At 43.2% G+C, this 288,358-nt stretch overlaps 4 protein-coding genes and 1 long non-coding RNA gene across 7 annotated transcripts; all 5 read right to left on the bottom strand.

The window, feature by feature from the left end:
• Positions 1-17,411: 17,411 nt before the first annotated feature.
• cbln1 (cerebellin 1 precursor) lies at positions 17,412-30,196 on the bottom strand. Of its 2 annotated transcripts, XR_009130197.1 has the most exons (4): positions 29,431-30,196; positions 28,404-28,523; positions 18,832-19,451; positions 17,412-18,756 (listed from the first exon to the last, which is right to left on the bottom strand). XR_009130197.1 is itself a non-coding variant. In XM_058076249.1 (3 exons), the coding sequence occupies exons 1-3, from the start codon at positions 29,686-29,688 to the stop codon at positions 19,254-19,256; spliced, it is 576 nt and encodes a 191-aa protein (XP_057932232.1). In that variant the 5' UTR covers positions 29,689-30,196; the 3' UTR covers positions 17,412-19,253. The 2 variants fall into 2 exon arrangements, 1 of the variants encoding a protein (XP_057932232.1); XM_058076249.1 differs by having other exon boundaries at positions 17,412-19,451.
• A 9,633-nt stretch (positions 30,197-39,829) lies between these two features.
• Positions 39,830-47,545, bottom strand: LOC131131182 (uncharacterized). The gene is made up of 3 exons (XR_009130159.1): positions 47,348-47,545; positions 40,777-40,900; positions 39,830-40,632 (listed from the first exon to the last, which is right to left on the bottom strand). It is a non-coding gene; the product is annotated as an uncharacterized LOC131131182 (long non-coding RNA).
• A 5,943-nt stretch (positions 47,546-53,488) lies between these two features.
• On the bottom strand, positions 53,489-89,452 carry si:ch211-212o1.2 (uncharacterized protein LOC492735 homolog). The gene is made up of 7 exons (XM_058076287.1): positions 89,186-89,452; positions 88,845-89,059; positions 75,282-75,401; positions 75,020-75,111; positions 68,785-68,929; positions 67,002-67,214; positions 53,489-63,743 (listed from the first exon to the last, which is right to left on the bottom strand). Exons 2-7 carry the CDS (start codon positions 89,002-89,004, stop codon positions 63,622-63,624), a joined length of 852 nt encoding a protein of 283 aa, XP_057932270.1. The 5' UTR covers positions 89,005-89,059; positions 89,186-89,452; the 3' UTR covers positions 53,489-63,621.
• Positions 89,453-89,710: 258 nt separating this feature from the next.
• On the bottom strand, positions 89,711-264,712 carry znf423 (zinc finger protein 423). 2 transcript variants are annotated; one of them, XM_058076285.1, is made up of 22 exons: positions 263,978-264,712; positions 236,527-236,589; positions 218,503-218,700; positions 181,495-181,672; positions 180,121-180,245; positions 179,923-180,004; positions 179,747-179,822; positions 178,244-178,524; positions 177,881-178,164; positions 177,201-177,581; positions 175,667-175,848; positions 174,495-175,034; positions 174,267-174,417; positions 173,597-174,160; positions 173,321-173,505; positions 172,681-173,093; positions 172,246-172,456; positions 170,308-170,392; positions 165,774-165,794; positions 111,185-111,316; positions 110,302-110,417; positions 89,711-91,732 (listed from the first exon to the last, which is right to left on the bottom strand). In XM_058076285.1, exons 1-22 carry the CDS (start codon positions 264,015-264,017, stop codon positions 91,703-91,705), a joined length of 4,338 nt encoding a protein of 1,445 aa, XP_057932268.1. In that variant the 5' UTR covers positions 264,018-264,712; the 3' UTR covers positions 89,711-91,702. The 2 variants fall into 2 exon arrangements, with proteins under 2 accessions (XP_057932268.1, XP_057932269.1); XM_058076286.1 differs by lacking the exon at positions 165,774-165,794 and having other exon boundaries at positions 90,579-91,732.
• Positions 264,713-271,288: 6,576 nt separating this feature from the next.
• On the bottom strand, positions 271,289-278,742 carry si:ch211-216l23.2 (uncharacterized protein LOC565061 homolog). Its single transcript, XM_058076575.1, has 9 exons — positions 278,556-278,742; positions 277,801-277,887; positions 277,379-277,452; positions 276,165-276,294; positions 274,530-274,729; positions 273,453-273,731; positions 273,219-273,374; positions 272,920-273,120; positions 271,289-272,479 (listed from the first exon to the last, which is right to left on the bottom strand). Exons 1-9 carry the CDS (start codon positions 278,615-278,617, stop codon positions 272,448-272,450), a joined length of 1,221 nt encoding a protein of 406 aa, XP_057932558.1. The 5' UTR covers positions 278,618-278,742; the 3' UTR covers positions 271,289-272,447.
• Between the last annotated feature and the right edge of the window lie 9,616 nt (positions 278,743-288,358).

Raw genomic sequence — 288,358 nt, 5'->3', positions numbered from 1 at the left:
TCATTTTTCACTTTTTTACATCTTTGAAAAAGAAAATGACCCCGTACAACAATAGAAAATGGGAGGATCCATTGTGTGTTGCATAAAGGTAAGTTAAAAATATGAATGGCATGATATCAAAAATATGTTTTTTGAGGAATACCTGTAATATGTAATGATAACAATTTTTCATTACAAAAATATTTCAAGAAAACAACCTGACCGGGTCATTTTTGACCCACTTATGGAAGGTTGGGGTAGTAACACACAAAAAAAATGTCTTAAAATGTATAAAAGATAAGTTAAAAATGTGAATGGCATGATATCAAAAACATGTTTTTTGAGGAATACCAGGAATATGAAATGAAAAAAAAAATTAATTAAGAAGATATTTCAAGAAAACCACCTGACTGGGTCATTTTTGACCCACTTATGGAAGGTTGGGGTAGTAACACAAAAACAAAAATTTCATAAAATGTATAAAAGGTAAGTTAGAAATATGAATGGCATGATATCAAAAAATATGATTTTTGAGGAATACCTGTAATATGTAATGATAACAATTTTTCATTACAAAAATATTTCAAGAAAACAACCTGACCAGGTCATTTTTGACCCACTTATGGAAGGTTGGGGTAGTAACACAAAAACAAAAATTTCTTAAAATGTATAAAAGGTAAGTTAAAAATGTGAATGGCATGATATCAAAAACATGTTTTTTGAGGAACATCTGGAATATGAAATGATAACAATTTTTCATTACAAAGATATTTCAAGAAAACAACCTGACCGGGTCATTTTTGACCCACTTATGGAAGGTTGGGGTAGTAACACACAAAGAAATGTCTTAAAATGTATAAAAGATAAGTTAAAAATGTGAATGGCATGATATCAAAAACATGTTTTTTGAGGAATACCAGGAATATGAAATGATAAAATTTTGTCATTACGGAGCTATTTCAAGAAAACAACCTGACCGCGTCATTTTTGACCCACTTATGGAAGGTTGGGTAGCTATAATAGCGGCAGCAGAAAAAGGCAACTCAGGTAGCAGTAGGACAAACTAACAATGATCCAACAAAGGGAGAAGGGCACACCTGAACTAAATAGAGGACAAATTAGGGACAGGTGTGGGTGACCATGGCAACAAAGGCAGACGAGGCGAAAGAGGCAAAAGAGGAAGTCCAATACAAAATAAGAGTTCAAAACGGAAACCAAAGCCCAGACAGAGGACATAGACACACTGTCACGCAGGAACTCATGCAGGGCGTGACACTGTGTGCTATCCAGTAACACACACACACACATACACACACACACAGGTTTGCTGTGCTGTGTCTTCAATATATTTTATGACTAATAGAAGCAACAAGGCCTTGTGGATGTGACAAATCCCTACACGTGAGCCCTAAAGAGCCCCTTGACAAACGACCGGGCCGTTACCCTAATATTCCAAAGCGGTGCCTTAGTGTAATATAATAGCGCATGTGAAACCATCACCAAGGTAAAACTCGGTCTTGGCTGTGAGTGAGAGAGAGACGGAGGACAACGAAAACAAAAGGTAGAGAAAGAGTCGGAAAACACACTGGAATGTTAAACACATGAAAAACATGAAAATACAGACGAACCCTAAGATTGAGAGTGACTGGACCCTAAAGTCTTCCATAAGTGGGTCAAAAACCATCCATACTAGAATCAATTTTATGCCAATTTAGCCATTTTGGTTAGGAATAATCACTTGTATGATATTTAGTATTATATTTAGGACCACACAAGAATGATTTCATGTTAGAAACATCTTCATTTTTCACTTTTTTTACATCTTTGAAAAAGAAAATGACCCCGTACAACAATAGAAAATGGGAGGATCCATTGTGTGTTGCATAAAGGGAAGTTAAAAATGTGAATGGCATGATATCAAAAATATGTTTTTTGAGGAATACCTGTAATATGAAATGATAACAATTTTTCATTACAAAAATATTTCAAGAAAACAACCTGACCGGGTCATTTTTGACCCGCTTATGGAAGGTTGGGGTAGTAACACACAAAAAAAATGTCTTAAAATGTAAAAAAGATAAGTTAAAAATGTGAACGGCATGCTATCAAAAACATGTTTTTTGGGGAATACCAGGAATATGAAATGAAAAAAAAAATCCTTAAGAAGATATTTCAAGAAAACCACCTGACCAGGTCATTTTTGACCCACTTATGGAAGGTTGGGGTAGTAACACAAAAACTAAAATTTCTTAAAATGTATAAAAGGTAAGTTAAAAATGTGAACGGCATGATATCAAAAACATGTTTTTGAGGAACATCTGGAATATGAAATGATAACAATTTTTCATTACAAAGATATTTCAAGAAAACAACCTGACCGGGTCATTTTTGACCCACTTATGAAAGGTTGGGGTAGTAACGCACAAAAAAAACATTCTTAAAATTTATAAAAGACAAGTTAAAAATGTGAATGGTATGATATCAAAAACATGTTTTTTGAGGAATACCTGGAAAATGAAATTATTATTATATTTATTATTATAATTATTATTATTTTTATATTATTTTTATTATTATTATATCTTCATTATGAAGATATTTCAAGAAAACAACCTGACCGGGTCATTTTTGACCCACTTATGGAAGGTTGGGGTAGTATCCTTCATGACGGGCAACCATAAGAGCAGCCAAGATTGGTGGGTGTTTGTGATGGCTTTCCTTTTCCTTGGCCCACTACCACTTGGGAGACATAATAAAGTCCAAAAGTTTCACGAAGGCTACGTTCACACTGCAGGTCAAGTTCTAGTTCCATTTTTTTCATGTCAGTATCAAGAATATTCGTAGTTTTTTAATGAATGTGAGTGTGAATGGTTGTTTGTCTATATGTGCCCTGGGATTGGCTGGCCACCAGTCCAGGGTGGGCAGCTGGGATAGGCTCCAGCACCCCCCACGACCCTTGTGAGGAAAAGCAATAGAAAATGAATGAAAAAATGAATTAATAATAGTGAAGCCGCGAGGGACAATTGCATATAAAGCCGTGATATTTTAGTGCTTAAAGCGACACAAGAATATAATTCCTCACGTCGTCTTTATTCGCTGCTCTGATCGCAGGTTGGCCAGAAGTCGGCGAATGGAGATGTTTGCTTAAAGTTGAAACACGGACGGATCCCCATCACGCTTGGTCTCGACAAATCAGGGCTCCTCTGCTTTCATCAACATGGCCTCCGTGCTCCATCCTCATCTCATAAGTCTTAAAAGAGTCTATGTCTCCCACCTTTCCCTTGCTCTTCTCGTCCTATAATGCCCTAACGGCCACATGCTGTTATTTCCCCCGAGGGCCAGCAGGCCGAGCACTGTTGTGGGAATGCATTAAATTCAAGAGTTGTTGACGCACGCTTAACAGAAAGCAATAACCTGCGCAGGGTCATTTTTTCCCCTTTTCCTTTCATTTTCCGAGGGTGGAACAGAATTGCCTTTCAAAGCCCGTGTGATTATGTTGTGTTTAGCAAGGGAATTATGAGAATTATGCACATCTTGACAAGATTAAAACGAGTGGATGGAGAAAGAAAAAAAAAAGGCTCAAACGAGAAGAAGGATGATGACATGTAGCTTTACTGCTTTAATAACAACTTTGCCTTCAACCTGTGTCACCGTTGACTGATCGTTTCAGGTATCATTCCTGCAGCCAAAACGATGACCGCGAGCCATTTGAGAAAATAAGCGAAAGGCGGAGACACAAACATTTACTCCCATGATTCTCAAGTGGCTGTTTGAGGGCATATGTTTTATAATAACAAGTAAACGTCTTTCCCCTGCCGGCTGCGGAAGCCCTTTGTCACGTCAGAAACAAGCATTCAACTCGCAGCGCCTTACACTGAGCCATAACTTAATAGCCTAGAAATACACCACGTAGATTGACCCTTGGTTCTGTTGCTCTGGAATTGAACATTTCTGCCCCGATCCCGCTCACGGGACGCCCAAACTCAAGGAATACTGTACTTTTGGACGGAATTTTGTCCATCATAAACAGTCCGCAGCTAGCTAACAACGCCCATAATGGAACTACAACTACAAAGCCAACTAAAAAAAGCCTCCAAAATGGCATCAACCCTCCATTAGCATAACGTGAGCTGCTTATTAACCAAGCTACATCCACCCTTGTTATTGTAGCAGCTAAATGCTACCGTTTAAGCTAACAAGAAGAATACCATTCATTGTTTTACACTCTTAACTTAATTGATTGGGACCTATTATGCCCATTTTAACGACTCCTATAGAGCAGCTACAAACAATAACCCACACAGAAAACGTTTTAGATCCTCCAGAATCTGCACCTATTCCAGCTGAATTTCCTCGCTTCCCGCCAAAATGATCTGTTTTGATTTATTCCACTCGTGGCCCACCTCCGGACACGCCCACTCTGCTGTGATTAGTCACATGACCAAAGTGTTTCCTAACTATGAACGGACAACACTTTATAATAATACACTACACTTACACTATAATAATAATAATAATAATATAATAATAATAATAATAAGACCCCTAATTTACTGTGTATGTACTGTATATGAGTGCTAACGTAGCACCGCTAGTGCGATGGAGCTCAGGAAAAGCCAGACCTTGCCTGTCCAAAGAGCACTCATTGTCGGACACACTTTGTCAGCGGTGGTACAAGGTCAATTTTTGTGTAAATGATGACACGTTATGCTTAATGTGTGTGTAAGGTTTGTTATCGCTTCCTGTTATTCAGTATAGACATCTAAGGGATCTAAAAATAAAATCCGGACTATTGTACAATCCTTTGGTGATCGGAAACACGCTAATGATATCGGTGAGTTGCGCCGCAATCTGATTTGCCTTAATCCAAATCTGAAACAAAGCGTTTCCAGGCCGGCAGCCCAAGCGAGCTCATTAAGCAGGTACGGTCACTTTGTTCCCACGGTAACAGGCGGGGATCGATGTTTATTAGAAGGAGGAGAGAGAGGACACAGCTAATTGAGCGCTTCCAATTATCCTTGAGATGGACTCGTGCTCTGCTTGAAGACGAGCTAGCGTAGCAGAGATCACCTGAACGGGAGCAATTAGAGGGGCTTTTTTTCTTACCGAAAATATGGACGGGATGGCAGAAGCACCACAAATCAAATTGCGAGAGAAAGCAAAATTCACTATCTGATGAAGAGGAATCTCCAGACTGTAATGACGGGTCAAATTGAATCTCGCCATCGTCATTCTCGCTAATAACCGTGATAAGCATGTCTCCCACATAATAATAACGCTTGTATTTTAGCTTCCTCTTTTTTTTAATTGCCCCTTCCCTCCCATCAGCCCCCGTTTCCTCTTCCACTCCCCACCATTTGAGGAATTAGCTACGCTAACGTCAGCTCTAATTGGCTGTCACTGTGTGCTCAAAAATGTGAAGCCACTTCCCGGATATAATCATGTTTACACGCGAGCGCCGGGTGGCCGACTGCCTGGCCCGTCTCTATGCAGCTTGTGCTGGGACTCGTTTACTGTGAAATTGGCCGTGATGGTCCGTCAAGGAGGGCGAGAGGAAGGAACTGGCTCAGCGTAAAATAAATGTGTGTAATCGTTTGCCAGAGGGGTTACGTACATCGTACATATCATATCAACAGAAGCAAGCCTCATTATCAACATGTTGCTTAAGTACATGTTTTTTGCAACAACTACAAATCAGCTACAAGTTCTATTTCTGAATAAGACCAGAACCAAAACATGTGACGTTTTTACACCCCTGAAGCCGTGCAGAGCCACGGATGGCATCTGGGACTACTCTCATTAATCATGGTCATTTTATTGTATTTTAAGGGCACTGAATGGACAAGTTTATTATACTTTATTTTTAGCTACACTTTGAGTGTTAAGTTGCTGTGTGATGAATTGTTGAATGTAAGACCAGGATTGATTCCCGACTGCTGGTGAATTTGTTTTTACACCCCTGACGCCATGCAGAGCCACGAATGGCATCTGGGACTATTCTCATTAATCATGGTCATTTTATTGTATTTTATTGTATTTTATTGTATTTTTATTGTATTTTAAGGTCACAAGTTTATTATACTTTATTTTTAGCGACATTTTGAGTGTTAAGTCGCTGTGTGATGAATTTAGCCTTCTTTCGAAGGTGACACCATGAGTAATGACCTCCAGCAATTTCCGACAGTGGTCGACAAAGTTGTCATTGAGTTCTCTTGTAAGCGGTGATTGGCGCTTCCTCACTGAATCGTGAGCAGCACGGTATTTAACGGATTAGTAGTAGTTCTAAAGTAAAGGAGATGTCACAAGTTTAGGAAAAAGTAGCTGCCCATACACCGGAAATGACGGTACATGTAAGACCAGGATTGATTCCCGACTGCTGGTGAATTTGTTTTTACACCCCTGAAGCCGTGCAGACCCACGGATGGCATCTGGGACTATTCTCATTAATCATGGTCATTTTAAGTCGCTGTGTGATGAATTTATGCCTTCTTCCTCACTGAATCGTGAGCAGCACGGTATTTAAAGGATTAGTAGTAGTTCGAAAGGAAAGGAGATGTCACAGGATTAGAACATAGTCGTAGTCGCAAGGTTTGAAGTTTAAGAAAAAGGAGCCGCTCATACACCGGAAATGACGGTACATGTAAGACCAGGATTGATTCCCGACCTCATTAATCATGGTCATTTTGTTGTATTTTAAGGGCACTGAACGGACAAGTTTGTTATACTTTATTTTTAGCTACATTTTGAGTGTTAAGTCGCTGTGTGATGAGTTATGAATTTATTTTTGTGTAATGTATAGTCCATTACACAAAGTCCACGATACTTCAGCAAGGCTTTGTTAATCATTCAAATGTAGCTGATGCCAGAAGAGGAAGACGATTTCAACATATGATCACAGATCGTCATCCCCCCACTGCCTGAATCACTTACATCAACGTCTCACGTCAAGCATTCTAAATTTGTGCTTTGTGGGGGGGGGGGGGGGGGGGGGGGGGGGGGGGTTATGTGTGTGTGCGGGTGGGAGGGGGCACTTGGTATTTTGAAATTTCATCTCATAACTGCTGATCCATGAATAGCCCAGCTAGCTGCTTCACCACATGTCCTGTCACTGAGTGCCTAATTGGCAAAAAAACACAAACATGCACACAGAGAGATGAATGAGTGTGTCTGCATGCACACACACACAAGCAGCAACGGATAACCACACACACACACACACACACACACACATCCCAGTAAAAAGAGAAGAAAACACAATTAGAGTAAAAAAAAAAAAACACTACGAACACCTTTCAAGCCCCCCCCCCAGTCACACCCAACACTCCCCCCATCGCAACAGTCCTATCTGGCTGTGTTGGGAATAGGAATTACCAGGACTCATAAATAAGGGATGTTCTCTTGGGAGAGTTGGCCTTTGGTCAATGAAAACACTTTTAATCAGGCATATTCTTAACATTTAGGGAAAAGTCCCCACCTGCTGTGGCGTGAAAATCCCCAGGAAGTCATTCCCTGTGAACGTCAATCATGGATTACATGCTAAATGAAAGGGGAACTGCACTTTTCGGGAATTTTGCCCATCACTCACAATCCTGATGTGAGTGACACAAACGCGCCTCTGACAAAGTGTGTCCGACAATGAGTCCTCTTCCCTTGCCGCACAGTGGACGAGTGGTTGGCATGTTGGCCACACAGTAAGGAGATGGGGAAGTCCGTCCATCCATCATCTTTTTTCCACTTCCGATGTCTACGTCCCAGCTGGGAGTAGAAAATGTTTAGTGTCGCTTGTTCCAATGTTTTCCGCCGGATTCATGTGGATCGCCACCTCTTCCAAGAGTTAGGCTTCCTCTCCTGCAGAGAGACCATATGGGCCTCATCATCCTGTCCCTCATTTGCACCAGTCAAGGACGCCAGATAAAGGACACTGTTCAAGTTACAGACCTTTGGTAGGGGGGACGTCTTCGTTATTTCTTTGTTGTCTTTCCGCTTTTGGTTTGGCTTTGTTGTCATGCCAGATGATGTCTGGGGTTGGAACCGGCACGGGGCAGCGCCGATGGCCGGGAATCAAACCCACGGCATCTGCTTGAAAGGCACAGTGTGGTGCCATACCTCAAAAAAACCCAGTTCTTACAGACCCCATAGATGCCCCCACTCGCCAGTGTTTATATATATATATATATATATATATATTACATATATCTGTCTACACATAAACATAGCAAAAAATGATAGCATGCTAATGTTCACACGCTAACACCTGGCATAGTGCTAAGTCTTTATATAAGTGTCCACCCGTCCAAATGGCAAAAAATACTACTATAATAATAAGATAATGTTAGCAATGCTAACATTACATGTGTGTGTATATACAGTATATAAATATAGCAAATAATGCTAGTATGCTCATGTAAGCGTGCTAGCAATGTTAACATAATAACACATAGCATGATAGTGTTCACATGTTTACCAATTAGAACAGCTAAAAATACATGTGAACATTAGCATGCTAGAATATATTCATGTGTACATATGCCGGCATGCTAGAATTTTTTGCTTTATTCATGTGTACATATGCTAGCATGCTAACATTAGCATAGTGGTTTTATTTACTATATTGAAAAACATTACACCTAATATGTGGTTCTTGGCATTGTTTCCTGCTAATATTAGCAGTAGTATATTTAGACGTTTCATTGGTAGACATGTTAACATTAGCCTGTTAACAGTGTTAACAGGTTAACAGGCTAGCACAACAAAAAGGCACAAGGCAGCAAACAAGGAAAAACTAGGGAACTCAATTATTCACAGGAAAGAGTAGGTGGCCGAAAATAGCATGCTAGCATGCTAATATTAGCATAGTAGTTTTATTTACTATATATATATATTCTTATATATTAATATTGTTTACCTTTTTGTATGTGTAGACACTTATGTGAACACATTCAATACCATGCTAGGTGTTAGCATGCTAACATAAAGCATGTTAGCATTGCTACATGCTAACAAGCATAGTAGCATTTTTATCCTTTTCCAGTATAATGCTAGGTGCTAGCATTCTCGTGTTATCATGTTAGCTTTGATAGCATGATAACATGAGCATACTAGCCTTTTTCCCCAATGTTTTATTAAGCTGACTTTAAGCAGACACTTAATGCCATCATGCTGAGTATTGTCATGTTAGCATGCTAACTTATAGATACTAAGATTTTTAGCATACATTATACGTACTACAACTCAATGGACAAATATTCATATATACAGTGCATCCGGAAAGTATTCACAGCGCTTCACTTTTTCTACATTTTGTCATGTTACAGCCTCATTCCAAACTGTATTAAATTAATCTCTTACCTCAAAATTCTACACAAAATACTCCATTATGACAATGTGAAAAAAGGTTTTTTTTGACATGTTTTGAATTTATTAAAAATAGAAAACAAAAAAAATCACATTTACATAAGTATTCACAGCCTTTGCTTAATACTTTGTTGATCCACCTTTGGCAGCAATTACAGCCTCAAGTCTTTTTGAATATGATCCCACAAGTTTAGCACACCTATCTTTAGGCAGTTTTGCCCATTCTTCTTTGCAATAAGTCTCAAGCTCCATCAGGTTGGATGGGAGACGTCTGTGCACAGCCATGTTCAGATCTCTCCAGAGATGTTCCATCGGATTCAAGTCTGGACTCCAGGACATTCACGGAGTGGTTCTGAAGCCAATATTTTGAGATCTTGGCTGTGTGCTTCGGGTCGTTGTCCTACTGAAAAATGAACCTTCGCCCCAGCCTGAGGTCAAGAGCGCTCTGGAGCAGGTTTTCATCCAGGATATCTCTATATATTGCTGCATTCATTTTTCCTTCTATCCTGACTAGTCTGCCAGTTCCTGCTGCTGAAAAACATCCCCACAGCATGATGCTGCCACCACCATGCTTCACTGTAGGGATGGTATTGGCCTGGTGATGAGCAGTGCCTGGTTTCCTCCAAACATGGCGCCTGGCATTCACACCAAAGAGTTCAATCTTTGTCTCATCAGACCAGAGAATTTTGTTTCTCATGGTCTGAGAGTCATTCAGGTGCTTTTTGGCAAATTCCAGACGGGCTGCCATGTTCCTTTTACTAAGGAGTGGCTTTCGTCTGGCCACTCTACCATACAGGCCTGATTGGTGGATTGCTGCAGAGATGGTTGTCCTTCTGGAAGGCTCTCCCTCTCTCCACAGAGGAACGCTGGACCTCTGACAGAGTGACCATCGGGGCCTTGGTCACCTCCCTGACTAAGGCCCTTCTTCCCCGATCGCTCAGTTTAGAAGGCCGGCCAGCTCTAGGAAGAGTCCTGGTGGTTCCAAACGTCTTCCATTTACAAATAATGGAGGCCACTGTGCTCATTGGGACCTTCAAAGCAGCAGACATTTTTCTGTATCCTTCCCCAGATTTGTGCCTCAAGACAATCCTGTCTCGCAGGTCTACAGACAGTTCTTTAGACTTCATGCTTGGTGTTTGTGCTCTGACATGCACAGTCAACTGTGGGACCTTATATAGACAGGTGTGTGCCTTTCCAAATCATGTCCAATCAACTGGATTTACTGCAGGTGGACTCCAATTAAGCTGTAGAAAGATCTCAAGGATGATCAGTGGAAAAAAGATGCACCTGAGCTCAATTTTGAGCTTCATGGCAAAGGCTGTGAATACTTATGTAAATGTGATTTCTTAGTTTTCTATTTTTAATAAATTCAAAAAAAGTTAAAAAAAAAACTTTTTCACATTGTCATAATGGAGTATTTTGTGTAGAATTTTGAGGTAAGAGATTAAATTAATACAATTTGGAATGAGGCTGTAACATGACAAAATGTGGAAAAAGTGAAGCGCTGTGAATACTTTCCGGATGCACTGTACTTTATCATATACAATCTAATATTAAATATTATTGTTATTATTAAATATTCTGTTTCCTCAGTAGTGGCCCATGTAGTACAAAGAGCAATAACAATAACAATCATATATTTAGTCATGTTTGTAGTATAACAGCTAAACAGGCTCACGTTCCTAGACATACGTAAGTACATACATAAGTTGAAACATAGAGTTCATCAATGTAATCCCATGTTTTTCTAATGACTCTCATCAGTACATCCATACAATTGCAGTACTTCTCTCTGCCTTCGTCCGTCCGCCAAACAGGTTGAGCATCCATGCAAGAAGACACCTGCTGGATGCCGTCTTCCTCCTTCTCCTCCTTCTCCTCCTTCTCCTCCTCTCATCATGCGTCTCTCAGCTGGGTGTTTTTCCTCTCTTCATTTCCTCTGCCTTCCTCCACAGCTGTGAGATTGGGATTTTTCCACCTCTTTCTCTCATGTTTCCTCATTCTTTGGGTCCATTTCCACGAGTACACGAGGTCTACTACAAGCTGATCGTCGTGCACATCATTTGTGTCAAGACATAACGCAGCAAATACTAGGATCTATGTATGGACACCAAGTGTAGTATCTGCATCAGATTGGATGCAATTAATATTTTTTTTTACTAATATTTTTAGCCGTTTGCGTATAGACACTTCTATAAACATTTACCGCAATCATGGCAGGTTTTAGCATGTTAGCATTACTAACATGATCAGACTGGCATTTTTTTTTTTGCTATTTTCATGTGTAGACACACATAAACAACACTATCATGCTGGGTGTCAGCATGCTAACGTTATTTTCAAAGCCTTGGTAACATGCTTGTAGTATTAGTATTGTAGTATTTTTAGCTGTTTTTGTGGGTGGGGAGACACTAGTGCGAGGCACTATCACTCGCAATACTAACATTAGCATAGTAGCATTTTCTGTATGTATAAACACCACTGCCATGGTCGGTGTCGACATGCTAACATTAGCTTCTTAGAAATGTTTTCATGCTTATATTAGCATAGTAGTATTTTTTAGCCATTTTCACACTTATATAAACACTTTGCACTATCATGCTAGGTGTTAGCATGTTAATGTTAACATGTTAGCATTACTAACATGATCAGACTGGCATTTTTTTTTGCTATTTTCATAAACAACACTATCATGCTGGGTGTCAGCATGCTAATGTTATTTTCAAAGCCTTAGTAACATGCTTGTAGTATAGTATTGTAGTATTTTTAGCTGTTTTCGTGGGGAGACACTAGTGCGAGGCACTATCACTCGCAATACTAACATTAGCATAGTAGCATTTTCTGCTATTTTTTTATGTATAAACACTACTGCCATGGTTGGTGTCAACATGCTAACATTAGCTTCTTAGAAATGTTTTCATGCTAATATTAGCATAGTAGTATTTTTAGCCATTTTCACACTTATATAAACACTTACCATAATCATGGCAGGTTTTAGCATGTTAATGTTAACATGTTAGCATTACTAGCATGATCAGACTGGCATTTTTTTGCTATTTTCATAAACAACACTATCATGCTGGGTGTCAGCATGCTAATGTTATTTTCAAAGCCTTGGTAACATGCTTGTAGTATTAGTATTGTAGTATTTTTAGCTGTTTTTGTGGGTGGGGAGACACTAGTGCGAGGCACTATCACTCGGAATACTAACATTAGCATAGTAGCATTTTCTGCTATTTTTTTCATGTATAAACACCATTGCCATGGTCGGTGTCAACATGCTAACATGCATAGCAAGCTTCTTCGCAATGTTTTCATGCTAATATTAGCATAGTAGTATTTTTAGCCGTTTTCACACTTATATAAACACTTTGCACTATCATGCTAGATGTTAGCATGTTAATGTTAACATGTTAGCATTACTAACATCATCAGACTGACATTTTTTTTGCTATTTTCATAAACTACACTATCATGCTGGGTGTCAGCATGCTAACGTTATTTTCAAAGCCTTAGTAACATGCTTGTAGTATTAGTATTGTAGTATTTTTAGCTGTTTTCGTGGGGAGACACTAGTGCGAGGCACTATCACTTGCAATACTAACATTAGCATGGTAGCATTTTCTGCTATTTTTTATGTATAAACACCATTGCCATGGTTGGTGTCAACATGCTAACATTAACTTCTTCGCAATGTTTTCATGCTAATATTAGCATAGTAGTATTTTTAGCCGTTTTCACACTTATATAAACACTTTGCACTATGATGCTAGGTGTTAGCATGTTAATGTTAACATGTTAGCATTACTAACATGATCAGACTGGCATTTTTTTGCTATTTTCATAAACAACACTATCATGCTGGGTGTCAGCATGCTAACGTTATTTTCAAAGCCTTAGTAACATGCTTGTAGTATTAGTATTGTAGTATTTTTAGCAGTTTTCGTGAGAAGACACTAGTGCGAGGCACTATCACTCGCAATACTAACATTAGCATAGTAGCATTTTCTGTATGTATAAACACCACTGCCATGGTCGGTGTCGACATGATAACATTAGCTTCTTAGCAATGTTTTCATGCTTATATTAGCATAGTAGTATTTTTAGCCATTTTCACACTTATATAAACACTTACCACAATCATGGCAGGTTTTAGCATGTTAATGTTAACATGTTAGCATTACTAAGCTGATCAGACTGGCATTATTTTGCTATTTTCATAAACAACACTATCATGCTGGGTGTCAGCATGCTAACGTTATTTTCAAAGCCTTGGTAACATGCTTGTAGTATTAGTATTGTAGTATTTTTAGCTGTTTTCGTGGGGGGGACACTATGTAGTGCGAGGCACTATCACTCGCAATACTAACATTAGCATAGTAGCATTTTCTGTATGTATAAACACCACTGCCATGGCCGGTGTCGACATGCTAACATTAGCTTCTTAGCAATGTTTTCATGCTAATATTAGCATAGTAGTATTTTTTTAGCTGTTTTCACACTTATATAAACACTTACCACTATCATGCTAGGTGTTAGCATGTTAATGTTAGCATTTTTAGCAAAACTAACATCAGCATAGTAGAATTATTTTTATATTTTCAAGTGCAGACACACATGTAAACAAAATGTTCGGAGTGTAGAACTGTCTACGATGTCCCGGTGTCATTTTTCACGAGAGAATCGGGTAATTGATTCACTTGAGTGATTGACTCCAAAAAGATGGGAGTCTTGCATCATGTCTGTTTGCGGCCCTCTTGCTAAGCTAACGTTGAGGGAGAATCATCATTCAAGATGCATTAAAACCGTAACGCCAGACTTGCACTGCGCTGACTTGTGGTCTCGGTCTACGCCGACGCAGGAAGGGATGCGGTCCAAATCTGCCAGGAGAAGCTTTGTATTATTAAAATCAAACATGAAGCCCTTGGAGTTTTTCTTTTTGAAAGCCACAGTCAGCGTGCGCTCACTGCTGGAAATAAGCTGTCGGTGTTCATTATCTTCTTTTCTTTGCTCTGTGTTATGTCTTTCTAGAACTCTCTCATCTGCACTCCCTCGTCACCTCGGCTCATAAGACACAATCTACTGCTCACCGTCAGGTCAGCCTCCAAAACACACACGTCCTGCTTGACACTCGACATGCTACATTTCCACCAGGACGCTGGCGCTCCTCCTCCTTAAAGGGGAAGCGCACCTATCGTTCCCGATCCTTATTTGAAACATGAACACATATTTATAATTGTTAAAAGATTTCAAACATCTTCTCTCTGAAAAAACTAACTCCAGGCTCATACTGGTGGACGGTGGGTCCGTATTCAATTTGTGCTTTTATTTTAATGTTTTTACTGTCTTAGTTTTACACAACTAATTGGATTGGATCGCTGCAATGTTGGATGATGTTGTTTTGAGTCTACGGATCAACGGTGTATATTATATGAAATCATGGCTACATTGTATAATGAGGGCACAGCGGCAATGAAACAAAACCAACAAGTTCATTAGCAGCAACGCTGCAAGCTAACGTGGAAAAGATGCAGGCAAATTGTTTTCATATTTGCAGATATTTGCAGTTGTGATACTAAAAGAAGGGCCTGTTTCACTAAACGGAAACCACAACGAGCAACGGCTTGCACGTTAGCTTGTGACTTTCACCACAGACAGAAGCACAATGGCTGATTTTTAACCTGACAGTTTGTTGACCTCCATTTGTGCACAAAGTAATCCCTCGTTTGTTGTTCATTGGTTCCAGAGCCGCACGGTGACAAGTCAATGTCCGCAAAGTGGGGTGACTTATTTAGAAATGGAATATTTTCGGTTTACGGCCTTCGAAATATGTTTTTAACACCGTTAGAGCCCTCTAGAAATGAAATAACACCCCTATAGTCAGCTTCACCTTCATATTTCCCAATATATCCAGATGTAAACATGCTAGTTTCTTAGCTATAATGATGAAATCAGCCATTTGGCTTTCAAATAGTTTGCACACAAAAGCAGTTTATTAAGAATATGATGAACGTGGATTAGAAGGATTTAGAAGGGTTGTTGACGTAAGCGGGTTACACTGGATAAAATGAGGCTTCATTGACAACAGGATTTTCTGCTTTTAAATTTTTCATTCTTTACGTCAAATTATGCTGAAAATTTCACAATATTTTACAGAAATGCTGATTTTTAAATTGTAAAAAAAGAGAAATTTTCATAAGTAAAATGTATTTTACTATGAATTTTTACAATAAACTTGATACAAATTCAACGTAACTTTACACAAAACTACAGTAGTTCATGAAGAACAAACCTACCTAACCCTAACCACTACTCGTTAGTTCCTCAATAACTACTCTAAATGTATGTCATAGTCATTACAGCATCATTAGTTCTCAGTAACTACTCTACTCATTAGTAACTACTCTAAACCCATGCCTTAGTTCCTCAGTAACTACTCATTAGATCGTCAGTAACTACTCTAAACCGATGCCTTAGTTCCTCAGTAACTACCCTAATTGTGTGCCTATTCCCTCAGGAACTACTCATTAGTTCCTAAAGAACTACTTTAAATTGGTGCCTTAGTTCCTCAGTAACTACTCTAAATGTATGTGCTTTAGTTACTCAGTAACTACTCTAAGGTCAAGTGAGTTCAAGTTGAGTTCTGAAAAATTCATAGCATTCAGTGCACAACAATGTAGTTACAAAGTTTTTAAAATTCATTGATTAGTAAAAAAAATGCATATTTAAGCACATTTGGTGTATTTTTGCCTAAATGAATCATTCCCAAGCATAAAAATAGTGAAATGAACAAAACTGCAACTATATAAGGCATTCAGGAGTTGCATTCAAAGACACTGTGAATGATACGTAGTATTGTACACTGGTCGCTAGGTGTCAGTAATGCTACTGTGACGTTCGGTGAAACACACAAGCACCAGACTTGATCGCCACAACAACAAGCTTTTATTGCAGGTTTGAATCATCTCACAACAGGGACAATAACGCCCCTACTCTGCGCACTGACATCACTTCCTGTCCGCCCTCCACTTAGCTCCCCGCTGGGATGAATTTACAGAAACACACACAAGTATGACTCTTAATCTTAATCATCTTAAATGGCTTATTGTGGGCATTTTATCTACTATATTGGGTAATATGAGTGTAAACCTGACTGTAGGGGTGTTATGTCATGTCTATAGGGCTCTAATAATATTTAAACTGTATTTAGAAGGTTTTAAACCTAATGCTCTAACTACGAAAATGTGCAGAAATGTGCTTATCATAGTCCATAATTAACTGTGATTATTGTGGGTGAATTTCTTTGTAGTAAATTTTTTACTCAGCGAATTTTAAAACATCGCATTTTAAGAAATTGAACTTTTAAACCCTGTTTTTTTTAATAAACTGAATTTCAAAACACATGCTTTTGGCTTACAAATGTTTATTCAATTAAGTTTTTAGCATAAAAAGCGTAAAAGTAAAAATGTAGTTTCTTAAAAAAAGGAACTGAAACTTCATAGATCAGGTCACCACCTTCATACGCGTTTTAGTTCGCCTGGAAGGAAAAAAAGCTGGACAGGTGAAACCGAAAAGCAACTTAAATACAATGACGAGATTTTTGTTTACAGAGAAAAATTGGGGACAAGATGTTTAAAAAAAAGGGGTCTTGGGGAGGGACGAGTGGCGGGAAAGCAAGACATAAAGAGGAGATGAAATGAGAGGAAGACGGCTGAGAGAAAGGAGGAAGGAAATGATGTTTATGTTTGCTTTTTTTTATTCCAGCACAAATTTTCCCCCTGGAGCTCATTAGTCTGGAGAGAAACAAACCACAAAACCTTAAAAAACCAACAGAGTGGAGAGAGACAGTGCTGAGGCCAATATGGGGCGGGGTTGGGGGGAAAAGGGGGGGGGGGGGGGGTCGGCCTGAGGAAAAAAGCATGATAAAAAAGGAAAAGTGATTGAGAAAATAGGCGCAGAGGAAACAAGTACTGTACATGTCAAGAGACGAAAAAAAAAAACCAAAAACCAAACAGGCAACAAGTGTGCGTGAACGAAGCAAAACTACCACACCAGACTTCAAATAGGTTCAGGAAAAATAAAAGTACATTTAAATTTTATTGGAGCAAATAAAAACAGGAGATAAATCAATCTCATGAATAAATCAGATACATTTTTGATAGTCTAAATATTCACATATGATTTACAGGAAAGAAATGAATAATACTAATATGAATTGCTCTGTTTATATTCTAGATCGCGTACAGGTGGTCCTCGGGTTACCAAAGAGTTGAGTTCCCGGACTGTGGTGCAAGTCCCATGATATGAATTTATACCTCAATGAACTCAGACGTCATCGTCTGTACACAGAAGACATAAAGGACACATCAAATGAAGAAACTAATTAGCATAACAAAAACATCATAACGGCGAATAAAATGTGATAGTACAGGGATGTTGTAGCTTGCACCGTTCCTGACAGAGCTAATCTGTTTAGCATGTAGTAGATCAACAATACGATCTGCTCCAATGGCTGGACAGGACACAAAAAAACAAAAAAATGACCTTCAAAAAAATGATCTCCTTGTAACAGCGCACAGAATCCATGACCCCTACAGTTTGAAGCAAACGAGCAAAAGAGTGAGCGACATTGCTGGGCATGCCCTCCTCATTTCCACCTCCACGACGATGATGGCTCTCCTTTTCTTTGTCGCGCCGTCGCTCGGGAAATGTATCAAAGTTCAAAGGTTAACGATGCGCTTGGTTAGCACGGAACGTGGTAAACCGAGGACCACCTGGAGGTCTAGGCCTGAGCTCTTCAGCAACATCTTGGTTCCAACTCAACAAAAACACGAAGCGTCTTTTTATTTCTTTTTTGATCAGAGCAGAACGGCAGCCTAATTTTTCCACACAAAGTCACTAGAAGATTCCTTTAGGATATTTTTTTTCTTTCATATAACACTGAAATACAGAATATACAGACATTATAGTCATCAGCCAGATTGAGTTGAAAGTATTGGTATATTTAGCATCATCATCGTCATCATCGTCATATAGAGTAGAAACTGTGGCTTGGATCTTCTATATTAATATCATTTATGGAGTGTTCCAAAGTCCAGAGTCCAACACTGAAGTAAAGCAAGGACTAGTCCGTGCCGGGAGGCCAAGGAGTACAGCGGCAGGTACAGGTGGAAGGGTGAGATGAGATGGACCACTCATGGAGGAAAGATGGAGGACATGAACACGTCAGGTGAAGGTGAAGGCGTCCCAAAACATCTCAGAGGAAAAGGAAACTGACACTTTCTTCCATGATCTTTGCAATTTGGAAACTTGTCGTAGCGCCTTTCTGGTTATTTGCGTTGATGGACGGACATCTCCTGCTAAGCTTTGCATTTGGACCGGTTCTTACTGTTGGGTCAAACGCCACCATGCTGGTTTTGGAGCCTTTTGGGGAGCAAATTGTGGGAAATCAAGAGGAACAAAAGTGCAATGAGGAACAAAAGAAATGTGCGGCGTTACCCTTGTTCGGCTTTGGCTGATCCAAAATCTGGACTTCTTAACTTCTCCAGCAAAATGAGAAGTGTAACATTCCTCAAAGCTGTGAATGGAATGAAGCTGGGAGAGGGAAGGCGTTGCACCGACATGTTCCATGGATGTGATGGAGCAGAGAATAAAAAAGGTTTGGCCTGTCCGAAGCTGCATTGAGCCACAATGGATGGACTAGATGGATGGATGGATGCATGGATGGAAGAATGAAAGGAAGTGAAGAAGACGGCCACACTTTGAATGTAACATCTCCCACCTTCTCGACTCCACCTCCAGAAGCATCCTACACAGAAGTCCGTCGTCTGCGTTATTCTCCTTTTCCCTCCGTCGTTTCCTCTCATCATTGTACTTCCCACTGACAACCGTCTCCGTTTCCATCCCCCGCTCGTCTTCCTCTACATGGGGAACACCAGGAAGCCTGAGAAGGTGGAGTATTTCCATCCTCCCATCAAATTTCCTCTCTCCAGTTTGAGGTAGGCCCGGTCTCCTTTCTCCATTTGGATCAGAACCCCATTGCTGGCTGCCTCGCGGGTCACATCCTGGTCGCCGGCGAAGGCCGAAATCACCGGCCAGCCGTTGTGCATCAGGCTCACCTGGACATGGACGGCAGGAGAAGACGTTAGTCTCATAGGCACCATCTCCGCATGAAGAACCAAGTACCCTGCAAGTAGCCTACGAGCCCAGGTGCAAAGTTTCTGAATAGATGACATGCATACAAGGTACGCTGGAGTACTCCGTGGATTGTAGTACAACGGACAGTTCCACGTGTCTGAAAAAGGAGGAGGAAGAAAAAGCCTAAACGCCATAAACATTCCACCATTTTGGGTTCGACTCCACTGTCTGAACAATCCAATTTGGAAAGTTGAATCTTGTGGTGCAGTAAACCCTTGCCACGTCACGCTTTTTCAAAACTATATTAATTCATAAATCATCATTTTATGAGTAAAACATAGGCTGATTTTATCAAATTGTACTTTTTTTTTTGGCTAAATTTGGCATTTTCAAGAATAAAAATCCTGAAATGAAAGTGATTCAGAAGAAGAAGTTATATATAATATGTAGTATTCTACACTAGTCACTATGGGCTCTAATTTTGTAGACCATAATAATAGTAGTACAGTAAACCTCGGATATATCGGATTCAATTGTTCCCACTGGTTTTGGCCGATATAAGCGAAATCCGTTATATGCGTATACCGGAAAATGTCCGTTTTACGCATATATGGGATTTATATCCGGTATATGCGTAAATGGGATTTTATCCGTTATGAAAAGGCACTTCCTTGACTATGTTTCCAATGTACCTGGACGCGCAGGCAACGCTGCAAACGCTGCAAATGACGTCGTATAGATTCGGCGAATCGGAGCGCCACGATGCGGCCATCCGATATATGCCAGGGAAATTTCATGGAAATGCATTGGAACGGGACTGGAGATTTTGTCCGAAATAGGCGAAATCCGTTATAAAAAATCCGATATATGCAATGAATTTTTATTGGAAATGCATTACAGAAAAATCGGTTCTTTTTTATCTGTCCGTTGTGAGCGAATTTCCGATATATCCGAGTCCGATATATCCGAGGTTTACTGTAGTAATAGTAAAAGTAATAGTAATAATGATAATAATAATAATAATAATAGACCTGACTGCATGGAGACCCGAGTTCATGTTCATGAGAACATGCGTGGGTTTTCTCCGGGTACTCCGGTTTCCTCCCACATTCCAAAAACATGCTAGGTTAATTGTCCACTAGTGATATAGTAATATAATTATATATTATATAAATATTATTATACAATTATATAATATAATATTGTATTATTAAATAATTATGTAATATAGTATAGTATAATTATATAATAATGATATTATTATTATTCCTTCATTTTCCACCGCTTATCCTCACAAGGGTAATAATAATAATAATAATAATAATATAGAATTTTTATATTATAATAATATAAATTATATTACAATATAATATTATTATTATTATTAATAATAATATATAATTTTATATTATAATAATATATAATTATATTACTATATAATATTATTATTATTATTATTATTAACAACAATAATAATATATTTAATTTTTTTGTGCTTTTCAGAATACTCAAAGACGCTTCACAGTGAATAAAACTAGAGTTGAGTAAAAGAAGTATGTGTCAAGGTCACATTGAAATCCAACATCCATACATTCATTCAGAGCTAAAAACAAGGCTAAAAGCGGGGCGCAGCAGTCAGGTAGAAAAAGTTAGACATTGAAAAAGGATTTAAAGACGGTTTTTTTTGAAGGTGGGAAGGTCAGGGCAAGCACGGAGCGAATGTGGCAAAGAATTCCAGAGGGTGGGGGCAGCGATGGAGAAGGCAAGACAAGGCGCATCGCAGGGCAGGTGACTTCCTTTATTAGGACGCTTTTGCAGAGCTGCTGGAAACATGGAGATAAATACAGTATCTATTTATCTATCCGACTATCCATCCATCTAGTATCTATCTTTTGTGCAAACATATAATCGGTTCATCTTGGGGCCACGTAAAAGTCCTCCAGAAAGTAGTGAGGAAATTGGTTATTTATTCCCACATCCCAATCCAAACAGGACCTCTCACGCTGAGCTTTGCGCTTGCTAAAGAATTCCTAACTGAAATTGCTGCATCAAGCAAAGCAGCCGTGGCATAAACATCCCATAATTATACACTTTTACACTTGTAGTGTGTGTGGGGGAAGAGAGTGGAGAGCTCTTTAGGCCCTCCTCTTGGTTCCTCTTAATGGCCGCCAACCCGCCAATGGTGACTCACATGTGAGAACGTTAGTATGTTGCTTTGAATAATTACATGAAAACACTCAGACGGTACTTGACTACGTTTGAAATGATGACAATGGAAAACACGCGGTCGGTCACTAAACCCTGGAGCTCCACTTACAATTTGTACTCATGTGACGTTCTCCGTGTTCTCCGACATGATCTGTTAAAAATATGTACTGTAGCTACACCATGAACAAATCTTTTGTTCAGATGTTCAGATCTTCATTCCATCATATTCCATTATATTGTTTATTTTTCTATATTGTGTATTTTGTACTGCTTAACTGATTCTGTACTCTTGCTGCTGTGCAATACAAATTTCCCCACTGAGGGACGAATAAAGGCATATCTTAATCTTAATCAGCCTTACTCACAGTGCAACGACTAAGTTAACAACAGGTGCCCACAAGGCATGCTGGGTAGTCCAGCAGGAACTCTCCTATGTGGTAAGCATGTGAAAGTCCCGACTTGTTGGCTTCCTGGAAACGTCCTCAATAACAAAACAAAACAAAAATAATGATACGGAATGTTTACATGAGCTCAGCATCAACACCAAAAATATGACAAGATGAAATATGAAGGTGAAATAATAAATAATAATAATAATAATAATATTAAATAAATGATTCGATTTGAAGAAGTGCTTCCAAAGGCTTCAAATTAGCCTCATTATCGTCTGGACAAACCGATGCCATGTGCTGCTTGTGTATGACATTCATTCACCCAAGCACACACACACACACATATATACGTATATATACATATATATATATATATATATGTATATATATAAAAAGACTGCACTACACCTTCACAATTACCAGGCATAAAAATAAAATCTTGATAACAGGGCTGTAGATGTCGGTCAGGACTGAACTGACCCGCATTCATTATGCATGAGCATCAATTAAGTGCCTGATTATGGAGCAAGAGACCATAACACAGCAAAAGCAACAAGGGGGAAACAGGAAGTCGACGCATTAAAACCCCCGGTGGGAGCCAGGCCAGATACAAAAGGTGGAAGTGGATAGAGGAGTGTAACATAACATAGAGCTGTCAAATATAGAACGCATATACAGAGCATTAAAAAAAAAAACAACTTTGGATGTTTATGCTGTCATTTCCGTCCATCCAGGATCCATTCTGCTACCCTCACTTGGGTCCTACGCAGTCATACCTCAAAGTGCTATATCAAAAACAAGTCTGGACTTAAATACATAAAAATGCTAAAAGCATTAGCAGTAAGTTTTATGTTGATGCATTTATGGGTAAGCAGAAAGACTTTGTATCGGAGACAGAGACCAGTTCAGTGATTTCAGGGTGGTGTTGATGTGTCCATACAAGTTAGAAATATGACAGCTAGAGCAAAGACTCCAGGTAAACTCTTACTCCATAGAAAATCCAGTAAGCAAAAAAAAAAAAAGAGTAGTGTAGTATTCCTTGTTAGGTCTTCCGGGCACTACACAAGCGGAATAAGTAGAAAGTTGTACCTTGCCACTTTGCGGTTCTAACACCCCCCTCCCTGACTCAAATGCATTTTAAAAAAATGAATTGATTAATAAACAATCAGTTTTGTGGTTAAATATGGCCTACTATTAATAAAAAAAATATGCATATTTCAGCACATTTGACATATTACTACCCTTCTTTAAGTGTTTTATATTACATATAAATGTCTAAATGAACAAAAAAACAATTAGTGTCGTATTCCATACAGGTCGTTATGTTAGTAATCATCACCAAATTGCTTTTATTGCAGCTTTGTTCTCCATTGCCACAATAAAAGCCCACATCAAAATATCAAAACACGGACTATTGTTTTTTTGTTTTTTTTTACATTTTTAGCGAGAGGCTTGGTTGGATGAATTAGTCACAGATATAATATTTGTGTCAAAGTTATGCTTGAAATATATCTTTCACCAAAAGCTGATTTTCCTCTATTTTTTTTAGTTGGGAGCTGATATTTTCCCAAAAATTACCAATGTTTTACTGCTGATTATTAAAAAAAATGAAAGACAGGAGTATAGTTTCTCTTTTCGTAGATCAGTCCGGGAGTTGCCTTTGAAAAATGAATGAACTAATAATGGGCATATCAATTGCGTGATTGCTTCGGTTTTGAAGCAGTCAAAAACCTGAAGCATGGGTGTCCCAATCACTATTCATATTGGGTATCTGTCCCACATCAGAAAAAAGAAGATTATATTGGCCTGCATCTAAAATGGAGCCGAGTTAATCACAACAGTATGCGCTAACGTGCTAATAAATTTAGCAAAGAGCAGAAGCGACGTCAAAGTTCAGAAACAATATGGCAGCCGAGTGCTTAACCAGCCACGCACAAGCCCCCACTGCGGTGGCACAGAAGTGGGGAGGTTCAGCACCACCAACCCGGTCTTGCATCCGAAGCAGCACCCCAAAAAAAACAGCATGAGGAAAATTCTGGTCCCCCAAACAACCAATGCCGTCGGAGTACTGATTGTTGCTGACTATGGTTCCCTGTATTGTTCCCTAAAGTCACTTGATCAAGTCTTTTCCAACATCCCACACAACATAATCAGTAATAAATGTATGATAATTGATATCAGTATAAGCAGATACTCAATGCTGCGATATCGGTATTGTATTGGAAGTGAAAAAAAAACTAATTCCAAGCACAAGTGGGCGTGGCAAGAGGAATTATTTCAAATACCGTCACCATTTGGGAGAGCAGTCAGTTGAACCATCCAGTAAAATTATGGGCTCTAATTGGTCATTTTTGCTAATTTTGCAAGCAGCGCAATCTAGCGCAGCGCCACGCACCCACGCCTCCATCCCTCCCTTCCACCGACACAAGCGGCAAAGACGGAGGTGTGAGAGGGTCTAACAGAGCCGAGTGTGATCTTAACCAATCATATGAACGTCTCGCGTTGCCTTTAAATGCGGCGGACTGGACTGCGCATCTGAGGACACCATGAGCGTCATTTAGCACATGCGCCTCCTGGTGGACACGTCATCTGTTCCTGACAGTTACGTTAAACACGGCATCTTCCTTGTTTTACCGCCAGCATTCCTGCTCTAAGAGTTTTTTCACTATTTATTTCAGTTAAAATTCAAAATCTGGAAGTTCTGCTGTAGGGGTGTGTTCCGTTTCCTGGTTATAAAGTGGTTCCAGGAGACCCCAGATGGAGTTACAGCGTGGAAAGAATAGTGTGTGCTTTGCACGGGACACAAGAATACAGCGTGTGCCTGCAGCTGCACTGAGGAAGAATAACATTGATGATTATAGTTAACTTTTTACACGTCATTAATGTTGACATGTCATGGATTCCGTGACAAGATGATCCTTACACACTTGTGATAAAAGTGAGGATTTCATCTTTTTTCGGACTGTATTTGACATGTCCTCCATGTGTTCTGTGTACAGTGTGAGCGACTGAGGAGTTAATTTAGGTATAAGTCACGACTTACAATATAACCGGGCTTACATCACAGTCTCCAAGGGAATTCTTGGGTAAAACGAGGAGACAAAAAAAAGTATTAAGTTCACAAAATGGCACCTCAATGGAAGAAATTAACAAGTTACATAATACCACAGTTTGTGTGTTTCCTTCTGTGAGAGGTTCTTCTAAAAACAATGCAGCGCCTCTAAAACAGGATTGAGGAATCCTAACATTTGCAGATTTGTCAAAATGAGGGGGAGGATTCATTTCTGACAAATCCGCTTTCCAGGAAATGACGCATCAACTCCTGCTTTAAGCCAAAGCTAAAGTAAGCAACTCAGACTGTACAACCAGCACTGCTCCCAACCAGCACTACTTGACACCGCTGTGTAGTACTATGTAGTACATCTGTACAATACTTCTATATACGGTATATTTATTCCAGGCTCCATTCACTGTGCAATGTTTGATCAAGTTCTAAGTCCAATATTCTTAATGCTTCATATTTCATATTTAATTTACTAGCAAGATCCCATAGTGTATATACTGGTCATATATTTCATATTTTATTGTAAACTGTATTTGTATATAATCCTGGGTAAATTGGTTCATACTTTTTAGGTTGTTTATTTTGTGTATTTTTAGATGTTTTATTGTACTATTTAACTTTGCTGCTGTGCAATTTAAATTTCCCCACTGAGGGACAAAAAAAGGTATATCTAATCTAATCTAATCTAATCTAAGTATATAGTATTTTACACGTAACAGTCAATATTTACACCTATATTTTTACACATATTTTACATGTAAAAGTGTCATGCAATCTGCTATATGTGAACTTTGAAATCATTTATTTGATGTGAAGTGTATTAGAAATTAAATGTATTATCATTGTTATTATTATTATTTTTATTACAATTACTATTGTTATTATTATTAGTTATAGTAATGTTATTATCATTATATTATATAATATAATATATTATAATTATTATTTATATTATTATATAATATATTATTATATATTAATAATAATAATATTGTTAATTATTATTTTTAATAATAATAATATTACTATTATTATATTAATATTATTAACAACAATATTAATATAATAATAGTAATATTATTATTAACAACAACATTATTATTGTTATTATTATTATTATTTTTACTATTGTGCTTGTGTTCCTTTTTCCAGGAGTATTTTGTAAACAACAGACCACATCAAATAACGAAATTGATAAAGCAGCTACCTCAACCATCAAAAAGTTGGCCTAAGCCACAATGCCAGGTTGTATGTTGAGTTTAAATAAAATACTTTGGAAAGAACAGGCGGGCCATATTGAAACACTTGGCGGGACGGATGTGGCCCCCGGGCTGTAGTTTGCCCACCCCTGGACTAGAATATGTTGCCAAAAGGGGGAAAAAAAACAACAGATTGAACAAATCCATGTCTACATATGTCACAAGTCGTGGTTAAAGTTTGTAAAAATTGTCATTTTAGTTATTTACACCAAAAGCTGAATATGCTCACCACTAAATATTCATCTTGACCTATCAGTTCTTTAATGGCTCGGAGTGCTATTGCAAAGTACCACTTCCTGTCCTAATGTGCCCACAATAAGCACAATAAATAGGACTGTGGCCGCTTTTCATTGGGGCCACCAAACAGCACCAAGAAGCACGTCTTCATGTAGTACTTCCTCCGCTCAGAAGGGGGCAACAGTAAGACATGAGGTCAATGAAGCCGCGGGAGAAGAACACGGCTCACGTTTAAAGAAATTTAAGTTCTTCCATTAAAAATTGGACTGGATGCCGTTTTCCAAGGAATTGAATCTATAGACGCACTTCCAGACGTTACATCCATCTGCTCGTTTTGGATACACGCACACACGGAGATGATAGACCACCGCATGTAAAGCAGGTGGAATCACATGACCACATGAAAAACTTGAAATACTCTGAGTTTGGTGTTTGCGGAATGCAAAGCAATGCAAAAAAAATAATAATTCAAATGTCAAGTCGGCATAATTGGACAGCGCCATTTTCAAAGCGTGGCCCTCTTTATGATGTCATTGAGTAGCCTGGTTCTTTAGTTCCGTTTGCCAGTACTAGATACTGTTTCGTGTCGGACATTGCATCCATTTTGGAATGATCGTATTTAGCAGCCAGGACAAAAAAAAATACAAAAATTCAAGAAATCAGATTTCAGAAAAAAAGCATCTCCCAGCTAAACTCCTTTTCCCTCATCCTTAATGTCCATCATTGGCTGTTTTTTTTTTCCTCCATGCCCATTATTTCCTTTCCTCCTCTCTCTATGTGATTGTTTTTTCACCTTGCCTCGGCCCCCTTCTTTTTCATGTGCTGCGTCTCCCATCCCTTCATGCCTACCTACGTATGTTTTTCATCCCTTGTCTCTCATCTCCTGCGTGCACCACAGCAACTGACTCTCAGGCAATTAAACAGTGGGAGTTTTCAACACACCAGATGCCCTGGATGGATGGGAGCACGGATGGAGGAGGTTGAGCGCCACAGTCTTAATGTGTAAAAGGTGGGAGGAAACAACCAATCACGCCGGCCTTGCCTTTTTCAAGTTGGATAACAGGTTTATCATTCCATATTTTCTTTTTGAAAAATCCCAAAAGCGGCAGGATGTGTAACGTGACCTTGACTGTCGACAAGCCTTAATTGCTCCTCAGCAAGACGTCTATTTGTGTGCCGTCATACGAGTGGACTTGCACGCCCTGCTTGACTTTTGCCCGCCTTCCTTGTTGTTGTGGCTGATGTGCCGCCTTAATTAATTCAGGACTGCAATAATAAAGTCTAAGCAGCAACACATAATGGCAAAACTCCAGGGAGCCAACAGCATAATTACACAACAGTTTAATTTGCAAAAGACACATTGTGATTAACACTTTGTGGCGTGTAAAACACCTCATTATCCGCATGTTAAACACTGTAAATGGGCTTAGGACATCGCAAAGATTCCCTATCACTTAAACACGCGGTGAGAACGGGTTGTTAGTAGGACGGAAGAAGCGCTGACTGTTGAGATTGGTGCCATAAAACGCTAATAAAATACAAACCAACATGTTTGGAAGGAGGCGCACGCTTGCTAGAAAAGAAAGTAAAGGCAAAGGGTACTGTCCGTGGTGCTGAAGCTGCAGCAGCATCAATGTTCTGCCTTCCTTTTGCATTACAGTTGGCTCTGTGCATGTATAGATTTATTATGATTGTGTGTGTGTGTGGGGGGGGGGGGGGGGGGCAAATATCTAAAAAATGACAGCATGGCGACTGAAGGTGTAACGCACAAACCTGTATCGTTTGGCGGTTGTAGACTTTGACTACGTGGAAGTTAAAACTGTAAATCCCTTTTCGTGGGGCGATGAAGTTACTTCTCTCCTCGTCGAAATTCCTCCCAACATTCACAAGAACCTGGAAGAAAAAAAGAAAAGTCAGGCCGTCAACGGGATACTCCAGATGTTCCTCTTGCGGTCATACGTACGCGATGACAAGTTTTGATTTCGGTTTTCCGTGACACAAACACACACCAGATCATGTAACTCCTAATACATCCCATGTCGTCCCGGAATAAATGTAGACAAATCCCGGCTGCTTGTCCCTTTCCATAACTCCTTTACGGTAAAAAACTAAATCCATCTTTCAAATGAAATTTCAATGACGTATCTCTGCGGCTAAATGTCCGGATTTATGGATGGAAGCCGACCGTGGCGTGTAATTGAGCAGCACTTTGAGTGGAAATTAACCTTTTCCGGCGAGGCGGTATGGACCTGGCCCCCGTGACCCCCCCAGTTACTAAATTATTTGGCGACGTGTCAGGTCATATAACACACATTATCAGCTCGGAAAGTTGAATTCAAAGGTTTTTTTTTTTTTTTTTGTCCTACTGGGCAGCCCAGTCCAAGCCCCACTGTGGGTGGGCATTAGGTAGAAAAAGAACCGCAACAAGCATGCTGGACTTTTGGGGTCTGACCTGGATTTAAAAACACTTTCTAAGACAAGAACGGGTTTATAGCACATATTATAATGTTGATTATTGAAAAAAATCACTTATTGAATTAGTAACTGCTGTGGCGTGGAGAAGGGGTAGGATTTAATACGCTTTGCTTCTTCCTGCTCCTTTTCAGACATGTGTAGTAATGAGGTGTTGTGTGTTTATGTATGTATATGTATATATAAATAGATATTTTAAGTGTATATGTGAGAAACAATAATATAACATGTCTGACATGTTTAAAAAAATCAATAAATGAATATTGTCCCATTGGCGGACACGCGCATCACATGTCAACACGTATGTCGGGCCAGCACGTGCTCCTACCCGATCGAAGTAGATGACCATGGTCCGGTTGCTCATCTCGGACGGTTCGTGGTTGGTGTTCCGGACGGCCGAGAAAGCCACTTTGGCGCTCCCCGACCGCACCGAGATGCCCAGAGCCGTGCCGGTCGGGTCCGAGGTCGGGTTGGAGTCGCACACCACCAGGCACTTGCCCTCCAGGACGATGGGTTCCGTCTCGTTCTGAGCGCGGCCGGGGCTCGCCGCCAGCCACACGGCACTCAGCAGGCAAAGCGCCAACATACCGGACCGGAACCGAGGACTCGGGACTTGTACTCGACGCCTTCAGAGGTGGTTGTGCTCCACTTTGAGAAAGTAAGTGAGGAGAGTTGCGCTCACACTCCTGCTTTGATTTGAGCTTCCGCCTCGTCGTTTCCGTTTCCTTCCGAAGCAACTTTAACGGTCCGATTCACACTTTTAGCAGCTTTTCGGTGACTTGTTGGCACGGTCGACTAGACTGTGTTTCGGTGCTGTCGGGCCCTGTTGTGTACTCATAGCGCGCAGATTAGGGGGGGCTGCAGGTTGGGGGGGGGTGTCCGTGGTTCCGTCTGCTCGGCTTCTCGCCCCTCTCAATTATTGATACGTCACATGTGAGACTTTCACGCACAAAAGGCTCAAGAGGAAGAGACGCGCCGACGTAGCTCGAGACGCTCCCGCCTTGGTCTGACTTTCTTCCCCCCCCCCAACCAACCACAAAGTCGTCCCTCCCCTCCCGCCTGGAAAAAGGAAGCTTTCATCGGATTAGCGTCTGCTCCTTCTCCTTATTTTCCAATCACCGTGAACCCACCGCCTCCTGGTCCCCGCCCCTCCGTTTATCCGACACGCCTTCTTCCTCTCTCTCTCTCTCTCTCTCTCTCTCTCTCTTTATCCTGCCTTCCCACTCACCCACCCAAACACACCTTTGTGTCATTTCCGGTCACCACGAAAAGCAACCCTGTGAAACCATTCTGCTTCATAGATGTTATGATGTAATGACAAGAACTTACTGTTTTTGTCATGATTTGAACTGCACCATTATCCTACAATAAGAAGAAGATGGAGAGTCTTGAACCAGTCATGATGTGCTATATCAGAGGTAGGGAACCTATGGCTCGGGAGCCAGGTAGGGCTCTTTTGATGACTGTATCTGGCTCTCAAGCATTTACCCCAATAAAAATGTATGTTTGCTAACATTTTAAAGTAAACCATCACAGAAATCACTGTTAAAAATAATATTAAAAATCAAAACTTTCTTATGCAATTCGTCCATCTATTTTCTACTGCAATATGGCCGACCATATCCATCTTTCTTGATGATATTTTCCAGGTCAAACACCAAAACTCGATTATTACTGGGTAATGCGGTAGTCTACCTCGGTCATTGAGATGTCAACATGTAAATATAAACTTTACTCCTTTAGTCAAATAGTCACCTAGCTAAAGCTGCAGAACCAAGCCTTCTGGCAAAGATGGCCAAAAGAATGAAATACATGTACGGAGTATGGTGCAAAACCATGCAGCAGCAGAAGTTGTATTAATGGCAACAAGTATTAGATTTATTATTGGACACTGCGCTGCTCACGAAAGTGTGCTGGCCACACCCCCTTGGCGTGGGGTAGTGTGCCTGGTCTACGTAATTAGAGCCCATTATATCTAAAACTGTTGGTCTTACATAAAAATGCACACATTTTATTGCATTCAATGTTTAAAAAAATGTATATGGCTCTCACAGATACACATTTTAAAATATCTGGTCTTCATGGCTCTCTTAGCCAAAAAGGTTCCCGACCCCTGTGCTATATTATACAGCACATAGTGATAAATATAATATATATCACTATATTGACACTTACTATGGTACCCATTATGGCATTGGATGCTCATATCACCTTGTACTTTGGTACGTGACAAAAAATTTAAAAAAATCAAAATTAAAAAAAAAAACCTTAAACTGTATTATGGAAAGCAGGAAGTGAACAAATGTAAGAGTTAGTGATTGTAAAAGTACCAGATGGAGGGGTAGGATTTAATAAGCTTTGCTTCTTCCTACTCCTTTTGGACATGTGGAACTGGGAACTGATTATGGGATGCATTCAATTGGAATCTGATGCATGTTCAAATGAAATAAAACCATTACCATTAGCATTACCATTACCATTACCATTACCGTTACCGTTACCATTACCATTACCATTACCATTACCATTACCATAGCCGTCAAACACCAGTGTCAGTATCAACAGTGAAGCGGCGACTTCAGGACTTCAGACTTCATGGCCGGACTGCCAAGAAAAAGCCCTATTTTAGACAAGTCCAATAGCATCATATTCCCATAGCATCATATTCCCATAGCATCATATTCCCATAGCGACACATCCCTAGTTCCACTGTTAAGTTAGCGTCTATATTGACGGGAAAAGCATTGAAAGTCACAAGCAACAGTAGTATTTTATGTAACACATACAGTAGGCGAGGAATCAAAGACTCCTGGCAGATGTGAAAGACACGATGATGACTTTCTGCTCTGCTGCACCTAAATCAGTAAGTGTACCAAATGAGCACCCCGGGGAGGCCACCCAACGGGGATGCACATGCATGACATGAGCTATTTTAAACGTTATTAGTCAGGGTTTGACAACAGAGCAAGCAGTGAATCTGTTGACAATTAACACCTTTTGTAAGGTTTGGTAGCAATTGTCAGGTGTCAGACTTGCAGCCGTACGGTTTTTATCGTGTTGTTTTGATGAGCAGGAGGCCAAATGCTACGGTACTTGTTGCATTGGTCCAGCGCTAGCTATACGACGCTGAGTGGGAAACAACACAAGGCAGAAAACGCAACCAGAAAGACAAATACGAGTAAATGTTGTACGTGACACTCAACGGGTGGCCCACACAGATTTTGACGTACTTAATGTGAAACAAACTGACCCTGAATCTTCATACGCACACAAAGCGATTCCGCCGGGCTTTGTTAGTCAAGTTCTGGTTACCACGGCAACATGTCCCATTTTATTCATGTGTCTATGAATGGTATTCTCCACTCCCATTAGTAGTTGTTGAGTTGATCTTGGTACATGCCCACTTTGCATTATGATACTTATCTTAGTCATTTCTGCACTTTGTTGATATTCCATCATAATTACCAGTGGCCACATACCAGCTTGTGTGTGTGTGTGTGTGTGTGTGTGTGTGTGTGTGTGTGTGCTGGACACCGACACACCGGGGCAGGTGGGAGCATCTGTGCCCCAAACCTTTTCAGCAGGTCCTTCACATTGGCACTAGTTGGCCCTTGTCAGCAGCTTTTCCAGCTAATTGTGCGTGTGGAATCAGTGACAGAGAGACTCTGCCTGTTTACCTATAAATGTTGAATGTCATCAAATGGCATATTGTGGCGCTTACGAGTTCATGAGGATCAGGCGGCTCCTTATTTGACAGCTGTGTACTCACAACAAGCTCGCCAAAACATTGGAAACCACAGGAGATCATTCTATAACAACGTAACGGTGGCATCTTACCAAGACCACTTTACTAACAACACCGAATTCACCACACAGAAACCTAGCACTCCAAAGGTATAGCTCAGAAATATACAAACATGTACCAAAACAACATTTTAAAGTGTTCCAATAATGCATTTAGTTTCGGAAAATCATTTCATTGGAGGACAAGCGGTGTTGAAAATGTTGGATGGCACTGCAATGCTGCCACTGTCCACCGGAGGAACCGGAGCCCAGAGGGAGGCTGACGTTATTGCAGCACCCCAATGAAAACTTTTCATTCATTCATTCATTCATTTTCTACCGCTTTTTCCTCACGAGGGTCGCGGGGGGTGCTGGAGCCTATCCCAACTGTCTTTGGGCGAGAGGCGGGGTCCACCCTGGACTGGTGGCCAGCCAATCCCAGGGCACATATAGACAAACAACCATTCACACTCACATTCATACCTATGGACAATTTGGAGTGGCCAATTAACCTAGCATGTTTTTGGAATGTGGGAGGAAACCGGAGTACCCGGAGAAAACCCACGCATGCACGGGGAGAACATGCAAACTCCACACAGAGATGGCCGAGGGTGGAATTGAACCTAGCTGTGAGGTCTGCGTGCTAACCACTCGACCGCCGTGCCGCTGCTAAAACTTTTAAATATTGTTTTTATTTTAAACTCGAATTGGCACATGTATATTTCCGAGGTATACATTTGGAGTGTTGAGTTGCTGTGTGATGAATTTAGCGTGATGAATTTAGCTGTGTGAAGTATTCCAAGTACGATAACACCCTGAGTCCGACTATATTGTAATACTGTTATATATAACGACCTACTGCCATTTCCAAAGGGTTGGTATGATTTTCTCCTGTGATATTTATGTCAAAAAATTCTACTTGCTTCTTCACCTTCCATTCAGAAAGTGATACTGGACTTTATTCTCCTCACATATTCACAACTCCCTTCATCCATCCCTCTGTCCCTTGTTCATCTCCGCCTCCTTATTCACTCCCATCCCATCTCACTCATCTGTGTCTTTGTCTTTCCCTCCTACAGTACGTCTCCACAGTTTTCCTCCCCGTCGCCGTCTTTTGCTGCCTCAGTCTCTGGAGGCTTTCCTTCAAGCTTTAATACAAACTGACGGTGAAAGACGGGCCAAAAGGATTTCTTTCAGATACATGACACAGAGGACAAGACACAAAGACTCTCGCTGACTATTTGTCTGGCTTTTAAGTTTAGCTTTTGCATTTTCTACTGACAACAATAAACACCAACTCAAATATGTAGATATATAATATCTATATAATATATACATGCAGTTTTGGTTCCCCACCTTTACTGGAGCAACGTTTCCACCGCATTTAGAGATCACATAGAAATCAATGAGAACCATTGCACAAACACTGGTTGAAAAGAAGGTCCTGAAGAAGAAAGAAACCACTGGTCTACTAAGTACACATCTCGGGCTCTGGGGGCTCTGGGACTAAAGCTCTGATTCAGTTTCATGCTGCCAAGATCTGGAACAGTTTTCCAGAAGATGTGTGACAATCATCAACCATGGCAATGTTGAAGCACTATGAGTTGCCGTGTGTACGAATGGCGCTCTATAAATAAACGTGCCTTAGTAACAGACGCCAAACATGTAGACCAAGGAAAACTTCAACCAGTTTGTTCGGACGGGGCGGAAAGTCCACCCGAGTTCTTGTATTCTAACAGCTGTGAAGTGAGTCTAGGAGTCTTAAGGACAGTTTACAATTTGACACAAACAATTGCAATGCCAGCGCTGGAGAGAGCGATGAGTTTCCAACGAAGGTTTAGCGAAGCTAATGGATCTCGGAAGAGGAACTCTTTCTTTCATGGCTTCTGTCAGAGAGGTGGTGCAATGGCTGTAAACGTTCCTGTTTTAGGACAGACAGATAGGTTGACTGATTGACTGAAAACTAACATTGAGAAAGAAACACAGCTCCAAACATAGTAATTACCTAAATATTATCTTGGAACAACGCAACAGTTAGCTTAATGTGAGGGAAAATAATATGTCTGGACCCAGTCGGCATATTGCTGCTGCTTTAGTCACAGATCTAACGTGCTGCTTGGACACCAAGTAGGTGTGAAAGCTGAAAGGAACAATGATGGCTTTCATAGTCAAGGACATATTTTGGCGATACACTATTTGCTATCACGTTGCTTCTGTTGTGACAATTGCGAGTCAACTAGAATTTTGACTGAATGGTGTTAAATACGTGGCCACAGATGGATAATTATGGATAATTGTCTAATTCACACATGGAACATTCCTAACCATTTGCAACTCCAAGCCTTGAATTCACATGGGATTTATTTCTACGTTCAATCTATCCAGGAAGACACTGTAAAACAGCGGATGAAGCCAAAATATATTTAGTGTGGGCGGTGTTTGTGCCTTCAAATGCTCCCATCTTTGGGTGTCCTATAGTGTATTAAATATAACTTGAAATAAGTCAAGAAACAGTGTAGGTGGAGGGAAACTTTAAAGCTGCAAAATGCTGGAAGTTGAATTTCAGGCAGCAGCTTCATCGCCGCCATTGACCTGACACCTTTCAGACTTCAGTACATCGAAGAACGTACAAGACGTTTAAATATGTTGCTGGGATTGGGTATTATGAAAAAACAAAAGTACGTCTTTGGTATTGACCAATCATGAGCAACAACTTCCTGAGAACACATAGTAATTCCACCTTAGACGTTATTTCCGGTCGTAGACGGCAACACACCCGCCTTTGCTATTGTCTCTCTTCTGAAATCAATGTGTCGTGTCATTGTGATTTTCCATTCATTTATTGACAAATCAGCAACATGATATTCCGATAGCGGCGGTTATTTAATAAGCAGTTGTCCTGGCCTACGATTAATCAACATCCGCTCTGGCACATTTTTGAAGGGGAGCTGCCATTAACCGAGTTATCCTCTGTCACCACATCCAGCACTTGTGTTGAAATAATCAAATCAGATATGTAAAGCGAGGCCTCTAATCTGGTTTTGTAAAATCGATTATCTTTTATGTTTGCGGGGCACGGCAGCCTCATTCACTGCAAGGTTGTCATGTCCTATATAAAGTTGATATATGCGCCGACTGATTATTAATGGACCGTCAGATTGAGGTCACCAAGTAAGAAAATGACAAGGGAAATAATCCCTGACAAATATATATACTTGAAATCATATCGGCTGGCATTTCATGTGAAGATTGACAGATTTGATTTGCATCACAAACTGGAAGTGTGAGGTTTGCAAGATGTGCACATCGAGCAGCAAGTGTGTCGATGCTGACTGTTGACTTGCAGCATGATGTGGCGAGCAGGATGCGACGCCGCACACAGGGACGTCTGCAGGCTGCGCTAGCATAAGGTAAGCCACAGGTGAGCCTTTTTTTTCTGATTGCCATTGAAATGCGTCCATCGGCATATCCGACCGCACGCTTTTTTTTCCACGGATACCGACGGGTGACCCATCGATGGGAGCATCCCGCAACTATGGTGCGTTCACGGACCACCAAAGAAATTGTGACATTTCAACGCTTGACAAAAACACATGATCAGTCATGCATATAGTTCCAAACCAAAAGACGAATCAAACCCTTACCCCAAGAGCGTCAATCAATCCCACAGGGGGGCCAAACGGGACAGCTTTGTATCTTTAGGGTTAGGTGTTAGGTCAGGGTTAGGATTGGCGTGTAAACATTGCAATGCACCACTGCGGTTGCACCTGTGGAATTTCCCAGCATGCTTTGCTGACGTTAAAGTGATCACCTTTGAAGGTGTTAGTTTGTCCAGACTGAGATGCGAGATGCGAGCCTACTCAATGCCGTTTTCCAAATGGGGACCATGTGTGACTTAGCCTATCCAAAAACCTAACTTAAACCAAAACCAGAACCCTGCACCAATAAACACAGACTATAAAGAATGAGATTTAGCATTTAGCGTGGAATAATTTAGTAAAAGTCACTGCTATCCCCACTTACACTAAATAAGAGAACTAGGGTAGGCGAGACACGGGTCTGGAAGGGTGGTTGGATGTGGGCTTTTCATTCTGGTAGACAAGGAATACTATATGTTTTGTTGGGATGAGGTTGGAATCTGGGTGGTTAGGGGGGCGGGACTAGATAAGTCTTGACTTCTTCCCATTCCCTTTCCAACATGTGTATGTTTATACAGTAAAACTCGGATATATCGGACTCGGATATATCGGAAATTCGCTCACAACGGACAGATAAAAAAAGAATCGATTTTTCTGTAATGCATTTCCAATAAAAATTCATTGCATATATCGGATTTTTTATAACGGATTTCGCCTATTTCGGACAAAATCTCCAGTCCCGTTCCAATGCATTTCCATGAAATTTCCCTGGCATATATCGGATGGCCGCATCGTTATGCTAATCTTGTTGATGTCACTGGCTATTGTCTTTCTCCTGGCTCCAGATTTAGGACAAATATAAAAGTGAGTGACGTCAATAATACTAGCACAGCAGTGAATGAGATCTTAACCTCACTATTGGAAATAACGTAGGCCTGACGGGCGTAACAGGGCCTAGCTTAATTAACAATTTGTTATGCTCAGAGTCCAATAAAGTTCAATTCTCATGACCTTACGTCTCTTTTCATTGCCCAGTCCAGGTACATTGGAAACATAGTCAAGGAAGTGCCTTTTTATAACGGATAAAATCCCATTTACGCATATACCGGATATAAATCCCATATATGCGTAAAACGGACATTTTCCGGTATACGCATATAACGGATTTCACTGATATCGGACAAAACCAGTGGGAACAATTGAATCCGATATTTTTAGTTTACTGTATATACATAGGTATTTTTATTTGTGTCGATTTATGTTTGGTTTGTTGTGCTTTGGATGATGTTTGAAATAAAGAAGAAAAAAAAAGACAAAGGTTTTCCAACCTTTATTTAGTTTGGTGGAATTTTGAGGTTCCTCTATATTTTTTTTATCCTTCTCGTGTGTGTGTTTGATTCCTATTAGAAAAGACTATCTAACCCTTAAGGCTTCCTCCATGTTTCATGAAACATTTAAATCTCCTCCCTTTAAGGGTCCTCCACTTGGAACCGGCCGACACATTACGCTCCTGAAGGAAATGACAGATATGTCATACTGGCAAAGTAAAGCCTGGCAAAAAGATCCTTCACCGGAGGCCTGCTGTGCCGGATCCCAGCGTTCCACCAATGGTTTTACCCACAGATGACCAATCTTTTCCCTAAATTTCCCTCCCCCCACAAAGAAAATCTTGTGCAGTCTTGCTGTATTGCAGTAAAAGCCTCTGCAGTGACAAACTCTCTGGGAATTTGCCATCAATATTACATGATAGCCTTCTACTATTAAGTAAATGCACTCAGCGGTGCAGCAAATGGGGAAAAAGTATATCGACTGTCTATGATCGCCGTCTATGTTTAGACCAGGGGCGGCAAACTGCGGCCCGCGGGCCACACCGGACCACACCGGGTCTTCAGGGAAGTAACGTACGTTAACGTACTCTTGGTATTTTATCGTTCATAGCTCGTATTGTTGTTGCCGCTGGACTACCCAGCATGCCTAGCGGCACTCATAAATAACAGTTTAAGTGTTATTTAATGTTTACCACTTAGCTGTTGTTCATCGCCGGCATAGTCATAGCATTTTGACTTCTGTGATGTGTTAACTTGCTGTGGATGTCGTTTTGTTGCACCGTGAGATTTTTTTCTTTTTAACCCGATGTGGTTTTAACCCCTGGTTCAGACAGACAGTGATCAAATCCAGTCAATCAATCAACCCCCCCGAATATCATCGCATCATTCTGATTTAATAGAAATATACATTATCTCGCATTAGCGTCTTGTTGATTTCATTTGTTGATATCATTTGTCAGAAAAAAAAACAATAGCATGTTTAATCATCCAGTAATGTAATCCTGTCCCCTGCTGAATACTTGGTATTACCCAACCCGCTTTCTCGCCCTAATCGAATGGAGACAGCAAAACCGCAGAAAGGCAAACAAACACTATAGTTAATAAAAAAAAGACACAAAAAGAGATAAATATGAAATATTAAATACATTGTTGTTTGGATTTGTGAGTGGAGTTGGCAAGCTAGTTGTTGGATTGATTGTCCCGGGAGGTGAAGCCAGAGTGTCACGGTCCGGCTTGTGAGTTGTAAAGTTGGACCCCAGGATGCAGAGATTAGGACCCAAATGCAGGTCAAATGTATTCATTATATTTTCGCTATGCAGCAGGATGGCGCACTAGCATGGCAAAACATCAAGACATCAAAACATCAACAAGACAATGAACCGACGACGAAGGGAGCGTGCACCTGAACTAAATAGCAATCACCGATTGAAAACAGGTGCGGGAGAAAATGGAAAGGAACGGAAAACAGAACAGAGAGACAGAGGAAGTGAATACAAAATAAGAGCACGAACGAGGAACAGAGAGGAAAGACGAAAACTAAGAAAGCTGTCACGACGGGGTGAAGCCCGATCGTGACACAAAGGATGTCAAGGTCAACCAATGTTAGCGTTGGCTAGCCCCTTACTAGTTCAACTACATTTCTGGCTTGAGTGACGTCAAATATCTTGTCAGTAGTGAAGGTATTTTACTGAGCACCATGTCTACATTTTATATGCAGTGCAGTGACAACGATAGCTTTTTCCCATGCAGCTCATCTAAAAGCAAAAAAAAAAGTTAGACAAGCCTAATTATTTTGTTGAAAAACCAACCAAAAATCAATCGGAATCTGGTTTTTTCATATTGAAAATATTTCGGATGAATACATTCAGATGATGGATGGAGAAAGAAGAAGTCTTATACTGACCTTGCGTTTTACCCCCCCCCCCCCCCCTCTCCCGCCCCCTTCTTGTTCACGCTCATGTCCCCGGTGTGTGCAACAATTCAATTTGCCACAGTTCTCTCTGTGTCACATGACTATAAAAAAGTGAAATAACCTTATAGTGAAAGTGGAGAATTAGTGGAGGAACATTCACCTTGACTCCGTCTTTCACGCCTATCTGATTAGCTGTCATCACCCATCTCTCAATGTCTTTATCCCCTTCTCACTTTCCCTCGCTTTGAGTCTCTCAGGGTATCCGCTTCATCTTTTCATAGATCCCGAAATATGCAAAGACCTCTCCAACACACTCCTACACCGCTCAAAATGTCCGTACGACTCCTCCGAGCTCCCGCTCTCCTAACTCCCATCCGCTGTCAATGAACGAGACCCGTGTGCGTGTTTTATGCATGTCAACTCTGTCCAATGTTCATACTCGGAAACGTACACGGAAACAATATTAAGACTCGAGAAAGTCACCGCGGCAAAAATGAACCTGACGCAGTCACCCACGTACACGCAGCAAGAGACGCACTCACACGTAAACCTGTGAACATGCACACGTTTGCACGTTCTACGTGTGAAATGTGCATGATATTAACTTCTGAAGCAGCTCATATACTTTCATATTGTGCAAATGGAAAACTCATATTAGTCAATAAGTTGCAGGATGAGATATTATGGATTTGTTGCATAAGTGGCATGTCATCTGGAAAGCATCGCTTTATTGTGTGTGTGTGTGTGTGTGTGTGTGTAGGTGTGTGTGTGTGTGTGTGTGTGTGCGGAGTGTGTGGACGTTCCAACGGTTTTCATGTGGTTATGCAGTTTCAGAGTGTCCGTGAACAGAGAGATTGGATCCACCGCGTCTGAGGAGAATAGGAAATAACATCAGGCGTCAGGAGCAGAAAGGTGAAAAATAACCTGTCATCACTTTTTACTTCTTCCCTCCTTCTCTCCCTCCTTCTCTCTCTCTCTCTCAATGTCTCCTTGGTGGTTGTCCTCCTTCTCACCTTCAGCACATCTTCCCTCCCGTGGTCTTCAACACACATCTGACTGGCTCCTAGCTTGTCAGTTTTACCCCCCTCGGCTGGCTGGCCAATGACGGGCCTCCCACCGGCTCTGGATCTCACACAACTATTGAGGAAGCACAAATCCACCCGGAACACTTTAACAGAACACCGTAAGGTACACAAAACCACAGTGGTTCACCAGGAATGGACCTACCTAACCACTACTCATTAGTTCCTCAATAACTACTCTAAATGTGTGTCATTGGTTCCCCAGTAACTACTCTAAATGTATGTGCATTGGTTCCCCAGTAACTACTCTAAATGTATGTGCATTGGTTCCCCAGTAACTACTCTAAATGTATGTGCATTGGTTCCCCAGTAACTACTCTAAATGTGTGTGTATTAGTTCCCCAGTAACTACTCTAAATGTATGTGCATTAGTTCCCCAGTAACTACTCTAAATGTGTGTGCATTAGTTCCCCAGTAACTACTCTAAATGTATGTGCATTAGTTCCCCAGTAACTACTCTAAATATATGTGCATTAGTTCCCCAGTAACTACTCTAAATGTGTGTGCATCGGTTCCCCAGTAACTACTCTAAATGTGTGTGCATTAGTTCCCCAGTAACTACTCTAAATGTATGTGCATTGGTTCCCCAGTAACTACTCTAAATGTATGTGCATTGGTTCCCCAGTAACTACTCTAAATGTATGTGCATTGGTTCCCCAGTAACTACTCTAAATGTATGTGCATTGGTTCCCCAGTAACTACTCTAAATGTATGTGCATTGGTTCCCCAGTAACTACTCTAAATGTATGTGCATTGGTTCCCCAGTAACTACTCTAAATGTATGTGCATTAGTTCCCCAGTAACTACTCTAAATGCATATGCATTAGTTCCCCAGTAACTACTCTAAATGCATATGCATTAGTTCCCCAGTAACTACTCTAAATGTATATGCATTAGTTCCCCAGTAACTACTCTAAATGTATATGCATTAGTTCCCCAGTAACTACTCTAAATGCGTGTGCATTAGTTCCCCAGTAACTACTCTAAATGCGTGTGCATTAGTTCCCCAGTAACTACTCTAAATGCGTGTGCATTAGTTCCCCAGTAACTACTCTAAATGTATGTGCATTAGTTCCCCAGTAACTACTCTAAATGTATGTGCATTAGTTCCCCAGTAACTACTCTAAATGTATGTGCATTAGTTCCCCAGTAACTACTCTAAATGTATGTGCATTGGTTCCCCAGTAACTACTCTAAATGTGTGTGCATTGGTTCCCCAGTAACTACTCTAAATGTGTGTGCATTAGTTCCCCAGTAACTACTCTAAATGTATGTGCATTGGTTCCCCAGTAACTACTCTAAATGTATGTGCATTAGTTCCCCAGTAACTACTCTAAATGTATGTGCATTGGTTCCCCAGTAACTACTCTAAATGTATGTGCATTGGTTCCCCAGTAACTACTCTAAGTGTATGTGCATTAGTTCCCCAGTAACTACTCTAAATGTGTGTGCATTAGTTCCCCAGTAACTACTCTAAATGTATGTGCATTGGTTCCCCAGTAACTACTCTAAATGTATGTGCATTAGTTCCCCAGTAACTACTCTAAATGTATGTGCATTGGTTCCCCAGTAACTACTCTAAATGCGTGTGCATTAGTTCCCCAGTAACTACTCTAAATGTATGTGTATTAGTTCCCCAGTAACTACTCTAAATGTGTGTGCATTAGTTCCCCAGTAACTACTCTAAATGTGTGTGCATTAGTTCCCCAGTAACTACTCTAAATGTATGTGCATTGGTTCCCCAGTAACTACTCTAAATGTATGTGCATTAGTTCCCCAGTAACTACTCTAAATGTATGTGCATTGGTTCCCCAGTAACTACTCTAAATGTGTGTGCATTAGTTCCCCAGTAACTACTCTAAATGTATGTGCATTAGTTCCCCAGTAACTACTCTAAATGTGTGTGCATTGGTTCCCCGGTAACTACTCTAAATGTGTGTGCATTAGTTCCCGAGTAACTACTCTAAATGTGTGTGCATTAGTTCCCCGGTAACTACTCTAAATGTATGTGCATTGGTTCCCCGGTAACTACTCTAAATGTATGTGCATTGGTTCCCCGGTAACTACTCTAAATGTATGTGCATTGGTTCCCCGGTAACTACTCTAAATGTGTGTGCATTAGTTCCCCAGTAACTACTCTAAATGTATGTGCATTAGTTCCCCAGTAACTACTCTAAATGTGTGTGCATTAGTTCCCCAGTAACTACTCTAAATGTATGTGCATTAGTTCCCCAGTAACTACTCTAAATGTATGTGCATTAGTTCCCCAGTAACTACTCTAAATGTATGTGTATTAGTTCTCCAGTAACTACTCTAAATATATGTGCATTAGTTCCCCAGTAACTACTCTAAATGTGTGTGCATTAGTTCCCCAGTAACTACTCTAAATGTATGTGCATTGGTTCCCCAGTAACTACTCTAAATGTATGTGCATTGGTTCCCCAGTAACTACTCTAAATGTGTGTGCATTGGTTCCCCAGTAACTACTCTAAATGTGTGTGCATTGGTTCCCCAGTAACTACTCTAAATGTGTGTGCATTAGTTCCCCAGTAACTACTCTAAATGTGTGTGTATTAGTTCCCCAGTAACTACTCTGAATGTATGTGCATTAGTTCCCCAGTAACTACTCTAAATATATGTGCATTAGTTCCCCAGTAACTACTCTAAATGCGTGTGCATTAGTTCCCCAGTAACTACTCTAAATGTGTGTGCATTAGTTCCCCAGTAACTACTCTAAATGCGTGTGCATTAGTTCCCCAGTAACTACTCTAAATGTGTGTGCATTGGTTCCCCAGTAACTACTCTAAATGTGTGTGCATTGGTTCCCCAGTAACTACTCTAAATGTGGGTGCATTGGTTCCCCAGTAACTACTCTAAATGTGTGTGCATTAGTTCCCCAGTAACTACTCTAAATGTGTGTGCATTAGTTCCCCAGTAACTACTCTAAATGTGTGTGCATTAGTTCCCCAGTAACTACTCTAAATGTGTGTGCATTAGTTCCCCAGTAACTACTCTAAATGTGTGTGTATTAGTTCCCCAGTAACTACTCTAAATGTGTGTGCATTAGTTCCCCAGTAACTACTCTAAATGTGTGTGTATTAGTTCCCCAGTAACTACTCTAAATGTGTGTGCATTAGTTCCCCAGTAACTACTCTAAATGTGTGTGCATTAGTTCCCCAGTAACTACTCTAAATGTGTGTGCATTAGTTCCCCAGTAACTACTCTAAATGTGTGTGTATTAGTTCCCCAGTAACTACTCTAAATGTATGTGCATTAGTTCCCCAGTAACTACTCTAAATGTGTGTGCATTAGTTCCCCAGTAACTACTCTAAATGTATGTGCATTAGTTCCCCAGTAACTACTCTAAATGTGTGTGCATTAGTTCCCCAGTAACTACTCTAAATGTATGTGCATTAGTTCCCCAGTAACTACTCTAAATATATGTGCATTAGTTCCCCAGTAACTACTCTAAATGTGTGTGCATTGGTTCCCCAGTAACTACTCTAAATGTATGTGCATTGGTTCCCCAGTAACTACTCTAAATATATGTGCATTGGTTCCCCAGTAACTACTCTAAATGTGTGTGTGCATTAGTTCCCCAGTAACTACTCTAAATGTATGTGCATTAGTTCCCCAGTAACTACTCTAGATGTGTGTGCATTAGTTCCCCAGTAACTACTCTAAATGTGTGTGCATTGGTTCCCCAGTAACTACTCTAAATGTATGTGCATTAGTTCCCCAGTAACTACTCTAAATGTATGTGCATTAGTTCCCCAGTAACTACTCTAAATGTATGTGCATTAGTTCCCCAGTAACTACTCTAAATGTGTGTGTATTAGTTCCCCAGTAACTACTCTAAATGTATGTGCATTAGTTCCCCAGTAACTACTCTAAATGTGTGTGCATTAGTTCCCCAGTAACTACTCTAAATGTATGTGCATTAGTTCCCCAGTAACTACTCTAAATGTGTGTGCATTAGTTCCCCAGTAACTACTCTAAATGTGTGTGCATTAGTTCCCCAGTAACTACTCTAAATGTGTGTGCATTAGTTCCCCAGTAACTACTCTAAATGTATGTGCATTAGTTCCCCAGTAACTACTCTAAATATATGTGCATTAGTTCCCCAGTAACTACTCTAAATGTGTGTGCATTGGTTCCCCAGTAACTACTCTAAATGTGTGTGCATTAGTTCCCCAGTAACTACTCTAAATGTATGTGCATTGGTTCCCCAGTAACTACTCTAAATATATGTGCATTGGTTCCCCAGTAACTACTCTAAATGTGTGTGTGCATTAGTTCCCCAGTAACTACTCTAAATGTATGTGCATTAGTTCCCCAGTAACTACTCTAGATGTGTGTGCATTAGTTCCCCAGTAACTACTCTAAATGTGTGTGCATTGGTTCCCCAGTAACTACTCTAAATGTATGTGCATTAGTTCCCCAGTAACTACTCTAAATGTATGTGCATTAGTTCCCCAGTAACTACTCTAAATGTGTGTGTGCATTAGTTCCCCAGTAACTACTCTAAATGTATGTGCATTAGTTCCCCAGTAACTACTCTAGATGTGTGTGCATTAGTTCCCCAGTAACTACTCTAAATGTGTGTGCATTGGTTCCCCAGTAACTACTCTAAATGTATGTGCATTAGTTCCCCAGTAACTACTCTAAATGTATGTGCATTAGTTCCCCAGTAACTACTCTAAATGTATGTGCATTAGTTCCCCAGTAACTACTCTAAATGTATGTGCATTAGTTCCCCAGTAACTACTCTAAATGTATGTGCATTAGTTCCCCAGTAACTACTCTAAATGTATGTGCATTAGTTCCCCAGTAACTACTCTAAATGTATGTGCATTAGTTCCCCAGTAACTACTCTAAATGTATGTGCATTAGTTCCCCAGTAACTACTCTAAATGTATGTGCATTAGTTCCCCAGTAACTACTGTGCTCATCAGTTCAAAACCAAATAACAATCAATCATAAGAAAATAACCATCCAGAAAAAAGACAGCTTGAGTCATCATCCCGACTGCCAACGTTTGGTCGGCAAAGTAAATAGAAACAAAATGGTGCACGCTCACAGACGGTGTCGTTGGCTATATGTTAAGCCTTCCTGTTCAGGAATAATGTTCACTATTTCTATTCTATTCTATCTATTAAGACTTGATACTCCATTTTACTTACTGCTTTAATTGTTGTGTGTGCTTTTTATTGGATCTAATTTTTCTATTGTTATGATTGGGATTTTTATTGAAGTCAATTTTATTTTCATTGTGTTTTGTTTTTTTGTTTTAAAGTGTTTAAAAGCTCCTGACCTACCAATAATATAGTTCATGGGTAATAACTTGTAAACTAATAAAAAAAACTTTTTTAATGCACAAGATTAGACACATGCAATCCAGAAAATGATATGTAAATGTTACAATTGGGGGGGGAAAGTGGGCTAATAAATTGACAATAAAAGCACAAATACTGCAGATTTCAGAAAATAACAGATGGAATGATACAGCACTCTACAAGAAGCAATGAAGTCTGTACAAAAATAAAAATAAAAAATAAAAATAAATAAAAAAACTATAATGATGAAAATGGTAATAATGATGATTATAATAATGGTGATAATAACAATAATAATGGTAATAATGATAAAGATTATAACAATAATGATAATAATGATAATAACAATAATAATATTAAAATAATAATAATAAGAGGGGAAAACAAGACAGTGGCATGAACATGATTATATCTTGCGAAAAGGGGTAGGCATTTAGAAACTTTTGCTTCAGCCTCCTCCTTTTGGACTTGTGATCAGATAGTTAAATACGAATGTAAATAATGGAAAGTTATATTTTCATTGATGTAAGAAATGCACTGTAATGTTTCATATATTTGCCCAAATAAAATAAAAATAAAAAATAACTTGTAGGGCGGAAAACGCCTGGCAAAATTTGTTGGGCCTATGAACAATCCATCCTTTATTGTGCAAACTTTTTTATTTTTATTAATACATTTTTTTTTTCATTTATTTATTTTTTTTATTTTATTTATATTTCATTTGTATCAGTCACTATAGCTTTATCACGTGATTTAGTGAGAGAATGGGTTCTCCATTCCTGGCGTGTCTCTGCAGACTATGAAGCATAAGAGCAGACATATGCTACACGGAGCCCTTTGAACCACCAGGTTAGTCACCGAGAAGCCACATCTCAGCCTGGCCGTGAGAGCTTTTTGTTTTCCCTCCTGTGCCTCTTCTAGTAAGTTCTAGATGTGTGAAACGTCCCTGCATGGAGAACACAAAAATAGAGAAAGACTGCTTTGCCCTAAGCTGCCGAGAAGAGCTATTTTAATGCCTTTGAATGGGAGGTGTGATGGGGGCAGTCAGTGAAATCATTGTTGTGTTCACAGGAGGAAGCCAGACATGTTGGAGAACATTTGGCGTGCAGGACACCCTGGAGAAAAAAAAAAAAAAAAAAAAACATGTCGCCGTGGCGAATACTCACTCATGGATGCTCTTCTTCTTTCTCTTCACATGCCCCGGTGATACCATGTGTTGTGTTCACTTGCAGGAAGGTGAGTGGGACTTCAGATACTTTATATGTCTGTAAAAATGTGAATGAACGTTTGGTTTGAGGATTGGAGTATTCACAGGATGTCTTCATCCTTGCAGGAATGTGGTGAGGTGATCTAACGTGTGCGTTCGTTTTAATGTCCCCCCCCCCCCCCCCCCCCACCCCGTGTGTAAATATCAGGAAAGTGTGAGGTGTTGTGTTGACTCAGAGGATCGATGGTTGACCTCTGAGGAAAAGGGAAAGGCCAATGCCATACTGTAAAAACAAAGGCACGCTATACCTTCATATGAGGGGCTGTGCTGATATAACATATGCTTTAAAATTGTTCAACAGTATCAACAATAAAACGGCACATTTTGGAGTGGCCAGTTTAAGGCTCATCCTGTGCAATAATATCATATTGCAACACGCCTATGGCGCATGAATGTCTCACTAGCACAGATTTATGCACAATATTTGAAAGATATACGTAGGCCTGTTCCCCAAACAGGACTAAAAGTACTGTAACGCTGGTTATAGGCTAACTTTGTCAAGTGCGGTTCTCAGCTTTGTTCTCATCATAGTCATGATTCATGACAATATTCATCATATTGTTCCAGTATTATTATTCTACTTCCATTGACACATGGAGTTCCCAAAAGATGAGCACTGTTGACGCCAACACGCTGAGCTTAACACTGATTTCGATATCAACCATGTAGTCTTTTCATTTATCAGATCCCAACTGATCCAGTTTTTGGTAATGGTAATGGTATTGGTATTGGTATTGGTAATGGTAATGGTATTGGTAATGGTATTGGTAATGGTAATGGTAATGGTTGTTGTATCTTGTGACCACTAGATGGCAGTATTGACGTGAGTACTCACACAAGGACTACTGTGACATTATGACAGTATCTATCTGCTAAAATTGTCATGAGCATACATACTGTCTCCCCTCGGTTGAAAATCTATCTGGCTTATAGATGGATGATATCACCCAAGGAATTACTTTTTTTTTTCCATTTTTGTTTCTTTACATTCCCTCGGGAGTCGTGGTTTCTAAATAAATAGTGACACAGAATTAGCTAAAGAGTGAACCAGTGGCCGATTTTAGCCTGCACACAACCTGGTAAAGATTAGCTGGTATCGGAAGTATTGATATTTCTAGGGGTGCACCAATACGTGTACCTGTATCGAGCCGTTCAATAAACATGCACATTGAACCGTGACCCCTGGATCAAACAATATGCACTTTCATATTTACATTTCAGTATCGATCCGCTGCAATATTGGCCACACTGGGAGACCTGAGTTCGATTCCACCCTCGGCCATCTCTGTGTGGAGTTTGCATGCTATTCTCACTTTTTTTTTTAGTGTGGAACTAATATTTCCCTGAAACTTAACTATGTTCTACTGCTGATTAGTAAAGAACAAAAGAAGGTAGAACAAACTTTTTTTTTTTACTGATGAAAAATAGGGGGGGGTTCTGCATAGTGATCGAGTGGTTAGCGTACAGGTCTCACAGCTAGGAGACCTGAGTTCAATTCCAGTGTGTGGGTTTTCTCCGGGTACTCCGGTTTCCTCCCACATTCCAAAAACATGCTAGGTTAATTAGCCACTCCAAATTGTCCATAGGTATGAATGTGAGTGTGAATGGTTGTTTGTCTATATGTGCCCTGTGATTGGCTGACGAGTCTAGGGTGAATCTACTTTATTGGAAAGGGTTCTTCCAGCACCTCTGATTTTGGGGATGCTGCAGAATGGGCGTTTAAAGCTGCGGTGATGAAAGAAGACGAAGGGAAAGATGAGGCAAAGGGATGCATGGAGGAGCTAAGAGCTAAGAAGACATGAGATCTATTTAAAACACGGCCAAGAGAGACAGACAGCGAAAGAGAGAGAGAGAGAAAGAGAGGACACATTCAACCAGCACTTACCTACGGGTCACACACCGTTAATGTAAAAGATGGAGTGATGGATGGATGGAAAGGAAACAGCATGGGTGAAAGAGGCAATGGGTCACGGGTTGAACAGATTGAAAGATGTCTGCCAAAACTCGGTGCTGGGGAAGAAACGCAGGGCAAAGAGGTTAAGAGGAAAAAGGTATGTTTGCCTATTCTTGCTGTCCTCGCTGGATGGAATCAATGATTCAAATACGGCACATGCATGTTTAGAGGCGACTCACCTGTCTTGGCTTCTTTTTACACCGCCGATGAGGTGCAAGTATTATTGCTGTTAATAGGTACCACTCACACGGGAGGATTAAATATGACACGAACTCAAAGTCGTCCTTTACATTTTTTTTTAGTAAGAGCCATAAAAAGGGCCACAAGGTGGCAGAAGTGCATTAGCTAAGCGCTCGGCATAGCATGTACCGTATTAATAACGGTGATTATAAGTCGCACTTTTTTTCATAGGTTGGCTGTTCCTGGGACTTATACTCCAGAGCGAATGAAAAAAGTGTTTATGTTCCATTACCACTGGACACCTTTTCTGGTGCGCCGCCACACACATCTCGGTGCAGCCCAGTCTACCTAATTACCAAATTAACTGGCAACAGTGGTGCGCTGCATAGGGTGCGCCATACTCCGCTACCCTGCAATGCACCACAAAATTAAGAGCCCAAATTGTTATTCATTCATTCATTTTCTGTCGCTTATCCTCACAAGGGTTACAGGGGGTGCTGGAGCCTATCCCAGCTGTCTTGGGCTGAGAGGCGGGGTACACCCTGGACTGGTGGCCAGCCAATCACAGGGCACATATAGACAAACAACCATTCACACTCACATTCATACCTATGGACAATTTGGAGTGGCCAATTAACCTAGCATGTTTTTGGAATGTGGGAGGAAACCGGAGTACCCGGAGAAAACCCACGCATGCACGGGGAGAACATGCAAACTGGAATCAAACTCGGGTCTCCAAGCTGTGAGGCCTGCGCGCTAATCACTCAATCTCCGTGCAGAACCTCCCAATCTTTCATCAGTAAAAAAGTTTGTTCCTACCTTCTTTTGTTCTTTACTAATCAGCAGTAGAACATAGTTAAGTTTCAGGGAAATATCAGTTCCCCACAAAAAAAGTGAAAAGATCATTCATTCATTAATTTTCCACCGCTTATCCTCACGAGGGTCGCGGGGGTGCTGGAGCCTATCCCAGCTGTCTTCAGGCAAGAGGCGGGGTACACCCTGGACTGGTGGCCAGCCAATCCCAGGGCACATATAGACAAACAACCATTCACACTCACATTCATACCTATGGACAATTTGGAGTGGCCAATTAACCTAGCATGTTTTTGGAATGTCAGAATACTCGGAGAGAACCCACGGGAAGAACATGCAGACTCCACACAGGGATAGCCGAGGGTGGAATTGAACTCGGGTCTGCGCACTAACCACTCGTCCACTGTGCAGCCTGCCCAAATTGTTATTTTGATGTAAAAGAACCCATTTGTGTTTTTTATGTTGTGTAAAAGGATTTTCCACATGAAAAAATGCCAACCTGCTGTACATTGTTGTCGTCGCTTTCTTCCAACGTAAGATGCAGGAACTTTAATATGCAGAAGGTCCAAAAAGAGAAACCGTCAGAGAAACGCAGCCCAGTGGTTTCCTTAAATGACAGTACGACTAGCAATGACCTCCTTAAAAAATCCGTTTTAAGAAGGATTATATCAAATGATAAGGCGGCGTCGGTAGCGACACACGGGAAGCTCGCTGGGTACGGATTGAAAGTCGCGATGATAGTCATTGTTTCCCAAATGGTCTTCCTCTAGATCTGCTCCGGAGTTCTGCACAAAAGTCTTGGCGGAAAAGTAAAGACACAGATTTGTCCTTGGTTTGGGGGGGCCTACCAGCAATCGGTATAACATCGCCCAAAATATGTCAAAGTACACAAACAATAAATGTGAGAATTATTTTGTTTTTTGCTAACTAGCTAACTCCAGCTAACTATTTTCCTTTGTACGAAAAAGGCTTTGGTTCTGAAATATTGTTGGTGAGCACTTCCATGGCGACATCAGCAATCCGCCTCGCAGGTGTGGAAGCTGGAGATGCTGATTAGACAGCATGATTACCGAACGGATGAGCCTTAGGCTGGCCACAGTAAAAGGCCACTCCTAACTGTGCAGTTTTATTCATTCATTCATTCATTTTCTACCGCTTTTCCTCACGAGGGTCGCGGGGGTGCTGGAGCCTATCCCAGCTGTCTTCGGGCGTAAGGCGGGGTACACCCTGGACTGGTGGCCAGCCAATCACAGGGCACATATAGACAAACAACCATTCACACTCACATTCATATTTATGGACAATTTAGAGTGGCTAATTAACCTAGCATGTTTTTGGAATGTGGGAGGAAACCGGAGTACCCGGAGAAAACCCACGCATGCACGGGGAGAACATGCAAACTCCACACAGAGATGGCCGAGGGTGGGATTGAACCCTGGTCTCCTAGCTGTGAGGTCTGCGCGCTAACCCCTAGACCACCGTGCCGCCTGTGCAGTTTTACTGTTTGGAAAAAAAAAAAAATCCAGATGTCTGATATTTTTCCATTTCCTCGCCTGCTTTGTGGGACTTCGGCTCTTCCACGGACAAACAAAGGCGACAAAGTCTCACATGAGTTATTGTTATTTCCTGACGGTAACGATTTCCTGATGCTGCACGTCTAAGCTGCACTCAATCACCGTTTACGTTTTGTGTAGTTGTTTTCGTTCTAAACAAAAAGAGCATGCGCTCCCTAGTGCCCCCCCCCCTGCCCCCTCACCCTCCTCCTCCCTCATGAAAGAACACAGATGCGACACAGCGGACGTCTGACAGCTGCGTACGTCCCCGCACTCTTACACCTGTCCACTCGCATTACAAGGCCGATTATTCGCGGCGGAGGGTCTTGTGTCGTTCAGCCTTCCTGCATTTGTAATACATTTAGAGTCCGTCCACTCTCTGGTCACACTGATCTATTTTTAACTGCGCAGGAGTGGGGAGTGGGGACCACCAGCGTGCAATATTCAACAGATGTGGACCACCGGTGTGCAACATGCAACAGATGTAACGCCGTGGAAACGACGCTAACGCCTCATCGGCGGTGCCGATTGCTGCTGCAGCCACTTTGATTGACTCGTCATCGGGTAATATCGCCAAAGGTCATTCTCTTGGTGTTTTTGGTTTTCTGCAGACTAAAATCAATATCTGTTGTCTGGATGGTTCTGATGCGCTACCTTTACTGACTTTTTCCATTTCGTCATCCTTCTTCCCTCCTCTTCTCCTGTTTCCTTCAGCCTTTCATCCGTACTTCTTCTTTGTGCTCTTGTCTGCCGGACGCAGATGTTACATATTTCAGCTGTCACTGAAGCAAAAAAGATTTTTTGTCAAAGTGAAAGTGATGTTGGAAATGTATCTTTTCGCAAAAACATGGTTTTTGCACTTTTTTTAGTGGGGAACTGATATTTCCCTGAAACTTAACTATGTTCTACTGCTGATTACTAAAGAACAAAAGAAGGTAGGAACAAACTTTTTTTTAACTGATGAAAGATTGGGAGGGTTCTGCATTGCGACCGAGTGATTAGCGTGCAGTCCTCACAGCTAGGAGACCCGAGTTCGATTCCAGTTTGCATGTTCTCCCCGTGCATGCGTGGGTTTTCTCCTCCGGTTACTCTGGTTTCCTCCCACATTCCAAAAACATGCTAGGTTAATTAGCCACTCCAAATTGTCCATAGGTATGAATGTGAGTGTGAATGGTTGTTTGTCTATATGTGCCCTGTGATTGGCTGGCCACCAGTCCAGGGTGTACCCCGCCTCTCGCCCGAAGACGGCTGGGATAGGCTCCAGCACCCTCCGAGACCTTTGTGATGATAAGCAGTAGAAAATGAATGAATGAATGGTTTTTGCACTATTTTAGTGGGGGACTGATATTTCCCTGAAACTTAACTATGTTCTACTGCTGATTACTAAAGAACAAAAGAAGGTAGGAACAAACTTTTTTTTACTGATGAAAGATGGCGGGGGGGGGGGTTCTGTATTGCGACCGAGTGGTTAGCGTGCAGGCCTCACAGCTAGGAGACCCGAGTTCGATTCCAGTACTCTGGGTACTCCGGTTTTCTCCCACATTCTAAAAACATGCTAGGTTAATTGGCCACTCCAAATTGTGAGTGTGAATGGTTGTTTGTCTATATGTCTGGGATTGGCGACCCTGGTGAGGATAAGCGGTAGAAAATGAATGAATGAAAGAATGAAAGATGGGGGGGTTAATATTTCTTTTGGTATCTTCCACGTTTACATATCCAGAGAATCAAAATCCTCTAAAATGGGGGTTGTCTTTTCAACAGTGACTGGGATTGTTTTTCTCCCCCCCCTCCCCTCGCAGCACACCCCAGACAATGGGGAATTGCCCGTGTGTCCCATGTGGGCCATTACTGGAACCGCCGATGGTTCAAGGACCACAAAAGAAAGTGAGAACCTGAACGCTTGACAACAAAACATCATCAGTGCAGCATCAGGACTTAAACATGTGGGCTTTCCAACAGTGGCCATGGATACTGTACCTTCCCCGGGTATCATCACATATTCTCATATGATTATGTAAATGTGCTTTGCCTCACTACGTGAATGTATACATTGCAACATATGGGACGGTGAAGGGTTTTGGTGGGGTAGGGAAGGGGCACCAAAAGGCGGTGGGAATATACGGTGTAGGGTCAAGTAAAACTGAACACCAAAGTCCATGTTCCTCACAGACAGCCTCCCCTCAGAGAACAGGACACAGCTGGGGGGGCCTCCGAGACCTCCCGAAAAACTCATTCTCTGGAGCATGGTCTGCGTCCTGCTCACCCCAGACTCTGTTGACTCTTTTAAAAAGTAAACAAAAAAGCTTTTCTTCATTTTTTTCATTGACATCAAAGTCCAAGTCCTTGAGTCTGTGCTGGATCATTTTCATCCTTGGAGACCCCTCCCACCTGTCATGCAACAGTTTTATCAATCACATGCTTGGTGACAGTTGCCTTGACAACCAGTCATGTGAGCCCTACAGGTGTGTGTGTGTGTGTGTGTGTGTGTGTGTGTGTGTGTGTGTGTGTGTGTGTGTCGGCACAAAAACCGCTAGGCGCAGGTTAACACACACACACCATATAGCAGACAGTGTTCATATCAGCAAGGGGTTGTGGAGAAATCACTGCTTGGTACCTACAATCACGCCTGCCCGCCCCGTCCGTCCACACACACACACACACAAACACACACACACACACACACACACACACACACAACCCAACATGAACCTGCAGAGGAGTAAAAAGATCCATACTAATCTTATTTGTAACGACGTGTGTGTGTACTGCAATGAAGTGTCTGGTGGACGTACGGGACTGTTCTCCTCAATCACACACTTTAAAAACATTAAAAATGCGACTTTTTGTTTGTGGGTTTGATGTGTAGTTTAGTGTGTGTTTTGAATGAAATACATAGGCCATCCTAATGGTACACATTGCTGTACAGTCACGCTCCATAGTCACGCCCTTTTCACACAAACCACCAAACTCCAGGGATTTTAAGGAGTTCTCCATGCGGGGAGACGTGTGTGACATCAACGGTTCTTGCAACGAGGCGTGACATGGAAACGTAAAACACACAAACTACACATCAAACCACGTGGTCATAAAAAACAACCACAACAAAAAATTCTGTTTACATTTAACATGGTGTGCTGTCTCATTTTGTTGTTTTACAATTCTATTTTTATTAATTCTTTACTAAAAAAAAAAAAACAATTGTAAATTCATATAAATCGATGAATGAGCAAATGAACATTTAATGTGATTGACAAAGATGCAATGTGGCAGCGAGATCAACTCCGCCAGCACCTTCGTGTTTGGCTAGGAGTTCATTCTTGAATTCAGCCGTGTTTCTCACCTTCTTTATCAAAGATAAGATCAAGATAATTATTTTTTTTTAGTTGGGAACTGCTATTTTCTTGAAACTTACCCATGTTCTACTGGTGATAAAAGAACTGAAAAAGGTAGAAACATCTAGAGTCATTTACTTCATTCAAAAATAGGTTTCCTTTTTTTTTAGTTGGGAACGGCTATTTTCTTGAAACTTACCTATGTTCTATTGGTGATTAAAGAACTGAAAAAGGTAGAAACATCTAGAGTCATTCATTTCATTCAAAAATAGGTTTCCTTTTTTTTTTAGTTGGGAACGGCTATTTTCTTGAAACTTACCTATGTTCTACTGGTGATTAAAGAACTGAAAAAGGTAGAAACATCTAGAGTCATTTACTTCATTCAAAAATAGGTTTCCTTTTTTTTTAGTTGGGAACTGCTATTTTCTTGAAACTTATCTATGTTCTCCTGGTGGTTAAAGAACTGAAAAAGGTAGAAACATCTAGAGTCATTCATTTCATTCAAAAATAGGTTTCCTTTTTTTAGTTGGGAACTGCTATTTTCTTGAAACTTACCCATGTTCTACTGGTGATTACAGAACTGAAAAAGGTAGAAACATCTAGAGTCATTCATTTCATTCAAAAATAGGTTTCCTTTTTTTAGTTGGGAACTGCTATTTTCTTGAAACTTACCTATGTTTTACTGGTGATTAAAGAACTGAAAAAGGTAGAAACATCTAGAGTCATTCATTTTATTCAAAAATAGGTTTCTGTTTTTTTTAGTTGGGAACTGCTATTTTCTTGAAACTTACCCACGTTCTGCTGGTGATTAAAGAACTGGAAAAGGTAGAGACATCTAGAGTCATTCATTTCATTCAAAAATAGATTTCCTTTTTTTTTTAGTTGGGAACCGCTATTTTCTTGAAACTTACCAACGTTCTACTGGTGATTAAAGAACTGAAAAAGGTAGAAACATCTAGAATCATTCATTTCATTCAAAAATAGGTTTCCTTTTTTTAGTTGGGAACTGCTATTTTCTTGAAACTTACCTATGTTCTATTGGTGATTAAAGAACTGAAAAAGGTAGAAACATCTAGAGTCATTTACTTCATTCAAAAATAGGTTTCCTTTTTTTTAGTTGGGAACGGCTATTTTCTTGAAACTTACCTATGTTCTACTGGTGATTAAAGAACTGAAAAAGGTAGAAACATCTAGAGTCATTAATTTCATTCAAAAATAGGTTTCCTTTTTTTAGTTGGGAACTGCTATTTTCTTGAAACTTACCTATGTTTTACTGCTGATTAAAGAACTGAAAAAGGTAGAAACATCTAGAGTCATTAATTTCATTCAAAAGTAGGTTTCCTTTTTTTAGTTGGGAGCTGCTATTTACTTGAAACATACCCATGTCTTACTGGTGATTTAAATAACTGAAAAAAGTAGAAACATCTAGAGTCTTTACATGAACATTGTTTTTTTTTCCTACATGAAACGCTGTGTGTGTGTGTGCGTGAAAGTGTGTGTGTGTGCGTAAAACCAAGATGGGTGGCTGTTGTTCAATTAGTCAGTCAGTATGCGGCCAGGACTCAACTGGGGTTATTAGCTGGCGATCAATCCACCATTTCCCTCAATTGATCCTCTCGCTACACACACTCACCCACTCTCTCTCTCTCACACACACACACACACTTCCACGGAGGCCGGGGATATTTTGACCGAAGGACCAAAGAAAAGGAAGCAACAGAGGGATCAGGGAAGGTGGATAGGAGATAGAGAAGTCGAGAGGACACTGAGTTTTGCCCCAACCTTTGTGTTTGCCTTTGCATTGATCTCTGTCTCACCTCAACACTAAGCTCGACCTACACACACACACACACACACACACACACACATATATATTTGCTGAGGCCCTGGCTTTGACCGGCTGACTGGTCAAATTAAACCTGCAAGGCTCCAGGGACACACACACACACACACACACACACAGGTATGAGTGAACCACCACAGGAGAAGATTCTATGGAGATCCACCAAGACTTCCAAGCTTCACACGGCCCACCGAGACAGAACATGACGACGTGACAGTCAAACTGCATCACCGTGTTGGATTTTCTTTCATACAAAACACAAGAGTGGATGCAACCGAGCGTGTTTGTGCGTGTTTTTGTGTGTTTGTGTGTGTGTGTCGTTGAAGTTCTGCTGTGTAAGCACCTCAGACAGACAGCGCTGTTGTTGTGTATTCACAGAGGAAATAAAATAAGCGCCCACGTCTTTTCAACCCACTGACAACTTCTCTCTCTCTTTCTCCATCTCCCTCCTTCTCCTTCACCTTCTTCCTTTTGTTCCTGCACTTATTAGGCCCAAATTCACACCTTCTGCATGAGTATGTTCGAGTGCCTCATGTTTGAGCTCCTATGCAACCGGGGCTGCTTGATGGGGAGGAGATACATCAAGAAGTTCGGTACACTTAGAACTGATACATGATGGATGGCACCGGAACACTAGAACTATCAACACTATTTGATGTCCTTTGTTTATTCTCAAGTGGCACACTGTCCTCCTCCTCCCGTGATTCTCCGCTGCAGTTGAAGATACAATGCTGCCATCTAGCGGCCATTTCGTGTCACTGCTGGCGGGGAAATAAACGAAGCTATCATCTCATTGGGCTTCGTTTTTAGATCACATTCCGAAGAAACTCTGTTTCTCGTCAAGAGGTACAGCATATTTTGACATATTAAGAGTCACCATGTTGACGTTGGCAGACGACTCTTTACAATAAGGTAAGCGAAATTACAGCAGTTAATGAGGAACGAAGCTACAACCGATACAAGCTCCCAGGGCATCCATCCATGTTAGTGGTGTGTCGGTCATGAACGAACGGGTCAAAAGAACTAGTTCTTTTTTGTGAACGGAATGAACGAGGCCACCGCTTCTAAAATACCCGTTTAGTCCGTTCAGTTGCAAATGTTTTTTTTTTTTTTTGATTGGCTGAAGAGGGCGGGACTATCTTCTTGCTTGCCTGTCTTATCCTATCGTCGCGCCACGTTCTGTGGGTGGGCGGGGTTAGCTGACTGAAAGACAGAGACCGAGACTCATGACCGAGAGTTGAGTCGGAACGAACGTGAAGATGAGTGAAGGGACTGACTCGACACGGCTGACCGGGTCTACGGAGGGGGAAATCACAGTCGAAACACCAATTGAAACGAAATGAACGGATCTTTTTCTGAATGAAGCGGAATGATCCGGTTCACTGAAATGAACTGTTTTGCCCACCACTAATCCATGTTGTTTCTGATGTAAACACAGGTCACGTGTGTGATATCACAGCGTACTTTGTCACAGTGACGTTTGGAAACGTAGAATTCCGGTTATTTATGTACATACCCAAACATGGAACAGTATTTTTCTCCAAATCCACACTTTGGTCACAGGTTTGGAAAACCTTTGTTCTTAGTGCCAGATTGCTGCAGGCTCCTTATGATGGGCCACAACGCTTTATGAGATACCTGCCTACATCATACTTTATAACAACACACACACACACACACACGTTTTAAAACTTCTTGAATGCCTTTTGAAGTATTTTCAGGGCGTGACCCAACACACGTGTATAACGCTATACACTGGAACGCTTTACATACATTTTCATCAGGAGTATAACGACCTACATTGGTTTTAGCATCTTTACTAAATGTATCAGAGTATTTTAAAAAAAAGTACAAATCCATTCAAAATACCTTGAATAGGTCTTCCTACAAAAGTTCCCCTCATTTAGACTGGTGCAGAGTTTAGATCTATATTGCCTCACGTAGTTTCCCTGTAAGGTCTCATAATTGGATTTCTCACCAACAGAAGCACCTCTAGATGTGTCACACACACACACACACACACACACCTCAATTATGCAAGCTTTAAACCACAAATCTTCAAAAAAAAATTGCAACAGACACTGAAGGTGAGAACACACCTGAACGTTAACGAGCTTCACGGTAGGATTCTCCAGCACAGAGAAACAACGCATTAACAAGGTGACAAGTTCATTGTTAAAGCCGCCATTCCATGTGAGTTGTGTGTACACATGGAGTTCTTCCATTCCGACATCCTGTTCCAGACAGCTATGGGCTGCGGAACGTCATTTGTAATAATGAGCAGCGTTAGATAGCAACAGGTGGATGGACATCACCAGGAATTGATTCATTACGTGATTGTTGATTAATCACATGGAGAGCACCACTTCTACTTAAAGGTGCCACCAAGATGGAGGTGGGGTTCCGGTATGGGCTGGAATTATTAAAGATTAGCTTGTTGGGCTATTTTCGGGTTGGAGATGGACTCAATCCCAAACACTACTGCCGGTTTCTAGGGACGCTTTCTTCACACAGTGGTACAAGAAAAAGTTGACATCTTACAAGAAGGCGATGCTTTTTATGCAGGACAATGCTAAAGGACGCAACAACATGGATAGCTAGCAAAGGCTAGCTAGGCTTTTTATAAAATAAGCCCCCTCGTAACGTGTGATACTGGTCTAAACTGGTTCAATGATTTGGACGACAGGTAATACTTTGAATTGGTGCGTTTCAGACCAAATGGGGTTCCCCAGGGGTCAAGCCCGGGACTCCTATAGTTCAATTATACAACTGCAAGGTGGCCTACCACAACCATGCAGGCAACACTCATCGCTTGATGTCTAAGTTTGTCTCTCAGAAGATGATCATTGGAGCATGTCGGGCATCTACTGAGATCCAACATGTCGGCAAAGCGTGAGTGTGTGTCTTGTTCACGCTATGCGACAGTGAAAAAACACTTGTGGTAATGTGGGAATGACAAAGGAGCTCTCACTGTGAGCTATATGAAGATGTGAGATCAGTCGGCGTGCACAGGATCACACTCAGGTGTGACGGACACTGTCGCCATGCTAGTGACGAAGCCGACTCCAGCTTCTTTAGAAGTAGATCAATTAACAGTCGTGAAAACTGTCAGATCTGCTGTGAAACCCCATGCGGGGTCACGTGCAGTGACAGAGCCCACTGTGAGTTTTCATTTTTCTCGATGTAATGTCAACGCAAGGTACCGGTATACCTTATACCTCAACAATAGCTAATATAGCTAATTAACAGTGCTGCAAAACCCTGGTCAAAGTGGGTTGGGTTGATTAGATGTTGGGGATGGTTACGGTTATGGTGGACTAAGGGTTACAGGTAGGATAGACTAGGGCTAGTAGTGCGGGTTGGGTTCTAATTTGATTTAGGGTACCAGTTTGGGTTAGGGAGGATTAGGAGTTTGGCATTAGGGAGGGTTCGGATCATGGTTGCCTTTAGGACGGGTTAGAGTTGGGGTAAAATGGATTTGGTCTTGGTTGGGGGAGATTAGGTTGGAGGGTTGGTTTAGTTTAAAGGTTTGGATCCTTTCAGTTTTCAGTTTATGGCCCTCGCTGGACGACCAGTCCAGGGTGTACCCTGCCTGGGATAGGCTCCAGCATACCTGTGACCCTAGTGAGTATAAGAAAACGGATGGATGGATGGCTGAAAGTTCCTCTGTAGACAGCACCTCCTGGCCTAGTAACATCAACTTGACACTAGAGGGCGTAAGAGCCTTACTGTATAACTGCAGCTCAGCTCGGATCTGAACCACAGACTTAGTTAGAACAATGGCAAGCTTCACATCTTCACATCTACTGTCAAAGAGCACGCAGTACACTTGACATCAAGCTGGAATTGTTTTCTATTTATTCAAATTAAATAGCAGATAAAAACATTAAGGCAGACAAGCAGCGCTCATTTTGCTGCAAAATGGAAAGTCAGAATTCAACAGGACGAGGCTGGAGTCATTAATAAGAAAATAGAACATTAAAGCCCGAGAAAACAGCCAAACAATACCTGCACGTATGTTTCCTCTCAGTCGTTAGTGTGTCATGTATATCGGGAGTGAAAACTGTGTGCGTTTACAGAGCGTTGTTATGGTTGATGAAAGGATTCCATCATGTAGAGCTAAGCATGGCGACTCTCCAGTAGCGTAACAGCCAATGAGATGTACTGTCATCCCAAATCCATTTACAATTGTTGTGTATTTACACGCCATGGGAACGAGAGTGTGATTACAAAAGTAGTATATACAGTATTGCGTGATCAGGAATAAAATACTACAAATACATGACGTACATGTACTTTATGGCTGGGGAATGGGTGGTATGTGGTATGTAATACGGCGTGGTGGAAGCAAGTGGAGCCTTGATAAGCGTCATTAGTCCATTCCACAAGGTCCGACTTTACCCTCATGTTAGTTTTACATGCAGAAAACTGCTTCTAAATGCGTACAAATACATAAAAATGATGCATGTAAAGGGATAAGTAGCGTTTCGCACCTCAAGATCAGGGCTGAGATGGAGCCAAAGCAAGTTGCAAGTGTCGGCCATTTGATAAAGAAGGTGAGAAGCATTGGTCAATTCACTTCCAAGGTGTTGATCTCGCTGCAACATGGTGTCTTTGTCAACAATCACATCTTCAAAAGAGGGTAATAGTAACCTTAAATGTCCATTTATCCCTTTAAATTCATCATTTCTATACATTTATAATTGTTTTATGCATGTAAAAATTAGAACGTAAGACAATAAAAATGTGTTTTGTGGTTTTGAGACTATTTTAGTGTTTAATTGAAGCAAAAATCGTCTGTTTCATGTGCCGTTTATCCTTATTTTGAATGTTCTCCACGTGTAAACCTCTAAGCCAGAAGTAGGGAACCTATGGCTCGGGAGCCAGGTAGGGCTCTTTTGATGACTGTATCTGGCTCTCAAGCGTTTCTTACCACAATAAAAATGTATTTTTGCTAACATTTTAAAGTAAACATCACAGAAATGACTGTTAAAAATAATCAACAATTTTCTTATGCATTTTAATCCGTCCATCTATTTTCTACTGCAATACGGCCAACCATATCCATCTTTCTTGATGATATTTTCCAGGTCAAACACCAAAACTCGATTATTACTGGGTAATGCGGTAGTCTACCTCGGTCATTGAGATGTCAACATGTAAATATAAACTTTCCTCCTTTAGTCAAATAGTCACCTAGCTAAAGCTGCAGAACCAAGCCTTCTGACGAAGATGGCCAAAAGAATGAAATACATGTACGGAGTATGGTGCAAAACCATGCAGCAGCAGAAGTTGTATTAATGGCAACAAGTATTAGATTTATTATTGGACACTGCGCTGCTCACGAAAGTGTGCTGGCCACACCCCCTTGGCGTGGGGTAGTGTGCCTGGTCTACGTAATTAGAGCCCATTATATCTAAAACTGTTGGTCTTACATAAAAATGCACACATTTTATTGCATTCAATGTTTAAAAAAATGTATATGGCTCTCACAGATACACATTTTAAAATATCTGGCCTTCATGGCTCTCGTAGCCAAAAAGGTTCCCGACCCCTGCTCTAAGCCGTGTTTATAAAACATATTTCTTGGTGTCAGTTGCATATGCATGACTTTCTATGGAGAAAAAGCATCGGGTTTATGTCGGACCTTGGAATTCATTAACGAAAGAAAAGCAGACGCACCCCCGTACCCCCTGATGCTCCAACACCGGCCCTGCAGTCGAGTTAATCGCACGGAGCGTTGTCGTCATGTCACTTTTAAACACACAAGCACATCCATCAGGATGTTAAAGAGTTAACTGCCGAGCCCACTGCTAACCAAAACAGCAGCATCCACTTAGACGAAGTGTGGACTCTTACTAGCTGCGACTCGGATGTTATGTGGTTCCAGCAGCCTTCTAGACGTGGAAACGACGCCTGTTCCTCAACCGCGAGTTATACTATTTACACGAGTACAAAAACGTGTTTGTCTAAATAAAGGCCTCATACTACAGTAATATTGCCGTGCCCCTAATAGATGCTTGGACCTTTCTGCAGTTGAGTAAATTAACCCCCCCTGGCCACTATATGAGGAAGCAGCTAAAGTACAAAGCAGGGGACCTTCACATGAACAATATGATCGTGTGTGTGTGTGTGTGTGTGTGTGTGTGTGTGTGTGTGAGGCAGCATGGTATCACTCCTGGAGAGCCCAACCTCCAGAAGCCGCCTAAACCAAGACGTGATGGCAATACCACACCTGATTGGTTAAACCGAGCGTCCAATACGCATGCTGACTGACTGCTACCAGTGGAAGCTATGTTGGTGTTTACATCACTTTTTTTTGTGGTTTTTTTTTTGCACAAATCTTTGTCAGACAGACGTCTGCACACATAGAAACAGCAAATGAAAGAAGCACTGAAACGTGTAGAATGTACAGTGTGTGTGTTTGTGCTTTCCTCCCATACGTCATCTCCATGTCTGCTATGTTTACATCTGCAAGCCCGTCTGTCCGTCCGTCGCTCAGTCGGTCTTCTTGGCCCAGGCCATGTCATCGGAGCGAGGCTTTTGACCCGTCAGTCTCTCAATCAGACGCTCGGTGTGTCGCCAAAAGCCCAGCTGGTCCAGTGGATAGTTGCACCAGCCTGGGGTGGATGGGACATGACGCCACAGAAGGAATAGATTAAGGATGAAATGGCATGACAAGGACAGAGGAGTCAATTCGGTGACCAAAGCAGGATTTACTCGCAAACGTTCTTCCTCTCCTCTCGTCTCCAGACCGGCTAACACTACCTGTGCCTGACGCTAATTAGCGCTATTAGCGTCCTCCATCGCGTACACCCCCACTATTCGCCAGGGGTTCTGTCTCAGAGATGTTGCACGTCTAGCTAGGTGTGGTCCGTTTATGGTACACAACAGTTTCCTGCAGGAAGTGGTGCTATTTGCAATAAGCATGACATTTATACTAGGGATGTCCGATATTCAGGCTGCACGGTGGACGAGTGGTTAGCACGCAGGCCTCACAGCTAGGAGACCCAAGTCCAATTCCACCCTCGGCCATCTCCATGTGTGGAGTTGGCTGGCCACCAGTCCTCTCGCCCGAAGACTACTGGGATAGGCTTCAGCACCCCCGTGACCCTCATGAGGATAAGTGGTAGAAAATGAATGAATGAATGTCCGATAATTATCTGACATATCTGACATCATCATAAACATTCATTCATTCATTCATTTTCTACCGCTTTTTCCTCACGAGGGTCGCGGGGGTGCTGGAGCCTATCCCAGTTGTCTTGGGGCGAGAGGCGGGGTACACCCTAGACTGGTGGCCAGCCAATCCCAGGGCACATATAGACAAACAACCATTCACACTCACATTCATACCTATGGACAATTTGGAGTGGCTAATTAACCTAGCATGTTTTTGGAATGTGGGAGGAAACCGGAGTACCCGGAGAAAACCCACGCATGCACGGGGAGAACATGCAAACTCCACACAGAGATGCCCGAGGGTGGAATTGAACTCGGGTCTCCTCGCTGTGAGGTCTGCGCGCTAACCACTCGGTCGCCGTGCAGCGATATTTTGGCTAAATATACTAAATTTGTGTCAAAGTGAAAGCATGCATCTTTTCCCAAAAACCTCTTTTTCTCCCTTTTAGTTGGGAACTGAAACCTCCCTATAGTATCTTCTACTGCCACATTCTGCAATGTGGTGCAATCACCGAGGCAAACTGTAGGAGTAAATGTTCCATTTTCTCTAATTTTTGCGCTAACCCCTAGACCACCGTGCCGCCCCATCATAAACATATCGGTTAATAATGAAAAAAAATACAGTATACAACACATTCACTCCACCACAGGAAATATGTTATGTTTTTTTTTGTTTGTTAGTTTTTTGTCCGTCCAGCCATTGGGGCAGATGGTATTGTTGATCTAAATGCCCTTACATGCTAAACAAATTTACTCTGTGTCAGGAAAGGTGGAAGCTACAACTTCCCTGTACCATGAAATTTTATTTGCCGATATTTGATGTTTTTGTTATGCGCATTTGGAGCGACCGGACCGGAGCAAGAAGAAACACAGGAAATATGTCATCTTAATCATATCGATATCAGAAATTGGGAGTTGGACAATATCGGCATATCGGTTTACAGCAAAAAAGCTAATATCAGACATCCCTAATTTAAAACGTATGCGGGTTATTATTATAAAAATAGTATTTTTTGCATGTACCATCAATTCGGGATTCATAAGACGAAGTGGTGTGTGTGCGTATACGATGGATGGATGGATACCTGAACAGTCTGTGTGGTACAATTACACAAACATTGCGTGTTCCAGACATGTGGTGGTGTTTTTGGTAGACTGAGGTCAGCATTTGGTTTGACGAGCAAAAGATGCAGAAGATGCAAATATGAAAGTCGACGTTTGGCTCAGACAACTCGGGCTCTGTCGGTGTAGAATAAGAATGTCGAAATCAAAGCTCCTTCTTGTATCTGCTTCCAAGATTACAACCTGTCAGCTGTGGAAATCCACGTACGTATTACACACACACACACACACACACACACACACACACACACTTGGAGCAGCCAGAAGCAAACAGAGACATCCACAAGGGCTGTGTGTACTCTAGCTACCCTCGCCCGATGCCTGCATACCACCACCACCTCCCGATGTGTTTGCATAGGGTGCATGCTATGGCTGCGGGGATGTGTGCATACATACGGCGTGCGAGTGTGTGCACGTGGCGCATGTGTGCGTCGCGTCCCTTCGATGACCCACGCTGCTGGAAGACAGTAAAGCAGCCAGGAGTTGTTTGATATCGCTCTCCGTCCCTCCATCTTTCCTTTTCGCTTGTCTCCGCCCCTCCCTCCCTCCAAATCCCCGTTTCCTATCCTTTCCTCGTTCTCCGCTCTTCCTCCTTCCTCGCACCCCTGTCCTCCACCCCCTCCCTCTGCCTGTGAAGTCCTATTTGTTAGAACAGACAGCAGGTTAGCATTAAATATACATGGGGATTGTCAGCCGGTGGCAAACACAAAGGCAGCTAGGCGCAGCCCCAGTGGAATCCGAGCCTGGTCCGGGCAGCTTAGCTAGGGGAGGCGGGGGTGGGGGGGTGCTGTCACAGTCCCCTGTGGGTCCTGGACCGCCACCAAGCCACCCACACACACACACGTACACACAGGTTGGAAACCATGAAGAGGTCAAAAAGACTAGCTTTGCACACAGATGCTCGAGTATGCAGATGCAGACGAGGATGTGCTTCTCCCCTGAACACCCCCCCCCACCACCACCACCACGCCACAGCTCGCTCACGCACATCTGGCGTCCACTGGGGCACCAGGGTGACGTACGAGATCGACCCCCCTTGTGTATGCTCCCTCGCTCACCCACGTGCGTGGAGGGGAGCGACTCCATTACAGGCCTGGCGTCTCCGAGGACGCGCACGCAAACATCTCCTTGCGGTTATTCAGCAGAGAACTGCCATTTTGTCAGACTTTTAACGTGTAATCATTCTGCCATCATGGCTTTCAATTAAGGCGCTGTAAAATGGCCGCTCAACATCTGCACACATCTGTCTCCTCTGATGCTTTTGACCTTCAATGACTTTTCTAATTGTATGATACTGAAATAAATATAGAGATTCCATTATTGATTTATTAATTCACACATATGCACCTGTAGTGTACATTGCGATGGCGGGACTACACATTGAAGTATTACACAACATCGCAACTGGTGCTGATGCAAATCCAACGATGGGCTGCATTAGAAATCCTGCATTTAAAAACCACTCAATACACACAATACTTCACCTCACACCGCTTGAAAATCAATATCAATATGCCGCCATTGGTGTCCTAGTGGTGCCTGTACATAATCATAGTCTTTGAAAACAGTCTTACCTGTCGTGATACAGTAGTACGTCTCGTGCGGTGAGACATGGTGGATGCGGTGGTGTTTCCGCGGCAACACCACATGCCAGTCCTGCAGCAGCATGACCCAGCGCGGGAGCCCGAAGTAGGAGTGGCTCCACTTGTGAATCTGGTTGGTCAGCATGACAAAAACCGCCAGGGCGAGGACGTAGCAGTCCCAAGGATAAGACGCCGCCAAGGCCTCTGAAAGACGTGACGTGAGAGCGACTCAGGCAAGACGAGCGTTGATAAGACAACGTTATTAAGTGTAACGGCGAGGGCCCACACGACGGCTTCGCACTCCCGTGGTGGGGGTGCTGGCGGGGGCCTCTGCGAGATGAAGGGACGCAAAAAAAGACGGGATGACAGAGTGGCAGCGGGGGAGAGATGAGCAGAGGACATGTCGGGTACCACGTGACATCGCTCAGTACGTATTCCTTGGGAAACGGCATTCCATCAAAATGTGTCCTCTCAATTCATGTGGAAGTGGTACGTTTTTGGCTTCTTACTTGTCCACCCCCTCCCAATTCATACCCCTTTCTAGTATATTTAGAAGGTCACAAATAGGTTTCTATGTTCTCACAACAAATTAAAAAAAAAAAAAAATAGAATCCTACTTTGCAGAAATTCACTTATTACGGTCAGATATGGAACCAATTAACCACGATAACCGAACAACTGTATACAGTGTACTACATACATTCTCACAAGTAGGAGCAAACTTTGTCTGTACGGGGACAAGGCTCTCGTGTCCTCTACTTCCCACTTCCACCAATAATGCCTCACTTGTCCGTCTGGACTTGTCGGCCCCTCTGTGCCCACCTTCCACTTCCCACTTGAGCACGGAGTCAAGGGGTCACTGTTTCAGCTAAAGTGCAGGCGCGACAGCCGGGGGGTGTCACCTCGCGACTTTCACCTTGGTCATCGTCTTTGCCCGGTGACCGCTTGTCACCGCGAGGAGCTTGACATGACACGATCAGGTGTCACCTCGCCGCCGCCACGCCTTCCTTCTCCTGTATGTCACCCTTAACAGCGACCCCTTCAGGTGCAGACATGACAGGCGGAGATGTCACGTGTGTCTCGTGACCCATTGAACCACTGTGGCGCACGTCACATGACCGGTATGGATGGAAGTCATTTTTCAAAATTCTCCTAACCCTCCTTGTTTGCTACCCAACCCCAAAGGAACAAAAAGTAGACCTCTAACTTTTGTTCTACATAGTACAAGACCGACATTGATCAGTCAACAAAAATACATACACTGTTAGCCGGAATCAAACAAAAAAAAAAAAAACAAAGAAATGCAAGTACAGATCTATCAACCTCTCTCGCAGCCCATTTTAGCCCAACATGACGGCTGGAGGATCACCTGCTCGGTAAAAGGTTACACTCCTTTCATGGGTTATCTTCTTCCTCCTGCCCTTGCAGCCCCGCGCGCTCATGAGGTCGGTGCACATGATTACCGGTGCAACTCCCACATGCCTCCCCGACTTCAGCGCCCAGCAACATGCTCAAAGTCACTGCCGGTGACCCCTTCCCAAAGTTGTTCAACTGAGTCAGATGTTCCACTCGGTTGCCGCAATAGTTACTTCTCTCGACGGAATAGAGACGTATATTTACTTTTTGTGATGCATTCAAAACAAGTGGACATTTTATTCAATTGAGTGGTCCCTTGACAGTCAATTATTCATTATTACTCCATCTAATTTTTACATTTGTAAATATTACACGCTGTATCTCTATGTGTGTGTGTGTGTGTGTGCATGCGGCTCACCTGGTGTGTAAGTGAGGAACTTGTAGGCCATGTGTGCCAGCGGTAAGATGGGGATCATACAGTTGTCTCCATTGGTTTCAATGAAGTCGTGGCGGGTGATGGCAGTTGGGTCAATGTGGTGCTCCCTGAATGGACGGATAAACGCCTGCGTAGACAGAAAACAACTTTACAGTTCACAAAATAATTTCATACCTTGGCATTTTCATAACCACCTTCACCACCAAAAGATACTTTTTTTTCCTCAACATTTCTAGGCAGGTCCAAGGCAATAGAGAACTTGGACATTAAAAATACACAGTCGGCATATCTAATGCCAGTAATTTGAACCTAAACAAAAAGTCAGTAACCGCACTAACAACCTAAGTATCGGTGCCTGATTGCAGTGCTAAATGAATGCCGACTCAGAGACCTGCAACAAGTGCAAGCGGGTGGTACTGCGTAAGTACCGTCTTCCAAGTCTTGCTTGACAAAGGAACACCACGTCAATGGCAACCTTAACACGCCAACATTATCCACCAATCGCAGTCACTCATTCACGAGTTGTTTGGAAAATGTATTTCTTAGCTATCATTTTATAATGTTTAGTAAGTATTTCGATTGTTGAACTAAATCTGTTCAACTTGCAAATCGTAAAATGATGTCATTGTCTTCATTTATTTAGTTATATTCTCCTTGGCTCCTTCCACAGCCTACACAGCAGCACCGTTTCCAAAGTACGGATTTGGATTTGGCACCGGTATCGGACAAAACGGAAGCGATAGCCATCCCGATCTGCATGCAACAAGCTCTTGAAGGTGAGATTGTACCAGTGACGTCTTGGAAGTCATGCAACCTCCGAGTCCGATGCTCTTTTTAATTGCCGACCTTAACACGCCAACGGCAGCGCTCGGTTCCAACATGGTAAACTCACGCACATTTCTCAGTCAGTGAAAATATGAAGGCATTGTTTTGGGGACATAAATAATTTTTTAAGTAGCGGTTCCGGCACCATTGAAGCCAAAAGTGCCAATTTGGCTCCAACATCAGGTAATATGTAAATAAAGGAACTGGTTCAACTTTTCTTTCCTCAAAATCAAAAGACAAATGGAGGAAAAAAACATGTAATATTTCAACTATTACACACATACACACAAATGCACAGTCACACAACAGCACAGTGGTGCTCAGCAGCCGGTGCAACCCCTGAGCTCACATCCAGCATCTTAATAAACCACAGAACAGCAGTCAACTTGCACAAATGCACTCATACACATAAATGACCCTTGGACAAAAGTGTGTGCTTCCCAACACAAACACACACAAACACACAAACGTCTCTGCATAGAATCTGCATGTCATATGCACTGAGGGGACAAAAAAAGCAGCTCAAGCCCTCCCACAAAGCATAAAGGTAATTTATTTCCAGGTGTGAGAAAAGGCCGAAAGGAAGGTTTGCATCTTTATGCTACACGTGGCCACTGAGCCGTCAGCGGGACAACTCATTATTGTCACACGCTCACACAATGGCGCTCGCCTATTTGCCAACTTTGTTGCAAGTCACCACTGGTATCTTCACAATTAGGAGCTCTCTCCTCTCGCCGCCTAGTTCCCCTTCCATCCCCTCTCCCGCAGCCCCCTCCTCTCCTCCCGCCGCAGCCCTCAGCCACATGAAAGGCCGGCTAAGCTTCGGAGGTCGTGCCGAGAGGGGCGGCGTCCTCGCTCCCAGTTAACGGCGGGCCACCGGTCACTGTGTGTCCTCTAATCCCACACCGTTTAAAGGCCCGCCTCGCACGACATCCGCTAATCACCAGCTCACATTGCCCATCGCCCCGGCAACCAGCACTGTCCCACTGGTTGCAGCGACACGCCCTGCCGCCCCCTTACACCTCCCCCTCTCTCTTTTTTTTGTCCTTCCGACCTTCCTGCGATAGTTTCATCTCACTTTCTGTTCTTTTGACTTTCTTTGTCCAAATGATTCCGATTCTGCTGTCGTGCTGCTGTCATTCTTTTTCCGACTGTATTCCTGAAGTCCGAACTGACTTATTTGACTCAACCGCAACCTCGCTACGATGGTCCAATCAGAATCTTTACACACTAAGGACATCCATTCATTCATTCATTCATTCATTTCCTACCGCATATATTCGCCAGGGTGCTGGAGCCTATCCCAGCTGTCTTCAGGCAAAAGGCGGGGTACACCCCGGACTGGTGGCCAGCCAATCCCAGGGCACATATAGACAAACAACCATTCACACTCACATTCATACCTATGGACAATTTGGAGTGGCTAATTAACCTAGCATGTTTTTGGAATGTGGGAGGAAACCGGAGTACCCGGAGAAAACCCACGCATGCACGAGGGTCGAATTGACCTCGGGTCTCCCAGCCGTGTGGCCTGCGTCCGAAGCACTCGTCCACCGTGCAGCCCCTGACTAAGGACATGAGATTAAATGGGATTTTGTCAATATCGGATCAAGTTAGACAAACAAGACAATTACTATCCTGCAACATTGCAACAACACAAGACTTGCTTTAACTGTACAACCAATCAAATGTGTCCTTGCATCGCCTCAAATAACGCTTCATTTTTTTTAGATTTGTTGGAATCTGGTGCTTTTGGTGTTACAGTTACAAAGAACACTAAGGAAATTAATAAGTTTCCTAAAATCAAGAAAACAAAACAAGCAAAACCTGCACTGATATTAGAACATATCGTTAATGCAAAATAAATGTCAAGTTCTAATAGAAATACTACTTGTGCTCACCATCACGTTATTGATGACGTAGAACCACGCCCGATAAGCAGCAGCCATTTTGTTACGACAACGTGGGTATTACTAACGAGGTTCATGAAGATCTTCATTCATCTAATTAGACACACCTGCGTTCTCTTAGCAATACCCAAATGGCTGCTGGCAACGCCCAGCCAATCAGAGATGGGTTGTTGCCTAAGCCACGCCCGCCCAGCACAGCATCACTCCAGGAAGTACCTTATAAGGTAGGAATACATGCATATGCAGAACCACATGGAGAAGCACGAGTGTTTGAATGTTTTGACAGCTACTGCTATTAGCCTCAGGTGTTCTCCAGCCCCGCTTGGCTTTCATATTCAAATCAACTTTAAATGGGAGGACAGGACGTCTTTATCCACACTCGGCACACTGTTTTCCATACAGGTCCATTTGGTCCTGTGGTACAGTCCAAGTCTCCTACAGATGAAAAAAACATGCAAATGTGGGCCTGCTGCTGGGTCTTTGGACCCAGGGCCCCCCCTCTGAAGCCCACAAGAGGTTTCAAATGCCTTGCAAAATAAACGTTTGGAATCAACTAATGGGCTGACGATCCTCTTAAAATGTGTAGCGGCAAAAATGCGCTCATTGTAAAATAGTGCCAATTCAGAATTCAGAGAGTACGTTGGTGGAGCCCTAGCAGGACTTCCAGGTAGCACTTAGGTGGGTCTTTCGGTGCTGAGAAAGGCCAGGCGTCTCATCCGATGTATTCAACTATTTTTCGGGTTACTTGCTTCCGCGTCTGACCGTAATCACGCACACACGGGCTGGTGCTGTCCAGCGTTTTGGTAATGGTAATGGTTTTATTTCATTTGAACATGCATCAGATTCCAATTGAGTGCATCCCATAATCAGTTCCCAGTTCCACATGTCCAAAAGGAGTAGGAAGAAGCAAAGCTTATTAAATCCTACCCCTCCATCTGGTACTTTTACAATCAGTAACTGTTACATTTGTTCACTTCCTGCTTTCCTAATATATTTTTTTTATTTTATTTTATTTTATTAGTATTTTTTTTTTCAAAATTTTCAAAAATTTTTAAATTTTCAAAATTTTCAAATTTTTTTTAAATTTTCAAAATTTTTTAAATTTTATATTTTTGTCACTTACCGAAGTACTCGGTGATATGAGCATCCAATGCCATAATGTGTACCATAGTGCGTGTCAATATAGTGATATATATAGCACATCATGACTGGTTCAAGACTCTTCATCCTTGGATTTAGCAAACATCAACTGCTTGTATTGTTTCTTCAATTGGCTCATCGTTGTGCATTGTTTGATTTCCTTACTCAATCCATTCCATAGTTTGATTCCACATACTGAAATGCTATGGCTAGCATAACGTAGTCCTAGCATAGAAGTGTTTCAAATGTACTTCTTCCCTGAGATCATATTTCTCCTCTCTTGTAGAGAAGTATTGGATGACATTTTTAGCTCATTGCTTATTTTTAGCCTTATGCATTATTTTAGCTGTTTGAAGATGAACTATATCAGCAAGTTGTTTGAATGCATTTTTTGAATACTTGTATTTTTTCCCCCATTTTTTTTAGACTGTATTGCTGAATATGCAGTAACTACTTTTCTATAAAGTCCATACTTATATAAAAGTCATTTTGCACCATCCACCAAACAAAACCACAAACCTAAGTTGTTTTCAAGCCGCACCCAGCAGTGATGTAAACACTAATACCCCCGTCAAAGCAAGTACTGTAACGCCTCAACGCCTGCACTAACATTTGTTTTCATTTACTCCTCAAATATAGACATAGTACTACATGAATCGTGCACTCATTAATTACAGCTTTGACAGAAATCATAGGTACTTGCATAATTAGGATGCTTCAGGTCTCCAAACACACACTCGACAAGCTCTTAATTGTTGATGAATATTTCATAAAGAGAAGCCCAACCAACACGTGCACCAACAAATCTGCATGCTGCACCTGATCGCTCCTTTTAATTGGCTGGAAGGGCGAGTAACCTTTACGCCAATTGGCTGTGGGGATGTGACTATGTGCCCAATGTCCAGGGGTGTGTGTGTGTGTGTGTAGTGGAAGTGTGTGTGGATTTCCGAGCGTGGCGAGGAGAGTCCACAGTCCACTCTTTATGTTTGGCCAATCAGCTGATGAACAGCCTATTTCACTTTAATGCTGGTTTGCAATAAACAGCTTACTCAAAAAACTCCTGTCTCTAATGGTCTGGAACAGGGGTGGGCAAACTACGGCCCGGGGGCCACATGTGGCCCACCAAGCGTTTGAACCCGGCCCGCCAGTTGCTTTCTAAGTATTTCAACTTTTAACATACAAACTGGCAACATGACTTGCAAGTCGGATGTCTTATTTAGTAAAAAAAATAATAATACAAAACTGTTAAATTACATAGTTTGATGTGGTCTGGGCTGCACGGTGGTTAGCGCGCAGACCTCACAGCTAGGAGACCCGAATTCAATTCCACCCCCTGCCATCTCTGTGTGGAGTTTGCATGTTCTCCCCGTGCATGCGTGGGTTTTCTCCGGGTACTCCGGTTTCCTCCCACATTCCAAAAACATGCTAGGTTAATTAGCCACTCCAAATTGTCCATAGGTATGAATGTGAGTGTGAATGGTTGTTTGTCTATATGTGCCCTGTGATTGGCTGGCCACCAGTCCAGGGTGTACCCCGCCTTACGCCCGAAGACAGCTGGGATAGGCTCCAGCACCCCCGCGACCCTCGTGAGGAAAAGCGGTAGAAAATTAATGAATGAATGAATGAGTTTGATGTGGTCTGGGCTGCACGGTGTACAAATGGTTAGCGCGCAGACCTCACAGCCAAGAGACCCGAATTCAATTCCACCCCCTGCCATCTCTGTGTGGAGTTTGCATGTTCTCCCCGTGCATGCGTGGGGTTTCTCCGGGTACTCCGGTTTCCTCCCACATTCCAAAAACATGCTAGGTTAATTAGCCACTCCAAATTGTCCATAGGTATGAATGTGAGTGTGAATGGTTGTTTGTCTATATGTGCCCTGTGATTGGCTGGCCACCAGTCCAGGGTGTACCCGGCCTCTCGCCCGAAGACAGCTGGGATAGGCTCCAGCACCCCCGCGTCCCTTGTGAGGATAAGCGGTAGAAAATGAATGAATGAGTTTGATGTGGTCTGATGTTTAAAGTGCTTCTGAAAAAAAGGACATGAGAACATACAGCTGATAGTATAACACGTTCACAGATAAAATTAGACAAATATTTCAAGGAAAATTATGAGCATAAAATAGCGTGTATGTGTGTTAAATATATGTTCTGGCCCCCCATACAATTTGGTTAATTCAATGCCGCAAATGAGTCAAAATATTTGCCCAGCCCTGGTCTAGAATGACCAATATCGCCCTTGTGATGTTTTGGAGGGACAAAACATTTTGGCCAACAATCAAACGAGATAGTTTTGATAGTTGATTAAGGCATTACAGAGTGTTGTCTGTGTGTGTGTGTGCTCACCTTGCCAATAACAGGGATGTCTACAGATCCCCAGGTATCCGCCCCCCAGTGTACCATCCCTGATGCAAAGTCTGCCGTCAAGATTCCCAGCACTGGAACACAAACAGATAAATAGGATAGCATCCACGTATAAGTGAGGGGTAACTTTTCGCAGAACGAGTCATAATGAAGGATTTTTTTAACCTAAGACAGTTTATTGACATTAGTACTACCCCCCTTCGTGGGACGAGCGCTTGAGGGTTCAGTGTGCAAAGCGACTCACCGATGCCGAGGACGATCTTGTAGACGTGCACGGTGGAGAAGTGCAGGAGCAGCAAGGTGAAGTCGACCAGGACGAGGAAGAGGCACAGAATCACACACACCCACTCCTGGAGACGCTTACCTGGGGGGGGGTAGAAAAACAACACGGAGACGTTACAATGTTGAGGTTTCGATAACGTGCACCAAAAAACTAGCCAGAGTCATAAAAGTCACAATGTGTGTGTGAGAGTTCAAGCTCTTGGAGATGTACTCGCTTAGACCAAGACAAGGGTACTCTGGGCTGGGGGGTCACGACCTCTCATATGTGAAACACCAATGCTGACGCAGCGCTGAGCCCGCCCGCGCACGAACATGAACTCACACACACACACACACATTCCGGTGGGATGGCGGCCTCATCAGAGAGCAGCCCGCACACAGAGGTCAGCGGGTATTCATTTCACGACAGGATGAACCAACTTATATTAAATATATTTTTATTTTAAACTTGCTAATCAGCAGTTTTATGAGCGAGGTGGACACATTTAGCAATGGTAAATTATTGAATACATGCCGCACACACACACACACACACACACGGCGGATCTATAGCTCATTAAGTTCTTTTCTCAGACTTTCCGCATGAACCTCACTGAAGCCGTCAGGTCATGTGACACACCTCGATCATCTTTCCCCAAATAAACAGTAAATCTATTTTAAAAGTTTCTCTTTTACGTCCCCGTCTTCTTCTTGCCCCTTGCTAATTTGTAAAAGTTTAATGTGTCCAGATCCCCCTTTAAGACAGCATTAGCAGCCTATGAGATATTAATGGCACCTTTTGAATAAAGCGCTGAGTGGGCCCGCCTATAGACCCGTGTGCCTATTAATATGCTCTCATAAAGGATGGAGCCAAGTGGTCGCCGGTGATTTATGGATATTTCATGAATTGTCAAACTTGACCCATGACCTTCTAGAAATAGACACTATCAAAGTTTGAGAGGGTTGAGCTCTGTTCGTTGAAGATTTGTCACGAAACACTTGGATGGCAAATTTGAACCTCACGCAAAACAAGCCAGATGACAGGGCTTTGTATTGTTCGGCCTTGGCGGACGTCTGCGCTCATAGGGTTGTTATTTTGTGTCTACCGGGCTCTAATCATGTTTAAACCTGCATGTACAAAGTCATAAATAGTTTTTCTATGATCCAACTATAAAAGTCCATCCATTCTTCTTCTATTCCTTAATTAGGAAAATATTCAGTTTATAAATATTGAATCCCACTTTGCAAAAATTAATTTATCATGGTCGGGAACCAATTAACTGTGATAAACAAGGGATTACTGCATTTTATTTAAAAAATGACAGTTTTATAGTGGTGTCTTGAGACACCCAACTGGGACGGTTCACAAGATTGGGTCAGTGAGATGAGATTTTAACATTCATTTAAAAAGAACTATATCAGACAAAATAACACTGGACAAACTCACTCCGGTGCCTTTTCAAATATTATTGTTCCACAAATTGACACCAAAAAAATATTTTTGTCAACGTATTTTGAGACTAAATATGGCACTAAAAACTCCAATATTTACTGCAAAATTGCAGCAATCAATCAGCAATCGGTCTTTTAAACAACACACATGCTCCATAGTAGCTTGCCATGGCTGAAGACGAGAATGGATGTCAATTTTAGCAGCTAGTCATCGCAAAACACACCAGAAGGAAAAAAAACAATAACAACAACTAAACTTGAATTTAAGAGAGGCGATTATGGAATTTTTTTGGGTTGAAATGTTCCACCTTCTGGAACACCAGTCTGAAAGTCTGCACGCTTACCTTTATCACATTTCCAGTATGGGATTGTCTACTTTTCTGAGGTAAAACAGTATTTTCTTTTCACCCATTTGACAAATACATGTATTTACTTACCTGTGCTTGGAAGAAATGCTAAGACTTCAGGTTAAGGCTTAAGGTTTTTGTTATATTTTATATAGCTAGATAGATGGATCCATGTTTATTGTCATTGACACAGTATACACAGACACTTCTCCAACATTAATACATGTTGGAAGTTAAATGTTACAAAATTAACAGGTATAAACATATAGATATACAATATACAAGGTCAAATATTGAATCTATATAATATTGAAATATGATATTGATATTGACATGTCACATGTTTCACAGCACCCTTTATGATATGCTCTTTTACACATCTAAAAATGTCTTATTGCAGAAGATTAATGTCTACTTCAACAAATAACTGTCAAGTTCATCATTTTGTATCATTTTTTAAACTGTTTCGTTTTTTAATCGTATATCGTAATCATTGTATATAGACTCAAATTGAATTGTCTATCACCAAGAGATTTACATCCCTCATGACAACTATAGAATATATTCTTCCAATAATGAAATAATATTAAAATGTGAGGCGTTATTGCTGAATGCTGAATTGTGAATATGTGCTGATGCACTGTACTGCATACCTGAGATGGTCAAACACACACACAACCTCAATCCACCTATACTGAGCAGAACAGTTAGCACGGTTAGCCTCATCCGGGATACATGGTGACACACACAGACAGCAATGGATCAGGACAACCAAATTCATGCTGTATAAATATGCACACACACACACACACACACACACACGCACAATGACACTCCGACAGACAGATTTCCTAACTCGCTCGCACATCACTTTAGCACACTCATGTCTTCTGACACAAAAACACATTCAAACACTCACACAGACACACACAGACACACACAGACACACACATACAGCGCAGGGTCGTGGAGCAGAGGGGCGGCTGTCAGGTGATGTGCGTCAGTCCTTGGATCCTCTGGCTCCCTGGTGAGGGGAAAGAAACTAGGACAGGCCTCCGCTGAGCGCGTGTGCACACGCGCGCACACACACACACACACACACACACACACACACACACACACACAAGCCCCTGTCCCTCAGGCCGTGGCATTGCTGGATATGCTCACAGCTACGGACAGTAAGCACATATGTAAAAAAAAAAAAAAATGTAATTCACAAACATTCTCATAGAAACGTTCAATGCCAACTACAGATGTCACGTAAACGCCAAAATGATGAGTTGCAAACACAACCTCACCTAAACTTGACACAAAAACATTTACCGTCTGCCTCCACACACACACACACACACACACACACACACGTAAGACCTCATTAATATTATTCTGACAACAACACTCCCTGGTAGCCCTCTCTGCCATCGCTCACCCTGCAGCACCCCCTGCCTGAGAGTGTGCACGTGAGCGTGCGTTGCAATTTAACCTGGGCGGGGCCAGGGGAGGGGAATGAGGGGCACTAATTGGCCGAAATTAATCAACGCAGCCGATTTGCTGGCTGGGGAACGAGGGGTGGCCAGCAGGCGGCCAACGCACGCAAAATACTAATGGACGGACACACTCGCCATGCATCCTTACACAGCGAACGGTTACAAGCTACTCCGATGGAATGGATCAGAAAGTCACGGTCAAAAACGGTCGCTGTGCTTCTGTAAGAAAACGCCCAGACAATTGTAGCAATTACAAATGCTTCGGTATTCGCGTTTCTTTTTGGCTGTGTTCGAAACCGCATACTTACCTACTATGTACTCTTTGAGTATGCAGTGTGTATACACTGGCGGTATGCCATTTTTGAGTATGCGAGAAGTTCCCGGATTCATACTGCATTCGCCAGAAATGTTGAGTATGTATCATCAGCTTACTACTCACACTCAAATTACCCAGGATGCAACAGGACGTGACGTCACCTCCAAAAATAAAAAATAAAAAACGTTGACCGAACACTGAGCAGCAGGATGGACCAAACGGCGGTGTCAAGCAGGATATATCACGATTTGGTTCGCTTCTTGCTTTCAAAGTAAAAGCAGTGATTTATCACTATGGTTTTCAGTATGAGAAAAGTAAGGGGGTGTTTTATTTTGTGAAAATAACATGAAGTGCGTTGCTCACTTCGGCTAGCTTAAATTTTGCCGAATTCGTCCGAATTCTATTCAGCACGCAGAACCCATGTGATCACAACTTGCGTTTGCAAGCGCGTATAGCAAAGAGTCGGAGTGATGTCAGCCATGCGGCTGTGGTTTCATCAAAGTCCAAAAAGGACGCTGCAGTTTCCCGTGGTGGCACAGAACCGGGGAAGTTTAATACCGCGCATTTGAAGAACGATTTTCGCAACACCACGATATTCTTATATAAAGATATTGGCTTCTCCAGGAAACTCCAGCCTGGCTTTTTTATGTGTCCATGTCAGCTGTGGGGTCTTCCTCCTACGATAGCGGCCATTCTTTGCTCTTCTTTCTTGTGTGCCCAGTGTACCCAGTGTGGCGCACACAGACACACAACGCCAAGTTGAATCTTTTCCTCGTTTGAACTAGCTGATGACCAATCCAGGCTGTACCCTACCTCGCACCCAAAGACAGCTGGGATAGGCTCCCTAGTGGGGATACGCGTCATAGAAATGGAAGCATTGGGTGAACTAGCTGAAGTTGGGAGTTGATTTCTACACTAATCTCTGCTTTTTTTTGTGTTGACAAACAAAATAAACACCAAAGCATTTAAAATCCATACAATTTTTTGGGCGAAGTGATACTGGTCATGATTTGATATTTTGTGCTATGTTTATTTCTGAAGAAGAGGTCAAATAAAGACTCATTAAACATCACTTTCTGTGCTCCAAAGGTCCCTTAAGTAGCACACCGTGTGTTCTTTAGTCTTGTTGTACCCACAATCCATAAAGTCTGTTGTGTAGAAACAGCTTTATTGGCTTTAATGTGATTTATTCCATGCTTTAGTGTAATAATGGCCAAGAGGAACAGGACAATTACATTTCCCAATCACAATAGGTCATGCTGAATAATGAATGCAGCACAGACGTCTTCATTGTGCTCCTTATTGGCATGGATCCATCACTGTGCTGCTCATGTTCACCGTCAGGACACAACATTAGGTATAGCAGTTTGAATGCAAGCCAGAGCTTTTACCGAAATTGCTAAATTAACGCCTGCGCTGGGTCACACACTGTATACATACTATGTGAAGGTCATATGAAATATCCATCCAGCAGATCCTTTCACATCTTCAAGGATATGACCTTTATCCTTTATGAGCATTTTCTGCACCCTATTATATAATCTTCCGTCTTGCGTGCATAGCCAGTTCAAAGGTTGTTTTTGTGCAGTTTTCATCATTCATGGGACTGCTTCGTCACCACGAATCGTCTGAACGCGAGGACCACCTGCATGTGCTGAATTCTAATGATCTACTTGTTAGCTAGCTGAGCTGTCATTTCAGTTGTTCCAAACATAAGCATGCTAAATTGTCCATAGGAATGCATGTGAGTGGCTGTTGTGCCCTGCCATTGTCCGGCCACCAGTCCAGGGTGCACCGGGGCTCTCGCCTGAAGTCAGCTGGGGTAGGCTCCAGCATACCTCCGCTCTTTAAGATAGCATGTGTGTTTTGTTCATGGCTCCTCAGTTGCTACAATGGCAAATAGTACCTCATAGTACCTGCTTTTGCCAATGGAAAAGTGTCACTAGGTACTCCCCCCCCCCGTAACCAAAAAGAAAAAAAAAAAAACACAAATTCATAGAGATGTACAAAGTGAGGACAATAGAATACAACACAGACAACCGTGCAACTGTTTTTTCCTCAGTCTCTCTTTGTGTGTCCCTAGTTTGTTCTCAGTAGACCATCTTCAGATGGGACGTGGAGCGAGCGAGGGGGGGTGTTGTGGGTGGTAAAAGTGGGTCACATGCTTGGAGAGAATGAAAGAGGCATAGGGAGATGGGGGAGAGAGACAGTAGCAGGGTGAGAGGGGCGCAGAGGATGAGTGGGGTGGGGGGGGTGTCGGGGTGGTAAATTCCCTTGTTCAGTACGAGTGGATCAGTCACAGGCCTCGTTCCTTTCATGTGATCTCCACGGACCGCAGAACTTGGGACACACATGCACGCACACACTGGCTGGCGTGAACACAAAACCAACATGAATACAAAAGTACACATACAAGAGAAGACGAAACAATACACACACACACACACACACTCGTGCCAGACAAACTTAATACATCTATTACCCTGTAGATTCAACAGCAACAAAGAGAGGAATGTGGCAAATGAGATTCACTAACAACACACACACCACATGAGAGTCAGTATAAGTAGGCCCTGCCCCAGCCTCTCGCCCCTGTGGAGACACAAAAAAGGATGGACAGATCCCATCGTGTGCGTGTGTGCCTGTGTTGGATGCCATCCTGTCATCTCCTGGGCTTTCGGCTTCCACCATATTCATCTGTGGCCCTCATCATAATGATTGCACACACACACACACACATACATGGTCAAGGTCAATAGTAGAATCCTGCCTAGAAGGATCCCCTAAAGCCATCGCAGCTTATTTAGTCTGTGGAAATCTCACACTTGTGTGTGTGTTCACCGGAGCAGACTGACTCCCAAAATACAAACATTATGTCGTTCCTCCCTCCCGCACGTGTAAAGCGTCGGTGATGCTCGTCATGCAGGACGCTCATGTTTTCAAATAATGCTGAAAGTTGATTCTGCGGTTTTAGATGGCCTGGGATGTAATTAGCAATAATGTGGTGAAATCATTCAAAACTGCCGTTAAATGCCTGTTGTTCCGGCGATCGGGTCAGGTGCTTGTGTGTCTCAGCGAACACGACAGTAAAAGGTGTTCATTTAGCCCTTTTTATTTTGAAAAACTAAAAAGTGAAAAACTGCAAAATTTGAAGCGAGTGGTTGAGGGCCAAGGCCGACCGATATAGATTTTAAAAAAAGCCAAAATAAATAAAAAGCTACGTTTCTCAATGTTAACCATTCTCACGTGTTTTGGTTCTGCCCAAATATCACCAATTTTTGGAAGAGGGCATGTAAAACCATGGAGAGGATTTTGGGTTACAGTGAGACTGCCGTAAAAGCCTGTTGTTCCGGCGATCGGGTCAGGTGCTTGTGTGTCTCAGCGAACACGACAGAAAAAGGTGTTCATTTAGTCCTTTTTATTTTGGAAAAACAGAGTGAAACTGCGAAATTTGAAGCGCAAAGTGTTTGAGGGACGAGGCCAACCGATATAGATTTTTAAAAAAGCCAAAATAAATAAAAAGCTACGTTTCTCAATGTTAACCATTCTCATGTGTTTTGGTTCTGCCCAAATATCACCAATTTTTGGAAGACGGCATGTAAAACCATGGAAAGGATTTTGGGTTACAGTGTGACTGCCGTTAAAAGCCTGTTGTTCCGGCGATCGGGTCAGGTGCTTGTGTGTCTCAGCGAACATGACAGTAAAAGGTGTTCATTTAGCTTTTTTATTTTTGAAAAACAGAGTGAAAGTGCGAAATTCAAAGCGCAAAGTGGTTGAGGGACGAGGCCGACCGATATAGAGATTTTTAAAAAGCCAAAATAAATAAAAAGCTACGTTTCTCAATGTTAACCATTCTCATGTGTTTTGGTTCTGCCCAAATATCACCAATTTTTGGAAGAGGGCATGTAAAACCATAAAGAGGATTTTGGGTTACAGTGTGACTTTTTCATGTGAGACATTGTATCTGGGCCACCAGATACATATGTTTGGGAGACTACGTAAAAAAGCCATTACCAAAAAAATGGCTTAATCCAAGACCCCCGGTACTGGAAGACTGGCTTTGTGTGATGAACACAATACATGACATGGAACTATTGACACATAGATTGAGGACTGAAGAAGACACGTGTGGAGAAAAATGGGTGAAATGGACATTGTTCAAGGACAAAAATCAAGGAAATGACTCGAATTGCACCATGACAGAATGTGGGATAGCCAAATTGTGTGCTTTGTGTGTCCAGTGCCCCCTTTTTGTTTTGAGTGTGTTTGTATTGCTGTTGATGTTTTGTTTAAAAAAAAAAATGAAAAAAACTTGAAAAAAAGCTAAGTTTTATTGAGGTCCGACTATGCAAAGTTGCAGTGGATGGACGTAACGGGGTAACAGCAAGCCATTCCGACAACCCATCTGTGCTAATCTAAATAAATGACCGTATGGGAAACCCTGGGGTACCTCATATTCTGATCTACTGTATTCGCGCTTCTGGCTGTACCCAAGTCTTATTTTTTTATATTTTCACTCGGCTTTTGAATGTTGCTACGCCGGATTCCACTCGCTACTGGGGCTTGCCCAAGACCAGAGTCCACCGGTGGACGGACAGAGTCGCTCAGGTAGATCTTTACGTTACATTCCTGCAAGATGTGAGACAATGCCACGTTTATTTGACCAAACATACTTTGGTTATTATCAATATGTTGGTAGCATTTGAGTGACATGGCGGCCGCGGGCGCGCGTAAGAGGAGGTGGGCCCATCACATCTATTCAGACCCTTGGGAGGACGGAGAAGGGACTAAGGGGAGGGAGTAGACGCAAAGCAACAGAGACGGACAGAGGCGTCTCCAGCTGTTCGTCCATCCAGGCTGTGCCGTAATGAGCCCATGTTTGGCTCGATGGAGCATCTCCGCCGCCTCATCTAACTTGTCCAAAGTCTAACAAGCCAAACTGCTATTTAGATTTACCTCCCACCAGCGCCGAGACGGATCCAAACATCTGAGCACATAACAGTGTGGTGCTCCCTTAAATGGACTCTTTGGCATTTGGAATTTGGGCTGTTTAGCCGTCTTTAACAGACACTTGTCAGCATGAGGCAAGCATTTTTACTTTTAACTTTGCCTTAAAATGTCCTGGTGGCATTGTTAGCGTGGCTGAGCGCGTCCTCTGCTCAAGGCCTGCTGGGTCCTTTGGCTGCAAGGACCAAAACAAGTAAGTCATTTTGACTCTACCTGCTCCAAACATGAACATTTACACACATCCATGCAAAAAAGCAACATCATCAAAGGTTGTTTTTTTTTTGTTTTTTTTTGTCTTTGAATGTTCCGAGAGCAACATGGTTACCTAACTATATTAGTATGATATGAATAGATCTCAGAAATCCCCGGAGAAAAACCCACGCATGTACGGGGAGACCATGCAAACGCCACACAGAGACGGCCGAGTGTGGAATTGAACTCGGGTCTCCTAGCTGTGAGGCCTGCGTGCTAACCGCTCATTCGCCATGCCGCCGGTCTTGTACTAATTGAATACAAATGAACGAGGGACGCATTTTATATGTGGAATTATAATACAGGGATATTTTTGGCCAAGGTTATCATAATGTCAGAATGTCAGACTGGCCAATGTCTACTCACAATTAAAAATACAAGCTACTGCTGCTGCAGCAACCTTCGTCAAGTAGAAATTCAACTCTGAATACTACCTACTACCTAATACCACGTTGTATGCTTTAGCCCAGGGGTGGGCAAACTACGGCCCGGGGGCCACATGCGGCCCACTAAGAGTTTGAATCCGGCCCGCCAGTTGCTTTCTATGGTAATGGTAATGGTGAATGAGAGAAAGTGCGGTTTTAAGTGTGACAAAAATATCAATATACCTAACTAGAAGTGGAACCTCGGTTAGCATGTTTTTGGGTTAACATTGAAAATGTACATCAACATTTTGCACGTGTTTGTACATTTTCAGGTTAGCCTGCAATATGGTAATGGTAATGGTTTAATTTCATTTGAACATGCATCAGATTACAATTGAACGCATCCCATAATCAGTTCACAGTTCCACATGTCCAAAAGGAGTAGGAAGAAGCAAAGCTTATTAAATCCTACCCCTCCATCTGGTACTTTTACAATCACTAACTTTTACATTTGTTCACTTCCTGCTTTCCTAATATGGTTTAAGGTTTTTTTTTTTTTGGGGGGGGGTTGTCACGTACGATAAGTTGATAAGAATCAAAGGTTCTTATTGGATTCCATAGAAAATGCATACGGGTCATTTTTGACCCACTTATGGAAGGTTGGGGTAGTAACACAAAAACTAAAATTTCTTAAAATGTATAAAAGGTAAGTTCAAAATGTGAATGGCATGATATCAAAAACATGTTTTTTGAGGAATACCTGGAATATGAAATGAAAAAAAATTCTAAGGGTTAAATATATATTCTGGCCCCCCCGGGCAATTTTGTTAACTCAAAGCGGCCCGCGAGTCAAAATGTTTGCCCACCCCTGCTTTAGCCCATCACTACCTGCTGTATTAGTATTCTGTTGTAAGACCAGACTGTAGCTTCACTTCTGCATCATATGACAACCACGGTGCGTTCAATGACTGATGAACAAAGTGCCAAACCACATTAGCGAAGCGTAGAATTTTGGTCTTTTTTTTTTTTGTACAATGATGCTGTGCATATGCATTATATACGTGTTTACATTTTCTCAGCACCTCTTGCAGCCTCCCAAATGACCAACAACTTATTTATCAATAATGAAGTCAGACTGAATGACACAACTTTGTTCCAAAAGCGATCAGGATGTTATATTTTACTTGAATATGTTCCCAAAGGACACGCTTTAATAGCGAGTGTACGTTGTATGAGGAAGTGAGCCACCCGGCCGCCTCGTTTTTGGACTATTTTTAGTGTTTGGGGTCAGTGTGCTAACTAAGCGGCCACTAAGTGGGAGGGGATAAAATATCGGGACCCCAAATGCATGTGTGATCCTCTTAAGCAACGGCACACTGTTTTTTTAGGACACTGACGTGCATGTTAGCGCTGCGGCACTTTAAGCCATTCAAATGAAGGTGCAGGAGTAATTTTAAGGTCAGACGACGACATGATGCTGCGTTTATCTGCATGAATGCGTGATTTCCAGGCCAGAGATCCAATTCTCTTAATAGGAAAGGTGAGTCGTCTCAGCAGCTTAGTTTGTTTTTGTCAGGGACAGATGTTCAATGACATCAAGTTTTAAAAGGTCACGAGTCAGCCGTCACGTCAATCATTGGAGGATCATTTGTAGTTCAGTGAGCCCAACCAGTTGTCAGCCAAGTGCTGAGGGCGGGGGTTGGGGAGGGGGTGCCCTCGCATGACCTTAACATGACGTGGCGAAGCTTCGTGCCCTTTTCTTTCATATTCAGTCGCTCACACTATTTGAACCGCCACATACGAGGGTGGGTGCTTCAAATGTGTAGTGTACGGTGGCGGTGCAGATGTCCGATATTGGCTTCTTTGATGAAAACTGATATTGCCCAACTCTCAATTTGTGATACCGATATACATAACATGACATTGTATGCAGCATTTTTGTGTTTTTATGTATTTTATATATCGGTTTTCATTCATTCATTTTCTACCGCCTATCCTCATCAAGCCTATCCCAGCTCCCTATCCCGGGCGAGAGGCGGGGTACAATCACAGAACACATATAGACAAACAACCATTCACACTCACATTCATACCTATGGACAATTTGGAGTCACCAATTAACCTAGCATGTTTTAGAATGTGGATGCCGGAGTACCCGGATAAAACCCACCCGAGTATGGAATTGAACTCAGGTCTCCTAGCTGTGAGGTCTGCGTGCTAACCACTTGACCACCGTGCAGCCTGCTTCTGATTCTGTTTTCAAAACATCCCCTCCAGTAGCGGCCATTTTAGAGGATTTTGACTGATCTTTCAAGGCACGTGGAATATTGTCTTGTATGGCTAGCTAAAAATGGAACATACCAAAACAAAGATGGGACTCTCAGCTTTCATCAGAAAGCTTGTTGTTTCTACTGTTTTCCGTGTTTTAGCAGCAGTAGAACATAGGTAAGTTTATAGAAAAAAAAAGGTAATTTGCATAGCGGGACTAACCAATCAGATCAGATAATGGAAATCCTAGTCAAAACAGTCCGGAATATGCAAACTCCACACAGAGATGGCCGAGGGTGGGATTGAACCCGGGTCTTCTAGCTGTGAGGTCTGTGCTCTAACCACTTAATCGGTTTTCACGATCGGGAAAAAAAATCTGATACCGATGTCAACCGATACTGCACGATACCGGGACATCCCTAGCAGAAACGCATCAATATTGGTTGATTTCTGGACAGAGTATTATGGGATAGATGGGCGCCGACTGAACCGCCAAAGAATCCACCCAGTTTATAAGAAAGCACAATTCCAGGGATATAGTTTCAAGCTGCATTTTGAGCAGACTATATTCACAAAAAAAACTTTAAAACTAACCAATTCTGGCTGGCAACATTCAGGACTTTTAAGGACTTTGTGTAAAGTCATGCACTTGGTCAAGTGTGGGCGGCCGATATCACTTGTTAGCGCCGATATTTCACCTGCAGTGTCATGGCCACCGGTCTGAATGGTCCCACAATAGATGTCCCACAGTGGAGTATTTGCTGGAATTTGTAGTAATTGTGTTTGTCCAGCGTGTCTCTCACAGAATGTGTGGCTCCACGAAGCACTATTGTGCACCGAGTCCACTCTTTACATATACACTGTACCTCTCCACTTGTCCACCGTGGTACACATGCAACAACGTAACATTGGGGGGTGAGGGACAAGAGGACACGACACTAGCGTAGCGACGTGAGCTACAGTGTAACATTACTCTCACATTGGCCTTCTCACTGAAGAAAAGTAAAAATAATCAAACTGGGGCGACCGTGGCTCTGGAGGTCATCCAGAAAGCGGAAGTTTGGAGGCTCAGTCCTCGCTCCCTTCACCCACTTTGCCTCCGGGGCTGCCCACACTGATGTATGAATGCGAATGAATGTTTAGTGGTGGTCGGAGAGCCTGTGGGCGCAAATTGGCAGCCATGTTTCCATCAGACTACACAAGGGCAGCTGTGTCTACGGGTGTAGAATACCACCACCAATGTGTGAATGAAGTTCATTTCATTGTGAAGCGCTTCAGGTGCCTAATCCATTATTATTCAACTCCGACTCCATCTCCATTGAGCGGTGGTCCACCGGGTGGACCATCATCTCGCTAGAGGCGGGTCAAAGGGAGTCCAACTCCTCAACGAAGGAGGCTATTCCATTCTAGACGTCATAAAAACACTGCCATTGAACACTGACCGTTAGAGGGTCCTCACACCTTCGCAATTCACCATTAATAGCCTCACAGATTTGCTGATTTATTCTCATAGTCACTACTAATTAATGCTTGCATGTTTATGCTTTATTGGATATTGTTATTTTTTGTCAAGATGAGAGATTTGGCATTGTTGGCCTTTTGCTAAAAATCTTTTCTCCACAGAAAAGTCTTCTCATTCACATTAAATACACGGACATTGAGATAAAATGTGTAGCATATATTTAGCATCATTAAAGCAGACACATTTGACATGTTTATCTTAATGCATGACTGATAACGGTTTTCATACATTGTGAGGTGGTCCTTGAACGCACCACAGTGGGATGGAAAGGTGAAACTTGTGTCCAACTTCTACACCGTGAGTCCGATTCCATTTGTTCGTCGATCATCTTAAATGTGAAACTACGATGACCCATAAAGACACAGAACTGTAAAGCCATCTCGGCACCAAGAAGGTGCACCTGCTCCTCGGACCATTTGTCGTCATCATGATGCCGAGCGCTAGTGCCGCGGTACGCCGAGGTACGCCGAGGCCTATATATTCACACAATCAGTGATGACACCTCACAAAGACAACACAATGTTGCTCACCGGGAGAGTAGAGCCGAGCCAGCTGCCGGGCTCCGGCATGCTGCGGTCCCCAGCGGGGTGCCGCGCTTCGTGCAGCCGCCCCGTGCTCATTTCCGTTCGGATCCTCCTCCGCCATGGACCGGTGCCTGATGTCGGTCTCGGAGAGCAGCGACGCCGCCATGGTAGCAACAGACGTGGCCGTCCTCTTTGCCTGTTGGCCCGGTGTCGTCTTTCAGCTAGCACACGCCATCGTGTGTGGGTCAATATGTGTTTTGTTGGGGGGGTTGGCCTCTGCTGGATGAGCGTGTGGCGGCGGCGGCGGCCGGCGGCCGGCGGCGGTGAGCGCCCGGAAATAGACTCACCGAGCTGCGGTGTGCACCTCTGTCACGCCTGGCGGTCACTCGCAATTGTGTGCCCGAAAGCTGTTTGTCGCCACTCATCAAATGTTAGCTTTAAGTTCAGCCATTTAACTCCAAAGCCGTGTTTCTACTTCCTGTTCAACTGTCACGATATTAGGGACCGTCTGCATTTTGCTTTCTTGCTGAAACGCGTACAACGTCAACGACCCCCCTTTTAATCGACACTAATCGACGTGGGTCTGCTTGGCTTTCATCCACGGAGATCAGGGCTGTAACGGTGCTAACAATTAGCACACTTCCGTACTTACCGTTTTGCACTAAGTGAATTTTATTGATATATATTTAGCATTTTTTTATTGAACACAAATAGAATAAGGCACAACTACTTAAAAAACACTATGAAACAATTGTGTACAAAAAACAAATACAATATAAGAAAAAAAATAGGTATGGCATATAAATCATAAATAATGTGTTTTTGTTCCAAGCGGTATTAATAGCTTTTTAGTGTCCATATTGTTGGGCAGATTGAAGTTTGTGTCAATTTCAATAGTGAATTCTTGCATTTGAGTAATAATTAGCATGGGTAATAATAAATAGGGGCTTTCACTCACACATGAGACCTACGGTAGCGCTCATCTTCTCTTCTCTGGACTTTTTTCCGGACGCCACAAGCAATCAGAGAATATGGTTTTACCCCAGTCTTCAGGAGTCCAATACCTGTATCTTATGCAGAATACCAAAACAATACAATGGATGCTTGAGGTGGAATCGTCCTTGCCTGTGAACATCTTTTCCTGTTTCCTTGTAGGTAGCCATGGTTAACAGAGGAAAAACAAAGATTTCACCAGCACCCTTGTGTGTTCAATCCCGATGACAGAATCATCTCCTGTTTTTCAATTTGTCAACACTGTCACCAGAGAATCAGTTACATAATGTCTGCTGTTGCTTTTGTGGCGGGGCTGAAATGCAGTGGAAATGATTTTCCGGGATGAAGAGAGAGTAGACTTTGTGAAAATGAATATTTGTATCTTGAAAGGAGATGTATTTTATTTAGCGAACCCCACAAAAAGTGGTTGAGTCGCCACTGAAGGCCCAGGATGGTTTGATGGAAAATGATACGAAAATCATAAACATTGTAAGTCATCTCGATGGTGGGAAAATAAATGTACATTTATGAATGGCGACCAAGTTCTATCTTGGTAGCTTCTCTGTGTACGCTCCAGCAATGGTACCTCTCTGTTATGATGACACATTAACTATGTACACTGTATGCAGTGTAGTATTTTTTTGTACAAGGAAAATGCATTACTACACCGAGGAAGCAGTAAAGCTTGCATAGTGACTCCCAAATGGCTACACCGTGCATGACATGTTGCATAAATGCATTCATACAAAGACTTGTAATGTATTTTGTTTGTAATGTTTAACAAATATTATCGGTTCGCACCAGGGCCTGCAAAGCCTTCTCTGCTGGCGTAGACAGTATCATAATTTACTGACCAATATTTCCAACATAATTTCTTCACAATATAGTGTTATCCTTATTTTGTAGCAAAGTGCCACCAGTAGTCATTCGCCCCAATGGCCTTCAGAATCAAGAGTGCAGGCCCATGTCATTTGTTATTTCCATAAACAATAAAAGAACTCACAGCACACAGAAGCATCTTCATTTGTCATGTATTTTATTTCTTTTTATCTGTTTTTGTCTGTACTATATTAATGCAATCTGGTTAATTCACATTTAAAAATCAGTCATTGACCAGACGCACTGAAATTGCTGATATTCTTTTTTTTTTTTTTTTTTTTTTTTTTTTTACAATAATCACAGAGACTGAAAAACCCAGTCCTGGGGGGTTAGGGTGGGGGGAGGAGAAAAAAAAAAAAAAAAGAAACGTCTGCATGATTTTCCGCTTTTTAATTTGTTCCTTTGTCCTTCTTTCGTAGTAATTACAAAAAAGCAAAGAAAAAAATAACAATAATGATAGAAAGGAGATTTGGGAACGGACTTACTTAAGAAACTTACGACTGGCAAACGATCACAACACAGCACAAGTACCTACCGACGCGGGAACTCAAAGGCAGAAAAATGAAAGAAGAAAATCATACGGCAGAAAACAAACGGAGGGGAAGAGAAAATGACCATTTTCTAGAAACTATTGAACATAGTCCCAAACAAAAGGTGGTTTTCTGCTTTTTTTCTTTTCTCTGTTAAAAAAATAACAATCCACACGACCATGGTAACAGAATTTGGCAGGGACGATTAAAAATACTGCACATACAATACCTTGTTTCCTTCCTCTCTTTCCTTCCCTTCGTCTCCTTTATTTAATAGCATTTGCCATTAATATTCCTTCCCCCCGCTGCTGCTAATAGCCACACCCAGTGGTGCGATCGTTACACTTTTACATGTGAGTGGCAAATGACACTTTGATTGGCTGTGATGTGGAGATGTAGCTCCCCCGCCGGCTCCGGGTCGGGGGCCCCGACTGAGCCCAGAGTTCCTGCCGGGCCTCGGTCTCACTGCGCGTGCTGACTCAGTGTGTGGTTCTGGAGGGGACGGGGGCAGAGAGGGGAGAAGTGAGAACACATGATGGGAGAAATAATGGGCTACGTGAGCACTGCGCTGCCCCCCCCCCCCCCCCCACCCACCACCCCCCCTCCTGCACAATAATGTCTGAGACAGACAGCGACGACTCCTCATTTCATCACATGTGACATCAAATGACAGGCAAGAAACAAAGGAAGTGGAGAAAATGGAACATTTACTCCTACAGTTTGCCTCGGTGATTGCACCACATTGCAGAATGTGGCAGTAGAAGACACTATAGGGAGGTTTCAGTTCCCAACTAAAAGGCAGAAAAAGAGGTTTTTGGAAAAGATGCATGCTTTCACTTTGACACAAATTTAGTATATTTAGCCAAAATATCGCTGCACGGCGACCGAGTGGTTAGCGCACAGACCTCACAGCTAGGAGACCCGAGTTCAATTCCACGATCGGCCATCTCTGAGTGGAATTTGTGCATGTGTGGGTTTTCTCCGGGTACTCCGGTTCGGTTTCCTCCCACATTCCAAAAACATGCTAGGTTAATTAGCCACTCCAAATTGTCCATAGGTATGATGTGAGTGTGAATGGTTGTTTGTCTATATGTGCCCTGTGATTGGCTGGCCACCAGTCCAGGGTGTACCCTCTTGCCCGAAAACAGCTGGGATAGGCTCCAGCACCCTCTGCGACCCTCGTGAGGATAAGCGGTAGAAAATGAATGAATAGCCAAAATATTAAATGATAAAGAACACAAATTATTTATTTACAAATGAAATATTTACAATTTTCAATTTGGAATTGAACCGTGTGGGTGTCCACACATAAGCTTCCCTTTGTGACCTTCTTCACGCTACACTCCTCCATCCTTTTTTAGTGGGAAAGATGCATGCCAAGCTCTTATCAAACGCACTTCCGCCAACTTGTGGCCGTTTTCACGGCTTAAAAACGCACCAAACATGATCTCCTCTATTGTGCACTTGCATCATCACCCTTCTTTTTTTGCCTCTCGTGCAGAAAAACGTAAACGATGCTTAATAGAAGGCAAAGCAGTAAAGTGGAACATGTTGACAACGACCTAGCTTACGTCAACATACATTTGTTGACATAAAATCCGAGACCCAAAGTGTGCTGTATTTCAGAATGTCTTCAACTAAGATTTCCATTATGTGATCTGATTGGTTAGTCCCGCTATGCAAATGACCCATTTTTTGCTATAAACTTACCTATGTTCTACTGCTGATTACTAAAGAATGGAAAACGGTAGAATCAAACATTTTTTTTCCAATGAAAGCTGAGAGTCCCATCTTTGTTTTGGTATGTTCCATTTTTAGCTAGCCATACAAGACAATATTCCATGTGTCTTGAAAGATCAGTCAAAATCCTCTAAAATGGCCGCTACTGGAGGGGATGTTTTGAAAAAAGAATCAGAAGCAGGCTGCACGGCGGGCGAGTGGTTAGCTAGGAGACCTGAGTTCAATTCCAGGGTGGGTTTTCTCCGGGTACTCCGGTTTCCTCCCACATTCCAAAAACATGCTAGGTTAATTAGCCACTCCAAATTGTCCATAGGTATGAATGTGAGTGTGAATGGTTGTTTGTCTATATGTGCCCTGTGATTGGCTGGCCACCAGTCTAGGGTGTACCCCGCCTCTCGCCTGAAGACAGCTGGGATAGGCTCCAGCACCCTCTGCGACCCTCGTGAGGCTAAGCGGTAGAAAATGAATGAATAGCCAAAATATCAAATAATAAAGAACACAAATTATTTATATACAAATGAAATATTTACAATTTTCAATTTGGAATTGAACCGTGTGGGTGTCCACACATAAGCTTCCCTTTGTGACCTTCTTCACGCTACACTCCTCCATCCTTTTTTAGTGGGAAAGATGCATGCCAAGCTCTTATCAAACGCACTTCCGCCAACTTGTGGCCGTTTTCACGGCTTAAAAACGCACCAAACATGATCTCCTCTATTGTGCACTTGCATCATCACCCTTCTTTTTTTGCCTCTCGTGGAGAAAAACGTAAAAGACGCTTAATAGAAGGCAAAGCAGTAAAGTGGAACATGTTGACAACGACCTAGCTTACGTCGACATACATTTGTTGACATAAAATCCGAGACCCAAAGTGTGCTGTATTTCAGAATCTGATTGGTTAGTCCCGCTATGCAAATGACCCATATATGTTCTACTGCTGATTACTAAAGAACGGAAAACGGTAGAAACAAACATTTTTTTTCCAATGAAAGCTGAGAGTCCCATCTTTGTTTTGGTATGTTCCATTTTTAGCTAGCCATACAAGACAATATTCCATGTGTCTTGAAAGATCAGTCAAAATCCTCTAAAATGGCCGCTATTGGAGGGGATGTTTTGAAAAAAGAATCAGAAGCAGGCTGCACGGCGGGCGAGTGGTTAGCTAGGAGACCTGAGTTCAATTCCAGGGTGGGTTTTCTCCGGGTACTCCGGTTTCCTCCCACATTCCAAAAACATGCTAGGTTAATTAGCCACTCCAAATTGTCCATAGGTATGAATGTGAGTGTGAATGGTTGTTTGTCTATATGTGCCCTGTGATTGGCTGGCCACCAGTCTAGGGTGTACCCCGCCTCTCGCCTGAAGACAGCTGGGATAGGCTCCAGCACCCTCTGCGACCCTCGTGAGGATAAGCGGTAGAAAATGAATGAATAGCCAAAATATTAAATGATAAAGAACACAAATTATTTATATACAAATGAAATATTTACAATTTTCAATTTGGAATTGAACCGTGTGGGTGTCCACACATAAGCTTCCCTTTGTGACCTTCTTCACGCTACACTCCTCCATCCTTTTTTAGTGGGAAAGATGCATGCCAAGCTCTTATCAAACGCACTTCCGCCAACTTGTGGCCGTTTTCACGGCTTAAAAACGCACCAAACATGATCTCCTCTATTGTGCACTTGCATCATCACCCTTCTTTTTTTGCCTCTCGTGGAGAAAAACGTAAAAGACGCTTAATAGAAGGCAAAGCAGTAAAGTGGAACATGTTGACAACGACCTAGCTTACGTCGACATACATTTGTTGACATAAAATCCGAGACCCAAAGTGTGCTGTATTTCAGAATCTGATTGGTTAGTCCCGCTATGCAAATGACCCATTTATGTTCTACTGCTGATTACTAAAGAACGGAAAACGGTAGAAACAAACATTTTTTTTCCAATGAAAGCTGAGAGTCCCATCTTTGTTTTGGTATGTTCCATTTTTAGCTAGCCATACAAGACAATATTCCATGTGTCTTGAAAGATCAGTCAAAATCCTCTAAAATGGCCGCTATTGGAGGGGATGTTTTGAAAAAAGAATCAGAAGCAGGCTGCACGGCGGGCGAGTGGTTAGCTAGGAGACCTGAGTTCAATTCCAGGGTGGGTTTTCTCCGGGTACTCCGGTTTCCTCCCACATTCCAAAAACATGCTAGGTTAATTAGCCACTCCAAATTGTCCATAGGTATGAATGTGAGTGTGAATGGTTGTTTGTCTATATGTGCCCTGGGATTGGCTGGCCACCAGTCCAGGGTGTACCCCGCCTCTCGCTTGAAGACAGCTGGGATAGGCTCCAGCACCCCTTGAATGAATGAGAAAGAATGTGTCGGCATCGTTGCGAGTATTAAGAAAACGAATACCTTGAAAGTCTTTAATTTATTTTAAAAAAAAGGGTGGCTAGTCATCCCATGTTATACACAGGAAGTAAGGAAAACATCACGCATGATCTCCCTCACATGCACACACGCCTCCACAGCCAGTCCTCGGTGGCTCCTGCATATCAGCTGCAACAGGAGCTGAACTGATAATCTGGATTTGTTGGTTTGGAACGTAAAGCCATCACATCTAAAGCAGGGGAAATACTGTGTGTGTGTTTGTGTGTGTGTGTGTGTGTGTGTGTGTGTGTGTGTTTGTGTGTGTGTGTGATGGCGAGATGATTGCAAAGATTTCTGTGGGAATTCATGTGTGTGTATCATAGAGAAATTTCCTCCACTCATTTTCCCCGGGTTGTACAGTTTATCCCAGCGAAACCTTCCTTATTTCTCGGTACTCCCACGGAACTCCCACAGAGATGTTCCCCAATCGACGCCCACCCTGCACCCCGGGGCTCCCATCAGCACCCCTAAAAAGCAGCTTTCTGCGATGAATCACCCCGGCTCACAGACCGATGGGCCCCACTACAGACGGGATGTTATGAAGATGAGAAGAAGGGATGGTAGAAAGAAAGAAAAGAAAGGGGGCGGACACAGCACAGAGGCGAGGCGGGGGGGGGGGGGGGGGGGGGGCTGCTCGGGGACCCAAATATGAAGGATTTTATGGTGGTTTTGGCTTGATAATACTTATTTGTCATTCCACGCTCCTTATCTTGCTGAGCATGTCTCCTTGTGTTTGTGTTGAGAGTCTAGTGAAGTTCTAGCACGTCCAGGCGAGCGTAAATTTCGTATTCGTGCAGCGACGTCAACCTAACACGATGCCTGACTGTGTTGCCGTGCACACGTGCACGTGTCCAGTCAGGTCACAGATGCTGGGAAACTACCCACCCACCACAATGGGGACACTTCCTCTCCCAACCAGTAGAGGTCAGGCTCATTCCTCTTTAGGAGGCGAGAGGAGCGTCCCACCAAGACGACATCACTGCTTGGTTCTTGTGCATCATTTCCACCTCCGAGACCACAGAGGGAATTCAAATAAAGAAGAAGTCAAATTACAAGAAGGTAAGTGAAGGTAAGAAAGAGAGGGGGCGTGTATTGATTCGGAGACGGAACATAAGGGCGGCGGAGGAGGGCGAGATGGAGGGATGCTCCCCGGAGGCAGAGCAGCTGAGGCCAGCGGGGGGGGGGGGGGGGGGGATGACCAAACAGGATGAGAATGTAACAACACATGGATGACATCCACATGCCATTTACAGTACATCTCATATCCTGCGTACACTGCTTTAAAACACCTTTAAATATGAATGGGGGGTGTAGCGCCCCCCTCTACACACACACATAATCTCAGCATGTCGACATTCAAACTGTGGCCCCGGGGCCATTTTTTATTGGCCCTCGGCACATTCATAAAATACTATTCAACAAGAAACATACAAAAATAATTAGTATAATAATAATAATAATAATAATAATTTAAAAAAATGTTAATAAAATAATAATTTAGTAAAATAAAGACAATATTAGGGAAATACATACAAAATATTTAAATACATATTGTTGATGGCATTATAATATTACAAGAACAAATATAACACACACATATATATGTATGTAACTAGTTACTTTTGTAGTGGAGTAACTCGGTTACTTTTTTGTAACTAGCAACTAGTTACTTTGGTAGTGGAGTAACTCGGTTACTTTTTTGTAACTAGCAACTAGTTACTTTGGTAGTGGAGTAACTCGGTTACTTTTTTGTAACTAGCAACTAGTTACTTTGGTAGTGGAGTAACTCGGTTACTTTTTTGTAACTAGCAACTAGTTACTTTGGTAGTGGAGTAACTCGGTTACTTTTTTGTAACTAGCAACTAGTTACTTTGGTAGTGGAGTAACTCGGTTACTTTTTTGTAACTAGCAACTAGTTACTTTGGTAGTGGAGTAACTCGGTTACTTTTTTGTAACTAGCAACTAGTTACTTTGGTAGTGGAGTAACTCGGTTACTTTTTTGTAACTAGCAACTAGTTACTTTGGTAGTGGAGTAACTCGGTTACTTTTTTGTAACTAGCAACTAGTTACTTTGGTAGTGGAGTAACTCGGTTACTTTTTTGTAACTAGCAACTAGTTACTTTGGTAGTGGAGTAACTCGGTTACTTTTTTGTAACTAGCAACTAGTTACTTTGGTAGTGGAGTAACTCGGTTACTTTTTTGTAACTAGCAACTAGTTACTTTGGTAGTGGAGTAACTCGGTTACTTTTTTGTAACTAGCAACTAGTTACTTTGGTAGTGGAGTAACTCGGTTACTTTTTTGTAACTAGCAACTAGTTACTTTGGTAGTGGAGTAACTCGGTTACTTTTTTGTAACTAGCAACTAGTTACTTTGGTAGTGGAGTAACTCGGTTACTTTTTTGTAACTAGCAACTAGTTACTTTGGTAGTGGAGTAACTCGGTTACTTTTTTGTAACTAGTAACTAGTTACTTTGGTAGTGGAGAAACTCAGTTACTTTTTTTGGAACTAGTTACTTTTGTGGTGGAGTGACTCAGTTACTTTTTGTAACTAGCAACTAGTTACTTTGGTAGTGGAGTAACTCGGTTACTTTTTTGTAACTAGCAACTAGTTACTTTGGTAGTGGAGTAACTCGGTTACTTTTTTGTAACTAGCAACTAGTTACTTTTGTAGTGGAGTAACTTGGTTACTTTTTTGTAACTAGTTACTTTTGTCGTGGAGCAACTCGGTTACTTTTTTGTAACTAGTAACTATAACTAATTCTTTCATTCATTCATTTTCTACCGCTTATCCTCACCAGGGGTGCTGGAGCCTATCCCAGCTGTCTTCGGGCGAGAGGCGGGGTACACCCTGGACTGGTGGCCAGCCAATCCCAGGGCACATATAGACAAACAACCATTCACACTCACATTCATACCTATGGACAATTTGGAGTCGCTAATTAACCTAGCATGTTTTTGGAATGTGGGAGGAAACCGGAGTACCCGGAGAAAACCCACACATGCACAAATTCCACTCAGAGATGGCCGAGGTTGGAATCGAACTCGGGTCTCCTAGCAGTGAGGCCTGCGCGCTAACCACTCGTCCACCGTGCAGCCGTAACCATTATTTCGTCATTATTTTGCAGATGTTTGGCTGTACATGTCCAATTCCTTATATGTGGTGTGTATCTCCACAGTGCAGCTGCAATGACAATAAATGTCAGAAGCAATTGATTGCGTCTCTTCCTCAGAAGAAGCGTTTCCCGGGCCAGACTAGACCAGTCCACATCCAGGCCTGTCATTGTTTTTCCTAAACTGCTTAGAGAGAGCGAGTGGAAAAACCAGCAGAGCCCAGGCCCCGTGGGAAATATGGCCCTGTCACATTACCTACACACACACACACACACACACACACACACACACACACACACACATTGCATTTCTAGCTAAGAGCACATACATGCATAGGCAAACAAAAAAGTGCAATTCCCAATAATGTATGCAGACTGAATATGTGCACACACACACGGTCTCATGTGGAAAGGTAGAAGGGGAAAACGGGGGAGAGAAGAGGGGGAGATAAAGAGAAAATGTAATCTGCTTTGTCGAGCTCGCTCTTCGCCGTTATCTTAGCGCCGCACGCTAAACGCGTACACGGGCGTTTGTGTTGATGTCGACGCTGCCGATGCTCGGGGCTTCTTGTCTCTTCTACTGGCGCCGTGCGTGTTGGTGGACTGATCATGTCCACGGTTAGGATAGCCTTTGTAACATCACTGTCCTCCCTTGAGCGTGTGGAAGTGGTACTTTTTTTTTTTGTCCTTCATCCCCACTCTATTTGAAACAATCTCTTACGTTAGAATGGGTACATTGGAGAGGCTAACTACTGGCTAACTAGTTAGCTTGCTAGCTCCTCCAGTTCCGTTCCCACAGTGAATGCTAGATGACTTCATTCATTCCACACAACATCCAGCTCTACAATACTACAATACCTCACAGGATTTCCATGCTTTAACTATGAAAATAGTCGGCACGGCGGACGAGTGGTTAGCGCACAGACCTCACAGCTAGGAGACCAAGGTTCGATTCCACCCTCGACCATCTCTGTGTGGAGTTTGCATGTTCTCCCCGTGCATGCGTGGGTTTTCTCCGGGTACTCCGGTTTCCTCCCACATTCCAAAAACATGCTAGGTTAATTAGCCACTCCAAATTGTCCATAGGTATGAATGTGAGTGTGAATGGTTGTTTGTCTATATGTGCCCTGGGATTGGCGGCTGGCCACCAGTCCAGGGTGTACCCCGCCTCTCGCCCGAAGACAGCTGGGATAGGCTCCAGCAAATGAATGAAGTATGAAAATATACATGGTTTAAATGTTCATATTTACTAATATCACAGTTGGGTGTGGGACTATTTAAGATAATAGTGATATCATGAACGAGTCATGATAAATGACTGTCATGGCGCAGAATAAGACATTGGAATAATGTACACTTCAGGTGAAGACGTGTGTGAACGCAACTCTGGCGTATCAAAGTGTAACAACAGACATGTAACTTTACAGTGTGCCCACAAGGCATGCTTGGTAGTGGTACCTCCCCTCAACTCTACAGTATAATGGTACAATTGATGTACTACAGCGTGAGTCTAAAATCAGCGTGTCATTAGGCACAAACGCATGGCGGCCACAGATAGATTACAGTCCTGTGGGGAAGCACCAAGTGTCAAACGTGTGTATACCGTATGTGGGGGTAATTGGAGCAAGCCCAAATCTTGTGTGTGTGGGTCCCATCCCGGCTGCCATTTTGAACAGCAAATGAAAAATCACCTTAGTGGCCTTGCGGTCTTCTTTGAGTTCAACGTATTTTTAGCCCAGTTTGACATTCCTCCAACAACGCGTGCGTGAGTGTATGTGTCTGAGACCAGCAGATGGGCAAGCCCTCTTCCTGTCCTCCCTGGCTTGTCTTTAGCCCCACCCGCCCAGGACAGGATGCTGCCTCGGGAGCAGCTTGAAAATAAACGCACCCTGTGCCCCGAACATCCGACCTGCACGCATTCCCTGATCCGCGCACGCTTCCTTCTTTCCCCACGAGCTTTGACCATGCCTCCATCTCGGCAGTCGAGCAGGAAATGACACCCCTTTCACAGTAAAGCATCCTTCGCAGATCCATCAAAAACATCCACAAGCTGTCGAGCGAGTCACAATCCTGATTTGCTGTGTTTTCTTCCCTCGGGGACTTCGCCTCTCCTGGCCCGAGACAGAAATGTTTGAGGCGGTAAAAACACCCAAAATACACTCACAGCACGAAGGGCACGCACCCAAAACCACAACACGGGATGCCATCGCACACACCGCTTCGCAGCAAAGGTGCGAGTTCCCTGCTGGAGGCTGTTACACAAAGGAGGAAGTGACCTCACTTCCAGCACACACAGCTAATCACCCCGCGGCACCGCGTGACACGCTTGAGTCACAGCGCTCACGCTGAGAACCGCACGCATACGCACAACACGGGATGATCTTTCCCAGGCGCACACGGGGACAAATGTACTCAGAGGAATGTGGTCCGCGTAGACTGTGGTGAGGCTCCGTGCCAGATGAGGACTGGGGCCTGCAGACTTGGCTGACAAGGCGAAATAGCAGCCAAAACACAACCAAATACGCCAGGCCTGACATGGAATACTGACATGGAATACTGACATGGAATACTGTCATGGAATACTGACATGGAATACTGTCATGGAATACTGACATGGAATACTGTCATGGAATACTGACATGGAATACTGACATGGAATACTGACATGGAATACTGTCATGGAATACTGACATGGAATACTGACATGGAATACTGTCATGGAATACTGACATGGAATACTGTCATGGAATACTGACATGGAATACTGTCATGGAATACTGACATGGAATACTGACATGGAATACTGTCATGGAATACTGACATGGAATACTGTCATGGAATACTGACATGGAATACTGACATGGAATACTGTCATGTCACGGCACCCCGCAAATCGGAACATTTGTGGTCCAAATCGTTGCTTTATAACAAAAACAATTCAAACAGAGATGGTAGTCATAAGGCTGCACGGTGGTAGAGTGGTTAGCGCGCAGACCTCACAGCTAGGAGACCCGAGTTCAATCCCCCGTTTCTGTGTGGAGTTTGCATGTTCTCCCCGTGCATGCTAGGTTAATTAGCCACTCCAAATTGTCCATTGGTATGAATGTGAGTGTGAATGGTTGTTTGTCTATATGTGCCCTGGGATTGGCTGGCCACCGCCTATCAGCCGAAGACAGCTGGGATAGGCTCCAGCACCCCCGCAGCAAACAAGCGGTAGAAAATGAATGAATGAAAAATAGACATTTCAATTAGTGTATCAATTACTCAAGGCTGCACGGCGACCGAGTGGTTAACACACAGGCCTCACAGCTAGGAGATCCGAGTTCAACTCCAACCTCGACCATTCCAACCTCCGTTACTCCGGTTTCCTCCCACATTCCAAAAACATGCTAGGTTAATTAGCGACTCCAAATTGTCCATAGGTATGAATGTGAGTGTGAATGGTTGTTTGTCTATATGTGCCCTGTGATTGGCTGGCCATCAGTCCAGGGTGTACCCCGCCTCTTGACTGAAGACAGCTGGGATAGGCTCCAGCAACCCCAGCGAACCTCGTAAGGATAAACGGTAGAAAACGAACAAATGAATGGTAGTCATTAATACGTACATAAGGGCTAATGTCAGACTTTCCTCGAACGCACCATAGTTACGTGAGGATAAGCGAAAGTGCACCTTATGCAGTGAAACCTCGGTTAGCGTCATTAATCCGTTCCAGAAGGTCAGACTCTAACCAAAACGTACTCTATCCGAATCAACTTTCCCCCAAAGAAATAATGTAAATCCAGAAGTCCAAAAATGTTAACAAGTTTTTCAGTTTGTTGACAAACACATGATGTCACATGACAGCGATATGGCTGTCATGTGACATCACCATCACCACTTTAGTGTTTTTTAAAATAACGGTATATTCTTTGTGGGTTAGTTTTCAGCCGTGACGGAAAGAAATCAGACGCTTGCGGTGCACGGTAACTGTGCTAGTTAGCAAAGAACTACCAAGTCGACTGCTGGTGACATCATAGCTGGACGACAGAGCTGACTTCTGGTTCGGGTTTCGTTGCTTCCATACCAAAACTTTAATACTGAATCGTGAACGGATTCATTGTCCTAGAGTCCAAACTGAAAGACATAGTCTTGGATCACATGAGGTATCTTTAATTACGTGGCATCGTTAACTCACTCTGTCTTGCCAGGCACGGCTTCGGTTTGCATGAACGGTTTTACGTTCTCGATGTGACCGCGTATGCACACGGCGCCGCCATAACAAAGTCTTAGTGATCAGGTGAGGCTGGTTCTCTTTTGTTTTCTCTCTCGCTTCCCAGTCGCAAACACCCTCAAGTCTACGGATTGAAGAAGGAAACCGTGTGTGTGTGTTTGGTCCCCGTTCTAATACCCCAGTCTCCCAGAGAGCACTGGGGCAACCGAGTACTCTACCTTGGAACGCCAAAGGATCTTCACATCAAATTGTCCCTCTTGTGCGGGCACACACACACACACATGGAGGATCAGAGAGTATGCACTGTGACTTCACATACCATTCACAGCCAAAAGCAACACCCAAAAACCGCCCCCCCCCCAAAGATAGAACCCTATTGTCAGTTCAGCCACATACACACTTCTACATTATTCAGTCTGAGGGAGACGGTGAGGCTCTTTGATTCAGACGAGACAACAACAACATTATTCGCAGATACTAACACCGCCACACCTCACCGTGGATCACATGGAAGCCGTTAGCCACATTGACCTACAGAGGACCCGCAGGGAAGCAGGAGTACAGTACACCCATAGTGTGGTAGCGAGGGACTGGACGTACAACTGTTCTATCACAGAATTAGTCCATAAGCAAATACATAATGCATATTTTGGCTAGCAAAATGATTGGTAGCCAGAGAGAAGCCAGGGAGTTAAACAGTTAAAGAGTGCGTATAATACTACTAAACTAAATACTACTAAACTACAAAACAGCAGTATAATCAAGTAGAAAAGTAAATCATCTCCGTCTTCATCTTCCACCTGGAAACTAAAACCAATAAAGTCGTTTTCTTCAGTGTCAGAACTGAACAGCCAAATAATTCCTATGTCACACACTTTGTCAGCCCCTCTCTCTTTTTCGGTGTCTTTCTTTTTCTTCTCAGAACTCAGAAGATATGAATGTGAGTGTGAATGGTTGTTTGTCTATATGTGCCCTGGGATTGGCTGGCCACCAGTCCAGGGTGTACCCTGTCTGGGATAGGCTCCAGCACCACCCATGTGGGAAAATTATGTAAATTTTTAACATTTTTCAACTGGAGAGTTGAAGTTTCTTTTTTTACTTAAAATACAGGAAACAATCCAAACAGGGGTATTTATGTAGTATTATATTGTTATTTTACTACTATATTGGGTAATAGGAGTGTAAAAGTGACTATAGGGGTGTTATTTTATATATATGGGCTCTAATATGTTAAAAAAAAGCCTATTTAGTAAGTATGTGCCTCTGTATCGCTGTGTATACCTTTTTTTAATTAAAAATTAATAATGATTGGTCGAGTGGTTAGCGTGCAGACCTCACAGCGAGGAGACCCGAGTTCGATTCCACCCTCGGCCATCTCTATATGAAGTTTGCATGTTCTCCCCGTGCATGCGTGGGTTTTTCTCCGGGTACTCTGGTTTCCTCCCACATTCCAAAAACATGCTAGGTTAGCATTAGCGACTCCAAATTGTCCATAGGTATGAATGTGAGTGTGAATGGTTGTTTGTCTATATGTGCCCTGGGATTGGCTGGTGTACCCAGGGTGTACCGCGCCTCTCGCCCGAAGACAGCTGGGATAGGCTCCAGCACCCCTGCGACCCTCGTGAGGAAAAGCGGTAGAAAATGAATGAATGAATAAAGTAGTGAGTTTTAATTACAATTAATTTAATTACAATTAAAACACCACTACAATTGAAGCTGTGGTTGGTTATAACATGTCACTGTGATAAATAAATAATCCTAAATAAATGAGTGCCAGAGGCCAACTCTGTTGGGTACAATCTTATACTGGCTCCTGTACTTCCAGTATATAGTACAGGCGCTCTCGGTACTCTATACGCTACATGTTGTTTAATTGCATCTAAAAGCATTGCATTGCTGTCAGCATGCCAAACTATAATATTCAACACTGCCGGGACGCAGAACAGGTGGAGGGAAACAACAACACACACATCCAAAACAAAACACCCCCCCGTCCATTCACTTATTCATCTGACCAGCAATCCACCCTCGGAGCGCTGATGCAATATTAACTCGCGCTAAAGGAGAAGAGCCCATCCAGAGAAACGAAATGAGGGACGGCTGGGGAGGGACTAGCGACGGAGGGGTCGAAGGCAAACTTCCAGGGTAGACGCTGTACAACAGCACCCCCCGGAGGCTAAAAATAGAATGTGATCAAGAAGTAGGGGGGGTCGGACACTGAAGACGGGGGGAGAGAGCGAGAGCCTGAAAGACAGAAGTCTGGGACTAAATGAGATCTGGAAGGACCTCGCTGATGAGGGCCACAGCATTTCTTATTTACACCCCCCCCCCCCGCCCCCCCTCGGTCCCACATACACAAGCACAAAGACACACAGCAAAACATGTCTTATTTACCAGCTTACGTCTGCACTATTTATGTGGCACCAGGGAGGGGCTCAGAGGAGAGGAAGAGAGGAGCGGGGCTAAAATATGCATAGGGGCTGGTTCTTCTGGGACGGATGGGGGGGTAGCAGGAAGAAAGGAGGCGGGAGAAAGGACCGGAAGAGTAAAAACAGGAAGGTAAAAAAAATATATAGCCAGCCGCTCACAATATGGCGGCGGCGAGCGGAGAACTTAATAGGGAGAGATGAAACGAAGGAGTGAAGAAGGAACGGGTCTGCAGGGAGGGCGGATGATGCAGCGACGTGTCCGTGCTGCACTCACCCCTGGGTGGGTGTGTGTGAGGGAGATAGAGGGAGATGGAGGGAGAGAGCGTGAGCAGGACATCACATGAAGCCTCAGGGGGATCGAAAGGGGCCAAAGTGTTTTCCTGCGAGCCAAACCGCCGTCTTCATCCATCCGCACCTCATTAAAACACACACACCGTAAATGCTAGCGGTGGCATTAACCTCCGTGGTCGTTGCTCTCCATCTCCCCCTGACTGCCTTTCTGTCCAGCCCACTTAGGGATGCTTCCCGTGGGACATTGGAGTAGAGTGGCAGGGCTGGGGAACCGTAGAGTTGGAAGGGAAAATACACTCCTTAGGATGACTTGGGTGGAAATTTAACACGACCTTACTTTACACTTTAACGCATCATTACAGTGGGCGTTCACACTTGGAGTCTGGTACGGTAGATCCTCGCTTTCCACTGGGATTACATTCGGGACAACTAAGGAATGGCAAATGTTCCAAAGTAATTTAGTCGCCACAGCTTGAGGACCCGTCCCTATACTCTCTTAAATATGCCTCACACGCTTAAGAAACACATTTTAAAGCATAAACCACTAATGAACGGTAATGGAAAGCAGTCTAGATCTTCCAGGATCTGCACCTATTCCAACCTATTCCAACCACTTCCAAATACAGAAACCTCTTTATCTGAAACTTTGGAGTTTCTCATCTGAGGATTTTGCCCAAATGACCCAACCTTTGGAAGAAGGTGAATGGATAAATGGACAGTAAAAATTATGGTGTGTTCAAGGACATTTAAGGAAAATATAATATTCATTCATTCATTCATTTTCTACCGCTTTTTCCTCACGAGATAAAGCAAAAAGGCACGGCGGTCGAGTGGTTAGCGTGCAGACCTCACAGCTAGGAGACCCGAGTTCAATTCCACCCATCTCTGTGTGGAGTTTGCATGTTCTCCCCGTGCATGCGTGGGTTTTCTCCGGGTACTCCGGTTTCCTCCCACATTCCAAAAACATGCTAGGTTAATTAGCCACTCCAAATTGTCCATAGGTATGAATGTGAGTGTGAATGGTTGTTTGTCTATATGTGCCCTGGGATTGGCTGGCCACCAGTCCAGGGTGGACCCCGCCTCTCGCCCCAAAAGACAGCTGGGATAGGCTCCAGCACCCCCACGACAAAGAAGCGGTAGAAAATGAATGAATGAAAAATAGACATTTCAATGAGTGTATCAATTACTCAAGGCTGCACGGCGACCGAGTGGTTAACACGCAGGCCTCATAGCTAGGAGATCCGAGTTCGATTCCAACCTCGGTTACTCCGGTTTCCTCCCACATTCCAAAAACATGCTAGGTTAATTAGCCACTCCAAATTGTCCCTAGGTATGAATGTGAGTGTGAATGGTTGTTTGTCTATATGTGCCCTGGGATTGGCTGGCCACCAGTCCAGGGTCCAGGGCATGTTCTCCCCGTGCATGCGTGGGTTTTCTCCGGGTACTCCGGTTTCCTCCCACATTCCAAAAACATGCTAGGTTAATTAGCGACGTCAAATTGTCCATAGGTATGAATGTGAGTGTGAATGGTTGTTTGTCTATATGTGCCCTAGGATTGGGTGGTGTCCCCAGGGTGTACCCCGCCTCTTGTCTGAAGACAGCTGGGATAGGCTCCAGCACCCCCGCGACCCTTGTGAGGATAAGCGGTAGAAAATGAATGAATAAAGCAAAAAGACATAAACATGAACAAAAATGAAATATATCTAGCAGCTGTTTTAAAATTATTACAAATATCTATTATGAAAGATGTAGTATATCCAAAATGATGTACTGTGTCAATCAAAACGTAGCATTAGCGTGTCCACCAAAAGCAAATCTCTGATGGAGATACTTAAAGGATCCGTGATGAGATCATTTCAAGGTTCATCCTTCACGAAGACGTTCCCAGGTGAAGTCCCCGGGGATGCTGGATGAAGACGAGGGATGAAGATGAGGGATGAAGATGAGTTATGGAGGCGCGCGAGGTGTGAGTTGTGTCTGTGCGGACATTAACCGACAGGGTCCAACAGTTAGCCTGCTGCTAAATGGACCGGCCGGCCATATGCCCGCAACCTCCAGTCCTACATCACAGTCACCGTGTGTGTCTGTTGCCCGTAGGTTTGTCTTCTTATTAAGAAATCGGGTAAATGTTGTTCTCAATGTCGATATCTGATTGGCTCAACGATGTCTTAGACTAGTAATGCGACTTGTTAATTCTCCCGTGGTAGAATTAAATTAACTAAAACTATTGTTCTAAGCGGTTCTGTAAAAAGGAACCTTTAAAGAAAGAGCATGAAGTCATGTGATCTCACTCAAATGCTAATGAGCGCTTCAAAGCAAAGGTTCAAGATGAATTACTTAGCAGAATGAGCTTTGTTATTCTTATAAAATGACAGCCACGGCTCTGTTGCGGACTTAATCACAATAATGTGCAGTGTTTTGTTTATTCTGCATCAATTATTAACACTTTCATCTGCGCGGTGTCACCGTGCTCACTGCTTGTATTTATCATAGTTTGCAAATAAAACATCAGCAACCTTGCTGGATCATCTCTCTGCTCTTTTATTGGACTTCTCAAATAAATAGCAACGAGTCCCTCAAATGACCCCGGGGTCACCGCAGGGGCGGCAGCTAAAAGTTTGACTGACTGGTGTTTGGCCAGCAGATTTAGCAGGTCACTGGTCTGCTGCGAGATGGCTCGTGGAGATAATGACATGGAGGAATGAAAGAGCAACCATTAACCTCGTCACAGACCAGGCCGCAGCTGGCCCAGGACCGCATGCGCCCTCTTCGTATGCTGGCACGCACACACACACACGTACGCACGCACACACACACACGCACACACACACACACACAAACACACACACACACACATCTACATGACATCACACTTGCCAGGATCTTGATCAGACTACCGCAAGAAAACCTGCAAAGAGTAAGAAATAAGATGCCATCGAACTGTCTGTGTAACTAGTAACTAGTAACTAGTTACTTTTGTAGTGGAGTAACTCGGTTACTTTTTTGTAACTAGTAACTAGTTACTTTTGTAGTGGAGTAACTCGGTTCCTTTTTTTGTAACTAGTAACTAGTTACTTTTGTAGTGGAGTAACTGGGTTACTTTTTTGTAACTAGTAACTAGTTACTTTTGTAGTGGAGTAACTCGGTTCCTATTTTGTAACTAGTAACTAGTTACTTTTGTAGTGGAGTAACTGGGTTACTTTTTTGTAACTAGTAACTAGTTACTTTTGTAGTGGGGTAACTCGGTTCCTATTTTGTAACTAGTAACTAGTTACTTTTGTAGTGGAGTAGTTACTTTGACTTTTACTAAATGTGTATATAGAGTTACTTTTTTGTAACCAGTAACTAGTTTGTAACCAGTAACTAGTAACTAGTAACATGTTAGTGGAGTAACTCAGTTACTTTTTTGTAACTAGCAACTAGTTAATTTTGTAGTGGAGTAACTCAGTTACTTTTTTTGGAACTAGTTACTTTTGTGGTGGAGTGACTCAGTTACTTTTTGTAACTAGTAACTAGTTACTTTTGTAGTGGAGTAGTTACTTTTACTTTTACTAAGTGTTTATGTAGTTACTTTTTTGTAACCAGTACCTAGTTACTTTTTTGTAACTAGCAACTAGTTACTTATGTAGTGGAGGAACTTGGTTACTTTTTTTGGAACTAGTTACTTTTGTAGTGGAGTAACTAGTAACTAGTTACTTTTGTAGTGGAGTAGTTACTTTTACTTTTATGTGTTTATGTAGTTACTTTTTTGTAACCAGTAACTAGTTACTTCTGTAGTGGAGTAACCCAGTTACTTTTTTGTAACTAGTAACTAGTCACTTTTGTAGTGGAGTAACTCGGTTACTTTTTTTTTGGAACTAGTTACTTTTGTAGTGGAGTAACTCAGTTACTTTTTTGTAACTAGCAACTAGTTACTTTTGTAGTGGAGTAACTCGGTTACTTTTTTGGAACTAGTTACTTTTGTAGTGGAGTAACTCAGTTACTTTTTTGTAACTAGTAACTAGTTACTTTTGTAGTGGAGTAGTTACTTTTACTTTTACAAAGTGTTTATGTAGTTACTTTTTTGTAACTAGCAACTAGTTACTTATGTAGTGGAGTAACTCGGTTACTTTTTTGTAACTAGTAACTAGTTACTTTTGTAGTGGAGTAGTTACTTTTACTTTTACAAAGTGTTTATGTAGTTACTTTTTTGTAACTAGCAACTAGTTACTTATGTAGTGGAGTAACTCGGTTACTTTTTTGGAACTAGTTACTTTTGTAGTGGAGTAACTCAGTTACTTTTTTGTAACTAGTAACTAGTTACTTTTGTAGTGGAGTAGTTACTTTTACTTTTACAAAGTGTTTATGTAGTTAATTTTTTGTAACTAGCAACTAGTTACTTATGTAGTGGAGTAACTCGGTTACTTTTTTGGAACTAGTTACTTTTTTGTAACTAGCAACTAGTTACTTTTGTAGTGGAGTAACTCAGTTGCTTTTTTGTAACTAGTAACTACTTCTTTCATTCATTCATTCATTTTCTACCGCCAGCCAATCCCAGGGCACATATAGACAAACAACCATTCACACTCACATTCATACCTATGGACAATTTGGAGTGGCTAATTAACCTAGCATGTTTTTGGAATGTGGGAGGAAACCGGAGTACCCGGAGAAAACCCACGCATGCACGGGGAGAACATGCAAACTCCACACAGAGATGGCCGAGGGTGGACTTGAACCTGCGTCACCACACGCCCGCTGTGCAGCTAAGTAAAATACCCAACACCGATGCCACCATACAGTAAACGGCTTCTAGCGTATTCCAAAAATGCTCCAGACCACCTGAACAGATGAAGAACACAGGATGAAGGTGAGCACCACACCAACCTACCTGCAGTTCAGTCTGAAAGAAGAACTTCTGCGGGCACTGTGAACAGTCGTAGATCTTGTCCTCCTGACCGTGGACGGCAAAGATGTGCTGCTGCAGCTTGTTGGCCTGTACAAACACTGAGGGGGGGGGGGGGGGGCAGATGTCAGACATGCGTCCAGTACATTTGGGCTACAAAAACACAACAGATGCCGCCAGAGAAAGAGGAGCAAACGAGGGAACTAAGCAGCAAAAACAAGAGTAGCTATCCTCAGCAGACCTTGTGATATTTATCAATAAATTATCGCTTCTTTTTTAACTTCTGCTCCAGTGTTGTTTCATAGTTAAAAAAAAAAAAAATCCTTTCTTTCTTTTGCTCCCCTTTTGTTTCAGCAAACTTGTGGTTTTCACCGAGTGTGTTGAATTATTAAGCCCCCCCCCCACAGGAGCGGTGCCCATCTTACTAATTCATAAGCCACTAAGGAATAGAGTTAAAGTTTAAAGCATTGCTGTGTACCTGGGGGTGGGCACACAACACAAGACTGAACTCAACAACCGAGGAGGGGGGGGGGGGGGGGTCATGATAGTGCTGGAGTGACACGGGGAACAAGCGTGTGTCTGAGGGTGGGAGGGCAGATGGGGATAGAGGAGGGGTGGACACACTTTTTGATGTTCGGGCAAAAAAAAAAAAAAAAAAGTAAAAATATATACATTTATATATGCACCGTATTTTAACAATTTATATTTTGCACTGTTGGATCTAAATGGCAGTAATCAATTTATTCCTATATGCTGCCCCCCCGACCCCCGAGTTATGGCGCTATCATACCAGGTACTGACTCGTGTTAAGACACACCGCTGCAAAAGTCCCCTTTCCTACCGTCCTTGAAGGTGTTTTTCCTCTCACCTGTGAAGCAGACGGGACACTTGAAGGTACCTCCCATGCCTTCGAAGCTGTGTTCTATCAGGTGGCAGAGCAGCTTGGCGGGTGAATCAAACATCTGGTTACACAGCTTGCACTCATGATTGATGCCCTCCTCTGCAAATAGGACACAGATATACGTACATATGCGCGTGAAGGTTGGATGGCGATATGAAAGCAGAACATATTTACACACTTAATAATACAACATTCACAACAGATGTTTTGTGGCGGCACGAACCGACAGCGCCAGGTAGCGACAGAATATACCAGATCGTGGTACACACACTCGGTACGGGAGTATTTTGGATAGAAGTGAGAAATGTCCGAAACGTTCCCTCTCTGGTTGCTCCACCATTCCTCTTAGCCCTCAACAGTTTACCCCTAAACTGGTAATTGCCCCAGCTCCCTGCTGGGACTTTACTGTGGCCACCCTTCCCTCTCCCTGTCCTTGTTATCCTGCCCCCAATGTCCACCGTGCCCCCTCCATGTTTTGCCCATTGCACACTCCCTTTATCCTCATCTTGGTCCTTCAAATGCACATTCATTTTTGATGAGCTTCAGTTGAACCCTCATTCGGCACACCTGATTTTAGGCGAGGGTACATGTTAGCAACAAACCATTCACACTCATTCCAAATTTGGATTCGACAATTAACCTAGCATGTTTTTGGAATGTGGAGTACCCCGGAGAAAACCAACAAATGCACGGGGAGGACATGCAAACTCCACACAGAGATCGCCGAGGCTGGAATCGAACTCGGGTCTCTTAGCTGTGAGGCCTGCACGCTAACCACTCCTCCACCGCGCATAAAACCGTGGTATAAAACTGAACTATAATGCTATAAAACAAAAGTTTGGTCCATAAACGAGATCACTTTTTGCACTACTTTATGTCTACTAAGTACCAGTGCGCCAAGGAAAAGGAAACACCTTGGAAGCTGGCTCATAGAAACACTCACTGCTCTTTTGGATGCTTGACGATCCCGACCGGGATAAATAATAATGCATTCTAGAGGGGTCTCTTAGCTGTGAGGCCTGCATGCTAACCACTAATCCACCGTGCATACATGATGCCCATACACGTTGGTATAAAACTGAACTATAATGCTATAAAACTAAAGTTTGGTCCATAAACGAGATCACTTTTTGCACTACTTTATGTCTACTAAGTACCAGTGCGCCAAGGAAAAGGAAACACTACTCTTTTGGATGCTTGACGATCCCAACCGGGATAAATAATAATGAATTCTAGAGGGGTCTCTTAGCTGTGAGGCCTGCATGCTAACCACTCGACCACCGTGCATACATGATGCCCATACACGTTGGTATAAAACTGAACTATAATGCTATAAAACTAAAGTTTGGTCCATAAACGAGAGAACGTTTTGCACTACTTTATGTCTACTAAGTACCAGTGCGCCAAGGAAAAGGAAACACTACTCTTTTGGATGGTTGACGATCCCAACCGGGATAAATAATAATGAATACTGGAGGGGTCATGGATTCGGTGAACTGTGTAAAAGAAGATCTAGAAGGAAAAATGGAGCTTATCCTACCAAACTAGCCTGAGGTAATATTTTAAGAAGGTAGAACGTCCTGAAAGACAACCACATGAGTAAAAGTAAGGAGTCGTGTCCTTCATGTTCATGTTCATGTACAACGTGAGCGACGCGGGAGTTCATTTCGGTATCATTTCAGGAACGTCACCACGCACGTTGGTGTTAGATTTACTTCCATCATCTTGTCCAATCTTTGTTTTTCCTGCAGGACAGTGAACTTATCCCGACCAACGGATGGTGGATGGTGATGGTTTGGTCCCTCAAGTCTCGGACCCAACATCCCACGCATCGAGCTGCTGGGGATTATGAGGTTAATAACGTCTTCAGTCAGACATCCATGACAGCCATACTGACAAGTACAACACACCAACATTCCCATCTCTCCTCTTGCCTCAAAGGCCGACAAAAGGGCGCCCTAATCCTGTCTCAATGGCTGCGGGGAGGTGTGTGTGTGGTGTGTGTGTGTGTGTATAAATTGTGGAACGGCAACATCCCTTCGTTCGCTTACACACACACACACACAAACCTCAAAGGCTGCCGGTTGTGTGGGGCGCCAGAGCGTCCGAGGCACAGCGAGGCCGATAGAAGTTCATTATCATCGACTAGGAGATTGAAGCAGCAGGGGAGGGGGAGGGTGGGGGTGGTGGTGGTGGGGGGGGGGTGACATGGTGGGCGGCACACATCGAGCGAGGGGTGGGAGGCGTCCACAGCGCTGCATTTAAAACAATTGTCATCTTTCATGGAGATTTATTTTGCCTTTCCTGAAAGAGAGCCTTGCTTTTTTTTTTTTTGTTGTGTTGTCTTTCCACCCACGGTTCGAGCCCACTGATGATCAGTCCGAGTTCCACGGCGACTCCACTAAGTGGTTATCTTTTCAGGGACAGAACGCTGATTACCATGCGGCGTGGCGGACACGGCCTCCAAAGACTGCGTGGTCGTGTGTCATGAAAGAGTTGTACATTGTTTTGATCGGTGTGGTGGTGGGGGGGGCGGCGTACTCGGCGTGCCGCTCCCCTCCGAGGCCGAGTCGTGTGTGAGCGTTTGTGTATGTGACCCATCGTGAGATGACAAAGTCGTGGAGCATCCTGCCGTTACACTTTGTCTCACAGCGTGCGTTGTGTACGCGCACACCGGCACCGGAGAGCACGAAGGGGGGGGGGGGGGGGGGGGGGGGGGGTTGGGGGGGGGCGGGGGGGATGAGAGGGAAACAAAAAGAGACAGGCGGGGTGAAGGTTAATACTCGGGAACTTGGAACACAACAGTGGACAAGGATTTTAGGGGTTCTTGGTTTCTCCACCTTTCCATCATACGCTTGGAGACTCCAAGATGATTCCGAGTGGACGCTATTGTATCCAAGTCTAGAGGCTGGACTTGGATGGTCTAACTTGGTGGTTCTTCACCTTTTCTGAGTTTCAAGACTCCTATGGAAGCTATGGACTTCCTTCTGTAGAAACATTCCCATGGACTTAGAACGACGTATTATGCGGTATTCCACTGACCGGCGAGGTGGCATCACACAGAACGACATGCACAAAACACAAAACGCAAACACAACACGTCCACAGCAAGTGAACGCATCACATCAATCACCAAAGCAGCGAAACACAAAACTTAAAACTCTTATTTCCAAATGCCCGCAAGGCATGCTGGGTAGTAATAAAACATTGGATACCGTTTACTTCTCTAATGATCTTATGAACATATTTTCAATCTTTCAAAAATGCCCCAAACACGGCAAAACATGTTGGGAGAGTACCACAAGCTACCCAGCATGCCTTGCGGCAGGAATATAGGGGTGCTTTTTTGGCTTTTGCATTTAGTTACTTGTCTGTATGCACACTCATATGATGAAAAAAATGTAAAAAAAAAAAAAGTGAAGCATGGACATTTTACTTGTATTCATACATATGTATGATTGTACATTGTATTCATATTTTGTAATAACTTTTTACAATGTACAACAAGTTGAGGTGAAAATGTATGACATGATTACATGTTGCATGATTATTACATAATGTGATGTGTTTATCATGACCGTACATGGCGTACCATTATCCATGATGTATTAAAACATATCTAGTACATCTACGCTGCTATTTCAAACTGACTGTTTTCCATAAATATTTGATCAGGTGACACACATGTCATCTTTGACATGAAGTATAATGACATTTTTCATTTAAACACAATCAAGGTGAGTGACCGGATGCACTCTGGACGCCGTGAAGCCTCTGCAGAGTCCATTGACCCCTATGACCTCTATGACCCTGAACATGACATGCAGGTCAAGTCACAAACATGCGGTGTGCGTCCGCCCAAATGCCCAAACACTGGAAACACTGGAAGCTCATGGTCAGCCTGAGCTCCATTCTCTCCCGTTACCATCCATCCTTACCATCCTTACCATCCTTACCATCCTCACCATCCTCACCATCCTCACCATCCTCACCATCCTCACCATCCTCACCATCCTCACCATCCTTACCATCCTCACCATCCTCACCATCCTCACCATCCTCACCATCCTTTTACCATCCTCACCATCCTCACCATCCTCACCATCCTCACCATCCTCACCATCCTTACCATCCTCACCATCCTCACCATCCTCACCATCCTCACCATCCTCACCATCCTCACCATCCTCACCATCCTCACCATCCTCACCATCCTCACCATCCTCACCATCCTCACCATCCTCACCATCCTCACCATCCTTACCATCCTTTTACCATCCTCACCATCCTCACCATCCTCACCATCCTCACCATCCTCACCATCCTCACCATCCTTACCATCCTCACCATCCTCACCATCCTCACCATCCTCACCATCCTCACCATCCTTACCATCCTCACCATCCTTACCATCCTTACCATCCTCACCATCCTTACCATCCTTTTACCATCCTTACCATCCTCACCATCCTTACCATCCTTACCATCCTTACCATCCTCACCATCCTCACCATCCTCACCATCCTCACCATCCTTTTACCATCCTCACCATCCTCACCATCCTCACCATCCTTACCATCCTTACCATCCTCACCATCCTCACCATCCTTTTACCATCCTCACCATCCTCACCATCCTCACCATCCTCACCATCCTCACCATCCTTACCATCCTTTTACCATCCTCACCATCCTCACCATCCTCACCATCCTCACCATCCTCACCATCCTTACCATCCTTTTACCATCCTCACCATCCTCACCATCCTCACCATCCTCACCATCCTCACCATCCTCACCATCCTTACCATCCTCACCATCCTCACCATCCTCACCATCCTCACCATCCTCACCATCCTTACCATCCTCACCATCCTTACCATCCTTACCATCCTCACCATCCTTACCATCCTTTTACCATCCTTACCATCCTCACCATCCTTACCATCCTTACCATCCTTACCATCCTCACCATCCTCACCATCCTCACCATCCTCACCATCCTTTTACCATCCTCACCATCCTCACCATCCTCACCATCCTTACCATCCTTACCATCCTCACCATCCTCACCATCCTTTTACCATCCTCACCATCCTCACCATCCTCACCATCCTCACCATCCTCACCATCCTTACCATCCTTTTACCATCCTCACCATCCTCACCATCCTCACCATCCTCACCATCCTCACCATCCTTACCATCCTTTTACCATCCTCACCATCCTCACCATCCTCACCATCCTCACCATCCTCACCATCCTCACCATCCTTACCATCCTCACCATCCTCACCATCCTTACCATCCTTACCATCCTCACCATCCTTACCATCCTTACCATCCTTACCATCCTTACCATCCTCACCATCCTCACCATCCTTACCATCCTTACCATCCTTACCATCCTTACCATCCTCACCATCCTTACCATCCTTACCATCCTCACCATCCTCACCATCCTTACCATCCTTACCATCCTTACCATCCTCACCATCCTTACCATCCTTACCATCCTTACCATCCTTACCATCCTTACCATCCTCACCATCCTCACCATCCTCACCATCCTTACCATCCTTACCATCCTCACCATCCTTACCATCCTTACCATCCACTCTCGACGCTAATTGACCAGAGGAGAGGGACCAGGTGGCATCGCACAAACACACACACGGCTCATCACGGTGAAACATGCAGCAGAGCATAAATGAGCTACTTGGTCCCTAAGGTGCTGCCTTCCACTATAACATACCCCCCCCCCCCCCCCCCCCCACCACCCACTCTTACCATAGGCTGTCAAACTCCTCAGGGTATTCTGGCACCCACTAACCCTAAAAACCCCGCCCCCTTTTTTTCCCTCCATTGCTATCTCCACACTGGCTGCTGGGCGTCCCCGGGGTGCCAACCCTCCATTACTGCCCCTCCTTGCTCTTGTCATCCCCCCCCCCCCTTTCCCAAAACTATGTGATGCTGTGTGTGTGGGGGGTGTGCGCGCATGCGTGTGTTTTTTGTCTCTTGTGGCGCAGAGGCCGTAAAGGATGCCAGGCAGGAGATGGCGAGGAAAGCGGGGTGTTTGTGTGTGTGTGGGGGGGGGGGGGGGGCGGTAAAGACAAGCATGGAGGCAAAGGGAGTCGTGTCGGAGTGAGAGAGACGGAATGACGGTGGGATGGAAGACGAGATGGGCAGAGGATGGGAGGGGAGGGGAGGGGGGGGGGGCATAAAGTGCAGCCAGGAGGAGAGCAGCGGACGGTAGGCGGAGGAATATGGACCTCTCTCGGGGGTTCGCTCAAGGTGTGTTTCCATAGCAACCAAGTGGAGGGGGGGGGGGTGCAGGGGGTTAGACTGACCCATTGGTAGTGTGGGGGCTGGACAATGCACATACGGAACCTACTGCAGTGCTGGAGGGGTCCCAGGAGTACCCCCACCTTACTCGACCTCTCTCTCCGCCACACACACACACACACACACACACACACACACACACACACACACACACACACGTGTGTGCAGACAAAGAATGCTGCAGTGTGGAGTTCCCCGGGGTACCCTACACCCACACACTCTCGCTTTCTTATTTTCCATCCCACCTCTAATTCTATCAGTCTCTAAATGTCAATATTTTCATCATCTGAATACTCCTTATCTCTTTGTGGGTTTTCCTATTTTATACTGAACAACGCCAATGAGAGAGCATCCTAGCTTTGATAGCGCACCCAGGTTCGTTTGGAGTCGTCACCCATTAAAAAGCTTTCAAACTGCAACTGGAGTTCCAACCCGGAGAGTCGGACCAGCCATCCCGCTTCACACGTCAGAGTCGACATTCACGCCGAGCTCGGCCAATTTGTGGACTTTTGATTGGGAAAAAAAAAAAAAAAACGTTTTGAATTTTATTTCTCCAAAAAGAGGCTGTTTTTTTTCCCACAGAAAGCCTGACGTCATTATTATAAAATACATGATCATACAGGTGGGCTGCACGGTGATCGAGTGGTTAGCGCGCAGACCTCACAGCTAGGAGATCCGAGTTCAATTTTGGAGCTGAATCTAATCAAATAATCAACCAGTCACATTTTTATTGCAAATGTTGAACCACAATCAGTATACTTAAATAACAAAATTTGACATTTTAATGAATGTATCAATTACTCAAGGCTGCACGGCGACCGAGTGGTTAACACGGAGGCCCCACAGGTAGGAGATCCGAGTTCAATTCCACCCTGGGACATCTCTGTGTGGAGTTTTCATGTTCTCCCCGTGCATGCGTGGGTTTTCTCCGGGTACTCCGGTTTCCTCCCACATTCCAAAAACATGCTAGGTTAATTAGCCACTCCAAATTGTCCATAGGTATGAATGTGAGTGTGAATGGTTGTTTGTCTATATGTGCCCTGGGATTGGCTGGCCACCAGTCCAGGGTGTACCCCGCTTTAAATGGCGTTAGACTCTCGTATTAGCCAGTATAGCAAATAATAACTCGGGCAGTGTCACAGTAAATGTGTTCCCCAGGGAACATGAGTGCCTATCTCACTGAACATAAAATTGCCTTTTAGATCAATTGGTCAGATCATTTAGCCATTTTTATGCTTGAAAATGCTTAATTTAGGCCAAGAGTACGTACAATTTGCTTAGATATGCAAGGAAGCGATAATCGAGTAGCGCTACTGTGAGGGATTACTGCATGCCAGGGGTCGGGAACCTTTTTGGCTAAGAGAGCCATGAAGACCAGATATTTGAAAATGTGTATCTGTGAGAGCCATATACATTTTTTTAAACATTGAATGCAATAAAATGTGTGCATTTTTATGTAAGACCAACAGTTTTAGATATAATGGGCTCTAATTACGTAGACCAGGCACACTACCCCACGCCAAGGGGGTGTGGCCAGCACACTTTCGTGAGCAGCGCAGTGTCCAATAATAAATCAAATACTTGTTGCCATTAATGCAACTTCTGCTGCTGCATGGTTTTGCACCATACTCCGTACATGTATTTCATTCTTTTGGCCATCTTTGCCAGAAGGCTTGGTTCTGCAGCTTTAGCTAGGTGACTATTTGACTAAAGGAGGAAAGTTTATATTTACATGTTGACATCTCAATGACCGAGGTAGACTACCGCATTACCCAGTAATAATCCAGTTTTGGTGTTTGACCTGGAAAATATCATCAAGAAAGATGGATATGGTCGGCCGTATTGCAGTAGAAAATAGATGGATGGATTAATATGCATAAGAAAGTTGTTGATTTTTAATATTTTTAACAGTGATTTCTGTGATGTTTACTTTAAAATGTTAGCAAACATACATTTTTATTGTGGTAAGAAATACTTGAGAGCCAGATACAGTCATCAAAAGAGCCCTACCTGGCTCCCGAGCCATAGGTTCCCTACCTCTGCTGTATACAGTATAAAAATGTGTAATATTCAGCAACTAATACACTTTAATTATGGCTAATAATAGCATTAAAAACAGTCTGGTACACACGGCAACACAAACACAGTCTATTGGCAGGCGAGGCGGGCACGGCGACTACCAGTGAGTGTTTGTGTGTAATGAAAGCGAGCACAAATTGAGCATATCGGTGCAGTGCACAAGTGCATATGTCTTGGAAGACGATTGGGTTGTGTGTATGTGTATGTGCGTGTGTGTGTATGTGTGTGTGTGTGTGCGTGTTTAGCAGCTTGGGTTCCCACTCTCAGATTACATAACAGCGGAATCATTCTGTTCTATGAAAGCCAACAACGCCAGTGACTAAAAATGACAAACTACGACTACGATGACACACATTTTTTTAGACTGGAGGTGTGATCCAGACGTAGACGCCATCAGACATGAGGTGGATATCGGTGTTTCCCATACATTTGTTTATTTGTGCTGCTCTGTGCTGATTTCCAAATATATAATAATATGACGGTCTAGTTCCATTCCTGTGCAGTAGATGGCATCGTAAGTCTGCAATAACAGACAACGACCTTGACAACACTGTTCAAGCAGACAAAAGGACAAAAGGTCTTACCAAAAAATTAATACACAACACTAATAAACAAACTAATTCCATGTGGCAACGAATAGGCATTGACAACAAACATGCAACTTTAACAAAGTGCCCACAAGGCATGCTGGGTACTCCAGTAAACTACAACATTGCAGTGGATCTCAATTATTGATCTCATTTTTAAGTTTGAAATACTAGAAAAAGTGATAATATCACTAATATTATTTATGGGTTGTGTACAAACTAAACTGGAAAATGAAACCAAGGAAATAAAAAAAAATGGAGAGCACATGAGCGTATTCAAGAGTCTACTATAAATTTGTACATGTTGGCAACATGTCTGCCATCATTGAAAGTACTCCCTGCCTCCCACCCATCGAGGGCCAATCCCTTGTTTATCGGAAAGTAGGATTCCTTGTCCATAAATCAAATATTTTCCTAGTTAGAGCAAAGGAAAGCTGTTTACAACCTTCCAAGAACAGCTTTTTAACATTATTAGAGCCCTCTACACATGAAATAACACCCCTATAGGAACATTACTGACACCTAGTAACCGGTGTAGAAGATGAGCATAGCATCATATTTTTGAATGAGTTTTCTGAAGGGTTTTTTTTTTTGTATTTTGGTTCATTTTTATGCTTAAAATGCAAGGGACGACTGTACATGTCATAATATTTAACACGGTCTGCAAACGTTGACTAATCTAAGAGTTGTACTTTCCATATCGTACGCACTATTGCTAATCAGGAAGACAGATTGTTGTTAAAAGGGCCTACTGTATGATATCACGTGGTTTAACGTACCTGACCACAACAACACACAGCGACTATGCACATGCTACATAATGAGACTTCAATTAGCATTCGCACAGGCCAGCTGTACACATTATTGCTCTCGCCTTGGAATCATCGCTCAGGATTTTCACAGGAAAAGAGGGAATTGCACCCCCCCCCCCACTAAACACATAGAAAGCCAAACGCACAAACGCGTGCACACACCTCTTTTTAGCTTGTTAGGAGCGATGAGGGGAATGAATGCAGAGTATATTTCTGTTTAGAATCTTAATTGAAAGCTTGGAAGTAGCCTGGAGGGAATAAGCTTAATTAGTGTGAATAAACCGTAAACACACACACACACACACACACACAACACACAAACGAGAGAAGCTTGCCACTTCCGATGATAGCATGATAGCATTGAGAGCTCAACGACGTTTCTTTCTTGCTTCGCCTCTTTTTCTTTAATGAATTGATTACCCATCTGCTTATTTATACACAACACAACGACAACACCCCCCCCCCCATTCGCAGACACCCCTCACTGAGATAATTGTGTATTGCCGATGGCGTTGGTATGCGCGTGACGGTCTGGGGCTACATGAGTGCTGCCGACGCCGGGGAGCTGCGGTTCATTGAGTGTAAACGTGAATTCCGGCATGCGCTTTTCCGACAAAGCAAGTCCAAAACACACTTCCGACATGACAAGTGGAAGCTGAAGGTGAAGCCGAGTAATTCCATGTCCAAGAGGATTAAAGCAACGTTAGATACCTCGGTGTTCGTACGCCCGACTGTCAGTTTGGTTCATTTCTCCAAGACATTTTTGACCAAGATTTGTCCCCATGGTAACAAACTCATTTTCCTGAGTATCATTCTAACAAAGCTTCTAACAAAGTGTTGGAGGTTGTCCATCTCTGTTTTTTTTAATCATGATTTTTCCATCTTAAGAACATAGCCCGACTCCGTCCATCACTTCCATTCTCTGCCGCTGAATCCCTGATCCATGCATTCATCCCAACCAGGATGGACTACTGGAACAGTATTCCCTACGGTACACCTTCCAAAACCCTCAACAAACTACAATATATTCACAACCTCACCTCCACCCGCTCCCGTCAACACATTACCCCCGTCCTCCAAAACCTCCACTGGCTTCCCGTCCCCCAACGCATTCACTTCAAAGTCCTTCTCATCACCTACAAAGCCCTCCACGATCTGACCCCCCCCCATATCTCCCAGACCTGCTCCATCCACACAATCCCTCCTCAGACTCCAACCTCCTGGCACTCCCCTGTAAGACCAAGTTCCCAACCTGGGGGGAACAGAGCCTTCTCCATGGCTGCCCCCCACCCTCTGGAACTCTTTGCCCCATTCACTCCGTGCTTGCCCTGACCTTCCCGGTTTCAAAAAACAACTCAAAACCCACCTCTTTAAATCTGGTTTTAATGTCTAACTTTTTATATCTGACTGCTGTGCCCCGCCTCTCCCCGCTTTTACTCATGTTTTAACTGTGTATTAACCAATCAATGTTGGATTTTAATGTATCTTTTACTCTGTTTACTTGTTTTTATTCAACTCCATTTTTCTGTAAAGTGTCTTTGAGTATTTTGAAAAGCGCTATTTAAATAAAATGTATTATTATTATTATCAAGTATGACTTCAAAATAGTCCACCATGGGGTCAAGGAAAGTTAGGAGTACCAGCACTTTGATAAAAAACAACGTGAAAAATGTTCTTCTTACAAACGTTGTTATGTCCTTTAGTCACCCATGGCTGATTGGACAATCTTTTATATATTTTTTATAATGATAACTTCTAATGCTAACTGCCATAGCAACTGTAATCAAGGCTATCACCTAAGCCAGGGGTGCTCATTAAGTCGATCGCGATCTACCGGTCGATCGCGGAGGTGGTACTGGTCGATCGCTGGTCGATCGCGGCGTGACATTACAAAAATATCATCCCAGCATCAATGCCGTCACTTGATTGACATACAGGGCAGCCATTCAGATGACAACTGAATGTTGCCCTTCGGGCGACCAATCAAATCAAACAACGTCTCTAAGTGCAGCAGAACTTACGATGTCAGCCTATCATCCATCCCCGTTACTTGATTGACATACAGGACAACCAGTCAGATGACAACTGAATTTTGACCTTTAGGTCACCGCTCATGCGTAAACAACGATGCAAAGTGCTAAGCTAGTCGGCGAATTGCGTCAGATTTTAAAGCCCTCGCTAAAGTTTATGGTCACTAAAATGAGTGAAGGAGCTGGACCAAGTAAAAAGGCAAAAACTGGACCAAGTAAAAAGGCAAAAAACATATCACTTCCATACGGAATGGGAGGTGGACTTTTTTTTCACAATGTCTTTTTCGAAGTGCGTTTGCCTCATATGCCATTCTACCATCGCAGTACCAAAGAAGGGAAATGTGGAGTAATGTGGAGGTAATTACAAAAAATGTTCATAGTTAATTATGTGTGTTTTGCAATATTGGCTCATTTGGTTATGTAAGGTACATCAACATACATTGTACGTACAAATAATCCTCAATACATTTGAAAATAAATAGATGTTTTGCATTTTTGTAGTGGGTAGATCATTTTGACTCGGTCATTTTAAAAGTAGCTCGCATGCTGAAAAAGTGTGAGCACCCCTGAGTTAAGCGATACAGAAAAGGTCATTCATGACCGTCTCGCATGTTTTCAGTCAATTTGCTATCCTCTTTCTTGTACGTTATCATATAAAATGACTACAATGCGTGAAACAGGAAGCAAGTGATTGATAGGAAATGATCTCAGGAGATGCGATGCGGTCATTTGCGATTCAAAGCCCATCCCGTCTGGATGTATACGAGCGATGCCAGTGAAGATGTTTACCTACATTTATATAATCCTATCCTGCAGCTAGTGTGTGTATCGTACTGTATATTTATTTTGTGTGTGTGTGTGTGTGTGTGTGATTCTTTAATCTGTGCGCTCAGAGGGAGTTAGCTGGCTTATCCGAGGCACATCTTTGAAATGCCATCCCACAACAACATAGATAACTAACAACTAAAAAAATAAATTCATTTCCTCTGAATGTCAATCAAAAAAAAAAAAAAGTAGCACATACACACTCGCCTTATATGACACTCGGCCATACATATTCGCCATACACGACGACTTCCCTGACCCTTTATACATCAGCATGATCTCAAAGCCCGAGTCCTCAAAGTGATAGACGAGGGAGGGAGGAGCCGGGAGAAGGAAGGAGGAGAGGAGCGGGGGCCAATAAGAGCTCACAGCGGGAAGCTAATAATGCATTTCCAGCTGTTCCGGTTAACCTGCAAGCTGCCCATCTGGACCAAGAGAGAGCCAAAGGTGTTGTGTCCGAGATAACGGATAAGCCCAGAGTGTTTTTGCTCTAATTTGACAGCTAATTGAGTCGAAATGAAGTCAAAAAGCTGAAAATAATCACACATTAAAAATACAAAAAAACTGATCGGAGGGAGGCCACGCCCTCCGCGTCACATGTGAGACATGAAAACAAGCCACGCCAGGAGTGACCTTGCTTCAGCCTGTCCGTCCTGTCCTGTCCTCGCCCTACGCACCCCCCCCGCCAAGCCGTGCTGCCTGTGTCCGTGACCCCCCGCCACCCTAGCAATGCCAGGCCATGCCAAGATGCACCTCGCTGCGGTGGTACAAACAAAACACAAAAATGCCATTTTTTTTTCCCCCCACTTCCTGCCATTATTCATGACGAGGGATGCTGACATCACATATTTTACATCGTCAGAAAAAAACAACACAAAAAATAGACGGCAAGCCAACTCTGACCCCCCCCCCCCCACCACCACCACCACACACAGTAATAACATGCTAATGAAGACAGTAAATCATGAGTAGGTCATGTGTGGAAAAGCCTGCCAAGATACCTGCAACCGTGGCTGGAGACCTCCCGCGGTGCATGCGGTGCCATGTGTGATGCCGGCTGCCAGGAAGCGGGCCTCCTGACTGCCAGTCCATAAACAATGGAAGTAACAACACAATAACCATCGGCTGGAGCCATCAAGCGCAGCGACGGCCTTGAGTGAAGTACCGTGAACAAACGACGGAGCGCTAACAACAAACCGGTAACTTTACCCACAAGGCATGCTGGGTCGGTGCTCAAGAGGCAACTCTACCTGACGCTAAAACATAGCGAGATATTGAATATGTGTTGTGTTTAAAGTTAGTGCACGCTGACACGGAACACATTTAATTGCGCACACACCCGCGTCCAACGGAGCTAATCACCTTCTTTTGTGGATTACGGAATAACGTGAAAGGTTCAAATGAAGTGTTCAGACACAGCGGGCCCAAATCAACATTTTAGCGCCGTTCACCCACGGCCACGAAGACTGCGCCATTACCGGCAGGGTCTTTGTGTCTGGAAGTGCGAGCGTTACTCTAATCAAGGCACCACTCTAGTGGAAAAAGGCCAAACATGGCCGACCACACTTAGAGCACAATAACCTCCAAATGGCCACCAGTCATCAGTGGCCAATCACAAAAAAACAACCCTGCAGTTTTACATCGACGTGACTTGGCCACATGGTACGATATGATTGCTGACATTTAACTGGAAAGGTTTTCCACCAAATGGTTGTGTTCCTTTACTTAGGATGCCAAACAATATGTTATTGTTTTCCATATTATCAATATTTTATCAATATTAGAATTTACAGAAATAATACATAAATAGCTTAGCACAGGGTAATGAGTAACTGATTGATTCAGTCATTCATTTTCTACGGCTTATTCTCAAAAGGGTCGCAGGGGTGCTGGAGCCTATCCCAGCTGTCTTCGGGCGAGAGGCGGGGAAAAAAACTTTGTCCACGTCTTGTGTGAGCAACTCAAACCCACAGAAACACCTGGCAACTGTTTACTGGTAACTAGTTACTTTTGTAGTGGAGTAACTGAGTTGCTTTTTTGTAACTAGTAACTAGTTACTTTTGTAGTGGAGTAACTCAGTTGCTTTTTTGTAACTAGTAACTAGTTACTTTTGTAGTGGAGCAACTCAGTAACTTTTTAGTTACTAGTAACTAGTTACTTTTATAGTGGAGTAACTCAGTTACTTTTTTGTCACTAGTAACTAGTTACTTTTGTAGTGGAGTAACTCAGTTACTTTTTTGTAAGTAGTAAGTTTTGTAGTGGAGTAACTCAGTTGCTTTTGTGTAACTAGTAACTAGTTACTTTTGTAGTGGAGCAACTCAGTTACTTTTTTGGAACTAGAAACTAGTTACTTTTATAGTGGAGTAACTCAGTTACTTTTTTGTAACTAGTAACTAGTTACTTTTGTAGTGGAGTAACTCAGTTACTTTTTGTAACTAGTAACTAGTTACTTTTGTAGTGGAGCAACTCAGTTACTTTTTTGGAACTAGAAACTAGTTACTTTTATAGTGGAGTAACTCAGTTACTTTTTTGTAACTAGTAACTAGTTCCTTTTGTAGTGGAGTAACTCTGTTACTTTTTTGTAACTAGTAACTATAACTAATTCATTCATTCATTCATTCATTTTCTACCGCTTATCCTCAAAAAGGTCGTGGGGGTGAGCCTATCCCAGCTGTCTTTGGGCGAGTGGTGGGGTACACCCTGGACTGGTGGCCAGCCAATCACAGAGCACATATAGACAAACAACCATTCACACTCACATTCATACCTATGGACAATTTGGAGTGGCTAATTAACCTAGCATGTTTTTGGAATGTGGGAGGAAACCGGAGTACCCGGAGAAAACCCACGCATGCACGGGGAGAACATGCAAACTCCACACAGAGATGGCCGAGGGTGGAATTGAACTGCGTGTTAACCACTCGGTCGCCGTGCAGTCTTGAGTAATTGATACAATCATTAAAATGTCTAATTTTGTTATTTAAATATACCAATTTTGGTTCAACATTTGCAATAAAAATGTGACTGGTTGATTATTAGATTCGATTCAGCTCCAAAATCTTGTTTTGAGACCAAATTGAGCATTGATGCTAGCATGTCCGTAGCCAAACAAAGCAGCCCACTACAACTAAGAGGCGTTCACGGACCCCCACACAAAGTAACGAATCTCAATGGTTGGTGAAAAGCCAATAATCATAAGCATAAATACATACGCAAGTTGGAGCCGCTGGGCCTCAAGACCTCCCTGTGCAACTGGCTGCTTGACTTCCTCACAGATAGAACCCAGTATGTCAGAGTGGGCGACAACACATCCAGTGTCATCTCCCTGAACACCGGCTCACCCCAGGGATGTGTTCTGAGCCCCCTGTTGTTTACCCTAATGACCCATGACTGTCGCCCCAAGTACAGCAGCAACCACATCCTGAAGTACGCGGACGACACAACAGTTGTGGGCCTCATTCAGGACAACAACGAATTGGCTTACAGGGAGGAAGTGCGACACCTTGTGGATTGGTGCAAGGCGACCAACCTGATCCTGAATGTTGACAAAACAAAGGAGATCATCGTCGACTTCAGGAGATCCAGACCCAGCCACACTCCACTCAGCATCAACGACACAGCCGTAGAAGTTGTGAACACAACCAAGTACTTGGGGGTGCATATCACGGACAACCTCGGCTGGTCACTCCACACCTCCGCTCTGGCGAAGAAGGCACAGCAGCGACTGCACTTCCTGCGGCGGATGAGAAGAGCCTCCCTCTCCCCTCCTATCCTTACCACCTTCTACAGAGGGACCATCGAGAGCCTGCTGACCAACTGCATCTCCGTCTGGTCTGGGAGCTGCAAGGCCTCGGACTGGACGTTACTGCAGAGAGTGGTGAGGACAGCGGAGAAGATCATCGGGACCCAGCTCCCCCCCATTAGGGAAATAGCAAACAGCCGGTGTGTATCTAGAGCCCATCGGATCTGCTCTGACCCCACACACCCCCAGCATGGACTGTTCTCTCGCCTGGCATCGGGGAGAAGGCTCTGCAGCATCCGCTGTAGGACGACCAGGTTCAGAGACAGCTACTTCCCCCTGGCCATCAGACTGCTCAATGCCAAATAAGCCCCTCTACCTTACTACATCATTATTATTTATTTTAATGATTTAAATTATTTGGGCAATTTACTGTTCACGCTGCAATTTACATTATGTTGTTCATATTTGGTGTCTATTTATTCTCCACATTATTATTATTGTTATTATTTATTATTACTTATCTTCTTTTGTGTCTGTTATTATATGGGAGCCAGGCAACGACATTTCGTTGGCAATTTCACTACTGTGTTTTTGTGCAATGACAATAAAGGAAGTCTATCTATGTCTATCTATCTATAAACATGGTGGTATATATGCTTTATGCTGTACAGTTGTCCTGTAATATTCACTGTGGTTAACGTAAAATAAAAAACAGAATTTTCTGCTCCACTTTAGCTCAAGACAACATTTCACATGATTGTAGAATATTTGGTGAAGTATCTTTGCATGCAAGTCCCTGGCAGTACAGACGGAATAAAAAGTAATAGCGTGTCATCAAACGAAAAGTCATGTGTGTACCATCAGATTGGTCCAAGTCCAAATGTGTCCACGCACATTAGCAAACCCGATCAAGCTGAGTTCTTTTCCAAACACAAAGGAATCGTTTTGCTGCCGTTTCCAAGAGAGGAACGCCAGCCAAACAAATTTACATTGCCAATGCACTCCATTGAAATAATAAACAGTTTGCTTTTCTTGCTTTCACGCAGCAGCACACCCAATCGCACGCTTTCCTTTTGTCTGCTTCAAATACAAACAAATAAATAAATCAACACATAGTTATTAATTATTCTGAGGCAGGAATCAAATATACATGTGCCGGGAGATTTATGTGTGTGTGTGTGTGTGTGCGAGTGCAACTTGGAAAGAGGGTCCCCAAAGATAGATGGAAATGCGGCCCCGCAGAGCTTCTGACACATAAGAGCAGAGCAATGAAGAACAGTCAGGTAAACAGTCGCATTGGAGAAGAGAAAAAGCCCAAATTGTGTTGCGTTTGGGTCTGTTAGCGCATAAAGACGTGATTTGGTCGTTAAACGGGAACGCACGTATGTATGCAATGGATGTCTACAGCAGTGATCCCCAAAGTGTGGGCCGTGGGGGTACTGCAGGTGGGCCATGAGAGGTCGTTAAAAATAGGATTCATTTTTGCAAATATTCTTCTTTTAAATGATTTTTATTGTAAAATATTAATATTATTATTGTTTAAAAAATATTCATAGGCCTAAGTCATAACCTTTTGAGTGTTATTGACCTGTCACAATATTTTAGGAACCTTATATCATATCATATCATATCATTTCATATCATATATATAGCAAGCATTATATCATATAGTTTATGATTGGAACGTAGCTCTCTGGTCATCATGCCAATCTTGAATGCAGTTATATGAAATTATGAGAATTAAATGAGAATTAATTAGATTAAAAGTTTGGGCTTTCTTTATCTCGATGCTTTCATTTCAATTCTGAATCTTTATAATAATAATAATAATAATAATAATAATAATAATAATAATAATAATAATAATAATAATAATAATAATAATAATAATAATAATAATAATAATAATAATAATAATAATAATAATAATAATAATAATAATAATAATAAGCGGAAGGGCGGCACGGTGGTCTAGGGGTTAGCGCACAGACCTCACAGCTAGGAGACCAGGGTTCAATTCCACCCTCGGCCATCTCTGTGTGGAGTTTGCATGTTCTCCCCGTGCATGCGTGGGTTTTCTCCGGGTACTCCGGTTTCCTCCCACATTCCAAAAACATGCTAGGTTAATTAGCCACTCCAAATTGTCCATAGGTATGAATGTGAGTGTGAATGGTTGTTTGTCTATATGTGCCCTGGGATTGGCTGGCGACCAGTCTAGGGTGTAACCCGCCTCTTGCCCAAAGACAGCTGGGATAGGCTCCAGCACCCCCGCGACCCTCGTGAGGAAAAGCGGTAGAAAATGAATGAATGAATGAATGAATGATAGGCGGCACGGCGGTCGAGTGGTTAGCGCGCACACCTCACAGCTAGGTTTTTGATTGGCTGGCCACCAGTCCAGGGTGGACCCCGCCTCTCACCCCAAGACAGCTGGGATAGGCTCCAGCACTCCTGCGACCCTTGTGAGGAAAAAGCGGTAGAAAATGAATGAATAATAATAATAATAATAATAATAATAATAATAATAATAAAGTTGATTTGATTTGATGACATCAGGAAAGAGATAGGGTGAGGAGCTCAGTCATCCGGCCGGGAGGGGCTCAGAGTAGAGCCGCTTCTCCTTCACATGGAGAGGAGTCATTTGAGGTGGCTCGGGCATCTAGTCCGGATGCCTCCTGCACGCCTCTCTGGTGAGGTTTTCTGGGCATGCCCAGCCGGGAAAAGGCCCCTGTCTCACAGCTGGCCTGGGAACGCCTTGGTGTAAGGGGACCGGGAAGTCTGGGCTTCCCTACTAAGCCCAATTCCTACTACTACTAAGTCCTACTAAGTCCCTACTAACTTCCCTGCTAATTTCCCCAATGATGGACGAATAAGGCATATCTTATCTTAAGACTGTTGCCCCTGCGACCCGGATCCGGACCCGGATAAGCGGAGGAAAATGGATGGATGGATATCAGGAAAGTGGAATCCATCGACGCTTCCTGGTGGGATGTGCTCCACGAAGAGACAAGCCCAAGAGCCTCGCTCAGATGCTGAATAAAGGGAACTCAGCGGTTTTCGGCTACGTTCTCGTCACTTGAGTTCAAGTGAACCGAATTGAACAAATTGAGGCGAGGAAGGTGTTAAAAAAAACAAGAATGACACCCAACGCAGTGACACATACTCTTTGGGCTTCAAACAGCAACGGATATATCTTGTGCTAAAAACGCATCAAGTAGCTGATAAAGGATTAAACATTCAGCTTGACACGCACACACACACACACACACACACACACACACACACACACACACACACACACACACACACATAAATAGGAGCGCTCAGTCAAACAGTTCTCCAGCCTACTTAAGAGAGTTCACATGTAGAGCAACGCCACTACTGGGAATGGCAGTTTAGCCCTTTTCTCTCTCATCGCCTGGGTCCCCGTGACTCACAAACACCCAGAGATGCAAGAACACACAACCGTGTTTATATTCACAAAGCCTCCTACAGCCTCGCACGTTTCAGCTACGACGTCTCTTTGTCAAGGCTTCGGGTTTTTTTTATCATTAATTACGTTTGACGCCGCTCGCTGCGTGTATGCGTCTGCGTGTCTACAACATGTCCCCAGGGGCCGAGTAGGGAAAGTGAGGTTCAAAGACCCCCTGACAGAATGCTAAATCAATATTAATACACGCTCACACACCAGCACGGCGAAGCGTACACACACCTCCGACAAAGAGACGTCAGCGTGGTGGTTAGAGGGCATCGTTGCATTGTCTCTTCTTCCTCTTCATCGGCCTCCGCCGGTGTTCCTCCATCGCCTCTCTTTGTCTCCTTCTCATCGGCACTTGCCAGTGGATATACACTACATTGGTATTGCCTAACACTAGTGATCCCGGTGTCACGGGTTCCCACACAGATAGACTAACCCGGCATTGCCACTGTGGGATCCAGCATGCCTTGCGGGCACTTCGAAAAAGGTAGCGTCGAATCAATCAGCGGCAGTACAAATGCATTTGTGGCGGGCCGCCACAAATAAACGAGTGTACGGGAAACAGAAAAACCCAGCATTGCCACTGTGGGATCCAGCATGCCTTGCGGGCACTTTGAAAAAAGGTAGTGTCGAATCAATCAGCGGCAGTACAAATGCATTTGTGGCGGGCCGCCACAAATAAACCAGTGTACGGGAAACAGACAAACCCAGCATTGCCACTGTGGGATCCAGCATCCAGCATGCCTTGTGGGCACTTTGAAAAAAGGTAGCGTCAAATCAATCAGCGGCAATACAAATGCATTTGTGGCGGGCCGCGAAAAATAAACGAGTGTACAGGAAACAGACAAACCCAGCATTGCCACTGTGGGATCCAGCATCCAGCATGCCTTGTGGGTACTTTGAAAAAAGGTAGCGTCGAATCAATCAGCGGCAGTACAAATGCATTTGTGGCGGGCCGCCACAAATAAACCGGTGTACGGGAAACAGACAAACCCAGCATTGCCACTGTGGGATCCAGCATGCCTTGCGGGCACTTTGTAAAAAAGGTAGCGTCGAATCAATCAGCGGCAGTACAAATGCATTTGTGGCGGGCCGCCACAAATAAACGAATGTACGGGAAACAGACAAACCCAGCATTGCCACTGTGGGATCCAGCATGCCTTGTGGGCACTTTGAAAAAAGGTAGCGTCGAATCAATCAGCGGCAGTACAAATGCATTTGTGGCGGGCCGCCACAAATAAGCGAGTGTACGGGAAACAGACAAACCCAGCATTGCCACTGTGGGATCCAGCATGCCTTGCGGGCACTTTGAAAAAAAGGTAGCGTCGAATCAATCAGCGGCAGTACAAATGCATTTGTGGCGGGCCGCCACAAATAAACGAGTGTACGGGAAACATACAAACCCAGCATTGCCACTGTGGGATCCAGCATGCCTTGCGGGCACTTTGAAAAAAAGGTAGCGTCGAAACAATCAGCGGCAGTACAAATGCATTTGTGGCGGGCCGCCACAAATAAACGAGTGTACGGGAAACAGACAAACCTAGCATTGCCATTGTGGGATCCAGCATCCAGCATGCCTTGTGGTCACTTTGAAAAAAAGTAGCGTTGAATCAATCAGCGGCAGTACAAATGTATTTGTGGCGGGCCGCCACAAATAAACAAGTGTACGGGAAACATACAAACCCAGCATTGCCACTGTGAGATCCAGCATGCCTTGCGGGCACTTTGAAAAAAGGTAGCGTCGAATCAATCAGCGGCAGTACAAATGTATTTGTGGCGGGCCGCCACAAATAAACAAGTGTACGGGAAACAGACAAACCCAGCATTGCCACTGTGGGATCCAGCATGCCTTGCGGGCACTTTGTAAAAAGGTAGCGTTGAATCAATCAGCGGCAGTACAAATGTATTTGTGGCGGGCCGCCACAAATAAACGAGTGTACGGGAAACACAAACATGACAGAATGTGCAACCAGGTCATTTGGTTATTGAAAAGCGCAACATCTGTGCGCCTGATGCAGACAATAAAAGCACGTTGGACGGAACAGCCTCATGCCAAGCCCGTAGCAACACTTGTTTGCATTAACTGGAGCGCAAGCATACAAGCACCTGAAAATAATGGGCTCATTTGTAGGAACGCAACAGCTGGAGAAACACTGTCTAGCCACCCAGACGCATGTAGCTTTTGCTAATTGCTTCTCCAGCCAACCATGCTTGACCAAACATTTTCTCATGGCTGACTTCATAGCGGCGATACGGCACGTGCGTCTGGGCGTGCATGTGTGTCATTATTTGATTCTTGTACTCCCTTTGTCCTTCATCAGGGTCCACCTTCATCCGCATCCAAAATAACATCTGTCGACTTTTATCCAAACAAACCTGACGGACGCATCTGTGGTCTGGACACACGGAACGGATACACACACCTCTTAAAGCCAAAGTATGTTTTTAATGTGTGCTTTGCATCACGCTCCATCACATCTGGATGCAAAGACACGTGCCTGTTCCAGATGTGTGTTTTCAACCACAACAGACTCCGTCACACCTGGATACCCCGTCTACGCCCGCCACAAAAACCCAAAAAACGATTATAATATTATATACCATTATAATAGGACTGTCTGAATGGCTTGTCGTTATGACGACAAGTGAAGTAGACGGTGCTAACAGACAAACGGTATGAACCAAAAAAACAAACAACACTTAGCAGATAAGTTAACTCACAACACAACAGCAACAAACTAACTCGTTACAAATGGACCGCAAGGCATGCTGGGTAGTCGAGTAGCAGCAAGTCCCTACAAGACACTACAGTACAGTGAGATATGAAATGTGCATATCTGCAATATCTATGGGCTTCATGCTTGGAATGAAGCAGGAATAAATAGCATTTGTCTATCATTATGATGATGACAAGGCACCCTAATTGTTTCCTGTACGCCCCCCCCACACACACATCTATGTCTACCGTACCGTCACAAAGAGCGCACACGCAGACGACCCGAAGCCCCAGGAAAGGAAGGCGGCGCACCCTTCCAACGACTTAATTGAGCTCATTTACGCTCATAAGATATCCAATCAGTGCGCTGCCTTCCTGTAGCCTCTTGTTTGAGCTAATTAAAGAACCAATCACAGCAGGCGGGGGGGGGATGGCGCTGCGTCACCTCAGATAATGGCTTAGTGACGCAGCTCTGTTCGATACCATGGAGCTTTTTTGGGGGGGGGGACGACATGCACGTCGTGTGTGAAATGTCATGTTACAGTATTTGAAAATAGTGAAATAATTCCAAATTATTCCATTATAGTTACCGGGTGTTTCTAGCGGCCCGGAAATAGTGCGTAATAAAACATGGTTGAAAAATTTCCACTTTTTCAACCCGATTTCCATTTGTTCACTTCCTGCTTTCCCAATATAATTTAAGTATTTTTTTTTAATAAAACAAAAGTAATTCTTATTTTAAAAAAGGGGGTTAAAAAATAGGAAGAAGCAAAGCTTATTAAATCCTACCCCTCCATCTGGTACTTTTACAACCGGTAACTGTTATATTTGTTCACTTCCTGCTTTCCTAATATAATTTAAGTATTTTTTTTAAATAAAAAAAAGTAATTTTTATTTTAAAAAAGGGGGTTAAAAATACTTAAATTATAATTTAAGTATTTTTTATAAAAAAAAGTAATTTTTATTTTAAAAAAGGGGGTTAAAAAATACTTAAATTATTATTTAAGTATTTTTTAACCCCCTTTTTTAAAATAAAAATTACTTTTTTTTATTTAAAAAATACTTAAATTATATTAGGAAAGCAGGAAGTGAACAAATATAACAGTTACCGGTTGTAAAAGTTTTTTAACCCCCTTTTTTAAAATAAAAATTACTTTTTTTTTATTTAAAAAAATACTTAAATTATATTAGGAAAGCAGGAAGTGAACAAATATAACAGTTACCGGTTGTAAAAGTACCAGATGGAGGGGTAGGATTTAATAAGCCTTGCTTCTTCCTACTCCTTTTGGACATGTGGAACTGGGAACTGATTATGGGATGCACTCAATTGGAATCTGATGCATGTCCAAATGAAATAAAACCATTACCATTAGCATTAGCATTCTATTCTATTCCCGCCTCCTCCGTTCCAGGGGTAGTGTTCATGCAGCATGGCGTCCATGCTCCCTCCCCTCCCGTTCCCCCCTTCAATCCGGGTTCCACGCTGTGCCGGTTTAATTGCAACAGCACCCTCGTGTGCTAGCTGGGGCATTGTGTGTGTGTGTGATGGCGACATGGTGGGAGATGGAAGGAGAGACCTCCTAAGAGTGTTCAAGGATAAGCAGCAGGATGCATGCCCACCTTTCTATCGCTCTTCCTCTCCTTCTCCCGGCCTCATCACAAGCGGTCATTTTTCCAAACTGAGCCGCTTGTTTTTACGAAGCCTTCTTTCTCAACCGCTAATCAGAGGAAATATTCCTCTGAACATGTCAATTTCCTCACTCCTCATCTCAATCTCCCTCCCACCAATACCACTGCTGCGTCCGACTCCCTCTTCCCTCACCCCCGCCTCACCATCCCCCGCAAACCCCCAGCCCTCTCCTGTTCTCACCTCCCATGCTGCCCATGGAGACATCCTGTCAGAGCTCCCTACTCCTCACGCCTCTCCTTAATCAGCTGTCAAAAATGAAATTCTCATTGAGCTCCTCTTACCCTCTGTATTCCCCCACACGGGCCCACGTTCCTCCTGCGCACGAGCGTGCACGTGCACGCACAGCAGTGTGCACGCAGCTTTGTCCTCACGGCTGACGGACGTCGGCTCTTCGTGTTGGCCATTGAAGACCTCAGCATGTTTCTTACACAAATGATGCAGGTGGAGTAAATATGAACCTAAGGTGGTGGTAAACTACATCCGTAGCCACAGTAGCCTGACGGAAATGTGGCATTCATTCACATCCAGCACAGGTGCCTTGCTCAGGGACACAACGGCAGTGCCGAGTATCAAACCACCAACCCTCTGATTGTTCTTCTACGTCTGGAGCCACCTATGAATCAGGTTCCAAAGATAGAAGAGAAATATTTGTAGCGTTCACGGACATGAAGACGCCAGCCACCATCATCGACTATGAGTGACGTCCATAACTCACACAGCTAATGATGGAGGGCTGGTGTTCTCCGCTTAATGACAGCAAACGACCAGGCCAATCTGTCAGCACTGGTGTGTGCTAGTGTCAGTGTGTGGGCTTTATTAATGCATTCATCTCCTAATGTTGTGCAGCTGAGGGAGGGAGCCATAGAATGATGATTAGCGAGGTAAAAGGAGGGGAGGAAGCAGGGAAAAAAAAACAAAAGAGGGTCGATCGAGAGAGAGAGAGAGAGAGTGAGCGAGAGATAAATGGGTGGTCCAAAGATGATGAAGGGTTGAGGGAACGTTGTTTAATCACCCCAGGAAACATCAGCTGTTTCCAGACATGCACCAATCATATTGTCCAAATGATTAGTTATTATCTTGTGATCTGTGGCACGCGGATCAGACGACAGGCGATAATATATCTGACAAAACACTTTGGGTTCAAATTTCACAGCTACGCTCTCACGCTTCTTCAAAAATATATTCAAAAGCGTTTCAAGGTTGAATACGGCTTAATATTTGTCCAAAAATATGCAAACTGAAGCAAATTTTACCCAATCTTTTTGCCAAAATGACATATTTTCAAGCATAAAAACGCCTTAATGAACTGAAAAATAAGACGCATTCAAAGACGCTAATAACCCTAAAAATATGGGCTGTCGTGGCCCTCATCTACAACGCAAAGCCGAACCTCCGACCTCACTTCCTGTATGCACTCAGCTCCCCGAGGGCAGGTTAACGGTCTAAGAAACTTTAAAAAATGTTAATATCGACATAACATTTTATGTCCATGCATACCCATTTGGAAAATATTATTGAATGTTATTCATTCATTCATTTTCTACCACTTATCCTCACCAGGGTCGCGGGGGTGCTGGAGCCTATCCCAGCTGTCTTCAGACTGGTGGCCAGCCAATCACAGGGCACATATAGACAAACAACCATTCACACTCACATTCATACCTATGGACAATTTGGAGTGGCTAATTAACCTAGCATGTTTTTGGAATGTGGGAGGAAACCGGAGTACCCGGAGAAAACCCACGCATGCACGGGGAGAACATGCAAACTCCACACAGAGATGGCCCAGGGTGGAATTGAACCCTGGTCTCATAGCTGTGAGGTCTGCGCGCTAACCACTCCACCATAACAGCAATTATCATTCATTCATTCATTCATTCATTTTCTACCGCTTTTTCCTCACGAGGATCACGGGGGGTGCTGGAGCCTATCCCAGCTGTCTTAGGGCGAGAGGCGGGGTCCACCCTGGACTGGTGGCCAGCCAATCCCAGGGCACATAAAGACAAACAACCATTCACACTCACATTCATACCTAACCACCCGACCGTAAGGGCTATTATTTTATTCCAAAATAGAAAACAGAGTAAGCTAATTTTCATTGTTTTTCGGAGAGCGGCGACCCTTCTCACTTTGTTCAACGGTTCTTGAACACACCACAGTCGCATTCTTACACGATGCTGTATTTTTCCCGTTCGTCTTTCACCTCATATTTGTTCTTGAATGTTGACGCTGTGTGGGAAATGTGCGGGAAATCTGTAAAAACAGTAAAATAAACTCCAAGCTGGTCCTGATGTTGAACGGTTCGTATTGATCTCGTGCTTATAAGTCGACGCTGTGCACGTCTTCGTTTTATACGCGATACATAACAGCATTAGATCGCTATCGCTATTAGATCACTGCTCTCTCTTTCAGCCGTGTCTCCTTCGTATTCCCTTTCATTTGAACAGCCCTCCCCAAGACTGAGACTGTCATCTGGTATGCGGCGTCCCTTTAACAGAGGATGGTAACGGGGCCACAGAGACAGAGAACGGCAAAAAAAAAAAAAAGAATGTAAAGACGGAGCAAAAGAACAGAGAAAATGCATCCTAATGACTGGTCCAACGCTTGGCTCACTTAAAACAAAAAAGGGATTAACTGGAATGATGTAGGCAGTGGAGATAAAGCACTGCTGGGGGGGGGGGGGGGGGGGCATAACAAGTGAGGAGGTGGAGGAATAGACATGACGGTTGATCTGTGTTTTGTAGAAGAAGAATGGAAATGACACAGGAAGGGGGCTGGAGGAAGGGAAAACAACTTTACTTTGTCAGCAAAAAAGGGGTAGTTATGATAAGAGTCCACTGGGCCGGCGCCAGTTGGTGCCAGTTGGCGCCAATGCAATTTGCTGTGGCGCCTAGTGTCGCCAATAAGGTGCCTAGTGGCGTGCAGTGGCTCAAACTGCCTCCAACGGCAAAAATTGAGTTTGGCGGCATGAAAATTTCTAAATGTTTAAAATCTTCGTCACGCCACTTGCATCAAGCAATCGGCGCAAAGTGTCCACCAAGTGGAACCAAATGTCACAAACTATCGCCTATTGGAATCCACTGGAATGTAACGGCTCGAGCCAAGTTGCACCAATGATGCTATGAGTCCACTGGGCTGGCGCCAGTTGGTGCCAGTTCACGCCAAAGCAATTTGCTGTGGCGCCCAGTGTCACCAATAAAGTGCCTAGTGGCGTGCAGTGGCACAAACTGCCTCCCAACTTGCTCGTGGTGGCCTGCAACAACGGCAAAAATTAAGTTTGGCGGCAAGAAAATGTCTAAATGTTTAATATCTTCGTCACACCACTTGCATCAAGCAATCGGCGCAAAGTGTCCACCAAGTGGAACCAAATGTCACAAACTATCCGCCTATTGGAATCCACTGGAATGTAACGGCGCGAGCCAAATTGCGTCAATGACGCTACGAGTTTACTGGGCCAGCGCCAGTTGGTGCCAGTTGGCGCCAATGAAATTTGCTGTGGCGCCTAGTGTCACCAATAAGGTGCCTAGTGGCGTGCAGTGGCTCAAACTGCCTCCCAACTGGCTCGTGGTGGCCACCAATTGAGCTTGGCGGCAAGAAAATCGAAAAATGTTTCAAATCTTTGTCGCATCGATTGCTTGATGCAAGTGGTGCGCAGTGTCCACCAAGTGGAACCAAATGTAACGGCTGGAATGTAATGGCTCGAGCCAAGTGGCGCCAATGATGCTAGGAGTCCACTGGGCTGGCACCAGTTGGTGCCAGTTCACGCCAAAGCAATTTGCTGTGGCGCCTAGTGTCACCAATAAAGTGCCTAGTGGCGTGCAGTGACACAAACTGCCTCCCAACTGGATCGTGGGGGCCCGTAACGATGGAAAAAATTGAGTTTGGCGGCAAAAAAATGTGTAAATGTCTTCGTCACACCACTTGCATCAAGCAATCGGTGCAAAGTGTCCACCAAGTGGAACCAAATGTCACAAACTATCGCCTATTGGAATCCACTGGAATGTAACGGCTCGAGCCAAGTTGCACCAATGATGCTATGAGTCTCTGTCTCTCAAATAGCCCGGGGGTCTGTCAGGAGGAACTGGGTGATGTGGCCGGAGGGGGGGTGGATCTGGGCTTCCCTGCTTTGCCGCTGCCCCCGCCCCCTGACCTCAGGTAAGCGTTAGAATGGATGGATGGATTTTAGGGTGATTTTAGGCACAATGTCAGATAATATGTCAGACCAACACTTTTTAATGGTGGAGTAGGAGTAGGAGAGGTAAACATAAAAGTCCATAAAAACGCTACAAGCTAGTCCGTACCGCAAAGGGTTGAGGTCAGGAGGGGGTTTTATGGGGTGTCCAACAAAACAGAGACACCAGCTAACATCAAGCGTTATGATCAGGCGTGATTTATGGATTTGTTCCAAATGGATCTCATTAGACGGTACAAGAGCACCCGGTTGATCCGTGCAAGAATTTGATGTCATCGTGGTGCCGAAGTCAAGAGGAAGCCGTGTAAAAAGGGAAAGGGGTGGGAAAGAGCCAGGTCTAAAAACATAATTTAACATGAGAATACATGGAGGAAAACGATGGGTGTGGGGGGGGGGGCCTGATGAAGGGATGATGCGGGGGGGCTGAGATCTAAGCCACACCACTCCTACCTAGGAAAAGAGGGATTTGCTCTCCCTCGGTGGGATGGAGGGATGGAGGGAGGAGAGACGAGCAGAGCAGAAGGACCGCTGAGAGGGGGCGCGGGGGTGGGGGTGGGAGGGGCTGCTGTGGGGGCGTCTGTGGTGCGCTATGCAGGGGGGGGGGGGAGATGAGAGAAAATGTAATGAAAATCATTGTGTCACCCAGGAGACGTTGAATGTGGCGTTCCAATGGCGGCTAATTCGGGATACATTTCTTACAATAACCGCGGATACACTTGACGATGTTTATGGCAGCCATACTATGGAAAATCATTCCGGCATCTGGAAAAAGCGCATTCAAGCTTGCCAGAGCTCACCCCAGAGCTAAATCCATCTGTGATTCCATAAACGACGGAGCCATTTCGTATTGTTGAATGTAGTACCAGTTTTTGGGGGCTAGTACCTTTAAGGTACCCACGGCGCTTTGACGCTGTTAGCGCATTTACCTACCGATGACGTAGCATCAGGAGGAATTGGCGGGGTATTTCGACATGATCATGGGGTTGGGAGATGACCCCCCATACCCCCCCACGTTAGGTCCAGGTTAGGTTCGTCAAACCCAACATTGTTTGGGTTGTTCTTAGATCCAGATGGGCACAAACTCATTCTTATTCTCACAAGGGTGGCGGGGGGTGCTGGAGCCTATCCCAGCTGTCTTCAGGCGAGAGGCGGGGTACACCCTGGACTGGTGGCCAGCCAATCCCAGGGCACATATAGACAAACAACCATTCACACTCACATTCATACCTATGGACAATTTGGAGTGGCTAATTAACCTAGCATGTTTTTGGAATGTGGGAGGAAACCGGAGTACCCGGAGAAAACCCGGGGAGAACATGCAAACTCCACACAGAAATGGCCGAGGGTGGAATCAAACTCAGGTCTCGTGCTAACCACTCGACCGACAAAGTAAAATAGAAAAGTTACTGGTGTTGGTTTGAATGAAAATTCCGATAAAAATGGAGTTAATTTGAGTTAAAAACCGGAGAAAACCCACAGAGATTCCCAAGCGGAGATTCCGACCCAGTGTGGCCAACATGCTAACCGTTTGGCCACCAATATCGGTCGCTCAAAGACTCGACTGTGGCTGATTGAAAAGCTAATACATTATTCCAGAGGGGTCATGGATTCCATGCGCTGTTACGAGCGTACCTGGGAGGAGAAGAAGCGGTTTGTCGTATTTTAGGAAGGTGAAAACATAGAAAGTACAGTATGAATGACTTAGGAGTTAATTTAGGTTCCCAATGACCCTAAAACCCGACTTACATCGACTTATCGCCAAGCGTATTTCATACTGAAAAGAATCGGAATCTAGAAGTTGGACATTGTGTTCGACCATGAAGGTTCCACTGTTGTGTTGATGACCCAGATGCCAACCATGTTGGCCGTTAGAAGTACATACTGCGTACACGCGATACTGCATGTTTGAAAAGGTAAGTACCATTCTGTGGGAACATCCCATGCCTCTCTCTGCTCCGCCACGTTTAAAGTCAACTTTGTTGGAAATCTCTGGGTCAACGGCCCTCAGGGATGCTGGGAAATATGGAGAGAGAAGCAGCTGGTACTGACATGACTCTCTTTACAACTCCAGCCAAGACCCCCGCCCCACCACCTCCCTCGACAGCCCCGCCCCTCGCTCACCTCCTCTAACTCAACTCCCACAGTGTCTCCTTCTTCCCTGCAACCTCCACTTTTATTCCACCTTCCTTCCTATCATCTCGTTTGCTCTTCTGCTCAGGATTCAACGACTTTGTGGTATCAGCCTTTTTTTTATCCTGTTTGACTTTCATCACACAAGTTACAAGAGTTAAGTATTCCAAATGAGTTGGGAGCTCATCATTGACTACATGGGAAAAATTTGGTATAAAATGTTGAAAATCATAACCTGGCATTGAACACCATAGGACTCCACTTCCCATCTTGCTGGAATGACTTCTGTCGTATGACAGCCGTCTTTCTAATACGGCAGCAGGCGTCAGAACCGCCTGTTAGCCACACAACAGACTCCGGAGGATGCCAAGTCGTGCCACGACACGCAACAACCGCGTGCGAATGCCCGCCATCTTTTTCTTTCTTTTATTTTAAGGAATCAACCAAGACTGGTGCTGAATTCTTTTGTTTTTTTTTTTCCCCTCCCGTCACTCCATTCCATCACAAAACTCAATTAGTAAATTAGTTCCAGCTCGCTAAGCGATAAACAGCAGCCTGGGAGCACATAAACGCACACGGCGTACCCCATTAGGGCTTCACAAAACCTTGGTTACACAGGTACACACACACACACACACACACACACACACACACACACACACACACCCCAGAGTAATTAATGACCTACTCACAGCAGAGTTTACACTCATACTGCACACATACTGTAAGCCATGACCAGCTATCATGGTCAGCTATCTGGGGTATGCTGGAGCCTATCCCAGCTGTGTTTGGGCAAGATTGTGACAAAGTCAAGTGCACAGTATGAACCTATGGATTAATACAACCAGCAAAATTACACCCCCCCCCCCCCACCTCCCCCAAACATCAATGTCGGAATATAAACCGATACTGATATGATCTGCTATGTCATTCTCATTTTTATGCTAATATCGGTCGCTAATGTCCTCAATATAAACACGCATATGCATGTTCTACACTCTAACAACACCAAAGACGTATTTAGGACTTCTTATAACGTATTTATACATTTTTCGTTTTATTTTTTATTTTTTGCACGAGGTGATGATGCAACTCTCCACTAATGCATTTCATTCAGAGCACTTTAAATCCTAAAAACAACCATGGGGGTGAGGAGTGGGGTGGGGGGTAGGGGGGCAGAGGTGCATTTAGGGGACATTTTAACACAAACACGCACAAGTAGTTCAGTTCAGAATGTGCAATTTATAAATAATTGCTGGTGTTATATTTGTAAATAAATAATAATTTTTACATTGTTTACATTATGTGTTATTTGTGGTTTAGATATTTGAACTGTATTTGAACCTTGTGCGTATTTATAATATTTATGTCAAAGTCAAAGATATGCTGGTTTTCTCCCTTTTTTTAGTTGGGAGCTGATATTTTCCTGAAACTTACCTATGTTCTACTGCTGACGACAAAAGAACGGAAAAACCGCGGATACACTTGACAGTGTTTATAGCAGCCATACTAAGGCAAATCATTCCGGCATCTGGAAAAAGCACATCTAAGCTTGCCAGAGCTCACCCCAGAGCTAAATCCATCTGTGATTCCATAAACGATGGAGCCATTTCGTATTGTTGAATGTAGTACCAGCTTTTGGGGGCTTGTAAAACCCCTTGGAGCTACGGTCTGCACTTCCTGGACTTTTCTACCTTTTTTAGTTGGGAGCTGATATTTTCCTGAAACTTACCTATGTTCTACTGCTGATGACTAAAGAATGGAAAAACCGCGGATACACTTGACAGTGTTTATAGCAGCCATACTAAGGCAAATCATTCCGGCATCTGGAAAAAGCACATTTAAGCTTGCCAGAGCTCACCCCAGAGCTAAATCCATCTGTGATTCCATAAACGATGGAGCCATTTCATATTGTTGAATGTAGTACCAGCTTTTGGGGGCTTGTAAAACCCCTTGGAGCTACGGTCTGCACTTCCTGGACTTTTCTACCTTTTTTAGTTGGGAGCTGATATTTTCCTGAAACTTACCTATGTTCTACTGCTGATGACTAAAGAATGGAAAAACCGCGGATACACTTGACAGTGTTTATAGCAGCCATACTAAGGCAAATCATTCCGGCATCTGGAAAAAGCACATTTAAGCTTGCCAGAGCTCACCCCAGAGCTAAATCCATCTGTGATTCCATAAACGATGGAGCCATTTCATATTGTTGAATGTAGTACCAGCTTTTGGGGGCTTGTAAAACCCCTTGGAGCTACGGTCTGCACTTCCTGGACTTTTCTACCTTTTTTAGTTGGGAGCTGATATTTTCCTGAAACTTACCTATGTTCTACTGCTGATGACTAAAGAATGGAAAAACCGCGGATACACTTGACAGTGTTTATAGCAGCCATACTAAGGCAAATCATTCCGGCATCTGGAAAAAGCACATCTAAGCTTGCCAGAGCTCACCCCAGAGCTAAATCCATCTGTGATTCCATAAACGATGGAGCCATTTCGTATTGTTGAATGCATTACCAGCTTTTGGGGGCTTGTAAAACCCCTTGGAGCTACGGACTTTTCTACCTTTTTTAGTTGGGAGCTGATATTTTCCTGAAACTTACCTATGTTCTACTGCTGACGACTAAAGAACGGAAAAACCGCGGATACACTTGACAGTGTTTATAGCAGCCATACTATGGCAAATCATTCCGGCATCTGGAAAAAGCACATTTAAGCTTGCCAGAGCTCACCCCAGAGCTAAATCCATCTGTGATTCCATAAACAATGGAGCCATTTCGTATTGTTGAATGCAGTACCAGCTTTTGGGGGCTTGTAAAACCCCTTGGAGCTACGGTCTGCACTTCCTGGACTTTTCTACCTTTTTTAGTTGGGAGCTGATATTTTCCTGAAACTTACCTATGTTCTATTGCTGACGACTAAAGAACGGAAAAAGGTAGAAACAAACAATTTTTTCCTGATGAAGGACAGGAGTCTAATCTGTCTTTTGTTAGGTTCCATGTTTACACGGCCGGTATAAACTCCGAGCCTTGAAAGATCAATAAAATAGTCTACATGGAGGGATTATCTGTTAAAAAATGTCTGTGATTGAAGGAGTTAAATAAAGGTTTATTTAGAAACCCTGACAGAATATCGACAGGACCCTAAATAAGGTGAATGAAAGCAATACAATCGCCGGTTTGAGTAAGTGACATGCTTGCCCAGTTAGGAAAATATACGGTGATGAAGCAGAAGGCCCCCACTACAAGACCAACCTTACTCCGTTCCTGTTTTAACACGCCTAATTAAAAACAAGTGGCAAAGCAGCACATATTGTCACAGCATTGTGCACAATATCACGCATGACAATAAGGAAAGACGGCAGATTACAATCTAATTATCCACAAATGTGCCTGCGCGTTACAGTCGAGTAGCACCGCGCTACAGCTGAGCGGCTTAAAAGCAAGCTTTCATGCGCTTTAAAAGTGAACACACACAAGCTCAAGTGCTCAGCGGAGTATTGTGACAGTGTGTGATAACCATGGGCGAAGCACTTAAGCTGCTGTAATTAGCCTGATCACTGTGGCGACCAAAGATCCTTCCTTTCATCCCCTTACTTCACAAACTGGCATGACGCACTCGCACGCTCTGACACAACACAAATACCCGTGCAGCACCGATATGTGACTTAACCCGGGAAGGGAAGGGAGCCCGAGGGGTGGAAGCGTTACACGCTAACGTGGCTGCACGCGGTAGACGGCCAAGCTGGAAGATAGAAGAGTGACAAACAGACAAAAGAGTACTGTCTCGTGCTGTAGTTAATACTGTTTAGCACTTCGGAAGCTACTCAATTTAATAACCTGCACAACCTGTGTTTTATGCATGTCAGATTATATGGAAATGGAGCCTGGTTGGTGCTTTTTGGTGACTTTTTCAGGTGACTTTAATGATAATGGTAATGGTAATGGTACACATGCAATGGTAATGGTTACAATCACTAACTGTTACATTTGTTCACTTCCTGCTTTCCTAATATAGTTAAATTTTTTTTTGTTTTAATTTTGATTTTTACTTAAAAAAAATTTTTTTTTTCAATTTAATTTAATTTAAGGGAGGCACGGTGGTCGAGTGGTTAGCGCGCAGACCTCACAGCTAGGAGACCAGGGTTCAATTCCACACTCGGCCATCTCTCTGTGTGGAGTTTGCATGTTCTCCCCGTGCATGCGTGGGTTTTCTCCGGGTACTCCGGTTTCCTCCCACATTCCAAAAACATGCTAGGTTAATTAGCCACTCCAAATTGTCCATAGGTATGAATGTGAGTGTGAATGGTTGTTTGTCTATATGTGCCCTGGGATTGGCTGGCGACCAGTCCAGGGTGGACCCCGCCTCTCGCCCGAAGACAGTTGGGATAGGCTCCAGCACCCCCGCGACCCTCGTGAGGAAAAGCGGTAGAAAATGAATGAATGAATGAATTTAATTTAATTTTTTGTTTTGGACCTTTGAACCCAGCCTCCTCAAGCAAGCGACCCAATCAGGCAGCCACCAAACCAAAACCCCCCAACGCCTTGGCTGCATTCTGTCCATAAAAGTAATGGTAATGGTAATGGTAATGGTAATGGTAATGGTTTAATTTCATTTGAACATGCATCAGATTCCAATTGAGTGCATCCCATAATCAGTTCCCAGTTCCACATGTCCAAAAGGAGTAGGAAGAAGCAAAGCTTATTAAATCCTACCCCTCCATCTGGTACTTTTACAATCAGTAACTGTTACATTTGTTTACTTCCTGCTTTCCTAATACAGTTTATTTATTTTTTTTGCTTTAATTTTGACTTTAAAAAAAAAAAATAATAATTTTATTTTTTTGTTTTGGACCTTTGAACACAGCTGCCTCAAGCAAGAGACCCAATCTGGCAGCCACCAAACCAAAACCCCCCAACGCCTTGGCTGCATTCTGTCCATAAAAGTAATGGTAATGGTAATGGTAATGGTTTTATTACATTTGAACATGCATCAGATTCCAATTGAGTGCATCCCATAATCAGTTCCCAGTTCCACATGTCCAAAAGGAGTAGGAAGAAGCAAAGCTTATTAAATCCTACCCCTCCATCTGGTTTCTTGAATTGGCTCATCGTTCAAGAAACAGGAAGTATTTTACAGGAAGAATAAGTCTTTCCCATACGTGCAGTAAAAAAGTGCAGTCTTCTTATCGAATGCTAGAAAGGGGGTCGTGGATTCTGTGCGCTGTTACCAGCAGATCTGGTTCAACCTTCCAGAGTAGCTTGAGAAAATATTTCAAGAGGGTAGAATGGCCTGCAAAGACAACCGCAGGGGTCAAATTACTCATATATGCCCATTAGACAAAACTCAGTGGAATTTCACCTGATATAAAATATCCTTAACAATCAATTAATGGCTGATTAATGCCTTTTGATGGTGTGCTAGTTAACTAACCTTTACTAATTGACTACATGCTGTATATCAGGGAACGCCGTCCAGTGAGAAGAATACGACATGACCGTGTGTGCAGGGAACATGTTCACTATTACTTCTCTTCAATCAGAAAAAAAAAACGGTAAGCGTGAGTCAACCACAGCAGCGAAGGAGAGCGAGCGAAGGAAGAAGAAACAAAGAGAGCAGGAGAGGAGCAGTGGAGCAGTGGAGCAGAGCCAGAGCCGAACAAAGAAGTACAGTAAGAGTCCGCTGGCCTTACAGCTGCTCTCCGCACACTCGGTCCCTCCGCTCTGGCTCCAGGGACCGCCATGTGTGTACTACGTTACGGTCTACATGGGTGTGTGTGTGCGTGCATGCGTCCCTGTTGGTGTCCATGGTTTCAGTGGTTAGACAATTCCTGCCGATTCCTAACCCCACCCCATTTCTAGATTCTCCTGCAGACGGAAAAGGAGGGGAGAGGGAGGAATGGGAGGAGATGGAGCCTTTAACTCAGGGGTGCTCACACTTTTTCAGCATGCGAGCTACTTTTAAAATGACCGAGTCAAAATGATCTACCCACTACAAAAATGCAAAACATCTATTTATTTTCAAATGTATTGAGGATTATTTGTACGTACAATGTATGTTGATGTACCTTACATAACCAAATGAGCCAATATTGCAAAACACACATAATTAACTATGAACATTTTTTGTAATTACCTGAGTTTACTTTGATGACTTGCACTGAATTGAACCAGCCAGGGATGCATAGTCCGGACAGTAGCTGCTGATAGCCAGCCTCAAGCACACTTCCAAATGTTTATCAGTCATGGATAATATCCGTATCATAATATCCGTATAATATTCCATATCCGTATGGAAGTGATATGTTTTTTGCCTTTTTACTTGGTCCAGTTTTTGCCTTTTTACTTGGTCCAGCTCCTTCACTCATTTTAGTGACCATGAACTTTAGCGAGGGCTTTAAAATCTGACGCAATTCGCCGACTAGCTTAGCACTTTGCATCGTTGTTTACGCATGAGCGGTGACCTAAAGGTCAAAATTCAGTTGTCATCTGACTGGTTGTCCTGTATGTCAATCAAGTAACGGGGATGGATGATAGGCTGACATCGTAAGTTCTGCTGCACTTAGAGACGTCGTTTGATTTGATTGGTCGCCCGAAGGGCAACATTCAGTTGTCATCTGAATGGCTGCCCTGTATATCAATCAAGTGACGGCATTGATGCGAGGATGATATTTTTTTTATGTCACGCCGCGATCGACCAGCGATCGACCAGCGATCGACCAGTACCACCTCCGCGATCGACCGGTAGATCGCGATCGACTTAATGAGCACCCCTGCTTTAACTGATGGATGGAAAAGGCTTGGAAATGCTTCAAAACACGTGTGAGATCAATTTGTTCAGAACTTATAGTACCTATGCACATTGTACACTATTGTACGCAGGATTTGTTATTGTTATTGTTATATAACCAGGCTTTTTATATTGTTTACATTGTTTATGTGTTATTTGTTTGAACTGTATTTGAACCTTGTGCCTATTTCTAATATGTATGTCAAAGTGAAAGATATGCTGGTTTTCTCCCTTTTCTAGTTGGGAGCTGATATTTTCCTGAAACTTACCCATGTTCTACTGCTGACGACTAAAGAACGGAAAAAGGTAGAAATGACGATTTTTTTTCCTGATGAAGGACAGGAGCCTAATCTTTCTTTTGTTTACACGGCCGGTATAAACTCACAGTATTCTGCGAGCCTTGAAAGATCAATAAAATAGTCGACATGGCCGCTACTGGAGGCATTATCTGTTAAAAAATGGCTGTGATTGAAGGAGTTAAATAAAGGTTTATTTAGAAACCTTGACAGAATATTGACAGGACTCTAAATAAGGTGAATGAAACACGTGTGAGATCAATTTGTTCGGTTCTTGTATTTGTTCTTACAGTACCTATGCATATTGTACACTATTGTACGCGGTACTTGTTATTGTTATATAACCAGGCTTTACCAAGCACACAACCCTCCACTAAGTCATATTACACTATCCCCTGATTTCAGGTCTACAGGTAATGGATCAATGAACAGTTATTGTTTTATTATTGTACTAGTAGTAGTACTATTGTACTATTACACTATTAACGCTTATCCTAACAAGAGTCGCGGAGGATGCTGGAACCTATCCCAGCTGTCTTCAGGCAAGAGAACTGACGGCCAGCCAATCACAGGGCACATATAGGCAAACAACCATTCACACTCACATTCATACCTATGGACAATTTGGAGTGGCTAATTAACCTAGCATGTTTTTGGAATGTGGGAGGAAACCGGAGTACCCGGAGTAAAGCCACGGGAGAACATGCAAACTCCACACAGATATAGCCGAAGGTGGAATTGAACTCGGGTTTCCTAGCTGTGTGGCCTGCGTGCTAACCACTTGACCACCGTGCAACAAATACATATACAAATCATTACATAGCAAATCTGCAGAGGCTGTGACGCTGAATCTCGAATGTACGGGGATCCGCTGTATTCAGCAACACACACACACATCGTTTAGAATCTCACACACACACACACACACACACACACACACACACACACACACACACACACCACCTGCTGTTGTAATTAAATGTGTCCTTGGTAATGAGACAGGCCACTTTCACACTCTTGCACCTTTGAATGATGTCTGATTTAAACACACATGTAAGCGCAAACACACACACACACACACACACACACACACAGATTCTTACACCCAGTATACTGTTACAGTAAACCTCGGATATATCGGACTCGGATATATCGGAAATTCGCTCACAACGGACAGATAAAAAAGAACCGATTTTTCTGTAATGCATTTCCAATAAAAATTCATTGCATATATCGAATTTTTCATAACGGATTTCGCCTATTTCGCACAAAATCTCCAGTCCCGTTCCAATGCATTTCCATTAAATTTCCCTGGCATATATCGGATGGCCGCATCGTGGCGCTCCGATTCGCCGAATGGTGACAGGCCGCTATACGACGTCATTTGCAGCGTTTGCAGCGTTGCCTGCGCGTCCAGGTACATTGGAAACATAGTCAAGGAAGTGCCTTTTTATAACGGATAAAATCCCATTTACGCATATACCGGATATAAATCCCATATATGCGTAAAACGGACATTTTCCGGTATACGCATATAACGGATTTCGCTTATATCGGACAAAACCAGTGGGAACAATTGAATCCGATATATCCGAGGTTTACTGTATTATACTGGTATACTGGTATTACATTAATATCTGGATGGTCCAAACAACATGTCACCATCTACAAACAGCAACAATACTTTTTCATCTCCCATAATTTTGGATGTGATTTAAACGTTTTCTTACAAAGTAAAACCAAAACGGAAGCCCTGCAGTCGTCAATAAGTACTTCCTGGCCTGTACTTGAAGTTCAGTTTTACTGCAGCACACTGGGACTGCTGTGGAATCTGTATGCATGGTGTGTGTGTGAAATGACGAGAGAAAGGGCCAGTGTGCGCATATGTGTGTTAATATGTACGCATGTGATTGGTCCAGGTGCCGGGACCCAAGCGTATCCCTTGGCAAGGAAAGCATGGGTCCCTGGACTCTCTCCGGCTTGGTGCTAACGAGATACATGCACATCTCCGCACACCCACGCACCGCATTGATCAGGGCGAGGATGAGGGTCGCTCTGCACCCCCTTAGCCAAACACTAAGGACCAAGCACCTCGGGGCACGCTGCCCCGCCTACAAACACACACAAACACACGGCCATCTCATCTGGATTCAGCTGCAGCGTCAGGCTCTAACGCTGGGTCACATACTAAACAGGCACTTGCTCGTCATTACTTGACCAGCAACTGCAGATGAATTATTGTAGCATGGCTACGCTAAGAGTAATGATAGCAACACCTGCGGCAGCATGGAGTTGATATAGTACAGGTAGTACTTTGGGCCGCAGCAAAAATACGCAGCGGGAGCAGCGCTTGATCAAGTGTACAATATTAACACGTCTGATTAGAAGTACAAGTTGTTCAAATAAATGATGGTAATGGTAATGGTAATGGTAATGGTAATGGTTTTATTTCATTTGAACATGCATCAGATTCCAATTGAGTGCATCCCATAATCAGTTCCCAGTTCCACATGTCCAAAAGGAGTAGGAAGAAGCAAAGCTTATTAAATCCTACCCCTCCATCTGGTACTTTTACAATCAGTAACTGTTACATTTGTTCACTTCCTGCTTTCCTAATATAATTTAAGTATTTTTAAATTAAATTAAATTAAATTAAATTAAATTAAATTAAATTAAATTAAATTAAATTAAATTAAATTAAATTAAATTAAATTAAATTAAATTAAATTAAATTAAATTAAATTAAATTAAATTAAATTAAATTAAATTAAATTAAATTAAATTAAATTAAATCTGTGTAGGCGGCATTATGAATTATCCTTACTGGCCTTTTTTGCAGTACATTTAGCCAGTGAAGATTGCTTTTATAGTTATTAGCCCATATTTCCACACAATAAGTAAGATATGATAGAACCAGAGAGCAATAAAGAGTGTGATGGATGGAAAAAAAACTGCAGCAGGAATAAATATACTTCTCAATATGCATATACGTAGCATGACACAATAAAGTTTGTACAATTATTGCAATTCAACAGGCATATTTTTGCAAAAATACCATCATAAATACATATGGGCAATATAACATGTACACCAGATGCCCGTATACTCGTGATTCTTTAAAAGTGGAATATTCAAATACAGTTTTTAATATTATTAGAGCCCTGTAGACAGGACCTAACACCCCTATAGTCACCTTTACACTCCTATTAACCAATATGGTATACAAAATACAAGTGAATAAGCCATTTAAGACATAAACAAGACTGATGCTTGCTTGTGTTATGATAAATTGTTCCCAGAGAGTGATGTTACATGCTTTGCCGCCCAAGTAGCCTCTCTTTTTATTAGGGATTAGATTAACTCATTCGCTATACCAGAGACCTATTTTACGTTTTTTTTTTTTTTGCATGATGGGCAAAAAGGGGAAATCATGTTGAGCTCAGCTTCACGCTGTAAAAACGTCTACAGGGTAGCAGAAGTGGACGTTTAATTCCTCGAATTAAAGCCTCCATAGCAGGGAGGAAGTGAAAAAGCATGGAGGAGTGTACCGTGCAAAAGGTTGCACATTGAAGAAAAATTTGAAAGCATGTGTCACTGGGGGTGCTGGAGCTTATCCCAGCTGTCTTCTACACCCTGGATTGGTGGCCAGCCAATCACAGGGCACATATAGACAAACAACCATTCACACTCACATTCATACCTATGGACAATTTGAAGTGGCTAATTAACCTAGCATGTTTTTGGAATGTGGGAACCGGAATCCGGAGAAAACCCACGCATGCACGGGGAGAACATAGTTGTTGAGATATTTTGGATGCATTTCTGTCGGGTAGAAACCATGTGATGAAAGCCGGGAGTCTAATCTTTGTTTATACAGAACACAATATTCGATGTGCCTTGAAAGATCAATGGAAATCCCCTAAAAAAGGCCGCCACCCGAGGGATGTCTTTTCCATAAAGTGTGGTGGTGAGTAAAGGATTATTGTGCCTGTTGTGAGGTCATTCCTGGCAATCAAGTTTGATCCTTCAGCATTACATTAACGGTATTGACACCTCGTGAGCGGCATACTAAAGTTTTGAGAATGACACAAGTATTTGCTGCTTCAGTGTTATAATTATTATATAATTACACTTATTGGGCGACAAGGTCTCCAACAATATTGTATCGTTGATTTATCGCGTCAGCTTGAGAGGGCAATGACTAGGAGTTTGACTGTAAAAACAACATGGGGTGTTTCTACTCGGATTGTGTACGTGTGTATTTGCGTGTAGCTGTGTGTACATATTTGTGATGGTTTGGTGTTATGAATAATTCAGGTCCATGGAGACGGCAGCCTGCCGCGGTAATGAGGAGGACATGCAATGATACCAAATATCGCTGGTGGGAAGCTATTGATCCAACAGCCATTTGTTCAAACTTTAGTCAGGAAATCAGAGCTCAAACACTCTTTACGCAGACACGCTGATGGATAAACAGCATAGACGAGCATAGACAGCATAGACCAGCATAGACAAGCATAGACGAGCATAAACGAGCACGCCAGCACACGATGAACAATGATGAGGAACCGTTTAGATATGTTTGTTTTTGTGTACATATCATCAGGTTTTATTCAATCTTCCAATGGAGACAAACACCAATCATGAAAGCTACCATTTGTGTTCATTATATCCTTTGTATATTATTTCCTTTAATAAATTATTATTATTATTATTATTATTATTATTATTATTATTATTATTATTATTATTATTATTATTATTATTATTATTATTATTATAAATGTGTATTATTTACTTCCTTTATGAAATTATTATCATTATTATTATTATTATTATTATTATTATTATTATTATTATTATTATTATTATTATTATTATTATTATTATAAATTTGTATTATAAATTAAAAAATATTATTATTATTATATTATACATTATTATTATTATTATTGTTGTTGTTGTTTACTTCATTTATTAAATTATTATTATTATTATATTATAAATTAGTATTTATTATACATTATACTATATATATATATATATATATATATATATATATATATATATATATATATATATATATATATATATATATATATATATATATATATATATATATATATATATATATATATATACATTATAATATACAATATAATAATACAATATTATTATTATTATTATAAATTTTTATTATTATTATTATTATTATTATTATTATTATTATTATTATTATTATTATTATTATTGACTTCCTTTATTAAATTAGTATTATTGTTATATTATAAATTAGTATTCATTATAAATTATTATAAATTATTATTATTATTATTCATTATAAATTATTATAAATTATTATTATTATTATTATTATTATTATTATTATTATTATTATTATTATTATTATTATTATTATTATTATTATTATTATTATTATTATTATTATTATTATTATTATTATTATTATTATTATTATTATTGTTTACTTACACAGTAAGGCAAGTTTATATCGATACTGCTCCCCAACATGGACAACCCCACCAATATTTTTTGGAACCGATTCATATTTACTTAAAAAAATTGCTTTGGTTTTTGGACATTTCAATTTTCACGAACAAATCAAGACCAGGCTGCACAGTGGACGGGTGGTTAGCACGCAGGCCTCACAGCTAGGATACCCGAGTTTAATTCCACGCCCGAACGTCTCTGCATGCGTGGGTTTTTCTCCGGGTACTCCGGTTTCCTCCCACATTCCAAAAACATGCTAGGTTAATTAGCCACTCCAAATTGTCCATAGGTATGAATGTGAGTGTGAATGGTTGTTTGTCTATATGTGCCCTGTGATTGGCTGGCCACCAGTCCAGGGTGTACCCCGCCTCTCGCCCTAAGACAGCTGGGATAGGCTCCAGCACCCCTACGACCCTGGTGAGGATAAGCGGTAGAAAATGAATGAATGAATCCATTCCAACGGTACGACTGTATAATAGACTGTATAAAAGACAAACTATTCAACTATTCCAATTGCAGTAAAAATGCATACAGCAGGTCTTAAAGGTCTCAGTTGCTTCAATGATCAGGCACCCACTCATGTGACTGCTGCTTTGTGTTTGCTTCCCGCGGTACTAAAAGCATGAACAAGCGTTTGGAAAAATGGTAGGTGTTCCCAGTCACCTTTCACAAAGCCCAGTTGAATTTGGCACCGCGGTAAGTCTGACACATAATGGCTTTGGGAGTCAAACATGCGACAGTATAGTGAGCCACGGCAGCAGGGTGGATGAGAGCCTGACAGAGCCTCACACCCCCACACGGACCTGAAAACCAATCATACTATGAAGGCGCGGTACACGGCTAGCTATAATTAGGGAAACGCTGCCGCTTGCTTTCAACATGGTGGCAGTGAGGGGGTATCAATTAAGCACTCCCATCTATGATGGGACGCGTTTGGGCGGCTGAGTGGCAAATCTCCAATCTGAAGAGAAATATTTAAGACTTCTGAAAAAATGAAAACCACTGCTGGTGTATGTACAGTATGCGGTGTGTAGTACATGTTGCTGTATTCCATGCAGCCAAATATATGAGAAATTCTCTGCGGCAAAGAAGCTAAAAGGAATCTTATCTTGCTAAATTTTCCTGTCAAAAGCTGAACTTTTGGAAAAGACAAAAAAGACCCCCGTTTAAGTCGACCCTCGTCTAAGTGGATCGTAAGTTCTTTCATGCACATCCAATGCACTAACCCATTTATTATTATCACATATAATGTCGAGCTAAGGTTATTTTGGTATGCGCTAAGTCAACGTGAGTCAGCCAACCCTTGGAAGTCGACTTCTACTCGATTTCCAATCATTGTTATGGCAAAAATACATTTTAAATCTAATTAAATTAAATTTCTAGTGTAAGACACATCAGACAAAAAAAAAAATGTTAAAAAAATGTTAGACAAGAAAGCATAAAGAACATACCTGGGAGGCTGAATAGGCTAAATTAAATGAACATAACAAGACAGTGAGTCCAACAAGCAAGTTAGCGGTCAACAAGTTCACCGAGCTCCCGATCTCTGGAGTAGAGAAGCAGCATGCAGTTGCCATGAGCCTAGAGCGCCCTGTCGGAGGTAACGTTCACTTCTTTGTTCGTGTCAGTGAGTATGATTTTATAATTAAAATAATGTTAATTCATGGAAGGTTTTTGGAAATGAATGATTTCATAAATGATGGCCATTTCGTGGTTGATAGCGGCCTATTATTAGTCCAAAAACAAGTCATATGGAGTATTTCGGTGTCGGTGATGTTCCATTGTCTTACATTCCATGACCTTTACTTCCACAGGAAGTCAGCCATGGATGCGGAGTCCAACATAACGTTGCTAACATAATGTTTCAAATACATTGTGAAGTTCAGGATGAACGCAAACTAGTTAGCTCTGTAGCTTGCTACGCTAAAAGCGGCGTCCGTGTCTCGTGTCCTTGCTGTGATCCCGCCTAATGAAGATCAGATTTTGAGATTCGTTGAGGTTTTTGACCCAAACCCCGCCCGCCAGTGACAACACACACACAACCAAAAAGGAATTATACCCAGGACCAGCACGCTTCCTAAAAGTGTGCGGGCAGTCGCATCTAGGACACTCCTCAACTATAAAGAAAAACATCTGGATGGCATCCAAAAGCACCATGCATCAACACACACTCACACGCACTCTAATGAAGCCCCGGTAGTGACGAGGAGCAGCAGGGAGCAGCGCGGATCGCCGAAGACAAGTGTGCATGAGCTTTCGTCACAATGTGTGTGTACGTTTCGCGCGAGCGTGCGTCTCCGGCGGGATAATTATGGCGCTCCTCGGCAGCTGAGCGTGCCAGATGTACTGGGAGACGGAGGAGGTGGGGGAGGAGGGCGAATGAGAAGGAGGAGGAGGAGGAGGAGAGGGAACCAGCACCAGGGGCGATGCAGCGGGGAGCGTACAGAGTGTTACGTGAATACATGTGTACACACGTTGTGTTGCAATGCACTGACGTGCGTCCGTGTGTGTCTAGCTGGGAAAGACTCGCAGCGTTGTGTGTTGTGTGTGTTCGCATAGGAGAGCATCTCAGCGTGTGTATTTCCAGATGGATGTCCATGTTTGTACACACTGGCGTGTGTGCATGTGTGTTGGCATGGACGCTTTTGTTTCCTGCCATCTACCATTAGCATGCTGGATCTGTCACAAATGACGATTTCCCATCCAGGACAAATGAAACGGATGAAAGGGGATAGACAACATGAGACGGGAAATCTGGACTTAAGTCTCGGGGCGAAAATTAAGTCATCAATCCCGGGATGGACTAGACCCCGTAGTCACCGTCTGACTCTTAATTCTTCAACATGCCGAGCATAAAAATGGTTAAATTGAGTAAAGACCTCAAACAATGCACAACGATGAGCCAATTCAAGAAACAATACAAGCAGTTGATGTTTGCTAAATCCAAGGATGAAGAGTCTTGAACCAGTCATGATGTGCTATATATATCACTATATTGACACGCACTATGGTACACATTATGGCATTGGATGCTCATATCACCTCCTACGAGGTACGTGACAAAAAAAAATAAAAATAAAAATATCTTAAATTATATTAGGAAAGCAGGAAGTGAACAAATGTAACAGTTAGTGATTGTAAAAGTACCAGATGGAGGGGTAGGATTTAATAAGCTTTGCTTCTTCCTACTCCTTTTGGACATGTGGAACTGGGAACTGATTATGGGATGCACTCAATTGGAATCTGATGCATGTTCAAATGAAATAAAACCATTACCATTACCATTACCATTACCATTACTTTTATGGACAGAATGCAGCCAAGGCGTTGGGGGGGTTTGGTTTGGTGGCTGCCTGATTGGGTCGCTTGCTTGAGGAGGCTGGGTGCAAAGGTCCAAAACAAAAAAATAAATTAAATTAAATAAAAAAATAAATAAATAAATAAAAAATTAAAAAAATCAAAATTAAAAAAAAATAAACTATATTAGGAAAGCAGGAAGTGAACAAATGTAACAGTTAGTGATTGTAAAAGTATGATTATGATTATGGGATGCACTCAATTGGAATCTGATGCATGTTCAAATGAAATAAAACCATTACCATTACCATTACCATTACCATTACCATTACCATTACCGTTACCATAAATGAAATAAAATACATATACAAGGCGGTAAGAAGACGCATTCAAAGACGTTGAAATGATCTGTAGTATCCTGTATTGGACACCGGGTGTCAGTAATGCCATGTAATGCTCGGTGAGACACACAAGCACCAGACTTGATCGCCGGAAAAACATTTTTTTTTTTTATTGCAGGTTGGAATTATCTCACAACGGGCACATGATAATAATCATAACGCATCTATGTTAGATGCGTTATGATTGCGTTACTTTTCACTCCGCATGGAGACCGGCAGAACTGAGCCGACATGCCATGGCTGAGATCGAGTAAAAAATAAAGTTTATCATCTCATTCTGTGTGGAAGTGGTATGTTTTGGTTTCTTTGTCCTTGTGAACACCTTCCACCATTGCTTGTCAGTTAAACATAAAACCTTTTTTTAAATCGCCTACGCACACAAAAACAGAAATCAACACCCATAGGTAATAATGTCGCTGGTCTGTTTTACCAGTCCGCACACGCACACAAATTATGCAAATTAGCCGATTATGTCAGCTAGATCCGCCCCTCCCTGAGGGAGATGCAGTCTAATATAAGAAGCCAGCAGCTAATAGCCATAAGAACACAAAGACTCCAAATGTCAAATGTCCTAAAAAGGCGTTGGTATCCGTGTGTGTACTTCATCAAGTAACGTCACCTGCATAAAAGCAACGGAAACACAACGGAAGTAAAAAAAGAAAGAAAGAAAAGAGAAACAGCAAATAGCAACTTGGAAGAGCAGAAGAGAAAGTAAGAGATTTTGTTCTTTGGTTGGCTTTGTCACCTCGCTCACCCCAGGGCCCAAGAGCAAAGCACCTTGGGAAATTACTGAAACCAGAATGCATTGATTTATCCTGGATGATGTGTGATGGTGTGTGTGTGTTGCACAAAACCTGAACGGCAATAAAAGGAACAGCCTGGCCGACATCTGCTTCCAGACAACAGATAAGAGCATCAATGTATACCGTGTTTTGTTTTTTTTTCCTTTTTTCCATCGGCTCCATCCTGCAATCTCCTGCATGCTGCTGTGTAATTAAGAACCAAAGAAGACCCCCTTCAACTGCTCCCAGCATGGCGTTGCATTCCACTTCCTGCTGTGCCGGTGCCGCTCTTTTCTTCTTCCTCTCTTTACAAGAACTACAGTATTTTATGTAGCTTGCCTTGAGCCTCATTCCGAATGGGACCGTTCCGGATCAACAGTTTGTTTGCATCTAATGCTTCCCTTGCACTGATGCTAGATCCGTATCTTTTAACGTTGCTCTGTGATTGGCTGCCGTCAGTCCAGGGTGTCCCTCGCCTCTCGCCCCAAAGTCAGCTGGGGTAGGCTCAAGCGGGGTTTGCTCCATTTCTGTCAGTCTAGCACCATCCAGCCATCACTCTGACGCTTCAACCACGGCGAGCTAGCAAGGTGACCCCGGCCGGCGTCGGCGTGAGTGTGAGTGTGCATGTCTCGTTGTGGGTCTGCAGTTATTGCATGTGTGTGTGTGTGTGTGTACGTGCGCACAGTCCCTGTAATTAACACCAGCCATTTAATGAAGTCCAGCTGCTCAGCAAGAGGACGGAGTGCCAGCCAAAATCTGCCACAAATCACTCTCCTCCTACGTCTGCGCCATCCATCAAGCCCCTCCTCCTTCCTGCATGGAGATGCCGCTCTTCTTTCATTGGCTTATTTATGTGTTATTTATTATTTTATTATTATTTTGAATCATTGTTTCTTGGCTTGGTCGTTTCTAAGTTACGGAACAAGTACAAAACTTTACGGGAAGGTGGCACATACAATATTATTGTCATACTTGGAGCACAGAAAGCATTTTTGAATGCTATTAGAGCACTGTAGACATGAAATAACACCCCTATAGTCTTTATAGTGTTATCTAATAAAGTAGACATGATACGCAATGATAAGACATAAGTTCATTGTGTGGAAATATGGGCTAATAACTATAAAAACAATCTTCACTGGCTAAATGTACTGCAAAAAAGGCCAGTAAGGATAATTCATAATGCCGCCTACAGAGAACATACTAACTCCTTATTTCTAAAATCACAAATACTTCAACTTGCTGATATAGTTCATCTTCAAACAGCTAAAATAATGCTAAAGGCTAAAAATAATCAATTAGCTAAAAATGTCATCCAATACTTCTCTACAAGAGAGGAGAAATATGATCTCAGGGAAGAAGTACATTTGAAACACTTCTATGCTAGGACTACGTTATGCTAGCCATAGCATTTCAGTATGTGGAATCAAACTATGGAATGGATTGAGTAAGGAAATCAAACAATGCACAACGATGAGCCAATTCAAGAAACAATACAAGCAGTTGATGTTTGCTAAATACAAGGATGAAGAGTCTTGAACCAGAGACAAACACTCGGACTTTGTTTACCACATTGCGCACCGCTTACGGGCAAGGCCAGGGGATCTCTGAGGTGACCCAATGCTTTAACAATACTGTATCTACTGTAGCTATGGACCGAGTTGATGTTTCTATTAGGACATTAGGAATAGGTTTGAAACTGATTGGGGAAGAAGGACAAAATAAGAAACCAAAAACCTACCACTTCCACACAGAAAGGGAGGGTAACTTTTTTTTCCCACTATTCCATGTCCAATTGCAAGGATGAATGGCTGCAAGTTAAGGTAATAGGGCGGCACGGCGGTCTTGTGGTTAGTGCGCAGACCTCACAGCTAGGAGACCAGGGTTTGGTCCCCGCCCTCGGCCATCTCTGTGTGGAGTTTGCATGTTCTCCCCGTGCATGCGTGGGTTTTCTCCGGGTACTCCGGTTTCCTCCCACATTCCAAAAACATGTTAGGTTAATTGGCCACTCCAAATTGTCCAAAGGTATGAATGCGAGTGTGAATGGTTGTTTGTCTATATGTGCCCTGTGATTGGCTGGCCACCAGTCCAGGGTGTACCCCGCCTCTCGCCCGAAGACAGCTGGGATAGGCTCCAGCACCCCTCGTGAGGAAAAAGCGGTAGAAAGTGAATGAATGAATGAAGTTAAGGTAATATAATGTAAGGAAATGACAACAGTGTAACATTACTGCCACCTAGTGACTGGATTACTATTTTATTTCAATATTTTTTACTAATAATAGGCATGGTCAATGACATCATCATGATCATATTCATTGATTTTTTTTTTTTAAAAGCCAGGATTGATGGAGGGAGCGATGTTCCAACCACGATGTTGTGAGAGAAGAGGTGTTTCCTACCATAGGAAGCACGTCTGAGGGTTTCCCTATGCAATAGTATGGAGGTAGATCCTCTAACACACACACACACACACACACACACTTGCTCGCCACCAACTGTGACAGATGCGCCTGTCACATGAGAAAATGAATTCAAAATAGTTAGCGAATTAAGCAGCGAGCTAATTGTCGCTTGGCCTCTGTTTATGAAGCGCAGAAAGGCAAAACGCCGTGTTTGTCATGTGACAATTAGCAAGCTGAGGAGGCGAACGCCGTCTGTGTGTGTGTGTGTGTGTGTGTGTGTGTGTGTGTGTGTGTGTGTTTGTGTGTGTGTGCACTTGTTGTTCGCAGCTGGTGCAGCCACACCTGGGCAGGTTGAGTAAACAGCAAGGATGCACGGGAGCAAGGCAGGTACAGTAGGCTACACAGGAAGTACAGTAAAGATATCACTCACGCCAGGAACAATGCTTCGACACGCAAGGAAAACGATGCTATTTGTGCAAATATCCTCTCAGGTGGAACACGCCCCCCCCCCCCCCCCCCCTAGCCCCCACCCCCCCTCGCCAATCCTTCACACATGACACACGGCTGTGCATTCGGTTGACTGTAGCGCTTGTGTCTCCTGTCTCTTTGTCGGTGTGTCCTATTAGGTTTCCAAACAGCTTGTAATGACTGGTAATAAACAGAAGAAGGAAGAAGTAAATCAAGCGAGAAGATGACAAAATGAGCTCTCGGGGGGGCAAGGGGGGGGTGGGCTCCGTGGTCCCACTATTGAAAAACACAATAGCGCACACAGAACAAGTGCAAGATTATAATTCAGCATCGCTGTTAATACATTTACATTAGAAAATGTACTCAATAATTAACACAGCGATACACATTCCATCATCCCATTCCATCCCAATGAGGCCCATCTCCTTTTCCAGGCTTCCCAGTGTCCCAGTCTCCTTCACGGAGCCCTCTGTGATCCTTTCCTTGCAGTCCCTCGCCCCTTCATCACCGCTCCCTCCCTCCCTTTGGTGTCACGGCTCGGTGGCTCCAGGTGGCGAGGGAAGAAGGGAAGAAGGGAGGAAGGGACGTTGGGAAGGAAGGATGGATGATGGAGGGAGGGATGAAAGACACGATGGGGGGGGGGGGGGTCTCATCTGTTCCTGAGTTCATACCATCACAGTGCAGACCAGCACACAACATCCCTGAGAAAAAAAAAAAAAAAAAAAAAAAGCCTTGGCCTTTTCCATCCCCACTTGCCTGATCTATGACCTGGCTGTACGTGGCATCGAACCAGCAACCACTTCAGCATTCAAATCAGCGTTTCCGTATTTAAACATGAAATATCCTCTGATTTCAGCCTCTTAAATGGGATTATTTTTTATGATATGTTGCGGACCAAACTGCTAACTGTTTGGTTGGTATTGGTATTGGCATGGATGTCTAAGACTAAGACTAAGACTAAGACTAAGACTAAGACTGGGTTAGGGTTATTAGGGTTAGGTTATTGATGGATGCATGCATGGATTTATGATATAGGCTGGAAAAAAAAGATCTTGGCCTCTTCTTGAATGGTGGTCCAAGACTAAGACTAAGACTAAGACAAAGACTGGGTTAGGGTTAGGGTTATTAGGGTTAGGTCATTGATGGATGTATGCATGGATTTATGATATAGGCTGGAAAAAAAAGATCTTGGCCTCTTCTTGAATGGTGGTCTAAGACTAAGACTAAGACTGGGTTAGGGTTATTAGGGTTAGGTTATTCATGGATGCATGCATGGATTTATGATATAGGCTGGAAAAAGAAGATCTTGGCCTCTTCTTGAATGGCGGTCTAAGACTAAGACTAAGACTAAGACTAAGACTAAGACTAAGACTAAGACTAAGACTAAGACTGGGTTAGGGTTATTAGGGTTAGGTTATTGATGGATGCATGCATGGATTTATGATATAGGCTGGAAAAAGAAGAGCTTGGCCTCTTCTTGAATGGCGGTCTAAGACTAAGACTAAGACTGGGGTGTATTTTTTGGCACCAAAAAAAAAAAAAACCCACCAACACACTTAGCGAGTTAATTCTGCGTGTTTCCGGTTGGGCCCATCATGTACAAACCTCATGTAAACATGAACTCCCATGCCTTCCTCTTTTGCGTGCGTTCTAAAGGTATAAAACCAGAGATTGAGAGCGAGGGCAATTGGGGGTCAGCGTGTGTTAAAAAAGCTTTTAAAGCCCATCTTTACAGAAACAACAACTGATTTAAACGGACCCCACAGAGACGACAAGTCATTTCCTGTGGAGCCCCAAACTCCCTCGGACTGGACGCTTATGCCTATGATGGGATTATTCATGTTCCTTAAGTACCTTTTTCCCCCTCCCAGCTTCATAAGACTTTGGTAAGCTTTGACACGCTGGCTGGCGAGGGCAACATCGGAAATCTCCCCCATGCTTGTTGTGATATCACTTTCTACTAAGACGGGTGAGCCAAAGTGTTTTCTTAAGTACTGAGCATTAGTGAAGTCACACACCAAGAGGAAAAAAAAAAGGCCAGATTAGTCTGGGGCTTATTAGTTCAGGTGCAGCAGGGCAGAAGAAAACAGCGTTGTTGCTATCCAGTGGCAAAGACACACACACACACACACCACATTAGCCACCTCCTTTCACTCTAAAAGCTTCTTATTCGCCTCATTAAGTCTTCAGCGACACAAAGTAAGCAGGCCAGACGTTGCCTATCAGGACACGGAAGAATACGGTGTGGCGTGTGTTCATGCACGGATGTAAAAGGAAGAAGGAAGGTGATGTACTGGGACCAACAAGTACCAGTCTCAGTCTTAGAGACGCCCTAAAATAGACAGCCGACGAGTGCAGAGAATAACCGGCGTCCTCAAAACAAGATGAGGGTGCTGTGGGTGGGGGGTCAAAGGTGGCATCCCGTTGAAAGTAGTCACCTTGAGTTTTCCAACATTCCGTTTTGTTTGTTTTTTTGTCCACAATCTCGGGTTAATATTGCATGTAATGATCGAGTCTGTGGCTGTACGGTGGTCGAGTGGTTAACACTGTTGTATGTGGAGCATTTAAGTTATAATTATGCTTGGGCATCGAGCATCGATGGGAACCCGGACTAACATTTCCCAGATTTTGATGCAGAGTTTCACTGATCGGAGTGGTTAGTGCGCAGGTCCACAGCTAGGAGACCAGGGTTCAATTCCACCCTCGGCCATCTCTGTGTGGAGTTTGCATGTTCTCCCTGTGCATGCGTGGGTTTTCTCCGGGTACTCCGGTTTCCTCCCACATTCCAAAAACATGCTAGGTTAATTAGCCACTCCAAATTGTCCATAGTTATGAATGTGAGTGTGAATGGTTGTTTGCCTATATGTGCCCTGTGATTGGCTGGCCACCTCGCCCCTCGTTCGAAGACAGCTGGGATAGACTCCAGCACCCCCCGCCACCCTAGAATGAATCTAGTCTGTTTGCTCTACTGGATCATTCCGTGGAAGTATGCTACGTGTTGGTGACTCGCTTGCGAGTACCAGCAATAGGATGAAGACGTTATATTCCTCATAAAAAAAAATATGAAGATGGCGTCTGGAAAAAAAATGGAATTTTTTTTCTTAAATAGAATTTTTTTTTTATAAAAATAAAAAAGATGGCGTCTGCCTGCCAGAAGTTGTTTCTTCACCAAGACACTTCAATAAATGCAAACATGATTATTATCATAATTACTATTTTGCATTGTTTAGTGATAATTAAGTGATAATTATTCTTGATATAACATATGTTTTGTTTGTCTCGAAGGGCTTTACTTGATTTCTTGTGAATAAAAATTGCTTTCCTTGTAGTCGGACTTAATAAAAATAGAAAACCGCCTGCTTGTTTGAATTGAGGGCTTACCCAAACCAAGGTCGTGTGTTTTCAGGTTAAGGTCAAAGGTGTCATCTCGCTAAAAGCATCAGTTCATTAAAGCACACGAGCAGGCCGTGGTTCGAGAACGCCGGCGGGCTATGCGAATGAAAACAGGCAGGTAACGCAGATCGGGAAGACGCATGGTTAGCCGTGTCTCTTCACTGGCTTGGATCCAGGTGAGTGGACACGCCGTACTTGTGTGTCTGTGCCAGGGTGCGGGTGGGTGGGCGTATGGAGTGGGAGGGACAATGAAGCATGCAGCTGGGATCGGGGGAGTGAACGGTGGAGGATTCGTTGTGCCAAAATGTGGCCATAAGGCGTCTGTGCAGCATCGCCCGTCCGTCCGTCTCCACGTGTCGATGCTTTAAATGACACGTTGTCTCTCGTGGAGGACGTACGCTCTCCCTGCAACGCCTGGCGTTCAAGCTCCGTCCCACATCATGCGGTGTGGTTGGTGCACCATTCTATAATCTGTGCATAACAAGTCACCAAATATGGGGGGTTCAATGTCTGTTAATGGGATGCGGATGGGCGGGCAGTGAGACAGCGGAATGCTTGCTGCCTTGCTCAGAGGGTGAGACAGAAAGGGGACAAACCTTGCCGACAGGTGGGCTCTTCTACAGGCCGTCCCGGTGGCAGGTGGGGTTGGGGAGAGCGGAGGAGAGAATGGGCACGGTTAGTCATACGCATTGGGAGTGTTCTGTGCGTCGGGGGGGAAAGGGAGGGGGGGGGGGGGTTAGTTGGAAGGCCCGGTCATCCACCTACATGACGGGAACATGTACACACAAATAACAACAACCTAAACCGTATGACAACTCCATGTCGACATTTGGGAAGCTCCCTCCCGGGTTCCCTGATTGGTGCCAGCAGAGGGGTGGCAAGGCATGTTGCTAATGCTAATGGTTTGATTTCATTTGAACATGCATCAGATTCCAATTGAGTGCATCCCATAATCAGTTCCCAGTTCCACATGTCCAAAAGGAGTAGGAAGAAGCAAAGCTTATTAAATCCTACCCCTCCATCTGGTACTTTTACAATCACTAACTGTTACATTTGTTCACTTCCTGCTTTCCTAATATAGTTTACGTTTTTTGTTTTTGTTTTTTTTTTGATGAAATATATCAGCAAGTTGAAGTATTTGTGATTTTAGAAATAAGGAGTTAGTATGTTCTCTGTAAATTAAATTAAATTAAATTAAATTAAATTAAATTAAATTAAATTAAATTAAATTAAATTAAATTAAATTAAATTAAATTAAATTAAATTAAATTAAATTAAATTAAATTAAATTAAATTAAATTAAATTAAATTAAATTAAATTAAATTAAATTAAATTAAATTAAATCTCTGTAGGCGGCATTATGAATTATCCTTACTGGCCTTTTTTGCAGTACATTTAGCGAGTGAAGATTGCTTTTATAGTTATTAGCCCATATTTCCACACAATAAGTAAGATATGGTAGAACCAGAGAGCAATAAAGAGTGTGGAGTGATTTCTGATTGAGAACAAATTTTGCTTTTATTCAATATTGAAATATTTCTGGCCACCTTATGTTGTATATTTGTAATATGAGGTTTCATATGAGCTCATATTTTCATCTATTTTGATCCCCAGAAATGTATTTCCCTTTCAATGTCTACACCGTCTATTTGTATTTGCTGGTGTCCTTTCTGCTGTTAGCAAACAGCATGATTTTAGTTTTATTTAAGTTCAAGGACAATCTGTGTGGTCACAGAGTGCGCGTTTGGAGGCGATACGATTACATGTTCAAGTTGTTTCTCAGAGAGAAAGCGAGAGAGGAGGAGCCCATATTAAGTCTTCCCGTGTTTGAGAGGTCAGGCCTCCTGCTGTGAAATTTAGACCGAGGTGATTAGTGAGACATTAATGACTGGATACGGTGTGTGTGTGTGTGTGTGTGTGTGTGTGTGTGTGTGTGTGTGTGTGTGTGTGTGTGTGTCGACAGAAAACAAGCACTACAGAACCTATGTACTGTATGTACTGTATCTCCAACTCCCAAACACGTCTCTAGTCCTCCTCGGAACGACACTTCCTCATTGTCATTAGACGTGGTCTAATGACAATGAGATGCGAGATGCATTCAGGGACGCTCCAAAAACACAGCAAGGCATTTATTATGGGTGTATTTGTGCTCTAAATAAAGAGAAAAACAGAATAAAACAACTATTATCTCATCTCTTACTGGGGAAGTATAATTTGCTGCGTTTAAGTACGCTCGGAAATCCCAGATATTATGTCTACACTGAAAAATGTGGATTTAACTGAAATTCCTATTTGGTTAAAAAGGTGATTTAAATGTTCTGCTACTATTGAAGAGACGAGTGTTTTGGCTTGATTTAATTTGGAGTTATAATAGTAATGAGTAATACATAGAAATACATCTAATTGTGTCCTGTCAATCATTTATGTTCATAAAATACAAATGCTGAAATTGGCGATTAACCATGATAAATGAATTCATCAGAAAACACTGTGATTAATTGGATTTGAAACAATTAACATTTGACACTACATTGTGTCTCCAAGCTGGAGTGCACCAAGGAAAAGGAAAGCAGTCTTCATGGAAATGGAAATAGACATCTTATGATCTCGAACACGTGACTGTTGAGGATAAAGATGATTCCATCGTTATGAATACTAGAAGGGGTCATGGATTCGGTGTGCTGTTGCAAGACTAGCCTAGGATGAAGGCAACATGGCCGACGATTTCTTCTTATTTTATTACAATTTCATTTGATTCTTGTACTGGACTGATTTTTTTATTTCCTTCCTGTGTCCTTCGTGCAGTGTGAGCGACGTAGGAGGTTTAAGTTCTCGGAAGGCAACTGTCCTAACCTTGATGTTGCTGACAGGTGGACATGCAGTTATCCTAACAAAATAAAAGCCTCATTGGGGACCAGGACCAAGCAACACTTTCAATTAGAAAGAAAAAAAAAAACTTTGAAATCACCTTGAGAAAATACGTTCTATTCACGCCCACTTATTTGCCAGCCCCCCAGACCCCCCCTCCCTCCAAGAGCTGCCATACAAGTCACACTTGTTGCTGTAAACATTCCCCTCAAGACAAGGCAGGCTGGCCCTTTCTTCCTCGATTGGCCCAAACGCCGTCTCTCGTTCCGGTTATCTGACAGCGTAATTAACAAGGCCGTGGGGGGCATCGTGTATTACCCACCGTGCAATGTGACAGTCGCACTTACAGGACTCGATCGTCTCTCCACGAGCAAGTCAGAACTCTGCTGCACGGTGGCCAAGTGGTTTCGAATGTGGAGCATTTAAGTTGTAATTACGGTTGGGCATCGAGCATCGATGGGAACCCGGACTAACATTTCACAAATTTTGATTTTTGAGTTTTGCTGATCGGGCTGCACGGCGGACGAGTGGTTAACGGGCAGGCCGCACAGCTAGGAGACCCGAGTTCAATCCCACCCTTGGCCGTCTCTGTTCTCCCCGTGCATGCGTGGGTTTTCTGCGGGTATTCCGGTTTCCTCCCACATTCCAATAACATGCTAGGTTAAACTCCAAATTGTCCTTAGGTATGAATGTGAGTGTGAATGGTTGTTTGAATGAATGAATCTAGTCCGTTTGCTCTACTGGATCATTCCGTGGAAGTACGCTACGTGTTGGTGACTCGCTTGAGAGTACCATCAATGGGATGAAGACGTTATATTCCTGGTAAAAAAAAAAAAAAAAAAGTATGAAGATGGCATCTGAAAAAAAATAAATAAATAAATAAATAAATTGAAAAAAAATTAAAAATAAAATAAAAAATAAATTAAAAAAATTAAAAAAGAAAATGGTGTCTGCCTGTCGGAAGTTGTTTCTTCACCAAGACTCTTCAATAAATGTAAACATGATTATTATCATGATTACTATTTTGCATTGTTTCTCCATTTAAAGTGATAATTATTCCCGATACAACATACGTTTTGTTCGTCTAGAAGGGCTTTACTTGATTTCTTGTGTGAAAAAATTGCTTTGCTTGTGGTCGGACCTACTTTTACTTTTAAAATAGACGGTTCTTCTTAATTGTACGGTTCTTTGAATTACATGCACTGCACTTATATAAATGTCAGTGACAGCGAGAAAGGAGAAGGGAACCAAAAAGAAAAGCGTCAGCGAGGAAAAAGTCAAAGATGGAAAATAATATCAACATCTTTTGATCTTCTGTGGAATGTAATAATAGGAAGTGGGCACGCTTTCAAAAATAATCTGCCTCAATTTCATAATTACTCTGTGCAAGGCTTTCACACAATTAGCATGTTAATTAACCCAAAACTACAACGCCTGTGTGTGTGTGTGTGTGTGTGTAGGGATGGGATTTTACTGAAAGTGGATCAAATACAAAGGAAGTAGCAGGAAAGTTCATGATGGCTGCCCTGAATGGGAAGATGCCGTAAAAATGGGGAAACTTTGCTCACAAAATAACAAGACATTTGATATCCAATGTTCCCTCGTGCCGTCACGCTTCGCTTTTTGTGGATTTTTAAAATAATGCTGTGACAAGTCAAGCCGTTAGAGTTTTAGTCTTCTGCGTCCCGATTGGCTGTAGCCCATCTTCCTGTTGTGGTCCTGCTAGCTACTAGCTACTGTTACGGTGGACAACTTGCGCAACAGTAGCCGACTGTGCGACTACGAGTGCCGCATGGACACAACCCCTCTCGCCGCCAAAACCCGCAACGCCGACGAAATTCTCCCAAATGGCAAAAGAAGCCAGACGGACCCCCGGACCGAAGGAAGGCAGAAGCGATGCGACGCAGGGAGAATTATTACACGACGACACATGCAACACACTTCAACAAGGACACAAAAACACCACAGCCGAATAGCGAGTCCATGTATACGTGGCTAGCGTGCATGAAGCATCAGGGTTCCCTTACCACAGCAGATGTTTTTAATGTAAAAGATATCCGTCTTTAATACACGGACGGCTTTCAGTAACGCACTCTAAAACGACACTAAATGCTGCTGAATGAGTGGGACGTTGCAAAGTGCCAATCATTGATGAGAAAACCAGGAAGGTAGGTATTCATTTCATGGTCATTAGAAGGGACCGATTACACACACACCGGATATAACCTTGGCAGAGAGAGAAGTAGCTGTGGCTCACTCACCGATCATGTGATTCGCAACATGAATCTGGATCTCCCGCTCAGTCTCAAAGGTCATTTGGCACTTAATACACTGGTAGGTCTTTTTCTGTGACAGACGGAAACAAAGTTGGCAGGTGAATTTGAGTAAATATTTCAAAATACAAAAAGGTCTAGTTTGCAAACAAAATTAAATAGAATCATCCTTGGAGAGAAATAAAGTCACTCAGCTGCCCGTAAAAACGTCTAACAGAAACCAACAGAAGGTGATCAAATCGAACGCCTCCCTCCCTCACTCACGGTGCAACCAAAACGTAACATGTGGATTACATGACTCACACACTCGTATACGTCTCAACTGGACTGTTCAGGTTGTCAAAGAAGACGTTTTAGTGGGACACACACCAGCCAGACTAGATAGGACAGCTCCCACTCACACTCAAAGATCCCGCTCGTTACATCTGAACGGGATGCTAACGAAGGTGATATCACCCAAAGCGAGGTGCGTCTCCACTGTATCCAAACGGTGAACCATTAAAGGGCCAAACCATTCCAGCCCTTTCGAGCAGGGGTGGGCTAATATTTTGACTCGTGGGCCGCATTGAGTTAATAAAATTGTCCGGGGGGGCAGAAAATATATTTAACACACACACTATTTTAACTATTTTATGTTTAGAATTTTCCTTGAAGGGCTGCACGGTGGGAGAGTGGTTAGGGCGCAGAGCTCACAGCTAGGAGACCAGGGTTCAATTCCACCCTCGGCCATCTCTGTGTGGAGTTTGCATGTTCTCCCCGTGCATGCGTGGGTTTTCTCCGGGTACTCCGGTTTCCTCCCACATTCCAAAAACATGCTAGGTTAATTAGCCACTCCAAATTGTCCATAGGTATGAATGTGAGTGTGAATGGTTGTTTGTCTATATGTGCCCTGGGATTGGGATTGGGAATTTTCTTTGAATTATTTGCGTAGTTTTATCTATAGTGTTATACTATCAGCTTTATGTGTTTTTCAGGAGCAGTTTAAACATCAGACCACATCAAACTATGTCATTTAATTTTACAGTTTTCTTGATTTTTTCTACTAAATAAGACGTCCGACTTTCAAGTCATGTTGCCAGTTTGTATATTAAAAGTTGAAATACTTAGAAGGCAACTGGAGGGCCGGATTCGAATGCCTGGTGGGCCGCATGTGGCCCCCGGGCCACAGTTTGCCCACCCCTGTCCTATCTAGTCTGAATGGTGTGTGTCCCGCCCGGTCATTGACACATGAACCGAGGTGAAACGTCTTGTGAGACAACCTGAATATTCCACTTGGTTGCGGGCAAATCAAAACCCCGAGAATGAAAATTCTGATAAGACGCCCAGGCAGAAAACTCCCCAGTATGCCTTGCGGGTGTCAATGAACATAAAATAGTCCTGTTTTGCGTGTACATTTGTGTGTTATTTCTTTCTTAACAGTCTGAAGTGAATGTCTTTCATTTGCCAGAACAATTCACACATAATAAAATATTAACGGTTAAAGCAACAAATATGAGACATGCAGTCATCTAAAAGAGTCAAACAAAGACAGAAAGAGCGACGGCCATGTTTATTCATTCATTGCACACAGTGATCACTCAAGCAAAAAGACAGAAATACACAAAGGCTCTTTGCTTTTGCACACACACACACACACACACACACACACACACACACACACTAATCCTAGATGGTCGTCTCTGTGCTGTCAGACGATGTAGAAAGAAAAGGTAGCAAGACAGAGGGTCCCTGAAAACTGCTTCCAACACACACAATGGAGTACACACGCCGCAGGTCCCGGGGAGCCCGACTGTCAATATCAAGTAGCGCAGTCCCATCGACCCCCCCCCCCCCCCCCCAACCCCTATCACACACATACGTAATATGCAGCAGGAAACACATCAACAGATGTAAACGTTTAGCCGACTTAAGTCATTTTTAACTCACCTTGGGAGCAGGCGAAGCCTCCGCCTTCTTCCCAGCGGAGCTTTCTGGGCTGACCTCGGGGTGATCCGTCTGGACGTGACTCTCCAAGTCCTCCAGGCTTTCGAACTTCACTCCACACTCGGGACACCTGAGCCCGGACACGGGTTTTTCCCCCTGCGTGTCCCCTGGTGTGAGAGCTCCTCCTTGGTTGGGGCTCTGGCCATTAGTGCCCCTGAGAGTATGGGATATGATGTTTGAAATCATACACTCAGCTAAAATATGTAAGATTAGACATGGTATGTGGCCGCTTGGGACGTACTGGATACGACTTATGGTAGAAAACAGTTTTGAACAGTTTTGGTCCCAGTATTGACCCCTGGGGAACTCCGCACGTAATATATGAACTATTCTTGTTGAGTGTAGCTATATGAAGCATGATATTGTTGGGTTTCTTACCTGCTCATGCAGCTGGCACAGAGGCCGTAAGGCAAGCCGTTGACGTCCAGCTTGACCAGCTCGCCTTTGTTCTTGAAGTCTTTGAGACAAAAAGCGCACTTATACAGCTTGTGCTGCTGCAGCTGCCCGTTGGGGGAGGACGACGCAGAGCCGTTTCCCGCTCCGTTCCCAGATCCCACTCCGGCTCCTCCAAGAGCGGAACCGGTGGAGAGTTTCTGCATGTGGAAAGTGCCGTGGATCTTCAGCTCCAGGGTCGAAGTGACGGTTTGCATGCAGACGACACAGCGGAAGCCCGTCAGGGAGTTTCGGAGGTCGGGGTGCATCTGGCAGTGCTCTATAAACTCCTCCTCGCTGTGCAGGGGCATCTTACAGATTCGACACGTTCCTGTGTCCAGGCTCTTACTGTGGGTCACCTGGGAAACAGGAAATGATTATTATTATTATATTATAGTGCATGACTATGTCGTATCCTCATGTTAAACGATGCCAAAGCGTCAGATAACGAGGAGGGAGGGGGGTCCTGGAAGACAACCCAACCCCCGTGAATAGCGCGGATGATACCGTATCGTCAGAGCACAAAGTAACGATGCTGAGACGCGGTCACATCATGGCACGGATGATGCAACCATCATTACCGCACCTTGTGTTCTGTGAGGGTTAACAACGAGGGGAACCGTTCGCCACATATCGGACACATGTAGTGCTTGGCGGGGCCGCGGTGCGTCTGGGCGTGCTCACGAAGCCCGGTCTCAGAAAAGAACGTTCTGGAACAGATGTTGCACTTGTGGTTCCCTTTGATGAAGTCCGCTTTCTTTTTTCGAGAACCTGGTAAAGACATTACACAACGGGTCATTAGTAATATATATTCATAAGTAATATAAAAAGTACTCAGCGGGTAAACGACAGAAAAAGTCACCGGCATCGTCATCTCCTGGCCGGATGTTATGGTCACGCAGGCGGTGGTTCTGAAGAAGGGACTCCATGGTGTAGGCGGCTCCGCAGATGTCACAGGCGTACATGGGCTCGGAATTGTCCAGCTCCTCCTCGCCGCCGCTGGCTTCGTGGCTGTTGGCGGTATCGCCGCCCTGCCCGCCTGCCGCCGCGGCGACGCTGTTCTTCAGCAGCATGTTCTGCAGGTCGGCCTGCTCCGCCGCCGCCACCGTTGTTCTTTCCGTGGCGCTCGCACCTCCGCCGCCGCCACCGCCGCCGTTCCCTCCTCTCTTGGACGACTGAGTCAGGCCATTCGGTGTCCCGTTCTGGCTGCTGCTGCTCCCGGTGCCGCCGCCATTGCCGGTGACGTTGCCCCCGTCGAAGATGCAGTGCTTCTCCCTGAGGTGTCTCTCCAACAGCGAGATTGCATGGAAAGTCTTGCCACAGAAACGACACGTGAACTTCTTGCTGTGAGTGGTGATGTGACATTGGAGCTCCACTTCCGTTCCAAACGTCTCTCCGCAGAAGATGCACTTCCTGGGCTTGGGACCTAGGAGACAAAAAAAACGGGTTGAGTCAATGCAACCTTTTGATGCCTTCAAGGCTGCAGTCGTCATCCTTGTGCGATGAGGGTAGGTTCTCCCCGCCATGCCTACCTGCTCCAAGCCCTCCAGGGAGGCCCGACCTCTGGCCCAGGTGATTATGCTTAACGTGGAGCTGAAGTTCTGTCTCCTTCCTGAAGTCCCAGGCGCAGGCTGTGCAGCGAAACAGCTTCTTCTCATTGCTGTGTTTCACTGCTAAATGAACCTGAATGACAAACGGAAAAAGTGTTTCATTTCCAAACGTTCCACAAGCAACGAGTCAAACGACAACAAAATATTGACCTGAATGGAGACCTTGGAGTCAAAGACCTCTTGGCAAAGTGTGCAATGGTACAGAACAAAGGTGTGCATGTCCAGCAGGTGTTTCTGCAGGTCATCCACCGAGGAGAACTGCTTGTCGCAGCTCTCGCACACGTACTGAGTGGACGTGGTTGTGTAGTGCACAGTCAGGTGTTGCAGCAAAGCCTCCTGGGATTCAAAGTCCTCCTTGTTGCACTGTGGGCAGGACTGGCGCCTCAGCAGCATCTCCAGGTGCGACTTCAGGTGCGCCTGGAAACCCTCGAAGCTGGAGAATCGCAGATCGCACTGGTTGCAGGGGTAGTCCCCGTTGCTCCCTATGGACGGGGTGGAGTCCCCTCCCAGTCTGTGGCGCTTCGGGGAGGAGATCTCCACGTCAGAAGAGGCGGGGCTGAGGTCGGCCACCTTCGCTTGTCTCTTGTTGTTGGCCAACGGGATGTTCTTGTGGTTCTCCTTGATGTGTTTGGTGAGCTTGAGGAGCGAGCCGAAGATGGGAGAGTTGGTGCAGTACGGACAGGAGTACACCTGAACATGGAACAGAATTTGTACCAGGTCTTCAGAGAGCACAAGGGTCATCATCAGAGAACGTAGTTCCCTGGGATTTTTTTTTCATTTTGTATTAATCCTAAGAAGGAAGTTATTGTTGAAGAAATATTGGTGTGTTTGTCCCCTTACTGGTTTCTCATTCAAGAAGTCACAAAAGACCCCACAACAACATCCAAAGAACTGCAGACCTGTTCAAAGGCGTTCAAACATTAAGACTCATCTCAATTTTGCCAGAAAATATCCCGATGATCCCAAAGACCTTCGGAAAAACACCATAGGAAGAGTAAAATATGGTGGTGGTAGTATGACGGTCTGAGGCTGTTTTGCTTGCTTCACCAGCAAGTCCAGCAAGAAAAAACAAATGCAGACTTTGGAGTGGCCTAGTCCAAGTCCTGAGCTGAATCCTAATGAGATGCTGGGGACGTTTTTTTCTTTTAATAATAAATGTTTCATTTAAAAACTGCATTTTTCCTTCACTTTTGTTGTCATAAACTAATATTAACAAATGATATTATATATTAACTAATATTTCAATTTGTTTAAACATTCAAGTGTGACAAATCAGGAAGGGGTCAAACACCTTTTCAGACCAAACCGTCCTCCCTGCTTACCTCCATGAAGGATTGGGATGCGGACTGCAGCACCGGAGACTCCAGTTTGGCCACACCTCCACCAGACGCAGCCCCGCCCACCACGGCTGACGTGCAGTGCGTCTGTTGAATATGTTCCGTCAACGAAGACTCGGTGAGGAATCCCATCGAGCACTGGTTGCAGAAGAAGGCATGGTTCCCTTCTGTGGTGGAGTACCGTAATGTTACTAACAGATACCGTAAACAGAGTAAGCAGCTTGACACTGGACCGGCATTCATCCCATTACATGACCTACTTTGAATAATGAGGGGAAAAATTAAGGGGGGGAAATTGCGAAAAAAAAATAGTGAAATGGCCGTATTAATTGCAATTTTTTTTCTTTATTATTATTTTTTTATTTATTTATTTTTTTAACACACGGTTCACTGCCCTCCCCACCCAAATTGTGAATGCACTGGGTTCCATCCATCCATCCAATGTACATATTATGTGTACTATTATGTGTGTTGCATCTTTTTGTGTTCAAAATAACTTGAAAAGTGCCAAATGGATTTGGATGACATTTTCAGGAATTGTCGGGAATGTGATACGGAAGAGCAGGTCATCCGGATCACCGTCGGGATCCCGGATTCTTTAACATCTCCAATTGTGGATACTTTGTAAGGATACTGTACCAAAAGATCCACAAAATGTAGGATTATTATTTTGGTGTGGATAACAATATGGGGGGACCCTCACGAGGGTCGCGGGGGTGCTGGAGCCTATCCCAGCTGTCTTGGGGTGAGAGGCGGGGTACACCCTGGACTGGTGGCCAGCCAATCACAGGGCACATATAGACAAACAACCATTCACACTCACATTCATACCTATGGACAATTTGGAGTGGCTAATTAACCTAGCATGTTTTTGGAATGTGGGAGGAAACCGGAGTACCCGGAGAAAACCCACGCATGCACGGGGAGAACATGCAAACTGGAATCGAACTCGGGTCCTCTAGCTGTGAGGCCTGCACGCTAACCACTCGACAACGTGCAGAAACCCCCCCCATCTTTCATCAGCAGTAAAAAAAAGTGTGTTTGTTCCTACCTTCTTTTGTTCTTTAGTAATCAGCAGTAGAACATAGTTAAGTTTCAGGGAAATATCAGTTCCCCACAAAAAGAGTGCAAAAACCATTCATTCATTTTCTACTGCTTACCCTCACAAGGGTCGCGGGGGTGCTGGAGCCTATCCCAGCTGAGGCGGGGTACACCCTGGACTGGTGGCCAGCCAATCACAGGGCACATATAGACAAACAACCATTCACACTCACATTCATACCTATGGACAATTTGGAGTGGCTAATTAACCTAGCATGTTTTTGGAATGTGGGAGGAAACCGGAGTACCCGGAGAAAACCCACGCATGCACGGGGGGAACATGCAAACTCCACACAGAGATGCCTGAGGGTGGAATTGAACCCTGGTCAACCACGACCGCTGTGCCGCCTGGAGGGAGACTATGAGTACTTTTGTTTTTGTTGTCCATTCCATATGTTCACGAGAGCATTGTCCTCACCTAACGTGGTGGAGCCGGCCATGATCCCACCAGGTAGACAGTGAGAAACTCTGATATGTTCCTGCAGTGAGTTGATGTCTCCAAACATGTCCGGACAGTAGTTGCAATGGAACGCTGTGACGTTGGTGAACTGCAGCAGAGGAAAAGCCGCGGCGGCCGGGCTCGTGGCTCCTCCGCTGGCACGGTGGGCTTTGCGCACATGTTCGTTGAGATTGTAGAGCGTGGGCAAGGTGTCCAGGCAGAGCTGACACGTATGGCTCTGCTGTGGCTTGTCGGCGTGGATGGTCTTTAGATGGATCTCCAACACAGCCAGGCTATTGAAGTCTCTCTTTGAGCAGTAAGGGCAAGAGTATGTCACTTTACCCCAGCTTCCTCTTCCACCTGTGGAGGTGGACGCATCCTGGGTCAGTTAAATAAATCAACAGCATCTCACATACGTCTTCTCAAGGGACTGCACTACCACCGCCGTGCTTGACGCCGGGCGAGACACAATTATGTCGGTACTTGCTTAGTAGGAGTATTTGGACAATACCGGCAGGGCTGAGTCGATATCAGGCGAGGATAAATCTATACTGCTATACAAGCCGTACACGGACGGGTCCACAGTGTTGTCCCGTGAGAAGAATAAACACGGCTGCTGGAATATGAGGAGTGTAAATCAACGGCGGGTCAAAGCACACCTCCACCTGGATGCCCCAAGCTTATCGCCATCTCCTCCCCGCTGTCGTTGCCTCTCCGGCGGCCTCGTTCGCTGCCCTGGCTGGGCTTCAGGGTGGAGTCAGGTGTGGATCCTCTCTCCAGGCTGGCGCTGGAGTCTGGAGTAGCCGAACTCATGGAAGCGACGCTCCCCAGCGCCGGGTCGGGACTGGCCGCACTGTGATTGGACGAGTCGGGTTGGCGGTGGCTGTCGAGGTGGCAGTAGACGTCCTCCACAGACGGGAATTGTTCCGAACAAACGGGGCATCTGGAGATCACAAAAAATCTAAATGTCCAAGTCTTGTATTGCTTTTTGAGTGGAGTTCATAAAAAAGATGGCGCTTTACTTGTGCTTGCGGTTGGCATGCTGCGTTTCAATGTGGGTGATGAGTGAGGCCTCGTCCAGAAAGATCTCGGGACAGTGGATGCACTGCAAGTCGGCGCGGTCGGACAGTTGAGGGTGCCGGGTGAGGACGTGTTTCTCCAGCTCGTCCGTTTGGCTGAAGGTCTCCTCACAGTAATCACACATGTACAGGTCCTGTTCCGGGTCCACGTCTCCACCAGCGCCCTTCTTCCCTCCGTTCTTCTCGCTTCTCAGCGCAAGGTGCTCTCTGTTCTTTCGGTGAGCCTGCCGCACAGAGAAAGGAGTTAGGTCAGGGGTGGGCAAACTTTTTGACTCGCGGGCCGGGGGGGGGGGCAGACTATATATTTTACATGTAACAGTCCACCTGGTATTATTGTATCTGTAAAATTGTCATGCAATCTGCTATTATTATTTATTATTTTATATTTATATTTAAATATTTAAAAAATAATAAAATATTATAATAATTAAAATAAAATTAAAATAATAATTATTATATTATTATTATGTAAAATATGCAAATATGACAATATTATTATATATAATTAATATAATAATTAGCATTAATATAATAAATATAATAATCATAATATTTATAATAATAATATAATAATTATTATTTTAATTTTTATTATTATTATGTGCTTGTGTCTCTTTTTTCAGGAGCACTTTGTAAACAACAGACCATGTCAAACAACGAAATTGATACAACCATCAAAAGGTTGGCTCAGGCCATGATGCCAGGTTGTATTCATTCATTCATTCATTTTCTACCGCTTTTTCCTCACGAGGGTCACGGGGGTGCTGGAGCCTATCCCAGCTGTCTTCGGGCGAGAGGCGGGGTACACCCTGGACTGGTGGCCAGCCAATCACAGGGCACATATAGACAAACAACCATTCACACTCACATTCATACCTATGGACAATTTGGAGTGGCTAATTAACCTAGCATGTTTTTGGAATGTGGGAGGAAACCGGAGTACCCGGAGAAAACCCACGCATGCACGGGAAGAACATGCAAACTCCACACAGAGATGGCCGAAGGTGGAATTGAACCCTGGTCTCCTAGCTGTGAGGTCTGCGCGCTAACCACTAGACCGCCGTGCCACCGCCAGGTTGTATGTTCAGTTTAAATGAAATACTTTTGAAAGATTGGGCGGGCCGTATTCAAACACTTGGCGGGCCGGATGTGGCCCCCGGGCCGTAGTTTGCCCACCCCTGAGTTAGGTTGTGGTGATACGCCAAGAAAAAGTCCGTTTTTGACACCAAAATAAAAATATAAATGATACTAATTGTACATTATACCAATTGGAGGCGGTTTAATAGCATGCAGAATATGTGCGTCCCGTTAAGTGCATTGATGATCTACCTCCTTTTATCCGTTTGTACGTCTTTAGAACCCACAGCAAAGAGAAAGACGTCTGTGCCTCACATAAGGAGCGTGTATGACGGGTAAAATGTAAAATAAAGGCGGCAGTAAGCATACCTGCATGTGGCTCTGCAGGGACGAAGTGGAGGAGAAGCCTCGTTTGCACACGCTGCACTTAAACGGTTTGCTGGAACTGAACGCGTGAATTGGAAAAATCACAGCCAAGATCAATGACAATCAAAGACATTTGAAATCAGACATCCAGCGAGCGTGACATCTGAGGGAGGCTTTACCTGTGTGTCTTCAGATGGATCTTCAGATGATCAGAGCGAGAAAATGCAGCTTCGCACTCCTGACAGCTGTACTTCTTATCCCCTGGATTGGTTGACAGACGAGGAAGAGAACATGGTTTTTGTGTGGAAGCGCTTGTCTCGCTACCGACCTTTTTCCACTTCCGAGCAGAAAGAATAGAAAAGGATTTGGGAGCTGACCCGTGTGGAGTTTGACATGGCGGTCTCTGCTCCTCTTGTGCTTAAAGAGACGACTGCAGAAGGTGCACTTGAAAGGCAGCTTGTCACTGTGGATCTGCTCGTGGCGCTTCAGGTAGCTCAGCCGGCTGGAATTAGACGTGGAACGTGAAAGTGAAACACAAGTGGCGTGGCTTATGATGCGAGTGGTTCCATTACCGCTGAAAGAGGTGCTGCCTTGCTCATTTCAGGGGGCTTCCAAAATGAAATTTTATTTTACTTTATTTTGCTTTATTTTAATGAAGTACATGCTCGGATTCGGCAGGCTCATCCCCGACCACGCCTACTTTGTTGGTCAGGGTGGCACACAATATTTTTTCGGTGCCTCCCTTTTGGAGATGAAATTATATTCATTCATTTTCTTCCACTTATCCTCACCAGGGTGTCGAGGGTGCTGGAGCCTATCCCAGCTGTCTTTGGGGGTGCTGGAGCCTATCCCAGCAGTCTTGGGGCGAAAGGCGGGGTACACCCTGGACTGGTGGCCAGCCAATCCCAGGGCACATATACTAGACAAACAACCATTCACACTCACATTCATACCTATGGACAATTTGGAGTGGCTAATTAACCTAGCATGTTTTTGGAATGTGGGAGGAAACCGGAGTACCCGGAGAAAACCCACGCATGCACGGGGAGAACATGCAAACTCCACACAGAGATGGCCGAGGGTGGAATCGAACTCGGGTCTACGAACTGTGAGGCCTGCGTGCTAACCACTCGTCCACCGTTCTGCATCCTCCAATATTATGATACAATATCCCACTGTGAATGATGATGATGTGTGAATAGTTTATATCAAAACTAAAGACCATCTTGAAAATGCGCCCCCCAGTTTGAAAACCGCTGTGTGGAGCATTTATAATAATAATTATTATTATTAAGTTATAATTAGGGTTGGACATCAAGCATCGATGGGAACCCGGACTAACATTTCCCAGATTTTGATGCAGAGTTTTGCTGATCAGGTTGCACGGTGAACGAGTGGTTAGCATGCAGGCCTCACAGCTAGGAGACCCGAGTTCAATTCCACCCTCTGCCATCTCTATGTGGAGTTCTCCCCGTGCATGCGTGGGTTTTCTCCGGGTACTCCGGTTTCCTCCCACATTCCAAAAACATGCTAGGTTAATTAGCCACTCCAAATTGTCCATAGGTATGAATGTGAGTGTGAATGGTTGTTTGTCTATATGTGCCCTGGGATTGGCTGGCCACCAGACCTCTCGCCCTAAGACAGCTGGGATAGGCTCCTTTCACTGATCGACCAACCAGCTGACTGGCAAAAAGGGTGTTTTTCTAAAACCTTTAAAAATAACGCTAAACGTCTAGACTCGGGAGTCACACCTGAAGGACTTATCGCAGAACTGACACGGGTACGGCAGACCCGCGCCTCCTTCCTCCTCGCCGCCCGTGGCCGTGCCCAGATCGCAGCATCCGTCGGGCATCTGAGAAGGCGACGCCACGTCCTTACTGGAGGGTGAGGACGGCACCCAGGACAGCCCGGCTGGATCGTCATCACCGTCTGGCAAATAAAATAAAAAAGGGGAGGGGCAGACGTGGATGTTGTTTTAAAGTACTTCAGATGTACTGCTTGCCGAAGAGAAAAAGTACATAGCCACAGGATTGCAATTAGAACACAGACAGAGAAGGGGTAAAACAGGGAGCATTAGAATGATTAATACCAAGTTACATCTTTCTTGGAAGGAGAGAGACAGCCTGTGGGAGTTCTCAAATGAGAAAGAGAGTGTATAAACAAAAAAATAAACACATTTATCCTGGTTACACACACACACACACACACATGCAAGCAAACACAGAAGGCAAATGAGGGTGGCAGAGATAAAGAGAACGAAACAGAAGAAAGAGACATACTCCAGCAGCAGCAGCAACATCTAAATAGAAGGCTCCAAGAACTATGTATCCCCTACAGGGCCCAGAAATAAGGACAGAGTGTATTTTCTCTCCCTTTATCCTCCCTCTGCAGCCATCCCTCATTCCATCCCTCCCTCCCATCCCATCCCTCCTCTCATCCCTGAGGACCAGAGATCCGCCTCATCATATTTTCATTAGGGCCTTGGCAGATTGAAACGTCTGAATAGCGATTAGGAGATATGCGGGGCCGTGCAAGACTGCTGTGCTCGCTCCCTACGTGCCTTTCACGTGCTCAACCGACACTTTCTTCTTTCCTCCGCGGACTACGCCAGAGGTCCAATCCTGTGTAGTCTGACACGGGGGTAAAAGGAAGGCCGCCGCTGCTTAGGAAGACACTTAAGGAAAGGTTGCAAAAGGACAAAGGAAGGCCTGACATTGTTCTGGTCGCTGCGGTGTGCCGTGGAACAACGCTGCCGTTTGCCAAATGGGGCAAACGGAGGTCGTTCGCTTTGTTTTCATCCGACGGCTATCGCGATGAACCGGAAACCAAGCAAAGAGACGCCATTTTGGACATGAGGGTGACAAGAAAGGCTCCGATATTACAGCGACTCAAACACTGGGGCCCCCCCCCACGTCCCAAACCGGGAAGCTTCTCCTAATTTGTGATAGTAGAGTGACGAGCAAATACGACTCAGCAGGGGGTCTTGGTTAAAAAAACAACAACAATGAAAGCATTCACTCGAACTCTCAATCAAATACAAAAGAGGTTGTATAGATCAGGTGGCAGGTGTCCTGCATGCTTATTGCACGGTTTATTGCACAGTTTATTGCACGGTTATCACATAGTTTATTGCACGATTTATGCACAGTTATTGCACGTTTTTGAACGGTTTATTGCACAGTTATTGCATAGTTCATTACACGGTTTATTGCACAGTTTATTGCACGGTTATCACATAGTTTATTGCACGATTTATGCACAGTTATTGCACGTTTTTGAACGGTTTGTTGCACAGTTATTGCATAGTTCATTGCACTGTTTATTGCACAGTTTATTGCGCGGTTATCACATAGTTTATTGCACGATTTATTGCACAGTTATTGCATAGTTTATTGCACGGTTTATTGCACAGTTTATTGCACAGTTTATTGCACATTTATTGCATAGTTTATTGCACGATTTCTTGCACAGTTATTGCACGGTTATCACATAGTTTATTGCACGATTTATTGCACAGTTATTGCACGTTTTTGAACGGTTTATTGCACAGTTATTGCATAGTTTATTGCACGGTTTATTGCACAGTTTATTGCACAATTTCTTGCACAGTTATTGCACGGTTTATTGCGCAGTTTATTGCACATTTATTGCATAGTTTATTGCACGATTTCTTGCACAGTTATTGCACGGTTTATTGCACAGCTGTTGCATAGTTTATTGCACAGTTTATTGTAAAGTTACTGCACAGTTTATTGCACGGTTATTGCACAGAATTTTTGAAGCATTTTTTTTTCCTAGAAGTTGGTCGTGAATGTTGTGAATAAAACACCACAAAAAGGGTTGTTTTACATCAAAATAACTATTTATTTGATTTTTTAAAAAATGCTAAAAATGTGCTTTGTCACATGGTAAACAAAGTCGACAATCAGGTAGCAGGTAGAATTATATGTAGTCTTTAATAAATAATAATATGTATAAATATAATACAATGTATATAATAATAATAATAATAATAATGGAAGTCCACGATATTTAAGTGGAAGGATGAAATATCTGAAGTCAACCTCAAATCGCCCATTTTTGACACACACTAAAAACTATCGTTATTAGACAGTTTCTATGTTCAAACAAGTGGCTTGATGTAAGTAATGTTTATACTGGCATCTGACTATTGGTAAAAATAAGCAAATTAATCATCTTTTTAGTCAAACAATAAACCCGTTTGACCTTGAGTTGACATATTTCATCAATACCGGTCAAACCCGCCGTGATGCTAATGTTGTCAGTTGTGTTTTAATTTGTCTCAGTATTTTTGCTGTTGATGTTTGCTTATTACGGCCAAAGAAAACGAATGAATAAAGACGACATTTGCCACAAAAGAGATCTGCCACAAAAGCGAATCAGACGGAGTAAACGACTCCTTTGAAGACGCTGCGACTGGGTGAGAATTCCGTGTTTGCGAGCTGGGAAAGTCAGAGGAAGTAAGATGTAAAGAACGAAAGGGACTGAACTCTCGGGGAGATTGGGTCGGAGCAGGAGGGAGACATGACTTTTTGGAGGGTGGGGCGGCGGGGGCGGGGGCGGGGGCGGGGGGATGTAGAGAGAGAATGGGAGGGGAGATTAGCGTCATTAAAGAGCCCTAATCCTCTGACTAGCGTGGCTGGCGCTAAAATGGAGGATCACACGGCTTTTTAACGGCGCCTTTGTCAGTCGGCCACGAGGGGACCTGGCAAGACAAGGCCGAGTGGCAAACTGGGAGAAGAAGTTGGGAGATGGGGAGGGAAGGAGGAGAGGGGGGCGGGAGAGGAGGAAATTTCGGGGAAAAGTTAAATTCTAGAAGAAACCTCGAGAGGAGGGACATTAAGGTTGGATGTTGGATCTTTTTTGCAGGGATGCAAAAAGGTGGAGATGGGAAGGTTGGGGGTTCAAGGGTTGGTTGATGTATGCCGTTCACCCCCCCCCCCCCCCTTTTTTCGTCTTCTTATTTTGCTAACGAAACCAACTAGAGAAGCAAAGTGGAGGCCGGCGGGGCCCCAAGTGTTCTGTCCCCGCTTTATCTCTCGCTCTGCAGTCTCCTTGCACGTCATCCCTCCCTCTGTACTCGGCAGTCCCTCTCCTCTTCTGTCTTCATCCGTCTCCTGCTACCTCCCTGCCCCCCTCCCTCTGTCAGCTTTCATGTTGTGACTCATTACAGCACTCCATCCGCCCCTCCAACGGTCTCCCCGACTGGTGCTGGCCTTCACCCCGGTGTCTCAGCCTGGACGGCAAGGGGGTGGTTGGTGGGGCTGGGGGGGGGAGGGGGCGACATATTGCATGCGAAAAGACAGTAACTCCACAGTAGGGAGACAATGAAGTCATTGCAGTTAATCGATTCCAGACCCGAAAGGGATTAGAGAATTTCCACAAAATAGGATTCCTTATTTATAAACAAAATACTTTCATCTCCGACATGGAATCATGTTTAAAACCTTCTAAATAAAGTTTTCAACGTTAATAGAGTCCTCCAGATTAGGTTAAAGAAATTGGTGGCGGGGCCATCAAACAGAACGACATACTTGCTCACGGTGCAACAAAAGGAAAAAATCCACACATCACATAAAACACCTACTACGACTAAGTGGGTGATAAACAACAACCGAGCGCCAAACATAAATTAAAACGGTTCTTTCCAAATGCCCGCAAGGCATGCTGGGTAGTCCAGCTGCAATAATGACAATAACGAACAAGAAAACATCGGATATCAAGAATAGATTAACTACTTCTTTACTTCTCTGATGACCTCAGCATATTTTGCAATCAAGGAAAAACGCGGCAAAAGGCTCCCAAGCATGCCTTGCGGCAGGGCTATCTGAGTGGCTTTTTTGACATGGGGATTGTAGAATGCCCAGTGGGCCAGATTAGGGTGCTTGGCAGGCCTGATATGGCTCACGGGCCGCAGTGTGCCAACCCCTGCTCTAGACATAAACAACACTAGTAACTTTTACACTGGTGTTAGCCAGTAGATATAGTATAGTATAGTATATAGTTGCTATAGTAGATATATATATATATATATATATATATGTATAGTATAGTAGATATAGTATATATGTATAGTATAGTAGATATAATAAGAGAAAACACACACACCTGAGCCTACAGTTCCATATGATACGCTTACTACATACTTATATAGTCACATTATTCACATACTTGTTATTATTATTATACATACACACACGGTTACACGGCCTGCGTACCCAGATCTGAGTATTTCAACGTGTGAGTACAGTATTTCTTCTGAATGCCTCATATTTTGCTTCCTTGATCCTTTTTTATGCTGGAAAATGCTTACTTTAGTCCAAATAAAGACGTGTACAATTGGTTTAAAAATGCATATTTGGACAAATATTAGTCTGTAAACAAACAATCACTTTTTTAATCAATTACTCGTGATGATGCGCTACAGAAAATAATTTATCGTTACTTGGTTTGGCCAATTTGACCCTAACTGTTCCCGCTCCCGAGTGGCTCCATGTTGTCGCCAGGCCGCTAACCAGAACGCCGCCTTCATCCACAAGTCTTCTGCCGACCTCCCATCCCTGCATCCTTCACCCTCGACCTTCCGGGACTGGTGTGATTGCCCCAGGCTCCTCACGGCGAGCGCGGCCAACGACTGGTCGGCCCTGAACACGCTCATCATTGTTACTTTGCTTCATCTGCGCTGTGAATGTGTTAAAAAAATCATTGTAGCGAGGCTGACGGGGGTTCAAAAGAGTTGACGTGACTAAAATAATGGAAGAAAAGAAGAAAAAAAAAAAAAAAAAAAACGAGCCCTACCTGCATTGCTCTGTGGTTATGGTGTGAGTTGGCATGGCAACTGATAAGTCAAGCACAGCTTATTGGTTGCTATGCATCGTGAGAATTGCACAGCGGGAAGGTTTATTTGACCAGTCAGATTGTTTGCTTGAAACGACCTGTTGCGGAAAGTGGGATGGAATTGTAAAAAAAGGTTTTCTATTCCGGAAAAAAGAATAGGGGGTCACTGATACAGGAGGGAGATCCGGGTTCCGATGTCCGTCGGGAAATCTGTGGGTGGAGTTTGCATGTTCTCGCCTTTTCTCCGAGTGCTCAGCTTTCCATTGTCCATAGGTATGAATATATGGGAATATATGGGAATATGTGTCCTGCCAATGGCGGGCCACCAGTCCTGGTCCCTGCCCTGCCTCTCGCCCAGTCAGCTGGGATAGGCTCCAGCATACCAGCGCTATCCTTTTGACAAGCCAAGTGCAAAAACATGACGAGATGTTCATTCCAGCGTTCCGTAGACCTACATGCCGTATGTGAATTAGTGCCATCCTTGTAGGTCACATGGGGTGCAGTCACTTGGGACGGACGCATACATATGCGTGGCGAAAGAAATGGTAACGCGGTCTGTCCGGGGTTTGAACCCTTGAGGATACCATGGATGGACAAACAAACACACTATGCAGGCAGTGGGGACCCTCACCTTCTGCCCTGGGAAAGGGTCCGGCTGCTTTGGATGCTGTTGGGTGCCAACTGCTCCATATGGGTAGTGTGTGTTTGTGGGGGGGTAGTTTGAGGGCAGAAGGTTAGGGGGCAGGGGGCTAAGGATGGGGGTCTTGTCTATATCCTACTGCAAAATGTTCGATGGGTCCCGCAAATTTTCAGCATTCACAGCCCTGTAAACTTATAAAATAAAATAAAACTAAAATAAAATAAAACTAAAATAAAATAAAACTAAATAAAATAAAAATTAAAAAAACACATCCTTTTCATCTTTTTTGTCAAGTATTGTTTGGCAATCATTGAATGCACCATATGCTGTGAGAAGGAAAAGTATGTTTGGCTACGTTAGCGCTAGCTAACCTCCGGACTTGCAGTGACGTGAACGCAAATTAATAAATGTATTATCTATGATAAGTCGGAACTGGAATTACAACGTGATGTACTGTAGATATGACTCGGAAAAACACCTTCTTTCATTTGCTAACCGCTAGCATGACAACCAGGCTAAAGGTGGCCAGAGAAGGTGACGTTGTTATTTCTACTTTTATTATTTTCTATGACGTCGTTATTTGTACAGTAAACCTCGGATATATCGGACTCGGATATATCGGAAATTCGCTCACAACGGACAGATAAAAAAGAACCGATTTTTCTGTAATGCATTTCCAATAAAAATTCATTGCATGTATCGGATTTTTTATAACGGATTTCGCCTATTTCGGACAAAATCTCCAGTCCCGTTCCAATGCATTTCCATGAAATTTCCCTGGCATATATCGGATGGCCGCATCGTGGCGCTCCGATTCGCCGAATCGTGACAGGCCGCTATACGACGTCATTTGCAGTGTTTGCAGCGTTGCCTGCGCGTCCAGGTACATTGGAAACATAGTCAAGGAAGTGCCTTTTTATAACGGATAAAATCCCATTTACGCATATACCGGATATAAATCCCATATATGCGTAAAACGGACATTTTCCGGTATACGCATATAACGGATTTCGCTTATATCGGACAAAACCAGTGGGAACAATTGAATCCGATATATCCGAGGTTTACTGTACTTCGATTATTTTCTATGACGTCGTTATTTGTACTTCTATTATTTTCCATGACGTCGTTATTTGTACTTCTATTATTTTCTATGACGTCCTTATTTGTACTTCTATTATTTTCTATGACATCGTTATTTGTACTTCTATTATTTTCTATGACGTCGTTATTTGTACTTCTATTATTTTCTATGACATCGTTATTTGTACTTCTATTATTTTCTATGACGTCGTTATTTGTACTTCTGTTATTTTCTACGGCCAAAATAGTTTTTAAACAACCAAAAAGTTGCAGTTCCGTACTCTCCGTCGGCGCAATTTCCCCGTCTTACTCATCGACCCTTTAACGTGACGTGTGACTTATTTCCCGCCATCGCCAGCGGTCGGGGCAGCAATCGCAAAGCACCTAAAAAAAAGGGTCAGTGGTTCTATTCCCCTGATGACAAATTCCTCATCACTCGCTGTCCCACTTTCCGTCCATCTTGTCTGCTGTTTGTTCGCTCATAAATGAGAACCAGCTGTCAGGCAGAGTGTTAGATAAACAACAACACCATGCCAACGCACACATAAACACCGCATATGGACACAGGCTTGCATGAAGGTAAACACACACACACACGCACACATGCACACACAATGATGTGGTCACACCGTGCGCTACGACTGCTGTCGGCGATATCATCTATTTATAAGAATGAGGTTTGGTGGAATGACAGAGCGCTCGCTAGCCTAGAAACACGTTCACCTGAGCGGCACGTGCACATAAAACGCGGCGTGGCACACAAAGAGGCCCTCGGATGTTTACACAAGTAGTCACAGATGGTTACGCTCGGCTGTAATAACGCGCAGGTTGATGAATAATACCAGCTGTGTTACATTTGAAGCCCTGTGAATGGCAGTACATCGTTAGCATTGTGGAAGATCATGCGACTAATCCATTTGCGTATTGGTCTACAGCAGGGGCGGGCAAACTTTTTGACTGGCGGGCCGCATTGATTTAACAAAATTGACGGGGGGGGGGGGGGGGGCAGACTCGATATTTTACATGTAACAGTCCACCTGGAATTATTGTATCTGTAAAAGTCTTATGCAATCTGCTTTATGGGCACTTTAAGATCATTTATTTGATGTAAAGTGCGTTATAAATGTATCATAATAAATGTATTATTATTTATATTATTATTATTTATTATTATTAATTGTATTATTATTATTATTATTATTATTATTATTATTATATGCTTGTGTCCCTTTTTTCAGGAGCACTTTGTAAATAACAGACCACATCAAATAACAAAATTATTGTATCTGTAAAAGTGTTATGCAATCTGCTTTATGGGCACTTTGAGATCATTTATTTGATGTAAAGTGCGTTATAAATGTATCATAATAAATGTATTATTATTTATATTATTATTTATTATTATTAATTGTATTATTATTATTATTATTATTATTATATGCTTGTGTCCCTTTTTTCAGGAGCACTTTGTAAATAACAGACCACATCAAATAACGAAATTATTGTATCTGTAAAAGTGTTATGCAATCTGCTATATGTGCACTTTGAGATCATTTATTTGATGTAAAGTGCATTATAAATTTATAATAATAAGAATAAATGTATTATTTAATATTATTATTATTATTATTATTATTATTATTATTATTATTATTATTATTATTATTATTATTATTATTATTATTATTATTATTATTATTATTATTATTATTATTATTGCCATGATGCCAGCTTGTATGTTGACTTTAAATGAAATACTTTGAAAAGAACGGGTGGGCCGTATTCAAACACTTGGCGGGCCGGATGCGGCCCCCGGGCCGTAGTTTGCCCACCCCTGGTCTACAGGAAGTGGACCTTGTGGTTTGAATGGACGACTCCGACACCGACAGCAGCCCTTCCTCATTAAGCTACGTGTAAACGGGGGCTATAAATAAATGATGCGGGCAGCTGGAGCTCGCGTTTCAAAACATAAACACGCAGTTCCACGCATATGCGCGCAGGTAAATAAACAAACCCATTTTTGCCTGAATAAATACGACCAACATGCAAAGGAACATTTCCCGAGCTTTTCTCCTCCTCTGGCCACCAAAGCCTGATGCAATGCGGGAACATAAACCCCCATGATGAGGCTGCTGAGAGTGATGAGAATAAAAAATGAGCGGGGATGAGAGACAGGCGGTAAGGCAATGAGGCTCAGAAGACCCGGGGGGAGCATCGTAGAGGGGGGTCTTGTGCTCAGGGGAACCCAGAAAGCAAGCTGCGAGAGGCGGGTACCTCCAGCCTGCCATTCCTCTCCCCTCCCTTCCCTTCTGGAGGGTAGGAGCCTGGACAGCCCCCTAGTCACAACTCGTAAACCCCCCGTGAGTGGAATTCATGCACACACACACACACACACACACACACACACTAAAGAGTGGGTCCCGGGGGAAAGGGGAAGCAGAGCAGAACACCTGGACCTGCCATTAGTGGCACATTCAGGGATTAGGGGCACAGACGGCAAGAGAGAATGCACACTGGGATTGGCGCTCATAGGCTATATGCTGAAAGTAATAAATAATAAACATCACAAGCACATAGTACAGCGCATAACGCACATGATACACATCCAACATCAACGGTAGAATAAGAGCATTTGAAAATGATACATGGAAAAATAATCTAAGCAAAATATTCGAAAAACGTACTCCAGTCCCGGTCCCGGTCCAAAACTACAACCACATGTAAAACATTCTGTGATGCGGTCTCACGATCACACCCACAATTCCACTAAGGAGTCTCGATTGTGTTGCTTTTTTTGCCACCTGGACCGCGTGTTGCGTGGAATAATTACTCATGCAATAAAGCTTTTACTCCCGGGAGACATCTGATATTACCAGCTGAGGGTCAAGGACGGCCAGAGATTAAAAGGAAGAGAGATGAAGGCGGACTAATGACAACCAGAAAGGCATGAAGGGTAAAACTGAAAGGATAAAAAAACAAAGGCAAGTTATCTGAAAGAATCTACCAATAAAGTCGTTAGTATGACTAAATATTATTAAAAGTAGCACAAATTCATTCATTCATTTTCTACCGCTTATCCTCACGAGGGTCGAGAGGGTGCTGGAGCCTATCCCAGCTGTCTTGGGGCGAGAGGCGGGGTACACCCTGGACTGGTGGCCAGCCAATCACAGGGCACATATAGACAAACAACCATTCACACTCATAATTTAGAGTGGCCAATTAACCTAGCATGTTTTTGGAATGTGGGAGGAAATAACCGAGGTTGGAATGGCCGAGGTTGGAATTGAACTCGGATCTCCTAGCTGTGAGGCCTGTGTGTTAACCACTTGGTCACCGTGCAGCCTTGAGTAATTGATACACTCATTGAAATGTCTATTTTTCATTCATTCATTTTCTACCGTTTTTTTGTCGCAAGGGTGCTGGAGCCTATCCCAGATGTCTTGGGGCGAGAGGCGGGGTACACCCTGGACTGGTGGCCAGCCAATCCCAGGGCACATATAGACAAACAACCATTCACACTCACATTCATACCTATGGACAATTTGGAGTGGCTAATTAACCTAGCATGTTTTTGGAATGTGGGAGGAAACCGGAGTACCCGGAGAAAACCCACGCATGCACGGGGAGAACATGCAAACTCCACACAGAGATGGCCGAGGGTGGAATTGAACTCGACTGCGCGCTAACCGCTCGGACACTGTAGCACAAATTCTTGATTTGTAATATATGTCAATATCTTAATGCCAGATGCACCGGATCTTCTACGTGTGCAGTAACTTGCAAATGGAGTTTAGCAGCCGAGTTGTAGAAGTGAAACTCGAGTCTTCATCGAGTCTGTAAAGCCAAGTCTTGGTCCTGCACCGAATGGTGCTAATGGCGCTCGAGTCTTTGTCCGTGAACTTAGTCAGTGAACTCGAGTCTTCATTGAAAACACGTAAGTCAGTAAAACTGGAGTTCTCTTAGGGCGTCCATGATCAGTGAACTCGAGTCTTCACTGAGAACTCATGAGTCAGTCAACTTGAGTCTCAACTTGAAACTCAAGTTGCTTTACCCGGGGGGGGGGGGAATCCATTTATCTACACGCAGTTACAGTAACGGTCGCACGGTTATTGACATGTTGCCTGGTTTCCTTTTTGAATTTAGCTAGCACAAGTTGGTGTGAGACAAGCGCCTGTGAGACCCGATTCAGGGGAAAAAAAAATCCAGAGTTTTGACTGGGAAATGTCTATGAGATACACTTAATGTTTTTATTGAGCACTGCATCGATATTCGCATGGACAACAAAAAGAGCGGCGTAGTGATATGACTTATGTAGAAATCTGTTAACCGTTCATGTATGTTACTTTCACACGCTCCACATGTTAACTCCGTGTAAAGCAGTTGACATCATGGACCGTTTTGCCGACGAGGAGGCCCAACATATGCCACCAAGGCGGCTCGGGAAGGGAATAATCCCTGAGTATCAAGTCCAATGTGACGTTGGCGACGGAGACGTTTAAAAACAACTGTCTGGAAAAAAAGGCTCCCGGGTGAATGAAAGACCCCACACTGGCCGCAACAAAGACCAGTGCTCAGACACACACAGGGAGGGATGTATGGACAGAAACAAAGATGGGTTTAGGACTTAAGTGTTGTGTGGAAGTGGGTGTGTGTGTGCGCGGCGGTGACATGAATCAGATCAAAGTGTGGAAAGGTCAGCAGGGCAGGGAAGGAGAGGGAGGACAGGGGGTCCCATAATTGCGAGCTACATCTGCCAAGTTGAAGTGCATGTGTGGCGCGGTTAGATGCGCCACGCACGCCGATGGAGGATTTGACTGAAACATGGCCATGTTGAAAATATAACAAATTCAAATCATTCCAAGCGAAATATAAAAAAGACGGATGGGTGGATGTGCTCCAGTCCCGTGTGCGTGGGGCTATGAAGCAGACACAATGGAGCGAACACATCAAGACGCAAACACAGTGGGGTGGGGGGGGGGTCGATGGCCGAGGGGTGCACATCAATGGAGACCACTGACTGGTCGGTCGCCTCAGCAGAAAAGCTGATTGTGGTGGGACCCCAACTCTGAACACTGGCTTCAAACACAAACTAAAGAGTGGGTAAATTCTTAAGCATGTCCACAAATTAACACAATTTGCCTTAACGGCCTCTGCAAATTGACGCAACAAAGACAGGACTCCATCTTTGTTATATCGAGTCATCGTAAACGAGGGATTGGGTACAGTAGCCAAATACAGAAAAGCACACAAACGACATAAATGACACACAACGCTGCAAATTAAAGTTTGCACATTTGCCCTTGTCAGCCACCGTAGTGGTCAGCCACAGTGGGTGGACACACACTTTTAAAAGACCAACAACTTCCCCCCAACACAAAAGGCCCCACAACTTCCTTGCTAGGAAATCTGACAGGAGCATCGCTGCCACCTGGTGCTGCGGCACGGAACCTACAGTAGGAGTCAAACATCAAATTACACCAAAAAAACATGAATATCTTGATTGACATGTGCATGTTAGCATAGTTCATCTTTAGTTAGCATGTGTTTAAAATATACATATGATTATATTATTATTCATTCATTCATTCATTCATTTTCTACTGCTTTTCCTCACGAGGGTCGCGGGGGTGCTGGAGCCTATCCCAGCTGTCTTCAGGCGTGAGGCGGGGTACACCTTGGACTGGTGGCCAGCCAATCCCAGGGCACATATAGACAAACAACCATTCACACTCACATTCATACCTATGGACAATTTGGAGTGGCTAATTAACCTAGCATGTTTTTGGAATGTGGGAGGAAACCGGAGTACCCGGAGAAAACCCACGCATGCACGGGGAGGACATGCAAACTCCACACAGAGATGGCCGAGGGTGGGATTGAACCCTGGTCTCCTAGCTGTGAGGTCTGCGCGCTAACCCCTAGACCACCGTGCCGCCCTATTATTATTATTATTATTATTAGTATTATTATTAGTATTATTACGACCAGTCCAGGGTGTACCCCACCTCTCGCCCCAAGACAACTGGGATAGGCTCCAGCACCCCCGCGACCCTCGTGAGGATAAGCGGTAGAAAATGAATGTATTATTATTATTATTTTAATTATTATTATTATGTGCTTGTGTCCCTTTTTTTAGGAGCATTTTGTAAACAACAGACCACATCAAATAACAAAATTGATAAAACAGCTACTTCGACCATCAAAAGGTTGGCTCAAGCCATGATGCCAGGTTGTACGTTGAGTTTCAATGAAATATTTTGGAAAGAACAGGCGGGCCATATTCAAACACTTGGCGGGCCGGATGTGGCCCCCGGGCCGTAGTTTGCCCACCCCTGAATTAGACCATGTTGGCAGGGACGCCATGATGGATGTTTTCCTAGTCAAACCATCGCTGATTGGTTGATCGCCAACAAGAACGGGTGTGGGTAAAACGCGGCCCGCGGTCTAAATAAAGGATTCTGATTGGTCCATTTCAAGATTTGCAAGGATTGGTTTGCAAATTACCACCGGAATTCCGTGTTTTACCAACACCCAACAGGAACCGCTTTTAAAAAAACTCTTGGCAGTACGGCATGCTAAAGTACACTTGCCCGACGGGAATATCACTGATTGGATTTATTTGCCCCAATTTTGTTTTAACTTGCCCCGGGCCATCGGTACATCGTTATTGTCGAGCCCTATATATGATATATATATGATATATCCGGGCCAGTGGACTCGCTGATGTTATTTCACATGGAAAATAGCATTGAACTTTTCCTATTAATTCCGATCCGTGGCTCTATCATTCCCTTCCTCCATCCACCACCATCGCTCTCTCTCTCCCGCGGTTGCCCCCCCCTCTCTGCGGAGGAGCAAGCGAAAAGCACAAGCATGCCCCAAAATTAATTTAAACGGTGGAATTAAATTAAAAGCATAGCCTCTGGAGTTTTATTATGTACTAATGTTTGAACCGTTAACTTGGATTGTATGACTAAAACATGAATAATTAACGACTAATGGGGGCTATTATTATATCAGGAAAGACAATCACATTATGCCACTTGAACGGACGTATTAGGCAGCGAATGCGTGGGTCGGGGAGGCGGGAAGCGAGCAGGAGGGACATTAGCAAAACATTGTGCAAAACACGGCGACTGTGTGGGTGGATTTAAACGCTGAACGGGTTTACAAGGTTGCGTCATTAAGGAGGCCGTGTTTGCTAAGGTATAGTCACGTGCTAGTCGCTAGTTCCAAGGCTGATGGGTATTGAACAGTAAACGTAGCTGGCATGGACAGGCCGTTATGGGGATGGTATGGTATGGTATGTCACAAGCGCACAATACATACATATATATATATATATACACTTGAAAGAACACGGCACTGGGAGTTGGTTCCTTGTCTGCAGATATAGTCCACAGTCCGTGAAGACACACTACAAGATTTTGGAGTGTCTGTGGGAATTTTTGATTTGTGAGGTCAGAGGTCGCTGACGTTGGAACCTGAGCGAGGTCCTGGTGGACAATGTCTGTTCTGGTTCATACAAAACTGTTTGAAGGATTGAGTTCTTTGCCACTTTGAACATGCCCACACGGACAGGAGGGGGCCTTCCACAAAGTTTGGGGTATGGAATGAAGACGGTACATTGTGTACTTGATTGTGTATTTGTCAGTGGATGGTATTGCGCTTGTTTTTTTACCCCTGAAGAGATGCATTCTTCTCAATTTGGCTTTCATGTATTTGAATTCTAAAGCACCGAATCACAACAAAAATTCGATATTAGACTTTGAACTCTTGTTGGCTTCTCACTTCCAGGCCAGTGTCCCCGACTACGGAAGCCTGTTGGTCGCTCCATTCACCGTTAGGGGTGTGGATTGGCAAGAATCTGGCGATACGTTACGTATCACGATACGATACGATACATCATGATACGATACATCACGATACTGTTAGCAAGTCGATATTTTTTTTGTTTTTCTTGTAGTTAAAGATTATTTCCTGGAAAAACTGAATTACACGGGCAATATGCACTTACTAAACACATTTTTATTCCATTAGAAGTGTAGCATTTGGATAAATAAAGCTTTAACATCCAGTTTTAAATTTACAAAAAAAATAAAAATAAAAAATGCAGAGTATACAGTCCCTGACTTATCCACCATCAGAAGAGTATTTTTGTGGAAGAAAGGAACTAACATCAGTAAAAAGTCGTTTTAGGATGCTTAACATCCATTTTTTAACAAAATTTTTTGTTTGAAAAACAAAATACTTGCAATATCACAGTACTACTTTTGTAGTATACAAAAGGACCTTGGCATCGCTTGTTAGCGGCAGGTCCTCAATGGTGTCTCGCTAAGTGGACTCACAGATTTTTCCCGTGTTTCCTGAATAAAGTATTCGGGAAACACGACACATTTTCCAAACGGCATTGGTTTTGTCCATTTCTGCACTTTGTGTAGTGCTACTTTGTGTAGAAATCCAAAATGTGTCCACACTTCTGCCTTGTACGCCGCAGGGGCCGCTGTTATGTGCTGGCTAAAAATATGGATATCATACTTTTTAATATCGATACAGTATCGTGGAACGAAGTATCGCGATATATCGCCGAAACGATATTTTCTTCCACCTTATTCACCGTATATCATACTGTACATTTACCACTGATAGTGGATAGCATGTTTGCGTCTAGAAACTTCAGTGCTAATGTCTTACATTTTCCGAACTCTGTTTGGCGTCCTTGACTGCACTATAGTTGTGTGCTAGGAGATGCTAAAGTATGTTTGGCTACGAAAGGACTAGCGTCCTTGACAGAACTTGCCTCAGTCAACACAAGCGAATATATTCTTGGAAGTGGTTACAGGCAAGCGGTTCTTCTCGACGACCAGGCTAAAGGTTACACTGCGGATGTGATCGAGCGTCTTACATTCGTGGTGAGCACCTACACACGATATGCTTTAAATGTGTTTATTAAGGGCGAGGAAGTTGGAGCGATGCACGTGTCAACAATACATATACATTTGTACGGGTGTCTCAATCGCTCGCTGGTGATCTTGGAGGGTAACCCCCGCAAATAGCCGGGGATCTACTGTATTTGTTCATGCATGTGAATCTCCTAACGGACTCTGAAAACAGCCTCGTCAAGGTTTCCCCAACTTGCGGTCAACCTGGCTAAGAGAGAGAGCGGGGCCAGCGTTTGTGCTATGCACGGCTAAACTATCCACCGTCGCTTCACGGCGCTAATATGAAACCCCCACCCTTATCAGTCGGCGAGCAGTCAGCCCCCCGCATCCCTTCTTGCAGCTGTCAGCGCAGCATTCACCACAAACCGTACTCTCAGAGGACAAACTCCCCAACAGAGGACAAATACCCACATCTACTCAAAATGTATAACAAACACAGACGCGTATCTGCGGACCCAAGACTGAAGAGTTCTTTACTCGTATCCGCACACACAATTTTATCTGCTTATTCGCAGACCGCATGTTTTGGCAGCTGACAAGGGAGAGCGGGGGGCGAGTCGGGGGGGGTGGGATGCCCACTTAGCCTCCCACCCAAAACCCCTAAAGTCCGCCATCATGCACACCCCCACAACAATGAGCACTGGCCTCAAATCCACCTAAAGAAAGAAGCCAGCAGATGAAGTTGGAGCGTCCATGCGGCCACTCGGAGCACCGCGGAGGTAAAGAAGGCTCAGACGGCCGCAACGGTCCCTCAACGCACACGGGCCCTTGCCCCCAGAACACAAAGCGCAGTGTTGGGCCATTCTCCGGTTCAACTGCTCTCATCGGAGCTGGCAAGAAAGCAAAAACTCAAGTAAAAGCCCAAGGATGAGAAATGTGAAAACCCCGTTTTGGGCGGACGGGAGTTCCGTCTCATGCCTACCTGCCGTAGTAATTGGTACGCCCATAAAAATGTACATTCGTAACACATTCGTAACACAGAGCTCAAGCCCCCGCCCCCTAGCCTGCCTGCTTGCTTGATGTTGACGTTCACTTCTGATTTTGGATCACCATTTGCCAAATATGCCTGAAATACTTATTCATTCATTTTCTACCGCTTTTTCCTCACCAGGGTCGCGGAGGAGGGGGCTGGAGCCTATCCCAGCTGTCTTCTACACCCCGGACTGGTGGCCAGCCAATCACAGGACACATATAGACAAACAACCATTCACACTCACATTCATACCTATGGACAATTTGGAGTGGCTAATTAACCTAGCATGTTTTTGGAATGTGGGAGGAAACCGGAGTACCCGGAGAAAAAAAAACCTGGTCTCAGGGTCTCTGAACCCTGGTCTCCTAGCTATGAGGTCTGCGTGCTAACCACTCGACCGCCGTGCCGCCCTCATTTTAAGTATAAAAATGTATAAGTATTCAATGCTAATGAATGAAGAACAGATGTAGCCAGTGACAGCACACATGATGTGTTCAAGGACCGGCCAGGAAGTGAAAAATCTCAACACTCAACAAAAAAAGTCATTATTAATAAAATATAAAATCTAAGACTCGGGTTAATCACTGTTCTAAATGAATTAATCATGATTAATCACTAATTGTTTGCTGATAATTTGTCAGAAATGTGCCTATTTTACTTTAGTCTCTTAAATAGTAGCAGAATATTTGACACACTTTAAACCGTGTTCTTATTAGCAATGAGGAGTTCAAAGACATTGGAGACATGGAATCGTACTACTGTCCATGTGTTCGGGTCAGAATGAAGTTATAATAGCAGAGTTATTATGTTATCATAAGTTATCATAGCAGAGACGAGAGAGTCGCGCTAGCTAAATGAGTTACTGCCGTTAACGTGTTGTCTCCGACAACCCTAAGAAAAACATGAACATGTAAAAATGGCGGAGTTCAGTACTTAGTACTTTTATGTACTAAGTACTGAACTATTATCACTATTATCATGTACAGTAAACCTCGGATATATCGGACTCGGATATATCGGAAATTCGGTCACAACGGACAGATAAAAAAGAACCGATTTTTCTGTAATGCATTTCCAATAAAAATTCATTGCATATATCGGATTTTTTTATAACGGATTTCGCTACGTTAGCGCTAGCTAACCTCCGGACTTGCAGTGACGCGAACGCAAATTAATAAATGTATTATCTATGATAAGTCGGAACTGGAATTACAACGTGATGTACCGTAGATATGACTCGGAAAAACACCTTCTTTCATTTGCTAACCGCTAGCATGACAACCAGGCTAAAGGTGGCCAGAGAAGGTGACGTTGTTATTTCTACTTTTATTATTTTCTATGACGTCGTTATTTGTACAGTAAACCTCGGATATATCGGACTCGGATATATCGGAAATTCACTCACAACGGACAGATAAAAAAGAACCAATTTTTCTGTAATGCATTTCCAATAAAAATTCATTGCATATATCGGATTTTTTATAACGGATTTCGCCTATTTCGGACAAAATCTCCAGTCCCGTTCCAATGCATTTCCATGAAATTTCCCTGGCATATATCGGATGGCCGCATCGTGGCGCTCCGATTCGCCGAATGGTGACAGGCCGCTATACGACGTCATTTGCAGCGTTTGCAGCGTTGCCTGCGCGTCCAGGTACATTGGAAACATAGTCAAGGAAGTGCCTTTTTATAACGGATAAAATCCCATTCACGCATATACCGGATATAAATCCCATATATGCGTAAAACGGACATTTTCCGGTATACGTATATAACGGATTTCGCTTATATCGGACAAAACCAGTGGGAACAATTGAATCCGATATATCCGAGGTTTACTGTATTTAGAAATGATAGCGACTTAGAAAACTATTTGTTTTTGTCTATTTGTGATTTTGTGAAAAACGTGTTAAGGAATGCTGAATCCGGGGATCTGATATACGTAAGCATACTTAGATCGATAGACACGGTGCTTCTGGATGGATGTATTGATTGGATTGCAGTCATTCCCCGGATTGATCCGTCATCATCATTCCATGCTTCCATTCCGACATTGTTGTTGTTTGTGTTGTTTTGTTGTTTATTTGAAAGCCCCATCTTCCTGCACTCCCCAGCAGAGCCCACTCCTGACTTATTTAACAGTGTGTTTTCGATCATATTTGAAAAATGAAGAGCAGTTTGGTTAATATTTCAAGACATCCCGCTTGCACTGGAGAAAGAGAGACAAAGAGAGAGAGGGGGAGTTAAAGACATGAGGGGAAAGGGAAGGAGGGAAGACGAGGGAGGAATTCTCTTGTTTGTTAACCCCAATTCCAGAAGACGGGAACAGAAACGCACATAACCACACACATGCGACGCAGCACAACACAACCACAATAACCCCGAAAACACATACGCTACATTCCATACGGCCACATTAACCAAAGTACGTCTTTCTGTGATGCCGACTGCCTCAGCGATTATCTGGTGACAAACAAACATGGAGAACTCTCGGGTTTTCTACAACCATTGCGTGACTAGGCTGCAACCAACCGTTATTCTCCTAGTCAATGAATGTGTGATGAACAACATGAACTATGAAGGATGAAACATCGACTTAAACCAGGGGTGGGCAAACTACGGCCCGGGGGCCACATCCGGCCCGCCAAGTGTTTGAATACGGCCCGCCCAATCTTTCCAAAGTATTTAATTTAAAGTCAACATACAACCTGGCATCATGGCCTGAGCCAACCTTTTGATGGTTGTATCAATTCCGTTGTTTGACATGGTCTGTTGTTTACAAAGTGCTCCTGAAAAGAGACACAAGCACATAATAATAATAATAATTAAAATTATAATTATTATATTATTAGTATAACTATTATGATTATTATATTTATTATATGAATGTTAATTATTATATTATTATATAGAATAATATTGTTATATTTGCATATTTTACATAATAATAATATAATAATTATTATTTTAATTTTATTTTAATTATCATAATATTTTCTTATTTTTAAAATATTTAAATATAAATATAAAATAATAAATAATAATAGCAGATTGCATGACAATTTTACAGATACAATAATACCAGGTGGACTGTTACGTGTAAAATATATAGTCTCCCCCCACCCCCCGGAAATTTTGTAAAAAAATAAATAATTATTATATTCTTAGTATAACTATTATGATTATTATATTTATTATATTAATGCTAATTATTATATTAATTATATATAATAATATTGTTATATTTGCATATTTTACATAAAAATAATATAATAATTATTATTTTAATTTTATTTTAATGATTATAATATTTTATTATTTTTAAAATATTTAAATATAAATATAAAATAATAAATAATAATAGCAGATTGCATGACAATTTTACAGATACAATAATACCAGGTGGAGTGTTACGTGTAAAATATATAGTCCCCCCCCTCTGAAATTTTGTTATATCAATGCGGCCCGCGAGTCAAAAAGTTTGCCCACCCCTGACTTAAACCATCAAAAGCTTTGCTAGCATTGCCTCTCACTGCTTGCAAGTCATGTACGTTAGCTAGTACGTTAACCTTCCGTGAAAAAATTTGGAGAAAACTTGCAAGCTCAAATCCTCGTTTTTCCAGCCCTGCTTCAAGACGGATCAAACCAAGATGAACCAAACACAAACAGTGGCGTGGTTTGGTCCGCAGCATATCACGTCATATCGAACACGCGGATCATAGATCTGCTTTCATGGTTGGCTAAGGAAATTACACAAGAAGCCCAAATGAGAGGATGTTAACATGTTTTTAATTAAAATAATCATTAATCAAAGACCAAAATAGTTGTTGATTGATTGGATGATCGATTAATTAACAGTGCTACAAGAATGTCATTTTTTTTAAAATTACATATTTATCATATTTTCCGGATTGTAAGTCACACTTTTTTTCATAGGTTGGCTGTTCCTGCGACTTATACTCCAGAGCGACTTGTAGTACAGAAAATATGGTATATACTGTATTTTCCGGATGAAAAGTCGTACTTTTTTTCATAGGTTGGCTGTTCCTGCGACTTATAAACTCCAGAGCGACTTATAAATGAAAAAAAGTGTTTATGTTCCATAAACACTGGACACCTTTTCTGTTCATGTTTATTTTTTGTGTATCTGAATAAGCATTGTGTTAGCATATCTTACACCTATTCAGCCTGTTCTTGCCTTCCAAGAGGACCTAATGTCTGTTTTGGTCAAATAGTTTGGAAAGTAAATTACCCTAAAAAAAAATGTAACTTATATATATTTTTTCTACCTAATTATGCATTTTTGGCCTTGTGCGTCTTATACTCTGGAGCGACTTATAGTCCAGAAAATACGATTAGTTAGATTACCCGTTACTGAAAAACGCTGTTATTCCCATCACTGGTTGGCATTGGTTTCAGCACTTACATGCTTTATAGGACAACGGCAGAAAGAGTGAGACCTCATGTCAGTCATAAGTTTAGGTTTGTTTCTGTGGTGGGGGGGGGGGTGCTAGCGTACACACAGTGAACAGGTGAAGGCCTCATCAGGAGCAATGTAAGGTAACTTGGTAGAAATTAGGAGAGGGAAAAATGTCACCCGCTAAATTCAGGTGGCTAAATTCGAGGTTTGTTGCCTTTTATTTTGCCAAAACCGGCTAACAGTTTTCCTTTTAGATTGCACGCTTTATGTTGAAGCATATACATTGCTAAATGAAGTAAAAACATACATAAGAAATTGTTGTGCAAATGCATTTGTTGGGCGATGGTATTGCAGTATTCCTTACTAGTGTAGTAATTTTATGTTACAATGAAGGGACAAGAGCCACCACAGGAAGTACTCATGTCCAGAACAACAATAAGGAACTACATGTGAGTGTACTATGTTGGGTAATACAAGTGTAAGGTGACTATTGGGTGTATTTCATGTCTCCAGGATTCACACTTGGTGGAAATGGACTTATTACTACGGTAATTAAGGGCGATAAACGAGGTTATTAACTTTTTCTCCAGTCTTTTGTAACCAACTGCTTTGGCCACAGGTCTCTTGCACTTTTGCAACGTCCTACGTCCTGATGACATCCTACTGTGCAGTGAATTCCAATCAGGCAATAAGCAGGACAGCTATTTCAAGGGACAAAGGACAGGGAGGAAAAGTGAGGAGGGGTGGAAGGAGAGGCAGGGAGTGAACGGAGGGGATGGAAACAAAAGGTTCCCGGTGGCACCCAGGGGAGAAGGCCCGGAGCAGCTGACGTCAGTGTGTGTGAATGTGTGTTTGGCATCGGAGCGGAGGGGGGGGGAACGGGAGTGGGAGGGCTGGCAGAGTCGGCCCGCCACCCCCCGGGGAGCTCTTGAGGCAGGAAGAGAACAGTGCCGAGCGGGACTCCCAGCCCCCACTTTGCCAGGTGCCCAGACAAACAGCCTGGCAGACACAGCTCCAGCTCTAGACTTGATGGTCCACAAAGACGTTGATTATTTAGGACGTCATGTTTCCATTGAGAGGCTGATCAGCTACGCTGGGTGCTGTTGTTTTGGTTTTGCAGAAGGTCAATCCGTCCCCGACAACAACACATCACGTTGCGGTTTCCTTTCCACTTTGTCCATTTTTTTCTCCATTCCGGTTTCCTCTCCCTCTCCCCAGAGTTGTGCTTTTCACTGACATTTGGCCGGACAAAGGCGAGTCACACCTGAGCGCTGGGTTAAAACTATTATAGGCCCTTTCCCTGCGGTACGCTGGCCTTTGCCACAACTGTCTATGACTGAAACCGTGCATGTGCATGACTGCGTGTTCACCTGGGGGGGAAGAAACTTAGCATACATTGACTTTTATGTTAAATTCTGGCTTTGTGTCACTCTAGGCGTGTGGACAGATGCCCCATTTTAGACAACTGGAAACTGATGTAAGACCATGTCAGGAAAATACTTGTGCATTCATAATGCCCCTTGCAGAGAACATACTAACTCCTTATTTCTAAAATCACAAATACTTCAACTTACAAAAAATAATACATAAGACTAAAAATAAGCAATGAGCTAAAAATGTCATCCAATACTTCTCTACAAGAGAGGAGAAATATGATCTCAGGGAAGAAGTACATTTGAAACACTTCTATGCTAGGACTACGTTATGCTAGCCATAGCATTTCAGTATGTGGAATCAAACTATGGAATGGATTGAGTAAGGAAATCAAACAATGCACAACGATGAGCCAATTCAAGAAACAATACAAGCAGTTGATGTTTGCTAAATCCAAGGATGAAGAGTCTTGAACCAGTCATGATGTGCTATATATATCACTATATTGACACGCACTATGGTATCCATTATGGCATTGTATGGTCATTAAAAAAATAAAAAAATAATAATTCAAAATAAATAATAATTCAAAAAATAGAAATTAATTTTTTTTTAAATTTTTTAATTAAAAAAATTAAAATAAAATAAAAAACAAAAATTTAAATTAAACTAAAATTAACTAAAATTAAAATTAATTAAAATTAAATTTACTTAAAAACTTAAATTATATTTGGAAAGCAGGAAGTGAACAAATATAACAGTTACTGATTGTAAAAGTACCAGATGGAGGGGTAGGATTTAATAAGCTTTGCTTCTTCCTACTCCTTTTGGACATGTGGAACTGGGAACTGATTATGGGATGCACTCAATTGGAATCTGATGCATGTTCAAATGAAATAAAACCATTACCATTACCATTACCAAAATGTCTTGATTTTCCTAATATTGGTTGTAATTATGCGCATGTACATTTCTGTTATGATAGCAGAAAATGTTCCCATGGCGGTCTATTTTCAGAGAAAAAAAAATTCTTTAAATTTGTAGGACCAAGAATGCTGATTTGTGAGGAATTGGATAAAAACAAACTTTAGTCCGTAAAAGACCGAGAGCCAGAGTATCCAGATTGGAAAAATATCCCGACGTGTAAAAACCGGTCAGCCCGTCCAAAGGAAACCGGGTCTAACGAGACTAAAAACACCATCAATGTTTTTGTACGGCCTGGAAGAACCCAAGTTCCCAATTCGGGCTTACCTCTTCCTCTGTCTGCACCGCCATTAAAGCATGTAGAGAGAGAGGGAGGGAGGGAGGGGGGCGGGGGGTTGGCTGCACCTCATTTCTTGGAACGCAGACATTTCAATGTCCCATTTCAGAGTTCATGTTGGTGTTTTATGTAGGCTGAAAGAATGATATGATTATATGAGTTTTAATAGAAGAGAAATCAAGGACATAATAAATAGAAATGCCTGAAACTGGGGATGGGAGACAGAGGTGAAGAGAAAAAACAGAGGGGGGGCGGGGGGGACACAAACAGGGGCTGCTTTGGGGCCAGTCGCCACGGGGTGCGGGTGTGTATGTGTGTGTATGTGTGTGTGTGTGGGGGGGTGGGGGGGTGGGGGGGGTTTGGGGGCATGGAGGAAAGGATCAGAGCTTTGGGGCCAGCTCAGTGGGGAGCAGAGGCGATTGGGAGAGAACGGAGGGAGGGGGGGTGGGAGTCAAGGGGTGAGCGGAGGGGATGTGGTCAGTTTTGGGTTTTAGAACCCAGCAGGGAGTTCCAGGCGGGGAGGAAAGGATGCAGACGCATGGGGCCGGAGAGGAGAATGACATGTGACTCGTGAGCCAAAGATGAGTATGAAGGATGAAGGACGTGAACAAAGAACGGGGAGGAAGGTATAAAGAAAGAATGTATAATATGGGGGGGGGGGACATGTGTTCCACTTGAGAGGGAGAGGAAAAAAAGAAGCTGGGAGGGAGAAGAAAAAGGGAGGAAAAAAAGTCCCAGGTGTCAGCAAGAGGGGGGGGGAGAAAAAAGAAAAGAAGGGGGTTTGAGGTTCTGGGGGTCTTGGTTGTTGGCAGGGGTGCAGGAATCCAAGGGAATGGCCTGTTCCTCATTATCCAGACACCCCCTGCACACACACACACACACACACACGGGCCCCTCATGGCCCCATGACAACTTCATCCCGGCCCCTCAGACCCACTAACGGAGACATAAAACACGTATAGATATGAATCCAGACATACGCTATCATGTATAGTATGCTCCCAAAATAATATTAAAGACTAGACTACATGAAACGAATATTGATACTAGCGTGTCCTGTATTATCAGAAAAGTGGAATATGTCCCCAAGATGAGATTTTGGTAGATTTGGTGACACCTGCTGCTACGGGTGCTAACAACACGTGTGGTCCTGTTTGAAGCGGCGCGCGGCGTGAAGCTAAAAAGTGGAGCACATTGAAAAAGGGTGAAAAATCACAAAGAAATCATCTGGCGGCTTCTTCGTAGAAAGCCCAAAACTATATTGGTTATTAATAACCAATATATGAATTCACGCTGGAGATTTAAGAAAGGCGTTTGAGCTGTTTTCTCTCAAATAACAAGGTCTCCTTTGCCGAGAATGTCGCAGGTGTGCCATATCCAGATGCTGATTAGACAGCATGGTTGTTCCCACAGGCTGGCTACAATAAAAGGCTGCGTCATACAAGTGATGAATGACACAGATTTGTGAACATTTGTTCATTTTCTACCGCTTATCCTCACGAGTATCGTGGGTGGTGCTGGAGCCTATCCCAGCTGTCTTCGGGCCAAAAGGCAGGGGTACACCCTGGACTGGTGGCCAGCCAATCACAGGGCACATATAGACAAACGACCATTCACACTCGCATTCATAGTCGCCAATTAACCTAGCATGTTTTTGGCTGTGTTCGAAACCGCATACTTACCTACTACTCTTTGAGTACTAACTCTTTGAGTATGCAGTGGCAGTATGCCATTTTTGAGTATGCGAAAAGTTCCCGGATTCATACTGCATTCACCAGAAATGTTGAGTATGTATCATCAGCTTGCTACTCACACTCAAATTACCCAGGATGCAACATGACGTGACGTCACTTCGAAAAAAAGAAAAAAAAACGTTGTCCGAACACTGAACAGCAGAATTGGTTCGCTTCTTGTTTTCAAAGTAAAAGCAGTGATTTATCACTATGGTTTTTTGATTGACAAAAGTAAGGGGGTGTTTTATTTTGTGAAAATAACATGAAGTGCGTTGCTCACTTCGGCTAGCTTAAATTTTGCCAAATTCGTCCAAACGAAATTGTAAACGGTTTGTTATTTGGACAAATAATTGGATATTTGGATCTAAACAGCCAATTTCTCGCCTGATTAAAAAAAAAACAAAATCTCAATAAAGTTATGTATTTAAAGAGTTTAGCGCTAAAGTGAAATCAGCTTCAGTCCGTCGATTTCGGCTCAAGTAGGAGCGCAATGCATCGTGGGTTATCATGTAGTACGCTGTAGCGTAAACGCTTTGCATACTGTCTGATGGATTGATGGATGGAGTATGCAGTACGGAGTGTGGATAGTATGGGCATGGAAGTATTGAGTAGTTAGTATGCAGTACGGAGTGTGGATAGTATTGGGCATGGAAGTATTGAGTAGTTAGTATGCGGTACGGAGTGTGGATAGTATTGGGCATGGAAGTATTGAGTAGTTAGTATGCGGTACGGAGTGTGGATAGTATTGGGCATGGAAGTATGGAGTAGTTAGTATGCAGTACGGCGTGTGGATAGTATGGGCATGGAAGTATGGAGTAGTTAGTATGCGGTACCGAGTGTGGATAGTATGGGCATGGAAGTATGGAGTAGTTAGTATGCGGTACCGAGTGTGGATAGTATGGGCATGGAAGTATGGAGTAGTTAGTATGCGGTACCGAGTGTGGATAGTATGGGCATGGAAGTATGGAGTAGTTAGTATGCAGTACGGCGTGTGGATAGTATAGGCATGGAAGTATGGAGTAGTTAGTATGCAGTACGAAGTGTGGATAGTATTGGCATGGAAGTATGGAGTAGTTAGTATGCAGTACGAAGTGTGGATAGTATGGGCATGGAAGTATGGAGTAGTTAGTATGCAGTACGAAGTGTGGATAGTATGGGCATGGAAGTATGGAGTAGTTAGTATGCAGTACGGCGTGTGGATAGTATGGGCATGGAAGTATGGAGTAGTTAGTATGCGGTTTCGAACACAATCTTAGAGTGGAGACGTATGTACTTCAACATGGCTGACATGGTTTGTTTACATTCCGGCCATATACAAAAACAAATCATGTTATGGAAGCTGCTGTAAAAATCGCATCCTCCGAACGCCGATCAATAAAAAAAATGCAAAAACTGATCCGGATGTCTGTAATTCTAACAAGAACATAAAAACCACACCAGACCGAAAGTGATGTATTCGGCGAAGTGTTCCATCACGACTGGAACAGTGGAGAGCAAAACACACAAATCTGAAAACTAAACAGAAAAATGTGGCTGCAGAGACGAGGCAATTTATTTATTCAAAGATATGTAAATGTATATCTCCTAATCTGACTGTGTAAATATTTGATCAATAAACACAAACCCGGAGACGGAAAAACATAGACAAGCTGCAAAACCCTTTGGCTGAAAAAATTCTAATGAATGTTTGGAAAACAGAAGCTGACGCGTCGTCGTTCTTACACACACACACACACACGCAGTCATGGACGACTGACATAAGCGAATATCCGTCCACATCCGCATGCAGCCACAAATATTTACCCCGGGCGAGATCTACACACAAGGTGCGTAAGGACACCGAGCAAGAAAGGCAAGATGAGAAGGAAACAAGAAAGGAAGTTACATTTTTAATTGAGTGCTTCTTTTCCTCGGAGCAAAGCGGGGCTGAATACAAGGGGGCGAGCTGATGCCAACACACACACACACACACACACACACACACACACACACACACTGATTTCTTGTGTCCTTTGGCAAATTCTTGGTTTCGCTATCGCACGAAGTAGGAAAAAGAAACGAGAGCTGAAGTAGCAGAGGAAGAGGTGAGGAAGGGGGGAGAAAGAAGAGAGAAAACGTCCCCACAGAGTCTTTCTCCCTTCCTGGAGCGAGCGCGGGCCCCCGCAGCGCCGCCCGTGTAATTTCCAGCGGCAGTGAATACAGGTATTAATAAAAGCCTCATGGGGAAGAGCACACAATATAACCCTACATTTTCAGGCATTATGAAAGGACGCCCCTAGGGGTCCTCGGGCTCAAATTTCTGAGATGCAGGCATTGTAAAAAAGATGCCCCCGGGGGAGAACCCCGCAATAGAAATCTGCTGAATTCAAAGCATTTCCCGAGCCCTGGTGGGAGCCATTACTCCCGCTGGAGGAGGAGAGATCTTTTTCACGTTCTCCTTTCTCCTTTTTTTTTTTTTTTTTTTTTTTTTTTTTTTACCAAACATGTGTTGCTGACATGTTGACAGATTGCTCAGCGAGGTGTTTAGGTGCATGCACAAGGCACGTCTGCCGAGACGGTTGCTCCCTCCCTTGCCGCTTCCTCTCACCCCCCCCCACCCCCCCCGAACTGCAAACCTCTCAGCGCACCCAAAACTGCTGCCATCCATATTTCATAAAGGAGAAACTAGGCTGAAAGAGAGGGAGATGGCGAGAGATGAGGATGGAAAGAGTTTGGGTGCAAAAGAGAGAGAGAAAGGATGGCCGGGAGGGGGGTGACAAGAAAAAGGGAAGATAAACACAGACAAAGCGGGATCAAGGGAGGGGGGCAGGAGGAGAGGATGGATAAAGAGAAATAGAGCGATGAAGTCAGTGGAAGAAGTGGGGGTGAAAAATGAACCCTGTGATGAAAAATGACTCCACAACAACCCTTCTCCCTCACAGCATGCTATGACCCCCCCCCCCCCCCGCCTTTTTCTTCTTCTTCTACTGCTCTCTCTTTTCTCCTTCTCTCTCTCTCTCCCTGGAAAACCTGAGCAGCAGCCAGCTGTGTCTGCACGCTGTTACTGTGTGTGTGTACTTGTATGTATGCCAAGGGCTTAGCACAGGAATCTTCAGGCCACCCCCGGGTACCCACACACACACACACACACACACTCACACACACTTGGAGGATGGAGGGCAATGCAGTGGGGGGAAGGCGAAGAGCATGCAAGCCAACTGGGAAAATAAGAAAAAGACACTGGGAAAAAAAAAAAAAAAAGGCGTGACTAGAAAAAATTCACTTGCAGCTACTGGACGACACACACACACACACACACACACACACACACACACAGTGGGTCTGTAATTTAGTTCCCCATGAAGCCCCTCCTACCTTCCCTTCTAGTAGAAAGTGATCTGTGGTTTTAATAAGAGTCTTGGCCTCACAGGACTCAGCTGCTGTCCTGTCGACAGACACAGCGAGGTGTGTGCTTGTGTTTCAGTGTGTGTGTGTGTGTGTGTGTGTGTGTGTGTGTGTGTGTGTGTGTGTGTGCATGTGTATGTGTGTGTATGTGTGTGTGTGTGTGTGAGAGAGAGGCAGCGGGTTGCAACAGACGGTGGGGGCTTAGCAGAGGGGAGATGTCCCGCAGGGGGACCAACCAGTCACCCAAGGGCCCCCCGCACTAACAGCCCCGCTCTCCATTTCCACCATGTTTTTCAATCCCTGTTGACCCCCCCCCCCACCTGTCTCCCCTCTTTTCTAGTTCTTCCTCCACTGTTGCCCCCCCTCGCCTTTTTTCTATTTCTTCCTCCACTGTTGCCCCCCTCGCCTTTATCCCCTCTTTTCTATTTCTTCCACTACTGTTGCCCCCCTCACCTTTCTCCCCTCTTTTCTATTTCTTCCACTACTGTTGCCCCCCTCACCTTTCTCCCCTCTTTTCTATTTCTTCCACTACTGTTGCCCCCCCCCTCACCTGTCTCCCCTCTTTTCTATTTCTTCCTCCACTGTTGCACCCCCTCACCTTTATCCCCTCTTTTCTATTTCTTCCACTACTGTTGCCCCCCCACCTTTATCCCCTCTTTTCTATTTCTTCCTCTACTGTTGCCCCCCTCACCTTTCTCCCCTCTTTTCTATTTCTTCCACTACTGTTGCCCCCCCCCTCACCTGTCTCCCCTCTTTTCTATTTCTTCCTCCACTGTTGCACCCCCTCACCTTTATCCCCTCTTTTCTATTTCTTCCACTACTGTTGCCCCCCCACCTTTATCCCCTCTTTTCTATTTCTTCCTCTACTGTTGCCCCCCTCACCTTTCTCCCCTCTTTTCTATTTCTTCCACTACTGTTGCCCCCCTCACCTGTCTCCCCTCTTTTCTATTTCTTCCTCCACTGTTGCCCCCCTCACCCTCACCTGTATCCCCTTGTTTTTATTTCTTCCTCTACTGTTGCCCCCCCTCACCTTTATCCCCTCTTTTCTAATTCTTCCTCTACTGTTGCCCCCCCTCACCTGTGTCCCCTCTTTTCTATTTCTTCCTCTACTGTTGCCCCCTCCCCTATTTTCGTTTTCTTCCTCCACTGTTGCCCCCCCACCTTTATCCCATCTTTTCTATTTCTTCCTCCAGTGTTGCCCCCCTCCCTTCTTTTCTATTTCTTCCTCCACTGTTGCCCCCCTCCCCTCTTTTCTATTTCTTCCTCCACTGTTGCCCCCCCACCTTTATCCCCTCTTTTCTATTTCTCCCTCCACTGTTGCCCCCCTCCCTTCTTTTCTATTTCTTCCTCTACTGCCCCCCCCCCCACCTGTGTCCCCTCTTTTCTGTTTCTTCCTCCGCTTTGCCTTTGATTTTTTAAGCTGCCTGACAATAACACAAAAGGATAGCGGGGCAAAAAAAAAAGTGCGACTGAGCATGCTCAATTAATAAAGACTTCACAAATAGCTTCGGAAGTTACTGAATATGCACCTCTCACACACACACACACACACACACACACACACGCACAAACACACACACACACGGTCCACACCATCTAAGACGCCACCAGCTGTGTTTAAGACTTGCTATCTGTCAGTGACATCACCAGTTTGGGCCCTCCTGCTTTGACGGACAGGAACAACGTTTAACTCATTTCCACGTACGTCTTCTCGCTTACGGACATCACTCACGTTGCTGTGTCGCAGCAAAGCAAACACCCCCGATGGGAGCCGGGACACCGTACTACACTATTTGTGCATGTAGAACAACAATCAAGTAGTCCATGAAAATGAGCCATTAAGGGTTCCTATGTTCCACGTGGTCCTCACTGCAGCGTTCCGTGTTCCCAAAACGCTCTCGTCAATTACTTTAAACCCTCAATTTCCTCGGTGGAGAACTAGTTACCATGCACACCGGTAATAAAATACGCTATGTAGTACAAATGTAGCGTGTGATCTCTCAGTCACATCATGGAATGATGAGTTATGGACTCCTATAGAGCAGCGACACACAATAACTTTCTAGATCTTTCTAGAAAATACGATAACTATTTCAAATACATCAAACCATTAAAAATTGGAAAAACTTTTTTTTTCCACATTCAAAAAGGTAAGAAACTCAAAAGTGTATTATAAAAAAAATTGTTTTGAGTATTTGTAACCTATCCCAACCTAGCTATGCTAGGGGGGGGGGTCATGGATTCTGTGCGCTGTTACAAGGATATCTGGGAGTAGAAGAGGTTATCCTTCCAGACTAGCCTTTGGAAATATTTTAAGAGGGTACAAACATATGTATGATATGACCTTCACGTGTTCGACTTGGATTTACATGTAAGTTATGGCGTATAGATATCAAACCAACACAACCCTTGCATGTTGTGGTCATGACTTCACGGGCACCCGCTTCCCTTCAAAAGGAAGTGATGAAACGGTTGAATCCGCCCACAAAGACGTGAGGTTCTGCTGAGGTTAGATTAAGGTTAGCTTCATGTGTGCTGTGGCTTGGAAGGACCAGGGAATGTTCTCCATTTGATCTGTGGGAGTTTTTTTTTTTCCCGCTCCTCCTCTCCTCTGGGATCCCGTGCTCCACATTCTGACTCCTACCGAGACCCATCGACACTCCCGCGACTCACACTCTCTTGCTCTCGCTTTCTCTTGCACGCACAGCACACCCGAAGGACGCGGGCCCACGTTGTAAAACACGGAAAGCAGCACACGCATGACGTTTTAGAACATGGTGTTCCTTTACATGGGAAGGCACGGCCAGGACAAAAACTAAAGACACTTTTGGAATATTTGAAGTCGCACTGGTCAGGCTGGAGTACAATACTACTAGCACGCGAACCCGATGCTCTGTTCGGGGTTGCGTTCAAGCCCGATTGGCTGTACACGCGTTTATCTGCGGCACGGTGTGTGCACGAGTGTGTTTGTCCAATTTGTTCTCAAATTAATGGCGCCTCTTTATAGGCCTTCTGCTAGAGTGCCACTGAATTACTTGGTGCTTCACGGCGGCACCTGGGACCCATTCAGTGTTATAGCTGTAGTGCCATGCTAACTCGGGGCTCATTCGCCACGCCGGTGTACAAGGGTGTGCGGCAACGTCATTTCCTCGCCACAATAAGACCACTAATTAGCAAAACCTCAGGCAAAATGGGAGGACATGGAGGTTATTGGCTGGTTTTATAGCATGTATAGCATGTATAGCATGTATAGCATGTATAGCAGGGGTGCTCATTAAGTCGATCGCGAGCTACCGGTCGATCGCGGAGGTGGTACTGGTCGATCGCTGGTCGATCGCTGCGTGACATTAAAAAAATATCATCCCAGCATCAATGCCGTCACTTGATTGATATACAGGGCAGCCATTCAGATGACAACTGAATGTTGCCCTTCGGGCGACCAATCAAATCAAACAACGTCTCTAAGTGCAGCAGAACTTACGATGTCAGCCTATCATCCATCCCCGTTACTTGATTGACATACAGGACAACCAGTCAGATGACAACTGAATTTTGACCTTTAGGTCACCGCTCATGCGTAAACAACGATGCAAAGTGCTAAGCTAGTCGGCGAATTGCGTCAGATTTTAAAGCCCTCGCTAAAGTTTATGGTCACTAAAATGAGTGAAGGAGCTGGACCAAGTAAAAAGGCAAAAACTGGACCAAGTAAAAAGGCAAAAAACATATGACTTCCATACGGATATGGAATATTATACGGATATTATGATACGGATATTATCCATGACTGATAAACATTTGGAAGTGTGCTTGAGGCTGGCTATCAGCAGCTACTGTCCGGACTATGCATCCCTGGCTGGTTCAATTCAGTGCAAGTCATCAAAGTAAACTCAGGTAATTACAAAAAATGTTAATAGTTAATTATGTGTGTTTTGCAATATTGGCTCATTTGGTTATGTAAGGTACATCAACATACATTGTACGTACAAATAATCCTCAATACATTTGAAAATAAATAGATGTTTTGCATTTTTGTAGTGGGTAGATCATTTTGACTCGGTCATTTTAAAAGTAGCTCGCATGCTGAAAAAGTGTGAGCACCCCTGATGTATAGCATACCTGTAACTCAGGAGCAACATACAGTGGAGGCCCACAGAAAAACATATCTTATTCACCGCAAGTCAGCGTAAATGTAAAAATACGTGGTAAAACATATACGGTATGAGCATTTGAATGCACCACAGTTGCTGTGAGAAGCAAAGCCGGGTGAACAACGGCAATCGGAAAGCGATGGAGGAGGGTTTTGGAGGTGACAGTGACTCTTATTGCAAATGCTGAGCTGAAATCTGCTAGCAGGAGAGTTAGGTGTGTATCGTTTACTCACGTTTTTTTTTTTTCCTTGTGCTCCCAGAAAGCAAAAGTAGGTGATCTAGTGTGTCATCTACCAGCTATAGCTATAGCTATAGGCTAATAGCTATAGCTATAGGCTAATAGCTATAAAAGCAATCTTCACTTGCTAAATGTGCTAGAGTAAACCTCGGATGTATCGGATTCAATTGTTCCCACTGGTTTTGTCCGATATAAGCGAAATCCGTTATATGCGTATACCGGAAAATGTCCGTTTTACGCATATATGGGATTTATATCCGGTATATGCGTAAATGGGATTTTATCCGTTATAAAAAGGCACTTCCTTGACTATGTTTCCAATGTACCTGGACGCGCAGGCAACGCTGCAAACGCTGCAAATGACGTCGTATAGCGGCCTGTCACCATTCGGCGAATCGGAGCGCCACGATGCGGCCATCCGATATATGCCAGGGAAATTTCATGGAAATGCATTGGAACGGGACTGGAGATTTTGTCCGAAATAGGCGAAATCCGTTATAAAAAATCCGATATATGCAATGAATTTTTATTGGAAATGCATTACAGAAAAATCGGTTCTTTTTTTTATCTGTCCGTTGTGAGCGAATTTCCGATATATCCGAGTCCGATATATCCGAGGTTTACTGTACAAAAAAGGCCAGTAAGGATAATTCATAATGCCGCCTACAGAGAACATATTAACTCCTTATTTCTAAAATGACAAATCACAGATCTGTGGAGGACGAGAAGTGGCGTTGGAGGTTCAGAGTCGAGTTTAGCTCGTCGTGGGTCATGGCCCCAACAGTAGCGTGTTATTGTTATGATTATTATACACCTAGTGGCCAATGTAGAATACTACAGTACAGTCGATATTACATTGCTTTGTATTTTAGTTCAGTGAGTCATTTGTATGAATAAAAATGCTTAATTCCAATACAATTTGTCATTGTTTACGAATTAATTGACACTGGATACTAATGTGTAAACTGGTCACGACCCACTTAGTAAGAACAAGAAGACAATGTGCATGCACCACGTTGCAATATGAAGTAAATATGGATGCCACAAAGGAGGAAGAGAACCTTTTTTTAATTTGGGTATTGTGTTTATCCCTAGAAGGCGAGCGGGTGCGTGCGTGCGTGTGTCCCATACAGTACGTCCCACGACGTCCACTTCCCAGGAGCACCAAGGAGGTAAGTTAAAAGCATCCGTCTTTTTTAATTTAGGCTTCCCCACAACAATACCCAGACTGCAATGGCCCCACAGCAACAAAAACAACACAAAGATGAACCGGCGTACGTATACGCTAACCGCCACATGCGAGCGCACTTCCTGCTGAGCTGCGGGATTACTCTGTAATCTCAACCACTTTTTCTCCGGGGAGATGTTTCATCATTTTATTTCTTCTCGTTCTCCTGTTCATCCTTTTGCCCTCCCCTGCGCTCGCTCGCTCGCTCGCTCAGCAACATGTCGCCTTCCCCAGACTCCTGTGCTGAAAATCATAGGCCGCATGCGAGGCTGACAGAGACACGGCATGCAGTACATGTGTGGCGGTGCGATTCCAGTGGCGGGCTTGGAGACAGACCCCAAATAGACTTTTACGCAATTATGGCTTGGTGGGAATCGGCAAGGAAAAAATCTGGAATTTCTGGTGGAAAGACGGAAAAACCTGGCGTTATCGCGTCAATATCCAGGCTAATTTCCCTCATTAATGTTGAATATGGCCTGTTATTTGTAAATAAAATGTGTCGTTTTGCCTAAATTAAAGTATTCTTAAGCATAAAAATGACTAAATGTACTAAAAATCAAATATAAGGCATTCAGAAGATGCTGTGAAACTATGTAGTATTCCACACCGACCACTAGGTGTCGGTAACGTTACTGTAATGTTCTGTGAGACACACAAGCACCAGACTTGTTTGCCGGAACAACAGGCTTTTATTGCAGCACAGGTACAATGATATGGGAGCCCCTTTCCGCCGCTGAAAAAAAAAAGTTATCCCAATGGCAAGTCATAATTTAGAGATAAAGAATCAAAATTATTATATAAAGTCAAAATTATTATATAAAGTCAAAATTATGAGATAGAAAATCGAATTTATTACATAAAAAGTCAAGAATATGAGATGAGAAAGTTGAAATTATGAGATAAGAAAGTCTAAATTATGAGATAATGTCCAAATTATCAGATAAAGTCAAAGTTATGAGATTAAAAAGTCGAATTTTTTACATACAAAGTCAAAAATATGAGATAAGAAAGTTGAAATTATGAGATCAGAAAGTCTAAATTAAACGACATAAAAAGTCATAATTGTGAGATAAACAGTCAAAATTATGAGATGAGAAAGTTGAAATTATGAGAGAAGAAAGTCGAAATTATGAGATGAGAAGGTTGAAATTATGACATAAAAAGTCAAAAATATGAGATAAGAAAGTTGAAATTACGACATAAAAAGTCATAATTGTGAGATAAACAGTCAAAATTATGAGATGAGAAAGTTGAAATTATGAGATAAGAAAGTCGAAATTATGAGATGCGAAAGTCGAAATTATGAGGTAAAAAGTAATAATTGTGAGATAAAAAGTCAAAATTATCAGATAAAGTTGAAATTATGAGATAAAAAGCCAAAAGTTATTACATAAAAAGTCAAAAATATGAGAAGAAAATTTAAATTATGAGATGAAAAGTCGAAATTATGACATACAAAGTGTGCATATGCCACAGGTATCGCCTTATTCCCTTGGCATAAATGACTTTATCTCATAATTTGGACATTTTATCTCATAATTTTGATTTTTAATCTCATAATTTTGACTTTTCGTCTCATAATTTCGACCTTTTATCTTATAATTATGACTTGCCATTGGGATAACTTTTGATTTGAGTGGCAGAAAGGGGCTTCCATGCAATAACCCCCTCACAAAAACAAGAGCAACTGCTGCAGCCTTAGTCCAAGCCAAGCCTAAACTCAACTCTGAACCCCTGACATCACTTCCTGTCTGTCCACCGCAACACATTTACAGCAAGTCTTCTTTATGTCTAGTATTAGTTATACAGTTATAGTTATTTATAGTAAAAAAAAAAATAATAATAATATTGAAATCCATACACCCCCCCCCCCCCCCCCCCCCATTTTCTGCAGCTAGGACATAAAGATCTGGAAGGACAAAGCATCCAAGCATCTTCACTGGCTGGATGTGCAACACATGGTTCTCCTGGGACTGCTTGTTGAACACCAGGTTGCTGAGGGGTCTTATTGTATAACACACCCTGTAAAAACACTATATTTACCAGTTTAAACAAAGCCCCCCCCCCCCCCTTCCATGGTTCTTCGTTCCTTATATCAAAGTAAACACACACTCTCGGGCGCTCGGGGCAGCAGACTGTCTTGCAGCCCGTGAGAAGCGTGTGCATGGATGTACGCCGGAGTGTGTGTTGGCTTGTTAAGTGAGCATTTGGATTCATCTGTAGGAACCAGATGCCCCCGCCGCGTTCCTTTCAGTCCCTCCATTAATTACAGCACTACTAATAACAACCCGTGTGTGTATATGTGTGTCAGAAGTGGGATATTCCACTACTAAATTAGGTTTACTATTTGTAAAGTCCCAGTTGGGGGGGGTCCATACATTTCAAATGAGGTACAAAGATGTAACAATAACAATGTAACAAATGTGACACCTGAAACTACTGCTGGTTTGATGGACGGAATCAAACACGAATCTCACCTGCTGGACAGTGGTTGGTTCTGTGCTCGGTGAGCTCGGCCAGACAGTCGAAGTCCTGCTGACAGTTGTCGCACGTGAAGATGGAGTCGTCGTCGAGCTCGTCGTCTTCACGGTCGCCGTGTTCCTCTTGTTCTCCATCCTCGGTAGCAGCGCCGTGGCTCGCTTTAAGCTTGATGGCTTTGTCAGATGCCGGGTCATCTGAGGACAGACGGTACACGTTGTTAGGGTCGGATCGGATGCGCCCCACGTGACCCGCTACGTTTGATACCGAGTACGGCGAGGTGCTTATCTACCACAGAGACATCCTAAGAACCTTCTGCTTGGTGTTGTTTTCACACACATCGCTTGGAGATATGACGCTTTTTGGTCTTAGACAGTCCGGCTAAGACGGTGGCTAAGATTCTAACAATGGCAAAAGTAGCACCTTTAAAAGAAAGTGGAACAAGGTTCCTCCTATTTGAATAACATAATACACCATCCTTGACACTCCCAGGCTCATCTACCACTTCTTAAAATCAAATAATAAAAATAATCCATGAGATCTTTCAACCTGGGCTGGTCCAACAAACCTATGATACCAATTCCTGATTTACAACAAACATGCATTTCATTTCATAGTCATGGTTCCATAAATCTTACCCATTCTAAACTGCTAATAATGTATAAATACACCATAATACAAGTCACAATAGATGAAAATATTACAAATATACAACATAAGGTGGCCAGAAATATTTCAATATTGAACAAAGCAAAATTTGTTTCTCAATCAGAAATCACTCCACACTCTTTATTGCTCTCTGGTTCTACCATATCTTACTTATTGTGTGGAAATATGGGCTAATAACTATAAAAGTAATCTTCACTGGCTAAATGTACTGCAAACAAGGTCAGTAAGGATAATTCATAATGCCGCCTACAGAGAACATACTAACTCCTTATTTCTAAAATGACAAATACTTCAACTTGCTGATATAGTTCATCTTCAAACAGCTAAATAATACATAAGGCTAAAAATAACAAATTAGCTAAAAATGTCATCCAATACTTCTCTACAAGAGAGGAGAAATATGATCTCAGGGAAGAAGTACATTTGAAACACTTCTATGCTAGGACTACGTTATGCTAGCCATAGCATTTCAGTATGTGGAATCAAACTATGGAATGGATTGAGTAAGGAAATCAAACAATGCACAACGATGAGCCAATTCAAGAAACAATACAAGCAGTTGATGTTTGCTAAATCCAAGGATGAAGAGTCTTGAACCAGTCATGATGTGCTATATATATCACTATATTGACACGCACTATGGTACACATTATGGCATTGGATGCTCATATCACCGAGTACTTCGGTACGAGGTACATTATTAAAAAAAAAAAATCCTTAAACTATATCAGGAAAGCAGGAAGTGAACAAATGTAAGAGTTAGTGATTGTAAAAGTACCAGATGGAGGGGTAGGATTTAATAAGCTTTGCTTCTTCCTACTCCTTTTGGACATGTGGAACTGGGAACTGATTATGGGATGCACTCAATTGGAATCTGATGCATGTTCAAATGAAATAAAACCATTACCATTACCATTACCATTACCATTACCATTACCATTTTCACCGCTCTACCGTATGGTTTCCTACCATTTCAGCGAGCTGACTGAATCAGTGGAGCGCTAACGCCTGCGTGCGTGTCGTCATGTGAGAGGGGGGCGCGGGGGGGAGGGGGGGGGGGGGTCCAGCAGAGGGTTGAGTCGGCCCAATGCACTCTGCTCTATTGTGTCTCCATTTTCACACCTTATTATCACATTATAAACGGCCAGATTCCAGTAGGACCGACACTGATGACACAGGGACCAGACACTAAAATCTACCTTTTTCACAAAAAAAAAAAAAAAAAAGGATTGTTTGGATTTGTTTGGATTGGGATATTGCATGGAAATTTCACTTTGGGCATTGGTGGCACAGTCATGCCGGGACAGAACATGGACTTCCCAAAAACTGTTCCCACAAAGTTGGAAGCATAAAATTGTCTCGGTAAGATGACTGGTTAAAACTCACCATCACCATCACCATTATGGACTTTGCTTTGCGTTCTGGGACAGAGTCATGCTGGAACAGAAACGGGCGTTCCCTAAACAGTTCCCACAAAGTTGAAGCATAAAATTGTCCTGATTGTCTTGGTAAGATTGTTAAAAATCATGATCAACTTTGGGGTCTAGCCTCACCACAGATGGATTTATGTTTTATGGACTTTGTTTTGAATCTGGGACAAAGTCATGCTGGAACAGAAACAGGCGTTCCCTAAACTGTTCCCACAAAGTTGGAAACATAAAATTGCCTTGGTAAGATGACAAATCACCATCACCATTATGGACTTTGCTTTGCGTTCTGGGACAGAGTCATGCTGGAACAGAAACGGGCGTTCCCTAAACTGTTCCCAAAAAGTTGGAAGCAAAAAATTGTCCAGATTGTCTCGGTAAGATGGTTAAAATTCCCAATTGACTTTGGGGTCTAGCCTCACCACAGATGGATTTATGTTTTATGGACTTTGTTTTGAATCTGGGACAAAGTCATGCCGGGACAGAACATGGACTTCCCCAAACTGTTCCCACAAAGTTGGAAGCATAAAATTGTCTCGGTAAGATGACTGGTTAAAAATCACGATCTACTTTGGGGTCTAGCCTCACCACAGATGGATTTATGTTTTATGGACTTTGCTTTGCGTTCTGGGACAGAGTCATGCTGGAACAGAAACGGACGTTCCCTAAACTGTTCCCACAAAGTTGAAGCATAAAACTGTCCTGATTGTCTCGGTAAGATTGTTAAAAATCATGATCAACTTTGGGGTCTAGCCTCACCACAGATAGATTTATGGTTTATGGACTTTGTTTTGAATCTGGGACAAAGTCATGCTGGAATCGAAACAGGCGTTCCCTAAGCTGTTCCCACAAAGTTGGAAGCATAAAATTGTCTTGGTAAGATGACAAATCACCATTGCCATCACCATTATGGACTTTGCTTTGCGTTCTGGGACAGAGTCATGTTGGAACAGAAGCGGGAGTTCCCTAAACTGTTCCCACAAAGTTGGAAGCATAAAATTGTCCTGATTGTCTCGGTAAGATGGTTAAAAATCACGATCAACTTTGGGGTCTAGCCTCACCACAGATGGATTTATGTTTTATGGACTTTGCTTTGCGTTCTGGGACAGAGTCATGCTGGAACAGAAACAGGCGTTCCCTAAACTGTTCCCACAAAGTTGGAAGCATAAAATTGTCTTGGTAAGATGACAAATCACCATCGCCATCACCATTATGGACTTTGCTTTGCGTTCTGTGACAGAGTCATGTTGGAACAGAAGCGGGAGTTCCCTAAACTGTTCCCACAAAGTTGAAGCATAAAATTGTCTAGATTGTCTCTGTAAGATGGTTAAAAATTCCAATTGACTTTGGGGTCTAGCCTCACCACAGATGGATTTATGTTTTATGGACTTTGCTTTGCATTCTGGGACAGAGTCATGCTGGAACAGAAACAGACGTTCCCTAAACTGTTCCCACAAAGTTGGAAACATAAAATTGTCTTGGTAAGATGACAAATCACCATCGCCATCGCCATCACCATTATGGACTTTGCTTTGCGTTCTGGGACAGAGTCATGTTGGAACAGAAGCGGGAGTTCCCTAAACTGTTCCCACAAAGTTGGAAGCATAAAATTGTCCTGATTGTCTCGGTAAGATGGCTAAAAATCCCAATCGACTTTGGGGTCTAGCCTCACCCTAGATGGATTTATGTTTTATGGACTTTTTGAATCTGGGACAAAGTCATGCTGGAACAGAAACAGGCGTTCCCTAAACTGTTCCCACAAAGTTGGAGGCCTAAAATTGTCTTGGTAAGTTGACAAAAAAAAATCACCATCGACTGTGGGGTCTAGCCTCATCACAGATGGATTTATGTTTTATGGACTATGTTTTGAATCTGGGAAAAAGTCATGCTGGAACAGAAACGGGCGTTCCCTAAACAGTTCCCACAAAGTTGAAAGCATAAAATTGTCCTGATTGTCTTGGTAAGATGAATGGTTAAAAATCACGATCAACTCTGGGGTCTAGCCTCACCACAGATGGATCTATGTTTCATGGACTTTGCTTTGGGTTCTGAGACAAAGTCATGCTGGAACAGAAACGGGCGTTCCCTAAACTGTTCCCACAAAGTTGGAAGCAAAATATCTGGGCGAGATGATTGGTTCAAGATTTAAAGTCAACCGATTTATGTTCCATGGACTTTTAGTACATGTAGTATGGACTTTGGGAGGCATAGTGCTGGAACAAAAAATGGCTTCCCCCAAAAAGTGTTCCCACAGACTTGGAAACCGAGCAGCCAACATTTGGTGTTTGCAATCCAGGACCTTGTGTTCTCTTCTCGTGTTTTCATGAGCTGCGGTTGCTTTTCCGGGCTTCCGATGGAGGGACAGTGATTGGCTGAGCGAGAAGACGTTTGCAGACCACCTTCTCTTCATGTCACTGGGAATGTCGGCAGACAAGGGTCATTTCCGAGAGTCTGCTGCAGAATCCGGAAAAGTTGGCAGCTCCGTGGAAGCTCTCCCAAATATTTTGGTGAGTTGAGGATCTCTATTAATGGGATCTTCATTAACCACTGATTGATTTCTTCATCAATACTGAGGTTCCCACATCCCCAATTGAGGCCATATAACGTCTCTACAAGTCAAGAAGTATTTTAGATACGCGCTCCATCAGAGTATACGCCAACACGAGAAGGTAAAATCACCACATGGTCTAACTACGGCACTTCTATTTCAGACTCATTTATTATGGAGTGGTGTGATGGGAAGCAGGGATGCTGGGAGGCGGGGAACGAGGGACTGCGGTGATGGGGTACAGTGGGAGAGGAAATTAGTGATGGAAGGATAGAAAGAGTGCGAGATGAAGGGATGGGGATGAAGAGAAGGAGGGTGTCGGCCATCTGTCCAGTGGTGAGAGCGCCGTCTGGCCGGGGAGAGGAAGTGGACTCTCGCTGACAAAATATACGCACGCAGACATGAATGGTCGCGTGTACACCAAAATACACACACGTGCATATAAAACACTCGTGGACGCGCTGGAGAGGACTTCAATGAAAAAAACACCCGTGCAAATCCACAGTCAAGGCTGATAAAGAACATTTTTATCTTTTAAAAGATATTTCTAAATGCAGATGTTCTGATGGATTCCCTTAAATGGCGGCGCCGTGCTAGTGACGGTACGTATAAGCGGTCACATTCCGGTGGAGAAATAAGCACCTGTGTTAGATTTGTCATACGAGATGTAGCGTATGAATGCCTGCATCAAATGAGCATATTACAGATATTTGTATATGTTTTATGGTGTTCATACAGTAGATAAAAGGATATGTTTTCACACTTTGATACACACACACACACAGCAGGGGGTTGTGATGCCAGAGGTGAGGGCAGTGCCAAATCCAGTGCATGCCAACACAACCTGCTGTCATGGCAACAGTGGGATGAGCCAGATGAAACCATCGGCCTCGCACCTCCGAAGCAACTTCATGTTTGTGTGTGTGTGCTTAGTGGAGAATTTTCAATCCCTTTTCCTTCCATCTCCTCATCTTTTCCTTTGAATGTACACATCCTTTCCTGTAAAACAATCCCTACGAACGCATGAGAAGGAGAAGACCACTGGTGGGTGGTGGTGACTATTTGTCTAATGTGGGACCCCCATTCATATCCCTGCCTCCGTACGCAGGTCTGTGGACTGCTGGAATTATGCTGGAAGGAGACGTCGAATAGCATTCCCGTTCTCCCAGGATCGTTCACATTTTTCGGTGTCCAGTCAGCCGACCGGAAGAAATAACCGCAGACACCAACAAAGAACAAAGGGGCAACAAAGTTTGGATTGACATCATGCAGAGGAGGGTACACCACCAACACGATGTAGTCATCCACTACCAAAGACGTATCGGTACCTTTTATTTAACCCAAACGCCCCATCCCAAAGATGTAATGGTAATGGTAATGGTAATGGTAATGGTTTTATTTCATTTGAACATGCATCAGATTCCAATTGAGTGCATCCCATAATCAGTTCCCAGTTCCACATGTCCAAAAGGAGTAGGAAGAAGCAAAGCTTATTAAATCCTACCCCTCCATCTGGTACTTTTACAATCACTAACTCTTACATTTGTTCACTTCCTGCTTTCATAATACAGTTTAAGTTTTTTTTTTCTAATTTTTAAATTTTGTAATTTTTTTGTCCCGTACCAAAGTACGAGGTGATATGACCATACAATGACATTATGTGTACCATAGTAAGTGTCCATACTGTGTACTGTATTTAGGCGTGTTCTATGGGGTTTGTGGGACGCTCCACAGCAAGCAAGAAGTCAAAAATTCTGCGGCATAGTTGTTTAGATATTTTGGTTAAATATATACAGTATGGGCTGCACGGCGGGCGAGTGGTTAGCGCGTAGGCCTCACATTTAGGAGACCCGGGTTCAATTCCACCCGCGGCCATCTCTGTGTGGAGTTTGCATGTTCTCCCCGTGCATGCGTGGGTTTTTTCCGGGTACTCCGGTTTCCTCCCACATTCCAAAAACATGCTAGGTTAATTAGCGACTCCAAATAGTCCATAGGTATGAATGTGAGTGTGAATGGTTGTTTGTCTATATGTGCCCTGGGATTGGCTGGCCACCAGTCCAGGGTGTACCCCGCCTCTCGGCCCAAGACAGCTGGGATAGGCTCCAGCACCCCCCTGTAACCCTCGTGAGGATAAGCGGTAGAAAATTAATGAATGAATATACAGTATGGCTAAATTTGTGTCAAACAGCTTTTTTGTTGGGAGCAGATATTTTCCTAAAACTGACCCATGTTCTACCACTGATTACTACAGAATGGTAAAAAGTAGAAACAAACTTTCTGATGAAAGATGAGCGTCCCGTCCATAGAACACAATACTCTGTGTGCCTTGAAAAATCAGTCAAAGTCATCTAAAATGGTCGCTACTGACCGCGACGGCTTTTGAACTGAATGAGTTAAAACACCTCCAGATTCCCGGTGTAGAAATAACAAAGTGGCCCATCTGAGTATGTTCCTTCAAACACACCAGTATATTGATTGAATCGAAAGTCACAAACATACGTCCTTTTGGTGAACACCTTATTGTACGCCATGTTTGTACGGTTTAAAAAAAACAACACATTTTTGACATCTTTATGTCTTCATGCATCAAGGAACATGCTTTTTTTTTCAAGCGTTGATATTTTGTACTTTGCTCAGCAGCCCTTGAACACACCACAGTTGTGTGCTGAGATGCAAGTTTGTGTCCAAAAACTACCGTTTTATAGCCGAATAAACTACCATAGTGTTTTGTTTTTTTTTCGCCATCTGCTGGCGGTTGCCAGTAGCAACCCCGCAAAAACCGGGAATGTACCGTGACGTATGTGCCACACGGCGGTTTATTTAACATGTAAAACCTTATCCAGACACACGTCAGCAGGATACCGTAGCAGTCGCCACACACACACACACACATGCACACACACACACACATGCACACACCGGCTCTACAGAGAACCATTATCTCTGAGTCACAGACTGTCCCGATGCCAGGAATAACTACACATTCAATTACACACACACACACTTCATTGAAAACAAGCACGCCAGTGTTTTATTGACAAAAATCATCATAAAATATGAGAATTACGAGTACTAATTTTCACACCAAAAAAAAAACAGTCTACATTTTTTTCCATCGTGTGAGTCATGCGGATTTTTATTCCAGCCACGTAATCATAGACTGAGTCAAATCCGAGATGCAAATCCTCAGTGACGCCGCAGACTGACAGTAGAACAGCAAATGGACAGAGTGCTTTGAGTGAATATGACGTATGTACATGTTAGCATGGTGCTGCCACATACAACATGTCAACACGAGGCGGATATGAAGTACTTGTATACGATTGCTGTATGAGACGGCATGCAAGGTGTCTTTTTTTTCCACGGTGTAGTCAACCCGGGTCATTTGAGGATAATGACTGTTCATGGACAGGTACAAATATAAATAATGAATGAAGGAATGATATATGCAGTGTGTGTGTAGTAGTAGTACTGTGTAAAGTGTGCATGCGTGTGCATGTGTACACCCTGGGTAATTAGATAAAGAGAAGTGAATTAGCAGAGTCCACGGTGCAGAGTGATGTTACGCATCCTAACCCCGCCCAGCTGAGACCCACTAATCACCACACGTTGGGCTCATCGGAGGAACTTGTGTTCAGAGCATGAGAATATGTGTGTGTGTGTGTCTCGTTACCAAAGTTTAAATGAGTTCAATGAGGTTTTTTGTGAGTAAAATGATAATACACCCGATTGAACCTGATAGATAGAATGCGATGCGCTCATTTGGAAAACTCAGGCAAATTAAAAATGGATTTGAAATCCGAAACAATTACAAAAAGTGACGTTGAAAAGCAACCAAAACTAAGATTCACAAACAAATTGATTTGTAGCAAATACACGACACACATACATCCTAGCTTTGGTTCATTTTTAAGTTGATTCCATGGGTTTGTTCATTGTAATGTATTATTCCAGCGGAGTGGAAGACTCCACAAAAACCTCATATTACAAATATACAACATAAAGGTGGCAAGAAATATTTCAGTATTGAACAAAGCAAATTTTGTTCTCAATCAGAAATCACTCCACACTCTTTATTGCTCTCTGGTTCTACCATATCTTACTTATTGTGTGGAAATATGGGATAATAACTATAAAAGCAATCTTCACTGGCTAAATGTACTGCAAAAAAGGCCAGTAAGGATAATTCATAATGCCGCCTACAGAGAACATACTAACTCCTTATTTCTAAAATCACAAATACTTCAACTTGCTGATATAGTTCATCTTCAAACAGCTAAAATAATACATAAGGCTAAAAATAAGCAATTAGCTAAAAATGTCATCCAATACTTCTCTACAAGAGAGGAGAAATATGATCTCAGGGAAGAAGTACATTTGAAACACTTCTATGCTAGGACTACGTTATGCTAGCCATAGCATTTCAGTATGTGGAATCAAACTATGGAATGGATTGAGTAAGGACCTCAAACAAATTAAATTAAATTAAATTAAATTAAATTAAATTAAATTAAATTAAATTAAATTAAATTAAATTAAATTAAATTAAATTAAATTAAATTAAATTAAATTAAATTAAATTAAATTAAATTAAATTAAATTAAATTAAATTAAATTAAATTAAATTAAATTAAACGTAATGTAATTAAATGTAATTAAATGTAATTAAATGTAATTAAATGCAATTAAATGTAATAAAATAAAATAAAATAAAATAAAATAAAATAAAATAAAATAAAATTAAATTAAATTAAATTAAATTAAATTAAATTAAATTAAATTAAATTAAATTAAATTAAATTAAATTAAATTAAATTAAATTAAATTAAGAAAGCAGGAAGTGAACAAATGTAACAGTTACTGATTGTAAAAGTACCAGATGGAGGGGTAGGATTTAATAAGCTTTGCTTCTTCCTACTCCTTTTGGACATGTGGAACTGGGAACTGATTATGGGATGCACTCAATTGTAATCCGATGCATGTCCAAATAAAATAAAACCATTACCATTACCATTACCATTACCATTACCATTACCATTACCAATAGCCTGAAGGGGCAAAACCTGGGGAGCCAATGAACTGGGAAATGTTCCTCAACCGTTCCTTGGTGGTAGAAGGAACCGGCAGGACTTTCTCAAAGCCATGAGATTTCAATGGGAATAAAACATAGAGTGTTACTGCAAGGGTAAAGGGCTTATTTAAGTGTGAGATTTGGCAACCACAAAGTACGACTTTGGCCTGAGCCGCACGCAGCTGCTCAGGGAGACGGATATCTGCCGGCCAAGTGTACATAAAACGCCTACACACGCATGCACATGTCTGCGCTAACCTTAAAGAGGCATCAAAAGGTGTGGAAAAGTGTGTGTGGAGCTTCCAGCAGAATGTTTCGAAAAGCAAACAGCTCCGACACAAGGCTTTCATTCTGCTCCACATCATCGCCGTCGTCCAATTCACGGGCACCTGGCTGCAGCGAGCACCTTCAGCGGGGCCACCAACAACAAGCTGTGATGTTCGAATCAAACCTGCACCGTGAAGCCCGGCGACTTTATTGATGTGTCTTCACACGCATGCAACCGGTGTCACGCGCCACTCATCACACACGAGCTGCCCACAGCAGATGTTTCACCCTGGAATGGCACACTTTGTTCTGTGAGGTGGAACACGCCGCACCGGAACCGCTTAGGTGGAATACCTGCTTTTCCCATTCTCTTCTGAAGGGCCACCACATTAAAAAAAATACATGAGCTCACTTTTTAACTTCTTACATATTGCAGAAGTTACTTTTGTTTTGGATGGAGCCTATCCCAGCCATCTTCAGGCGGGAGGCAGGGTACAGCCTGGACTGGTGGCCAGCCAATCACAGGGCACATATGGTAATGGTAATGGTAATGGTAATGGTAATGGTAATGGTTTTATTTCATTTGAACATGCATCAGATTCCAATTGAGTGCATCCCATAATCAGTTCCCAGTTCCACATGTCCAAAAGGAGTAGGAAGAAGCAAAGCTTATTAAATCCTACCCCTCCATCTGGTACTTTTACAATCACTAACTGTTACATTTGTTCACTTCCTGCTTTCCTAATATAATTTAAGTTTTTTTTTTTACTTTATTTTATTAATTTTTATTTTTTTTAATTAAAAAAAATAAAATTGAATTTTTTTTTTTTTACATTTAAATTTAAAAAAAAATTTAAATATATATTTTTTGTCACATACCGAAGTACTCTGTGATATGAGCATCCAATGCCATAATGGGTACCATAGTGCGTGTCAATATAGTGATATATATAGCACATCATGACTGGTTCAAGACTCTTCATCCTTGGATTTAGCAAACATCAACTGCTTGTATTGTTTCTTGAATTGGCTCATCGTTGTGCATTGTTTGATTTCCTTACTCAATCCATTCCATAGTTTGATTCCACATACTGAAATGCTATGGCTAGCATAACGTAGTCCTAGCATAGAAGTGTTTCAAATGTACTTCTTCCCTGAGATCATATTTCTCCTCTCTTGTAGAGAAGTATTGGATGACATTTTTAGATAATTGATTATTTTTAGCCTTATGCATTATTTGAGCTGTTTGAAGATGAACTATATCAGCAAGTTGAAGTATTTGTCATTTTACAAATAAGGAGTTAGTATGTTCTCTGTAGGCGGCATTATGAATTATCCTTACTGGCCTTTTTTGCAGTACATTTAGCCAGTGAAGATTGCTTTTATTAACATCATCATAGCCCTATATCAGTATAAAAATGTGATATAGTCGATATCGGTACGGGATTTTTTTTCCTGATCATGTATCGGAAATTGAGAGTTGGACAATATCGGCATATCGGTTTTCAATAAGAAAGCCAATATCGGACATACAGTAAACCTCGGATATATCGGATTCAATTGTTCCCACTAGTTTTGTCCGATATAAGCGAAATCCGTTATATGCGTATACCGGAAAATGTCCGTTTTACGCATATATCGGATTTACGTATATCCGGTATATGCGTAAATGGGATTTTATCCGTTATAAAAAGGCACTTCCTTGACTATGTTTCCAATGTACCTGGACGCGCAGGCAACGCTGCAAACGCTGCAAATGACGTCGTATAGCGGCCTGTCACGATTCGGCGAATCGGAGCGCCACGATGCGGCCATCCGATATATGCCAGGGAAATTTCATGGAAATGCATTGGAACGGGACTGGAGATTTTGTCCGAAATAGGCGAAATCCGTTATAAAAAATCCGATATATGCAATGAATTTTTATTGGAAATGCATTACAGAAAAATCGGTTCTTTTTTAATCTGTCCGTTGTGAGCGAATTTCCGATATATCCGAGGTTTACTGTACCTAGAAATAGCCCCCCCCCCCCACCCACCATAGTAACCGTCACACTATTCACAATTCCTTTATTTGACATACATACGAGTTCTATGATACATTTTTGACTGTTTTGAATGGACATTTTTTTGTTTTCCGTCATTCTAATACAGCGAAACGGTGATATTTTTGTCCAAGGTCATCACACGGGCCCGTGCCGACTCGGATGAATGAGAATATTAACAGAAATATGACACAAGGCGTCGTACCCCCGACCATCCGTTTGAGCTGGAGGTGTCAAGAAGTGGTAAAACGCAACATTTGGCCCCCCCTGAGAGCACTTCAATGTACGCTGACTCACACAAGCTGAACAGGTGCAGCCGGACGCAACAACACGGGGCCCTGCTCTCGCTCACCGCCTCCCTGGGGAACGCCCCCCCCCCAACCCCAACCTCTGTTTGTTAGTCCGAGCGCGGGTGCGTGTTAGGTGGCTATATTAAGAAGCCATCTCTCCTCACCTCTGCATCCCACCTCGTCTTGTCTCTCTGTGTTTCTACAATACAAGCGTGCCCCCGCCCCGGGAGGAGCGCTACCAAGCCACGGCGCTGCAGTCGCATGCACCAGAAAAAAAAAAAAACACCAATCCAAATCCACACGCTTCCGGCCTCGTGGGAAATGCGGCAGCAAGGGAGAGCGGCGGCACCCGGCACCCAAGTCTGGAAACAACATGATGAAAGAGGCGCCGGCGTCATGGAAGTATAGACCCAAATAGACCCAAGGACACGGCGTGTACCAACACAAACACCCGGATCATCAGAAAAGCACGCTGGCAAACAAGTTGACAGCTGCTGGCCTATCGGAACGCCGGCGCACGTACGCGTATCGACAATTTCCAAACAGCCTCAAACAAAAGGCTTAAATGCTGCAATACAGACGGAAAGCCTGTGCATTGTCGCAAGGCAATAATCGTTGACACACAACACACACACACACACACACACAGGAACTGTTTTCCTGTGGTATAGCCTTGGGGAAATTAAAACTACATTATGGACCTCCAGAGAGGAACGCGAGCGAGGGATGGAGGAAGAGGAAAGAAGACTGAGGAAGAAAGAGAAAAGGAGAAAGGCCAATGTCCTGTTTTTTTTTTTTTTTTGTTGTTAGCATCACAAAGCAGCAGGATGCAGCGTTATTAGTACCTTTAATCTTTATTTACTGCCTTACTGTACTCCGTTCACGTTGCCTTACCTCATTAATATTGGCCTGCTTCCTCCAGGCGGCCCCGCGTGGACGTGCTCGCCTCTCAATCTTGGACTTCATATTGCTTTCATTTCCGTCTCCGTTGTTACACGCAAACACATCCTCGCCGTCCTCGGCACTCGGAAAGGCTGGGAGTCCATATTTGCTCCACGTTGGAGGTTCCAATTCCATCCAACGAACGCAACGGAATACATAGCAAGGTAACGTAAAGTAGTGTTAGTCCGACGATCTATTTAAAAACTTTATTGCCGACCTTAAAGGGACAGTTGGGATATTTTTTGGGTTGTATGACACCCCCACCCCACCCCACCCCACCCCGGTCCCGTCAGCCCAGTTTCAGCATATGCTAACCGAGGTTCTGCATTTGTTTATATTAACGGCTTCAAATGAACTGAAATTTAAACTCAGCCTAAAAGTGCAGCCGTCTTCGGGCAAGAAGCGGGGTACACCCTGGACTGGTGGCCAGCCAATCACAGGGCACATATGGTAATGGTAATGGTAATGGTAATGGTAATGGTAATGGTTTTATTTCATTTGAACATGCATCAGATTCCAATTGAGTGCATCCCATAATCAGTTCCCAGTTCCACATGTCCAAAAGGAGTAGGAAGAAGCAAAGCTTATTAAATCCTACCCCTCCATCTGGTACTTTTACAATCACTAACTCTTACATTTGTTCACTTCCTGCTTTCCATGATACAGTCTAAGTTTTTTTTTGTTTTTTTTTGTTTTTTTAAATAATGTACCTCATACCGAAGTATCCTCGGCACTCGGAAAGGCTGGGAGTCCATATTTGCTCCACGTTGGAGGTTCCAATTCCATCCAACGAACGCAATGTAATACGTAGAAAGGTAACGTAAAGTAGTAGTAGTAGTAGTAGTAGTCCGACGATGTATTTAAAAACTTTATTGCCGACCTTAAAGGGACAGTTGGGATATTTTTTTGGTTGTATGACAACCCCCCCCCACCACCCGGTCCCGTCAGCCCAGTTTCAGCATATGCTAACCGAGGTTCTGCACCTGTTTTTATTAACGGCTTCAAATGAACTGAAATTTAAACTCAAGCTAAAAGATCAATTTTCTATGCCGCTTATCCCCACTAGAGTATGCTGGAGCCTATCCCAGCTGACTCGAGGCAAAAGGCGGGATGGGGTGGACCGGTCGCCAACCGATCACAGTGTCTGAAAATCTATTGGATCTTCGGTCCTGACAGATGACCTGAATCACTTAACCATGTGTGATGAATCAAGGCGGATCTTATATTATCTTATCTTATCTTTTGGATCTTCGGTCCTGACAGATGACCTGAATCACTTAACCATGTGTGATGAATCAAGGCGGATCTTATATTATCTTATCTTATCTTTTGGATCTTCGGGCCTAACAGGTGATCTGAATCACTTAACCATGTGGGATCAATCAAGGACTCCCTAAATGAGGCGATGCATGCAAAGCTACCTCGCAATTTAAACTGAATTCCCGTGTTTTGAGTGTTTTTTTTCTCAGGGATTTCAGTCCAAATCACCCGTCTCTGCTTTTCAGCACGGACTCCATCAAGCGTGTTGTGATTAGATGACGTTGATGATTGCAGATGGAAGCTGAAACGGTTTAATACCATCCAGCGATTGACCTCCAAGGTGTGCAGATCCCCCCCGCCCCCAAACAACGAATCCACGCTGTGACCAAAAGTCTCTCACGTTCAGCTCGGGGATCTGACAAACCTTTTCCACTATGACTCACCGGCCGTTTCCGCGTGCGACTCTTCGGCATCGGCGTTCTCCGAGAGAAATATGAAGTGTGCGGCGACTGCATGTGACAGACCAAAGTTCCCGACTCTGCCAAGCCAAGGAACGAGAGGGGAAACGAGGGAGGAAGTCGAGCCAAGTTATTTTGTCCCCCCTGAGAGACAAGCAAGGACACGGCAAAGGAAGAAGGGCGGTGGTGGGGCACCTTTAGCCTTAGATTGGTCCACTGGGGGCCAGAGAGGAGGACGAGGAGGACGAGGAGGACGAGGAGGAGGTAGATGAGGAATCAGAACAAAGGAAAGAAGGAAACGTAGGATTTAGGGGGAGAAAAGCAATTCCCTTCCGAGTTAACTCTCCCACCTCCCTCTGCCTTCCCTCCCGTGGGTCTTTCCAAACTCAACACACATTTTCCAGGGAAAGCAAGGGAGAAATGGGGGGGGGGGCTTGTAAATTTAATAGCAGGATGGGGCGCTCAAGTCTATTTCTTCAATATGTCGTCTTTTTCCTCTTTCTGCTTCACTCAGTTCGCCATTTACAGTAAGGCTCCACTTTCTGGTCTCTCACATCCAAAAAAATCAAAAATCAAATCACTTCCAAGAGGTAAAATGTGAGCGTAGTTAAAAAAAAAAAAAAAAAAAAAAAAAAAAAAAGAGGGAGCATACAGCCACAGAACAATAAGTGATAGAAACGATACGAGAAGGAAGGCGGAAGCGTCCATTTCATCGGAAGTATAAAAGTGGCTGAATAAGGGAAACCGGGACAGTATGTTGTTTTTCAGATAGCACAGAGGTGTGTGTATATGTGTGTGTGTGTGTGTGTGTGTATGTGTGCATGTGTGTGTACCATGGGACCCGAGCTTCCTGCAGGAACTGACACACACAGCAGTTCTTGTGAGCCACCCAGGACCTCAGTCAGCACCCCCTCAAACACACACACACACAGACATGGACCCGCATAGCTGCCCCAAGAGGAGCGTTAGCTCAGGTCTGAGTGAGGGGGAGGGAGGGGGTCTGTGCACGAGAATGGGCGCCTTCGGTGTGCGTCATAGAACCCCCCCCCCCTCCGGCCCCCAAGGGTGAAACTTTCCTATGCTTGCCTCCCGGAGGAGCATAACAGGAGACAGGGGGGGGAGAAGAAGCTGGGAGAGCGATAACTCCATATTTACCACATTCAGCAGGATCTCCCATCCCTGCTGAGACGCAGTCGGAGGAAGTGCTTTAACTGTTCTCTGATTGGCTGTAAAAAGTAGCCACAGCTGGCAATACACCGACAGTAGTCCAACTGTTTTTTTGTTTGTTTTTTTGTTCCCTCAGTGTGTTGGGGAAATTTGGGATTTCATCTTTACTAAGCACAAAGCACAACAAAGACGGGAAGTCCTCATTTGCATATACGTACAATCAGCATCGTCACACTTGCGATATTTTAGGAAACTACCCCCTAAGACGTCCATTATGGCCAGAACTGTCAGATAATATCAGTCGACCAACATTATCAGCAAATATTAGCATCAAAGAGACGTATCGGATCATAGCGGTATTGGTGCACGAGTGAGACCTCACCACAGAGCAATAAAATCATTGGAATTACGGAATTATTTCCGAGCTCATCCTTGGGATTATGAATATGTGCAATGACTATAAAGTATGAAGTTTTGCTCCCTGCTTGTAATACGGATGCAAGCGCCTAAACAAACACCACCTGATATCCTTAACGCCAAAACACCTTTCTACGTTGCAGTCCTGCGACCTTGAATATACGCTAGCTAGCTTGTCCGCTTCCTCGGTCGCCGGCAAATGATGGAAATTAAAAAAAAAAGTGTGATTGCAGCTGGCACTACTTGAGTAGAGTCATTTTTAGTCATTTTTATTGAAAATGTTGATCTGAAATTGGAGGAGGAAGGTGAATACAGTCGTGTACGCGCAGAAAATAATGTCCTACCATTCCACCAATCACAGTCTTTACAAGGTAAGATTTATTTTGGAGGTGTGACTTGCGGCGGGGGGGGGGGGGGGGGGGGGGGTATTATTATCCATTCCATAATATGGTTTAACAAGAAAACTAAAAAAAAAACAAAAAAACAACAACAACAAAAAACATGGAAAAATCAGCAGTGATTTTAAGACAATAAAGTCAAAATATTTAGAAAAAAAGTTGCATCTAAGTAGTATTTTTTGGGGAATAATATTGGAATACTTTGACAACAAATATTTTAGTAGCATAAATTCTTATTTTGGGCTGCATGGGAGTTGAGTGGTTAGCACGCAGACCTCACAGCTAGGAGACCAGGGTTCAATTCCACCCTCGGCCATCTCTGTGTGGAGTTTGTGGTACTCCAGTTTCCTCCCACATTCCAAAAACATGCTAGGCTAATTAGCCTCTCTAAATTGTCCATAGGTATGAATGTGAGTGTGAATGGTTGTTTGTCTATATGTGCCCTGTGATTGGTTGAATGAATGAATGAATGAAATGCTAATATTTTTTTAAGTGGTAATATAATGAGAAATGAACAAAGCAACAAACAAATATGGAAATAAATCATGTGAATATATTTTTTAAGACAGTTGGAATTCTTGGAAAACTCCAAAAACCAAGAGCAGAAATGGAAATCCGGCATAAGACAAAAGACAATAAAAAGCCAAGCACCTCTGCGACTTCCTCCCAGGATATCAGCAGACAACAAAGAGCAGTGAAAAAGCACACAAATCTTGCTCTCCACATCCCCTTTGTCATCTCTCTTTCCAGTCAGCCATCCTCCCGAGACCAGCAGCGAGTTCACAGTCTCTTTCCACATCTCGCTCCCATTCCTTCTTCCAAATCTCCTCACCCCCCTCCTACACTCGTCTAAATAGTTTCACCAATCCCCCCATTCTAATTCATGCTGTATTCATTGCATCTCTCAGCTGCCCCCCCGCCCCTTCCACACCCCATGGTGCACCCCTGTATAAAACATATGGAATAGAAATGACCAATGACATGCAGGTTGTGTGTGAGCGGTGTTCTATCCACTTCTATTCTCTTGTGTGCTGTTGGACTGAGTGCGTGTGTATATACACTAACCTGTCTGGACGCTCGATTCATCCCAGGTCCGTCCACACTCCGACGCTTCCCCTTCTTCCAGCGCTGAGAGGGAAATGAGTTACAATTTAGACGGGTAACACAAATGCAAAATAGCGTGAGTGTGAGTTTCAAATAAGGACACAGAGTGCAATCCTAGGATTGAAGGACAAATAAAGACCAGTAAGGTCAGAACCATGACATGCTTGTTTTTGTAAAAAAAAACAAACAAAAAAAAAAACATAAAAATATACCACAAGAAACCACATGACACTTACTACCCATACCCAAATTACCCAGGATGCAACGCAACATGACGTCACCAGGACGAGATCAGTCCAAACGGCGGTGTCAATCAGGATATATCACGGGTTGGTTCGCTTCTTGTTTTCAAAGTAAAAGCAGTGATTTATCACTATAGTTTTTTGTATGGGAAAAGTAAGTTTTATTTTGTGAAAATAACCGGAAGTGCTTAAATTTTGCCAAATTTGTCCTAACAAAATAAACGGTTGGTTATTTGGACAAATAAATAAATGGCACATTTATTATTTTATTTTTTTTTTATTAAAAAAAAAATCTCAATAAAGTGATGCATTTAAAGAGTTTCGCACTAAAGTGTCGATTTCGGCTCAGGTAGGAGCACAATGCATTGTGGGTTATCATGTAGTACTCTGTAGTGTAAACGCTTTGCGTACTGTCTGATGGATCGAGTATGCAGTACGCAGTGTGGATAGTATGAGCGTGGAAGTATGGAGTAAAGTATTCCATCTACTGCACCATGTGGCCATACAAATAAATACCCATGTAAAAAAAAAAAACACCCATATAGTCCGCCACAAGGCATGCTGGGTATCTTATGGTACTCTCAACATATTGTCACATTTTTACTTGATTACAACATATGTTGAGGTTATTGGAGTAGCAAAACATACGCTCGATATCCAATGTTGTTTTGGTCATGGTTGCAACTGGACTACCCAGCATGCCTTGCGGGCGTTTGGAAATAACAGTTTTAAACAATGACATGCTATGTTTAGCGCTTAGTTGTTGAGTTGTCATGTGATGAGTTAATTTGCTGTGGATGTTTTTTGTTTTGTTGCACCGTGAGCAAGTCCTTCTACTTGATGCCACCTACTGTATATAAAGATGGCCACTCCGCCAAATTAATTAAAAAAAATTATACCTAATGTGTATGGTAAATGCTCTATAGTTTCATATTATAGCATATCATTCATTTACTAATTGAATAAGTGATGAATTAATAATACTGCATGTATTAGTATTCATCTTCCATACTTGCCGTGAGAGCGGTAATATGTTACGTTCTTTGACTGGTCCGAAAATAGACAATAGAACATGGAATTCTGGGATGACAATGTCTGGAGACCCACTGGAGGCACTCAGATGTCTGATCAGAGCTGGAATGTGACACAGACTTCCTGGGTACAACAGGAAGGAGGGAAGTACAACTGGCACACAAACAGGAAATGACTGGAGCCACCACACAATGGGGTTTCCTGAGCACCCCCCGTCCCTGACACACCATTCTTCATTCCTCACCTCTGATCTCCTCTTTTCTCCCGTGACCCCCAACCATCCAACTTTTGATACATCTCATATTCCTCACTCCCTGTCCTCGGTTCCCTGTTGGCCGCACGCCACCCCCAGGAGAAAATCCAAACAAGAAGTTATAAATCAGTGAAGGGTTCCTTGTGGACAAAACAAAGCTGGCTCCTGTGCTGGTATCCACAGTCTACCCGTTCTCCCACCAAGTGTGGCCTTGGACGACAAAAGTGTTTTGGTTAATGTCATTGATCCGGACTCTAACCAAAGCAATTTTTCCAATAGAAAACAATGTAAATCCTATTAATCTGTTGCAGACATCAAAATATGTTAACATAAAGCACATCTTTAGACAATAATTCTAGTTACACATGCAAAAATAAGCAGGACAAGGAAAAATTTTAACCGAAAAAAAACACACTAACCAGGGCGGACCTTAACCGAGGTACCACTGTCAAGTGTTTCGCATACAAGACTGCCTGTGTGGCTTATTTGTAGTTACTACTCTATACAGTAGATGACGTCAGAAGAACTCAAACTTGCATAAATGTAAAAAGCAGTAAAAAGCGATGGCAAAAACGACCTCAACAACACAAAATAACACAACATGTAGCGGGAAAGTTAACACAACAACTACCAATATGTGTGGGTAACAACAACTAACCGACCAAAAAAAAAAAAAAAGGCGATTTACAAAGTGCCCACAAGGCATGCTGGGTAGCCGAGCAGCAACTTCCCTCAATGCTACAACAAAGTGAAATACCAGATGTCCAATGATGTGTACATTACGTGGAGTCCCGGACACACCAATAATATATATTTTTTTATTCCCGTTCGTGTTATAAGGCGTAAAAAAAAACCAACACTCGTGAGTCAATAACGTCATGTTCATTCATTCATTCATTCATTTTCTACCGCTTTTTCCTCACGAGGGTCGCGGGGGGTGCTGGAGCCTATCCCAGCTGTCTTCGGGCGAGAGGCGGGGTACACCCCGGACTGGTGGCCAGCCAATCACAGGGCACATATAGACAAACAACCATTCACACTCACATTCATACCTATGGACAATTTGGAGTCGCCAATTAACCTAGCATGTTTTTGGAATGTGGGAGGAAACCGGAGTACCCGGAGAAAACCCACGCATGCACGGGGAGAACATGCAAACTCCACACAGAGATGTGCCGAGGGTGGGAATTGAACCCTGGTCTCCTAGCTGTGAGGTCTGCGCGCTAACCACTCGACCGTAACGTCATGTTCTGTTGTTAAATAAAGTTTAAAACCAAAATAAGCTCTGTTTTAGCCATCCCACCCACAACCCACCCATACATTCAGTTCTGCCTCGTGGTTAATTATGCAAATTAGACAATAACACCCAACGCCACAGACAGACCGTGATCTTGAGGGAAACGCTGAAATAATAATTGTTCTCAACAAAGCCCAGAATGTTTACGGCATCAGATGATATACTGCAGTAGCGTACATCAAAATAGTAAAAAAAAAAAAAAAGAGCCTGACGTAGGAACTGCCACTAAAAGGTTTAACAAAATGTGACCTGTAAACTGGACAGGAGCGCCGCCGCATCAGCACAAGGTCCAGGGATGCTCCCCAAAGAACCTCATTAAAATCCTCCTCCCAGTTGACCCCACACATGGTACCTTTTGGCTGCTCAATGACTCCGTTGGAATCATATTTGACTTTAGTCCTTTGGAAAAGTTTAGGTGACAAATCTAAAAGTAGCGGAAGCTCTACGGCTGATAAAAGACTTTCTTGATGAGACTGTGGGGAATACTGTGTTTCATTAGCCATGCACACAAAGCTTTATTTAGATTTCTACATCCTCCTCAGAGTAACGCACCATAGGTGTGAACCACCCTGCACACACCGGGGGGGGGTGTATGATTGTGGTAAGACTTAAAGTTATAAACCGCAATTAACAAAAATGAGGGCGTCTTCAAGCATTTAAGATTTGAAAAAGCAGAACCTGAGAAAGGGGCTGCACGGTGGACGAGTGGTTCGTTCACAGCTGGGAGACCAGGGTTCAATTCCACCCTCGGTCATCTCTGTGTGGAGTTTGCATGTTCTCCCCGTGCATGCGTGGGTTTTCTCCGGGTACTCCGGTTTCCTCCCACATTCCAAAAACATGCTCGGTTAATTAGCCACTCCAAATTGTCCATAGGTATGAATGTGAGTGTGAATGGTTGTTTGTCTATATGTGCCCTGGGATTGGCTGGCCACCAGTCCCCACCTACACACTGTCATGTTTCCTATTAGCATATATAGCTGGCTTTTGTTATTTACACATACATTCTGGTTAGCACTTTAATTATATTTATTGCCATTTAAGTTGTTTAATTGCCACTTTAATTAGTTAGTTTTTCATTTAGAAGTCATTGGTTTTGTTCCTAATGTTCCTTGATTGGACTCTCCAAAGTGTCACCTGGAGGAGGGGGGGTTAACTGGGTAGTTGTTGGGTAAATGTAGTTAAATGTAATGTAGAGCTTAAAATATATATATATATAGAAAGTGAAACTTAAGTGTGATAATATTGAAAGGCTTTTGTAACATAATAGTATTGTGTTGTAAATGTAAATATGGTACCTCTTAGACCAGGGGTTTCAAACACACGGCCCGCGGGGCAAATGTGGCCCGCAGGACACCAGTTTGAGGCCCCCGCCTTGATATGAAAGTTTAATGTTAGTGCGGCCCGCGCAAGTTTGATATGGATGCTGTATGGTATCATGTACCCAGAAAAAATGATTACGTTTGATTCATGTTCATGTTAAAGGTTAAATAACTGTTAATAGTTATCCTCCCTATCCGTGTGGAAGTGGTAAGTTTTTGGCTATTTAAGTTGAAAGGAAATAACTTGAAGGCTACCGTTTAGGTCGCTAGCTCTCTAGTTTGCGAGTTAGCATGTGTCTCATAGTATATTTTTGTGGTTTTAATAAATGCGTTTTTTTTTTTTGGAAAACCTGATGTGGCCCACTCTCACCCAGACCCTAGCTCCAGACTATATATTTTTACACGTAACAGTCCACCTGGTATTATTGTATCTGTAAAATTGTCATGCAATCTGCTATTATTATTTATTATTTTATATTTATATTTAAAAATTTTAAAAATAATAAAATATTATAATAATTAAAATAAAATTATAATGATAATTATTATATTATTATGTAAAATATGCAAATATAACAATATTATCATATATAATTAATATAATAATTAGCATTAATATAATAAATATAATAATCATAATAGTTATAATAATAATATAATAATTATTATTTGAATTTTTATTATTATTATGTGCTTGTGTCCCTTTTTTCAGGAGCACTTTGTAAACAACAGACCATGTCAAACAACGAAATTGATACAACCATCAAAAGGTTGGCTCAGGCCATGATGCCAGGTTGTATGTTGAGTTTAAATTAAATACTTTGGAAAGATTGGGCGGGCCGTATTCAAACACTTGGCGGGCCGGATGTGGCCCCCGGGCCGTAGTTTGCCCACCCCTGATTTAGTATCATGTGTCCATGGTAGCTAAACGTACAAAGTGACGTCTGACATTACAGTAGCAGGTGACAAATGCCTTGGCAGAAGTCCGCTCCCTGTGTTCGGTCACTTTGATCCGCCGCCCTCTCCATCTTTAGCTCAGTCGTTGCGAGCGTTCCCTGATCGCCGTTTGCTGTCATGCTCCGTCTTATTCCATCATCCTCTTTTTGTCCCATTAGCTCACACGTCTTCCACATATCCCTCAGCAGTCCCTCTCGATCCCCTCGTCTTTGTGTCTTCCTGCCCCACGAAAGCAGTTAACATCCTCAACAAGAAAGGCTTTTGTTCCAAAACAACACGTGCGTACGCACGCGCACGCACGCACGCACGCACGCCGTATCAGGGCCACTGGCTCCCAAGGCAGCCCAAGGCTTTGGTGTTCCCAGATCCCGTTGATGAACGGGTGGCGGCGGCCAATCACGCGGCGGCCAGGAGGCCCAGAGGGGCGGGATGTGGGTCAGTCCAACCAACGGTAGGCTGCTTTTTCCCACAAGAGGCAGGTGATTGACAACTGATGCTGGACAGAAGTCAAGAGGGTAATTGTCATCCGACTCTCTCTCTCTCTCTCTCTCCATTCCGTCTCTCCTTCTTATCCCAGACACTCCTTTTCTCTCAATTTTTTCCTCTCGCTCCTGTGTGCTCTGATGCCTCCTCTCAACCTACTTCCTGTTCCTCACCTCCCCTCCCCTCCCCAACCTGCCATGTCCCAACTGCTCCGAGAGGATCCTCTCATTGGCTGCCCTTCCCGTCCCCCCGGAACGACTTTATGACACTATTGGCAGAGACTTGATGCCAATCTTTATCCCCAGCTCGTGCCCCCGGGAGCCTCCCCAACTTCGACTGCCTGTGTCCGACACATGCACATACACAAGGCTCTCTCGTCGGGGGACGAGGCCAGAAGCTGATTAACCAAATACTTTTATCAGCACTAAAACCGCTCTCTGTGTCTGCCTGCAATTCCAACAAAAACAGCCTTAAAATACAAAACCATGCATGCGCATCCAGAGCGCCGGACCCGTTGGAGGTTTGGGCCACTTTGTGTTGTGTGTGTGTGTGCTTTTGTTCGAGCGTGTGCAAAGGGACGCGGGGTGCAGCGGGCTTAGATGGCTGCAATGGAAGGAACATCACCACAAAGCCTGACGGACAAGCTTCGTCGCGCTGGCCGTGTTTATTTTATTTATTCACACTTTTTTATCGCCTTTTCTCTATTCCTTCCAGGGGTGTGGAGCCGGAGCCGGAGCCGGAGCCGGAGCCGGAGCCACTCGGAGCCACACGATTTGCCCGGAGCCGGAGCCGGAGCCGGAGCCACTCTGACTTTGTGGCTCCTGTGGCTCCGACCTCCGAAACTCGAATCATTCCATTCCGCCTTACGCAAGGACGGATAACCACTTCATGAACGCGTGCTGGTGCTGCAATGTTCGCAAAAAATGCGACACGTTGCATTATAAAGTCTTTCTCAGGGCTTCTCATAACAATGTGCTTACCAGTGAGCATTCAAGGGGGTCGCTGGTCAGTGGTCACTGGTCAGGCACGTCTGACGCTGACGAGCCCGCCCCGCTTCCCGCTCCCCCTCGGCTCCGCTGACTATACGGTACCCCCCACTCCCCTCTGTCGCATCAGCTGAGATGGAGGGAGGGAGTAATGGGGGGGGGGAGGCGGCCGACACCGGGCGTGATCCACTCCTTGTCATATCGATGTTTGGATGAAAGTAATGGAATCCCACTCTATATTTTTGTTGACATTAAGAGGATTAAGTAAGCATTGATGTGACGTGCATTTCTCCAAAAAAGTGGGTCATCTTTTTATGAGATTAATTCAAATAATGAAAATGGCATTAACCTCTTTTTGAAATTTGCTACAAAAATATCTAAAATCCATTTTTTTAAGAATGTGAAATGGACTTTCGAGTGAGTTTTTTTTCTGCTAGCTACATAGACGCCTTAGCTCTCCTGATACCTATATATTTTCTAAGAACTTCGTTTTAAAAAAATTGTGTGGTTTGAACTAGATATAGCTCCATAACCTTGAACTCTATTGATCTAAGATTGGGAAATTTCAAATCCATGACCATGACAACTCAACAGACGAATTTTTGTTGTATTCTGAGAGGGTCGGGTGTTGAAACGCCCTACTTTGCGGTCGACTTGTCGTGGCATGCCCCCTGTAGACTCGACGTTATATGGGCCCGCTGACAAGGTTGTTGTCACTCGGTTGTTGTTGACTTGCCTTTCTAAATTTCAAGAAACATCTAAATTTCATCTTCGCCGAAAATTATTGTAATTAAAAAAATCGTGCACATGTGTGTCCCAAAACAACAAATTATTTCTGGTTCCGGCAGGTACATCACGTCTTCGAAAGTGACACTGAATATCAGCAAGAGCGAGTTCACCGACGGACTTGTGAGCATGGTGGTAAAGGACTCCTTGCCGCTCTCCTTCTTCTCGTCCTCGGCCGGCTTCGGTGCCATCGCCGGGTCCATCGCGAGGCAGCTGCACGTCAGCCTGGACAGGAACGCCGTTCGCGAGATGGTGATCAATCGGGCTCGGCAACTGGAGTCTGGCCTCATCAGCATCATGAGGAACAAACCCGTGTACTTGAAGATGGACGGAGCAACCCGGCTTGGCTCCAGTTACCTGGCTATCAACGCCCAGTTTTTTCACGACGGGAAGCCGACAATCAAGACACTAGCTGTCACGGACTGTGCCGGCAAGCACACTGCGAAGGAAACGCTGGAGCTGCTCAAGAAAGCGCTGGAGAGGTACGAGCTCAACAAAGATCAAGTGCTTGCTGTGGTCACGGACAATGCCAGGGCGATGGTGAAAACCGTAGAGCTATTGAACCAGAGTGATGAAGAGAGGAGCAGTGAATTGCTAGAGGAGGGAAGTGCGGATGATCAGGGAGATCAAGAAGAGGACGAGGTTGGTGATGACGAAACACTCCGCGACCTGATTGTGGATCACTTCGACACGTCCACAGGCTCGCGCCCAGCAGCTGGCGCAAACACCAATGTCCACATGACGCGATGTGGTGTTCACACCCTACAGCTGGCTGTACGCGACGGATTGAAGCAACGAGGTGCACATGCGGTGTTGGAGCATGCCCGAAGCGTCGTGAAGAAGCTCAGGGCGCCGAACATGGTGGCATCTCTGAAAAAGAAAGGTCATCTGCTCCCGATCATCGACGTGCCAACAAGGTGGGGCAGCAGCTACGCCATGGTGAACCGCCTGCTGGAACTCCGGGAGGTGGTGCAAGATTATGCTGCTGTCGCGCCGGACTTGCACCTGTCGGACGAAAAATGGCAGCGAATCCAACAACTTGCTGACGTCCTCAAGGACCCATACATCGTGACCATTCGGTTACAGAGCAGTGAGCTCACACCAGGGACGTTTCTCAAAGAGTGGCTGAAGCTGCGGGACGGACTGGAGAAGAACGGGGGCATCGGCGCCGCTATCGCCTCCTCCATGCGAGGGCGGGAAGAGACACTGCTCGAGTCGGATGCCGTGTTGGCTGCCGTCTTCGCCGACGCCCGGTACAGGATCCTACTAGGCGAGAGACTGCAACGTGCCGAAGATGCCTTCATCAAGATCACTCACAGGGTTCATCACATAGAGAACTCTGGAGCTTCTACTGCAGCAGAGCATCAGCTGAGCAGCGCGAGCTCCGAGCAAGAAGACGACCCATTTGAACAGGAGTTGGACCGGCTCGAACGCGGGCGTCATGCAGTGATGCAAACACCCTCTTCGGTGACGGATGCAGTGCATGAGATGAAGAATCTCGGACGACTGAAGGGAAAAGACGTCTGGAGCATCATCGGCAAGTACCCAGCGGCCGTTCAGACGACCAGCCTCGCCCTGGCCGCTCTACCCACGACACAAGTGTCAGTCGAACGGCTGTTCTCGGCCATGAAACTTCTGCTAACGGACCTTAGATCCCGGATGAAGGAAGACATCGTGGAGGCAATGCTCCTCATACGTTCCAATGAGTAAAACGCGAGTGCTTGCAGTGAGAGATGCATGATGTGAAAAGTTCTGAGTTGCTGTGAAAGCCAATGACTCACTTTTACGTCTTTCCCATGTTTTAGCGATTTTGGGCAACATGGTTCCATTTTTCTGTAAAGATGTGTTGGTTAATACAAAATACATTCGATGAAAAAAGAAAAGGCTGTTTTTGCTTGCTCAAAACCGTTAAAATGCGCTATAAGTTACTCTTTAACTTGGTGAAAAATAGACCTAGCCGGAGCCGGAGCCGGAGCCGGAGCCGGAGCCACAAGGAGCCACACCATTTTGCCCGGAGCCGGAGCCGGAGCCGGAGCCACAAAAATTGATGTGGCTCCACACCCCTGATTCCTTCACTTCCTGTCTTCATCTCTCATTCGGGGCTTAACCTGGCAGTTTTATTCTAACGCAAACTTTTCTCGATGAATTATCGTCATTCTTTATTGTGTGCCGACTTGGGATGTCTGTGATTATTCTCGTTCATCCAGGTCACGGATGCTCAGGGAACGACTCGATGAATCGAATCCAATTGGACTGTTCGGGTCGTCTTTGAAGACGCTTCCCATGATCAAAGACGAGATAGAACAACGCTAGTCTGATGCTTTCTCGACTCCAGGTAGACACCAGGGGTCGCCGACCAGTCCATCTTGGGACTTTGTTGGTCAACCCCCAAAATATGAGAACAATTAAATAATCACATCGTCTGTGACCAAGAGTGACCAACAGGCATGAATTTTGATCACCGAAGGCGGTGAGGTCTTCTTTCCGGGCACGCACCCCGCCATAAACGGATGAAACTTGCTCGGATGAGACATGAAACGTCTTCTACGACAACTTGAACAGTCCAGTTGCCTTCAATTCAATGACAATGAAGTTACGCTAGATTCTTACTGTATATGAAGCCATTGTCGTTTTACATCCAGCTGAGTTGCTATGCAACCTCCTCATCGACAAACCACAAGGACGCCATGTCTTCTACCCTCTCTCTCTCACACACACACATGTGCAATGTTGTTGTGTTGTGCAACACAAGTCATTGTAATGGTAATGGTAATGGTAATGGTAATGGTAATGGTTTTATTTCATTAGAACATGCATCAGATTCCAATTGAGTGCATCCCATAATCAGTTCCCAGTTCCACATGTCCAAAAGGAGTAGGAAGAAGCAAAGCTTATTAAATCCTACCCCTCCATCTGGTACTTTTACAATCACTAACTGTTACATTTGTTCACTTCCTGCTTTCCTAATATAATTTAATTTTTTAAAACTTTATTTATTTTTATATATTTTCTAAAACATTTATCTTAATATTTTTTAATTAAAAAAATATTCTTAATTTTTTTAATTTTTAAAAAAATTATTTTTTGTCACATCCTTGTATTTAGCAAACATCAACTGCTTGTATTGTTTCTTGAATTGGCTCATCGTTGTGCATTGTTTGATTTCCTTACTCAATCCATTCCATAGTTTGATTCCACATACTGAAATGCTATGGCTAGCATAACGTAGTCCTAGCATAGAAGTGTTTCAAATGTACTTCTTCCCTGAGATCATATTTCTCCTCTCTTGTAGAGAAGTATTGGATGACATTTTTAGCTCATTGCTTATTTTTAGCCTTATGCATTATTTTAGCTGTTTGAAGATGAACTATATCAGCAAGTTGAAGTATTTGTGATTTTAGAAATAAGGAGTTAGTATGTTCTCTGTAGGCGGCATTATGAATTATCCTTACTGACCTTTTTTTGCAGTACATTTAGCGAGTGAAGATTGCTTTTATAGTTATTAGCCCATATTTCCACACAATAAGTAAGATATGGTAGAACCAGAGAGAGATTGTTTATGCAGATTTAAGTCCATAACTGCTTAATCATCCCACAAATAATGTTTTGGTATTGAATGGAATTAAGTGCTTGTGATATTTGATTCTGCAGGAACACATTCAGAAGCACAAAAGGCGCCTCGAAAAGAACATGCATCACACACACACACACACACAGAAAACACACACGGGGTTGATGTTCTGGGCTAAACAGCTCAGCGTGAGATTAAAGAGCCTCTCTGATCTGACATTTGTTTTTTTCTGTCAGAAAGAGTGTGGCGCGGAGTCAATAGTAGAAGACATAGTGATGAGAAGGAGGGGCGGATGGGAAGTTACGGAGGGGAGAGATGAGAGGTGAGGAGGAGAGAGCGAAGGAGTGGAAGACAAAGAGTGGCCAGGAGGAGAAGAGGGAAGCTTTTCCTCTGGAGTGCCCGGTGCTCTGGGGAGGTACTCCAAAAATAACTCAACTCCAAGCTCCCCCAGCAGCCTCCACTCAGCCCGGGACACGTACAAGTCAAATAGCGTCGCAAGTTCAACATTTGTGAGACGGAGCGCAAACACGAGCTGCACTGAGACGCGCGGCGAAGAAGAGCGGATAGCGCTCACGTGCAAAGAAGCGGCGGAGAACAAGCTGCAGGGCGGAGGGCTGGGGAGGCTTCGTAATTGTCTTCTCGTGTCGTACAGGCTGGGGGACGCTTCCTGACTGAAGACGCCGATTTCACGCTCAGGCATTATTTAGCGTGATACAAACTTGATTAGGAGGCCGAGCGACAGACGGAGCAGGAGAGAAAGGTGCAGAAGTAGAACTTCTGAAGAAGAACTAAACAGACGTGTCGTGGTGCACGGATTCCACACCAGCGAACTCGACTCTCATCTTTCGGTGGAGACTGAAAAATAAAATACACAATACAGTGCATCCTGCACATCCGCGGTCAATGAAATATTGTTTACATGTTTTTTTCTCCAAAAATAGGCAGTTTTTCCCCACGTAAAACACGTCTAAGTTGAAATACATACATGTTCTACTGTTAAAAAAAACACCGTACTTTGCTCAGCAGCTACGGAAGCGCTAGCTTCAAGAGTTGCAGCGAGGTCAGAACACAACTTACCGTATTTCCCGGACTATAAGTGGCACTTTTTTTTCATAGGTTGGCTGTTCCTGCGACTTATACTCCAGAGCGACTTATAAATGGAAAAAAATGCGACTTATGTATGTTTTTTTCTACCTAATTATGCATTTATGGCCTTGTGCGACTTATACTCCGGAGCGACTTATAGTCCAGAAAATATGGTATATACCGTATTTTCTGGACTATAAGTCGCTCCGGAGTATAAGTCGCACTTTTTTTTCATAGGTTGGCTGTTCCTGCGACTTATACTCCAGAGCGACTTATAAATGAAAAAAGTGTTTATGTTACATAAACACTGGACACCTTTTCTGTTCATGTTTATTTTTTGTGTATCTGAATAAGCATTGTGTTAGCATATCTTACACCTATTCAGCCTGTTCTCTATTCTTTTATTCATGTTAGAACTTGCCTTCCAAGATGGCGTAATGTCTGTTTTGGTTAAGTACTTTGGAAAATAAATTACCTGCAAAAAATGCGACTTATGTATGTTTTTTATACCTAATTATGCATTTTTGGCCTTGTGCGACTTATACTCCGGAGCGACTTATAGTCCAGAAAATACGGTATATACCGTATTTTCTGGACTATAAGTCACACTTTTTTTCATCGGTTGGCTGTTCCTGCGACTTATACTCCAGAGCGACTTATAAATGAAAAAAGTGTTTATGTTCCATAAATACTGGACACCTTTTCTGTTCATGTTTATTTTTTGTGTATCTGAATAAGCATTGTGTTAGCATATCTTACACCTATTCAGCCTGTTCTCTATTCTTTTATTATTGTTAGAACTTGCCTTCCAAGATGACGTAATGTCTGTTTTAGTCAAGAAGTTTGCAAAATAAATTAACTGCAAAAAATGCGATTTATACTCCAGTGCGACTTATAGTCCAGAAAATACGGTAATCTACGATGGTAAATTGCGGAATTACGTCGGACAAGGCGTGTGGATGAACATCTTTTACCGCTAAAGTTCAATAGTAATAGTATAATAATAGAACGGCAATAGTAGCACCTGTACTTGTATACATGTGTGCTTCGTGGGTAAATGTACTTTTTAAGTACAACCATTCAAATTGATCTTAAAATAATTGCGTAACCACCTCACACAAGGACTACCATAGTGATTTTAGGCAGGCGGGGAGGGGGGGTTAGGTGTTCAGAATGGAGGAGGGGTCGGGAAACAGACAAGTTTGGCAGTTCCACTCTGGGCTCCATCGGCATTTTTTTTTTCAAGCAAGACTGCTCAATAATCAATAATTATTGATTATTAATAATAATTGGACTGCATCTGTATAAATAAATCAAATTTGTAATAATTAAAAAATAATAATAATTGAGTGTGCCACTCCATCAACAATATTAAAATGTCTTCTTTTTTCTCACACCTCCATTGCCCAACCCCCCCCGCCCCCACACACCAGCTCTCACTGTTGCTTTCACGCTCCCTTTCGCTGTCACCCCCACTCGTTCTATTGTACGTCTCACAGCGGGGCCCACTTGCCTTTTGACTGGAAGGTGAATGGAAAGGACTTAGAAAAACCAACTAAAGGCTCCAGCATTAAAAAGAGGCATCGGTAGTTCTATAGAGGCGTGCGCTACAAAGGCCGCTCAAAGTGTCCAATAAAATAAAGGACAGCTTGTCCTGTTTAAGACTCGACACTCTGAGTACAATACGCACTAGCTTGTGTCACACTGGGCATTGTGGACGTTTATGTGGGGGGGTGGGGGGTGAAAAAATGGGGGATCCTACATTTTCCTCCAAAAATAGGCAGCTTTTTCGCAAAAAACACAAAAGTCGCTAATGTACAGCATCCGTGTCGCATTGTTTACTTTTACATGCTTCTCTGATCATTTTTGCCATCAAGCGCTAAGATGTCCCACTTTGTTCCGCGGCCCTTGAACGCACCATAGTTGCATGTGACTCCACAATTCCGACCGTTCTATCGCTCATCTTCCATTATCATTCATTAGTGGCGAGTACTGCTACGTTTTGTCATTTAAAATAGGTTTAATAATTATATTATAATATATATATATAATATTTAGGGCTTTGTGCATTTAGCTTGTTAGCGTCCGTCACTGAATTTAATAATCAATAACGCCAATTTTATTATAATAAAATGTTGATCTGAAGTCATAGGGGCATGTCAGTGCTACAGATGGACAATTATGCCATTCACTGGTAGGCGTGGAACTAAAGATGCAATAATTAACTGATGAATCGAAGATTAATCAATTATCCAAATTAATTGTAGTTTGCCTTAATAATTTTTTTATGATCTAAATGTGAATATTTGATTAATTTGTCAATTTCGTCTTTTCCGATATGAAATTAACCCATTACTCGATTAATCAAAAGAATAAGCTTCAGATTAATCGGCTTGAATAGAATAGTTTTGGGGTCAGGGTGCTAAAATGTCACATATTGAAGACCTTTGTGGTCTGTATGTCAGACAAAAAGAAGAGAGTCTAATACATTTATCATGAAACCGTGACATGTGCAGAGGGGTGCTGATAATTGCCCCCACCACTAATGTTTAATGTAGAAAGGAAGAGGGGAATTGGGGGGGGTGACGGGTATCATCAGACGGGGGACGGGGGTGGAGGAAGGAGTCACGGGAGAATAGCAATTGACTGCGTGAAGGAATAAAGGCGGACAGAAGAGTGAAGAAGCGTAAACTCCCATTTTAGCTGGAGCCTGAAGTGGTCTTAGCCAGTTTATACGGCGTGCAAATAATACAATATATTGTATTGTATATTGTATAATACAACAAAATACATATTTTCACAAATCAAGTCTTCCCTCGTCAACATAAGACGAATCCAGAACAAAATGACAGCAATGAAGACTCACCGCCAACTTGCATGGAACTCGCTCAGCTTCACATCCAGTCAGACCATCTAGCGTTGGCTGGATAAAAACCTGGCACGCTAGATCGGGATCAACTGAGCATGTGCGTATGTTCACCTCACGCCGGCGTGATCCATGTCCGGCCAGCCGTATTTGAGTCAGAGTCCGCTGGACTCCAGAGGTGTGAGTGTCAAGGTCCAGTGAGCTAGCAGCAGATAAACAAGGCTAGCTAAGCTGCAACAATGGCGCAGACCCGGTCCGTGACGCCTGGTCCCCCCCCCCACACACACACACGCACTGCTGCACCACCACACCAGGTCAGATGCTGATAAGGAGTTCATGCTAGCATTCCAATACCCGTTTCTGGACACGCTCACGACGCCGTACAATAAAAAAATAACATGGGTCTGGTGGCCAGTAAATCCAAGTATGAGAACCACTGAGCTGGAGCTGAAACAATGAATCACTGAATCCATCATTCATCGGACATCCAATTAATCAATTTAGTATTCGATTAATTTTTGTACATTTTCTAATTTTGTAAGTCATCCATGAGAGCTGACCTATGATCTTCACACTCATCAGCTTTGACTTCGGAAAACAGCAAACACCATCGTGAGTTGCATGGTGGTTGAGTGGTTAGCGACCTCACAGCTAGAAGACCCTAGTTCGATCCCACCTTCGGCCATCTCTGTGTGGAGTTTGCATGTTCTCCCCGTGCATGCGTGGGTTTTCTCCGGGTACTCCGGTTTCCTCCCACATTCCAAAAACATACAAAAAAGTAACTGAGTTACTCCACTACAAAAGTAACTAGTTACTAGTTACAAAAAAGTAACTGAGTTACTCCAATACAAAAGTAACTAGTTACAAAAAAGTAACTGAGTTACCCCACTACAAAAGTTACTAGTTACAAAAAAGTAACTGAGTTACTCCACTACAAAAGTAACTAGTTACTAGTTACAAAAAAGTAACTGAGTTACTCCAATACAAAAGTAACTAGTTCCAAAAAGTAACTGAGTTACCCCACTACAAAAGTAACTAGTTACTAGTTACAAAAAAGTAACTGAGTTACTCCACTACTAAAGTAACTAGTTACTAGTTACAAAAAAGTAACTGAGTTACTCCAATACAAAAGTAACTAGTTCCAAAAAAGTAACTGAGTTACCCCACTACAGAAGAAACTAGTTACTAGTTACAAAAAAGTAACTGAGTTACTCCACGATAAAAGTAACTAGTTACTAGTTACAAAAAAGTAACGGAGTTACTCCAATACAAAAGTAACTAGTTCCAAAAAAGTAACTGAGTTACCCCACTACAAAAGTTACTAGTTACTAGTTACAAAAAAGTAACTGAGTTACTCCACTACAAAAGTAACTAGTTACTAGTTACAAAAAGTAACTGAGTTACTCCAATACAAAAGTAACTAGTTACAAAAAAGTAACTGAGTTACCCCACTACAAAAGTAACTAGTTACTAGTTACAAAAAAGTAACTGAGTTACTCCACTACAAAAGTAACTAGTTACTAGTTACAAAAAAGTAACTGAGTTACTCCAATACAAAAGTAACTAGTTACAAAAAGTAACTGAGTTACCCCACTACAAAAGTAACTACTTACTAGTTACAAAAAAGTAACTGAGTTACTCCACTACAAAGGTAACTAGTTACAAAAAAAGTAAAAGTAAAAGGTTAATTGGCCACTCCAAATTGTCCATAGGTATGAATGTGAGTGTGAATGGTTGTTTGTCTATATATGCCCTGGGATTGGCTGGCCACCAGTGCAGGGTGTACCCCGGCTCCTGCAGCCCCACCCCCCGTGACAATAAGCAGTAAAAAATGAATGAATAAACAACATATTTGCTTATTTTTGATATGCTGTGTCATATCGATTTGGTCCTTATAGGGCCGAACTGATTAATCGATTAATCAAAACAAGAAGCTTCAGATTAATCGACTAAGAAAAGAATCAAAACAAAAAGACTGAAGCAGCTCATAGTCACTAATTGAAATATATTCAATTACTTCAATCACTGCCCATTAATAACAGACAGAGTATGAAAAAGGGTTTTTTATGGGTATGCCCATTATGTAATCAAAACATCAAGACGGAGAAATCAATAATTCACTTAATAGACGATTAGCCATGACCATGCCGATGTGCCGGTGCCAGATTGTCCGCATTGGAAATAGACACGTGCCGCATTTGGATGAATTTTGTAGACAAAATTCAATTAAATCAAAATAGAAAAATCTGCTTTCTTAGAATGTGAAGTGGGAAATAAAATCCCTGATCCACACCAGAAAGTAGCGGGTCCTTCCTTGGCTGGTGGCCCACCCCTCCGCCCCTCTGTGTGTTCTTCAAGTAGTTTTTGCATAATCCTGCCAGTGGAGGCTCTGAAAAAATAAGCACTCTTCCTTTTCCATTCAATCTTGACGCCAATAAAGGAGCCTGCTTCTAAAAACCACAATAAGAACTCTGGTCTATTCAGCATCATGTGACACGTAGTCAGCATGCACCCCACCATGGATGTGACACTGAAGCTGCTAAATGGAATTCAGCCGTCCGTTATTTTATTCAAACCGAGGTCCGTTTCACTCAAACCTTCAAGTCATCGGGTCTTAATTGAGCGGAGATCAACAGGAGCCCCCATTGCAGGACGTTCGATGCAAAGTGCCATCGGGTGCCACCAGTCACCAATTATATTAGCTTGTTTGGCCCCATTAAATACAAACCAAAAATCTAATCAATTCCCGACTGAGTAGTCAATAGAATTTCAAACAAAGCTTTCAAAAAGCCATTTAATGGTTCGGCGAGCTTTCATGCAAAGCCGATGCAACCTTTAACACAGTACGAGCACAATGGCTGCACTGTTGTTAAAAGCATCTGGCAACCCGCCGCTGTAAAAAATACAATAAAAATATATTTATCTTAGTATAACGATGATTAAAAATAATAGATTCCATTTCATATTGCGCTTTTCAAGGCACCAAAAGCGATTCACAATGAAATGAAACAATTATTCACTCAGTCACACACTGGGGATGGTAAACTACATCTGTAGACACAGCCGCCTTGGGTTAGTCTGACAGACCAAACACTCATTGGGTGAAATGTCTTGCCCAGGGACACAACGGCAGTGACTGGGTGGATGGAGCAAAGCATTGACGCGCCAACCTTTCGGTTTTCAGATGACCTGCTCTACCTACCATGCAGCAAGTTTTACCATATGCAGTTTAACGCCACAGATAGATGGCGGTCCTGTGGGAACCGCGGTTACAGCGACGTCCTGAACCAGGGGTCGGGAACCTTTTTGGCTACGAGAGCCATGAAGGCCACATACATTTTTTTAAACATTGAATGCAATAAAATGTGTGCATTTTTATGTAAGACCAACAGTTTTAGATATAATGGGCTCTAATTACGTAGACCAGGCACACTACCCCACGCCAAGGGGGTGTGGCCAGCACACTTTCGTGAGCAGCGCAGTGTCCAATAATAAATCTAATACTTGTTGCCATTAATACAACTTCTGCTGCTGCATGGTTTTGCACCGTACTCCGTACATGTATTTCATTCTTTTGGCCATCTTCGTCAGAAGGCTTGGTTCTGCAGCTTTAGCTAGGTGACTATTTGACTAAAGGAGGAAAGTTTACATTTACATGTTGACATCTCAATGACCGAGGTAGACTACCGCATTATCCAGTAATAATCCAGTTTTGGTGTTTGACCTGGAAAATATCATCAAGAAAGATGGATATGGTCGGCCGTATTGCAGTAGAAAATAGATGGACGTCATTTCCGTGATGTTTACTTTAAAACAGAGATAGGGAACCTATGGCTCGGGAGCCAGGTAGGGCTCTTTTGATGACTGTATCTGGCTCTCAAGCGTTTCTTACCACAATAAAAATGTATTTTTGCTAACATTTTAAAGTAAACATCACAGAAATTACTGTTAAAAATAATCAACAACTTTCTTATGCATTTTAATCCGTCCATCTATTTTCTACTGCAATACGGCCGACCATATCCATCTTTCTTGATGATATTTTCCAGGTCAAACACCAAAACTGGATTATTACTGGGTAATGCGGTAGTCTACCTCGGTCATTGAGATGTCAACATGTAAATATAAACTTTCCTCCTTTAGTCAAATAGTCACCTAGCTAAAGCTGCAGAACCAAGCCTTCTGACGAAGATGGCCAAAAGAATGAAATACATGTACGGAGTATGGTGCAAAACCATGCAGCAGCAGAAGTTGCATTAATGGCAACAAGTATTTGATTTATTATTAGACACTGCGCTGCTCACGAAAGTGTGCTGGCCACACCCCATTGGCGTGGGGTAGTGTGCCTGGTCTACGTAATTAGAGCCCATTATATCTAAAACTGTTGGTCTTACATAAAAATGCACACATTTTATTGCATTCAATGTTTAAAAAAATGTATATGGCTCTCATAGATACACATTTTAAAATATCTGGTCTTCATGGCTCTCTTAGCCAAAAAGGTTCCCGACCCCTGCTTTAAAATGTTAGCAAAAATAAATTTTCATTGTGGTAAGAAACGCTTGAGAGCCAGATACAGTCATCAAAAGAGCCCTACCTGGCTCCCGAGCCATAGGTTCCCTACCTCGGTCCTGAACCAACAACAACACAGAGGCGTGTGTGTACTTTTAATGGAGCCAATCGGCCGGTGAAATCCAGTGAGCGCTGCCAAAAGATGACATTAAAGCTACCGGGGGCTCGACAAAAACGATGTACCGATGGAAGTTAAAACAAACTTTTTTTAAAGCGGTTCTTGTTGGGTGTTGGTAAAACACGGACTGCGTAATTCTGCTGGTAATTTGCAAACCAATCCTTGCAAATCTTGAAATGGACCAATCAGAATCGTTTATTTAGACCGCGGTCCGTGGTTTACCCACATCCGTTCTTGTTCACGATCAACCAATCAGCGATGGTTTGACTAGGAAAACATCCATCATGGCGTCCCTGCCAACATGGTCTAATTCTTCAACAACTTGTGAAGGAAAAGAGCAAAAAGTGATGAAGCAGTGCCTCCTAAACAAGTATTTTATTAGCGGTTAGCAAATCAAATGATGGCACAGGTGAGTGAATCACATTGCTGTGACAATTTGAAGTGGTCACAATGAAACACCACCCATTAGATCCAATACCAAGTGCTGATTTTGCACAAGCTACAAAATCTAGCGCTTCCATTTCTCTCTGGATTTTTCTCACCTTTGCTTCACAAATTATTGTTTGACCATTGAGCTTTTTTTTTTTTGGATTAAAAACACTTTACTAGTACACAAATGTGTCTATTCAATAATGTTTCATTGTGGTGCACAACTTATAAATATCACCGCGTACTACGACTACCATGTGTAAGGTAGTATGGCTTGCCATGTTAAAAATACGTTTCAGATATTCCTCCAAATACAACGCATCAGTACTATTATCTGATGAATTATCAGCATGTAGTTCTCACCTTAAGGATTCCCCATGGGTGAAGTATTTTTTGTTTTGAATGTAGAGCCCTGGTTACTCTAAAACAGGGGTGCTCATTAAGTCGATCGCGATCTACCGGTCGATCGCGGAGGTGGTACTGGTCGATCGCTGGTCGATCGCGGCGTGACATTACAAAAATATCATCCCAGCATCAATGCCGTCACTTGATTGACATACAGGGCAGCCATTCAGATGACAACTGAATGTTGCCCTTCGGGCGACCAATCAAATCAAACAACGTCTCTAAGTGCAGCAGAACTTACGATGTCAGCCTATCATCCATCCCCGTTACTTGATTGACATACAGGACAACCAGTCATATGACAACTGAATTTTGACCTTTAGGTCACCGCTCATGCGTAAACAACGATGCAAAGTGCTAAGCTAGTCGGCGAATTGCGTCAGATTTTAAAGCCCTCGCTAAAGTTTATGGTCACTAAAATGAGTGAAGGAGCTGGACCAAGTAAAAAGGCAAAAACTGGACCAAGTAAAAAGGCAAAAAACATATCACTTCCATACGGATATGGAATATTATACGGATATTGTGATACGGATATTATCCATGACTGATAAACATTTGGAAGTGTGCTTGAGGCTGGCTATCAGCAGCTACTGTCCGGACTATGCATCCCTGGCTGGTTCAATTCAGTGCAAGTCATCAAAGTAAACTCAGGTAATTACAAAAAATGTTCATAGTTAATTATGTGTGTTTTGCAATATTGGCTCATTTGGTTATGTAAGGTACATCAACATACATTGTACGTACAAATAATCCTCAATACATTTGAAAATAAATAGATGTTTTGCATTTTTGTAGTGGGTAGATCATTTTGACTCGCTCATTTTAAAAGTAGCTCGCATGCTGAAAAAGTGTGAGCACCCCTGCTCTAAAATGCTCAATCCAGATGTGGTTGTAGAAAAGCAGACAGACAGAAAAAGAGGTGATGGGGGGGGGGGGGGGTAAAAACGAGAACTGAGCGATACAGTTGCACCGCGCTTGGCCTACGAGCGAGGAATCGCCCAAAGGTTGTAAAAGACTAGCCACCGTGTGTGTGTGTTGATACGCACCTCAGCCGAGTATCATAACAATGGACGCTCTAAACTAGATTGCTACTTGAGGACATTTCCGACCACGATTAATTTTTACCTATTTTGGCGGCTTGGTGCTAGTTAATTTAATGTCTTAAACGCTTAACGTTCACTCCAGGCGATGAATAATTACTCTCCGGGAGTATCGTCTTACACGCGGATGACAAAGTCACATGACATTTCACTCCATTCTGCACACGTTGAAACGGCCCGGCATCGACTGCGTCTGCGAACGGAAGATGGGAAGAAGTAAGGAGTGTGAAGCCGGTCCTGGCAAAGTTGGTGGTGTGTTTACACGCTGCCCGGTGCACACAGTGAAAGCGAAAATGAGAAGGGGTGTCGACTGGAGGAAGATGCTGAAAGGAGGAGATTGAGTGGAAATGATGCCATTAGCCTGGAGGAGCTCTCTCTCTCTCTCTCTCTCTCTCTCTCTCTCTCATTCGCTCTTCTGGTCAAAAGGCTCATTTGGCTGAGGAAAAGCAACAGTCTAAACAAACCGAATAGACACTCAGAGTAAGTGCTCCCTGTTCCACCCCCCCGCACCCCACCTCCTCCTGCTTTCCTCTATCTCCCTGTCATATGTGCTCAACTCCAGTTTAATGTCCTGCAAATGAAGCGGATTTATTAATGTGTAATTAAGTAATAATCATCACTACATAATGCATGAGAGACTCGAGGGGCTGAGAGCTGAGAGCGAGCGAGGAGAGACCGAGATAGGATGGAGAGGCTGGCAGAGCAGACAGAGGAGGAGGAGGAGGAGGAGGAGGAGATTTTTGCTGCCGCGTCTCACTAAAGGCACACATTAAAAACGGATTAATCCGCTGAAATAATATTTTGATAAGAGAACCCCCCCCCCCCCTCCCCATTCCCAATCACCTCTTCTCTCATCCCTCATCCATCCCAATGGCCGACTGTTGCATTTTTTTTTTCCATGTTCAATTAGCGGCCTGCAATTAGTCGAGTGCCCTAGTGTTAATACGGACCTAAGTGTGTAAAACGTCCGCGGTAGACTGGATTGTAATATAAAGACTGTGACTTGATTTTTAAGTCACGGCTGTTTGATTTGCGGGACAAATGTCATTTATTTGTGATATTGACACAAGGAGAGTAATGGCATCCATTTCAATTTCACCTCGTAACAATTTGTCTTAACCGGCAGCGGCTCGGGATCGGCATTTTGAACAACGCTTATTCGATTATCTGCAAAATGTTCCATTTGTTTACTGCATTCCAGCCACAGAGAAAAGTGCAAAGGAAAGCACGCTTTGCAACATTGGAATCTTTCTTAGAACAGAAAACAACAATACTCGCATTCAATCAACAGAAATTGCTTCTTTAAAGATTAAAAAGCACCTTCAGGCGAAAGCTCTTTACATTCAAATGTTCAAGCTAGTTGGAAAAAAAAAAGGAACTTCAGCCTGCTGTCTACTTTTAATAGATAGCAAACTTTCAAAGTTGCACACAATAAGCCAACTTGCCAGTCGGCTGGTGAACCATACAAAAAAGTACTATACTATACAATACAAAAAAGTATTTTTGTAGCATTTTGTTCTTACAAATAGAGCATTTAGAAAACTATGACCATCCAAAACCCTGTTGTGTGTGGATGTATGATATTTTCCAGATTATAAGTTGCACTTTTTTTTCATAGGTTGGCTGTTCCTGCGACTTATACTCCAGAGCGACTTATAAATGAAATGTATAAATGTTACATAAACACTGGACACCTTTTCTGTTCATGTTTATTTTTTGTGTATCTGAATAAGCATTGTGTTAGCATATCTTACACCTATTCAGCCTGTTCTCTATTCTTTTATTAATGTTAGAACTTGCCTTCCAAGAGGACATAATGTCCGTTTTTGTCAAATAGTCTGGAAAATAAATTACCCGCAAAAAATGCGACTTATACTCCAGTGCGACTTATGTATGTTTTTTTCTACCTAATTATGCATTTTTGGCCTTATGCGACTTATACTCCGGAGTGACTTATAGTCCAGAAAATACGGTATATACCATATTTTCTGGACTATAAGTCGCACTTTTTTATAGGTTGGCTGTTCCTGCGACTTATACTCCAGAGCGACTTATAAATGAAAAAAGTGTTTATGTTCCATAAATACTGGACACCTTTTCTGTTCATGTTTATTTTTTGTGTATCTGAATAAGCATTGTGTTAGCATATCTTACACCTATTCAGCCTGTTCTTTATTCTTTTATTCATATTAGAACTTGCCTTCCAAGATGACGCAATGTCTGTTTTGGTCAAGTATTTTGCAAAAAATGCGACTTATGTATGTTTTTTTCTACCTACTTATATATTTTTGGCATTGTGCGACTTATAGTCCAGAAAATACGGTATATCATTTTGACACCAGAGTTATAAGTTTGCAGCTTCTAAAATTCTGGAAGGATGACTATCTCTAAATCTGTCCTGTAACAGTGCACAGAATGCATGACCCCCATGACATGCAAGGTAAGGTTAAAAAGAGTAGCCCCCGTTCTCATTAGGGAGTGAGATCATTCAAACCTGCAATAAAAGCCTGTTGATCTGGCGGTCAAGTCCACCGAGTGACCAGTGTAGAATACTGCTACTACTATTCAACATTTGGTAAACACTTAATATGTCAAATCTGCCGTCACGTTTTGACTAATAATCGTCCGTATTCAAGCAGGAATCAGCATGATTCATTAAGTCATATATTTATGAAAAACGGTGATAGTGAAGCTATGAAATTGGGCTTACTGTACCTCAGTGTATGTTTGAAAGGAACTAAAGCATTAGATTCCCAGGAGCCGTCTGTAGTAGTAACCACTTTTGGCCGAGTAAATGTCACTTTCCAGGCGAGCCTATGTCGTCGTTCTTTGTTTTATTCCACAATCTACTGTGAAGCCATATTGGAAGATCACAGTGTGACCCGTGAGATGGTGATTTCCTCACTTGGAAATGTGATTTCACGGTCTAGCCCAGCCCCACTTTGAGCGGCTGAGAATCCAAGGCAAGAGATGGATGAGGTGGGACTCGGTGCTTCTCTGTTATTGTTTTGGCATGCCTGGCTTGCCAGGGTCTCTGTAAGCCAGCCAGCCAGTCAGAGTTGGGTGAGCAGGTGAAAGACAGAAGAACATGAAAACACAGATAATCCCATGGCGATGCTCACCTCGCTCTGGCCTCCGATGCCCCCCCCCCAAACACCTATCTCTCTCCCCTTTAACCCCTGTGTTCCCCTCCAACTCTATCTGGCTGCATCTCCCCCCAATGCCAGGTCCTGTCAAGCTGTCAAAGGGGCAAGGTGTGAAGAGGAGATAGCAGAAAAGGCATGTACACACGCAGATGCATGACTACACATCGGCTTATGCAAGCTAGGTTACGAGGCCCGCGGCACCTTAGGTGCATGTACACAGAGCGGCGGCGGCGGCGGCGGCGGCGGTGGTGGTGGTAGTCCTTGGCCTTGCTTCGCTTCGCTCTGCTTCATCTGAAGCTAAGCTGGTTATCCAGGCTGCTGAGATCAGACCGCTGTCATGATGTCACATCCATGGCTGGGATGCATGCAAACAAGACGGCGACAATGCTAACCTCCCAGGTATCGAACGTATGCAGGCCGTCCGCCATCTACCAACCACTTCCACACCTAATTTATACAATACAATGTTAAGAAAATACATAGAATTACATGAAAACTCCTCCCGTGGTTGTCTTGCACGCTGGAAGGGGCGTTGCAAAAGAGGGAGAGACAGAATTTTTGCAGCTTTTACAACTTCTTCAACCCCGCGCATTTTTCAAAAGACCGGATAGATACTTTATAGATCTTCAAAACAATTTTAGATGATCCTGACGCCGGCACCCAGAATATTGGGTTCTATGGCTATTAAACATGGAACCCACCAAAAGAAGCATGAGACTCCTGTCTTTTATTAGATTTAAATGTTAAAAAATGGTTTTGATCTTTTTCCATTCTTTAGTAATCAGCAGGAGAGCATAGGTAAGTTTCAGGAAAATAGCGGTTCCCGACTAAAAAAAAAAAAAGATACATTTCAAGCATAACTTGGACACAATTGTTGTGCTCAAATATCTAAACAACTACACCACGACATAAACAACACAAAAATGGGTTGTTTTATATCAACGTAATGTATTTAGAAATGTAACAAGAACACCGTGAACTATTTACATTTGGAACTGAACTGTGTGCTACTCCACGTTCAACTTCCTCCTTGTCACCGAAGAGTCTGCCTTACGCTTCAAAGACATAATGGAGGTTAGTGTTAAAAGTTACCCGATGTAGGTATTCTTCCACCACAACTCATAGCTCAACAGAACCCGCATCATCAACCGAAATTAAACTTACTTTGGCGTTCCATGGCAAACCAAGGGGAAGGCGTACGCCACGGCACGGCAAACAAACACACCACGCAAAAGACAAGTCACCGCTCAAAACCCCGTTAGCGCTGGCTTCTATGGAATTCCATGCAACGCATGCAATTTTATTAAAAAACCAACGTTGGCGGACGATTAGATCAAAAACGTCTGCAAACACGCCGATATTTGAGCATTTAACACCTCGGCGATCTAACTGCAGCAAAACACCCAAAAATATATTTGCATGGGTCCTTCCAGTCGGCCCTATTTTTAACTAACTCCTACGTCAATATTTACAGGTGCTGGGCTTATTCCAGTTCACTTGGAGGTCAGCAGTTAGGAAGTGTGGGAAATTCAGGATATAATAATTATATATGCTCTTAAATCAATGGATCGCCTTCAAATTATTAGTTTGTTTTATTGCTCTCTATATTACAATATTTTGGTACATTTTTGTTGTTTGTAAATAATAAAAGGTGCCTATTCTATTTGGTCCAAACACACTTCCGCGTACTTCTGAAGTAGGAAATCCTCCAGTAGATCCTACTCAGAGTCTGACCCCCCCCCCAGTTTGAATCAGTGTCAGGTCTACTGGCTTCCTTGATAGTCCGTGCGGGACAAGCCTATTTGGAGAAGGAAATGGGGGGGTGACGACCACATGGTCAGCCCATCCCGTCGCCCATCTGGGTCCCATAAAGGAAACACGGAGGCCAAGGCCGACACATGCCCTCATGCATGATGCCCGTTCCCCCATGCGTTGCAATGACTCTGGTGTTGCGGTGATTAGCACCCCATCTGATGAAAGAACGAATTCAAACCTCCTGAACTTTATGAAAAATCACACCGAGACATCAAACACGAGATTGTTGTGCAGCATCAACTCGTGCAAGATGATTTAGGCCACATTGAGATGGGGGTCAAAAGGTGAATTTAGCCAAACAAGGTTGCAGTGGGGCAGTCGGGGAAACCCTCCAACACACCAGACCATTCAGACCAAACCATAGAGGAATTCGGGAGTCCGTCCCAGGACCGGACTGTCGCGGTCTAGCTCTTCGACAACACAAATCAGTGGTGGCAAAGTCCTCCATGGCAAACACTCGTTGTGATAAACAAGACAAGAGTGGACGATTCGGGAGAACAGATCAGACTATAAAACATGGTCCATTACAAAGTCCAAGACTATCTTCACCTTAGAAAGGCCATTTTAGTGCTGGGGGGGGTTTAAGTGTGGCTTCCACACTTGTTTGTGTCTTTGCATGTCAAAGATGAGCAAGACAAGCATTGAGACACATGTCCAAAGGTGTCCAAATGCTAGCAAGACAAGACCACAGTGGACAAATTGGGTGGGAATATAAAAAGCTGTGAGGAAAACAAAGCCTAAGCCAACTATCGTCCACCCGGAGTGGCATCTGAGAAAGCTCATTTTGCGCGTCTGTGCATTAAAATGTTAGTGCAAGGTGCTGGGCTGCAAACAATTAGCGAAGAGGTACGAACATACTAAAGCGGTGCATTGAACGCATCACAGTGGTTGTGGTTCTGATCCAACGTGGCTTTCAAACGGTACGGCAAACGCACACACGTTTTCTTACCTTTAACGGAGCGAGGTTTGGCTTGTTTCCGTCTGGACATCTCTGCCGTGCCGCTTGATTTCGACTGTTTTGCTCCGTTCCGTGTTTTCAGCTAACCATGCAGGCGGGCGCAGGCGGGTTAAGTGCCCTCCTCCTCCTCCACTTGGACGCCGCTTCTTCGCCTGTTGCAATGCGGCACCTTCGCTCGCTGGAGTCGGGGGGTGAAAAAAGCGGAAAAAAAACACACACACGCCGCACAACCTGTAGGAGAAACAAGTTGTGGTCGTCACCTCGGTGACGGTCCGGGTGGTGAGAAGGTTTGCGGGGTGTGTGACCAACGTGTCTGCCCTCCGATCTCCGTCCCTTTCCTACGCTAGTGGTGCTCTGGTGGCGCGGACGTGGAGCATCTCCACCCCCACAAACTCGCTTCTCTTGTCTTATTATTCCCTAAAGCCCCTGTCCTGTGGTGTGAATAAGAGCCAAATATTTGGAGCGGTCTAACCCTTCGTTAGCCTCTGTCTCCCTGCTTTTTCTTTGTCCTGACTCTGGCTACCAGTCTCCCTCCTCCTCTGCCTGCCTCTGCTGGCGGGGCTGCGGTGCAGACACACATAATAAAGCCAAGGCAGGCAGTGCTTGGCTGGAAATGTAGCCGCGTCCCAGCAGGGGGATGTGAGAGAAGGGTCCCGGCGGGGGAGCGCTCTGATCCCGCAGGGAGCAGCTCGGCACAGCCCGGGTTGGCTGAGGCGGAGAGGCAGGCAGGGCTTGACGGGGGGAGAGGAAGAGAGAGAGTGGGGTATAGTGAGGCAACAGCGCCCAACCGTGGCCGACTGCTGGAACTGCAGCGTTGACTGGGCGACCGGGAAAGACGGTGGGAAAATGTGGAGTAGGATTCGGATTTGTTTACACTGTGCAGCCACGCCGGTGAATGGCGGAAAATGTTTCTTTTCCTACACGACTGCATTTTGTTGTGAGTGAACGGTGACAATTGAAGAGAGAGGGATATGATAATGACTTTTATTGCAAATGTTGATTGGAAAATTAAAGACAACGTCAAGCTAGCCGTGTGGAAAAGGTCTTTTCTTTTTTTTAATGAACGTATTAATTACTTGCTGCCGGTCTCAGAAGGTAACACACGCAAAAAGCGTGGACCGACTACTTTTATTTTTCTTTAAAGTTTATTTCAAACATGAAAAACATCCAAAGCACAACAAACCAACCAAAATCAATACAAATAAAAATACCTATATGTGTATATAAACAATATAAACAAACCAACCAAAATCAATACAAAGTTTACACTGTGCAGCCATGCCGGTGAATGGCGGAAAATGTTTATTTTCCTACACACGACTGCATTGTGTGGTGAGTGAACGGTGGCAATTGAAGAGAGAAGGATGTGATAATGACTTTTATTGCAAATGTTGATCGGAAATTGAAAGACAACGTCAAGCTAGCCGTGTCAAAAATGTCTTTTTTTTTAATGAATGTATTAATTACTTGTTGCCGGTCTCAGAAGCGTGGACCGACTACTTTTTTTTGGTTTTTTGTTTTAGTTTATTTCAAACATGAAAAACATCCAAAGCACAACAAACCAACCAAAATCAATACAAATAAAAATATCTATGTATATATAAACAATATAAACAAACCAACCAAAAGTAATACAAATAAAAATACCTATGTATATATAAACAATATAAACAAACCAACCAAAATCAATACAAATAAAAATACCTATGTATATATAAACGTACACAAAGGGAGTGGGAAGAAGTCAAGACTTGTCTAGTCCCGCCCCCCTAACCCCCGTAACCCCTAACTACTTGAATCCAGCAAGAACAGCGGCATCGAATAAAACAAAGCTATGGATTCACTTTAATACAACCATTTCTTGGTTGGATTTGTGCATTTTCTCATCTTTCAATGGATGCTTTGTCTTAAGGTTTTGATATTTTACTCATTTGTAGTCAATTAATTTCTTCAGGAGAGTCTCTGACAGGATTAGTTTAAGCCTATTTGCTGAGGCTGAGCAAAGCCTCGCCGTGTATAATGAACATTTTCTCCACTTCAGGCCCGGACCACATGAAACGTCTGCTGCTATTCAGCCGCCAGTGTAGATGTTTGCGTTGCGCTGATGAACCGTCTAATGGTTATCTGCTATTGTGTCTTTATGTGTCGCTTTGCATATTGAGCTAAAACATTAGAGAAGAAAGCGTAAGATTTAGTGCATAAACATTGCCACTCCACTGTGTGTGTGTGTGGGCATGTTTGTGAAGTGTATGTGTGTCTTCAAAAGCTTCTTTATGCCCGGGAAAGAAAAGCCAGACTTGGTGGACAAAGTAAAGCCGACAAAGGAGGGGGGAAAAATGAAAATCACTGGATGCTTTGTTCTCGCCTGCGTGCTCCAACCGAGCGCTCTCTGACCACAGCTGAGCTTTTGCATGTTCCCTCCCTGGTTGTCATGGATAACTGGGTAACGTGGAGCTCCCAGTGCGAAGCAGCAGGACCACTGGCCTCTGCAGACCGTGTCCTCCTGTGGAGAGGCAGAACAGCCTTTAAGATTGACCCGCTCCAACCCCCGCCCCCTCTTCTCCCTCTGCTTCACCCTCCGACCCTCACCGCTCCCTCCTCGTGAAATGAGTGCACACCAGGAAGCCTGTGTGTGTGTGTTTTTGTGTGTGTGCGGCGATCCCCCTATGTGAGTGCCGCTGGCACGGAGGGGCAAAAGCCCTCTCTCTCTCTCGCACTGGTTGGTCCCCCTCCACCTCCTCTTCTGCTGCGCTCGTTTCTGCCCGTAAACACAAAGAGTGTGGAAAAAGAAGCCCACATTACAAGCTCCTTAAGGGTCAAGGACAGGCCCCAGGCTGAAAAGCTTCTGAGAGTCGCATTGTTCAATCACATAGCTTGCGATTACACCCTCTGTCATCTCTGTGCGGATTTGTCCAGGAAAACACAGAGTAGCTGTGGTGGGATACAGTGGTGGGAAAGTGTTTGCCCCAGTCCTGATTTCCCTTTTTTTTTTTTTTGCATGTTTGTCACACTTCAGTGTTTCAGATTGTCAAATACATAAAAAAAATAGTCAACAAAAAATGCATTTTTTTTGGGAGTAGCCAATTAACCTAGCATGTTTTTGGAATGTGGGAGGAAACCGGAGTACCCGGAGAAAACCCACGCATGCACGGGGAGAACATGCAAACTCCACACAGAGATGGCCGAGGGTGGAATTGAACCCTGGTCTCCTAGCTGTGAGGTCTGCGCACTAACCACTCGACTGCCGTGCCGCCCCTATTTTTACTATTAATTATTATTAATTTTGTATTATTATAAAAAATATCCAAAGCATGTGAGTGTGAATGGTTGTTTGTCTACATGTGCCCTGTGATTGGCTGGCCACCAGTCCAGGGTGTACCCCGCCTCTCGCCCAAAAGACAACTGGGATAGGCTCCAGCACCCCCGCGACCCTCGTGAGGAAAAGCGGTAGAAAATGAATGAATGAAAAAATATCAAAAGCATGTGAGTGTGAATGGTTGTTTGTCTACATGTGCCCTGTGATTGGCTGGAAAATGAATGAATGAATGAATGAAAAAATATCCAAAGCAACATGGCCCTGTGTGTTAAAACTGGTTGGGCCACGCTTTGCAGCAACAACCGCAATCAAGCGTGGGTGATAACTTGCAATGGGTCTATTCTGGTCCACTCATTGTTGTCATTCAGCCACATTGGAGGCTTTTCCAGCATGAGGCCGTTTCAAGGTCATGCCGCAGCATCTCAATAGGATTCAGGTCAAGACCTTGACGAGGCCACTCCAAAGTCCACTCCATTTGGTTTTTCTTCAACCAATCAGAGGTGGACTTGGATCATTGTTGTGCTGCACAAGCCAAGTTGGTTTCAGCTTGAGGTCACCAACATATGGCCTGATATTCTCCTTCAGCAGAATTCATGCTTCCATTTATCACAGCAAGTCTTCCAGGTCCCGAAGCAGCAGAACAAGCCCAGACCATCACACTACCACCACCATATTTTACTCTTACATTCTTTGTCTGAAATGCACACCTTCAACTTTTGTTTCGCCAGACCACAGAGTATTTTCCCCTTTGGATGTTGTTGTGGGGTCTTTTGTGACCTCATGGGTGAGTCGTGGCTGCGCTCTTGGGGTCATTTTTGTTGGTCAGCCACTCCTGGGAAGGAGTTGTGGTTCGCTGGAGTCCCTTTTTAAGCTTTGTCCTGATTGATAGATCTCAATTACTTTCTTTTCATCCGGGGGGGGGGGGGTTAGTCGGGGGAGGGGGTGATTGAATCACCTTTTCAGACAGGGCCATGCAGGTTTCATTTTAAAAGTGCATTTTGTGTTCAGTTGTCACTGACTAATATTTACATTAGTTTCATGATCTGAAACATTTAAGTGTGACAAACATGCAAAAAAATTAATCAGGAAAGGAATAAAATTTTTTCACATCAATGTATTTAAACAAAAAAAAAATACCAGAGACACAGCATATTATAGTTGCATAAAAATAAACTATGGTTGTTTCCACCTCATAATTTAAAGCATTGATATATCCTAATGTAAAAAGTTCAAGATGATAATTGTGTAACGAGGGTGTGAGATTCGCCCTCAGTCGCTAATCATTCATAACAGGTGACAACCGTGGAACTGACTCTCTGCTGCCCTCCACAGGCCACAGCTGGGGCGTGCAGGCATACAAATGCAATGCATTTTAACAGGGTAGGTTGACCAGCCAATTAAATATTTCAAAATATGGAATAATTTGTGGGAAGAAATGTATCTGCACAGCACTTAAGAGACACTAACGTCAATACTAACTGAGCTTTTTTCCCATTCACTCACATCACAGACATTTTGTCAGCTTGAAGTGATAGCATCTGTTGTGTTCCGTTGTGGTCCTGCGTACCTCAAGTGAATATATTTAGTAACCCTGACCATACTGATACTACCCTTGGTATCGGTAACTATTCCGATTTGGATCAGCCCCCCCCCCCAACCTGTGGATACAGCTGCGTGCTGCCAAGCCGGCACCAAGCCAGCCCTTCATCCAGGAAAGAAGCTAACCAGCCGCCTGCACACAACATGGCGGTCGGTCTGACATCTAACCAGCCAACAAAGCAGCCTGCCAAGAACTTAGTGAGGTGTCCTGTCAGGTAGGCAGCCTATCAAAGAGCCTGCATGTTGCATCACTTGTCTGCTACGCTTTGCTGGCAACACGAGGCTCGCTGCACACAAGTTGTGTGAATTTCCAGTCAGTACACGTGGATGCAGTACAGTACAGTACAGATGCAGTATTGTATTGTGTACCTTTTCACAGCAGTCTGCTCGACATGCTAAAACAGGCAACACGCTTGAACTTTTTTTTTTTTGCTTGAATTAAGCATTTCTAAGCAGTAATGCTACCGCTACCATAATGTTCGGTGAGACACACAAGCACCAGACTTGATGGCCAGAACAACAGGCGTTTATTCCAGGGTTCAATTATCGCACACAAGCACAATAACCCCAGACACGGGCTACTGTTATGGCCGTTAACCACGCAGATTTTAAACTCAACATCACTTCCTGTCCGCTTGTCACTCAGCTTGCCCGGGGAACATTTACAGCAACACCCAGCAGCACAGGTCTTATGTCTTGAATGCCATATTTTCTCTTATTATATCTACTATGTGGTTAATGCACATGTAAATGTGATTATAGGGGTGTTATGCCATGTCTAGAGGGCTCTAATAATGTTAAAATCTGTGTTTAGAAGGTGGTACACGTTTTTTTTAAGCTCCAACTATGAAAATATGCCATTTTATAAATAAGGAATCATACTTTGCGGAAATTCATTTGTTACAGTCGGGTCTGGAACCAGTACACAGTTGGACGTATGCAGTTTTTTCAGGGTTAGAGTCCTCCTTTGCATGAAATCAAGTGAATATGAAACTCTACACCCCAACAGTCAAACATGTCCATCATTAGAGCCTTGATATCCAAGGTGTCATCACAACAATTAACACCCTAATGTATGTGTCGCTGAGGAGAGGTGTCTGCTGTATGGCTGTGACTTGCTAGAGATGCTTTTGCACACACACACACACACACACACACACACACACAACAGGAGCTTGATGTAGCATTAATACAGTTCTTCATTTGACTGAACAGTAACACCCAGTGACTCACTGTGATCAGCAACAGGAGACATGGGCAGGAAGTCAATAATTATCACTAGTTTTGTTGAATTTAATGAATTACAAAAATTCAAAAATGTGTCTGCATTCAATCATAACTTTATGTGGTTGACTTAAGTACGGACAACAATACTCATCTATGCAACGTGTGTCTTGTAAGCTAATGTGGCATCATTCTCTTACAGTTTTTAATTAAAGCAGCTCATTAATGAATCAGACGGTTCTCAAATGTGTACATACGCACACATATACTAGTTAACGTGCCCCAGGACAGGCAGACATATTAATTTACAGAGTGAGATGAGGATGACACGACTTGTCCTCGCCAGCTAGCATAACACCGCCGCCAGCTCATGAGTGACAGCGGAGACGGCCAATCACAGGACAGCTACAAAATAAGCAGTCACTCAATGAGTTCGTGGGCGGTCTTAAGGGAGGGCTTCCTCAAGAGAGGCTGTTTGCGTCTTGGTCCTAGTGCCCGGACGTTTAAAGTTCCATTTAGCTTAGTGTGTCCAATTTTGGTCGACCAATTGGGAAAACTTCCGGTGGTCAATCCACCAATGGGTGGTGGTTTGGGGCAGCCATTCAAAGATTACATGAAATATCATACACACCATGTGTGGCTGTTTTATTTTAAAATAAAATATAGCACACCGCTGCCATAATGTGCACGTGCTAACAATTTAAAAGTAATTAATGAAATAAATTAGTTGCCGTCATTAACAAGTGATTTTGACAGCCTGAACTAAATAAAATACATTTGCGTGGTTTGATTTTTTGTTAAGAGTGGGCCATGACTTTTTTATTGACAGTTACAAAGGGCTACACATTTCATTTTAAAAAACAATGTATGAAAAGGTAGTCAGTCAGATTGCTAGCCGTTGCTGGATGAGAGGATGTGGAAAACGTCCTTACTGTAATATCTCTATATTCCTAATTAACTTTTTTACACTAGTTTACACCTTAATTCCACATAAATACTCAAACTCTATTGCGCCCGTGTTTATAGCGTTAGTGCAGGTGTGGCGGCATCTAGCGGTTCAGGTGTGTAACGACGATACATTGCTCACTGCTTGTTTTGTCAACACGGAGTAAATCAATGTTGCCTTCAACATAAGCATATTTTTATTGATGTTACTTGGGAAGGAAACACATCGTATTTTATGTGCAAAACAGAGAAAACATACTGCATATTCTTACTTAAAGATTGGACGACATACTGCAAAGATACTGCATGTTTACTGAAAGAGTGGATGATGTACTGCAAAGATACTGCACGTATTTACTGAAAGAGTGGACAACGTACTGCAAAGATACTGCATATGCTTCGTGTAAAAAAAAAAAAAAATCGGACATACTGCAAAGAACATCACTGTATGAGATATTTATTCATTTACACTTTCTGGCTAAACTTTCCACCTAAATCTGATATGAAAAAACTAAATGGTCCCAGTGATGACAAATAAATACATCCATGTACATGAAGCTATTTAAATTATACAAAACAATGGAATACTGAACAAAGTGTGACAAAAGGACCAATATTTTTTTTTTTTGTGTGAAATATTAAACGTCATGTAATAAGACAAACTGCAATAATGGATTTTTTTTAATTAGTTTTTTTACATGTTGCAAAAAAAAAAATACAATGGTGTGGAAAAAGAAGTTTGCCCCCTTCCTGATTTCTGAGATTAACTGAGATCCATCCGTCTGGAAAAAGTTATTTCTAAAGCTTTGGGACTCCAGCCAACCACAGTGAGAGTCATTACACACAAAAGGCAAAACAGAACAGCGGTGAAACATTTTGGAAGGCCCGTCCCATTACATCTGGCGTAAAAATAACGCTGCATTTCAGACAACAAACATCATATCAAAAGTTAAATAAGATGGTGGTAGTGTGATGGTCTGGGGCTGTTTTATAGCTTTGGATTCATTTTTCCAATAATAAAAAGTTTCCGTTTGTGTTCAGTTGTGTTCTCATTGAGTCACATTTAAATGTGTTTGATGATGTGAAACATTGACGTGTGACAAACATGCAAAAAAAACAAAAAAAAAAAACAGAAATCAGGACAGGGCAAACACCTTTTTCACACTACTGTGTATATTTTAGCCACAACGTGGGGTTAGAGATGGAACATATTGGTGCCAGTGGGACTAGAATGAATGAATAATAGGGTCTCACTGTACAGTGAAACCTTTCAGTCATGTATGTATTTTCCTAAGAACAATAAAAAAGGTCACCTTCCATGCATATGAACCCTGTGGAGTAACAAGTAGAACACTGGAAATACTGCTGTCTTGTCCTTTAGTGTCGGGGGCCACTCAGACGAGGAGCAACTGCAAGAGGGAAAACATCAGAGTAAATAAATAATAATAAAAATGGCCTTATTGTTTCCCCACTTTCATAAAAACAAAAAACATTTCATTACACCAAAGCTAACGACCACCATACAAGTGCATCTCAACAATTAGAATATGTCGATATGCAAGATTATATATTCCAGTTGGTCAATTCAAAATATGAAAGAACTCTTTCTCCTCAATAATTGTGATGATCATAGCTTAAAATCCATAAAAGCCGAAAATTCAGTATCTCACAAAAAGCTGAAAAATTGTCAAAAAGTTCAATATTGTAAACCACCGCATGTCACCCTTAGCAGAAAATTAAACTTTCAGAGTCTGAATTGACTTTTGCAGGATAACGACTTGAGAGAATGAGATGCTCCTGCACGCACCATTTGTCATCAGGTTAGAACGCTCATGTGCCACACACCCACCTGGAGTGGATAAAAGTGGAGGGCGAGAACTTTTGAGGGAGGGCGGAGCTCCTCTATTCCCGTAGGAGACTCTGTGGCTCGGGTGACGTTGCGGAGGGTAAGGTATAAGGGGGCCACGATGCAAACCGGGGCCGCCGTAGGGGTTGTGCAAAGATGGAGGCAAGGACAGCAGCGGGGGAGGCTTGGTTTTGGGGTAGGAACCTAAAAAAAAAGGTAAAGACATGAGTGGCCGCTGTAAAAATAAAGGTTTTAGAAGAAGAAGATGCTGTGGCGAGTAAAAACAGGAAGCTGTGAATAACCTGGTGAAGGTAAGAGCGGCATCGGTTGGGGCGGCCGCCCTGCTTCACACGGAGACTGAATCTGTGGTGGTCCAGGTGGTGTCGGGAGCAGAGGAGGCGGCTTGCCAAGTACTGAAGGTAACACTTTGTCCTTCTCTTCTTTGCTGTTGTCGGATGCTGTTAAAAATCAAGCAGGCAAGAGACAGTGAACGGAAGCGGGCGATGTTACGAATCCAAGGAGCTTCAGCGTCGCACCTTCTACGTGTTCCTGACGGGCCTGGACATACTGCGAGATGGCGTCCAGCTCCTCGGGGTAAAGATGCACGCCATCGGTTAAAAGCTGGAGGAACTGACGGACTTCAGACGGGACAACGTGCCGCTCAATCTTTTCCCGGTCCAGAAAATCTCCCAGCAGCTGCGACGCCTGCGCGGCGACATCTGCGGGATCCCTTTCTGGGCTTTCTATAGCAAGTCCACGCCTGTGCTCTGCCACAACAAAGTCCAAGGCCTGGTCTTTGGGCATGTTGCGGTGGACTGCGGGTGAAAATGGAGGGTCAGCCGTGACGTGTCAGGGTGGGCTGAAGTAAGATGGGGTGAAACAAAGCTAGATTTGAACAAAGTTACTGCGTAGTATTTGAAGCTACTGCTTGGGGGTTGGACTACGTGTTGGACTCTGTGTGACCTGAGACAGAAGGGACACTGGTGGGTCATGGATTAGTGATCAGTGGCTTTTTCGGCTGTCGGCAATGAGGGCGGGTTGTGATGTGTACTTATTAGATTTGTTTTGAAGGTTTACGGACCAGTGTGGAATACCGTATGTGCTGTGGAGTTAAATGTTTTATATTTTAGGGATTTGGTTTATTGTGTGTAAGTATGGATATGCTTATTTATGAGGTTAAATATAAGTGTGCCGTGATTTGAAATACATGTGCCTGACTTGTAATCTAACTAGTATTTATAAGAATAAAACTGCAGGTGAAGTGTCAAAAATTAGGTTATTTATTTCATAAGGTAAACTTTGATAAGATGTGTATTATTTTAGCCAGGAAATGATTAAAGTGATGATGAATGCTGCACAGCATGAATATTGAGGCGAGAATGTCCGATATCAATGTTTTACTTCCTGGTTGTGTGCTTGGTTTGGGTGAGATGTTGACGTGTTGTGGATGCACTACGTCTAGAGTGGAAAGGTTTAATGAATGCCAAGTGTTTTATTTAGTACGAGTCAAAATTTGATTTCATTGAAGCGCACGGCAGAGTTTGTGTTGGGGGGTTTATCATTGGAGGTGGTTTGCCTGTTTTTAAAAGTAACGGTGGCTAGTAATGACTTACTCTTGAGGGACTCTGAGAAAATGATAACAGTGCAGGAGGACAGAGCTACGTTTGTCTGCTCCACCAGAATACATAACGGGGAGCCAACACTTTGGACATCCTGTAGGGCTTGGGTCAGGCCCGACTCCGCCTGAAGGTAGAGCATTTCCACTGATAGGCCACGCTCCTGCAAGCACTGGCTTAGCGATTTGGGGTAATTCCTTTGAGAGGAAGAGAAACATTTTGTTAACTCAACACCTCTACGCTTGTTGACTCAACTGGAATAAATCAAATGGATAAGAATGAGCATGTCAATCAACCTTAATGATAAAGATAAGCACACAAAGGTGGATTTTCCCCGCTAATAAAATAAAGTTTTAGCAACAATCTGACGTTTTGTGGTGTCGCCAATGATGAAAGCGGGATTGTGGGGAGCAGCTGTACTGTTCAAAATGTGTTGGTGCAAACCCACGCTGGGGAAAGGGGGTCAAAGTAGCTTTTCTGGGGGCTGTTGAAATGAATTTCAATGCAATTGTGAACTGTGCTGCACTTTTGTGGGTTGAGCTGAGTAAAACAATTTGATTTTGAAATTGTGAGATTTGTCTAATTGTCTAATGTGCAACTATTGTCTACGCTATTGCAAAGCGACATTCAGCATTTGCAGGAAGAACTTAAACATTTGCAAACATGTAGCCTTACTTGGTGAATTGGGAGAGGATTTAAAAGAATGCATGTGATTTCTGTTGCGGGGTTTAGCATGACCACCTAGCAGACGGTGATTGCAACTGATAGGCTGTTCAAAAGTAGAATTATGTTGTATTTCTGTTCCACCTATCTATTTTTAGATTGCAAAAAGACAAAATCAAACCCTAATGTGTGCATATGCAACGTCCCAAAAAATGTCATACCTTGCAGAATGTCTTTGCATGTCATATTGTGCAGTGTTTTATGCCTTACCCATAATACTAAACCGCATTTCAGTTGCAGTATGTAGTATCTAGTATGTGTGCATAATGCGTATTAGTACTCCGCAAAATAAGTCATGAAAGCATGTATGATTTGTGCATTTCTAATATTCCTCACTCCAAAATAAGAATATTCCAGAGTGCCATATAGTATGTACTGTATCCCAAGTGGAAAAAGTTGGGACATTTTTAATAAATACATGAATAATAATCAAAACCAGACAAGAACTAATGTTGTCATAAAATATGTTAGGCATAGATTTGAGTTTGTAAAAATAGGAGCTCCACCCTCCCCTTTATCCACTGAATGTAAAAAAAGTATAAAGGTTTCAGTAAGTGGAAGGACATTTATTTATATTAAATATTTAATAAATTAAAAAATATTTCATAAAATAATATTTAATTATAAATATTATTTATTTATAAGGGCATTTATGTATTTATTTTCTGAATGAAATGTGTTTTGAAGCAAAGCTTTTGGGGCGGGGATTAAAAGTCTAATGGCATGTGTTATAAAGTCACACTTAACCAAGAACAAGTCAAGGTAATGAATGGAAAACAGGATTAAAATGTACTCCTGTGCCTCTATAAGAAGATCATTTCAAACATCAATGCAATAGACAAGAAGAGAACTCAAGTGTCGGACTTCTGTCTGAACTCGGGCCAGCCCGTTAGAACGCTGGCTACTCACAGGCATTGGTTGGTAACAGAGATGACCACGCAATCAGGCGGCTTTCGATCCTCTTGCACTTGTCTGTAGAACTTCTGATACAAGGTTTTCCGTCTGTCGGCTACAGCTGTGTCAGGCTTGGCTTGAGTGGCTGAGAAATACAATGTTTAGCAAGGCACGTGAAGGCAACATGGATGAAAACAACGTTGTCACCAGATAACAGCAGGATTTTAATAAAATATAACTAGCATTTCATGCATTTTTTGGTTCAATTTTGAACTTTTTAGTGTAATGCAGTGTTGTTGGCCATTACATAAAACAATGCAATACAGCCTGACTGTGATGTTGCATTCGTTTTTGCTGTAGCTTGTGTTTCTCCTTAAGCTATTCAGGTAATGTCCATGTGATCTACATCAATCATTAAAGCACAGACTGGTTATGATGTCACTGTGTGTATGTTACTTACACACAGCATCAACCATTATCTTTCACATTTCAAATCTGTGGCTATAAAAAAAAGAGGGGGGAAGCAGGTCGTAGGTCTGCCCCGGGGGTCTCCTCCTGGCTGGTCATGCTCAGAACACCTCACCGACGAGGTGTCCAGGAGGGATCCAGACTAGATGCCCGAGCCACCTCAACTGGCTCCTCTTAATGTGAAGGAGCAGCGGCTTCATTCTGGGCTCCTCCCGGATAGCCGAGCTCCTCGCCCTCTCTTAGGGTGACCCCCCCCGAACTCCATCCAGCTTGTATCTGCAAGCTCATTCTTTCGGTCACAACCCAAAGCTCATGACCGTAGGTGAGGATGGGAGGGAACAGCGGTAAATAGTCTTCTGGCTCCGCTCGCTATTCACCATGACAGTCCGGCACAGCGACTGCATTACTGCAGAAGCTGCACCCCCCCCCCCCCCCCCAAATCTACCTTTCGACTTCATGCTCTAACCCTCCTTCACTCGTGAAGACCCCAAGATAATCAAAAATTAACAGTTAGGTTTATTTTTTCATGGTTCAGGACACTTGAACTATCCTGGAGCATTCTGAGCTTCTGTATCGATACTTGTGTCATAGTTGAGGTCAGCTTGGATTTTTTTCCCCTTTAGATTGTAAACTACTCCACATTGAATCTGAAGCATATCTGGTGGTTGCAGGCAAGCAGTAAACTCATAATTACTTCAAGATTACAATTCAGTCAACAATCGGTGTTTGTGCTTCAGTTATGACCCCACGGGAACGCTTACCATTGGCTTGATGCTTTGAGGCCTCAAACTTCACTCCCCCGCTGAAGTTTTGCTTTTGCTCCAATTCTTTGTAACTGAAAGAGAGATGGTGAAACCAGTGCGGCTTTAATGACTCGTACAAGAACAAAGATGCAGACATGCTTGGACGTATGGGCATCTTTGTGTAGTGTTAAATGTGACATTACGATGCATTAAAACTGTTTGAATTGTGACTTTTTTTTTAGTCTGCAGTTCCATCATCACCTCTTTTTGCCTCTGGTGCAAAAAAAAAACATGAAGCACATGAATGCATCTTTGGTATTGAATGAGTTAAAGAGAAAAACAATCAGCTTGAAACAGATTGAAGAAAAAAAAAGATCATTTCATCCCATTATTTTGCACAAATAGTAAACAATAAAAAACTAGTGAGGAACATGCGACACCTGTCCAGGGCATCCTTGAGATCCTCCGTTCTCTCCTCCCTGCTGGGATACGGCGCACCTCTCCGGAACAATCGCAGCGGCTGTGCGCTGCACCACAAGGAATAGCACAATTTTTAAAAATGCAGCATTAAATGCCCCGAATCTTCCATTAAGACCACCTGCAGTGCGATGACAACATTTAGACACTTTCTGAGACTTCCTGTCGCCACTGGGTGTCGCTGTGACCAATTCTTCCACATACGCTGCAATTATGATCAAGCCCTGTGGAGCCGAGTGATTAACGTTTCATAGATTAATTCAGTTGCCAGGCCCCGCCCACCTCCCACGGCGTAATGCTAATATAATTTGCAACCGTGCTTCTTTCATGATATACGGATACTCGGTTGACTGGCATAGCTTCCAAACCTCCCGGTTTCGCCGGAAACCACCATATTTGCACCGGTTCTGCCACTGGTCGGCTCCATATTCGGGCAACATCGGCGTAATGCATCCTTTAGCCGATGTGGCCCTTCACAATAAGAGGGGCAGGGCAGGAAACCAGCACACTTGCACCGTAGTAGCATACAGGGGGTTCTTTACACCATTTCCCCTTTTGAATGCAAAGGTTGCAGTAAGGTTGAAGCTTTGGCCCTTGATATGACGTGACGAATAATACATTAAAATCTCAACGAAGACGCACACATAAGACCCTGCTTTGTGTTATGACTACTGAGTAGCCTTGCATGCTAATGCTAAAGCAAAAACACCAAACTCACCTTCCGTTGGGGTTGACCGGCGGCCGCCGAGCAGCTTTGCTTGATTTTGACCAAGAAGACATTTTACCGGAGCACCTCAACCGAAAAACAACGAACTCAAAGGCTCAATAATTACACAAACTCGGTTTATCAACAACGAGTCGGAGGCGTAGCTCGGAGACAATTCTTCTTCTACGGTTGCATTCATTGGGGGTTAGGGCGAGGAAACTCGTAGGAAGTGCGCCATCTTTTATGATGATTGGCGGGAGCGGTCAGTCATGGTATTGCAAGTATTTGTTGGTCACGTGATGGCCCCAAACTTTAGAATAATACTGTAGTTTTTAAATTACTGTGTAACAAAAAGTATTTTTTTAACCCAATTTTGAATTCTAATATTGTTATTAGGGCTGTCAAAAATCCAAATTACAATTGGATAACCCCTTACGTTTTTTTTCAAAAATTGACGCCCTAAAATTTGGGCATTTTATGCCATTTTTGGATGCTCCTGGTGCCCCTCTTGAGTGTGTGTGAGGTTTCCCGTGTTTGTTTTAACAGAAAAGTGCATTTTGAGCAAGTTGAAAAAACTGAAAAAAACGACATACTAACCTTACGTTTTTTTTCAAAAATTGACGCCCTAAAATTTGGGCATTTTATGCCATTTCTGGATGCTCCTGGGGCCCCTGTTGAGTGTGTGTGAGGTTTCCCGTGTTTATTTTAACAGAAAAGTGCATTTGAGCAAGTTGAAAAAACTGAAAAAAACGACATACTAACCCCTTACGTTTTTTTTCAAAAATTGACGCCCTAAAATTTGGGCATTTTATGCCATTTTTGGATGCTCCTGGGGCCCCTGTTGAGTGTGTGTGAGGTTTCCCGTGTTTATTTTAACAGAAAAGTGCATTTTGAGCAAGTTGAAAAAACTGAAAAAAACGACATACTAACCCCTTACGTTTTTTTTCAAAAATTGACGCCCTAAAATGTGGGCATTTTATGCCATTTCTGGATGCTCCTGGGGCCCCTGTTGAGTGTGTGTGAGGTTTCCCGTGTTTATTTTAACAGAAAAGTGCATTTTGAGCAACTTGAAAAAACTGAAAAAAACGACATACTAACCCCTTACGTTTTTTTTCAAAAATTGACGCCCTAAAATTTGGGCATTTTATGCCATTTTTGGATGCTCCTGGGGCCCCTGTTGAGTGTGTGTGAGGTTTCCCGTGTTTATTTTAACAGAAAAGTGCATTTTGAGCAAGTTGAAAAAACTGAAAAAAACGACATACTAACCCCTTACGTTTTTTTTCAAAAATTGACGCCCTAAAATTTGGGCATTTTATGCCATTTTTGGATGCTCCTGGGGCCCCTGTTGAGTGTGTGTGAGGTTTCCCGTGTTTATTTTAACAGAAAAGTGCATTTTGAGCAAGTTGAAAAAACTGAAAAAAACGACATACTAACCCCTTACGTTTTTTTTCAAAAATTGACGCCCTAAAATTTGGGCATTTTATGCCATGTTTGGATCCTCCTGGGGCCCCTGTTGAGTGTGTGTGAGGTTTCCCGTGTTTATTTTAACAGAAAAGTGCATTTTGAGCAAGTTGAAAAAACTGAAAAAAACGACTTACGTTTTTTTTCAAAAATTGACGCCCTAAAATTTGGGCATTTTATGCCATTTTTGGATGCTCCTGGGGCCCCTGTTCAGTGTGTGTGAGGTTTCCCGTGTTTATTTTAACAGAAAAGTGCATTTTGAGCACGTTGAAAAAACTGAAAAAAACGACGTACTAACCCCTTACGTTTTTTTTTTTTCAAAAATTGACGCCCTAAAATTTGGGCATTTTATGCCATTTCTGGATGCTCCTGGAGCCCCTGTTGAGTGTGTGTGAGGTTTCCCGTGTTTATTTTAACAGAAAAGTGCATTTTGATTAAGTTGAAAAAACTGAAAAAAACGACATACTAACCCCTTACGTTTTTTTTTCAAAAATTGACGCCCTAAAATTTGGGCATTTTATGCCATTTTTGGATGCTCCTGGGGCCCCTGTTGAGTGTGTGTGAGGTTTCCCGTGTTTATTTTAACAGAAAAGTGCATTTTGAGCAAGTTGAAAAAACTGAAAAAAACGACATACTAACTAACCCCTTACGTTTTTTTTTTTCAAAAATTGACGCCCTAAAATTTGGGCATTTTATGCCATTTTTGGGTGCTCCTGGGGCCCCTGTTGAGTGTGTGTGAGGTTTCCCGTGATTATTTTAACAGAAAAGTTCATTTGAGCAAGTTGAAAACACTGAAAAAAACGACATACTAACCCCTTACGTTTTTTTTCAAAAATTGACGCCCTAAAATTTGGGCATTTTATGCCATTTCTGGATGCTCCTGGGGCCCCTGTTGAGTGTGTGTGAGGTTTCCCGTGTTTATTTTAACAGAAAAGTGCATTTTGAGCAAGTTGAAAAAACTGAAAAAAAACGACATACTAACCCCTTACGTTTTTTTTCAAAAATTGACGCCCTAAAATTTGGGCTTTTTATGCCATTTCTGGATGCTCCTGGGGCCCCTGTTGAGTGTGTGTGAGGTTTCCCGTGTTTATTTTAACAGAAAAGTGCATTTTGAGCAAGTTGAAAAAACTGAAAAAAACGACATACTAACCCCTTACGTTTTTTTTTTTCAAAAATTGACGCCCTAAAATTTGGGCATTTTATGCCATTTCTGGATGCTCCTGGGGCCCCTGTTGAGTGTGTGTGAGGTTTCCCGTGTTTATTTTAACAGAAAAGTGCATTTTGAGCAAGTTGAAAAAACTGAAAAAAAACAACATACTAACCCCTTACGTTTTTTTTCAAAAATTGACGCCCTAAAATTTGGGTATTTTATGCCATTTCTGGATGCTCCTGGGGCCCCTATTGAGTGTGTGTGAGGTTTCCCGTGTTTATTTTAACAGAAAAGTGCATTTTGAGCAAGTTGAAAAAACTGAAAAAAACGACATGCCCTTACGTTTTTTTTCAAAAATTGACGCCCTAAAATTTGGGCATTTTATGCCATTTCTGGATGCTCCTGGGGCCCCTGTTGAGTGTGTGTGAGGTTTCCCGTCCCCTTACGTTTTTTTTCAAAAATTGACGCCCTAAAATTTGGGCATTTTATGCCATTTCTGGATGCTCCTGGGGCCCCTGTTGAGTGTGTGTGAGGTTTCCCGTGTTTATTTTAACAGAAAAGTTCATTTGAGCAAGTTGAAAAAACTGAAAAAAACGACATACTAACCCCTTACGTTTTTTTTCAAAAATTGACGCCCTAAAATTTGGGCATTTTATGCCATTTCTGGATGCTCCTGGGGCCCCTGTTGAATGTGTGTGAGGTTTCCCGTGTTTATTTTAACAGAAAAGTGCATTTTGAGCAAGTTGAAAAAACTGAAAAAAACGACATACTAACCCCTTACGTTTTTTTTCAAAAATTGACGCCCTAAAATGTGGGCATTTTATGCCATTTCTGGATGCTCCTGGGGCCCCTGTTGAGTGTGTGTGAGGTTTCCCGTGTTTATTTTAACAGAAAAGTGCATTTTGAGCAACTTGAAAAAACTGAAAAAAACGACATACTAACCCCTTACGTTTTTTTTCAAAAATTGACGCCCTAAAATTTGGGCATTTTATGCCATTTTTGGATGCTCCTGGGGCCCCTGTTGAGTGTGTGTGAGGTTTCCCGTGTTTATTTTAACAGAAAAGTGCATTTTGAGCAAGTTGAAAAAACTGAAAAAAACGACATACTAACCCCTTACGTTTTTTTTCAAAAATTGACGCCCTAAAATTTGGGCATTTTATGCCATTTCTGGATGCTCCTGGGGCCCCTGTTGAGTGTGTGTGAGGTTTCCCGTGTTTATTTTAACAGAAAAGTGCATTTTGAGCAAGTTGAAAAAACTGAAAAAAACGACATACTAACCCCTTACGTTTTTTTTCAAAAATTGACGCCCTAAAATTTGGGCATTTTATGCCATTTTTGGATGCTCCTGGGGCCCCTGTTGAGTGTGTGTGAGGTTTCCCGTGTTTATTTTAACAGAAAAGTGCATTTTGAGCAAGTTGAAAAAACTGAAAAAAACGACATACTAACCCCTTACGTTTTTTTTCAAAAATTGACGCCCTAAAATTTGGGCATTTTATGCCATGTTTGGATCCTCCTGGGGCCCCTGTTGAGTGTGTGTGAGGTTTCCCGTCTTTATTTTAACAGAAAAGTGCATTTTGAGCAAGTTGAAAAAACTGAAAAAAACGACTTACGTTTTTTTTCAAAAATTGACGCCCTAAAATTTGGGCATTTTATGCCATTTTTGGATGCTCCTGGGGCCCCTGTTCAGTGTGTGTGAGGTTTCCCGTGTTTATTTTAACAGAAAAGTGCATTTTGAGCACGTTGAAAAAACTGAAAAAAACGACGTACTAACCCCTTACGTTTTTTTTTTTTCAAAAATTGACGCCCTAAAATTTGGGCATTTTATGCCATTTCTGGATGCTCCTGGAGCCCCTGTTGAGTGTGTGTGAGGTTTCCCGTGTTTATTTTAACAGAAAAGTGCATTTTGATTAAGTTGAAAAAACTGAAAAAAACGACATACTAACCCCTTACGTTTTTTTTTCAAAAATTGACGCCCTAAAATTTGGGCATTTTATGCCATTTTTGGATGCTCCTGGGGCCCCTGTTGAGTGTGTGTGAGGTTTCCCGTGTTTATTTTAACAGAAAAGTGCATTTTGAGCAAGTTGAAAAAACTGAAAAAAACGACATACTAACTAACCCCTTACGTTTTTTTTTTTCAAAAATTGACGCCCTAAAATTTGGGCATTTTATGCCATTTTTGGGTGCTCCTGGGGCCCCTGTTGAGTGTGTGTGAGGTTTCCCGTGATTATTTTAACAGAAAAGTGCATTTTGAGCAAGTTGAAAAAACTGAAAAAAACGACATACGTTTTTTTTCAAAAATTGACGCCCTAAAAGTTGGGCATTTCATGCCATTTTTGGATGCTCCTGGGGCCCCTGTTGAGTGTGTGTGAGGTTTCCCGTGTTTATTTTAACAGAAAAGTGCATTTTGAGCAAGTTGAAAAAACTGAAAAAAAACGACATACTAACCCCTTACGTTTTTTTTCAAAAATTGACGCCCTAAAATTTGGGCATTTTATGCCATTTCTGGATGCTCCTGGGGCCCCTGTTGAGTGTGTGTGAGGTTTCCCGTGTTTATTTTAACAGAAAAGTGCATTTTGAGCAAGTTGAAAAAACTGAAAAAAACGACATACTAACCCCTTACGTTTTTTTTTTTCAAAAATTGACGCCCTAAAATTTGGGCATTTTATGCCATTTCTGGATGCTCCTGGGGCCCCTGTTGAGTGTGTGTGAGGTTTCCCGTGTTTATTTTAACAGAAAAGTGCATTTTGAGCAAGTTGAAAAAACTGAAAAAAAACAACATACTAACCCCTTACGTTTTTTTTCAAAAATTGACGCCCTAAAATTTGGGTATTTTATGCCATTTCTGGATGCTCCTGGGGCCCCTATTGAGTGTGTGTGAGGTTTCCCGTGTTTATTTTAACAGAAAAGTGCATTTTGAGCAAGTTGAAAAAACTGAAAAAAACGACATGCCCTTACGTTTTTTTTCAAAAATTGACGCCCTAAAATTTGGGCATTTTATGCCATTTCTGGATGCTCCTGGGGCCCCTGTTGAGTGTGTGTGAGGTTTCCCGTCCCCTTACGTTTTTTTTCAAAAATTGACGCCCTAAAATTTGGGCATTTTATGCCATTTCTGGATGCTCCTGGGGCCCCTGTTGAGTGTGTGTGAGGTTTCCCGTGTTTATTTTAACAGAAAAGTTCATTTGAGCAAGTTGAAAAAACTGAAAAAAACGACATACTAACCCCTTACGTTTTTTTTCAAAAATTGACGCCCTAAAATTTGGGCATTTTATGCCATTTCTGGATGCTCCTGGGGCCCCTGTTGAATGTGTGTGAGGTTTCCCGTGTTTATTTTAACAGAAAAGTGCATTTTGAGCAAGTTGAAAAAACTGAAAAAAACGACATACTAACCCCTTACGTTTTTTTTCAAAAATTGACGCCCTAAAATTTGGGCATTTTATGCCATTTCTGGATGCTCCTGGGGCCCCTGTTGAGTGTGTGTGAGGTTTCCCGTGTTTATTTTAACAGAAAAGTGCATTTTGAGCAAGTTGAAAAAACTGAAAAAAACGACATACTAACCCCTTACGTTTTTTTTTTTTCAAAAATTGACGCCCTAAATTTTGGGCATTTTATGCCATTTCTGGATGCTCCTGGGGCCCCTGTTGAGTGTGTGTGAGGTTTCCCGTGTTTATTTTAACAGAAAAGTGCATTTTGAGCAAGTTGAAAAAACTGAAAAAAACGACATACTAACCCCTTACGTTTTTTTTCAAAAATTGACGCCCTAAAATTTGGGCAATTTATGCCATTTCTGGATGCTCCTGGGGCCCCTGTTGAGTGTGTGTGAGGTTTCCCGTGTTTATTTTAACAGAAAAGTGCATTTTGAGCAAGTTGAAAAAACTGAAAAAAAACGACATACTAACCCCTTACGTTTTTTTTTTCAAACATTGACGCCCTAAAATTTGGGCATTTTATGCCATTTCTGGATGCTTCTGGGGCCCCTATTGAGTGTGTGTGAGGTTTCCCGTGTTTATTTTAACAGAAAAGTGCATTTTGAGCAAGTTGAAAAAACTGAAAAAAACGACATACTAACCCCTTACGTTTTTTTTCAAAAATTGACGCCCTAAAATTTGGGCATTTTATGCCATTTTTGGAGTCTCCTGGGGCCCCTGTTGAGTGTGTGTGAGGTTTCCCGTTTTTATTGTAACAGAAAAGTGCATTTTGAGCAAGTTGAAAAAACTGAAAAAAACGACATACTAACCCCTTACGTTTTTTTTCCAAAAATTGACGCCCTAAATTTTGGGCATTTTATGCCATTTCTGGATGCTCCTGGGGCCCCTGTTGAGTGTGTGTGAGGTTTCCCGTGTTTATTTTAACAGAAAAGTGCATTTTGAGCAAGTTGAAAAAACTGAAAAAAACGACATACAAACCCCTTACGTTTTTTTTCAAAAATTCCATCCATCCATCCATTTTCCTCCGCTTATCCGGGTCCGGGTCGCGGGGGCAGCAGTCTTAGAAGGGAAGCCCAGACTTCCCGGTCCCCGGCCACCTCCTCCAGCTCCACCGGGAGGACACCAAGGCGTTCCCAGGCCAGCTGTGAGACATAGTCCCTCCAGCGTGTCCTAGGTCTGCCCCGGGGCCTTTTCCCGGCTGGGCATGCCCGGAACACCTCCCCAGGGAGGCGTCCGGGAGGCATCCGGACTAGATGCCCGAGCCACCTCAACTGACTCCTCTCGATGTGAAGGAGAAGCGGCTCTACTCTGAGCCCCTCCCGGATGGCTGAGCTCCTCACCCTATCTCTTAGGGTGAGTCCAGCTACCCTACGGAGGAAACTCATTTCAGCCGCCTGTATCCGCGATCTCATTCTTTCGGTCATGACCCAAAGCTCATGACCATAGGTGAGGGTGGGAACATAGATCGACCGGAAAATTGAGAGCTTAGCCCTCCGGCTCAGCTCTCTTTTCACCACGACGGTCCGGTACAGCGACCGCATTACTGCCGAGGCTGCACCGATCCGTCTGTCGACCTCACGCTCCCACTTTCCCTCACTCGTGAACAAGACCCCGAGATACTTAAACTCCTCCACCTGGGGCAGGACCTCATTCCCAACCCGGAGAGAGCACTCCACCCTTTTCCGACTGAGAACCATGGCCTCTGATTTGGAGGTACTGAGTCTCATCCCAGAAGCTTCACACTCAGATGCAAACCGTCCCAGTAAACGCTGAAGGTCGCAGCCCGAAGAAGCCATAAGAACCACATCATCTGCAAATAGCAGAGATGAGATTCTAAGGCCCCCGAACTGGACTCCCTCAACACCTTGGCTGCGCCTAGAAATTCTGTCCATGAAAATTGTGAACAGAATCGGTGACAAAGGGCAGCCTTGGCGGAGACCAACGTTTACCGGAAACAGGCTCGACTTACTACTGGCAATGCGAACCAGACTCCTGCCCCGTTTATACAAGGACCGGATAGCACGTAGTAGCGCGCCACCAATCCCGTACTCCCGGAGCACCCCCCAGAGGACGCTACGAGGGACACGGTCGAATGCCTTTTCCAGGTCCACAAAGCACATGTAGACTGGTTGGGCAAACTCCCATGCACCCTCAAGCACCCTCGTGAGGGTGTAGAGCTGGTCCAGTGTTCCACGACCAGGACGAAAACCGCATTGGACCTCTTGTATCAGAGGTTCGGCCAACGGTCGTACCCTTCTCTCCAGCACCCTGGAATAGACTTTCCCAGGGAGGCTGAGGAGTGTGATCCCCCTGTAGTTGGAACACACCCTCTGGTCACCCTTCTTGAAAAGGGGGACCACCACCCCGGTCTGCCAATCCAAAGGTACTGTTCCCGACTTCCATGCAATGTTGAAGAGACGTGTCAGCCAAGACAGTCCCTCAACATCCAGAGCCTTGAGGAATTCTGGGCGGAACTCGTCCACCCCCGGAGCTTTGCCACTGAGGAGCGTCTTAACGACCCCAGATACCTCAGCCACAGTGATGGTACTGTCCACGTATGTGTCCTCAGACTCTGCTTCCTCTATGGAAGGTATGTCAGTGGGATTGAGAAGGGCCTCAAAGTATTCCTTCCACCGTCCGACTACATCCCCAGTCGAGGTCAGCAGGCCCCCGTCTCCACTGTAAACAGTGTGGACTGGGCACTGCTTCCCTTTTCTGAGGCGCCGGATGGTTTGCCAGAACCTCTTCGAGGCCGACCGAAAGTCGTGCTCCATGGCCTCACCGAATTCCTCCCACACCCGAGTTTTTGCCTCGACCACCGCCGAAGCCGCAAACCGTTTGGCCTGACGGTACCTGTCAGCTGCTTCCGGAGTCCCACAAGCCATCAAGGCTCGATAGGACTCCTTCTTCAGCTTGACGGCAGCCCTGACCTCTGGTGTCCACCATCGGGTTCGGGGCCTGCCACCGCGACTGGCACCGACCGCCTTGCGGCCGCAGCTCCGGTCAGCTGCCTCAGCAATGGAGGCACGGAATATGGCCCATTCGGACTCAATATCCCGGTCCTCCCCCGGGATGCAGGTGAAGCTCTGCCGGAGGTGAGAGTTGAAGACTCGACGAACGGGAGACTCTGCCAGACGTTCCCAGCACACCCTCACTACTCGTTTGGGTCTACCAGGTCTGTCCAGCATCCTCCCCCGCCATCTAATCCAACTCATCACCAGGTGGTGATCAGTTGACAGCTCAGCCCCTCTCTTCACCCGTGTGTCCAGAACATGCGGACGCAGGTCTGATGATACGACTACAAAGTCGATCATAGACCTGCGGCCTAGGGTGTCCTGGTGCCAAGTGCACTTATGGACATCCCTATGTTCGAACATGGTGTTAGTTATGGACAAACTGTGGTTCGCACAGAAGTCCAATAACATCACACCGCACGGGTTCAGATCAGGGAGGCCGTTCCTCCCAATCACGCCCCTCCAGGTCACACTGTCATTGCCCACATGGGCGTTGAAGTCTCCCAGTAGAACGACGGAGTCACCAGCTGGGGTGCTCTCCAGCACCCCTCTGACGGACTCCAAGAAGGCCGGGTACTCCGAACTGCCATTTGGTGCGTACGCACAAATGACAGTCAGGACCCTTTCCCCAGCCCGAAGGCGTAGGGAAATGACCCTCTCGTTCACCGGGGCTGACTCCAACACAGAGGCACCAAGCCGGGGGGCTATTAATAAGCCCACACCAGCTCGCCGCCTCTCCCCTGCAGCAACTCCAGAGTAGAACAA

Source organism: Doryrhamphus excisus, chromosome 6 (genome assembly GCF_030265055.1).
Source record: "Doryrhamphus excisus isolate RoL2022-K1 chromosome 6, RoL_Dexc_1.0, whole genome shotgun sequence".
Classification (NCBI taxonomy): Eukaryota; Metazoa; Chordata; class Actinopteri; order Syngnathiformes; family Syngnathidae; genus Doryrhamphus; species Doryrhamphus excisus.
The sequence above is the reverse complement of the archived record's forward strand: the minus strand, read 5'-3'. Positions and strand labels throughout refer to the sequence as shown.

Coding starts and splice junctions, on each gene's coding strand:
- cbln1 (XM_058076249.1), bottom strand. CDS start 29,688: ATGTTGGCGCTTTGCCTGCTGAGTGCCGTGTGGCTGGCGGCGAGCCCC. Junction 28,524..29,430: donor TGGTCATCTACTTCGATCGG/GTAGGAGCACGT, acceptor TTTTTCTTCCAG/GTTCTTGTGAATGTTGGGAG. Junction 19,452..28,403: donor ACAACCGCCAAACGATACAG/GTTTGTGCGTTA, acceptor GTCCATGTCCAG/GTGAGCCTGATGCACAACGG.
- si:ch211-216l23.2 (XM_058076575.1), bottom strand. CDS start 278,617: ATGTCTTCTTGGTCAAAATCAAGCAAAGCTGCTCGGCGGCCGCCGGTC. Junction 276,295..277,378: donor CTCAAAGCATCAAGCCAATG/GTAAGCGTTCCC, acceptor TGTATTTCTCAG/CCACTCAAGCCAAGCCTGAC. Junction 273,121..273,218: donor GCCGCTCTTACCTTCACCAG/GTTATTCACAGC, acceptor CTTTTTTTTTAG/GTTCCTACCCCAAAACCAAG.
- si:ch211-212o1.2 (XM_058076287.1), bottom strand. CDS start 89,004: ATGGCGGCGTCGCTGCTCTCCGAGACCGACATCAGGCACCGGTCCATG. Junction 67,215..68,784: donor GTTCCTCACTTACACACCAG/GTGAGCCGCATG, acceptor CACGTCTTTCAG/AGGCCTTGGCGGCGTCTTAT. Junction 63,744..67,001: donor GTACTACTGTATCACGACAG/GTAAGACTGTTT, acceptor CATCCACCCCAG/GCTGGTGCAACTATCCACTG.
- znf423 (XM_058076285.1), bottom strand. CDS start 264,017: ATGTCCAGACGGAAACAAGCCAAACCTCGCTCCGTTAAAG. Junction 180,246..181,494: donor TTCTGCGATAAGTCCTTCAG/GTGTGACTCCCG, acceptor GTCTAATTCCAG/CCGGCTGAGCTACCTGAAGC. Junction 175,849..177,200: donor GGCCGGCTCCACCACGTTAG/GTGAGGACAATG, acceptor ACTCCACCACAG/AAGGGAACCATGCCTTCTTC.